Source organism: Equus quagga, chromosome 10, assembly GCF_021613505.1.
Source record: "Equus quagga isolate Etosha38 chromosome 10, UCLA_HA_Equagga_1.0, whole genome shotgun sequence".
NCBI lineage: Eukaryota > Metazoa > Chordata > Mammalia > Perissodactyla > Equidae > Equus > Equus quagga.
Genome location: NC_060276.1, coordinates 109,912,745 through 110,159,608, shown reverse-complemented (window position 1 = coordinate 110,159,608; position 246,864 = coordinate 109,912,745). Strand labels below are relative to the sequence as shown.

The following is a 246,864-nucleotide window of genomic DNA, read 5'->3' as shown; positions in this document are numbered from 1 at the left end:
TTTAGTGGCAAAGGCACACCTAGGTCTCTCACGAGAGAAAATCTTTGAAGGATACTTTCCCATTGTGTTTCTAGTACTTGCCAGGTAATTCTTATTCCTCTTTTGTTTTAAATCAATCATTTATTGAGCATGAGATGATTAAAATGTGCTCCTTGTCTTCAAAACACTACTTGGAAGGATCCTTTACAGTGAAATAGGGTGTTTCAGGTTCATTTAGTCCTTATTAGGACTAAATTCCTTACTTAGTCCTTATTTACTTCCTTTGTTTTTATGATTTTATATTTGAGAAGCAGTTTTCTTATTTAAAATTAATCTTCAGAGAGAACTTATGCACACAGAAGGGGAATGCTATGTGCATGAGAGTTGTGGTTCGCAGAACAGATATCACTGTGGACGTGAATCAGTTAACTGGAATTGTAATTTATGTACTGCACTCTCTTATGGGTTGTGATACCTCCAAAGAAGTGATAAAGGAATTTCTGGCCTTGCAAGGCTGCGACTCAGATCCTGGATGACCCAGTAGGCACATCAACTTGGTCAAAGCAGAAAAGGGCAGGAAACGAAAATGAAGAATGAGGCTGCAATCAATATTCACCGTAAAAGGATTCTGTTTGTAGTTCTGGGAAAGCGGCCTTTGTTTATTGAGTATAAGACTATGTATACTCTACTGAGAACACTTAAATATTTACAGATCAACTTGTGCTGCACATGCTTTTTCTATAGACGTGAGTCATATTACTCTCTGATGTAAAATCCTGGCTCAGGTTGGGTTCTCTGGGAGCAGAAACTGAGATGGGGAGTCTGTGTAAGTGCTTTGTTGAGGGAGAGCGCTCAGGAGAAGGGGAGTGAAAGAAGCAGGGTAGGGCTGGAGAAGGAGCCAAGCAAGGAAGCAGTCTTAGCTGGAGACTCCCCTCAGCCTGATCTCACGGGGCACACTGGAGCATGATTTGTACCTCAGAGTTGGTCTCACCTTGAGGCAAGGGGCTGGCCTTTTATACCTCGCGTCAGTCAGCCATTGGCTGTGCGCTGCTCCTTGGGGTGTGTGGAGGGCAACCTCCCTGAAGAGGTTCCAGGTTGGCTGAGAGCAAGTCTCCAAAGAAGGGAGCAGCTGTGAGCCATTTGCAGACAATATTACTGATGGGTGCATTGCCTGGTGACAAGAATCTTGGCGGTGAACCAACAGTGTCTACAATAGGTCTGAAATTTTTACATGGTAATTTGTCAGAGTCTGGCTAGATGTTCCCCAAACCCATTTCTTCTTCCTGGGTACACAGCTTGACTACATTTCCCAGACTCCCTTGCAGTTCAGTATAACCACATGACTCAGTTCTAACCGATGGAAAGCAGGGAGAAGTGATATGTGCCACCTCTGACCCTAGCTCATGAAATCCCCTGTGCAAGCAATCTTCCATGCCGTCTCTCTTTCCAGCTCTGTTGAGCTCCCTCTGTCTTTATTTGTATAACTGCCAGATGTGGAGCATCTAGTGGAAGACTTTGAGGACCCACGGGATGGAGGAGCTACTAGATAGTGTCCCCAAATGAACATGAAGAGAACCAATCCCCTTCACAGACCCTTGGACTGTGACATGAGCAAGAGATAAATCATTAGTTATTTATCATTATTGTTTGTTTCAGTAGTTAGCCTACCCTGACTCATTTAGTGAACCCTCCATTTTTCAGAAACATGAATAGCTTCTGAAAATTTGATTTTCAGAATTCTATCAATAATAATCTTTGCTCAAATCTGTGATGACTGAAGTGCTGACTAACTAAAGTAAGAATTTTTTTCTTATCCCTTTAAAACATAGAAAAAGCCTTGGACAGTATGTTTGAGTATTATGGGTGATTAAAAAAAGCACCATGAAAATATATGGCTAGGATAATTCTTATCCAAAATCCTGTTCAGGGAAGCAAAGCAGGAAGCTGCCTTCCCAAGGTTAGACAGCTTGCTATTGTTAACAAGTAGTGAGAACTGTTGGCTCCAGTTTGTCTGACATAACTATTGGACTTTCCCAGTGCACAGAAAGCTTTTTAATGTTTCTGCTCAGCCATTCCCAGGGCTACAAACAGGCTTCATTCCGTGGAGAAAGGTGAACTGTCTGGTACTTTACATAAGAGGCCAGCAGGGCTGCTGAGAACAAGCTTTTTGTTGCTTGAGAACAGCCACTTTCTCAATTTGTCAAGCTTTTGCTTCAGAGGATAGAGTTTTTATAGGAAGGAAGAGGACACATTATCTCTCTCTCTCTCTCACACACACACACATACACACACACAGACATGGGTGGGTACAGGATGTAATTTCACCAATGTTCAAAACTGGTTTTATGGGAGACAGTAACTTGTAAGATTCCATTGTCATTAGTGGTTTGTAGGGCATACGGGGGTCCAAGTACTCCAACCCCTCTCTTTCTCTGTGAGTGTAGAACGAATTGGGTGAGGTCCAAATGGCCAACATCAGCTTCACTGTTGCTGGAGCTGGATTGGAGATTCAGATTGGGTTTGTGGCCACAATCAGGCTTCCTCTTTCTCCCTATCCCCTTCCTTCCCCACCAAAGAGAGCATCTACAAAACAGCCCCTTACCTGGGAAGCTGCAAGGAAAATGCTGTCTTATACCCATCAAGTCCTGCAAGTAGGAACAGAGAGTGGCCCCAAATTAGGTGTGCTTTTTATGTGGAATTAGGGGTAGTCCCCTCTGAGGAGTGGAGTCCCCTCTGAGGGCAGCAGAATTCAGGAGTGGTGGAGGTATGGAGAGAGACTGAGAGGGAGAGAGAGAGAAGAGAACACAGTCAGAGAGACAGAGGGAGACAGACAGAGACAGAGAGGGACACAGAGAGAGACAGAGACAGAAACACTGTTGGAAACAGGAATCATCAGTTTCTTTTCCCTTCCATCACTTCTTCCTTAGAGAAGAGTAAATGAGAGGAGCTGGGAGAAGCGCCAACGTTACTTCATCAATATTCCCTCCTGGGGAACAGAGAGCAAACTTTCTCATGAAAAAATGCGGCCAGGGGAATAGGATTCCCTCTCACACTGTTAAAGATCTACCTTTCTTCACTTCTAGCAAAGAAAAAAAAGTTAAAATCAGTCAAACAAGTGATTATTTAGGGTTTACATGGCTGAGTCCCTCAATAACTACTTTTTAAAGTTCACCAATCTTTGAGATACAATCTAAATGATCACTCATGAAAATTCTGAGCCTCAGAGAAGCCAAATAGAATTTTCCACACTGCCCTCTCCCAGGTGACCCGTAAATTGGCTGTAGGTATAAGAACATATTAGGTCTTCATACTATAGAACAGGAGTCAGAAAATTTTTTCTGTAAAGGGCCGAAGAGTAAATATTTTAGGCAACGGCTCAACTCTGCCATTGTAGGGCAAAAACAGCCATAGACAACCCATAAATGAATGGGTGAGGCTGTGTTCCAAAAAAACCTTGCTTATGGACACTGAAATGTGACTTTCACGTAATTTTCACATGTCCTGAAATACTGTTCAGTGCAGAGAAAGCACTAATTTTTTTCAACCATTAAAATGTAAAACTCATTCTTAGCTCATGAGCCATACAAAACCAGGCAGCTGGTCCTAGTTTTGCAAACTTTGCTTTAGAAAACTCTTCCCTGTAGGTAACCAGTGCTTTGTTCTGAGTTCGTTAAGCTGTCAGCGTCATGCAGGGCACTGATGCTGGACTTAAAGGAAAAAAGCATAACTTAAAGACTTTCCTTGGCGTTTTTTGAGTATATTATCATTCTGGCTTTTCTGGCCACGAGGGAGCCAAAACAAGGGTGTAAGTTTAGAATTGCAAAAAGTATAAGGAAATTCTCTTCTAAAATGTTCTTGTTTACTGTCAGCCTTAAGGGATATGAGTGTTTCTAGTTTCTACATTCTTATCTGTGTATATTTTGAAGTTTGATAACTGTTTCTTCTATTCAAAAAACTGTTGTAGAAATAAAGAACAGTACTTAGCATTCCTTAGATATTAAACATTTTAAAAATGCCAGTTTTTCCTCCTGTGCCCTGGGTTTAAATGTTACTGCTGTTGGGTCACTTCTGGCTGTGCCTCTCATCCTTCCTTGAGCAGCTTCCCTCTGACATCCCAGAGCCCTTCAGAGGCTGCCCCTCCCTCCGGCTCCAGCCTGCTGTCCCTCACTCATCACTTTCTTGGCGCCAAGTTTCTAGGGCTCCTCCCTTTCCTGGGATCCTCTCTCTGTTCTGTCCTTTTGCCTTCCCAGTCCCATTCATTCGTCAACATCCATCTGGGGGGCCCCCTTTATCAAGCCTTCTCTCTTCTCTAAACTCCCACAGCACTTAGCCCGGGGTACACAATTTAGTACTTAATTATATATTGTCTTTTATTGTTTGTTTTTATTTGTTGTGTTTGTCTTTTCCAGTGAGGCTGTAGACTCCTTGAAAGCAACACATCTTGTATATATTTTTTAATCACTCACAATATTCCAGTAGGGACACGGTCACTACTTCCTGCTCTACCATAAGTGTTGATTGATGGATTGATAGGCACAGATGTGAGAATTTTTGCCCATTTCTGCAGTAGCTGGTGCTTAATAAATATCTGTCAAATTTATTAAACTGAGTTGAGTAATGAAGATCAGCTCCGAATCTAGTATTCAGTTGGGCAAATCACACCGTCTCTGCATCCATTTTCTCATCTGCAAAGTGGAGATAAAAATGTTTTCCCAACCTACCTCGGAGAGCTACTGTGAGGCTTACATGAGACAATATAGCTTTGAACTATATGAATGTTAGGGATTATTATACATCATATTTCTTTTTGCAGAAGTCACAGGGGAAAGTAGGGTTTGGCATTTATCACGAAGAGTGGGTTCCTTTCTAACCTCTACTAGGATGGTGGGCCATTCTCAGGGAGGCCCAATTACAAGTGGAAAGGTAGGAAAAGAATAAACAATCTCTTGGCTTCCAGTTTTCCTGAGAAGGTATTACGGTTGTGGAAAATACAGTGGTGGTGAGGTTTTGAAATGAAAATTCCCCAGCTAAGTTCGTCTTTGCTGCTCCTAACTTGCCTATCCTTTCTATACTCTTGTCCCCAAGCCTACAGCTGTCTTAATTCTCTCTTGGCAGGTCTGAAGCAGAATGTGTAAGGAAATCTTAGTGAAGAGATAAGAACTTCCTGCTTTCGGAGTGGATCTTCTTCTCTATTTCATTTCTTCAGATTCCAAAATGGAAATATTACTCTGGCCATCATTCATGAATTGACATAACTTTTCCTTTTACTCAAGTAGCCGCCTCGCCGCCCCCCCCCCCCCACTCCCCCCGCGCCCCCGTCTTTACCATCTGCTGATTTTTTTCCTCTCTTCCTATCCTTGGTCCTTATTTTAGTTGACCAAAATGTGTTTGTTATCATCAGTGCTATTCTTTGAGATGTTTTTTGTTTTCTGCTTTTAATTAAAATAAAACTATTTGGGGTGAAAGTTTTATGTATCTGTTTATTAAAGCAAATTGTAAAACATATTTTTTGTTAGTGCTTAATCCGAATGACTTTTTCCCTTTGAGTGTTTCCCAGCAAGGCTTAATATATATATGTGCAGTTCTTCCCAGGGCCTTTTTTACTCTTATTATTCTAGTATTTAACACTAACTGATGTTATTCCTTTTTAAGGGTCAACTCCAGGTTTGAGCCATGCCTGAGAAAGTGGCCTTAACCTCGTCTCCACCCTGAACACTATGGGAAGTCACTGGGACCCCGTTCGTACGGAGATCTCTGTCCTCCAGCTTTTCAAGACATAAGCAGTGCTGCTATGGAAAAGGGAAGCCTAATTTCCCATGCCTCGTCCCTTTTCTGGGAAGGGCATGGCGTGCCGTGGGCACCACATCTGCTCCAGCGTCCTGGGGAGAAAACACCGCAGCCTTCCCCGCCTCCTGAAAACCGCCATTCTCCAGGTAGATGTGGATGTTCCCCTTCCCAAGCACGGCGAAGAGCCAAAGACGCCCCTCCTGCGGAGGGTGGGCGCGGAACGGCGCCGGCCCCCGCCTTCTCAGGCCCGGCTGCGCGGGCGGAGCAGGTGACCAGCCCCTGGGCGGGCAGCGCGCGGAGTTCGTTACCTGGCGCGGCGCGGGCGGGGCGGGGCGGGGCGGGGCGGACGGCGGGGGCGGGGCCGGGCTGCGATCCCGGGCTGCGATTGGTTCGCGCCGCGCCTGTCTCCATGTGCCGCGCAGCGGAGGCACAACATTCAAGTCCGGGGGCGGGGCCGGCGCGCGCCGGGAGGAAGCGGCCGCGCGGCAGCTGCGGGGCGTGGGGGCGGTGGCGGCGGCGGCGGCGGCGGCCGAGGCCGAGGCTGAGGCGGCGGCAGCTGAGGTGAAGGCGGCGGCATCCCGGCCGTGGACGGTGCTCCGCCGGGCCCCCTGCCAGGCCCCATGGAGGCGGCGGCAGGCGGGGGCTGCGGCTCCGGGCCGCCGCTGCTGCTGAGCGAGGGCGAGCAGCAGTGCTACTCCGAGCTCTTCGCGCGCTGCGCCGGCGCCGCAGCCGGGGGCCCCGGGTCCGGGCCCCCTGAGGCCGCCAGGGCCGCCCCTGGCGCGGCCACCGCAGCCGCGGGCCCAGTGGCCGACCTGTTCCGGGCGTCGCAGCTGCCCGCAGAGACGCTGCACCAGGTAGGTCGCCGCGCCCCTGGTCTTGCGAGTCCGTGGGGACCATTTCTGTGGGGACAAGGGGGCGGAGTGGGGCGACGGAGCCGCCCACAGGGGCCCGGAGGCCTCGGCCAGGTCGCAGAGAGGGGGCTTCGCAGCCGGGGATGGCGGCGACGCCCTTGACCCCCGGGAGACAGCAGGCTTCTCTGCAGCTTAGCAGCGCTGGGTGCGCTCGCCGTCTTCCTCCCATGAGACAGCCTGACACTCCCTGCCCTTCCCCGGCCATTTCTGGGGCCCTGCAGCCGCTTAGACCCAAAGTTTGCCTTGTTCTGGAAGTAGTGTTTGTTTTGGCTGGTGTCTGGTTTAACCTCTGCTCGCCGCTCCTGCCCTTCCCTCTCCTGGGTGGGTGGAAGGGGTGGGCGCTCAGGGTGCCTTGCTGGGATTTGAACTTGAAGAGTGTGCGTGTGTGTCTGTAGGGCCGGGAGCCCAGGACTGAATGTCGTCCGCTCTGTATCCTTGTAATATGTACACATCTACCATGTATATTTGCCTACTAACGTATTTCTGAATATTAGTATTAAACTGGAAAGCCTTAATAAGTTGCAGAGCAGGGACGCAGGGCTGCAGAGGACATCCGTCAAGGCAAAGCCAAGCTTCCCATTTAGGGTGAGAGGTGTACCCCAGACGTCCACCGCGGGGGACAGCTGTAGTTTCCCATCTTATCATTACTTGGACTTGAAATAGAACTGGAAAGTAAGGTGTGTCGTAGTTGCCTCCTCTTGGCTGCTCCTTATCTGGAAAAGGACGAGGGGATGACCCACAGCAGATGCTATTTTTGTTTTGTGCTTTCCTTGGAGCAAGACTACTTGATAAGCACTTTGTCTTTTGATGTTACCAGCACTTTATGGTGATAAGGTTCTTAATATCAGGCTCAAAACGTGAAATGAAGCTTTTCTTAAAAGCAATAGTCAGTATGAAAGTTAACGTCAATTGAATATTTAGAGTGGGGAGTGGTATTTTAAAATCTAGTTCCAAAGGAGTACTGAGAGTTTTAGGTTTCACTTGCAATATCATTATGTTTGTAGGTATTTTTTTAAATCACTTAAGGCTGCATGCATATTCCTGTATGTTTGTTAGCATAACTTTAGCCACTCTGTAATCTTTCACCTTTTAGAATTCAGGATTTCTGAAAATATAATTAAGATTCACAGAACTTAGCATGGCTGCTTGTCCCTTAAGAAGCCCTTGATATATAGACAGTTCTGTCACTGCTCATGGGCCGTCGAGCTGGACCAGGTAGAGAAAAGGTCAGTGTCTTAAAACACAAACCATGGCCATTACATGAGGCTCTCAGAATACTCTCAAGCATAATAAATTTATTAAATGCTGTTGTTACTTCTCACCTGAAAGAGGAATAAGTGACTGAGGCGACACCAAGTAAGTGACAGCTGGGCAGCTGTTAAGGCTTATTTTGTTGTCAGTAATACATGGAGTGTGAGAGAAGGTGGGCATGTTAAATCTGAATATGTTGGTTGACTCCTAAGGAGTTGGGGTAGGGGCTTTCCTGGTGTTGGAACCCATGCTCCTTTGAGGTATGTATGATGTAAGAACCCAAAGCACAGTGCCTTTGCACGAATGAGGTTATATTCTTGATGTCCTCATGAAACTTGCTTGCAAAAGACTGCTTCAGATGCTGGCAGAAGGGGACATCCCTAGAAGATTGCTTGTAGTAAATCTCTCAGCTTTAAGATGTCTTTTTCACCCCAGCAAAACAAAATAGATCCTCCCCCATTAACCTAGCACAATTGCAGTAATCCAGTAGTCTTCGTACAGGTGAAAGTTAACATCAAAGGCATCCTGGACTGGGAAATATAATCAGAAGAGATTCAAACAAATCAAGCAGCTGGCAGCCACCTAATTTTTACCAACCACTTTGGTGGTGTGTGATGTAGTGTGTCTGGGTGTGTGCGTGCACATGCGCTGGCTCGCTCCATTCATTTTGATTTGCACTACCCTGTGAGTATATTAGCCATTCTTTAAAACAAAGGTAGATGTTTTTAGTCTTTCCCTGTTAAACAGAAACCTGTAAGTTCAGAATTAAGTGGCCCAACAGGTATAACTGCCCAAATCATGGAGGCACTAACCAGCCCTGGTAGTTTCTATGGTAATAGCCAGATTTTCTTCCTAATAACCAAACAGTTAAGGTTATCATAATGTTCCAGCAAGGGTGAAAATCTTACCCAGAGTAAATGTTCTATAAAAATACTTAATTTTGTCTCCTCCTTGGAGTAAAAATAAACCACTACACCTGTTACTTTGTTATGGAAGTGAATTATCTTAGGGTTTTTTTCAGTTGAAATATATATATATTATTTATTTATTTAAAAATATTTTTATCAGACTTTATTTTTTCAGAGCAGTTTTAGGCTCACAGCAAAATTGAGGGAAAGGTACAGAGATTTCCTATATCCTCTGGCTTCACATGCACTGCCTCCTCCATGATCAATATCCCCCACCAGAGTGGTACTTTTGTCACAACTGATAAACCTACATTGGTGCATCATAAGCACCCAAAGTCCATAGTTTACATTACGATTCATTCTTGGTGATGTACATTTTATGGGTTTAGACAAATGTATAATGACATATATCCATCATTATAATATCATACAGAGTATTTTCACTGCCTAAAAATCCTCCGTGTTCTGCTTATTCATCCCTTCTTCTTACTCCCAACCCCTGGGAACCACTGATCTTTTTTCTCTGTCCATAGGTTTGCCTTTTTCAGAATGTCATATAGTTGGGATCACACAGTATGTAATCTTTTCATATTGGCTTCTTTCATTTAGTAATATGCATTTAAGATTCCTCCATGTCTTTTCATAGCTTGATGGTTCATTTCTCTTTAATGCTGAATAATATTCCGTTTTCTGAATGTATCATAGTTTATTTATCCATACACCAACTGAAGGACATCTTGGTTGCTTTCAAAATTTGGCATTTATGGATAAAGTTGATATAAATATCCACGTGCACTCAAGTTTTCAGGTCCTTTGGGTAAATATCAAGGAACGTGATTGCTGGATCATATGGTAAGAGTATGTTTAATTTTGTGAGAAACTGCCATACTGTCTTCCAAAGTGGCTGTACCATTTTGCATTCCTCCCAGCAATGAATAAGAGTTTCTGTTGCTCCACATCCTTGTCAGCATTTGGTTTTGTCAGTGTTCTAATTTTGGCCATTCTAATAGATATATAGTGGTACCTCATTGTTTTAATTTGCAATTCCCTAATGACATATGATGTTGAGCATCTTTCCATATGCTTATTTGCCACCTTGAATTAAATTTTAATGCATTGTAATAACCATTTTAAAAGACCTTTTGGTCTCTTTATAGAGTATTTATCTTCATATGCTGATTTATTTTAAAAGAAGGATTCTAGTACTAGATAGAAAAATGGTAGAATGAAATGCTTTTAAATTAGAAAAAGAGGGGCCGGCCCGGTGGTGCAGCAGTTAAGTTTGCACATTCCACTTCTTGGCGGCCCGGGGTTTGCCGATTTGGATCCCGGGTGTGGACATGGCACCGCTTGGCATGCCATGCTGTGGTTGACGTCCCACATATAAAGTAGAGGAAGATGGGCATGGATGTTAGCTCAGGGCCAGTCTTCCTGAGCAAAAAAGAGGAGGACCGGTAGTCGTTAGCTCAGGGCTAATCTTCCTCAAAAAAAAAAAAAATTAGAAAAAGAAAATATGAGTGTCTGAGAAACAGGTAAATAGTTTTTGTTTAATATTTCAAGACAAAGAACTACAAATGTTAGAGTGATTAGTTTCCCGGGTTATGAAGTATTTTGTTGGTATTCAAAGGCTAGCATTTTACTAGAAGGCATAGGATGTGGTGGGAAGCAGGTTTGGGTTTGACATGTAGTTGAGGTATTTGAGTTTCTATTGTGCATCAGGCACTATTCTAGGTGCTGAGGTTACAGCAATGAATCAAACACAATTCCCTGTCCCCTCGGAGCTTACATTCCAATGCAAATATTTCTATTCTTCAGAGTTTGAGTAAGAAAAGATTTCCAATATAGCATCTAAAAATAGAATATCTACCTTAAACTGGCAAGTTTGATGTTTGGCATAATGAATTAACAAACTATATAGGGTCCTTTATAATATCTTTTTTGTTGTTGTTGAGGAAGATTAGCCCTGAGCTAACATCTCTTGCCAATCTTCCTCTTTTTTTGCTTGAGGAAGATTAGCCCTGAGCTAATGTCTGTGCCAGTCTTCCTCTATTTTATATGTGGTTCACTGCCACGGCATGGCCGATGAGTGGTGTAGGTCCACACTTGGGATCTGAACCCATGAACCTGGATGGCCGAAGCGGAGCATGCCAAACTTAGGCACTAGGCTGTGGGGCCAGCCCATATAGTATCTGTTTTTTAGGATGGTGTCTTTAGTCTCTGGGAATTCTGTGCATGTTTCAAGTAGTCATTATAATTAGCTTTCATTTTTATGATAGTTAACACTTTTTTTTGTTTTGAAGTAATGTCTTTTTAAAATTGAGATATAATTGACATATAACATTATGTTAGTTTCAGGTGTACAACATGATTCAATATTTGTATATATTGTGAACTGATCACCACAATAAGTCTAGTTGACATCCATCACCTCACATAGTTACAAATTCTTCTTGTGATGAGAACTTTTATGAATTACCCTCTTAGCAACTTTCAAATATGCAATACAGTATTATTAACTATAGTCATCATGCTGTACATTGTATCCCCAGGACTTATTTATTTTATAACTGAAAGTTTGTACCTTTTCACCACCTTTACCAATTCCCCCCTTCCCCTCTGGCAACCACCAGTCTGTTCTCTGTATCATCTATGAATTTGGGGGGTTTTTTTGTTTGCTTTTTAGGTTCCACATATGAGTGAGATCATATGGTATTTGTCTTTCTCTGACTTGATAGTTAAGTCTTAGCCATTAAGGGGAATAGTTATAAAGCACTGTTGATTCTCTGTTATTAGGGGAAATCACTGAATGGGAGAAAAGCCAATAAGTAATTTGTGATTGTTTAAGCAGCTTTAATTGAGGTAAAGAAGTAGAACAGAGCTGTGAGAAGTAGGAGATACTTTAAAAATTCCTGTGCATAACCTCACCTTTGGGAAGAAGTCATATTTAAAAGTTTTCTTATAATTCTTTGAAGCAACTGTTTCCTCATTAAAGAAAACTATAGGCAAAAGACAAAATTCTTGTGAACTCTTTCCTGTTATAATTAGCCAGAACTATTTTTAAAAATGCAAATGGAACAATTCCCTGTTTTTGCATCTTTATATCATATCCCTTGTAACATATACTTTAGGGAAGTAGAGGCCAGCATACTAAAACACTAGGAATATATGTTATTTGAGATAGATAGTGTTCTTTTTTGTAAAAGAGAATGAATGCCAGCAGATATAGGAAGTTCCAGAACCAAACCATTGTCTGATGAAAAGGAGAACATTTGCATGATAGTTACTTATTTCCTCTTATAAAAAATATTTCAGGTGTGCAAAACTAGAGGATTACCCAGCAAACAACTGTGTACCTACCACTCAGCATAAGAAGTAAAACAGACCAGTTAATGTGAAAGTTGCCTGTGACCCCTTCTCTGGTCATCTTTTCTTCCCTCCCCAAACCCAGAGGGTACTGCTGTCCTGAATGTGGTGTGCATGAAATGAAATTTTTTAAATACTTTTATTATATGTACATATATTGTATGGATATATATTGTACGTGTATATGTGTGTATATATATATGTCACTAAAACAATGTGTTGTTTTGTATGGCTTTTCAACTTAAAATGAAGACTGTCATACTCTGTGTAAGCTTCTGCAACTTGCTTTTCCTCTCATTGTGATGTTTTTGAGATTCATCCTTGTTGACACATGTAGCTCTAGTTCATTTGTTTCCTTAGTTCGTTATGTAAAAATCTTCACTGGCTGCTCTTACAATGACTCATCATTATGGTGCTGTAGAGACCTTTATGCCTAAGGAAAGTAGGTGGCATTTTTCTTTATTTGTATAGAATGTCGCGTGACTGGAGGACTGTTCTAAACACATACTAATATTAAAAATGCCTTCATAGATAGCAGAATGCACACTGATATTCTTGAGCGTGTTAGAGGACTTTTGAACTAATTGATTAGGTTTTCATAGGCTTGCTTTTTTTCTCGCCTTTTATAAATGGGAAATCTTAAACAAGTAGAGAGAATGATATATTAAACTTCTCTGCACTTGCCAACCAGGCTCAACAGCCATCAGTACATGTTCAGCTCCATTCCATCTGCAGTCTCACTGTTGTTCCTTTCCCCCTCTATTATCCTGAAGCAAATCTCAGACATCATATGATTCATAGGGTTTATCTTTAATGAAGGAACCTGCGGGTGGTCAGAAGAGATGGGAACATGAAGTTTAATATGGGCAGAAAAGGTACCCACAGCCTATGGTCAAATGGCAAGACTGAATGATGATTCCACACAATCAAGCCACTGGCAGTCTTAAGGTAATGATGTTTGAGAACTGATTTAGAATAATTGGGGAAATCAACAGGGAGATTGAAAATGTAGCAAAGTGAAGATTAGAAATACAAGACGGATTTGAGCATTGTCCTAGTTTCACACTCATAACTAGGGACTGCCCTACTTTAAGGGTATAGAAAATGAGTTTTGAGGAAATCTTGAGTTGTTTCACTAATTATTGGGAACTTTTTAAAGAGAGTTTGATTCCTTTCCAGGTTTTTTTCATACTTTCTATTTGTTTTCTAAAGGCAGGGGCCTAGTATTTTGTATTTATATCATTCTGTTTTTTAGTACACGTCTATTGGTGGACAGCTGTCTTAGTCCTCTCGGGCTGCTATAAGAAAATACTACAGACTGGGTGGCCTATAGATAACAGAATTTATTGCTCATGGTTCTGGAGGCTAGAAGTGCAAGATCAAGGTACTGGCAGATTTGGAGGCTGGTGAGGGCCCCCTTCCTGGTTTGTAGTGGTGCCTTCTCGCTGTGTCCTCACGTGGTGGAAAGGGCAATAGAGCTCTCTGGGGTCTCTTTTTAAAGCACTAATCCCTTTCATGAGGGCTCCACCCTCATGGCCTAAGCACTTCCTAAAGATCCCACTTTCTAATACCATCATGTTGGGCATGAGGATTTCAACATATGAATTTTGGAGGGACAAACACATTCAGATCATAGCAGCAACCAGCCAGCCTGGGTTGCTCAGGACTGAGGAGTTTCCTGAGGCATGGGACTTTCAGTTTTCAAACTAGGACAGTCCTAGGCAAACTGGGATGGTTGGTCACCCCCACTATTTGTTACTGCATTCGTTATCTATTACTCTATAATGACTTTCCACAAATTTAAATTGCAGCTTAAAACAACACATATTTAGGACCTCTTTGTTTCTGTGGGTGAGGAATCCCAGCATGGCTTAACTGGGTCCTCAGCTCGGGATTTTACAAGGCTGAAATCAAGGCCTTGGCCAGGTGGCATTCCTTTCTGGAACACGGGGACCTCTTCCAAGCTCATGGGGTTGTTGGTAGAATTCACTTCCTTGTGATTTTAGGACTGGTGCCCTCAGCTCCTAGAGGCTACCCGCAGTTCCCTGCCACATGGCCCTCTCCATAGGTGGTTTATAACGTGGCTGTTTGTTTCTTTAAGGCCAGCAGGAGATTCTCTCTCTCCAGTTGGCTTAGATGAGTAACATCCCATCACCTTTGCCATGTTCTGTTGGTTAGAAGCAAGTCAAAAGTTTCTTTCTGCACCCAAGGGAAGATTATACAAAAGTACAGACACCAGGAAGTGAGAATTATGGGGGATGGGTCACCTTAGGATCTTTCCACCACACTTGCCTTCCAGGGTTTTCTAAAGCAGAAAATTAGTCTGTTTAGCTTTTTGGGGCCAGAATATACATATGTCTTTGCTCAATCGCTAATTTCAAATTTATCTTTTTAAAAAACCATTTTCATGCATAATTCATCTTCTTATGCCAAGTAGAAATGGCAAATATGTATCTTCTTAGGTATTATTTTCAATTTTAGCCTTTAGGTGATTTGTTTTTTTCCTCAACTAGTAGGAGGCAGGAAAAAAAGTGGAAAAGCAGATATGAATGCCCTGCATACCCACTCCTGCACGGAATATGCTAAAGTAGGCCTTTTTAACCTGGGTCCGTTTCAGGGGTCTGCACATTTAGATGTGGAAAAAAAATACATCTTTATTGTTACTAACTTCTAATTGAAATCGAGCATTCCTTCTATTATGCATGTAGGCAACAAGCTACAGTTGTATTAGCAGTACCTGTGACTATCACTGGTAGAAATAGGGTATTTTTTTTATCATATTACAATTGTTGCAGGTATTTCAATGATAATTTACAATAGTTTAGATGCACTGGCTGATATTATTCACTGTGTTAATGAAGAAACATGTATTACTACCACAAACTTATTAATATTTTGATAACTGTATTTCAATATATTTTGTTTATAATCCCACATATTTTAAGTGTTTAATTTTATGCATTTAAAAACATTATTCTGAGAAGAGGTCTATGCAGACTGCCAAAGGGGGCCGCAGCACAGAAATGGTTAAGAAGCCTACTCTGAAGAGTTGCGAACTGTCGGGACTAGACATTTCAGTTCTTTGTAGTTCATTATTTCCAAAGTCAGAATGGCAGCAGCGGGCAAGTCTGGGTCAGGAATGAGACTCCGTAAGGCACTGTGGTCCCTCCCCCTCCAGTCCGTCCTGCAGTCCTGCAAGGATGACGGAAGCCCAGAGTGAATGAACGCTCAGCTGCTTCCCCCAGGACCTCACCCTGCAGTCCTAGCTCTGAGCTCTCCCTGCTCCTGACCTTTCTATCTGGCCTTCTGAACTCCGCTTCACTCCAGAGAGCCCCTCTGGAGCACGTGCCTGTGAGCTGTTGGGCCTATTTTATTTACCACTATTACCTCTACTTCAGAGACTGGCTAGAACATGGACTTGAAGGAAAAGGTGATTTTAACAGACTGGAGAAGCCCAGCTATCTTGATAATTTAATTCAGGACCAGGAGAGGCTATTAACATTAGGCTAGTAGTAAATGTTTGCTTTGACTTAATTCATTTCTAACACTTTGCCGTTGGTTTGTTCAGCCTCCTGAGGGTAATTAAGTGGTTCACCTGTGTTAATTTCCTGACTAATTGAAGTAAATCCCATAAATGTCAGCAATTAAGAATTATTTTTGTTTTTTTTAAAAGCAGGCTTTCTTAAATATGTATAAATATTAATGTGTAATGTTTGTCCTTGATGCCTTCAAAAGAACATATTTAATACAGTAATCTCTTTGTTTCTCCCTTAGTTCAGGGTCAGCCTTGTGGAAAACAGATGATTATACATGAACAGCTTTTTGCCCTCAAGATGTTTGGTGTGCTTGCTTTTTGAGGTTTTTTCCCCTTTAAGATCTCTTTAAAATTATTTTAAAATGTTTTAACTCCTCTCCTTTGCCTACACTCTGATACCTTTATAGTCCTATTGCTGAGAGATGGCAATAGAAGTAAATAAAACACATGAAATTTAGCCTGTGAGTGTTTTAGATTCTTTTAATTTATTCATTGTTCTAGATCAAGCTTTCTCTACCTTGGTACTATTGACACTTTGGGCCGAATCATTCTCTGCTGTGGGGCTTGTCCTGAGCATTGTAGGATGTCTAGCAGCATCCTTGGCCTCAAACCACTAAGAGCCAGTTTCTATCCCTCCCCCAGATGTTACAACCAAAAATATTTCCAGACATTGCCAAATGTCCCCTGGGACAAAATCAACCCTGGTTGTAGATATATGATGATGATAATCATAATAGTAGCTACCATTTATTTACTCATTACTGTGTACTTGGCCTTGTCCTATAATTTTTAGAATGCTCATCTCATTTAATTCTCTCAACCAAACCACGAGATAGGTATTATCATTTCCAGTTTGAAGAAAACAGAACGGAGGTGCAGAGGTTCAGTAACTTGCCCAAGGTCACATAGATAAGTGACTTCTGGCAATCCCTTTGATAATTATTTGGGTTGAAATTCAGTTTTTGTTGAGGAGACAAACTAAAAAAGGGAAATTTCTTGATGTTGTCTCAATGGAGAGGCTATTGCTTTCATAGCAATTCTGTGTAAATGTTGGAAGTCTTGCTTAAAGGGTGATTTCATGGGTGTGTGTCTGAGTAAGGGTTTTGGACCGTTTCTAAGGAGCTTCTGTGGTATGGTGAAGCAGAACATGAGACAGTCTAGGGTCAAGATTAATCAAACTTTGAGGCCAAGGAAGCCATCAGAAATTGGAGTAAGGCTATGTATCTTTCAGGGTCCCACAGGAAATGGCATGCTCAGGGGATTTTACTGAGAACAGGAACATTGACCCATGGAGCGACTAGCAGCAGGAAGTCATGGCTGTCCCTAGACAGCATCCTAGATGTGAAGGGGCCAGGGGAGGGAATGTTGTTGCTAGAAAGGTGGTTCCCTTACAGGAACAGTATTTTAGAATAACGCAGCCATTGCCAGAACTGTGGCCAGGGAAGGGCTGGTGGGTTGAAGGACAAATAACCACTCTGTCTCCTGCTGTCTGATGTGCTGCAGTGCTTCCCATTGTCTTCACCCAACTGGAAGCCAGAGGCAGGGGAGCCAGAGTGTTGAAGCTAATAGGGGCCAGCCTTCTGGGCAGAGTAGATGAAGAAGGGCTGAGGGTGGCTCTGGGGGACAGATGGAGGAAGAACCAGCACAGGCTACAGGCTGGACTGGGAACCACTGCCCTGGATCCTAGGGAGAATGTGGCATGGCTGGTGTGGGGAGCGAGGGAAGTCCATTTGTGCCAAGCATGGCCTAAGTGTAAGACCTTCAGGGGGGACAGGAGAGGGCTGGATAGGAGTGACCAGTCCATCTGAGCTGTTTTTTCCCCACTTCTCCAGGGAAGCCTTGAGGACTGTGGGGTTGTCTCTTTACATTCGGGTGTATGTGCGTGTGTGTGCTTTTTGATCAGAGTTTGGCATTTCCATGGGTTGCAGTGTTTGTTCTTGTTCAGGGCACTGGGAAAGATTCAGCAATGGAGTGGACCTCTTAGAGATTTTCCTAGGAGTAGCTGCCCACGATGGGAAAGATTGCCCTAGGACCAGAGATGAGTTAGTTTAGGGGAGTAGAAAGCATATTATAACGTTTAGGGGTACAGCCTAGCCTTAGTTTGGCTTTTTTTCTTTCCCTGAAGGATAGGATTCCTGTAGGGATTCTTTCTCATCCAAAAATAGCTATTTGTGTCCACTCAGGATTTCTTTGTACATTGCTCCAACTCACTAGGGCCCTATTGAGCAGCCTGAGGCCTTAAATAACTTAGAATCCTCCTCATATACTCGAAAGGCAAATGCAAAGAACTAGCTTTGTTCTCTTTTGCATTCTTCATGGGCTAACGTGTCTTCTGGAAAACTTGTTGCCATGGCAATGGGATATTATCTAGCTCCGTAGTGTACTACATAAAAATAGTCCTTTGTGTTTGAGGGCGATGTTGGTGACAGGTGGTTGGGTCAATGTATAGCAGGGTGCTTTGTCAGCATTCCATTGTTTAAGGTTGTGAAATCAAAATGAGTATTGATTTGTTTTTCTCTCTCAAAATGTAATTTTATCTGGAAAAGGCAGGTGGTGGCGCTCTGTTTAATTATGAATTATAAACCTTCCTTTGCAGGTCAGGTAAATATGATTGAAGCCACCTCTCATGGTGATAGGTAAATGATTTCTCTACCCTTTCTGTTGGTGCTACAGGGTGTGCAACACAAGATTGAGTAGGGGGCAAGTAGTATAATTCTCTCATTCTTGAACAAATGGTTTTGCCTAAGTGCCTTGTACTTAGAAACCAAGAAGTAGCAAGTGGTCAGATGGAATAGATGAGCTCTGAGCTGTTTAGCAAATACTAACTTTTTCTAGGTTCTTAAACGGAACAAATCCTTGGTAAAAGTCAGTTCCCCCTGCTAGTTTTAGCATTAGTCTCACATGTGGAGCCAAGGATGACCCTAATCTTAATTTTTCCTTTGAAAAATCCATCGGGCAATTTCTTAGAGCAGTAACTCTCAAACGTTTTGTCATCCTCTCACCTTTCTTCTAGAAATTTGTCTTACATGTAAATAACAGCTTTCTGGTGCTGAAATAAAGTTTACTCTAGTTTTGAGAATTTTAGGCTCTCTTAAGAAAATACCATGGCTGGGAATTTGGGACCTAAAAGTAGTCGCTCTCATTCTAATGTGCATTGTACTACTGCAGAAGTGGAATCATTGCCTTTGTCTTTTCTCTTGGAGTCAGTATGAATATCTTTTTGCTAATAATATTGGAAATAGTTGTTGAGTGGCTTGTGGGTTATCCAGTACTACTCTTAGAACTTTTTTGTGTATTAACTCACTTAATTCCCATAAACATTCTCAGTGGTTTTTGTCACTATTTTCCAGATGAGGCGTAGTTATTAGTATGCCTTTCTGTTTCTGGTAAGTGTTGCTGTGCAGTGTAAGACTTGCTTGCTCCTTCTTGCTTATCAATATGTTGAAGTGTTTCTGATACAAAAGCATTCTTCTGTCAGAGGATGGCAAAATAGAGCCTGTGGGCCAAATCCTTCCTGTCACCTGTTTTTTTTTTCATGTGGCCTATGAGCTAAGAATGGTTTTTGCATTTTTAAATGGTTCAGAAAAAAAATAAAAAGAATATCTCATGACATGAAAATTACATGAAATTCATATTTCCATTTCCATAAACAAAGTTTTATTGGCACATAGCCATACTCATGTGTTTACATGTTGTCGGTGGCTGCTTTTGCGCTATAGCGGCCGAGTTGAGTAGTTGTAACAGAGACTGTGTAGCCCACAGAACTGAAAGTATTTACAGAAAAAGTTTGCCAACCCCAACTCTATATTCTTCTACATCTAGAATGGGAGATTGTAATGAATAATAAAAGCAGATTGGAATTATATACAGGTTCATTTGTATTTGAATTCTCCTTTGGTGTGTAGTATGTTTTCCTCTCTCCTACTAAATGTTACTGTTTTCATAAGCTTGAGTTTCACATACTGTGGCATATCTCAAATATATTCGATTTCAGCTCTCTTTTTATACCCGTACTAGTTTTTATCATAACAAGTATTCATAACTCTTCCCAAATGAGGGAGAGTAATGAATTTTATCATTTTACTAGTTAATGTGTTTCCTTTGTTAGGTTAGTAATTATAATTCTCCTGGCTCTATTTATTTCTAACTATATTGTTTTCTACTTTTGGGCTTTCAGCCAACATATAAACATTGATACTTTAATAATCCTAACTAAGACACCTTCACTATTGTGCTATTTTAATTTAATAAATCCTCTGTATGATAAAGATTACATCTACATTCATCCTGTTGGATTTAATATGCTCAACATAATCAACTTTGGAACATTCATGCAGTTTAAAAAATGTTTTCTCCTTTATCTCTTGTTTACCTACTTTTTAAATAACAGCTTTATTGAGATATAATTCACATACCATACTACTCACCCATTTAAAGTGTACAATTCAGTTTTTAATATATTAACTATTTCTAGAATATTTTTATCACCCCAGAAGGAAACCCTGTACCCACTAGCAGTCCCTCCCAATCCCACTATCTCTGGGCACCCACAACTCTACTTTCTATCTGTATGGATTTCCCAATTCTGGACATTTCATATAAATGAAATAGTACAGTATGTGGTCATTTGTGACTTGCTTTTTTCACTTAGTATAATGTTTTCAACATTCATCCATCTTGTAGCAATGTATCAGTACTTTTTATAGCCCAATATTATTTTATTGTATGGATATACCACACTTTATTTATCCATTTATCAGTTGATGGACATTTAGGTTGTTTCTACTTTTTGGCTATTGTGAATAATGCTGCTATGAACGTTTGTGTACAAGTTTTTGAGTGGATGTATATTTGCATTCTCTTGGTTAATTATCTAGGAGTGGAATTGCTAGGTTATACAGTAAGTCTATGTTCAACCTTTTGAGGAACTTCCAGACTCTTCCAAAGCTACTGCACCATTTTACATTCCCACCAGCAATATATGAACATTCCAATTTCTCACATCCTTGCCAACATTTGTTATTGTCTGTTTTTTTGATTATAGCCATTCTAATGGGTGAGAAATGGTATTTTATTGTGGTTTAATTTGCATTCACCTGATGACTAATGATGATATTAAATGCTTATTGGCCATTTGTGTATCTTCTTTAGGGAAATGTCTGTTTAGATCCATTGCCCATTTTTAAGTTGAGTTATTTGTCCTTATAAAACATTGAGTTGTAAGAGTTCTTTATAGTCTACATATAAATACCCTATCAGATAAGTGACTTGTGAAAATTTTCTCATTCTGTGCATTGTCTTTTCACGTTCTTGGTGGTGTCCTTTGAAACACAAAAACTTTTAATTTTGGTGAGGTAATTTATTTACTTTTTGCTTTCATCACTTATGTTTTGGTGTCATATTTAAGAAACCATTGCCTAATCCAAGATCATGAAGATTTACTCCTATGTTTTCTTCTGAGAGTTTTAGCTTTTATATTTAGGTCTTTGATCCATTTTGAGTTAATTGTTATATGTGGTGTGAGGTAGGGGTTCAACTCCATTCTTTTCTATATGGATATCCAGTTGTCCTAGTGTCGTTTGCTGCAAAGTTGTCCTAACATCATTCTTTTGCCATTGAATGGTTTTGGAACCCTTATCCAAAATCAATTGATGATAAATATAAGGGTTTATGTTCTGACTGTCCATTCTGTTGTGTTGATCTATATTTCTATGATGCCAGTCCCACACTGTCTTGATTTATTTATTTTTGAGGCACATGCCCTGCCCTGCCCCATCAGGACATTTCACAATTGACGGTATCTTACATTGCATCAAAGCTTTCAGGCTTGGTGTTAGTGGCTTGGGAAGGGATACTGGAGTCTAGAGTGGAACATTGTTAACTCTTAGGATCCAAATGGGTGAGAGGTGGGGTTAGTGAGAGAGGTGGTAAGTTGGATGCTCTTCCAGTGTTTAGCAGCAAACTCAAAGCAGCGGTCAAAAATAGTCTAGCTTTACATAATTTCAAAGCTGAGTACTAATGGTTCCAGTTTCTTTTTTTTGGATTTTTTAAAGAAATGCTGCATCACTGAATGCTGTTGATGGCACAGAGGACAACACTGTGGAAGAATATGGACATTGGCTACTCTTAATCAAAAAGATTAGCAAGGCAAATTCTGAATTTGAAGAGGTATTAGGAAAACCTTGAACAATTAATTTGCTTATTTTCCTTTTTATGTATATATGAATGATAAATGAAAAATCTAAGTCTACAGGAGTTCCTTTAAATAAGTCTAAGATAAATGCTAAGTGGTAAAGTATTATGGCATATCCTATTTGGCAGTGTACTCTTGGCAGTCTAGCTACCTGAAATAATGGTGTCTTAGGTTTGAAATGCTGTTATCCTCCTGCTTCTAGCTCCATTTACACCTCAGAGGGAGTTGGGTCATTTCCCAGAGTCTGTTGTATGAATTGACCCTCTTGGTTTCCACTTCCTGCAGTCACTATATGTCCATCTGTTTTCTAGCTGCCATAATTTTGTTGTTTCCCTTTCTTTTGTTCTTGTATGTTTAAGCATTTTTTTAAAAAGCCCTGTATTATTGTTCTAGTGGAGTTTTGAGTGGGAGTGGAGGTTAACATGTATGTTCAGTCCAGTGGGAATATTGAATCACTCAAGAGATGAGTTTACAGAAAATGACTTTTAGAAAAGTTGCAAAAATAGAACAGAGAGTTCCCTTATATTCCTCACCCTGCTCCCTTAATGTTAACATCTTACATAATCATGGTACAATGATCAAGAACAGAAAATTAACATTTGTACTATATATATATATTTTTTTTTTGTGTGTGTGTGTGTGTGTGGGGAAGCTTAGCCCTGAGCTAACTACTGCCAATCCTCCTCTTTTTTGCTGAGGAAGACTGGCCCTGAGCTAACATCCATGCCCATCTTCCTCTACTTTATACATGGGACGCCTACCACAGCATGGCTTTTGCCAAGCAGTGCCGTGTCCGCACCCAGGATCCGAACTGGCGAACCCCGGGCTGCCGAGAAGCGGAATGTGCGAACTTAACCGCTGCGCCACCGGCCCGGCCCCTGGTACAATATTTTTAACTAGACTACAGACTTTATTTAAATTTTATCACTTTTTCCACTGGTGGCATATTTCTGTTCCAGGGTACTATCCAGAATCTCCTCTTGCATTTAGTTATTTCTCCTCAGACTGATCTAGTCTGTAACAGTCTCTTAATCTTGTCTTTCATGACACTTTTGAAGACTATTGATCAGTTATTTCGTAGAATGCCTCTTATTTTGGGTTTGGTTGATGTTATAATTTGAGTAAAGTTGTGAATTTTTGGTAAGATTACTAGAAAAATGTTGATGCATCCTTTTTCACTGCATTGTATCATGAAGAGCATAATGTTGATATGTCTTATTACTGGTGACATTTACCTTGATCCCTTAAGTTGCTGTCTGCAGGGTATCTTTCCCCTTGTAGTTAAAGTATCTTGGGGGAGATGTTTTGAGACTATGCGAATATCCAATTTTCCTCAAACTTTTGCCCATTAATTTTTGGCATTCATTGGTGTGTCCATATCCATTTCATTTCATATAATTTCCTAGAGTATTTGTGATAAATATTTGATTAAGTAAATTAGAGTTGTGCCCTACAAGAAGCAGAGATCAATTATATTTAAGTTCTATCGTATTGGTTAGTGTGACACTAGCAACTGTGTATCCCAACTTTCAGGGGCTTAAGCTTTCACAAGCTTTCCTTCCCAATGTGGGTATTTCTGGTATTGTAGGTGGTTTTCTGCCATGTAGTGATTCAAGGACTCAGGCTGAACTTTTTATTTTGAAGTAACTGCAAAGTGACAGAAAAGTTGCAAGAATAGCACTAAGAAATCCTGTATACTCTTTGCCTAGATTTGCTTAACATTCATCATATTTGCCTTATTTTCTTTCTCTCTCTCTTTTATATCTATCCATCCATCCATGTTATCATTTATCTATACTAAACCATTTGAGATTAGGTTGCATACATCACGTTCTTTTATGCCTTAGCAGTTTAAATTTATATATTTATTTGTTTAATTCTAGTATACACATAAAGTAGTTTCAGAATTGCTAACCCATACCCATGTGAGAAATACTTTCACTAACTAGATTACAGCATTTATGAACAGTTCTTTTTTCTTTAGCCTTATAGTATCTAGTCAAGATACTACTTTCAACAGTACTCTACTGAAGTATTAAATTTGAAAACTGTACACAAGCATATACAGTTATTTAAATTCAGGAAATTTAATATCAACACAATATTCTTCAGTTTATATTCCAATTTCGCCAGTTGTCCCCAAAATGTTCTTCATAGAAATCCTTTTTTTCCCCTGATACAGGATCCACCCCAGGATCACATATTGAATTTATTTGTAATGGCTCTTTAGTCACCTTTGATCTGAAAGTTCCTGTAAGCCTTTCTTTGTCCTTTGTGACATTGACATTTTGAACAATGACATTTCATGACACTTTTCTAGAATGTGCCAAATTTGGGTTTGGTTGGTGGCTTCTCATGTTTAGATTAAGATTATGCATTTTTGTCTGGATACTGCATAAGTGACGTGCCCTCAGGTAATGAATGCATGAGGAGGCACGTGATATCTCATTACCTCTCTTTGGGAATTTAAATTTTGATCATTTGGTTAAAGTATTGTCTAAGTCTGGAGCATTTCTAAATATGAAATATCAGCGTGATCATTACCGTGAAGCCTCTTAGGACAATGTTTAGATTAAAAAATTATGATTGAAAATGCTTTCAAAACCATTCAGATTGAGATATACCTAACATGGAATCCAAACTGTTTTAACTTTTCTTTCTTGAGTCATTTTCTACCATTGAAATGTTATTGCATGATTTAACCATTCATAACTGTTTTATTTCTTCATGCCGGCATATTTTTCCCTTAAAATTTTTTTTTATTGCAGTAAAATATACATAAAATTTATCATTTTAACGATTTTTAAATTCAGCCACATGAAGTACCTTTGCTATGTTGTGCAACCATCACCACTATCAGTTTCCAGAACTTTTTCCTCATCCTAAACAGAAACTCTGTACCCCCTTAACAATAATTCTCCATTCCCCCCACTCCCACCTCCTGATAGGCTCATTTTATATGCCATCACAATATTTTAGAATAAACACCAGCTTCCTGTGTTATCTGGGATAAGGTCACTCGACTTTTGCTCCCATGTCAGGACTATGATAAAAATATTATTTGCCATATAATGCAGAGTAATTTCTTCTTTTTGGCATAAGTTACCATATAGTAAGTCTAAATCCTGTTAAGGGAAGCAGTTTTATTCTGAAAGTTGACAGAAATAATCAGTAGTTTGAAAATTTTTGCCCCTGAGGGTGGGGTATTTTGGATGGGATAAGGGCAAGGAGAGGTGAAATTATTCCTTTAGGGTGGCAGACCAGAGTATAAATTGCCTCTTACGTTTTCCATCTTGCCTGTCGACCAGTTGGATATAGTCATTCAGATCATCTATGCTTTTGTGCATGGCTTGATAGGTATAGATACATATAAATTGGAATAAATTCTAGCAGTTTTAGAGGCTCAGAGTTCATAAAGGCAGTTTCTCACTGCAGTCTTTGTGTGTCCCTATTCCCTGGTCTGTAAAGTGAACATAACAAAACTAACTTCGCTCTAAAGAGTGCTTTGGGAAGAAACTGTAAAACGCTTTGCAGAGTAGGAGGGACTCCTTATTCTTAGTAACATTCCTCAGTGTTCTTCAAGGGCCACCCACTCCCAGTTATTCTTCTAACTGGGTTAGGAATATTTATTAGAACTAATTTTAGTAGCACCATAGAATATAGATAGCATGGCTACATGTCCTGGTTTGCTGGAGCTGAAGAAACACTGTAGATTAAAAAGTACTCAAATAATAAAATTGCCCAGATGACCTGCCTAGTCCTTTGCTGTGTGGTGTTGGGTGTCTGTTTCATTTCCTTGACAAATTCGACAAGGCCTTGAGACTGTTAGCAGATTCCTTAGTTCAAGTGGGCTGTAGATGGAAGAGCGACCCCAGGACTAGCCTGTGAGTGTGGGGCTCTGGAGAGATTAGCATATTGATAGATTGCATCACCCGTTATTAAAGTGCCTGCCAAACAGTTTACAGGCTTTCTCTGGGGTTCATACAGTTGAGCAGGATTCCTAGAGGCAAGAGGTCATTTATCTGAAGAGTCAGCAGTTACTTTAGGGTCCTACTCTAGGCTTCCTCCTCTTGGGAGACCTTAATTTGAATGAGGTAGTCCTTCACCATGAGTGCCCATGGGGCCTTGATGATTCCTATTGTGATGAGTTGGCCAGAAGTCAGATGATCCACTTCTTGCTGTAACTAACTTCTGCCTGAGGATTAAGGATGGGTGACTCTGAGGTCTGAGCCAGCTGGAAGGACCCTTGTTCATTTTCCACTCTTATCTGAAGAATGGTCACTGTAACTTCTCTGGTGGTACCAAATCTCACGCTCTTAAGAGGTGATGACTGACTGTTTTGGTCCTATATTGCTGCCTGAAAACCCACCCCAGAACTTAGTGGCTTACAGTAACCATTCTCACACTTTTTGTCAGTCAGAGATTTCAGAAAGTCTCAGCTGGGCAGTTCATCTCTGCTCTAGATGGTGTTGAGTAGGTGTCTAGGACTGGAGGTTCCACTGCCAAGATGGCTTCTTCACTCTTAGGAATGGCTCCTCAGTGTCCACAGCCAGTCTCTCTCCATGTGATATCTTGTCCTCCAGGGCCTCTCCACAGGGTTTAGGCTTCTCACACCATGGTGGACCCTGAGTAGTTGTGCTTCTTACAGGGTGGTGATGAAGTGAAAGCCTGTATTTTAAATTCACTTAAATATTGGCAAACATATTTGGTATTGAGATTGTGATATTTATCATTTTATTTTGTCATATTTATAACCCAATCAGGGTAGAAACCTGAAGGAAAGAGGAAACACGTCATTTTTTCTGCTCTTTGCATGGGTGATGGGTTTTCCAAATAGCAGGAGGTTCAACTTTTGGCTTGTTTTGGATTTCTGAGCACCATCCTTCAGAAATGATTTCCTGATGCTCTCCTGGCCATCCGGCATGAGCACAGAAGACTTTTTACTCAATAAAAGTAAGCTGATAATAATAACAAGTGGAAACATCTTGATAATAAATATATTTGTACAGCTTTCCTATCCTAGGTTATTGAAACTTTGTCAGCCTTGGCTGGTATCCATACTCTCTGTGCCCTTGTGTTTTCTTTTTTCTCTTGAGCCACTCCTGTCGAGTGAGTGCTAGTGCTCTGGAAGGAGGAGCAGCGTCCGGGGCATGCAGAACGGGTGAGGGTAAGGCTTGGGTTCAATTGCAGTAATCCTCCTGAATTTGTAGTAGAAGAGGGGCACGGCATCTGCACCCCAATTTTACGTGTAAGGAGGAAGAGGTATAAAAAGATAAAATGGCTTTTCTTACTGACAGCATCTGATTCTCTACCCTCCCACCCTAGTACCGATTGATAACACAAAACAGATGTGCCTTGGTCAGAGAAAGATAGTAGAGCTGGATCCTGTATTATTTGTAGCACTGGACATTTAATATAGGAAAAGTGATGTGGGTTCTAACGAGAAATTGTGGGCCATTTAATAACACGTGAGGCAAAATTATGAGGAAAGGTTAGAAACCAAGTGGCTCTCAACTTCTAACACCTTATCTTCTATGGCGTAAATTAATAAGTGGCCAGTTTTTAATGCAATAAAAAAAGGGAAATTTATGATAAACTTTGCCTAACTTGAGAGTGCTGTTTATATTACAGACAAAATGCTGAATTTACCAAGCATTGCAAACACATCCTGGTCAGAGGTTTGAGTGCCCATAAGCAATTCCCTAGAATTATTTTGAATGCTCAGATTACAGGTTTCCCCTCATACCATATATGTATTACCTAGCATTGCAAGACTCTTTATAGGGTGTCAAATATGTGGGAGGGTTTAAATGAATTCTCTTAAATATGCTTCATGGGATAAGATGATCCAATGGGAACTGAATGTTTTCAATTAGGATGTTTCTATGGATACCATCAAGCGTGCCAGAATTCATAGCCACAGGAGACTTTACTTGCTTCAATATTGATTAAGAAATCTGAGAACAATCTCAAGAAGTGTAGGAGGTAAGCGGAGGATAAATTCTGTGGGTAGTATAAAATTTGCTTTCTCTCCCATGGTTAAGGGCTAGTCCAGATAAAATTCTAGGCAGTCAGCCAAGTCTAACAACAGGATTTATGTCAAGACAATGTCCAGAATAAAAGTGAATATGAGTTACTTCTTTTATCCCAGATGTAGATATTACTTATTTATTTATTAACGTTTGCTGTCTTATGTGCTGGGTACAAGGCATTAGCAATATTAAAAAAAATCACAAAAAGTACAACCTTTTGTATTTATGTCGTTTATAAAGAAAACATTCTAAATGGTGTCTGCAGACATCTTAAAACTTGCATCCCTCTGGGAACGATTCACATCTTAGGTTATTACTCATTTTTAAACACAGATTCTTTACGTGGGTTCTCAGACCTCCAAGGGATCTGTGGATAGAATTCGAAGAGACGCTGACCTTGGATGGAGGAAAAAAGAACGTCTGTATTTTAACTAACAATGAATATTTAGCATTTTCATCAACTAATGAATGCAGGCAACAAATCACAGTACTATTAGCCCTACCTGTGACTTTGTTGTCAATAAATCAGGTTCATATTGCATCACAGCTGTTGCAGATATTTTGAAATATCATTTATGCTAATCACTACTTCAAAATTTTGGCAGTTATTAGAATTTCCACTAGCTCTTGATTCTTTTTTTTTTGAGGAAGATTAGCCCTGAGCTAATATCTGCCGCCAATCCACCTCTTTTTGCTGAGGAAGACTGGCCCTGAGCTAACATCCGTGCCCATCTTCCTCTACTTTATATGTGGGATGCCTGCCACAGCATGGCCTGCCAAGCAGTGCCCTGTCCGCACCTGGGATCCGAACCAGCGAACCCTGGGACCCTGAAGCAGAATGTGTGAACTTAACTGCTGTGCCACCGGGCCGGCTCCTAGTTCTGGTTTCTTAATGCCATGATAAAAGAGCATATATATATTACTATATCACAAATTAGTATATTTTAATATAATTGGCTTTCCTTGTAATCCTAGGTTTTATTTTTTGCATTTAAAAACATCATTCCTAAAAGGGATCCATAAGGCTTCACCAGACTGCCAAAGGGTCCATGGCACAAAAAAAGAAGAACCTCTTCCATAATAGAGTGCAGATTATAAAGAGTTATCGTATCTGAATTTTCTGACCACAATTTAAGAAAGCAGTTTCCTACTTAAGAGCCTTTCATGGAAAATCTTTTTTAAAAAATTAAAGGTTAAAAGAAAATTCTTTTCTGTTGGCTCCTCTGTGGGCCCTACAAGGTATTTTGCAGACACCTTTCACTTTCATTTGAGAATTTGTCTTCAGGGGATAAGTTATTACTACGGACAGAAGTTTAAGAAGGAAAGGTTTTTGGATCTATGATGGGCTGTAGATCACTGTTAAATCCATGGGAGGGGAGAAAAGGTTCTGATTCACTTTCTTGTGGATTGTTGCGTAGGGGTCACACTCCCAGAAGTTTTCCCAGACCGTGCCTCTTGCCTCCTCCTTTGCTGTGTCACAGTCCTCCATGGAGCAGATGTGGGAGCTTGGATGCTCCATGAGAATTGGGACCCTGACTTTTTCTCGTGGAGCTGTTCTCTGACTTATCCTGGTGGGGAGTGATCAGAGGTTTAGCCATGAAACTCTGTCATTTCATGGCTGGGACTATGAATGCAGAAAAAATGGGCAAAAGGCTGGAGGGAGATTTAAATAAAATGCCATAACTGACTTTTCCCCAAGACATTGTTTTGCAAAAGATGGCAGTGATGTGAAGGCATCTGCTGTCATGTGAAGGCATCTGCTGTCATGTGAAGGCATCATTTTGGTTTGTTACTTGATCATGGCCAGCCCCTTTATCTTTAAGGCAGTTTTGGTAGCCTTTTAATGTTCTCTAGCAGGACACTGAAGGAGCACATGTGAGGAGTAGGTAGTTGGTACTTGGTTCTGTGACAAGTACTATCTTGTTAAAAAAAAAAAGCATATATTTTTTTGTGTGAAATTGCAAGTTCATTTTTATTCCCCATCAAGTTTGTGAATCCGAATCCTCCACCTTCTTTTGTTTCCAAATTACATTTTCTTCTTCTCCCTGTAGGGAAGCAGTTCTTCAGGGTGTGATCAAGCACTGTACCTGAGAACCTCAATTATCTCCACCTGTAGGCAAAAATTGTATCATGTTTATTTTAGAGTGATCTGGAAAAAGGAGATGACAACAACAACAACAAAAAGGCCGGCACGTTTCTATTCTGACTCTTTTTTGGTAATAATTTTATGACCATACAAGTCACACACCATACAAGTCACTCATTTAAAGTGTACAATTCAGTGGTTTTTAGTATATTTACGGGATTCTACTACCATCACCACAATCAAATTTAGATAATTTCCATTACCCCCAACAAGAAACCCGATACTCTTTAGCAGTTCCCCACCCTACCCCTAGGCAACCACTAATCTACTTTCTGTCTCTATAGATTTGTCTGCTATGGACATTTCATATAAATGGAATCGTACAATGTGTGGTGTTTTGTGTCTGGCTTCTTTCACTTAGCATAATGTTTTTAAGGTTAATCCATGTTGTAGCATGTATCAGTATTTCATTCCTTTTTATGGCCAAATAATATTCCATTTCATGGATATACCACATTTTGTTTATCCATTCATCTGTTGATGGACATTTGGGTTGTTTCCACTTTTTGGCTGTTATGACTAATGCTGCTATGAACATTCATATATCAGTTTCTATGTGGACATATGTTTTCAGTTCTCTAGGTTATATACTTAGAAGTGGAATCAAATATATTTTTTAAAAATGAAATTAAAATGAATTAAATGTTACAGAATCTCTGAAGCACTTTTAGAAACTGTTCACTTTCATAGAGTGGTTTGCAAATCGGTGTTAAAGTGGAGAGAATGTTGATTTTGTGTGTGTGTGTGTGTTGGGTAGATATGGGTTGAATCTTGGTAGACTGTTGCGTGAGTTTTGTCAAGTTACTTGTGAATATCTTTGTGTAGAAAATATTAGTACCTCTGGGTGTTTAAGGGTTGATAGACTGCATAATTGCTTACAAATATTCACTGTCCCTTTCTTAATATCATCTTTGGCCATGGATTTGCTTTGGCCAGTGGTCTGTGAGGGGAGGTGAAGTGTACCTTCTTCCCGGCAGAAGCTTTAAGAGCTAGCATGTGATTTGGCATGTCTCTTGTCCCTTCTGCCATGACAACTGTTGGTGTTCCAGATAGACATAGCTTCATCAGCTTGGGTACCAGAATGAAAATGATGTTGGGTAGGGCCCTGATACCCAATAGACTTTGTAGCATGAGCAAGGAAAAAAAAGTTAGTTTAAGCCATTAAGATTTGGTGACTATTTGATACTTTAGCACAGTGGTCCTCAATCGGAGTGGTTTTGCACTCCCCACCCTGAGACATTTGGCAATGTCTGGAGACATTTTTTGTTTATCACAACTGAGGAAGCTGCTATTGGCATGTAGTAGGTAGATGCACTAAATATTCCTATAGTGCACAGGACAGTCCTCACAACAAAGAATTATCTGGCCCAAAAGTCAGTAGTGCTGAGGTTGAGAAACCCTGCTTTAAACGTAGTTTACCCTGAGTAATGCAGAGGTGTTGAAAAAAGATTAAATGGAATAAATTAAATATAACACTTAGCACACAGGGTGGCCTCCTTGTTTTTGTAATTATGTGGCAGACCCTGGCAATAGCTCTGTCTTCTTCCCTTGTGTCTATGGGAAAAGGGATCTTTTCCAACTTCCCTAGGGTTCAGTAGTTTATTTTAATTGTAGTTGTGTTTATAAATTGTCTCAATTTTAACAGAATCATTTACCCCTTAAAAAAGGGAGGAAACTAACATTAAATGCTTATTTGGTACTAGGTTCTTTATATATACTTTGATTTTTTAAAAATACCCTGAAATTGATATTCCCACCTCCGTTTTGTTGTAGATGAAGAAATTGAGGCACTGGAGTTAATTTCACCGAGACCACACTGCTTGTAGGTGGTGGGTCTAGGATTTGACGCAAATATGTTTGCCTGCAGAACCCTGTTCTTTCCACAGTGTTATACTCCCTCTTTAGCATTGGTTTCAACATAAAGGAAGGAAGGCAACGCCTGAGTGATAGCAATTATGTGTGGTAGTAATCTATTGCTGCGTAACAAATTACCTCAAAACTTAGCACTTTAAAACAACAAACATTTATCATCTCACACAATTTCTGAGAATCGGGAATCCAGGAGAAGCTAAGCTGGGTGGTTCTGGCTCAGGATCTCTCTTGAGGTTGCAAATTGTCATCCAGAGCTAGTCATCCGAAGGCCTGATTGGAGATGGAGGATCTGCTTTCACGATGGCTCACTCACGTGGCTGTTGACAGGAGGCCTCAGTTCCTTACCACCTGGGCCTCTCCTTAGGTCTGCTTCTGTCTTCATGACATGGCAGCTCGCCTCCCCCAGAGTCAGAGATCTGAGAGAGATAACAAGACAGAATCCAACAGTATCTTTTATGTCCACACCTCAGAAGTCACATATCATCACTTCTCCCTTATTCTGTTGGTCACACAGACAACCCTGATACAATGTGGGAAAGGGCTATGCAAGGGCATCGTGAATAGCAGGAAGTGGAGATCATTGGGGGCCATCTTGAAGGCTGGTTACTACATATGTAGGATCCTTATTTCCCATAGTTGCAAAATTATAAATTGCATTTCATTTTCATACTCTAAAATTCCAAACCAGTATTTCATACTTTAAAATACCCAAGTCATTCACAATGTAAATGAAAGCATAAATTTGCTTTTATAAACATTTGGTGAATGGGAAAAATCAAGTACTTAATATAAAAGCTATGTTGCAAATACTTCATTTGGGAGATTTGTATTTTAATGGTCTGAACTAGCAGAGGCCTCTTTGAGTCCTGAGAAGTTTGGACTGCTGGTGCTTGCTTTTTTTTCTGGAAAATCTCCCTCCACTGAACACTGAATTCTTCATTTTCCAAAGCCCTTCCAACTTCCTCACGTTTTTATTGCTGATTTGATGTGCTTGAATGACAGCCAAAGTATAAGAGAAATGGTAGATTCAAAGACTGGGTGGTTTCCATGGAGACTTCTTGCATGAGCCCTTCTTTCTTCATCCAGCTATTGCTGGGAACATCCCTTTCCAGTTAGCTTGTGGTGCCCATCAATTCAAGTGGCTCTTGGAAAGGGGATTTGTTTAAACAAATTCAGAACTGAGTTTTTCTATATATCTTTAAGGTTGAATTAGGTTTTCCTGAAACTTGAAGATATTAACGGATACTCTTCCTGAAGCGATTTAACTATACTTTTGTTTATTACACTTGGTTTGAGCTTTGGGGAATAAAAGAAGGGCCTTGACTGGCTACAGCAGTGTATGGATTTACTGTGTCTAATCATGCAACCATGAAATCAAAAATGTTTCCACCTCAGGAATCAACCCATCACTTTTAACCACTGTTGATTGCATTGGCCTAGAGCCTTTTGCCTCCTTTAAGTATTTTCCTATTTCTTTCAAAATTGTGTTCAGTTGGATATGACCAATTCTCCACAGAGGCCGGCTCACTTACTTTCGTTCTTGACTCTACTGTCCCAATGTCATGCTTCATTTACACAGTGATAGCTTTTCTTGCCTTTATCTGTTCACTTGACATCCTCTGCATCATATTTTCTTAGACATATGAAGTTGAAAAAAAATTAAGCATTTGAAGAAAATTTGAAAAATGAATAGCATTGTGAAAGAGGCAGCTTAAATTTTAATTTTCACTGAAGCCAGAATAGGTGGCCACCTGATTGACAGACCTGTCTTCTCATTGCACACTGCCCAGTGTAGGTGCCCAGGTCAATCACGGTCAAACTAGTTACCAATACTACTTTGGGTTCCAAGTGTAGCTGTGTACAGAGGATCTTACCATAATTAGTAGAGGTTATACTAAAAATGAGGTTTCACAATTGTCTGCATGGGTGGTGGCATGGAGCTTGAGTAGTTGTCTAGTATTTGAAATTTGGGAAGCTGGAGGTTTTCGTAATTTTCAGATATCCATTATCAATTTTAGGAATTTTTTGATCATTATCAAATGCATAACTGATGCTACTTTCTGATCCTGAGGTTTTGTGGGCAATCATTTTGAAAAGGGACCAGAATGAGAATAAAAATTAATTATGAAAATCTATTTGAAAGACTGATTATACTGTGATTCATTACAGATGTTTTTATGCAACTTATATATTGTTTTTTTACCTTTGGGACTAGCATTCTTAAGAGATGACTTTTACTTTGGACTTTCTAATGTGTGTCAGCTATGTCAGCTCATGAGTATGTTTTCATCTGTGCATCATGTTATATTGGGACTTGGATGGAATGTAAATCTTTTATTGGCCTAAATCTGAGTCTAATCCTCTGCATGGCTTTGGTAGAAAATCAATTTCCTCTGCTCTGTCAAGATTTTTCAGGTCAGTGCTCTTTGGAAGTTTCCCAATTCTCTTAGATTAAAATAAATTTTGTTTCTGTGCTACATACTGGTATCTTTTAAGCAAGACACTGGGATCTAGAAAGTGAGAAAACAGAGCCTGACAAGATATCCATGAGTTCTTCTATTTCAGTTAACTTGTTGCCACACTGCACCTTTGAGGAGCCAAGAAGTTTGTTGTTTCAAAGACATCACTTGGGAGCAATTACAGGTGGTATCTCTAGATGATGCCGTGTGCTTGACTTTAATGAGTTCCACTTGGTTACCTGCTCGCTGGGGTACTAGAAGTGAATGGAAAAGAGAAGAACTAGTCATGCCTCACGCAGTCCATTTCACTAGTATGGGCCATTGGAGCTGGAAGTAGGTTGACCAATTTGGACTTTCTCAGTTTTACCAATGAAAATTCTACATCCTGGGAACCCCCTCAGTCCCAGGCAGACCAGGATGGTTGATCACCCTAGCAGTGAAAAGCATGGGGATGGTGGATTGGAACTGGTGAGTATCCTTACAGATATTTTAAGGGTGGGTTTATTATGGACATGTAGCATCTTGCTGCCCAATGATACTAGTGGGTGAGTGATACTACTTTGATTTGACTGAAAAACAATGGAATGAGAAGAGATAGAGGTTTTTCTACCTTCTGAACCTAAGAGGATGTTTTGGTAAAAAATTATTACCATTAATGTTTATCTTTTTCCTGGACAATGCAAGGATCTTTAACTCCACTTTTCCCTTCTCCCAACTTATGTTATTTTTACCTTATATTTTAGTGCTATATGTTAAATTCTACCAGACATTATTATTTTATGCCAGCATTGTTTATTTAGATCAGGGTTCAGCAAACTTTTTATATAGAGGGTCAGATGGTAAATATTTTAGCTTTTGTGGGCCATATGGTCTTTGTCACAACTACTCAACTCCACTGTTGTAGCACCAAAGCAGCCATAGATAATAGGTAAATGATTGTGCATGCCCATGTTCCAGTAAAACTTTATTTACAAAAACAGGCAGCAGACCAATTTGGGTTACAGACCTCAGTTTGCCAACTCCTAATTTAGATTTATCTAAATTACATAATTACTACTTTGTTTTCCCTTCACTTCTTGTTACATCTCTGAGGTTCTGTCTGGGTTCGTTTTCAAGGCAAGGATGTCTGCTCCCATCTCTCTTTTTCAACATTGTGCTAGAAATTCTAGGCAGTGTAATAAGGCAAGAAAAAAGTTGTACAGATCAGAAAGGAAGAAATGAAACTGTATTTGTAGATGACATGATTGTCTGCATATAAATCCCAAAGAATACACAAAATAACTCCTAGAACTAATAAATGAGTTCAGCAAAGTCACAGAATACAATATAAACATACAAAAGTTAGTTGTATTTCTATATTGTAGCAATTTCTATATTGTTTCTATATACTAGCAATGAATACGTGAACACCAAAATTACAGTGACATTTATAATTGCTCAAAAAATAGGTTTAAATCTAACAAAGCATGCACAGGACTTGTACGCTGAAAACTACACAACACTGATGAAAGAAATCAAAGAAGATCTAGATTTTAAATGGAGAGATGTACCATGTTCATGGATCAGAGGACTCAACATAATAAAGATGTCAGTTCTCCCCAAATTGATATACAAGTTTAACAAAATTCTTACAAAAAATCCCAGCAAGATTTTTTTATAGATATAGATTTTATTAGATACAGATATTAATAGATTTTATTCTAAAATTTATATGGAAAGGCCAGGGAACTAGAATAACTAAAACAGTTTTGAAAAAGAAGAATAAACTAGGTAGAATCAGTCTGCCTGATTTCAAGACTTATATAACTACAGTAATCAAGATGGTGTGGTATTGATGGAGGAATAGAGACATAGATCAGTGGAACAGAACAAAGAACGTAGAGATAGACCCACAGAAATATGCCCAATTGATTTTTGACAAAATTGCAAAAGCAGTTAAATGGAGGAGGAAAGAGAGCCTTTTCAACAAATGGTGCTGGATCAGTTGAACATCAGTAGGCAAAAAAAATGAGCCTTGACATAAATCTCCCATCTAATACAAAAAAAAAAATCCCTCAAAATGGATCACAAACTTAAATGTAAAACATAAAACTATTACTTTTAAAAAAAAGATAGAAAATCTTTGGGAACTAGAGCTAGGCAAAGAGTTATTAGACTTAATACCAAAAGTATGATCCATGCAAGGAAAAATGATAAAATGGATTTCATCAAAATTAAAAACTTTTACTCTGAGAAACACCTTGTTAGGAGACAAGCTACAGAGTGGGAGAAAATATTTGCAAACCACATATGTGACAAAGGATTATCTGCAATATATTAAAAAAACCTCTCAAAACTCAACAGTAAAAAACCAAACAATCCAGGGGCCGGCCTTGTGGCCAAGCGGTTAAGTTTGCGCACTCCGCTTCAGCGGCCCAGGGCTTCACCAGTTCGGATCCTGGGCGTGAACATGGCACCGCTTGTCAAACCATGCTGAGGCGGCATCCCACATGCCGCAACTAGAAGGACCCACAACTAAAAATACACAACTATGTACCAGGGGGCTTTGGGGAAAAATAAATAAATAAAAAACCACCAAACAATCCAATTAGAAAATGAGCAAAAGAAATGAAGAGACATTTTACTGAAGAGAATATACAGATGACAAATAAACACATGAAAAGATGTTTAACATTCTTAGCCATTAGGGAAATGCAAATTAAAGCCAAATGAGGTATCACTAACATACCTATCAGAATAGCTAAAATAAAAAATAGTGACATCACCAAATACTGCAGAGAAACAGGAGTACTCATACCTTGCTGATGGAAATGTACAATGATCTAGCCTCTCTGGAAAAGTTTGACGGTTTCTTAAAAACACTAAATATGAAACTACCATTTGTGACCGAGCAGTTGTACTCCTGGGCATTTATTCCAGAGAAATGAAGATTTACGTTCACAGAAAAACTTGTACATGAATGGTTATAGTCGCTTTATTCATAATAGCCTATAACGGGAAATGATACAGATGTCCTTCAATGGGTGAATGGTTAACAAATTGGTATATCCATAGTATGGAATACTACTCAGCAATAAAAAAGAATGAACTATTGATACATGCAGCAGCCTGGATGGATCTCCAGAGAATTATGCTGAGTGAAAAAAGCCAATCCCAAATGGTTACGTACTATATGATTCCATTTATATAATGTTCTTTAAACGACAAAATTATAGACATGGAGAACAGATTATTGGTTCCCAGGGGTTGAGGGGGTAGGGGCAGGAGGGAAGTGATTGATGTAAAAGGGCAGCATGAAGGATCCTTGTGGTAATGGAAATGTTCTTTATCTTGACTGTATCGATGTCAGCATCCTGGTTGTGATATTACAGTATAGTTTTGCAGGATGTTACCATTGAGGGGAAACTGGGTAAAGGTTACACAGGATCTCTCTGTATCATTTCTTACAACTGCATGTGAATCTACATTTATCTCAAAATATAAAGTTTAATTTTAAAAAAACAGGATCTAAAAGGAACAGAGTCAGAAGAATCACAAATATAAATACTAAATAATGTATACTTAGCTGTGTTCTAAGTTCTGGCCTAATTTTGTTCTGAAATGGTGCCATGTGGGTCCGTGTGAGTTCCTGCATGTGAGTATATGATTGACTTTTTTCCTCAAGTGCTTCTAATCTGGAATGCTATTCACTGTAAGCCCTTTGAGTGCCTTTTGCCTCTGGTTTTCTGTTAGACACAAAATAGTTTCTTCATTTTAGTTCCAAGGTCATTTCCAAGCACTGTTAACTTTTATGATCTCATTTTTTGGTGGGTTCTCACCTAAGGGCCAGAGTATCTGGACACTAGATTTGTTTCTCCTGAGTGATTTTTTTCTCTTTGCCTATGTGATAGAGATTTCTAGTTGTCCCTTGATGTTTATTCGCTTCTCTTTTGCAGTAGAAACTCCAGTTTTGAGCTGGGCACATGGCTGCCCAGAGTAAAACTTGCACTGCTTAGATTTCATTGTAGCTAGCTGTGGCTATGTGACCAAGTATGAACCTCCTTCTCTTTTTTTTGTGAGTAAGATTGGCCCTGAGCTAACATCTGTTGCCAATCTTCCTCTTTTTGCTTGAGGAAGATTGTCGCTGAGCTAACTTCTGTGCCAATCTTTCTCTATTTTGTGTGGGATGCCACCACAGCGTGGCTTGATGAGCGGTGCTAGGTCTGTGCCCGGGATCCGAACGTGTGAACCCTGGGCCACCAAAGCAGAGCGTGTGAACTTAACCACTATGCCACGAGGCTGGCCCCTGAATCTTCTGTTTTAATTAAGCCACACACTAAATGGAACTATCAGTTTGCTTTAACAAACACTTAGTGAGTAGGTAAAATCAAATACTTTATATAAAAGCTGTGTGTTATGAGTTGAGTTTTGTCCCCTCCAAAATATGTGTTGAAGTCCTAACCCCAAGTACCTTGGAATGTGACCTTATTTGGAAATAGAGTCTTTTCAGATGTAATCAAGTTAAGATGGGGTCAGACTGGTGTGGGGTAGGCCTCTAATCCAATACAACTGGTGTCCTTGTAAGAAGAGGGTCATATGAAGACACAGACCCACAGGGAGAATGCCATGTGAAGATGAAGATTGGAGTGGTACATTTAAAAGCCAAGGAACTTCTGGGACTACCAGAAGCTAGGAGAGAGGCATGGAACAGATTTTACCTCAGATCCCTCGGAAGGAACCAACCCTGCTGACACCTTGATTTGGCCCTAGGGAAACCAGTGCACTGTTTTAAAACTTCTTTTTGGGGTAGTTTTAAAAATGTGTTAGGCATGCAGAGGGTTCTTAATCTGAGTCCTGAGATGTTCGGACTGAATATGCCACCTTTTTCCTGGAAAAATCTCACTGTACCATACAAAGACATTCTTCATTGCTCCAAAGCCCTTCTATTTTCCTTACATTTTTGTTGCTGGTTTGATGTGCTTGAATGCCAGCCAAAGTATAAGGTAAAATGGTAGATACAAGGACTGGGTGGTTTCCATGGAGACTTCCTGCAAGAGCCCTATCTCAGTTAAACAGTTGTCAGGGAAACATCATTTCAGTTTGTGGGGTCTTCCAATTTGAGTGGCTCTTCGAAGAGGATATGTTTAAACTTCTTCAAGATCCTAATAAACAATTCAGAGCAGAGCTTTTTTAGATTCCCTTAAAGTTATAGTAGGTTTTTCTGTAACTTAGGGATATTAACTAGTCCTCTGCCTGAAGTTATCAAACTACCCATTTTTTCATATGCAGAAAATGTTGTTTTTGACCTGTGGGGGAGGAAAGCTGAGGTTCAAAAAAAGAAAGGCCCAAAATCAAAGAGCTGGTGTTGGATAATCTTTAGTATGCCCTGCAGTAGAGGAGATCTAAGAGGCCTGCCCTGTACGAAACTGTTTATAGGCTGTGGAGTTGGCAGGCTCAGCACTGGCGTTTATTGCTTCTATTTAGCTATTGTCAAATCAGTGGCTGGCATTGGTTGTGGTTAATGGAAGTGGTGGAGGGATTACAGATTCTGGATATAAGCAGTTCTAATAAGTGGGAATCCTTAGGGTTATCGCTATTGTGACAACTTCCCTATTGTGCTATTTATCAAACAGTCAGGTATAGTAGATTGCAAAATACCCCCAATACTTTGCAACACCTTCCGTCAAGAGGTAGAGTCTGTGTCTCCATTCTTTGTGTCTTGGTTTGACCATAGTATATGGCAGAAGTAACCTTGTGCAAGTTTTAAGTCTAGGCCTGAAGAAGCACGTCAGCTTCATTTCTTGCTGCTTTTGGAACTCTGCCACCATGTGAAAAAGCTCAGGCTCACCTGCTGGAGGATGAGAGGCCAGGTGGAGGAGAATAGAGGTGCCCAGTCAACTCAAGAGCCAACTGTGGAAGCATAAGTGAGCCCCACCTGAGGTCAGCGGAGTCTGAGCCAGATCAGCATAATTGCCCAGCTGAGCTCAGCCCAAATTGCTGACCTCCAGAATTATGAACTAAATAAATGTTGTTTTAAGGCACTAACGTCTTGAGGTGGTTTGTTATGCAGCAATAGATAATTGATACAGCCAAATTTGGATGCTCTGGACCAATCAAGGCTCACTGCTGGCCTCTATTAACACCCAGGACTCTTAGTGACACAATCCCGTTAGTAACAGAAATTACCTGTGGAAAAGAGTTGGCAGGATATTGGGTAGCTTAGTCTTTCTCTAGGAAAGCTGGGAAAAAGACTTGAAAAATGCACAGCTAAAGGGCAGCACTGCCAGAACTACAGCCATATCATACCACAGCATTGGTCTGGTGAGGATGCTGGAACTGTAACTAGTGAATATTGGATGCCTCCAGCTACTCTGCACGTTGCCTATGCTGGATGTCGGGCCTGGGGCTCAGCACCTCTGCTGCCCCTGGGAACTGGTGCTGCTGTTACCAGAATACAATAATCTCTATTCTTGTTGCTTCGCATCACTCTTTACGGATAGAAACACCCGTGTGGTGTATCTGGTCAAGCTTGGATCCTGTGCCCATACCCTGATTGAGAAGAAATCAGGAAAGTGAGTATCTGACATTTTTAGCTTATGTAGCTGAAAGCAGGTGGAAAATTTCATAAACATTGGTGAGGGATTCTGCTACTGGGCAGCCAAGAGAAAAATGGCAAATGTTCATGAGTTTCTGTTCTGTACTCTGGTTAGCTCAGTTGGTTACAGCGCGGTTATGATGAAGCCAGCTTTGTTCATTCCTTGGTTCTGCTGAGAGAAAATACTCAGTTCTGAGGCTATACCCTTTACACCTGCTCCCTCTCTCACAGATGTGTGCTGATGGCTATTTGGAAGGCCAGGAAGTAATGGGGCCTAATTTGCATGTCTCTCTGGCTGCCAAGCCACAAACAGTATGTGTCTTTCTGTTGGTTGACCCAAAGAGACTCCATTCACTGCCATAGCGTGCAACCTAAGAGAACTGAATGAATGGTATCTTAGTGAATACAGAAAGTTGCCTATTTGTGCAGTGAATTTGGTTAACATGACATTTATAATTTGTTGGGCAGCAAGATCTTTCAATTCAGGTGGTTTCTTATTTTCTGGAATTTCTCTAATAACCTTTCTGAACCCTGACATATCTATCTGCAAAACCATCCATATAGGATTAAATATTAGAAATAATACATATAAAGAGAAAAGCATAGCACCTGGAGAGTGTGTAGTAGGTGTTTGAGAAATGTTGATCCTTTTTCTCAAACTTCTTAGATACACACAGCCCAGTCAGATTATGTCTTAGCTCAGGCTGCTGTAACAAAATACCATAAACTGAGTGACTTATAAACAACAGAAAGTTATTCTCACAATTATAGAAGTTGGAAGCCCAAGGTCAGGGCACCAGCATGGTCAGGTTCTGGTGATGGCTCTCTTTCTTCCAGGTTGCAGATTACCAACTTCTTGCTGTTTCCTCACGTGGCACAGAGCAGAGAGAGGAAGCAAGCTCCCTTGTGAGTCTAGAAGGGCACTAATCCCATTCATGAGGGCTTCACCCTCACGACCTCATCTAATACTAATCACCTACCAAAGGTCCCACCCCCTAATGCCATCACATTTGGGGTAGGATTTCAACCTGTGGATTTTGGAAGGACATGAATATTCAGCCTATAACAGATGTATAAACCCTTTGAAGACAAGGACTGTTCTTTCTATGTCAGGTATCTATAACTTGTCAAATCTCTAGGTATGGCTTGTGAGAGTGGATTGTACTTGAGATAGAATGTCTTGGGAGAAGTCAGGACCTAGATCTCAGCTCATCCATTGTGGTGGGGCTGCCAGTGTAGGGCGGATGAGTGGATTGTATCAGATCAGGCAATCCAAAGTCTATCTGGGCCAATGGAACGGTGTCTATAGGTAATTCAAGGTAGGAGGCAATCCACCTGAGTCCTAGGGATGTCCCTCCTGGCAAGCACAGCTCATTGGCAGGAAATCTAAGAGAAGGGAAAGTTTGGGGGTTTGGGTACAAGGGAAGTGTCAGCAGGTAGCTGGGGGTGAGGTGCAGGACAAGGATAGACAGGTAAGAGCAAGGCCAGGCCATAAATGTTGGGTGTCTGTTAAGCTAGAGAGGAAAGAGGATGGGATGTTTATAGCTGATGCATAGAAAGGGGATTTGGTCATCTAAAGAGGCCAATATAATGTGGTCTTTAGGTCACAGTAGGACCAATAGCAAGAAGGACTTGGGGCTGGGTTCCAGCTGGTTGAGCCGAAGCCCTTTAAATCCACCTGTATTTTCCATGATGATGCAGGGAGGCTGAATGTGCTGGCTGTCATGAGGCCCTGCTGTGGGGAGGAGAACAGTCATGAGCAGGGAGGGGCCATCTTCAGCTTCAGTGCCCTGCAGTAGCCCGCTTTGGGGGTGGCCAGCCTCCTCAGAGGGAGGCTGCCTGAATGCCAAGGAGGCAAAGCAAGAGGGATGTTTGTTATTTTAACAATTGGATAGGGTCTTCACTAGGAATTCGACAAAGAAACCCAACTAACGAAGTCAGATTGCTTACCCCATCAAAAACTGCTGTTTCTTGTGTGAGTTTAACTCTGTGCTGGAGGGTTCCAATTTGTCTAGGTTTAGGTTGGAGAGTGAGAACTTCAGTGTGATCTGAGACTGAACTTCCATTTGTTCATTCCCTCTGAAAGCATTTTGAGCATCTGTGTATAATACATGGATGTTCCACTTACATGAGATGTCCTGGCTTGCTCTGTTCCTCTCACTAAGGTGCTAGTTTCTTTAAAAAAGAAACGTGTGTGAGTGCATGTGTATATAAAATAAAAGATAAAATATAGACTGGACCGAAATAAACAAACATATAAAAATACCAAATAACCCCAACCTTTAATTTTATTTTTGAAAAGCACTAAAAATGTCAGTGAACAAATTGTCTGAGAAGCGAATCCTTTGGCTGCTAAGATAAGTCTGAGTTGCCAGAACCAGTAATGCTTTATATAATCCTGGCAGTGCATCTGTGATCACCTGAGATTTTGCTGCCTCCAGCTGTACAAAATTCTGTGATGTGCAGAGCCTAGAAACCTGGGCCAGAATCCTAAAATGAATTTTCTTTTGTAATCTGAGCTGTAATTGCATTTTAATTCAGTTCTAGTCTCGATACTGCGTGTGTGTGTGTGTGTGTGTGTGTGTGTGTGTGTGTGTGTGTTTCCTTCATCTCATCAGTTCCTGGCATTTAAGACAGTGCCTGGCACACAGTCTGCCTTCAGTAAATGTTAGTTCTTACTGTTTATTCTACTCTTTTTTCCCCCTAAACTGTTCTACATCACAGTGACTGTGTTCTTCTGGTGGGGAGGATGCTTCCTTCATATCTCGGTGGTCCACCCATTGCACTCTTCCCCTCTCCTCACCCTTGAATTGCTGGCTCTCGGTTTCTCCCAGGCAGGTTCCAGCCCTGAGGAACTTCTGACCCTGAGATGCATGCCCACACGTGTGCAGCTGGCGGGGCAGCTTGAAACTTGTGGCATTGGCTTGCGAAAGAAGGCCTAGCTTACAAAAGTCATAATAATGAATCATTGTCATCAAATGCCCTCACTACTTATAATCCTTCCTCATTCCAAAAGACAATCTAGGTGCATGATAAAATCTATAGAATCACTCTGTTGAACCTATATGTGCTAATCCATTGTGCAAAAACCAAAACAACTAGCCTGAGTGTAGAATTTTTTAATTCTTTAAGAACCATACTAATTTCATGTTCAACTCCTTAATATTTCCATGTTTTAATACAAAAATGTTTCCCCTTCCGCAAAACAAACAAAAACCTAAGTAATTTCGAAGTTCTGGAAGAGTATGTTGTATTTCTCTTTGACTTTGCTTGCTCGGAAGCAGGTGATTACAAAATGACTTACTTGAATTCACCTGTGGTTCTTGCTATCCTGGGATCAGGTAGGTCTGATCCTTTAAAATTTAAATGTTATTTGAATAGGTTGATGTATTCACATAAGTCACAATTCAAAAGGACAAAACAACATGCATAGGGGTTCTCTTAGTGCAATGAAAGAGTTAAAACTCGCTAGGCGTATTTAATTTATTCTGTAAGCCTTCCCAGTGGAAATCAGTGGGATGGGTGCTGTGGGTAAGGCAAGGATGATTTTAAAAAAGCAGGGTTTACCCTCAAGAGACTTACAGCCTTGTAGGGGGATGTAGTGGGTATACTGAGAAGCATAATACAAAGTAGAGGTGGTAAGTGCCCCAGGGAGAGGTTCGGACCATAGTTGTAGCTTTCACCCATAGAATTCCTTTTTATAGAATTTTTGTGTCTAGAAAAAGTCTTGCGTTCTATCTAGTCTGACTTCTTCATTCCAGATGAGACTTGAGACCAAGGGAGGTCAGGTGCCTTCCGCAGGATCACCCAGCTAGACAGAGCTACTTTTGACGAAGATAACTAGTTTTTATAAAGCAAGCTGCTGCCTTGTTCTATGTTGGCAACTTAGAGGAAAGAGCACTCTATATGTGTATGTGTGTGTGTGTGTGTGTGTGTGTGTTAAATCCAGTCTCGGTGAGTGAGGACTGTTGCAGCTTTGTCCAGCTGGGCACTTTGTTTTGAAATTGCACTGAGAGCAGGTGGGAGGGGAATGTTTTGGGGTACATCTATGATATTTCTTGCTGACGTGGAGTTAGGCCCTGTCTCTGTACAACTTTTCTAAATGCATTTTTAAATAGGTAATACCACATGATTCCACTTTCAAAAGGTACAAAATGAAAACACAGTAAACTCTTCCCTATCCCTGTGCCCCCACCACCTTGTTCTCTTCCCTGGAGGCAGCTGGCAGCCAAGTTTGTTAGCTTCCACTTCCAGAGATAGTGTATGGATACCTAAGTAAATGCGTCTATAGGCAACTCCCTTTTAAAAGAAATACCTCTAGGTTGGCCCCGTGGCCGAGTGGTTAAGTTCGTGCACTCCACTTTGGTGGCCAGGGGTTCGATGGTTCAGATCCTGGGTGTGGACTTACACACCACTCATCAAGCCATGCTGTGGCGGCATCCCACATAGAAAAACTAGAATGACTTACAACTAGGATGTACAACTATGTACTGGGGCTTTGGGGAGAACAAAAAAGGGAAGATTGGCAACAGATGTTATCTCAGGGCCAATCTTCCTCACCAAGAAAAGAAAAGAAAACAAATACCTCCTGTCCCACTGTTGTGCACCTTGCTTTTTTCTTTTCAGCAGTTTAACCTGATGATCTTTCCATATCAGTACACAAAGAGCTTCCTCATTCTTTTTTAGTTGGTGTTTTTTGTGGCAGACAACCAAATCTACTCTAGACGGTTAGGCCAGAAAGGGATTAGGATGTTAGGTAGCTCATAGAATCGTTTGGAGGGCTGGAGGAACAGGCCAGTATCTGACTTTCCAGAAACAAAGCCCAAGCCACGTGTAGTACTGGTATTAAGTGGAAGCCACTGTGTTCTTGCCTGCACTGAGGAGCAGAGAGCAGGGATTTGATTTGACTGCAACCTGCTTTCAGCACTGTCCTGTGCCAGGGAGGCAAGCTTGTAGCTACTGTAGCTTCCCACCTGCCAAGGTAGCAGCTCTGAACAGAGCCTCTTTCCTTACATTTCTCACTTCTAAAGCAAAATTTTGTGTGACTATGTCTGATCAGTGGAGACTTGGTCACGTTTGTAATTTAGCTGTAAAGGAGCCTACGAATTTCATTCTCAGCTTTCAAGCTGGGAGGTGGGACTTGTAATATGAGACATTTCTCCAGATGAGAAAGACTTCAAAAGATGATGGGTAATCACAGATGTGACAAATACCCACTAGAGCTGCCTAGAATTCTATTGTGTGACGAACCACAATTGATTAATATTTTAGATGGTGGACCTCTAGGTGTTTTCCAGCCTGTATCTTAGATACCTATTGAATGACCTTGTACATATGTCATTTTGCTTGTGTAAAATGGAATATAAATTCCTAGAGGTAGAATTGCTAGATCAAAAGGTTGACTGTAATTCTTACGGATGTTGCCAAATGGTCTTTGGATGTTATACCTATCTGTGCTTCCACTAGCAATGTACAAGTTCCTGATTTTTTGCCCAGACTCTTTTCTCTGTTCAGATCCCATCTGAGCCAGAGTGATAGGGTCTTCCCCGCTTCTGGGCTGAGTTTTGGGCCTTGGGCCAGGAATGCTGACACACGAGATCTGGGCCTTAACCTCTGCCAATACAGCCTGTATTTAGCATCTGGGCTGGATTTGGCCTACAATTTATTATAGGCTCTCTAGTCCTAAATTAAATGACATCTTAGGGGATCGGAAAGATAACGTAGCTTCTAAAATTGATTTGCAGCTTGGGAGTAGCTTACATGTTGGGAAATCTTGGATCATTGTGTGTTCACAAATGCATAAGGATGCTTTTAAAGAATGGTTATGAAGATTTATAACACCTTTTCTCTTTAAAAATAAAAAGCAAATAAGTGAAATCAGACAGAAAGACAAATACTTCATGATATCACTTATATGTGGAATTTAAAAAAGAAAAAAGTTGAACTCATAGAAACAGGGTAGACTGGTGCTTGCCAGGGGAGCTAGGGGGTGGGGGAAATAGGGAAGATGCTGGTAAGAGGATACAAACTTTGAGCTGTGAGATGAATACGGTCTGAGGATCTAATGTCTAACATGGTGACGATAGTTGATAATACTGAATGGTATAATTGAAATTTGCTAAGAGAGTAGAACTTGTGTTCTCACCAAAAAAAAAAAAAAAAGGTAAATATGTGAGGTGATAAATGTGTTAACTAACTAAATTGTGGGAATCCTTTCACAATGTATACGTATATCAAATCATCATGTTCTGCACTTTAAATATCTTACAATTTTATTTGTCAATTATACCTCAATAAGGCTGAAAAAAATAAAAGCAAAATCTTATTTTTTGGCTTGGGAACTATTGCATAGATTTTGCTCATATCTGACATATGGCATCGAATTGCTCTAATTGGTTGTTTGGAAGTTTATAGTAATGTAGGAAGCCCTTGTTCAAAAGCTTCTTAAAATTTTAAAGAAATATATAGAAATGGGTGGAAAATGGAGGTGAATACTGGTATGTTTTTCCAACGAAGTGTTCACTCTTTAAGTTGGCATTTACTTAGTGTAGCCGATTATTTCCAGAAAATATCCTTTCTGTGTGGCTGTTGAGGGTCTTCGCAAGGATGTAAAGTATAACTCATGGAGGCAATGTTTTGTTATGCAGGGGTTGGTAACCCGTTCTGCAAAGGGCCTGGTAGTAAATATTTCAGGCTTTGTAGGCCAAGAGGCAAAATTGAGGGTATTATTTAGGTATTTATATAACAAGCGAGAAAACAAACTTACACAAACTTTTTATTGGTAAAATTCAAAATATAATAATAATTGAGTACAGTTTTTTGGTAATACAGGTCTACTAGTAAGAAGCATGGAATTCTTGTTTTTTGGGATAACATTTTACCTAATGGAATTCAGAGTATTCCTTATCAAATTGATTGCAAGTGTTCGTGTGTAGAAACCATTCTCAGTTCATGGGCCATACAAAACCAGGCAGTGGGCCAAATTTGGTCCATGAACATTAGTTTTCCAACCCCTGATGTAATGGAAAGATCATGAGGTTTGGACCCAGGCACATGCAGGTTTGAGTACTGGTTCTGAACTTGTGACCTTGAACACATCACTTAACTTTTTGAGTTCTGGTGTTTATTTGTGCATAAACTGGAGGTAGTGACACCTATCTTATGGAATAAATATCCCCATCTTTGTTGTGGTTTTGCATTATGGTTCCAGTTCTGTAGATGCTGATGTAGTTTAGTTAGACTTACTTAGAATTAGTATTTAACAGATTCAAAAGCCCATTTGTCAGGGGATGGAATATTCATATGGTCTCAAAGTACCATGTGAAAACATGTTTTTGGAATGGAGAGATCTGGCAGTCAACACCTTAACCAAATTGCCAAGCTTGGTAATCAGTGGTGGGATGTTCTGACATTATGTGCCCTTCACTGATGTGTACCTTTTACTATATCACAGTATCACCTGTGTGAGTGTTCTTGCCAGAAATGTTGGACATGAATGTTATCACAAGGAAACAGACAAATCCAAAACGTGGAACATTCTGCAGGACAACTTCGCTGAACTGTTGAAAGGATTCAGTGTCATGAAGAATCGAGGAGGATTGTTCTAGATTAGGGGAAGACTAAGGAGACATAAGATAAAAATGTAATGCATGAACATTAATTAAATCTTGTATTGGAAAAAGAAAATCCAGTTATTTAGGCCGTTTTTAAGAAAATTGAGGAAATGTGAGTATGGACTGTATGTTGTATGACAATATTATTAATGTTGATTTCCTGAGGTGTGGTGATGGTGGGATGGTGTAGGAGAATATCCCTGTTCTTGGGAGGTGAATAATAAAGTATTTAGGGGTGAAGGAGGGAGGGAGAAAGGAAGGGAGGAGAGAGAAAGAGAGAGAGAGAAAGAAAATAAGTTGTTTTGTTTAGTGCTGCTCACTTCCTAGCATAGTACTGAGCACAGTGCTTTCAATGGGGAGGTGCCTAATACAGTTTAAACTAATAAGTACTTTCAGGTGTTAGTAGGCTTCTCTGAAATCACGCTTAAGCACTGAATGTCTCTCTGCTCTTTAACAGTGTGGTGGTTTGGTTTAGGCATGTACTGTGGTACCTAATGTTGGGTAATTGGATTTGAGGGTTCATATTTTCTTGAGTGGCTCACCCAGGTCCCTCTGGACTGAAAGTCCCTTGTGATTTTTAGAAGGTATAAATGAATAGGAAGGGAAAAGGTAGGATAGTTGACCTGACTCTTCAACTGTTTCCTGAGAGGCTGAGGTACAACTTGTAAGCATGTACTTCAAATTGTCCTCTATATTTCTGTTGTTGAGGGTGCCTACTTGGGGGCTGACATCCCCTGGGGGTGTGCTGAATAGAAGGAGGCTCAGAGGAAGAAGCCTACAGTGAATCTCTGGAGCACTGAGTGGCTAGAGCACCACTGATGTGTTCTGAGCTACAAGGCAGAGGGCCAGGATAAAGCATGGTGGAGGCCTTTCCTCATGCTTTCACCCTAACCAGTCCCTCCTGGCTGAGCTGAGAGGAACAGAGAAGTTAATATTCTATTATATTCCTGCAGAACTCTTATGGCTATATAGTATAAGATGACTAAAGTGAATTTAGCAGTCACTTGTAAAAGTAATTACAAGATGAGAGAAAGAAGAACGATTCTCCTACTATAGGCTGTGAAAACTAATTCAACAAACATTGATTGAGCAACAGAATATATAGCAAGCATCATAAACTATGAGTCCTCGGGGATACAAATGATATACTCTTGCCTTGTACTGGGCACTTGGTGGGTAGGGGAAAGAAATATGGGGTACAGTGGATACAATGACCAAAATATCTATTTTGCTATATTACATGGCTAGTGATATGATAGAAAGCTAGTGAAAAGTGTTACGGGAATGCAGAAAGTCATATGGAAGTGACTAAGGTTTCAAAGATAAGGTTGGTCTTAGGGTGATTTGAAGAAGAAGCCTGGAGGGTAAAGAAGTGGGGAGAAATCCAGCTTCCAGGCAGGGGACACACCAGCTGCCCAGAGGCCTGAATGGCCCTCATGTGTTGAGAGACTGGTTAGCATCTGGAGTGGCTGAAGCCTTAGATGCAGGGTTGGGAGGAAATAGGCACAGGGTTCTCAGAAAGGTAGTTTTGGGCCAGATGGGAGGGCCTCAAAAACCCTGCTCAGGAGTCTGAGAATGAGGAGTCCTAGAAGCCTATTTGAGTTGGAGGTGAGCTTGTTTTAATAAGATGTCATGGAGGAAGATGGTGTGTGAAGTTGCATGAGTCTCGGGGCAGGACTTGAAGCAGTTGAGGGAGAGCAAAGAGTCTGAACTTGGTCAGCTGCAGTGGAGAGAGAATAGAAAATAGGAGTCTACTGGTGCTCTTGTAGAATTCTTTTAACCCCTCCCACCAAGACTTTTTAAATTTTTAAATCTTTCTAAGGAAGTCTTTAAAAATACTTGAAAGAGAAAAGCTTATTCAGACCTTTGAACAGTTCTGAAAATTTATTACATTTCAGCTAGGAAAGAAAGTATTATTTCAGGCAAACTGGAACGTGTATGGACTGATTACTCAGCACAGTCACTTAATCTTTCAGAATTAGGTAGGAGGGAAGCTATTTTAGTGGCCTTCAATCTTCTTCCAGAACTCTGTCCAGGTTCCTCCCAAACGGTCGGTGAAGTTTTCTGATTCGTATCCAGTCCCCCGATGGTTTAGTGTACATCTGTAAGCTGTAAAGAAGTTTATTTCATCCATTTGTTTTTTTTTTTTTATCTCTTGCCTTCCACCTGAGAAAACAAACACTAGTCCATAGGTTCTTGTTCTGTATTAGAAATTTGCACAATGTGTAACCTAAGGTGGATCCAGCTGAGAGTGTTCCAGGTTTGGGGTTTAGACTAAAGAAGAGGAGTGGAATTTATTCCTTTTTTTTCTTTATTTTGAGAAAAGCTTGGCAACTTGGACTGTTTGAAGAAGCAATTATATAAAATACCTCCTGCTAATTGAGTATCTGGGATAAACCACCTCCTTATTTTCTTTAGATTGCGTTAAAACATTTGTACCCGCAATTTAGAGCTTTTCCATGGAGAATTTAGACTTAGAACATTGAACCTTGATAAACAAGAAACCTTACAAAACTAACCTGCCTTTTGGATTGAAAAGTCTCAGGCTTAGGAGGCTCCATATGTAAGTTCCAAAGGCTTATAATTACATCTTCCTTGAGGCTTCAGTATTTCAGAAAGTTCTTAGTACGTCTCTTGGAGGTTTGGGGTACAAAGAGCAAGAAGAGTGACCTATGGGCTTACCTTGCTTATGTGTGTATATTCTGCGTTGGTTACAGAACAGTGATTTTAGTGCTGTATGCGACCAAAGGACAGATTCCAAGGTAAATGCGGTGGTTTACTAATGTCAGATGTGGGTGTTAGTCTCAAAGTACCATAGTGGATATGTTAGCAGCAATTTCAGTCACATTTAGTTAAGAGCTTTCTAGTTCTATGTGGTAGTTATGGTAAAGGGATAACTGAAGGTTAACTTGATACTAAGTTAACACTGACTGAAATATAGTTGTTAAATTCACATATCAAGGATTACAATTTCTTAATATTAGGAATTATTCTGCAAGGCAGCTGTATTGATGTTGGACTACATTGATGATGTTGGTGTTTTTTTTTCTCTCATGTACAGGCCAGCATGTATCTGAAGCTGTGTAATTTATTCACAATAAGGGATGTATTATAAAACTCAGTTGCTTTTTATTTGTGAGAGTTGGTTCATTCACTTGATTGAGAATTTATTGACTGTATCCTGGGTGGCTATCCTTGTGCTAGGAGATGAATGGAAGTTACCTCTTGCCCTTGGAGAGGAAACATTTTAATGGGAGTTAGAGATAAACAGATAATTATAATATAATGTGATAAGTGCTGAAATAGATGCTAAAAAGCTTGAGTTTGGAGATTTTCAGAAGTACAAAAGTACAGAGTAGGAGAATGAACCCCCATGAACCCATCACCCACCTCCAACAATTCTCAACTCTTGGTGGTGCTTGTTTCACCATACTACCCGCCCCCCCCCCCCACCCCCCGCCGCACTGTATTTGGAAGCAAATTCAAGACAGTGTATCATGTGATGGACATTTATAGACACTTCATCAGTCTGAGAATACCCTGGGAAAATAAGCTATACCTGGGGACTTGGGAAGGAGCTACAGAGAAGTACCATTTGAGTTAAATCTAGTGAGGAGGGAGGATGTTCCAGTTTTAGGTGAGTGGGCTGGAACACAACAATTATTGAACATTGCTAAGCACTGTATTGGGTTCATTTAGTACATTATTTAATTTTTTTTTCCTCACAATAGTCCTGTGAGGGAGGCAGTATTCCTATTTTACATATAAGGAAATTAGGCTTTGGGCAAATCGCTCAAAGTTATAAAACTAACTAGTTTCTTCCTTGAAAACCAACTTTGACTTCAGGACTATTTAGTTTTCCATCTTTTGCACCATGTGCACTAGATACAGAGATGTAAAAGGGCAAGATGTATTTGGAAAAGTGGGAGAAACTGAATGCAGCTACAGAATTGTGTGTGTCACGGGATGAAACTAGAGAAGCTGCTCAGGGCCAGGTTGTGAAGGGACTTTAATGTCAGACTAAGGAGAATAGGATTTTGTCTCGAGGTGGTGAGGATCCAGGCTGAGATGTTTTTAAGCATGAGAACAGTATTGTCAGCTTTTTTTTTTTAAAGATTTTATTTTTTGTTCCTTTTTCTCCCCAAAGCCCCCCAGTACATAGTTGTATATTCTTCATTGTGGGTCCTTCTAGTTGTGGCATGTGGGACGCTGCCTCAGCGTGGTTTGATGAGCAGTGCCATGTCCGCACCTAGGATTCTAACCAATTAAACACTGGGCCGCCTGCAGTGGAGCATGCGAACTTAACCACTCGGCTACAGGGCCAGCCCCCAGTATTGTCAGCTTTTAAAAAGAAGAGTATGCAGGCACTATGGAGGATGATCCAGAATTGGAAGAGGAGCTGAAGAGAGACTGGTTCAGGAAAATTATTTATTCAACCACTATTTATTAAGCACAAACAATATGGCAAGGAATGAACTGATGAACAAACACACATCTCCCTATTTCATGGAACTTAGCTTAGTAGAGAATCAGTCACATGCAAATGGCCTACTGTGATTTATAATAAATATATATTTGGCTCTAGACCCCCTTCCTGGCACAAGGCTCCTAAAACTCTCAGAATTTCCTGTGATAAGATCAATAAAGGTGTCTTTTGTTATGTTAATGAGGTGACTTTTGGAAAGCCTATAGGTAACCTAAGGATGGGGGCTGTTCGCCAAGGGAACCAACCTCATGATTAGAGGATTAGAACTTTAAGCCCTCCCCCCCAACCTCTGGGAAGGGGAGAGGGGCTAGAGGTCGAATCAGTCGCCAATGGCCAGTGATTTAATCAATCGTGATTATGTAATGAAACCTCCCTAAAACCCCAAAAAGACAGGATTTGGAGAGCTTCCAGGTTGGTGAACACGTGGAGATTTGGGGAGAATGGCGCACCTGGATAGGGCATGGAAGCTCCTCGCCCTTTCTCCATCCCTTGCCCCATGTATCTCTTCCATTTGGCTGTTCCTGAGTTATATCCTTTTATAATAAACTGGTAATCTAGGTAAGTAAAGTGTTTCTCTGAGTTCTCTGAGCTGCTCTAGCACATTAATTGGTCCTGAGGAGGGGGTCATGGGAACCTCTGATTTATAGCCAGTGGGTCAGAAGCATAGGTGACAACCTAGACTTGCAACTGGAGTCTCAAGTGGGTGGAGTTGCTGTCTTGTAGGACTGAGCCCTCAACCTATGGAATCTGATGCTATTTCTGGGTAGATAGTGTCAGAATTGAGTTGAATTGTTAGACACCCAGCTTGTGTAGGAGAATTACTTGATGCTGTGTAGGAAACCCACCCTCCACTTGTTGGTATTAGTTTCAGAACCTAATACCTATGATCATATGAAAAGGTGCTAAACTTCATGGTTCTCAGGAAAATGCAAACTAAAACTACAATGGGATACTACCACACTCTCATCAGAATGATGGAAATGAAAAAACTGAAAAATACCAAGTGTTGGCAAGGACGTGAAGCAGTCTGAATTCTCAAACACTGATGGTGGCAGTGTGGCCATGTCTGCTAAAGCTGAACATAAACATGTCTGGTAAGCCAGAAATTCCCACTCCTAGGTGTAAACCAAAGAGAAATGTATTTCACTCTAATGTTTTCCATTTCACATATTTTGACAAGACGTGCTGGAATATTAGAGCAGCACTATTCAGAATACACCCAAACTGGAAACCAGCCAAATGTCCAGTGGCAGAAGGATAATTTGTGATATATGCACACAAGTACTGAATAACAATGAAAATGAGTGAATTACAATTTCATTCAACAACTTGGAAAAATGTCACAAACAACATTGAACCAAGAAGTCAGACATAAGGGTACATACTCTATGATTACATTTATATCAAGTTCAGAAACAGGCAAGGCTAATCTGTGGTAGTAGAAGTTAGGAAAATGTTGTGTGGGTAGTGATTGAAATGAGCTGCAAAGGGGGGCTTCTAGAAGGCTTGTAATGTTTTATTTCTTGATCTGGGTGCTAGTTACGTAGTTCAATTTATGAAAACCTATCTAACTATATGCTGTACGTTTTTGATTTGTATGTTTTTCTGTATGTGTATTATGTTTTTCTATATGAATATTATACTTAAAAAGCTAAATATATAAATTAGTGGAAAAAATTTTAAGTTTCAAAGAGCAACATTTCTTCTAGAAACAGATTCTCATAAGTATTGATGCATACTTGCTTACTTGAGGAAAACTGACACTATTATCTGAAAGTCACACTCGGATTCTTTACCTCTCTCAGTGCTTGCCCTTTTTGTTGAGAGAACAACAACTACTAATGGAATAAAGTAAAAAAAAGAAAAAAGTTAAACAAGAAATTTGTTCCTATATGTTTAAATGCGTGAATTCTATTTAAAAAATCTGTCACAATAGCCAAATGACATTAGAAAGGATTAAACTAAGGCAGTGGCAAAGGAGAAGATAGCCTTGATTTGGGCAATGGTTCTGCGGTAGAATCAGTTGGATATGGTTAGTGTTGAAGATAAAGTTTCTGATTTGGGATATGGAATGGTTGATGTCAGCAACTGAGGTGAGGGCTGCTGAAAGATTAGCAGGTTCAGGGATACGTGGGGAAGGGCAAATGAGTGAGGTTTGTTGATACCATGTCTGAGATGGCTTAGGGTGTTCATGCAGAGATGTCCAGTAGGGTTTTGGAAAAGTTCCTGAAATGTCTGAAATGTTAGATTTGGAGAGAGTGATTTGGTGATATTAGTATTTGGGTGGTAACTGAAGCCTGGAGAGAGAATGAGATCACTCAAAGAGCAGTGATTCTCAACCTTGGTTGCACATTAGAATTACCCTGAGAGCTTTGCAGAAATACCTGTGCCTGGGCCACACCACTGGCCAATTAAAGCAGAATCTTTGGGGGTGGGGCCTGGGTATCTGTATATTTCAAAAGCTCCTCAGGTTTTTCTAATATGCAGCTGGAGTGGGGAAAAAATAAGACCAATAAAGTAGACAGTGGTGCATTTATTGTATGGACGCTATTGTCAGCACTGCTACTTTAGCCCTCAGGAGGTAAGCAGTTTTATCCCCATTTACACTTATGGGGAGACTGAGGCACAAGAGTTAAGTAACTTTCCTTAGCTTATACAAACAGCTGGTTAGTGCTAGGGCCAGGATTTGCACCCAAGTCATTTACTCCAAGGGCTGTTCTCTTTACCATAACATCCTGTTGCTTCTCCATTCAAGAATGAATCTGGGGAGGCTTAAGACTTTTGGAATGGCAGTGTGAGAAACTCAGCAGACCCTCTCTCCAGTGAAACAACCTCTTAACTGGTAAAAATTATAAAAAATAATCATTTAAAGTCTCCGGAAATTGACCTGAGGACATATAGCAAATGGAGAAACATTTATTCAAGAACATCTACTAAATCTTGGTGAGAACAGTGAATCTGCAGCATTTGAGCCTCTACTTGCTCCCCTCCCCTCTCCCGCTGATTTGGTATGGTGAAAACTTTATTTTTGGTGGGAACAACCAAGAAGACAGGGTTCCCACCCCGTCAACCCCAGCTCCTAGACTAGGGCTAGGAGAGATGGACTGTGGGCTGCTGGAAATACCAGAAGTACCAGAGGAGAAGAGAGAGAGAGAGAGGGACAGAAAGATATTTGAAGAAGTAATGGCTGACATCTACCCCAGTTTTATGAAAAACACTAATCTACACATCCAAGAATCTCAGCCCTGTCCTGCCCCCTCCCTTCGCTGCCAGGCTGCTTTTCTCATGTGAGTGCAGACTGGCGATGCCTGCAATGCAGTAAATATACCCTGAGTTTTGGTGGAGGAGAATGGGAATAAGGCTAATTAAAATGCCACAAATCCCACTGTTCTTCCTGAGATTCAGCTGTTTTTCTTGAATAAACACTCCCTGGATTGCTGCAAGCCTTTGGTTAATTTCCAGAGTTCTGTCCATTTTAGTCAATTTTATCATTGCTTTGATGGAAGAGAGAATTTTAGAGGCCCTTAGTCCGCCATTTTTTGCTGACATCCAAGTTGAATTTTTATAGGAATTTTCTTAAGATTAATTAATGGCTATTTATAGTTTGTTTTGAAAGCACTTCTGGTGTTTAGTTATTGGAAATCTAAAAGCCCATCCATAAGGACCAGCTAATTAAAAAAAAAAAACCCATGGTGTATCTCTATAGCAGAATACTAGGCAATTGTTAAAACAATGAGGTAATTTTAACTGTGCCGATAGAGAAAAATATTCAAGGGATAGTGCTAAATGAAAAACAAGTTGCAAAATAATATATGGTATTCTATTTGTATAAAGTATTGAATAGACAACAGGAAAAACACAGGTGTGTGCTATATATATATGCATAGAACATTTCTAGAAGAATATAGTGTTTTCCTCTGGGGCATAGAAAGTGAGGGGTGCTTTTTAGTTCTTCACCCCCACTTACTATTATTTGAACTTTCAAATATCTATTATTTTGAAATAACTTTTAAAAAGTCATTGAATGTTTAATTTGTTATTAAACTACCAATAGGATATGTGTTAGTTTAAGGTCTGCAAATGAAAGATTGCAGTATGTTGAAAATATTTGTGTGTATAGTATTTCTTTTTTGTTTCTCTGAAGTGGGCACTCAAGATGTAATTTTAATGCTTAGCAAATCATTTTGCCTGAGAACTTTGAAAATAATTCACTTTTAATTTCGATCAACTAGGATAATCCACAAGTAGTGGTAATGACTAATCTGTTCTCTTTTCACCCCAGTGACTTTGTAGACTTTGTACATTAGAATCCACCCCCTGAAAAAGTCATTTTCTTTTGTAAGAAGAGTAACAGCCATCCTTTGTCACTTTTATTTTTGTCTTTGAGAGAGGAGGAATAATCACTCAGTCCTGAAACATCACGAGTAGGTAGAATTTAATTATCCGAATTGAAAACCTCCCTGTAAACTGGAGGAAAAAGAAAGCGACCAGTGTGTACACATAGTTTCTCCAGGGACTTTTGGTTAGCTACACTGTGAAATCCTTGAGATTTCATAATAGATCTTGTCTCATTTTCCTGTTATGAAATGACGTTTTTAGCATTGTTTTTCATGTCTGTTTTCAGATCACAGAACTGTGTGGTGCCAAGCGAGTTGGTTATTTTGGTCCGACACAGTTTTACGTTGCCTTGAAATTAATTGCTGCAGCACAATCTGGCCTCCCTGTGCGGATAGAGAGTATTAAATGTGGTAAGTATCTCCCATTTACACGTTTTTTTTTTTGTCCATGACAGATTTCTTGTTTATGAGAACCATTTTTATGGGTTTAAGGCCTGTTCTATAAGCATTTGTGGAATTTCTCCTTGCTTCTCCAACTCTTCTGTAAAGTAAAATAAGAAAACTTAGCAGGTATCTTGGTTTCTTGTTTCTTTTTTAAATGGGGAAAAAAATTCAGAGAATGGCTTGAGATTAGTTCCTTTTAGCTGACTTGCAGTTAAAATAGATTTTGTTCTTAGCAGAAAGCAATGGGAATGAGAATTCTAGAGCCTGTGGCAAAATAATAAGATTCAGTTTAATTTTTACTTGCAGAATCTATAATGTCATTTAAGGCTCTGTTAGGGACAAGGGGATGGGTAATTGGGAGAGTTTGAGTGAAACTTCCCCTTTTCTCTCTCCCCTGTCTCTGCCAGTCATATTACATGTGGTCATCCTTTAATTCCCCAATTCCTGAAGCACTATTCTGATGATTATTAAGTACTGTGGGGCTACCAAAATTTAGGCATCTTCTCAAAGTTTTGATTTAACATTTTCTTATCTTGCCGTCCCTGCCACAACCCACTGTATACTTGAGCACTTTCTGCAGCTTAAACCAGAAGCAAAGTCCCCAACTCTTAGCATCATTTATACTGTCTCAGTATTGGTTTTATAAATCTGTGTGAAGAAGGTGATTATTCAAGGGATGTGCTGAGGTCCTCTGTTAATTCACTTTGATACAAATTACTTTCGTATGTCTACACAGCCATGTAGGAACTTTTTCCTTTTCCTCATTTTGAGATAAAAACCACTCAACTGTCTCCTCTCCTGTCAAGTCCCTGGCAGACTGTGAGTAGGGTTCAGGGTTTATGGTTAGTCCATGGTAACCTTGTAGGACAACTCCAAATAGCTGAGAAGATTCTGGTAGCTTGACTGTGGAAAACAAACCCCTTTTGCACTAACCATCATTAGATCATCCTGCTAATCTTTATTAAAGGCTTAGCATGTGTGCCAGGCACTGTCTCATTTAGTACTCACAACATCCTACTCAATTAGGTATTTGTGTCAGTTTGCATTGCCTAGAATAAGCTGTGATAACAAACACCACCGAAATCTCAGTGCCTTAACAAAACAAAGGTTTGCTTTCTGCTTTGCAGTGGATCAGGGTGACCCTCTAGGGCAGCTGCCCTCCATGTGTTGGCTCTGTGATCCTGACTGCTTTATCTTGTGGCACCTCCAACACAGCACCTGTTCCCATAATTGCTGCAACAGAGGACTAGTGTCTCACCCTAGCAGTTAAATGCTTTGGTCTGGATGTGACTCATTTTACTGTTGCTCACAGTGCGTTGGGACTTATCACATGGATCTGCTAAACTGCAGAGCAGACTGAGGGAGATGTAATTCTCTCCTGTGCATTACAGGAGAGGAGAACTGGCTATGGTGAGCACTGGCAGCCTCTGCTGTGGTACTGTTCTTATCCCTGTCTTACAGATGGGGAGATTGAAGTTTAGGACGTTGAGTAACTTTCCTTAGGACGCAAGGTTCGTAGAGTTTGGAGCCAGGAGCTCAGCCTCCAGTTCTCAGGCTCTTCATTGCTATGCAAAGTAGCCTCTTCTTGATTATTCTTCCTGTTTAGTAAGGTGCTGACTGTAATCTGTAATCATGGAATATGTTCCAAATGGTGAAAAAATATGACCCAAAAGGCATCCCTTGCTTGGTATTACATAATTTGGTTCCTTGAAATAGGTTTCTTGAAGGAGTGTTATTTCAGTGGCAGATTTGGTGTTTATTGCTACAAGACATAGCAGTCACTTGCTTTGATTAGTTTAATCACTGATAGTTTCCGTTCAATTGTAAAGGGTCATTAAGTTTTACTGTAGTATCTTCCAATTTTATCTTCCGGAAAAGTTAGAACTCCTTTGTTGTATACAAGGATAAACTTTTGACACTTTTGTTGCTTACTTTAAGTTAGACTGAAGTCTTTTACCTGATTTGTACTCATATCTACCCCTTAATATCCCCGGGGTGGGTGGGGCGGAGGAGGGGAAGGATTGTCTAAGTTATCACTTGTGTAAAAGATTAGCACTTTTTCACAAATATAAGGCTTTCTCAGTTGTATTTTATAAATCCTGACACTGCCTTTTACCTCTGAGGGTTTAAGTATACTCAGAGTTAATTCTGAATTTTCTTCCTTCATTTAAAGATTTATTAAATAAAAGTTATTTGCAGTCAGAATATGTTGAGTAAGAATGAGGGCAAGATTGGGCCAAACTTAGAGCCCCCACTTAGAATTTTCCAATTTGTTGCTTGAAATCTCTTAGCTTAATGTTTGATGACACAAACCTTGAAGGCCAAAGAGAATGCTCTCTGAGAACCTAATCTGATAGGCTATGGTAGTCCCATCACACGCAGGGAGTTGTGAGTCCATCCTTAACTTCTCTAAGAGTCATACCCTTACTTCATGGATGACACGTGCCTGTGTGTATGTGTGTGTTAACCTCTAACCCCTAGCCTTTCCCATTTTGGTAAATGTCACCACCGTGTACAGTTGCTCAGGCCAGGAACCTAGAAGTCATCCTTGATTCACCCTTTTGCCTCACTCTCCAACATAATCCATCAAAGGTCCTGGCAGTGTGGCTCCAGTTTCACTGTCTGTTCCCTCCATCTCTCTGCCCCTACTAGACCAGGCCATCTTCAGCCACTCACCTGGGTAATACAATGGTTTTGTCATTGGTTTCCTGACCTCTTCTCTACTCCAGTCTCTTTTCCCACACAGCAGTAAGAGTAGTCTTTTCAAAATATCCATCAGATCATTTTGTCCTCCTCCTTAAAGCCCTCCGGTGGTTTGTTGTACATAGTACCAAATTCAAAGTCCCTATACTGATGTGTAAGGCCCTACATAATCTAGTCCCTGCCTACTCTCCATCCTCATCTCAAACCTCTCCCCCTTGCTTACCATCTGTCCCTCAGCCTCGCTGGCCTTCTAGGCATTTCTGGACCATTTCTTTCCTGCTGCAGGAAAGACTATGTTATCTCAAGGTCTTGGGTTCCAATCAGTCTGTTATTCCCCTTCCCCTTCCCATGGCTGTTCCTCCTCATCTTTCAGGATTCAGAGACTGTTCCCACCATCCTGTGTAAAGTATGTCCTGTCTATTAATTAATTAACAAAGGAACCAGCATATAGTAAAGTAAAGCTGGTTCAAGAAAGTATAGGAGAGTCAGAAGTATTTATAGTGATGGTAAGAAAGAGTGCTGGAATAAGATTGCTAGATTACATATAAAATTGATTAATACCCAACAGGGCAATAAAACTGTAGCTTGGTTATTATGCTCTTTTCTAAGATGAAATTTATTTGCATTGCTATTAGATAGGAATTATTTGTTAGCTAACAGTTTTCTACAAGTTAATATCTACCCCTACAGAATTGTAAAATGCCTAATCAGGAGTAAATAGTAAGTCAAAACAAAAGTGCATATCCCTGGGGAGTTAGGTAATCCTGGAGGTACCTGTTAGGAAATGCTTCTGTGTGACAATCCCCTCCCTGCTTTAGCTTTATTGTCTCTCCGGATCTGCTCCCTCATAGCATTTATCAGAGTTTCTAAGTATTCCTTTACAGACTTGACAACTTTTTTGTCTGTCATCCTCACTAGTGTGCAAGCTTGCCTAAGGGGAAGGGAGGAGGATCTGGTAATCCCTGTGGGGTATTGTGGGCACTCAGGGCATGTTTGTTGATATGACCGATGTGATATTTTTTCCAGAGTAACTACAGGAAAATGTGTGGCGATGGCTTCACTTTGGAATTATAGAACATTATGTCATTACTTTTTGTTAACCTGTAAGTAGCTGGTATAAATGAATAGGCAATGAAAAGTAATGGGAAGAGAAGGGAGCCCCAGGAGCCAAGAGTGTTGTTGTGGTCGTAGCTCTGCCACCATATTGCTGCATGACTAAGGCAAAGCCCACCTTCCCCTTCCTGGGCTTAGTTCCTCATTTGTGAAATGTGGATATTCTAGCAGATTTTCTCTAGACTATTTTCCAGCTCTGAAATGCCAGTTCCATGTTGAATATTCAAACCTACAATAGAAAGAATATTTTAATTTTCAGGATGATAGTGTAGCCTAGTGGCTAAGAGTATGGGCCCCAGCAATAGACTTTCTAATTTTGAATCTTTGCTCCATCACCTTTTATTTGTGTGCCCTCAGGCAAGTTTCTTAATCTCTTTCAGCTTCAAAGAACTCACCTGGGGAAGGGGTATACCAATAGTACCTGCCTTGTAGAGTTGTTGTGAGAATAAAATCAGGTAAACTCTGCTATCTAATATGGTAGTCACTAGCCACATGTGGCTGGCTGTTGAGCCCTTGAAATGTGGCTAGTGTGACTGAGGAATTTTAATTATTTAAAATTTAAATAAACGCAAGCACTGTAAAATATTTTTCCATTAAATGCAACTTTATTGTTTTAGTAAGATTACATTTCACTTTAACCATTGCATTGTGTAAGACCGGGATTAGCAAACTTTTCCTCTAAAGGGCTAGGTAGTGAATATTTTAGGCTTTGTGAGCCATATGGCCTTTGTTGCAACTACCCAGCTCTGCCATTGAACTGAAAGCAGACATGGACAATATGTAAACAAAGGAGCATGACTGTGTTCCAATAAAACTTTATTTATAGACAATGATGTTTGAACTTCATATAATTTTTATGTCATGGAATATTTTTCTTCCAGTGTTTTTCAAACATTCAAAAATGTGAAACCTATTCTTAACTCACAGACTGTACAGAAATAGGCAACAGGTTGGATTTGGCTCATAGGTATGTCCCCAGTATAAATGAATTCATGTCCTTCAAAAAGCATAGGAATGTTCATAGCAGCTGTATTCACAGTGGCCCCAAACTGGAAAGAACCCAAATTTTCATCACAGGAGAATGGATTTAAAAAATTTCAATATATTCATAAAAATGGATTATTTCATGGCAGTGAAAAAGAATGAACTGTGTCTACATAGAATGTATTGGGTGATTATCACAGACAAAATGTTGTGAAAGAAACTAGTCACAAGGATAAATGCTGGATTATTCCATTATGTGAAATTCTGTAATGGTAAAGGTAATCTATGGATTTAGAAATTAGAACAGAGGTTCCTGAGTGGGACAAGGGGAGAGGATTAACTAGAAAGGGATGTGAAGAAGAATTCTATATGATGGAAATGTTATCTTAATTTGGATGTTGGTTGTGTGCATATAGATACATTTGTCAAAACTCTTCAGATGGTACACTTAAGATCTATATATGTAAATTATCCCTCCATGTAAAATGCTCCTTACATAATTTGGAAACAAATCAATTAGTTGTTGACATTTAATGTTATAATATTTGTTAGTAAAATCCAGATTTCTGGCCACAATGGTTCACATTCCCTCATGGCAGCCATCAGCTAGAGCTGTGCTGCTCTCCTAGGTAGCCAGTAGCCGTAGTACTGTGGCTACTGAGTGCTTGAAATGTGGCGTGTCTGAATCGAGGTCTATGGTATAGGTAAAATACACGTGGGAGTTTGAAGACTTAGTCTGAAAAAAGAATATAAAATCCTTCATTAATAATTTTTATATTGATTACGTGTAATGATATTAGGTTAAAATTTATTAAAATTAATTTCACCTGTCCTTTTTTACTTACAATTTTGATAACATACACATAAAACACATACATACACACAAAAAATATAAAATTTAATGTCTTAACCATTTTTAAGTGTACAGTTAAGTAGTGTTAAGTGTATTCACATTGTTGTGCAACCAATCTCCAGAATTTTTTCACCACACCTTGCAAAACACCGTGGCACCCATTCACCAACTCCTCATTCCCCTTCCCCTCAACCCCTGGCAACTACCATTCTACTTTCTGTCTCTGTGAGTTTCACTATTTATTGATCCCTCGTGTAAGTGAAATCATACAGTATTTGTCTTTTTGTGACTGGCTTCTTAACTTAAAAAAAAATTTGTAATGTAGCTACTACACAATTTACAATTATGTGTGTGGCTTGTATTATACAGTCGGCCTTCCATATTCACAGGTTCTGCATGCAAGGGTTTAACCAACCTTAAAGGTCTGTGATGGTTGTGTCTGTACTGAACATGTACAGACTTTTTTCCTTGTCATTATTCCCTAAACAATACAGTATGACAACTATTTGCATATCATTTGCATTGTATTAGGTATAGGTAATCTAGAGATGATTTAAAGTATACAAGAGGATGTGTGTAGGTTATATGCAAATACACCATTTTATATAAGGGACTTGAGCGTCTGTGGATTTTGGTGTTTGAGGGGGTCCTGGAACAAATCCCCCACGGATACCAAGGGACAACTGTATTTCTAGTGGACAGTGTTGAAGGACAGTGAACAGCAGCTGCCATTTTAGATGAGACACGAGCTCTCTGCCCAGCCCCAACCCTCTCTGTTGTCATTTGCCATTTGTTGTTACATTTATGCTGCTTTTGTTTTTTCTAGTGGATTGAGGAAATTGAAGTGTTTCTTATATTCATGTCTCCATCACACGTGGAAAAATAGGATTTTTGCTTTACCTTTTAGAAGATCAGATGTTTAAAAAAAGAGACAGTTTTCTTTGTGGAAGGGAAAAATAGTCATTTATATTTAATATACAAAGCATTTCTATGTTCAAAGAATACAACTTAAGATACCATTATGAAACAAATTATTGCCTTGCATGGCTGTACTCATTGTCTCCTTGGCCCCTATAAACATTTAATTTGAACTCTTAATTTGTTTCCTGTGTGTTAATTAAATTCAATTTGGGAGAAAAGATTCTAACCAACTACTACAAATGGATCTTCTCCTGTGATTACTTGACATACAACACTGGATAGCACAAACTTTATTGATTAATCTTCTAATACAGTTTCACTATTGGATTTGGTGTATGTATGACTAGGAAAAAACATATAGACTGAAAATTTGCAAACTAGTTTTACTTTCTACTTTTTAAAAGCTTGCAACAGCTGAAGGGAATTAGCACCCTCATTAAAGTTTTCAATGATAGGAATATTATTATGTCTAGTTACGATTTTGTTGAGTGAGAGTTATTTAAAACCACATAACCAAAGAAAGTCTGAGAGAAATTCAGCTGTATTTTGTCTTTTGCTATTTGGTGGCTGTCTGGGAGAGATAAGTTCTTTCCCAGGTAAACAGTTCTGGAGAAGTGCCATAGCCAGGGAAGGAGAACATGTGAAGTGACAATGTCCTGAAGGATATCTGGGAGCCCTAGTCTAATAGTTGATATTCATCATACTGTGTTCATATTCCACTGTTCCTGGAGTTATCTGTTGAACACCAGTAAGGCACTGGTCATGGAGCTTACAAATGCTGAGCATTTACTTCCTCAGATAATGTTTGGAAGTAGAGTCATCCTCTCGTGGTCAGATCAGGGTGCAAATTATTTTATATCATCTTATTCCATCTTTTTACATTCTTTTTGCAGACTGGGCCGAAACAGATACCTTTCTGAGAAGAGAACCATAGGATTAGCTTATATTTGATTGACTTGGAATCTAGATTTTCTTTTCTCTTGCCTTTTTTCTTTTGAAGCCCTTGTTCTGCCTTGAGTGCTGGAGAGCTGCTGAGGTTGGGACACATTAAAACATTAAAAATGGCGGTCATCCTCTCTTTAGAGGAGAGTCTTGGTTTAATTTTCCAGATTGGTAATTCTATTTGTGTCTCTTGGGCCCTTGGCTGATTGATCACGCAGGGATTTGTCATTTTGCCTACTTCTTTGAATCAAATGTGGACATAGCAACTAAAAATAAACATGATGTGGTTATTAGAGAACCAGGGGCTTTCTTTGCCTGGGGAGCTAGGATACTTGCTTGCTGTTGCTAAGATGTTTTCTGGCTTTAGCACAGCATCAATCATTGGAAGTGCAGCTGTGTGTTTGAAATAGAGAGCTGATGGAAGCACAAAGGCACACTGATGAGTATTATCCCGAACAATGGATACAGATGCAAATCGTTATGCGTAATCCATAATATTATGCCCATTTTTGGAGTTCTTTTGTGCTGTGTGGTTGTGCGTGATTTGCTATGCTGAGAACTAGAAGTGTGCCAAAGCATCATTACTGTTTTCAGAATAGTTTTGTCAGAAATTCGAAAGATAAGTATATCAGACTGTTGCATTTCAGCTCTTTCTAACATTGTGAGTGTGGCTAATGATTTCAACAGTAGAATCTGGCTGAACGTTAGACTGACTGCTCTAACTTGATACCATTTTCCTTATTCCATTATGAAACAACAACTGGAGATTGAATGTGAAAATTCCTTAAGGAATGACATAGGGTAAGACATTGTTCTATCCAGTAAGTTTGCCCTAGGAATGAGGCAAACTGTAAGGCAGCAGTACTTGGCACTGGTTACGAGCTAGCTCTGCCATAGATGAGCTCTGTGATCTTGGGAATGTTACTTAGCTCCTTCTTGTCTATTTCCACATCTGTAAAAGAAGGCCCATGATAGTCTTACCTTACTGAGTTGTGAGGATTAAATGAGTTAATACTTGCAGATCTTAATACAGTGTCTGGCATATAATAAGCATTGTATAAGTTTTTGCCTGCTACCATTTTTCACTTAATATTGTATTTATACAATGTCATATCCTTTTTCTTCGTGCTGGACTAAGAGCGGAAGTGGGAGATCAGTCCAAAACCTGAATTTGGTCTGCGATGATTCAACAGCATTTAAAAATGTTAAGCTGGAATACCTTGGTAAAACTGTAGCATTTTTCTATCATGACCTTATTATAGGAGTCCTCATTGTGTTGAAATAAAAATTTAATCTATATTTAGTGCTCTGGAATTTTTCCTCAAAAGTGATTCATCTTTTGGCCATTGAGTTCCCCTTTTCACATTTTAAGATAAAGTCTCACTTGAGCTTCTCTGATTCTGGTCCTAAAGAATTGCCGCTGCCTCGCTTTATGATGTCAAAGACTGATGGTGAGATACGATTTGGGAACCCGGCTGAACTGCATGGAACTAAGATGCAGATTCCATATTTAATCACGGAAAAAAATACCTTCAAAAGAATGGACGATGAGGATAAACAGGTAAACAGTTGGATCAGGCATGTCCATTTGATCTTGACCGTGAAACCCCACGCAGCAGTGCCTCATATCTGCTGTCAAGCTTCCAGCAAATCTCACCATCTGGGATACAATTACAGACTTGAAAGTGAGCCAGTCAAGTTTCCTTGTAGCAAAAACAAGAGGCTGACGCATAGGAATTACCATGAGCCCCCCATGGGCCCTTTAGAGCCTACTTTAATGTAGAATTGTGTCTAAAGTAAGGCTATTGATTTAACACACTTATCTGATTTCTCTAATTGGCATTTCCAAATAGGTTCTTTGAAATGTAACTTCTAGGAGTTTTTAATAGGTCTCCTCCTCCAAAAAAGTCTAGAGAAAAGGTTTCTCTGGGTAAATATATTTGGAGAATGCTGCTTCATATCCTATTCTTCGGGGAAAGGCTACATCTTCAGTCTTGGAGATTCACAGCGCACATTAGAACATTAAAGGCCTTGAGAAGTCCTGTAATGAAGAGACCTAGAAATCTGCATTTACTTTCTTGGAGAGCATGTTTGGAATGCCATCTTGGGAAATGCTGCTATTACATATTTAGCAGGTTAGGAACAAGAATAGGGAGGATGAGCTTTTAAAATTAGACCACTAATTGCAGTAGTCAGGTGGTGATTGGTAGAGACAAAAGTATAAAATTCCAGAAGAGTGAGCCTATCAAGAAGAGATAAATAATCTTACACATTAGTAAACTCTGAGGGAGTCAAGGTACAAGCTCATACTTGTAATAAAGATGCAAAAAGTCATAAGAAAAGTCAAATTATATTCGATATAGTATTTTCTATAAGGCAAAGAGATTTCTTATATTTAGGAAGATGAATCAAAATGTTTTTAAAATGCAATAAATATTAAAGGGCAGATGTTAAGTCAGAAAACTAATTTACGTGGCTCACCCATACTGCTGGATATATGAGGTGTTGCTGCAGAAGTTTTATATTTAAGTGAGGTGTAGTATGTCCTGTTAAATAACTCCATGTACTGTTGCTTTCATAGTTCTGATACATTTTAAACTAGTTCCTCAGGGATTTATGTAAAATGGAGTATAGAAATCTTTAGTCAATACTCTTTGGCATGTGTTCCCACTGGCATTTGGAGAGGAATGAGATTCCACTATTGGAGGATGGGTGATGCCCTGGGAACTTGCCTGGATGCATGATTGAGGACCCATCCTTTCACTTCAGCCTGGTTTAATGCTAGGCCCAACCGATCTGTGGGTGTGAGCTCACAGTTAAAAGCAAATATTCTTTTCTTTTTCTTGAAGAAGAGTAGTTGATAAGTATTTCAGATTGCATATATATGTTTAGACTAAGAGCAGCTGTATAGTCTCTGTTGATAAAAGTACTGTTTCCTTATTACTTGGGTACTCCAAAGTTACCACTCTATTAGTATATTAAAAAAAGGAGGAAACCCAGTAATAGAGTAAGATTGCTTACCTTGCCTTGGGTCCTACATAAAGTTCACATTTGAGTTCAGATTCAAATTGTAGCTCGTTAAGGCTCCATTCTAGTGTTTAGGAGTGGGCTAGTTGGAGTGGTTTGCCCATAATGAATTGTTTTGCAATCTCGGTGTAAAAAAAGAAAAAGCTGGCATTTTACTTTGGCATAATAAGCTCCAGGAATATTTAGCATTAATCATTTTGTTTTTGAGGAAGATTAGCATTGAGCTAACATCTGCCGCCAATCCTCCTCTTTTTGCTGAGGAAGACTGGCCCTGAGCTAACATCCGTGCCCATCTTCCTCTACTTTATATGTGGGACGCCTACCACAGCATGGCCTGCCAAGTGGTGCCATGTCCACACCCGGGATCCGAACCGGCGAACCCCAGGCTGCTGAAGCAGAACATGCACCCTTAACTGCTGCGCCACTGGGCCAGCCCCAGCATTAATCATTTTAAATATTTTTTAATATCCACATTTGCTAGAAGACTTGATAAGTGTAAATCCAGGAAATAGGAGCCTTTATTAATGAATGAAAATTTATCCACAAAGAGATCAAGATTGGGGAGTATGAATGTTCTTTCGTGTGATCAACGTCCTTCATTTCCTGAAGGAAAATATTGGCATAACTGAAAGTGTTTCAGTCTTGTTTTAGTAATTTAGGTGACTGAACCCCGTTGAGACTATTCTCTGGGAGACCTTTGAATCCTCAGGTACTGCTTTTTAACCAAGCTGCGTTTTTGCGAAAACATTTCCTCCATTTGTTAAATCAGCCAGCTCACCAGCAGTAGAGTTGCGTTATACTTCATAACTGCAGCTCAGAGCGCCAGGCTTCTTGAGTGATCGCCTCTGAACTCTGCTCTGGTTCTTTGAAGCAGGAAACACAGTCTCCCACGATGTCACCCCTCGCTTCCCCTCCTTCTTCCCCGCCTCATTACCAGAGGGTGCCCTTGAGCCATGGCTACAGCAAACTGCGGAGCAGCACGGAGCAGATGCATCCAGGTAAGAGGCAGTCTCGGGGCCAGATGTCCCAGGCAGCGTCTTCGAGACTCAATCTATCAGGCAGCCATGCCACCAGCTGCTGAATCTCCTGACTTAATTACCTCTGTCTTTGGAAACATGGCTCAATTTAATTGTATGCTCTTAAGCAAGGTTTTTTAAAAAAATAAAATTAAATATATCTTAGTAATGCCTTGTCTCCTGTCCTACACACTAGTTCATCTTTAGACTTGTGAGCAGCAATTTAGATGATTTAATCCTTCATATGCAGATTTCATTTTACAGGAACATGGCATATTAAGGGTTTGTATTATTTTGGAATTGTTATTCCTTTCTGCAAACATACCAAACATATTTATATAATAACTGCTTTTATGAAACTACTTAAGAAATATAACTATGCAAAAGCAAAAGAGTTGATGCAACCTTTAAAGACTGATCACACAAACGAAAATATTTAGCTCTTATGTTTAGGAATAAGAATAAAGGAAATGCTAGGGGAAGCATTTTGCTGAGAAGTGTGTTAAGTGCCTGGTTGTAGGGGTGCCTGCTTGCTCATATTTGTACTGTGCTGGCTGTGTCAGTGGTAAAATACGTTTGTTGGTTCTGAGGATGACTTGCAGAGTTGGCCGCCCAGGCTGCAGTGCTTAAAGCTCCATAAATTCACTGCAGCCTCTTGTCCTCCTGGGGCTCAGGCTCCTAGTTTAAGATATGACCAATTTAAAGGTATTCTAGAATTGGATATTCGTAACCCCCCCTTTTTATTTTGTGGGCCATGGCTGGAAAGACCCAGTTTCTGCAGGTTTTTGCTGCATTGAAAGTAGTGGTGACTTCTAGAGGGACACAGATATAAAAATGTGTGCTAGACTGGACTAAAGAGAGGCTGTAATCTTGCAGAGAGAAGCATATGTGACATAATGGAAATGTCTTGTGATTGGAATTAGAAGATGTGGGTTTATGTGCCTAGCTCTGTGACCTTGTGCAAGCAATTTAACTTCTGTGAACCATGATTTCCTTTCTTCTTTTAAGAGGGATGTTGTGAGGATTAGTGAGAACATGAGTATAAAATTGGAAATTAAGTCCTATGCAAATGCAAGATAATGTTGTTAAGGGATAGTAACAAAAAAATCACTCCCCTGCAGCTTGAATGTCCCATTGGTGTCTGAAATGAAATGGGGTTGAGAATTCTTATTTTCCTCTTATAGTCTCTCCTGCTTGATTTCCCTATTTTTAGAAGTAGGGGTTTTGATTCCTAATCTTATTTGGGTTTGGAAGGTGGAGTCCTCTGCATAGCATGGTGCCTGTTTTTTGGTGTTTAATTCACAGGTGAGTCATGTTTCTTCTGCTGAGTTAGCCTATCACCAAGTTCTACCCTATCTTTTTTGATATTCCTTAAAAAACTTGCCTGTACTTGCTCTCTCTACTTCATGCCCCATTCTCTCCTCATTCTGTTCAAATTGGGCTTCTGTTCCCCCAGTGGCAAGCAAACAATCTGCTTCTCTCAATCTTTCTTGACTCCTGGCAGCCTATGTCAAGGTTGTCCATGCCTTCCTTCTTTTTCATCCTTTTTTTAAAGTGAGGTAAAATTTACGTATGATAAAGTGAACACATTTAAAAATCTTAAATTTGAGGGCCGGCCCGGTGGCACAGTGGTTAAGTGCGCACGTTCCGCTCCGGCTTCCCGGGGTTTGCCAGTTCGGATCCCGCGTGTGGACGTGGCACTGCTTGGCAAGCCATGCTGTGGCAGGCGTCCCACATATAAAGTAGAGGAAGATGGGCATGGATGTTAGCTCAGGGCCAGCCTTCCTCAGCAAAAAGAGGAGGATTGGCAGCAGTTAGCTCAGGGCCAATCTTCCTCAAAAAAAAAGAAAAATCTTCAATTTGAGTTTTAACAAATGGATATACCCAGGTAGCCACCACTTTGATCAAATATAGAACATTTCCGGATGTGAGGGCTATCTGGCTGTGAGATCTGTTACCCCATTGATCGCCAGGGTTGATTTAGCTGATCTGGCTGGCTATGGGGGTGTCCCATTCCTACCTCACTGCTCCATGTGTGTCCTTCCCAAAGCTGCACGCTCGGTTGGAGAGGATGACCTTCTTCGATAGAGGAGGACCAGTCTTCGGTCAAGGGTATATGAGTGGCTGTGCTCCCGTGACAGAACCTCCAAACAAGCTCTCAAGGTCCATTTGTAGGAGAATGTAAAGTGGTCAAGCCTCCAAGACTCCAGATACATCCAAATGAGGTGCTGCATGTGGCAGTCTGCCTTTCTTTAAAAAAAAGAAAGAATAAAACATTTCCATCACTCCAGGGATGCCCCTTTCCAGTCATTCCTTGTACCCCAGTGCAAGCACCGTTCTGAGTTTTATCACCATAGATTAGTTTTGCCTCTTCTAGAACTTTGTATAAATGGAATCATATTGAATGACTGTGGTTGAGATTGATCCACATTGTTGTGTGTATCGGTAACTTGTTCCTTCTTGTTAGTACTGTTCCATTGTATAATGTACCACAGTTTGATGATCTATTCTCCTGTTGATGGACATTCGGGTTATTTCCAGTGTTTGGCTGTTAAGAATAAGGATACTATGAACATTTGCTGAATCTTAGGGTAGTTATATAAGAAATTGCCAAGAGTTTACAAAATGGCTGTATACTCCCACTGGCAATGTTTGAGAGTTCAGTGCTCCTTGCCAGCAGCTGGTACTCTCAGTGGTTTCTTTTTCTTCAGTGTTTTTAATTTTCCATTCTATTGGGTGTGAAGTGACATCTCCTTGTGGTAACTCTTTCAATCTTGAAACATTGTTTCCTGAGTTTCTGTTACCCCTTCCTGGTTTTTCTCCTATATCATGCTCCTTAAACTTGATGAGCTGCTCTTCTTAAAGGTTTCTCTTTTGCACAGCATACCCATGAAGAGGAGTCTGAGTGGACAGTCTCCTGTTTCTCAAGGAGCTGAGTTTTCTGGATCTAGTTATCGGTTAGGAGGCTGTTCGGTACCTGTAGCTGGGAACAAGGTCATTCATAAATAAAATGTTTATAGGTATTTCCATTTAGACTTCTCCATCTATCTAAGTCAAAGGGAGGGAGAGGTTTTTTCCTATCTGCAACTTGGGTCCGTCTTGTGATTTTTGCTTCTTATTAATACTATTCACTTCAAAGCTTGTTCATTCCTGTTTTTTTAACGCCTGTAGATTTTCCCCTGAAGGATTTTCTTTACCTCTCTGCTTCCTTTTCTGTCTTATATCTTTAGGTCAAGAAGTAAGAGAAGCCCACATGTCTTCATTGTCTTTCCCCATGTTTTTAGAACTCAATTTCTCTTAAGGCTTTCATGTGTTTTTCCATCTGTTACTTAACTCTCCTCTGTTGCCTTCAAATTGCCATCAACCCATCTGAAGAACCCAGGATTCTCTTTCCTATTTCTTTCCTCTGTCTTCCCTTTGATCTACACAGTAACATATCTAAAACCTGTTAAACCTTAGTGACTCTGGTATTAAGCATTCTAGAGTTATTCTTAATTTATGAATTTATGACTTTGCAGAAAGCAATTTTGCTGCTGGGATAATTTTCTAGGAATACGTTTTTCTGGGGTCCTTTCCCTGTCCAATATTCTGCCATGATTCCTGGCTAGTGGGGCATGTGTGTGAGTATGTTTTAAATCAGACTGAGCATCTTCGGGCCAGTCTGTGATTCAGAGTCCCTCTTCAGCTTCTCCCCTGGGCTCCTGCTAATATCACCTGCGGGAGATAGCTATCACTAATGTTCATTGGGTAAGACTTACGCGCCATGCATCATGCAGAGGTCTTTATGTGCATTATTTTCTTCTTACCACAACCCTCAGAGGCAGATACTGCTATCTATATTTTTAAAAAAAGTTTAAATCACAGTAATATATGCGTATAATTCAATAATACTTAAATGCCTATAGTAAAAACAACTATTCTCCTTTCTACACAACCTGTTTCTGATCTCTGGAGGCAACTACTTTCAATTCTTATACCTGTTTCTTCTGATATCTAATGTCTTATCTCAAAATCAATATGTCCGTTCTGCTTTTTCTTATACACGTTATTCTCATGAATCACTTCTAACTATCTACTCAAGAGCATGGGCTGTGATGTCAGTCTCCTGGGCCTAAAGATAGACTTGGTGGGCCTACATTTCTCGTTTCTGTCCATTTCTAGTCTGTGTGACTATGAGTATTTTTCTTTTCTGAGCCTCAGTTTCCCTTATCTGTAAAATGGAATAATCGCTGCCTCAGAGGTTTGCTCTCTGGATCAGATGAGAGGTGTTATGCAAACATCTGTGCCTAGCACAGATCTTGGCATATTGTAGATGCACGAATGTTCCTTTTTATTTTCTTTTGTGTTTTTACACTCTGATACCCATTTTATTTTTGAAGCTCTTAAGTGTTTTGAAAGTCACTCTGGATGTCATTCACTGGATTGACTACAGTCTTTAATGTACAGTTACTCGTGGTCTCTGTTCCAGTTTGACACTGAATCTCAGAGTGGTAAAATCTTTAGGGTTTGTTTTATACTTCTCCCCTTGGAGAAAGATAGTATTTCTAGTTCTTTATTAAATCTCTGATAAAGGAACCTAAGAATTATTTATTTTGCATTGAGTTGCATGTTTTGCATTTTATTTGGGAGGAGGGAGGGTAGAGGTAATAAGTAACACCTGCCTTTTTACCTCCTGAGTTCAGATCCTCTTGAGGAATGAGGCAGGAATGAGATGAGGGTGGCCTGAATATCAGCTGTGGTGCTGATAGAGCTGATTGGAGCACGTGTCTTAGATTTGTGACCAGATGGGCTTCAGGCACTCACCTTTCCAGTCACAGGCAAGTGTAGCCAACCCAGGCTTCCCAGAGGAGTAGGAAGAGAAAATCTGCTGTGAGTCCAGGCCTCTCCAAAAATGACCCTCCATGCAGCTGAATCTTCGTTTAAGCCTTACTGATGAGACGTGTCTGTCTCTTCTGAGGGAAAGCCCTTGTAGGTGAGGGACTGAAGCCAAGGGCCAGATGGTCTTCCCCTACATTTGTCCCTCCTGGGCAGTAGAAGCTCTCTCCCTCAGAGGGAAACCAGAGGCAAGTGGGGTAGCTTCCCAGGGAAAGCTCATGACCACTAGTATGCCAACCATGGTACAGTTTACTGTGGTTCAAACCTTCCAGCATGAAGAGCTTAATTCAGCGTTCCATCAAAATGGAATGATCTTAAAATTTCTTTTCCAAAGGCAACACCTGACTATCAGCTGAGACTTATTTTTTAAGATTTGGGTTATGTGCTCTCTGTGTGTTTCTTTTGCAATTTTTATATCTTTATCCATTCTTACCAGGGTCTGAATGTTTACTTAATGGTTTGGCAGGCAATAATTTTGATATTTTAATGTATTTTAACGTGTTATAATGTTGTTTTATCCATTGCTTGGAGGAAATACTAAAAGCAGATGTGAGCTTAAGAGTGGTTTGTTGTTCTTGATGTGCTTTTGTTATACCCTCTTTATTTTAAAGAGAGAAAACTGTGCTAAATGTGACACCATAACAGGCTGCTCTGCTCTCTCTACCTAATTTTATTTATAAGGAATCTACAGGAAGAAAGCATTTTACTTATTTATATACTTTCAAAAACTCAAACTGTTAACCCATGGAGATCAGAAATGGTTTCAACTTGGGTGATAATTTCTCCTTTCTGTGAGAGCTGAATACTCTCTGGTTATGTTGAACTGTTTTCCTACGGTATCGGCAAGGTCATTATTAAGTGTTCTGAAAATAAAAGGAATAAAAAAAATGCATTCATTTTTGTAGCTTAAAACTTTTTAAAGGTAGCAAAATTACTTTTAGTTTGGTTATTGAATGATAAAATAATAAATATAAAATACATGTATTTCTTTTTGTACTCTTCTCTACTTGGTTTTACATTCTTTCCAATGAGGAAAAGAAGACATTGCCATTTAGTTTTCAAAAATAAACGAAGTAAACAATGTTGATTCTTGGTGTTCAAAATGCGTGTTAATTTTCTTCTTTGTGTGGTGGAGGATGAATGGAAGACTTTTAAACAGGAAGGTATATATAGAATTTACCTTATATTTAGAGTTTGAACGCTCATAACATGGCACTTTTCTAACTATTCCCGTTGTTTTCTATCCCAATTTAGGTTCTCACATTCCACCCTTACAATTTATTCCTAATCTTAATTTGATGTAAATATTTTCCTGCCTTATCATGAATTGGTTGAATGTCTTTAGATTGTTTAAATTGTACCCAACGGCACCAAGGTTTGTTTCTTTGTCCTAGGTGGCCCTAAGCATATAAATGCTGATTCCTTTGCTAATTCTTCCCTAAAGAGCAGACACTGTATCAGTTTGAGTGTGAGGTCATAATTTTTGGGTGAAATCTTTGTGTACCATGCTGACTTTCCCTGTTGCTGTTTCAGCTCCTTATGACGCTAGACAGCCTCTTGTCCAGCCTGAGGGAGCCTCAACGGGAGGCCCAGGAGCCAAGCCCCCTCGGCATCAGACTTCTCTTATCCGGGTAAGTGATGTTGTGGGGCTATGCCAAGGGAAGACTTTGGGGACATGGCTTTTTGATGGGCCTCCTTTTTTTTTTTTTTTTTTTTTTGCAAAGGTGTAAAACTGCCCCTCATGCAAATATTGCATTTCTTGTTCTGTTACTTGTATGTTTTCCTAATCTTTTCTCCTATGTGTATTTCTACTCCTTCTCAGTGTCTCTAGACTAATCCAGGCTAGTTCTTGGTCTTTGGTATGTCTAAAATGCCCTTCCACCTTCATCTACTTAATCACTAGGCTCCTCCTTCAAGAGGGCTTTACTTTTTGCAAAACAGCCTCTTATCTCTGCCTTATTCTTTATTATTACGCATTCAGTGCATAGTTAGCTGTTGCCCATTTGTTTTGTGCCTCCAATTACATTATAAGCTTTTAGAAGGCAGAGGTATTTCTTCAGTATTCTCTCTCAGTGCCTAATCCAGTGCTGTGTGGGGAACAGTTATTTTACAAGTGACAGCAACTACTGTTTCCCGTATGTAATAAATACAAAAGAAATATTATGGCAGAAGTACCAATGATGTCTCAGTTTCTCCTGGCTATACTACAGCTTAGGAAATTTCAGCTTCCCTTTCTCCAGTGTTTGCCTTTGGCTAAAGAGCTCTTCTTTTTTCTGTGTCTGCAACTGTTATCTTGTGTAGTATCTCTGAGTGCTGCACTGAGGAAGTCCTACTCTCAAAAAAGGGTGTGTGTGTGTGTGTGTGTGTGTGTGTGTGTGTCTGCATAAGAGAAGTTATGAAAACAGTACTGTTTGACCCTAAAGACAAGAGGAAGTAGCGTGGTTTGTATAACATTTCAGTTGCCCAGCTTAGAAGAAGGATCATTTATGTGCAGGCAGTTCTACTCAAAATAGAAGGGTGGTGTCAGATACTCCCATAAAGGAGTGGCTGGTAGTCTCGAACAGAATAAAAAAAGCTAAGCAAGATCATGGTGTTCATGGAATACCCTCCAGGAATGGGGTGCTGTATTAGGCATGGTACAGAACTTTATCTTCTAAGTTGATACTCTGTGTGCAGAGAACTTTCTTAAAGATAGTAATTTAGCCATATGCTATGTATTTATATTTAATACTTCCTACAACCATAGGATCTAGGTACTGTTTTATCTCTTAGTACAGATGAGTTAACTCTGACTGGGAGAGGTCAAGTAATGTGTCTGAGGTTTCATTCTTAACTAGTAAGGTGCAGAACCAGAATTTGAACCCAGGCCTGCCCAATGTCAAAACCTGCACTTGAAAATACTTTGCTATACATTAGAGTCCCATATTAAAAGGAGGCTAGGTTCTAGAGTTTCTGCATAAACAAACATTGAGTGTAGTAAAAAAATATTCCTGAAAATCCCTTCTTGGTACCACATTGGAGAGCCAAGATGCCATTCTCTCCCAGGTCCAGTAGAGCTCAGTTTTACCCCCAAGTTGGAACAGACAGCTGTTTCTTCAGCTGAGCCCCAGATGTAGTAGTTGGCTGTGTTTTGAGGTCCTGTGGTACAAAAGTATGTGTCTTTAAACATAAGAATTACATCCACTGTTGAGTGAGGATTACATTAGGAAAGGTATCGGAGGGACTGGGGTTCATTTAAAGAATCTCCGGGGTATGGCTGTGTATGTGTCTGCAGTGTATGTTCTAGTGCTGTGGAGACCAAATCCTGAATGGTTAGAATGATGGTCAAACAAGGAGTAAATCATTAACTTTACAGTGATTGAATGGGGTTCACCGGACCCTTTCTACCTATTCGCCTGGATAGGATGGTCATGGACTCTTCCATGGATTGGTGTCCTGTGACTTCTCTTCTAATCTTTAGGTCCATTTTTCTACTGATAAACATGCTTCTTGGGCACTTCACTCAACTAATATTTACTAAATGTCTATTAAGTGCCAGGTACTGTATTAAGAATACAAAAATGAGGTATAACACTCCCATTCCCTGCCCTCATAGAGCTTATAGGCTGTTGGAGGAGATGCCATTAATCAAAGCATCACAAAGTAAATATATAATCATGTGAGGTGAATAGAAATTTCGCCATGCTTTGAGGATGAAAAATTGGGAGGGGGAGTTATGACCTGGCCCTGGCAGACAGGGTCGTCAAGGAAGGCTTCTAGCGGGGAATAAATTTGAGTTGAAACAGAAAGGATTCATAGGTGTTAACCAGGTTAGGGGGTGGGATTGGGGGGAGTAGGCAAGAAGATAGAGGGAACTGCACATATCAAGACATGTTCTAGGGGCCGGCCCTGTGGTCGAGTGGTTAAGTTCATGCGCCCTGCTTCGGTGGCCCAGAGTGTTGCCAGTTTCGATCCTAGGTGTGGACCTAGCACCGCTCATCAAGCCATGCTGAGGCGGTGTCCCACATAGCAGAACTAGAAGGACCTACAATTAGAATATACAACTATGTACCGGGGGTGGGGGTGGTTTGGAGAGGAGAAGAAAACAAAAAGATTGGCAACAGATGTTAGCTCAGGGCCAATCTTTAAAAAAACAAAACAAAGATGTTCTATGTGCTTAGCATTTTATATACTTTGTCTCTTTCCATGCTCACAGCTATCTTACGAGGTAATTCCTGTTATTATCCCATTCTTCAGATGACAAAACCTGAGGTTTAAAGGCCTTATTTAATTTGCCCAAGATCACAGTAGGAAGTGGTAGGGCTGGAGTTCAAACACTGGACACAATTCCTTAGTCTCTGGCTCAGGAAATGGATGGATGGTGATGTCATCTGTTAAGCTAAGAAGCCCTGGATGAAAAACTGGTGTTGGGAATATTGGGGAAGGATCATGAGTTCACTGTTGGATGTTTGGATTTGAGCTTTGGAGATAGCCAAGAGGAATGTCAAAGAGGTGGTAGGATATATGGATCTGGAGCTTTGGAGAGAGCCAGGGCTAGACATAAGTATTTGGCAGCGATTGGCCATTAGAAGGACTTAACGATATAGTGCAGAAAAAAACCAGACAGGTTCTCGCCCAGGTCCGGTCAAACTCTATGTGACCTTGGGCAAGTTCCTTCTCTTTTCTGTAACATGAATGACTTGGAACGGATTTAACAGTCCATTGTAATAATATGCAACAGTCCAATTCCCTTAATGTTTGTTTGGCATCAGTGGAGGTTCCCCCCTCTTGTTTGGAGCATTGCCTTCTGTTTAAGATGAGAGCAAGGGGCCTTTCTTGGGACAGCAGTCTGTGGTTTTCATGGCTGATGTCTTTTTCTTTCTTCAATTCTTCAGTTTCCTTCTAATGCCTGTCAGCGTGGTTTGGCTGGACTCCATGTCTCAGAAGGCAAAATGCCAACCTGAATCAGTCATGTAGATGAGGGGATTTGAAGTGAAGGTTCTTGGTTGTGTGGATTGGGCATGGTGCTAGACTAGGCTGGGGTGACTAATTCCCCTCACGTTGCATTGTTAATGTATTGTTGGCAACGTTGCTGTCTTCTAGCTTTCTCTGTGGCCTTGTATTCAAGTCCCTGCCTGATTGGAACGAGGATGGCCTCTGCGTACCGGGGGAGGCTTTTAGGGACCCTGGCCAGTACTGTTGTAGCCCATGGGCTTGGCATTTTAGAGGTGCTTATGCTAAATTCAGCACCCAAATATCAGAATGAATAGTCTTTTTGCTTAATATTTTTGGAATTTCAATTCTTTTGTTCAGGTGTTGGATGTTTTTCCGCTTGAAATTTCATATACTGAGCATATCCTATGTTGGTGGGTGGTTGACAGTGGTTTGTAAAGAAATGATGTCTTCTTTCTTGCTTCATCTTGTATCATGTGTTTATAGGTCATTTTATTGTTTACTTTTCACAAGTTATCCTAATCATGTAGTCATTGGTAATTTTGCTGGTGTGGGATTTAGAATTGCCCTTTCTGCTCCCACTATGCTCCACTGCCTCTGGTTTCGCCATGGTTGCCAGAAACTACCTTGTGTTAAGCCCTTGTCTCATTGACCTCTTGGCAGCTCTTGACTCTGATCACCTTGAAATGCTCTCATCGTTTGGTGTCCATGATGCCATCATCTCCTGGTTTTCCTCCTGCTTCTATGACTACCTCTTCCTAATCTTCTTTTTCAATTCTTTCCTTGACCTGCCCCTTATATATTGGTTGTTCCTAGGTCCAATTCTCACTGTGTTACTCTTTAGCTACATGGAGGCTGATGACCACATATCTCCGTCTGCCAGACATCTTCACTCAGATGTCCTATTGTCATTCCCACCAAACCAGCTTTCACCCTTCCATTCCTGGCTCCATCTACCCATCAGCACAGGTCAGAATGCTGGTCACTGCCTTTGACTCCTCTATCACCCATTCGGTTACCAAGTCCTGGCCATTTCACTTTCTACATGCCTCTCTGTTCCCCTGCACTTACTCAGTTCAGGCCATCCTCTGTCACTGAATGTGTTATATCAGCCTAACTCTTTCTTCTTGCTTCAGATCTTTCCCTCTTCAAATCCTTTATCCTCCCTGCAGACAAAAATGGTCTTCAAAACACAAATCTAATCCTCCTACTCCCTTGATTGAAACCAGTCACTCTGTCCACTGCTCTCAGCATATCATCCACGTTCCCGAACGTGGCTCTGGGCAGCCCTGGTGTTTGGCCTCTGCTTACCTCCTCAGCCACAATAGCTCACTTCTTCTCTCCCTCTGTACTCCGGCCACGCAGAGCTACTGGTCGTTTCGCATGAGGTCAGTGGTCTCTGTGTGGGAACCTTACTCTTCATCCTTGCTCTTGCCTTCTGTTTTCTCTTTTGTCTCAATTCATCTATGCTTATTTTCCATTGATAACATGAAGTATGAGAATTTTCTAATATTTCTTGTATATGTATAGTTTCCATTTTTTCATTCTTAAAAAATCGTTTGTTGCTCCTCTGCTCATTTATCTGTGAAGCCCAGTCAGAAGGATGGGCGTCTGACCTTTACTGGTTTCCAGAGAAACCAGTGTTGTCTGTTTCTTTTGTATCGTTCCATGAATGTTTCATGCATATATAAGCAAATATAGGTATTCTTATGTATCTAATATACACAGCATATTTTTACCTGACTTGAGGGAGAAAGGGTTGGCAAATGAAATATCCTTCCAGCCAGATCTCTCCAGAAAAGATTATCTTTTATTTTAAACTACAACACACTCACTTTTTAAACCCTAAACATACTTGCTGTGATGTTTTCTTCTCTTTCTGGAGGGATGAACTTAACAGTCTTTGGGGTAAATTCTCAATACTCACTACTCTTCTTACTTCAAAGACAAAATAATGACAAACAGAATTTAGAGAACTGTATCACTTTGCCATTCTACTGGGGTTTGGGCTGTGTTTTTGGTGGAAGATTTCTGATGAACAGGTAGGGGAGGGGTTGTTAGACATTGCTAGCCAGCCACCATATTAATCTAAAAGTCTGTAATTTGGAAAACATTTATTCAACTTAGTTATCTCCTTTTTTCCCCTCATTCTCACTCAATCTCAGTTTCTTGTCATTTCCCCCACCTCGCTCTGGACTTAACTGTAGGTACTCAGGGCCAGAAGCAGATTCTGTCTGTTCCTTGGGTCTTTTTGGAATTGTTCTAAATAGCAGACATGTATGTAAAGGATGGTGAAAGAAATGAATACCCCGAGGCTCTGTTGGAGTGGTGTTGGCATAAGTCCAGAGGGAACTGATAGTCTCCACAAGTAAATTGTTCATTCTAAGAGTTTTGAGGGGAACAGGAAGAAATAGTCTTTCTTTTGTCAGGGAGGTTGACACTGCCCTGAGAGAACTTTTTATGGTGTGAAAGATGTGGGTAGACTGGACCAGGATGCTGGGCAGATAAGGAGAGTAGAGAGTAGAGATTGTGGCTGAAAGATTGTGGTGGGGTTGAGTGAGATAGCTTAGAGTTGAGTCATGAGAGAGTTGGTCCTCTGAGTTGGGAAAAGAAAGAAGCAGGTAAGCAAGTGGGGCATATTAGGTACTGTCTCAGCCACTGTGGTTCTCTTACCTAATACTCAGCCCAGGGAAATGACCCACAAGGCAGATTGGGCCCATGGGGCCTCTTTGAGGGTCCAGGAATTCTCTATCAAGGCATCATTTGGCCTGTATTTGGGTGGTTGTTTTTTTCAGTAGAGGCTCATGCACATTTTTCCTTCCTTATTTTGGAGTCTTTCCCCTCTCCCCTTTTCTGAGAGCTCTGACATTGCTCCCTGTAAATGCTCCTGTGTCTATGTCAGCATAACGCCATTGCCACATTTAGTTCTTACCCTTTCTTCTGCTCATATTGCAGTCAAACCCTCAGGCTGATGAGCCACTGAGGAAACACATGTGGATGTTCTCTGAGTGGCTGGGGCTAAGAAACCGCCTAATGATGGTCTCTCTTCTGACACAGCCACAGGAAAAGCACGCTAAGGTTTTGGTTGCTTGTTTCAGATTATACAGTAAACAGCACACTGTTATTTTTTTTGGATCATGGGTTGTAAGCTTTCAAATACTCTTGTTCTTCAGAGCAATTAAAAATTTAAAAAATATGTGTCAGAAATTCAAAAGATACAAAAGGGTACAGAGTGAAAAGTGTCCTTCCCACCCTCTGCCCTAGCTATCCAGTTCCCCATCCCAGAGGCAACTGATAAGACCCGTTTTTTTGTATCAGTCTAGGAATATTTTATGCATATACAAGTAAACATAGGTATTCTTATATGTAGTTATATAATATGTGCAAAATATAAAGTTCCACCTTTTTACATATAGGTAGTATACTATATATCTGTTACGCAGTTTGCATTTTAAAAAATTATTTATTTATTTTTTTGGTGAGGAAGATTCCCTCTGAGCTAACATCTGTTGCCAAACTTCCTGTTTTTTTGCTTGACGAAGATTAGTTCTGAGCTAACATCTGTGCCTGTCTTTCACTATTGTCTACGTGGGTTGCTGCCACAGCATGGCTTGACAAGTGGTGTCAATCCATGCCTGGCACCTGAACCCACGAACCTGGGCCACTGAAGCGAAGTGCGCCAGACTTAACCACCACACCCTGGGGCCGGCCTCAACTTTGCATTTTTTACTTACAAAAGCTTAATAACATTCTGTAGCAGTATGTAAAGTACTTCCTTATCTTTTTGGGTTTTTTTTCCAAATGCATAGTAGTTCATTGTGTGCATCTTCCATAAATCATTGAACCAACCCTTTCTGATAAAAATCTAGAACTTTCAATCACAGCATTATTTGCATAGATATATATATAGGATCAGTTCCTAGAAATGGAATAATTGGGTGAAATGTCTACACAGTTTTAATTTTTGATAGAGATTTCCAAATTGGAGACTGTACCAATTTGCACACTTACCAACAATGTATAAAAATGTTTATTTTCCCATACCCATGCAAACACAATGTACTAAAAAACTTATGAATGTTTGCCAACATGATACGTGAAAAATGATATCTCACTGTAGTTTTAATTAGCATTTCTCTTTATTAGTTAAGTGGAATATCTTAAGTTTACGAGTCATCTGTATCTCCTTTTCTATAAATTGCTTCTTTATATCCTATGTCCTGATTTCCTTTTGGGTTGTCAATGTTTCCTTACTGGTTTGTCATTCCTACCAATCTGAAACCAGAAGCTGGTGTCCCTTTTCCTTTGGATGAGTGAGAAGCTGCAGCATATGTGGAAAATTATTCCTTTTGTGGTCTAGAGGAGGTCCTGGGCACCTGAGGTCCTTGAAGGAGGTTAGGGACTCTAGCTTCTTTTTGGTTCTGGAGTGCCCCAGGCCTGCCAGTAGTGGAGATTTCTTGTTTATTCCTTCATAGTAAAGTTGAATTACTTAGTTTATGGGTAGAGATTAAGGCTAGGAAAATTTGTTCTTACGGATGGTAAATGTCAACCACAGTGTGTGTGTGTGTGTGTGTGTGTGTGTGTGTGTGTGTGTGTGTGTGTGTGTGTGTGTTGATCTCAGCATTGCTTAGACAACTACATTCTCTTCCTCTGACAAATAGAAGGGAGAGAGGGAGGAGGAAGAAGAGGGAGGGAGAAGAGAGTATATGTATTTGCCTTTGTGTATAACAGGAAGAACTGGTTTGATAAATTTTATAGGAATGCATGCACCTTGTTCTTGACTTGACATCTTGTTTTACCAGATTCTTTCCCCATTTGATTTCAGACCCTTGCTGGAGTTTGACCATCTCCTAAGGGGTACAAGGGGAATGTGTTCTCAGCGTGTTTTACTCCACCGAGTCTGCCTAGGACCCGCAGACATCCAAATGGTCACTATTACCACAAAAAGCTGCTGTTTTTCATAGCATCAGCCTCCTTCCTACTTGTTTCCTTCACCTACTTTTAATTTATTTTTGGACTCTCTAGTCCTTATTTTTGAAACATTTCAGTTGATACTGAAATTTCCTTTTCTCAGCCTAAATCTGTTTTAGCTGTGTCTTATTGTATTCCTCAGGTGCTTACTGTGTACCCACACTTCTTAACAGTTAAAGTAGTGAGAATTGCTTGGTTTCTTTGCTGAGGGGCACTTCTACATGAAAGGCAAAAATGTTTTGTGTTATGAGAATAGTAAAAAGATACTGGATCATTGAAAGAGAGGTGACTCCAGGATATAAGAAGAGAGTGCCTGGGATAGAAATTGAAGGATGTTTATGGGAAAAAGACATTGATTCAGTAAATCTTAGGGCTGATTGGGGTGCTGCCTTAAGGCCTTGCAGAATCCATGCTTAGAGACAGTGGGGTGAGGGGAATGGTAAAAATGGTAGACTGGCACACAGTAGAATTCTAGCATCCATCTAGTGGTATTACAACAGATTGGTTAGACTACTGATAAAAGCAAATGAGCATATTTCATTTGTGGGGTCAGCGTTGCTTTCCCCCACTAGGTATGGGCATTGCATTAAAGCTTATGGTGGCCAGAACTTTCCTGGTAATAGCTAGGGTCCACATTGATTTGGCAGACAGGAGCATCTCTGATTTAGCCTCTTAGTTGTAGCCAGAAACACCCCATTGAACTCCTGTCCCAGACAGTACTTTTTAAAGCTAGAAAGGAGAGTGGTGTTTGTTTCTAGCTTATTCCCAAGGATCCTTTGGTCTCAGTTAGTTAATATATACTAGGCTGTGAATATGGAAGGCTCCTTGACAAGGGCACCATTTCAGCCCCTAGGCCCATCAGTATTCCCCCTGATCTCAGGTGAGTAGGTAGTGTCATGCCTTCAACTGCCTATCCCAACAAGAGTCACTACCGACCGACTGCTTATTTGCTCCCAGTGTTATGCTGGCCCCTTAGCTTGTATGTGTCCTTTCAGTCCTCCCAACAGTCTTGCAAGGTAGACTATATGCAAGATTACGTCCTCTACTCATCCATTCAGAAATACTTACTAAGTGGGTTATATGGTTCAGCCACCATGCCGGAGTACCCTGAGGACTACAAACATGGTCCCTGCTCCAAGGGAACTTGACAGTCAAGTTGGGAGATGGATGAGGATCAGATGATCCCACCTCTGTATATATAATGGAAAACTGACAGTTGCCCTAAAGGCAAGGGAGTACTTTCTTAGCATATAACAGAGAAATCCAACCTAGGGCTAGAAAGTGAGGGAAGGCTTTGCCAAAGAATTGATGCTTGAGCTGGGCTGTGGAGGATGACTAGGAGTTCACCAGGCAAAAGAAGGATGGTGCTGGGGAGGCAAGGAGAGGAGTGTCTCACGTAGCGGGAAGAGCCTAGACAAAGGGCATGCATTGGTCAGGGTTTTCATTGTGGACAAGAGAATCTCCTCTGGCTAGCTTAAGCAAATAGGGGTTTACAATAGGAGTGTGGATGGCCTGCTAGATCTCTGGAAGGGCTGAAGATTCAGATTCTATTCTGAGCTTGCAAGAACAATTCCCTAAACCACACTGTAGGACTAGATGGCTAAGGGAGCATTGCCTCTGCTACAATCAGAAAGCTATAGAATTAGGCAATGGCTGTGTCACTTTCAACTCCAGCTCCACACCATGCATGATCTAGGCCAGCAGAATGAATGCTTTGTTTCTGGCCTCTTTCACCACATGACACAGTTCTGATCAGTCTTCCATGGGTGTGTTTAGTGGAACCTAAGTCCCATCTGGAATTCTACCAGCCAAGGTGTTTGGACAGTGTAGTTTTTACCTAGCCAACCTCTGCAGTGCAGGCAGTTATGCCAAGAGGGGGTAGAGTAAGTGTTGAGCGAGCCCATATATCATGGAGAGGAGACACAGTCAAAGGACTGAAAGCAGGCCAGTGTGGCTAGAGCCTGGAATGGGAGGGAGATGAGGCTGGAGAGGTAGGCAGAACCCTGTGCGCCGTGTCCTCACCTTTTAGGTGGGGAACTGATGGCCCAGAGGTTAAGTAACTGGATCAGGTCTCATGGTGAGTAAGTGATCATCCCAGATTTGAACCCAAGCGTTTCTGCCTCCAGAATCTGCACTCTTTTTGCACCTCCAATCTGTAGCCTCATTCTCTAAAGCATTCCTTGAATTCAGCCCAAGTTCTTGGCACATCTGTTTCCCTTCTGACCTCAGGCTGCCTTGAGTGTTAAGGGGAAGACTTAGTGGAGAAGAGACAGGCAGCCTTGACTTAGCTGACACTGATGGGGCTGGTAATGCTAGTGCAGTGGTATTGGAAGTCTGCAGCCTCATCACAGTGTCTTCTTACTGCTTATTTCTCACTTTTCTCCTGGCCTTCTCTAAGCCTGAGCAAAATCCTGACAATTGTAAAGGAAAAATGCCCTTCTGGAACAGCAGATGTTGGCTCCAGAGGGGAGAATTGGAGACGGTGATTACTCATAAGCATTTCTTATGTTAATCAAAATAGTATTAGTGCCACATACTAAGATAACAGTGAAATGATTGAATACCTGTATCGTATGGCTATCTACGGGATTCTTTCCTCATGTGAAAACATGCCAGATGCTTATAGGCAAAAATTATGTGAGAAAGAAGATGATACTCTGTCTGTGTAATTTAATAGTTCACTGACCAAAATCTAGAACTAAACTAAATCATAGAGAGGGAGGTGGAAGTGTAGCATATTCATATCTCAAGCTCAGATCCTCAATCTGTAAAATTGCTGCAATGATGTAGGAATTGCAGTGAGATTTTTTTCTTGAGAGGGAATGGTCCACTGCTACAGGATGGATGGTGCATAAGGGGGAGAAACATAGAGCTTGCTGATGAAGAATATGGACCCTGGGCTCTGTTTGTGTTCTGGCTCTACCATTTTCTAGGTGTGTGGTCGTGGTAAGTCACTTCTCTTCCCTAATCGTCAGTTTCCTGTTCTGAAAAATGGGAATAATGGGACCTACTTTGCAGAGTTGTAAAGATGAACATAGGTCAAGTGCATTAGGTGCTTACAGTGTCTGACACTTAGCAAAGTGACAAATATGTGTTACCTATTTCTCCTATGTCTGGTGATCATTTTTAAAATTTAGTTTATCTTAATAAGCAGCAACTGTGTGTTGCTTGTTAGACTCAGAGAGATTCCTACAGTTTGATAATCAACCTTCTAAGCTGTTGAAAATAGATCTCTAAGTGAGTTTGGCAGTGTGTGGTTAAAGGCATCTTTGTGGATTTATTTCCATAAAGAAACTAATAAAGTTAAATTGCTCTGTTAGGATTTAATTTTAACTAACTTCTCTACAGGCGAAACCAGAAGTTATTTATTGCAACTTCCTGTGAATCTATTTATTTCAAAATAAAAAGTAAAAAAAGTTTTTTTTTGAGGTTCTCTAACTTTATAGATAAGGGAGAGGGCCCCCCCTTTACACTGTTGGGAGACATTGTTTGATAAGTGCATATAAAGTTCACTTCCAGTCATTATAGGAGAGCTCAGGTTAACCTTTCTGTCTCTGGACCAGAACTGACAGTTTGTCTGATCATTTGTTTATTTATTCACTCATTCAACACATATTTAAGTGTTTCCTATGTAATAGGCACTTTTCTAGGTGGTAGGGGTACAGCAGTGATCAGAAGAGACCAAATTTCCTGCCCTTATGGACCTTATAGTGAGAGTGGAGTGGGAGACGGAATATAAACAAGATTATAGAGTATAATATAGAATGGCTTAATGTGAAAACAAAACTGCTGAGCTTCGTCTCCTTTTTTAGCTCTTTTTCTTCATTGCTCATTTAACAGTTTTCCCACAATTTTACTTTATCCCTCTTTTCTTTTTACTGTGTACATTCTTCCTGAGAATCTCCTTCAGACCCATGAAAGATAAACTCATATTAACCAAACATAAAAAGATGGCTGTAAAGATGCATCAACATGCTGTCCCTATAGATAATCTGCATGGATAGTCAAATTATAAAGTTGTTTGGGCTCAGAATCATGTCATTGTGTGGTCAAATTACAAAACTAAGATAGCCTCATGCTTCTCTCTGCAGTGCAGGAATGGCTGTGCTGTTAGAACTGGGCAGGTCTGCTTTTCCTTTGGGCCTGCATTGAAGGATAGATTAGTTAGGGTCACAGCTGCTGTAACAAATATGCCCCACAGTTTGATGACTTACCACAATAGGTATCTTTCTCACTCATCTAACAGGTTGGCAGGCAGCTTTCCTCTCCATAGTGATTCAGGCACCGGGGCTTCTTCTGTCCTGGGGCTGTATCATCCTCCCTTCAGTGGGCCAATGAAGATGAACATAGAGGAGTGTCATAGGGTGCTAACCCTGCCTGGAAGTGGTGCAGATCACTTGTGCTCACATTGCATTGGCTAGAACTCAGTCACATGGCTGCACCTAACTGCAAGGGGGGGGCTGGAAAATGTCATTCCTGGGTAGGCAACCACTCAGTGACACCTCTACCCGAGGCATGGTGGGGCATGAAGGATTGGAGGATAGCTTCCATAATCCCCCATATAAGCATGGCTATCATTTGCTTCTATGACTCTTCTTTTTTCTCTGCCCCATGACTGATTAATCTCCTTGGTCTTTCTTTAGACAGATTAGTATTCACTTGGGCTGTAGTCTAGTCTTACCAGCCTGTTAGCCGTTCTTTCTCTTTAGGGTTGTGTCTTCTCATATGTTTGCTCATGAGAACACATATTGATCAGTGGTTGCAGTATATGACAGTCTTATTTCCAAAATATTGTTGGCAAGGAAGGTGTCCTCACACTTTCACTGTGGGCTTGGTATGAGTTTTTGCTACTCCGATGGTTTGTTTACTGAGGCACCAAAAGGACATTGTTATGAGATCATTGCCTGCCTCAGGTGAAGTGGCTGCTCTCTAAGGCAGCATTTACAGGATGCCTGCAGGGTGCGATCATATTTTAAACAGACATGTTCTATGGTTGAAACAATATACACACCCTTCTTCAGTTCTCCCTGACAATGCTTCCTTGAAATTCATATTATTCAGCTATGCTTGATTTTTAAGATACTTCAGGGGTCTATGTCACCTTCTGGGATTTTATTAATAGCATTACTTTTTAATGAGTCTTTTGAAGTCTCTTTCATTATAAACAGCCTGTTTTCCCCAGAGATAATAACTTGCAGTGCCAAATATTTGCATTTCACTTGAAACAAAACCAGGGGTTTGAATGTTTTAAATATAAGCAAATCTAATTCTCCTGTGTCTAGAGAAACTGTATAATGAACCATATGTATGTGGCTTAAGCAGACAGATGTGGAAGATTTCTCTCTTTCCTTTTATTTTTCCTTAAAAATGCTGGCTGAGCTCAAAATTGGCACTAAGTAGCAAATATATCTTCCCAGCCAACCAAACCACTGGAGCTGGAGTTGAACTGGGGGAGCTCACCCACTCCCATTTCTCAATGCTTTCAGTCTTTGCAATCAGATATTCTCTCTTAGGTGACTGACTTTTCAGGTCTTTGTAAAGTTGTGTCGATTTTAGTGGTTGACTTTTGGAGGAGATGGTTCCATGCATCTGGGTCATGCAGCGAGATGACCCCTAGCTGCTGACAGAGGGGTCATGAGCTGCCATCCCACTGCTGGAATTGGGCCTTCTTCTGGCGGTGGCCATATGGCTTTCTCTCTCATAACCCTCCCTACCTCAAGGCCAGCTTGACCTCTGGCTGGGGTTGCCGATATGGCCTTAACTGGGCTTCCTGCCTTTAGTCTTCCCCTTCTATTCTCCTCACTGTTTCTTTCTGAAACTCAAATCTGATTATTTCATTGTCCTGCTTAATAATTATCTGTGGCTCCCTATTGTCTTCTAGATAAAGTCTGTACCCCTTAACCTGGGCCTTCGTGATCTGGGCTCTACTTTCTGTCTGGATCATATTGAGGCATCTCCACTAACATTCACTCTGCACTGGCAGCCTATTCTATTTCTATAAAGGCCAACCAAGCTACTTTCAGGAGATGGCCATTTTCTCTCATTTTTTGGTGTCTTTGAAAATGGTATTCATTTTGGTTGCCTTGCCCTGTGTGTTCTACGGCATTGCTTCTCAAACCTGAGTGTGCTTTGAATCATCTAGAGGGCTTGTTAAACCACAGATTCTTGGGCTCTGCTCCCAGACTGCATGATTCACCAGGTGCAGGATAGAGTCTGAGGTTCTGTATTTCTCAGAAGTCCCCAGGTGATGCTGAGGTGGGTGGTCTGGGTCCTGCATTTGAGTAGCAAAGCTCCAGAGAACCCTATCTTACCATAGCACTTACTTCACTGTTTTGAGATTGCCTGTTTGTCTTTCTCCCTCGCTAGACTCTAGGCTTCCTGGGAAAAATAACCTGTTTGTCCATCAGTGTATCCCTAGTGACTAGTATCTGGGATATTGTTGATGTTCAACAAGTATCTGTTGAATGAATGAGTGAGTGGGTCACTGTTTATGCAGCAAAGTTCAAGTCATTTTGCTTCTTGTAGTGGTTCAGCGTTCTTTTGGAATATTTCAGTCTAAGGGTATGTGGAATGTGATCTACCCCTTCCATATGCCCCTACCTGTCCCTGAAGCACTCACTGAATGGATATGGAACTTGAGAACTCCCCATAGAGATCAGAGACCATGGGTGAACTACAGGAAGACAGACAAGGACTTCTTTTGATAGGTCTCAAACTTTAAAATATGAAATGGGCTCATAGGTTTTCTTTCATTAGGCACAGCGTAGTGTTTCTGCATCTCTTTCAATATAAGACATATCCCTGAACTTACTAGAGCCTGTCAGTAAGTGGACCTCACATTGCATTGTCGTATCTGTGATGTACCTGCTGGGGACAGTATGTAGAATAGAGTATATGATATGGTTCTAGCCCTCCAGGTTGAAACCTGAGTGATGATATTCAAGAGCACCTGAAATGTTGAAACTGTGTGATACTATAATTATAATAAGGATTCATATTTTTTAAGATGCTCAAATCACTTGGTTTATTGAGTCAATTAAAAACATGTAGTGAAGCAAGGAGAAAGAGATGGGGGTGGTTAACAAGCCAGTAGAAGGCCAACACTATGTATGAGTTACACAGTGTTCATATGCTGTGCCCTCTCTCTTTGTTGCAAGGCCTTTTTGGTTTTAGACAGCAGGAACTCTTCTTGCCAGCTTAAGTTTTCTTGGAAAGGAGGAGAGGTTGAGGTTCTCATGGGAATCTAAGAGATGAGAGACAAGGAGTGGCCCAGTGACTCTGAGGAGTGGGAGTTCTTGGTTGTTTGTGCTTGTTCTACCATACACAGGCCTTGCCCTCACTGCCTTGAGTTTGCTTTGCTATCCACTTGTCTTTTGGCTGCCAACAGCCATCCTCACTCCCTACTCTTTCTAATACTTCTCTATCTCACTGGTTCTGCTGATGCTTGGTTCTGGCTCCCTCCTGACCTTCACTCTAGGTTACGGTCCTGCTGTGCATCTGTTCATGGTCTGCTTTCTCTGCTTGTTGATCTTCATATTTCTTATCCACATCCCAAGAATGAGGAGTTGGCCTAAGTTGTTCTTGCTAGAGAAGAGCTTTCTATGCCAGAGTGTCCCAGAAGCCAGCAACTGTATGCCCACCCGCCCTGACTTGGACTCAATCAGGTGAGACCAGGTGTGAGGTGAATCTTGTGGTGCACGTGTGGCTGCCAAGCCTATCTTTGTAGCAGAGCTGGGATTGGGCAGTGCCTTCTAAAGTGGCTGTGGGCCTGGCAGGTACATTGGAGAGCCCTTTGGGGCAGTGGGACTAGAGCAGTGGGTAGGATTGAGCAGGCTGGGATTAGAAGAAGGGTGTTCTGGGAGGAGGTCACAAATCTGACCTATGAAGAGTGAGCACGTTGGCAATCAGAAGCCTGCCGAGAGTAAGCAAGGAGGAGGCTGGATTGTAAGGGCCGTAAAGGCAAGATGGAGGAGGTGGATTTTTTTTTATTAGGCAACAGGTCATCCTGTAAGCTTTTAAGGAGAGGAATCAATCACTTTCTCCTGTTCCTTCTTGATTCCTGCTGTCACAATAGACTTGAGACCTGCTAAGAGGCCACTGACTCCATTCAGGAGTGAGGTAATGTGGGGGAGGAAATAGAGTGAGCAGATGGTCATGGGACTGGAGAAAGAACAAACATAGGCTGACATTAACAACAACAACTGGATATGGCAGCTTCAGTTTGAGACAGGGAAGAAGTGTATTCTAGGGGAGTAGTAGCGTCCATGTCAGAACCAGGGAATGCAGCAGCCAACACCCAGCATGGAGATTTTGGTGCCTTCATTCACAGGGCAGCAGTGGGATGGAACTTTCCACCTGTGTCCTGCTGGCTTCGTGAACCATCTCTGCCTGCTTAATTGTTCACTCATAAACATCCATTCTTGTCTATAAGCCGATGCCCAGCTTTATAGGTTCCTTTACTCCAGCTATTTCTGTCGGTGCCAACCTGGAGGGTAGTGCTCCTGTGAACTCTACACATTATAATCTGGCCAGGAACCAAATCCAGTGCATGCTGACACCCTCCACCCTGGGTTTCTGCCCTCGGAACTCAGTCAGACATCTGAGCTCCCTCAGAAAATGTTGCTAGAGCATTTGAATTTGGCTCTGGAATTTGATGGGAGCGATTTGGAAAGTTGTCTTCACATCATCCATCGGGTGCTCAGACTGACTTTTCATCTTCTTTGCTTTTTAAATTTATATTGTTTGTTTATTACGAGAATAATAGGGCGTTTCTGAAAACAATTCAGATGGATGCAACTCAATTTAAAAAAAACTTGATATGCAAGAGCCTGAGTTTGAACAACAGATACAAAAGAGGGCAGTTATTTGCTGACTGAAGGATATGGGCACATCCCTTAAGTTCTCTGAACGTCGGTTTCCTCATCTGGGAAAAGGCTAATAATACCTGCTTTGTCTACCTCTCAAGTGTTTTGAGATGCTCAGATGAGATAGGAGTGTGTGAAATGCTTTGTAAATTTCAAAGCTCTGTATGAATTTAAGGTATTAACTAATGGATAGTGGCTTCTGGGCATTTAAAAATGGTTTGGTTTATGTTTAGTGGAAACTCATCTAGTATGAAAATTTCAAAGATGACATCTCAAGGTTATAGCTCAAAATTTTGTGGTCTCATTTCTTCTCTGAACCTCCTCAGAGGAGAACCAGGTCTTCCTGGGAAGAATTACTTCCTGGAATGGGGTGTGTGTATGTTGGGGTAGGGGAAAGGGAGAAAAGATGATCTGGGGTCTTTTCTAGGGATAGTGAGTAGAATGCCCTCCTAATGATTAATTCCTTGATAGAGTGTTCAGAAGTGGGCAACTTGGTGGCTTATTAGTGGTAATACCTCTCCCTTTCTTTCCTAGTCTCCTTTTGTTGTGAAGGTTTACTCTCCTTGTGTTCACCTTTGGTGCCATGAAGGTGGCCCTTGGCAAGTAGCACCTCAGCCTTAGGTTAGATGGGAGGGCTGCAGCAAAGCCCTGGGCCTCTCCTCCCAGAATCACCATTTTTGCTTCTTTCCCCACTGCCTAGCAGAGCTGCCTTTTCTTCTGCATTACTACTTTGGTTCTCTGTATTCTTAAATCCTCAAATTTGGCTTGCCCGCCCCCTAGTGGCAGGTCTGATGCACCCCTTGTTACCCTGTTTGTTGTGGTATCGTGACAGCTGTTCTCTCCACCCAGCTCTATTACTAAGTGTTATCCCCAGTTCACAAATGTAGGGTGAGAGGTTCTATGATCCTGACTTGCCACTCAGGTAGGACCTGGGGAGGAGGGGTTTGAATGGGAAGTTTTGATTCTCAGATTTGTACAATGGAAATGCCTTAGAAAAAAAGATGGTGTGGTTATAGCTTTTCTAGATATTTTATAGTTTAAAAGAATCTAGATTATTTTACTATCTGTTCAGCTAATCTGAAGGATCAAAATGTGGTGAATATTTGAAGATAAGAATGATTGTCTTTTTTACTCTTTCTTCATCACATTGGAAAAACTTACTGAGTATTTAATATTTCATGCTCAGTACTGTTAACTTTGGAGAATACAAAAAAACAAATAAATAAAGCATGATGTCTGCCCATCAGAAGTTTACATTCTACTTACATTCTAGTTACAAGGTGTTTTACATTTATTCCCTTGAGGGAAAAATGTAAGTATAACACATGATAACTTCTATTGATGTTTAATATTTCTGCTTCATTTTACTAAAGACAGATTCTCTGAGCATTTGCTTGTTTACTTTTAAAGTCCTTTTCAGTGGAGAGAGAACCACAGGATAACAACAGTAATTACCCGGATGAACCCTGGAGGATAACAGAAGAGCAGCGAGAGTACTATGTTAATCAGTTCCGATCCCTTCAGCCCGACCCGAGTTCCTTCATTTCAGGTAACGAAGTCTCACGGTGAGAATGTGGGTACCACATCATTGTCTCACATAAATAACAAGACACATCTTGAGAAATAGTTCACACGAAATGAGTACGACAACCTTCTGTGATTGCAATTTGTTTTCCTCTAAGGTTGAATTTCCTATCAACTATAAACTCTGCAGGAAAACACTTGACAGTGACATTTGAAAAATAATGTTTCAGTTTCAAAAGGGTTAAATGGGATTTGGAGGAACCTGGTTCAGATCCTGGTGCTTATTAGCTGGAACAGTTCTTGGAATGATAGAGTGTGGCACCAGGGCAACACCTTTAATTGCTTACTCATTGAGGTAGAATTAGAGCAAAGTCGTAGTGTAGACTTCTAAAGAGTTAGTGTCAGAAGTCTCCTTATGTTATATATGCCTTAGAAGTTCAAATTCGTGCTCGTTTTCTTTGGCTCAATCTTTCTCCTCTGGTTTTTCTGAGAGAAATTAAAATATGGGAGGAAAATTGGCCAGCATTTTTATGTCCACATGTCAGTTTTTCTGGGTTGTCTTCAGAATTATATATTCCTGTTGGGTTAGCATGTAAAATTCAAGCTGAGAGGAATGGATTTAATTCCTGTGTGCCTGTGTTTTGTTGGGCTGAAGACTAAACAAGCAGTGAAATAGTAGAGTCTGGAAGAAAAATTCATAAAACTTTTTTTTAACATTTCAATTTTGAAGAATAATAATATGTCCTTAATAATTGTAACCTGACATATGGAAGTGTGGACTAAGACTAATTTTCTCTCGTGAAATAAGGTGTGTAATTGAAATATACATGTATAAATGCCCACATCATTTTCTGATTGGTAGTAATGGCTTTGTTGAAGGGAGAATGTTGTAGATACAATGAATTAATGTTGACAACTTGATTTAAAAAAAATAAGCAGAAACCCAGATTGCACATATTGACCACTTGCTAACTTTACCCACTGCTTAAGTGAGTTTTTTCACAATGTATGCAAATAATTAGACAAATACAAATTGCTAGTTGTTAAGAATGTTTTTATTTTTTCTTTTTATTTTGCAGAATTTCAAATATAGGTATAACTAGAGTGATTAGCATAACAAACCCCTATGTATGTGTCACACAGCCCCACCCATGTTGTTTTATCTATATCCTCTCTCAGCCCACATGATTGTGAAGCAGTCATCAGATCATTTCATTTGAAAATATTTCAGGATGTATCTCTAAAGATAAGGCCTCTTTTAAAAACATAGCCACAATTCATTGGCACACATTTAAAAAAAAAAAGGAAGAACATAAATTCCTTAATATCATCAAGTCTTCATTGTTCAAATTTCCCTAATTGTCTCACAAATGCCTTTAAAAAAATTAGCTTGATCAAGGTTAAGTGGGGTTCATTTAGTGGAATTAGGTGATATCTCTTTTTAAAAACCATCTTTATCGAGATATTCACATACCATAAAATTCACTCATTTAAAGTGTGCAATTCACTGGTTTTAGTATATTCACAGTCTAAATTTAGAACACTTTCATTACCTCCCAATAAACCACCTACCTAGTTATTAGCAATTATTCCCCATTCCTGCTCTCCCCACCTCCCAGCCCTAGGTAACCACTAAACTACTTTCTCTCTCTATAGATTTGCCTGTTCTGGGCTTTTCATATAATTGAAATCATATAATAAATGAAGTCATATAATATGTGGTCTTTTGAGTCTGACCTCTTTCACTTAGCATAATGTTTTTGATGTTCATCCGTGTTGTACTATGTACCAGAAGTTCATTCCTTTTTATGGCTGAATAATTCTATTATGTGGATATACCACCTTTTATTTATCTATTTACCAGTTAATGGGCATTTGGGTTTCCACTTTTAGGCGATTAAGAATAATGCTGCTATGAATATTTGTGTACAAGTTTTTGTGTAGATGTATGTTTTTATTTCTCTTGGATGTATACCTGGAGTGGAATTGCTGGATCATCTGGTAACTCTATGTTTAACCATTTGAGGACCAGTCAGACTGTTTTCTAGAGTGTTGCACCATTTTACGTTGCCACCAGCAATGTATGAGGGTTCCAATTATTCCACATCCTTGTCAACACTTATTATCTGTCTTTTGATTATAGCCATCCTAGTTGGTGTGAAGTGGTATCTCTTTGTGGTTGTGATTAGCATTGCCCAGATGAATGATAATGAGCATATTTTCATGTTCTTATTGGCCATTTGCATATCTTCTTTGGGGAAATGTCTATTCAAATCCTTTGCCATTTTTTAAAATTATTATTGAGTGGTTAATTATGTATTCTAGATACAAGTTCCTTATTAGGTATATGATTTGCAAATACTTTTTTCCCTATCTGTGGCTTGTCTTTTTATTTTCCTAATGGTGTCTTTTAGAACACAAAAGTTTTTAATTTTGATGATGTCCAGTCTGTTTTTTCTTTTATTGCTTGTTCTTTTGGTATCATATTGAAGAAATAATTGCCTAGTCCAAGATAAAGAAAATTTACATCTATATTTTCCTCTAAGAAGGAATGTATATTACAGGTTTATCTCTTACATTTGGGTCTTTGATCCATTTTAAGTTAATTTTTGTGTATGGTATGAGGTAGGGGTTCAAATTTGTTCTTTTGCATGTGAATATGCAGTTGTCCCAGCACCATTGTTGAAAAAACTATTTTTCCCCCATTTAATTGTGTTAGCATTCCTGTCAAAATTCATTTGACTGTAAATGTGAGGGTTTATTTCTGGATGTTAATTCTATTCCACTGATCTGTCTGTCCACCCTAATACCAGTATCACACTGTCTTGATTATGATAGTAAGTTTTGAAATTGGGAAGTGAGGGTTCTCTAACTTTGTTCTTTTCAGTTTTGTTTGATTTGATTTCAATTTTTAGGGATTGTGTTTTTAAAATTTTCTACTTATATAAAATATTTACATGGTTCTAAAGTCAAGTCTACAAAACAATCTACAAAGAAGTCTAGCTTCTATCCCTATCCCCTCTACCCTATTCCTTTCTTGCCCATATAGGTAACCACCTTTTTTTATTATTTGTCTACTTTTAAAAGTAAAAGCAGGGGCCGGCCTGGTGGCACAGCAGTTAAGTTCACACGTTCCGCTTGGGCAGCCCGGGGTTCGCCATTTCGGACCCTGGGTACGGACATAGCACTGCTTGGCAAGCCATGCCGTGGCAGGCATCCCACATATAAAGTAGAGGAAGACAGGCACAGATGTTAGCGCAGGGCCAGTCTTCCTCAGCAAAAAGAGGAGGATTGGCAGCAGATGTTAGCTCAGGACTAATCTTCCTCAAAAAAATAAATAAATAAAAGTAAATACATGTATGTATGTATCTATATGTATGTGTGTATTCTTGCTTTTTTCAATTAACAGTATATCCTGGTGATTACTCCATAGTCACATGTAGCATGAGATACATTTCCCATTCCCTTTTATAGCTGTGTACTACTAGTTTGCATGAATGTACAATCATTTATTCAGCCAGTCCCCTGTTGGGATTATTTCTATTCTTTTGCTATTCCAAATATTTCTCATGTAAATAGCCTTCTGCATATTGTCTTTTTATATTTTGCCAGCGTATCTTAGGATAATGTGATTTTACTAGATATTGTAAAACACCCCTTCATTGCGGTTGTGCCGTTTTGTCATCCCACCAGCACTGTGTGAGATGCCTGTTTCCCCACAGTCTTGTTATCAGAACACGTTAGCTAACTTTTGAGTTTTTCCCCACCTGATAGGTGAGAGATCATATCTTTGTGTGGTTTTAATTTACAGATCTCTTATGAACAAGGTTGAACATTTTTTTATGTGATTGAGTCAGTTACATCTATTTCTGTGAACTCTCATAGCTCTACTCATTTTTATATTGTGTTACTGGTCTTTATTTTTTAAAGATCTATATGTATTCGATGTGTTAACATTTTATCACTCATATATCAATGCTGTGTGTAACTGTAGTTTACTGGGTTGAGAGACTCTATCCTTATAATAAAAAATCTGAGTCCATGTTTTGATGTTTGATTGCTGACAGCTTTTAAGCCTCACCTTTTCCTTTTCTGCCCCACGTATGGCTCTCCAGCAGGTCTGAAAATGGCTGGAGAGAACAAGGGCATGAGGCTGGCTTGAGGTTTCTATGGTGGTTGGGGTGGGGCTGGAGTGAAGGGTCCAGCTCATGGTTTGAACTTTTGTCAGCATCAAAGAGGGAGCATTCAGGCTTTCTCATCAGCTCCCTCCTCTGGCAGGTGGCAGCTGGGCCACAGTTGAACTTGTTAGCTCTCAGCTTCCCTATGGGCTCCACCTAACCTCTTTGAAACACCGTGGTACAACAATCTCTCTCTACTATGTGAAGTCCAGGCCAGGTCTCTAGTGGTGGGTTTGGGCCTACTGTGATTTGAAGAAAGGCTATCAAGGGAGAACAAGAATGACATGAGGGGAGGTTGTCTTTATATCTATAAAATAGGTAGTAAATAGGCTTTTAAGACATTTCTGACAAATGTTTGACAAGGTAGCTGCATTGATGGCCAGTAGTCGTATCTCAGCATTATTTCAGGATGCTTTTGGGGAGAAGGCTCATTGGTTTATAGGACACTTTGCCTTTGATCCTTAATAATGTATCAAAGGAAAATAAGTTTGCTTTAGGGTCCATTATAATCTTTTGTTTTAAGGCCAATTAGAAATTGTGACTGCTGTGGAATGACTTTAGACATTATCAGCTTAGAATAGAGCTTAGGGCTTTGATTTGACTATTCTTTGTATTAGAATTGAGAGGTTTGAACTGTGAAACTGTTGTAAGAGCTCAAAGCACAAAAGTTTCAATCTCAATAAGGATTGGGTCTAACATTCTAAGAGTTGGGGTTTGCAGCTATGTAACATGTAAAATGGAATGATTACCTAATTTCAATTAATATTGGTAAATTTACAATGAATAAAGTAGCAAGAGATTCCTGGATAAGTTTCTCAAAGAGCCATCAAGAGATCTTAAATCTCACCAAAACTCTTTCCCAAGACAGCTGTCGTATCTCTGTGTGATGATATTAATGGTGTTAGTTTTCTTCTTTTGTTCTCTTTTCTATCATGATCATGTATTACTTTCTCACCTTTTCATTAAAAGTACTTGACAGATTTTTACTTAATTTTGAAATTTGTCTTCTGAACTTTTAGCAAAATTTTGCAGATTTGTGGTAAAAATGAAGCAGGAATTCATATAATTTGCATGTCATAATAAGTATTATGTCATTGCTGCTTTTGCCCTGTTCTAATTTACATATTCTTTTAAAAGCTGTTTACGTGTTGTTTTTAGCCACATGATTTGTAGTTGCCTTAATGAATAAATGTTGTGTTTATGGTTATATGGTAGTGATTGCTGAATGAAAAAATGGTGATCCATTGACATTAACTATTAAAAGCTACTCTAGATAAGTAATTAAGGATTTATTTAAACAATGGCTCTTGACAGGTTCTGTGGCCAAGAACTTCTTCACCAAATCAAAGCTTTCCATTCCAGAACTCTCCTATATATGGTAAGTACAATTAATGCACATACTATGAAACTGTCATACATACATATCCTTTAGCTCCTACTATTACTTTTTTTGTGTGTGAGGAAGATTGGCTCTGAGCTAACATCTGTTGCCAATCTCCCTCTTTTTTTTTTCCTCCCCAAAGCCCCAGTACATAGCTGCATATCCTAGTTGTAAGTCATTCTAGTTCTTCTATGTGGGACACCGCCACAGCATGGCTTGATGAGTGGTGTGTAGGCCTGCACCCAGGATCTAAACCAGGAACCCTGGGCTGCCGAAGCAGAGCGTGTGAACTTAACCACTATGCCACTGGGCTGGCCTCTACTGTTAGATTTTTAAAAGTCTTATTTTTTGAATTTTTTTTTAACAGACTAAGGGAGTGAATAGAATGTAGATTTTTGTTGCTATGAAGATTAAGTCATTATATGAAAAGCACAATGAACAGTGTCTGGCACATAGTGCACACTATACATGTTAGCTATTATTTAAAAAGTAATTTCCTAATTATTATCCTCATCTAGATCCCTTTTTAGTCTAAGAAGTTGTGTGCGATATGAGAATTTCCAACTTGCATATTTTATTTGCAGATTTTTCTTCTTGGTGTGATGCAAGTAAACAGACTACCTATAATATTTTATGAGGCCAGGTGAACAGAAGGTCCACACATGTTTTGGAATTAAGTTAAATTTGACTATCCTACCTGCCTCTGAGCTTCCTAAATGTAGCTGGTATTTATCAGCTGGGCCCTAGTTCAGACTCGCAGCTGTGGCATGCACTACACCTTGCTGTCGAGCAAGCTGCAGCCCTGACTCCAGAAGGCTGTGCCAGGACCATCCAGATGGCTCTATTTGCATTTATGAGAATGCTCAGTGCCTCTGTAAATCCTGCCTGTATGTGGGCTCTTCTTACTCAAGACCGGGTGGGAGACCATGCTGCTATAAATATATGATTAAAACTTTGGAATATTTATGTACAACTTTTTTCATAAAGATTAACAAAAATTACTATAGGATTTAAAATTGCTTGTCATGTTTTGTGCATCTTATTGGAAAACTATTCTAACAACACTTGTGCATGCTAGTGTATCTGGGATTCTGAACTGGATTTAGATTCTTCGGCAATATATTCTAGTGTAATTTTTTTTTTTTTTACAACAAGCCTTATGTTAGAGTTTTAAAGCTAGGGGAAAAAATTATCATTTTGAAAAGAAAATGTTCTGTTTTGGCAGAATTCCCAGTCTTAACATTATCAGCACGAGGCTTCCTATCTTTTTCTCAAGACATATCTGTGGAAGCTGAATGGTATTCTCTGCATCCAGCCTTTGAAACAGTTCCCTGACTCCTCACCCTGGAGAGCTGCTATTTCAGGGCTGGTACATTCTAAAATATTTGAGGGGGAGGAGGATGTGAATGGTCCAAAGGAAAGTTGTGGAGCTTACTTTAGATACTTTTTTCTTTCAAGTAGTAACACCTTTCTAGTACAATTTTATATGTCTTATCTCTCTGCTTGTCCTAACACAAGTATACTTGTCTCTGTACACCTACGAGACTGGTTGAGCTTATGGGGTCTTAGTTACTTTGGCAAATAGGTTTCTTTTGTGCTCAGTAAATGGGTCTATGCCTTTCATTGGGAAACAATGACTGAAGGGAAGATAAGCCTTTTCAAGACTCTCCCTTTCTGTCTTATGTGGTTCCAGCCTTCCCTGGTTGCTAGTTTTATCTGAAAACATAGTTCAACCAGTGTTTATTGAGCTTACTTGTGTTTTCCCAGGAGGGAATTCTCAAGCAAATTTTTGTTAGAACATTTACGTGACTTGAAAAGTTCAAGGTTTTTCCTTAAAGCTGAAAAATGAAGCACCTATTTCTGAGCTCTGGTAACTATATAATGGCTGGGACAACTGTGAAAGGGCTGAGGCCAACCCTTCCTTTGATTGTTTTGAGCACCATGTCTGGAGCTCTTCACACCTCGCATTTACTGAATGACTGTCAACTACAGTGGAATTCTGGGCATCGTTTTCCTTTTTGTGCCATAGTTTCTTGTCTTGTGTACTCAGTGTTGTAAAACAGACCTACCAGAGAACGTGAAGAATTTAAAATTTTATTTATAAAGTGCCACTGATGCCAGTGCTGTCGATCAGCATTCTTCTTCCTCCACTTGGCTCCCTGAGATTTCAAATGGGTTTGGCTAGGAGGGTTTGGGGACCCTGCAGGGCCGCCACCAGAGAGCTTAGGAGTTGTGTTTGCATGTTTGAGGCTGAATAACTTTTCCTCTGAGTTCTGTGTTAGGTACTCATCACATCTGTTATATTAAGGGAACTGAGTGATGCCGACTGCGATGGAGCCCTGACCCTGCCTGAGTTTTGTGCTGCGTTTCATCTCATTGTGGCCCGGAAGAACGGCTACCCACTGCCTGAGGGCCTACCTCCAACTCTGCAGCCAGAGTACCTCCAAGCAGGTAAGGCCTCATCAGAAATCCTAAACCTTAGGCTTTTTTTAGTCCAGGCCTTATAAAGAACTTTTGTTTCTTAAGATGGTGTCCAGCTGCTTTGGGGATTCCTTTGTATCTACAATTATTGTCTTTTAAATGATATTAGACTTTCACATCTTATGATGAGTAATAGGGATGATCTGGGTAAATGTGAGTCATCTGTTACCCCCATTCTAGTGCTTTGGATGGATTTGAACCAAAGTCACTTGCGCTTTCACGAAGATTGTGCAGTAGGCAGGTGCTGAACCTCCCAGCTGATAGAAAATGAAGAAGATCTTCCTATAGAGCCAAGTGCTGACTTGGAGTCTTTAGGCACGTTTCAGTGTACCCATGTAGTCTTGGGCAATGGAATGGAATAGAACTCTTACACCTAATGAAAAAATTAAAAAAGTACATGCAGTGAAATGTGCGATGTGCTGTAGTCTTAAATGTACATGTGATGAATTTTTACATGTGTGTACACCATATAACTGCAATCAGATAAAGATATAGAACATTCCAGCACACTGGAAGGTTGGAATAGAACTCTCTTTGTCTTTCTCCTTAATAAAACAATTACCCCCAAACCCTTTGGATAGGAAAGAGTCATGGTGAGTCCAACATTTCTATCAATTCTTTTTGGATGTTTGGGAAAATTAATAATGTCTCTTGCCTTTTTCAAAGGCAGTGATCTGATTTCTGTTACTCAGAGAAGTATAGCTTCCATTGAAAGGGTCCAGAAACAGCTGGTGCTTTCAACAACCTTTCTTACTTTTTAGAGAAGGTCTCTTAGAAACATGAGAACTTAGTCATGGATGATTATTGGCAAGAGGGAGCAGTGTCTAAAGAAAATGTGATTAGTCATTAATAGAGTATGAATTTTTTCATTAAATCTGGAAAATACCTTAGATTACCTTGTCTTGTCTCCTTCTCATAACGACACTAGATTCAAAGTGGCCAATGACTTGTGTAAGTCAGTCTTGGGGTTTCTGACTCTTAAATAAAAAGTCTATCACTTTCTGTATTAGGTAGTGGGGAGGTGGACATGGAGGCTCAACCAAAGGGAAGAGACCCAGTATGTGGCTGATGCTGGTGAGAGGTAAACATGTTGAGGGAAGAGTGACCCGTTCTGGGATCTTCCCCAAAAGTCCCCATAAAAATGTATGAAGGAGAGAGTTCAGAGACCAAAAGCTACTACTCATTTCAGAGCTTGGACTTGGCTAATAGCTGCTTTCTGACTATATCAGGCTGTGACTCCAGCCTGCTACCCTTCCTTACAGGCTTGGGGAGACCTTCATGGGTCACCAGGAACTTGTTTGCAATTGAGCAGCATGACAAACTGCTCTGTTTCCTCTTTGGTTTCTATCTTTCCATCTTTATTTCTCTCTCCTTTCTTTCTCTCACTCTGTTTATCCTAGATTGAGGCAAAGAAGCGCGAATAGTCCTGAGGCTATCTTGGCAACCACATGGCTCCCATAACCAAGTCAGTGCAGGCTCATTCAGGAACCCCTTCTCCTGGGAGCGAGGCCACGTGGGGCTTTGTCTCTCTCTAATCGGGATGAACAGCTCACCAAAGGTCTGCTCCAGGGCTATTTAGTTTTATTTAATACTCTCACTGTTTCCTCTTTTGAGCCCTGGGGAGAGTCCTGGGTAACCTCATCTCCCATGTTCACACTTAACTTTCCACTTTTGGGTCTTGATTAATACTGTTCTGTTGTTCTGATGCAGGATGGCCATGGAATCTATGCCAGGTGTTATGATTCCTTGTAGAGAAGTCACTTTGTAGGTGTCCAAGTGTTTCATGGACTGTTTCAAAAGTCACTGATAAAATTTTTGAAAACCTGAAAGCCCCAAGTAAAAAGTATGTTAACAGAAGAGAAGTAGCCTCTTGATTCCTTTACTGCTGCAAATGGCTGTTTTTGCCTTGCTTATGCAGTAGAGGGGCTCTGTAAAATAGAGTGCCGGTGAAGAGGCATCTCCCTTCATTTGGAATGAAGCCCCTTGTTTCCTCCTGGTCTTTTATGGAGGCTGTCAGCATGTGTTTATACAGAAACAACTGAAGAATCCATCACATACCCTTCAATTAAACAAAAATTGCACGATTTCCAGAGCTTGTGGGATTAACCTTAAATAGTAATTATATAGTTCTAATAAAAAATGTGAGAGACCTCATAAAACCTCATCAAACTCAGTAACAGTATATTTTAGGCAAACCCTGAGGGTTTAACAGTTAACATTTAATGCCTTATCATCCATCTTTATCTTTGTATACAGCTCAAGAAAATGGCTAGAATTGTCTCAGTCTTCTCTGTTTTTAGACTTTGCAAAAATGAGTGGTCCTGTTCATTTTTGGGGTTCGTTCTTATGGTATCCCATTTGGCTTTTTTAAAAGCTCAGCTCTTGTTCCAGCATTTTTCTAACTGATCTATATTTAGTCTTTTAAAAAAATCTAATCCAGTTTTCAACAAGATTGGTGAAGACTATAAATTTGGTTGATATCATCATGCATTCGCAACTATACAAGCTTTTATTGTTTTCAATAAAATAATGAAGCAGGAGTTGTTGTATCTGATTTTTTTTCCTAACAGTGAAAATTAAAGGTCAGAGTTGGAAGGAAAAGTTGGATCATTTGGTGGCTTAGTCATGGGCCTTTTGATATTTTCATGCCTAGGTGACTGGGTGGATTCTGGTATAGAATTTTACCATATAGTTTGTTAAAAATATTTATTGAGTACTTACTATGTGAGAGGCACCCTGTTATTCCCTGTGGTCAGAACGCTATATAACAGAGTTCCTATCGTCATGGAACTTGCCGGTAGTTAGAGGATTGATGTTAAACTCATGTATGCATAATTGGAGCCAGTGATAGGTGCCATGAAGGGGAAGGACAGCCGCAGCAAGAGGGTGCATGACCTTAGGGAAGATGTCCCTAAATGTTTGAATTGAGACGTGAAGGATGAGCTAAGGGCTACATAGGTGAAGAAGGGGGAAGTGTGGACTCTGGGCAGAGGGGACAGCAAGTATGCTGCAAAGGCCCTGAGAAAGGCTTGGAGCATGGGAGGCATGTAAAGTTCAGGCTGCAGTGCAAAGAGCCAGGGCTTGAGGGGCTGGCGATGAGGGGCTGGCGATGAGGCTGAAGAGGAAGGTGGAGAGCAAATCATGGGCAATGACGTTGACATGTTTTAAGCAGGGAAGAATCTGACACAATCAGATTTGCTGTTTGAACTGATTATGCAAGGGTGGAAGCCAAAAGACCAGGTTATGGCAGTAGTCTAGTCAGGAGCTGAGGGGGCACTGGGGAGGTAGCAGTAGAGGTGGAGAGATGGGGACACACTAGACAGAGATTAGCAATTACTTGATGGCATTTGTAGTTTTTGAAAGTGTTGGCTTTCAATACAGCAAGACCCCCTCATGATCAGACATTACTCATGTAGTTCTAGTCAGATCACTGATTGGTAAACTGGAAAGAGAAGTCTTATTTTGGTTAAAACTGCTCTTGGGCCTTGATTGAGGAATGGTACTTGGAAGGGTGTTTTGCTGAGTTTTTACCAAGGAAAGAGTGAGACCACCTGGTATAGTCAGAAAAATCACCAGGGCCCACAATTTGCCCCACCTGACATCTGTGAAATTCAGACCAGAGTAAGCAAATGAACAATTTAAGATGCTTATACTGAACTGCATGTGGTAGCTGTTACTCAGTGGCCAGTACGTTACTGTAGAGAGATGTTGACATTTCAGACTCTGGTGGGGGTGGGAGATTGAGAAAGGATTAAAAACAATGTCTATCTTTTTTTTTTTCTTTTGCTGAGGAAGAGTCACCCTGAGCTAACATCTGTTGCCAATCTTCCTCTTTTTTTGCTTGAGGAAGATTAGCCCTGAGCTAACATCTGTGCCAGTCTTCCTATATTTCGTACGTGGCTTGCTCCCACAGCATGGCTGAGAAGTGGTGTAGGCCCATGCTCAGGATCCGAACTCACGAACCCAGGCTGAGGAAGCAGAGTGCACCAAACTTAACTATTACGCCACGGGGCTGGCTCCTGCCAATCTTTTATTTTTTTCACCCCCAGTAAGGAAGATTGGCCCCAAGCTAACGTCTGTTGACAATCTTCCTCTTTTTTTCTCCCCAAAGCCGCTGTACATAGTTATATATCCTAGTTGTAAGTCTTTCTAGTTCTTCTATGTGGGAGGCTGCCTCACCATGGCTTGGTGAATGGTGTGTAGGTCTCTGCCCAAGATCTGAACCCACAAACCCCGGGCCACTAAAGTGGACCATGTGAACTTAACCACTATGCCACCGTGCTGGCCCCCCTGCCAATCTATTTTTAACATTTGATTCAAAAAATTTTCTTTAACCTGGTATTAAAATTTTGATGTCTTAATAGCTTGTCATGACAGATTTGATTGTAGCTTCTGTTTATTGTCTACCCCAATCTGCTTTTCCTCTTTGGAATATTGACAAATTTTCTAGTTGTTGAGACATTTCTTTCTTAATTACTTTGTGACAAAGTGGTGAAATAGAATCCGCTTCTAAGAAATAGCTTGAGTGTTAAGTATTAGCTTACCAAGTAACATGATTTTTCCTCAGGCTGACCCACTCAGCTACCCAACTAACAGACCCTGTCACTGTTCTAGGTCAGAAGAAACCCATGATGTGATTCTTATTTCCTTGTTGTGAATCAGCAAGAACTTGTGCTCTTATTTTTGTTATTCCTGCTAACCAAAAGAAATGAATATTTCATCATTTTCTTGGGCACATATCATTATAAGAGCTTGTTTATTTATTTCCAACAATAGCTAAAATGAAGTATTTCCTTAGTGTTTATAGTGTTGAAACTATTACTATAGTTACTGCCATTTAAAAATGATGCTAGTAGCATAGTTCAAACTTAAGTATTGTGATAGTGATGGTTAATGTGGAAAATGACTACTCTGCTACAACATGAAATGCTGAGAGCGTGGACCCTCCAGCAGGCCTGCTGGCAATTCATGTCCCTGCTATTCCATTTACCAGCTATATGACCTTGAGTAAGTTGCTTAACTTCCCTGCTGCTCAGTTTCATCACATGTAAAATGGACATAACAGAAGTACCAGATTGTATATATAAAGAACTTAAAAATACTACCTCAGCGTGATTAGTGCCATAACTATTATACAGGAGCTAACTGATTTTGTTGTATTTAGCAAGCACAGAAAAGTTGATAGGAAACAATGCTCGCTATGACTATAGTAAGTATTCTTATGTATTCTTTTTGTTTCTTCTTAGCCTTTCCGAAGCCCAAGTGGGAGTGTGCGTTATTTGATTCTTATTCTGAGTCAATGCCAGCAAACCAACAACCCCGGGACTTGAATCGGATGGAGGTAAAAGATTTTCATATGTTAAATATATAAGGATGTGTGTAGAATTAAATCCATTAGCCTATGTTCTGTACAACCTCTGGAAAATCCACTTTCATAACATTTTCTCTTCATACTTAGTACTTACTTTGAGGCTCAGCTTTTCAAATCTAGATACCAGATATATCTATAATTATCTCTTTTTCTCTTCTCCCTAAAACTAGGTTTGGTAAAAAATAAGCAAAGTAGTCTCTTGACCTTCTAGAGGTGAAATTTAGGTATAGCCAAACTAAGCCAGAAAAATGCTAGTCAAGTTATTTACTTTAACCAAGCTTTAATTCTGAAGTAAACATTGTAAAGTTGTATTTTTAGTAGCTGAGTATTAACAAGGTATAATGAACCACAGCAGTTCTGAGAGGAGGTTTGGGAACTATATGTGAGGGCCCCAGACCACATTCAAAACTGCCTTCCCCTCAGGGTTTTAACTTTTGCACCAAATGAAGACTGTGACTCAATGATCCCCAAGAGAAAACCAGAGAATTCCCACAGTGGTGGGCCATTGATGTAAGGGCTTAGCCATGTGCTTAGTGGTCCTTAGGTATGCATCAATAAATAGGAGTCGTTATGGTTATTGTTAATATCAGCACTGTCATCATTATTATCATCACCATTATGATTTCTATGATGCCAACTTATCTGCTGTTCCTGTCCAAAAAGAGTCTGGAAATGTTTAATAAATGGAGGTTTATTCATAGGCTCCTATTGTAGTCCTCTCACCCTAGTTAAAACCATTGCAGGATGATAGAGGGTCAAAGACAGGATTCAGAACCATTTCTTTAATTTCTTGTAACTGTGTGTGATTATTTATTCTTTCCCAGGGCGCTCTCATGCTTATAGTCTGTGTTATAGATGACATCCTCTGTGAGTGAATCAAGCCTACTTCTGCAGTACTTGCTCTGATAACATCTCTCTTGGCCTCTCTGCTACTCCCTCTTTGGGTCATAGCCTCCATGTTACTTTCCTCAACAGATTTCCACTCGTGGGAAAAAGATAAAAGGAGAAGTGATTTTAGGAGTGGTAGATGTGCATTTGAAGAATTTTGGCTTTTTAAATAGTCAGTTTTCATGGCCCTCGGTATACTCTGGGGCTGCTGCACTGGTCTGGAGAGGTTTGTCTGTCAGGCCAGGACAGACACCTCTACAGCTCTCTTACGCAGTTGCCCTGTTTTTTGTTTGTTTGTTCTTTTGCTATGGGTCCCACTGCTGGTGTAAAATTATGAGGTGGTTAGGTAATTTACTAAAAAATGTCATAAATTCTTATTATTCCTAGATAAGCGTTTTGTTCCAACTTGTCATCATATCAGATAGTCTTTGCCCTTCCAATAGAGACAAATAATACTGTTGTTTTGGAGAAATTAATTACTGACTCACGTTGCTTTCCCCCATGTAGTAATTTATCATCTGTCTAAAAGGAAAGGAGCAAATATACAGGTGACTAAGAAATATGGAAATGGAGATATTTTTAATACGTGCATGTGCACATACACACACACATGTCCTTGATGACATTATGGATACTCACTTTTATGGATGTTATGTGCAGCTAGTTTTATATGCTTTTGTATACTTTAACTGGTTCCTTTGTGGGGGGTAGGGGGGATCAGGTTAAAAGCTACCTGGTCTTTGCTTTTCCCTGCCCAAACAAGAAAGCAGAAGAACAACAAACTCTTTCCCAACAAAACTGATTTTAGGAGGTGGGGTGCTTTTAGATAATGATGTAATAAACAAAATTCAGGGGCAAAGTAATAAGATTAATTAATGATTTGGCCATTCAAAACGTATAGGTCAGATTTTAATAGCTAATGATTAAATATTTCATGTTCTTCTAAACCATTTTATTCATTGTTCTTTCTACCAGTCTTTTAATTTCTCTTGAGTGCATGCATGGAGTTTAAATAGGTCTTGGTACCAGCCCTCTGAGGGATGACTCCATATAGGTGTTTGTGTTGTGAATGAAACTGTAGTTGATTCAGGACATGAGAAGTTTGCTCAACAGTACATCTTTTTCTAGAGACAGCAGAGCTGTAACCATGTACTTATTTTTATCAAGAATTAAAGATTATAAGGGCTGGCCTGGGGGCATAGCGGTTAAGTTTGCACACTCTGCTTTGGTGGCCCAGGGTTCACAGGTTTGTATCCTGGGCAGGGGCCTACATACCGCTCATCAAGCCATGCTGTGGTGGCGTCCCACATGCAAAATAGAGGAAGATTGGCACAGATGTTAGCTCAGGGCCACTCTTCCTCAAGCAAAAGGGGGAGGATTGGGTACAGATTGTTAGCTCAGGGGCAGTCTTCCTCTTACACACACAAAAAGAATTAAAGATTATAATTTCAGTTATACTCCTTTTTAGAAGTGTTTTTTAGATTGCTGGATTTCTTTCCTTTTAAAACAACTTTATTGAGATATAATTCTCATAGCATACTCATCTAAAGTGTACGATTCAGTAGTTTTTAGTATATTAACAGAGTTGTGCAACCATCACTGTAGTTTAATTTTAGAACATTTTCATCACTCCAAAAAGAAAGCCTGTACTAATTTAGCAGTCATTCACTATTTCCTCCTCCCCCCAGCTTCTGGTAATCACTAATCTATTTTCTGTCTCTGAATTTGCCTGTTCTGGACATTTCATATAAATAGAATCATACAATATGTGCCTTTTTGTGACTGGCTTCTTTCACGTAGCATAATGTTTTAAAGTTCATTCATGTTGTAGCATGTATCACTGCTTCATTCCTTTTTACTGCTGAATAGTATTCCATTGTATGGATACCACATTTTGTTTCTCCATTCTTCAGTTGATGGACATTTGGGTTGTTTCCACTTTTGGGCTATTAGAAAAAAATGCTGCTATCAACATTCATGTACAAGTTTTTGTGTGAACATATGTTTTCTTTTCTGTCAAGTATATTCCTAGGAGTGGAATTGTTGGATCATATTGTAACTTGTGTTTAACTTTTTGAGGAACTACAAAACTGCTTTCCAAAGCAGCTGCACCATTTTACATTCCTCCACCAGCAATGTATGAGGTTCCGATTTCCTCACATCCTTGTTAACACTTGTTATTGTCTGTCTTTTTGATTTTAGCCATCCTAGTGGGAGTGAAGTGGTATCTCATGGTGGTTTTGATTTGAATTTCCTAATGATTAATGATGTTGAGCATCTTTTCATGTCCTTATTAGCCATTTATAAATCTTTTTTGGTGAAATGTCTGTTTAATCCTTTGTCCATTTATAAGTTGGGTTGTTTATTATTGAGTTGTAAGTGTTTTTTATATATTCTGGATATAAGTCTCTTATTAGATTTATAATTTGCAAGTATTTTCTATTTCTTTGCTTTTCCTTTTCTTGATAATGTCCTTTGCAACACAAATTCTTTTTTATTTTGATCAAGTAGAATTTATGTATTTTTTTCTTTTGTTGCTTGTGCTTTTGGTGTCCTGTCTAAGAAACCATTGCCTAATGTAAAGTCATGAAGATTTACTCCTGTTTTCTTCTAAGAGTTTTATAGTTTTAGGTCTTACATTTAAGTCTATGATTCACTTTGAGTTAATTTTTGTGTATGCCGTGAGAAGAGGTCCTACTTCTTTCTTCTGTGTATGGATCTCCAGTTGTCCCAGTATCGTTTATTGAAAAGAGAATTTTTTCCTGTTGAATTGTTTTGCACCCTTGTTGAAGATCAGTTGTCCATAAATGTAAGGGTTTATTTGTGGATTCTTAATTTTATTCCATTGATCTCTATGTCTTTCATTATGCTAGTACCACACTGTCTTGATTACTGTAACTTTGCGGTAAGTTTCGAAATTGGGAAGTGTGAGTCCTTCAACTTTGTTCTTCTTTTTCAAGGATGTTTTTGCTATTCTAGGTCCCTTGCATTTCCATACGAAATTTAGTACCAGCTGGTCAAATTATGTAAAAAAAATGAGAAGGATTGCATCGAATCTGGAGATGAACTTGGGGATTATTGCCATCTTAACAATATTATGTCTTCTGACCCATGGGCGTGGGATATTTTTCCATTTATTTAGATTTTTGAAATTTCTTTCAACAGTGTCTTTTTCTATTTCTTTTTATCAACACTTTCTACTCCTAAATCATTTTCTTCTACTAAGGATCTGATTTATAATGCAGGTGGGAGAAGAAAATGAAAGAAAGGCGCTGTTAAGATACGTTCTTTGTTCTCTTGGAGATAGTAGACTTTGAATAGGAAATTACTTCTGGAGCCTACATTGTAATGCCAAGAATGATCTGCCTGAGGATTGTCAAATCCTAGATCAGGTTACCACCAAACAGTACTGTAACTCCATTGTTTGAAACAGTTTAAAAACAGAAGTACTGTTTATCTCTCTGCAGTTGTTCAGATTCTATGAGGTAAACCAGTTAATCTTTTGGAGCACCAGATAGCTTCAGAAATACCCTACTTCCTTTAAGCTTAAAAATTTATCTTTATTTGATTTTTTTGAATGTGTTTAAAATAAAAAGAATATGAAAAGGCATATACAAGTCCTCCTCCAATCCTTTTCTCCATCTACCTTCGACTTTTATATATCTTTCCAGAATTTGTTTATATATATATAGCAATATGAATATATATTATTCTTTAATCTTATCAGAGGTCTTAGAGTGCATGTTCCTTGAGAGTTTATAAGAAATAAATTTATAGTAAGTAGATTTTAAACTAATCAATACTTGATCAATTTGGGTATTCATCTTATTAGTATAGGTGGAGACTTCCTCCATAAGTGAGTTAGGAGAAGATTTTGTTCTGCTCATCAGTAAAATTCTCTTATTCCATGACAAGGAGGTTATTTGAATTAGGAGTGAACTCTCTCTGCATAACAGATCCTCGTGAATACCCACATTATGGGACCGCTTGTCAGAACTTCTCTCTGCTTGTGAAAAAGTACATAAAGTATAGGTTTGTTCCTGACTGAATGGGAAAATGCTACATGATTCTCTGACTGAATCCCACACCAGATTCAGATTTAATGCAGTCTACATGTATGCCTCGATCTGAATTATTTTTTCCTCTGTGCATATAAATTTTTCAATACAAATGAACTTATACATCACTAGAAACCTAAAAAATGCATTAAATGTCAGGGTTTACTGAAGACAGAAATATTGGCAGGATATATAGCTTTTAAAATATTTTCATTGTATTTGCATATCACTTAATTTCCATTCCAACTCATATAATTAATTTACTTTTCTTTTCCAAGAAGCTGTCTATTAAAGACATGGCTGACTTTCCTGTCCCTATCCAAGATGTGACTGGTGATGACAAACAAGGTATGATAAGAATGAGTGTTCTTCCTTTAGGGACATTCTGCCTATGTTTCTTTGTCTACTTCTCTTGGAATGCCTATGTTTCTTTGTCTACTTCTGGAGCATATGAGGACCATTCTCAGTATATGAACACTTTAGGATGGATTAAGTAGTTCAAATTATTGTCACAAAACTATATATCATAAAGTGGTAACAAGAGCTTGAGTGTCCAAAGCTCCTCAACTCATTGGCTCCTTACTCACTACTGACACTCAGGCTACTCTGACACATTAGATTGGAATCTGGTTGTACTAACTAGGGATGACTGGAAGCTGAAACAATTAAGAGCTTAACATCTTGTGTTGGCAGATATGATCCTAGAACATCAATATAAATGCACATTCGTACACAGGTCTAATCCAGGAGGAAGTTATCTTCTGTGGAGAGTTTTTGTCCCTGGGCTTTATTCTGTAACTGTGGGTACGAGACTGTGACGTGGAGCCCAGCAACAATTTGCCCATCTTAGTGAGTGGGTGAGATGCAGTGCAGCACGGTGTTCCATGTTATAGCTACCATCAAGCAGAGAGATGAGTTGGCCTAGGAGTATCTAGAAGAGCAGGAGGAACCCTCCCACACCTCCATACTTCCGTATAATGCTTTAGAATCTACCAAGTTTTTCCTCATACACTGCCTTATTCAGGCCTCACAAAACTATATGGAGGCTGGTATGTTTTATCACCTAAAATTTAGAGGTGAGTAAACTGAAGTTCAGGCAGTGTGAATCATTTTCTTAGTAAGAAAAAGAGTGGAGATAAGAATCAAGATTTTTTAAATCTCAAGCCAGTATTCCTTCTCTTAGCTGATATTGATTCACTAACTGTGAATGAGAGACTTATCTGAAGACACTAAAAATCAGTGAAGCTATTTCAGGATTTATTGTTGAGACCTGCCATTGATGCAGCTTTGTATGGGAGTTATACATGAAAAATAAGTTTTCCACTAGGAAACAGTAATTGCACGCTCTCTATTTAAATATTTGCTCTGGAAGGGCAGGCAGAACTGGACATTGTCTGCAGCAGCGTGTACTCTGATCACTCTCTTTGCTAGTGGGTCCTAGCCTTGACTGCACATTGAAATAATTGGGTGAGCTCTAAAAATACTGAAGCCTGAGTCTCACTCCCAGAGAGATTCTGATGTTGTTGATCTGGGTGTCAGGAATGAAAGGGGGAAATTCCTGATACTTCCTGGTAGTACTCCTCCTAGCCACTAGAAGCACTCACTGGACAGTTGAAAATACTGCTTTGGTCTCTGTAGGAGGAGAACCTTATTTCCATGCTTTAGGAGGTCTTTATTGTTTTAGTAAGTGCTATAGCAACTTATAATAACACCATTTTTATAAGTGATGATGGGGATTCTTTGTTTTAATGTAATGTGCTTCAGAAATAAAATTTTACAGTTTTTCTTTTCTTTTCCCCTTTCTCTCTCCTGTTCTTTAAAAATGAAACCAAACACTGCTAGCTTTGAAAAATACTGTGGATGAAGTCTTACCAAAGGACATGTCCGAGGATCCAGGTAGGAGAAAACCATTTTAATATATTTTTATGTAATTATTTCTAATTAAAAAAATAATTTCAGTGAGTAAAAGATTGGTACACCTGTGTTAGTGTGTATGTTTCTCTCTAAATATTTGTCTTGTGTCTTATTACACAGAAACTTTTTGGCATTTTTTACCCTTTCCCTCTTTTCAGGTATGAGAAGAGGGTGATTTCTTCTTAAGTTCTGAATTTAAGTTTCGCTGAAAGGGTCACTGAGTTTGAATTTAGAGTCTCATTGTTACTAAGTGTAAAATTGAGAAGGCTTGGAGTTGAGAAGATTTCAACAAGCCGTCGTGGTTTCTGTGTAGTGTAAGGAGATGGTGCAGGTAGACCAACTGGAGGCCCACAATTGAAATTCCCATTTCCAAAGCAAAAATGTCAAATATTTTCATTATACTTCACCACCAGGAAGGTAAGTAAATGTGCTTATACGTGGAGTGGATTCCAAGGAGAAGAATAAAAGTTGTGTTTGCCTAGGTTCTTGTAGAGTCGGAACTGTGTCTGTGAATGGTGGAGATGGCCAGGCCTGTGTCCTCAGCTCTTGATGGAACCATCATTGAACCAAGATGAACCTAGTTAGAAACAGACTGGCTAGGGAAGGGGATACTATTTGGAGCTCTGGCTATGAGGACATGAAATAAGTTGCTCCTTTCTCTTATTATCTCTCTTAATATTTAATAAGTAAATCATGTTTGTTTTGGTTAGCTAGCTATCATCCTAGGCTTATTTGTTTAAAGTTGGAACAAAGGAATCAATATAACATTGAGGCTTATACTATGGTACAATATTTCCCAAACTCCAAGTTCATTCAAGGTTTAAAAGAGAGAGAGGGGTAGATGGAGAGGATGGAGTGAGGGGAGAGGGAGGCGGGGAGAGAGAGAGAGAGAGAATGATTATGAATGAGAATATATGATTGATTTCAGTGATGAGGCCTAAGAATCTGTATTTTTAGGCAGCCCCTCAGGTGACTGCTGCACAACCTATTTTGGGAACCGCTACCTCTAGAAGGTGATGTTAAGAAGTAGAAAATTAAGATTGTAGATCAACCATGACTCTAAAAGTGGTAGGAATTCTCGAGCCTAGTTTTGGCTTTTGAAACTGATTCGGCTTCCTTCATCATAAGGGGAAATGCTCTATTTGAGTAGGACAAACACCTGAGGTAGGTTCTTTCCAACTCTAATTTCTGGAGCTAAAGTAGGTAGATCCCAGTTTTTGTAAACTTCATTTTATGTTATTAGTAAAAGCTATTTAAATTTGGAGGGTTAAATTGGTGCTGCTTCAACAGCTTTTGAGGCTAATGACTTCCTATTTTTTTCCATGAGCATTGTGTGTTCTCTGGGGCGTGAGCTGTAGATGTCATTTTTACCATTCCTTCATTGAATAGGGCATGGCATCACCAGACAGAACCTCTCAGGGTGTGCCACAGTGCGTGAAGTACTTCTGAATTTGCTTCGCAGTCTGCCTGGGAGCATGCTATGTGGTTTCTGATTTGTTCTTCCCACTGCTGCCGCTTTTTGGAGTGGATATGAGGAAATCCCTCGTCTTAAAATGTATTTGATACTCTATTTTCTGGGAAATGTTTTGGATTCCCAGCTGGAGACACTAGAGTTTCAAGATGGTAGTTTCTAATTCTGGATGCTGTCTACGCCATGTGGACAGTTCACCTCAACTGAGTTGCTGCCTTTTGGAGAATTAAACTTTAAGCTTGCCCTCTTATCCCGTTTCTGTTTCCTGGAAGAGTGTTCTAGGAAGTTGTTGTTCTTCTCCCCTCCTCCTAGCTAAATGAGAAGCTATGATCTACTTGTTGGCTTCTGCCTGGATTCCAACACAATATACCCTTGCCATTTTTGCAGATACTCACATGCCCCAAGTGCTGAGTCTGACTTTCAGGGGCTTAGAGGCTGATGGAAGACTTAACTAAAATAGTGTTCTCCAGCGTTTTCTGATCTGAAACCTGTGGAGACTTTCCAAGACATACCTGGGATATATTTTTGCAGGTAGAGGGAGAAGTGTCTCCTTGCTCTGCTCTTCCACAGTAGGTGGTAATAGTGATGATAATAATGATCATGGTAATGGTGATGAAGATGATGATGTGGTGGGTTACAGATAGGGTGGGGCAGTGTTATCAGGGAATGAGAGTATTCCTTGTTACATATTTTTTCATATGCCCTTACCCTTTCATTATATAAGGTGTATATATTAATGGAGTCTAATAGATTTCTTAGATACCATCACATTGCAGCCTAATTCAGCAGAGCACACTGCACAATCATGATCTTTTTCTTGATTTCTCTAGGTCATGCTGAGGGTATTAGGCCTGTTCGCCCTCACCCTGTGCTCTTCAGACTGCCCCGTTGGTGATTCTATCAGCTGCCCATGCCCTGCTATCACCCCATGGTCTTATGGGGTAGAGCACTTCTCTCCTTTCATTATCTGCTCCCACCAGCCCCTCCTTTGCTGTCCTAGAAGGAACTAAATTTGGAAACCAGATTTCTAAGCTTGAAAAATTAGGAGCACTCTACAGCAGTAATACTTTGCACTTCTAAAATACATTTAGTTTTCAAAGTACCTTCACCTTTGTATCTCTCCCTGTGAGAAAGGGGCCGTATTTTTACCTTCATTCTGTAGGTGAGGAAACTGAAGTTCGGAGAGGTAGGAGGAGCACCTAGGCTTCAGGACTCCTGGCCTGGTCTCTACTGCTCACCCATACCCCTCACCCCATCTGTCTGTCTATCTCTCACCAGCAGGGTTCATCCCTCCTTCCACGCCCATTCCTACCCCAGCAAAAAGACAAAGATAATGGCAAGTGACAAAGGAATTAACTGTCACCACAGTCTGTTTTGGGGAACAGTGTTTTAACATGGTTGAGACTTCTACCCACATATTTCTGGAAAGCACTGGGACCTGAGGGAGAAGAGAGGCTCGGAGCCAGCTGTGGGCAGCCTGCTCAGAGGGCAGCCCCCAGCTCTGTGGTGAGTCTGGTCACACTGTCCACCCAGCCCCAAGGCAGCCTTCTTGGCTGGAGGAGAGGCTTCCCTTAGGCTGCTTTCCTTTGCTGCCTGGGGTTTGTAGGAGGGGGAGTAGTTTTCCATCTACGTGCAGGTGCGAGTGCACCATAATGAGCAAGACAGGGCTCAAGCTGCCCATGCTTTTCAGGGCTCTGGCATTGTTTCAGTGGTTTGACGTTGAAAGATGCCTGTGTTCTCACTACAATAAGCCAAAGTGCTTAGGTTGGGAGAAATGCATCTCTCCTGCAGCTGACCATATCTAAGGGAATATGTATTGCTAGTTTGCTTTGTGCTTTGTAAGCATTTCAGCTCCCCTTTCTGCCCTGCTATTCTAACCTGAGGATTTTAATGATCATCATAAACTCAGGTTGCTTCATACCAAGGAGGGTTTTTATCTTTGGAGCAATGTAAAAGAGGATGGGATAAAGCAGTGAGACATTTTCTTTCTAGAAGAATTTGTGCAACCAATGTACAAACTGTATTCTCCTTGTTCTTAGTAGCACTTTTTCTGCGAATTTTTATGATGAAAAATTTTCAATGTGTGTACAATCTTAGAATAGCTAGTGGTTTCTAAAGTTGTCTTCCATAGAGGATTGAAAACATAAAAAGAGGATTAATGTTTTTGTAAATGTCTCTAGTTACTCCCAACAACTTGAGGTGGGAAAGTAGGCTCCGTGGATTCAGTAGTGAGCAAGTTAGTTTATCATTTAAATTTGATAGGGGAAAGTTGTATGGTTTACAAAATATTTTAATGATTTCACCTCATAATATTCTCTGTATGATTTGGTCACAGAGATGTGGGACACAAGAATATTTTCTTACAAGAAAAGCTGCATAGCTCTTTTCAACTTACTTGTGGGAGCTTTGATTTCTTGTGGTCATGTTACTCTGGGAGCGTATTTTAAGAAAATCTAAAAAAAGTGTAGCCCAATAGATTTCTTCACAGCCTTTAGAGGAGACTGGTTCAAAATCTATAACTAGGCTGTCATGATAGACCAAGAAACCCTCAGGTCTGAACCCATCATTATGTAAATAGGTAACCTCTTGATAGAGTTGTCTTTTTAGACTGGAATTTCCTCATTAATCAGCTTAGATTTGAGAGTGGCTTCTTAGATAGTGCTATGATGAAAGGAAAAAATGTTGGTTTTTCTTTCCTTTTAATTGTGCCTTTAGCTTTAGAAATAAAATCATGAAATTGTGAAAATGTGGAAGCGGTCAAGTTCTCCACAAGGACACCTATACCTCATGTTTACGTGTTGATGTGTTCTGTACTAGCCCAGGTGCTGCATATAAATCTGTTTACCCGCAGAAATGAAACCCAAGCAAACAACAACTAATCTTTGTTTCAGCCACTCCCAAGGATTCCAACAGTCTCAAAGCAAGACCAAGATCCAGGTAGTGTTCCTTTAATTTCTGCTTCAGTGCCCTTTTTTGCCCTGTCCTTGACTAGAGATAAAACCTCCCAACCCAAAGCCCAATCCCCATCTCCTTTTCTTTTAGATTTAAAGCTTAGAGTGTAGGTGAGTTCACTGGTCATGAGAGGCCTGACTGGAGCATGCAGTGCTGCTGGGGAGACTCTTAGTTTCTGTGTTTGTTAGTGCTGGAAGATGGTGGCTGCTGCTCTCTGCTCCCCTGACATGAAGAAGTGGCTTGTGTGATATGTCCCAGTTGTTGCAGGGGCATATCACACAGTATGCCCCTGCATATGAATAGGGGGAAGTAGCTTCAGAAAGAAGGAAGTAAGGTTAAAAGGTAACTGTGCACTCTGCTTTGATGGCCCAGGGTTTCGCCGGTTCAGATCCCAGGTGCAGACATGGCACCGCTCGTCAGGCCATGCTGAGGTGGCATACCATATAGCACAGCCAGAGGCACTCATAACTAGAATATACAACTATGTACTGGGGGGGCTTTGGGGAGAAGAAGAAGAAGAAGAAAAAGACTGACAACAGATGTTAGCTCAGGTGCCAATCTTAAAAAAAAAAAAGGTAACTAACACTGAAATTTACTCTCATGACAAAGTGAACACCAAAAGATAAGAAGCCTAGGGGATAAACTCTAGAGTAGGGAACAAAAATACGGTGATTTCAGTGAGGCTTGAAGCTTCAGGTAAGCAGCACTTAGGATCTTTTTCATCCTATCTTAGAGCCTCTTCTCAGCTTCATAGTTTTTAAATGGTAGAGGCTAGTAAAAGAGGGAGAGCCAGTAAGATAGAGCTGTGGTTGACATCAGACACCAGAAGGGAGGAGCAAGGAGAAATACAGAAACACTAACAGAGCATCAAAGAGGGGAAATGGTGTTGGGACCGCTCTTCACCAGCAGACTGCACTGTAAGATAGGACACTACGTGTGTGTGTTTCAAGTCTTGCTTTGGCTCTTAGTGACTTTTTTTCCTCCTTTGGCTACTAGACACATTCCTGAAAAAGTGAATTTAAATCTGATCATATTTTATATGATTGAAATACTGACATTTAAGGAAATCTTGTCTTCTTGTAAATCCGAGTTACTCCTTAGTTTATCTATGTCTAGATTTTTTATAGAAGATACAGATAATCTCTATTCATATATTTTTTAAACAATAGATCCAATAATTCATTTTGGGAGGAAAAAAAGGTATGCTCACTGTTTCTATCTATGGTTACCACATTTACTCATCTTTTTTTGAAAGGATGAATGGATCTTTTACAAATTAGTCCGTGCTGGCTTTAGGATGTAGGAATAGTAGCATTTATCTGTCCTTTTGTAGGGAAAACTTTGAGTTGCAGAAATCTGCTTATGTGTATTATGTTAACCATGAGTTGAACCTCACAGTTTTCACTTCTGCTGACTTCCTGTCTCTCTCAAAGTGAGTGAAATTATAAAATCTCATAGTCACGTACTCTATTATTAATATCTCTGGCTAAATTTTATATATTCTTTTAGGGATTTGTCTCCTGTTCTAATTTGGATGCTTTTATTTTCAGTACTGCCACCTGGGTCTTTACTGAGACCAAGAGAATCAAATTATTTTTACCCTCCTGTTTAGAATAAGAAGGCTTTGTAGAGATTGTAAAAGAAAGAGGGAAAGATCACCATTCTAACACTACTGCATTCATCATTTTGTTGATTCCCTACACATTTATATTTTAATTGGTTGCAGTCATAGTTTTACAATATCACTTATTTGATATTCATGAACTTTCCATGTGAAAATATAAATACACAAGTTATATATGGAAATGAAATGAGATTTGTGGTATTGGCATAGTGTACTTAACATGTATGTGTATATATATATATATATATATATATATATATATATATATATATATACGCACACACACATTATTGTTTTATTGTTTCTTTGAGTGAAAAATGTCACTGAAGCTATATCTGGCATAGAAAGTTCTTTTAATTTCTAGCTAGGGTCCCTTTTTTTCTTTTGGTGAGGAAGATTGGCCTGAGCTAACATCTGTTTCCAGTCTTCCTCTTTTTGCTTGAGGAAGCTTGTTGCTGAGCTAACATCTATGCCTATCTTCCTCCACTTTGTATGTGGGATGCCACCAAAGCGTGGCTTCATGAGCGGTGTGTAGGTCTGCACCTGGGATCCGAACCTGCATGTCCTGGGCTGCCAAAGCAGGGTGCGTGAACTTAACCACTATGCCACTGGGCTGGCCCCTCTAATTTCCTTTTTTGATCAAGAGTTCCCATTTGAAAACTTTGTTATCCTTTCATATCAGTTCCCTTTACTCTGTTGAAAGTATTAGAACATTCTTCCTGCTAGTTCCTGCATGCCTTTGCCTTGTTTGTCTTGCCAGTTATATTACAGGGACCACCCCAGAGCACGTCACCTGCCATTATGGTGGCTTTATTAAAGATTGCAACCCTGCATGACAACCAAAATTCTCGACTATCACAGAGAAACCTGGAGGAACTTATTCGGGAAATAAAAACTCACTATGTCAAAACCACCTTTACCAAGAACTGAAGTTGCTTAATAATAATTGATAGATTCTAATTTCCTAAGTGCCACTCTAGTAGCTAAATATTAAGAAGAGTTTTCTGAGGTTAATTTTTCTCTAGGACACATCTCTGACTCAAGGTCATTTTCTTCTTTGATGTGAAGTTAGCCAAGAAGCTGAATAGAACAGATGTGCACATCCACTTCTTAGAAGATCAATCTGGAACTCATCCACAGACCTATTTCTAAGCAATAGACTAGTGTACTGAGTTGAATTAATTTAGAAACTAAGCAGGTCTTTAATAAATAGTCTAGGTGCTACTACCAAAAGATTTCTTCCCTGGCTCATAAGCAGTATCAGAACATTTTTAAAATGGAATTTAGAAAGAGAGACTGGAGTTTGAATCAAACCTATGTAACTTTCTAGCTGTGTGACCTTTGGCTAGTTATTTAGTTCTTTTTTCTTTAAAAGTCATTATTGGAGTTACAGTCTCAGAAGTTGCCTAGTTAGCTACGGCCTTTTTAGAGATTGAGGGAGAAGGCTAAGAAGAGGCTTTTGCTTTGAAAATTCCCCCAAACCCATATTTCTTGTGGTAAGACAACCTAGAACCCTTGATCTGACTGATGTGTGTTTTCATTTCCTGAATTTCATTTGTGGCGTATTCCCTTGAACATTTGATTCTTTTTTTTTTTTTAAGATTTTATTTTTTCCTTTTTCTCCCCAAAGCCCCCCGGTACGTAGTTGTGTATTCTTTGTTGTGGGTTCTTCTAGTTGTGGCATGTGGGACGCTGCCTCAGCATGGTCTGATGAGCAGTGCCATGTCCGCGCCCAGGATTCGAACTAACGAAACACTGGGCCGCCTGCAGCGGAGCGCGCGAACTTAACCACTCGGCCACGGGGCCAGCCCCGAACATTTGATTCTTACTCTCAGCTTGTCTGTCCCAGTTCTATATGTGCCTGTCATCGCATTTGCATGTAAACAGGAGAAAAGTTCTGCAATCAGTTAATACCTTGAAGCCCTTCTATTAAAAAATATGGAAGTACCTTAAGTGGGAGGGTTTACGTGTTATTAACAATTTCAATAGAAACTGATTTGAATTTACAGAAAGCTTTTCCTTTTAGGTAAATTCAGGTCTAAGGTATAATAAGAGCAAAGAGGTTAAAAAAGATTCTGATTCACGGTTGGGATTTGGGCAATTATTGAAGATAGTAGCATCCAAGGGACAGTAGAATTCATGGTTGCTTTGGGATCTCATCAGTCCTTTGCAGTCACTTTGACTTTTGGGGGTATTTTCCATTTCAGCCCAACTTCTGAGAGTAAAGCTTTGCTGTCTCCCTTCTGACCCTTCCTTATTTTGCTGCAGATCTTACTCTAGCACCTCCATAGAAGAGGCCATGAAAAGGGGTGAGGACCCTCCCACCCCACCACCGCGGCCACAGAAAACCCATTCCAGAGCCTCCTCCTTGGATCTGAATAAAGTCTTCCAGCCCAGTGTGCCAGGTGAAGTGCCCCTCTGCACCCCAGCCTTTCCCTTTCCTGTTGGAGTCAGTGGATGGGTGTCTGCCGCAGAGGCCTTTGCGCGTCCAGAAAACGGGCAGACCTGGCTCTTGCCCATCCCGGGAAGGTCTTCACATTGCTATGATATTCTTGGGAGGGAAAGCGGTTCAAGGTAGATAGATATCACATGTGTCTGGAGCCTTGCCCACACTTGCTGTGGGTCAAGAATTAATGAAATTCTGTACCAAGAGGATAAAAATGCTTCAACCCCAGACAACCACTGAGTGCGTGGCTGGGGTCTTGTTCTTGCATCATGGTAATTTGTATACAAGATTGCTGTCTGTCATTTCCTCAGACTCTTATGCTGTTCTTGTGCAAAAGATCTTGGTGATCAGTGCCTGGCCAGAGTCTTCTGCATTTTATCCTTGTGGTGAAGATCCTGTGTCCTGTAACGTTTAATACTTTCTAAAGTTGACTGTTGGTTAGGTGATTGGTGGAGGGGTCTAGGGCAAGGATTTATTCAGGTGGGTTACTCTGGGTCTTCTGGGGCTGGGACATTCTTGAGCCAGCTGCTGTCCAGCTGGGCTGGAGGTCAGGGAGGTCAGAGGTCCTGTCTGCTCCCCTGGCTGCCTGTGAAGTGGGAGACATCCTTCCAGGGAGCCTACAGAACAGCGGATGAGAACCATGCCTTTACTTTAGTGAAGGTGGTAGGATACAGCGCTGTCCTAAGTGTTATTTTGGGAGCAGCAAGGGCCTTTCTACTGACTAATGCAGGCAAGCTATAAATACAGTGATTTCCTGGAACTTCTTCTATATCTATGTGCATTTTAAATCAAGCCAGCCTCAGATGCTAGTGATTTGCAGATTATTATCTTTTCTACTAAAGCAAGAAAAGACTCTCCTTGGCTCACACATTAGCATGACCTCTGTGTCCCGGCAGAGCTCAGCATGTTTTATTTGTTCTAATAAAGTACTCTCCTCACAGTAAAGTTATAGATTGTTTTTTAATATACTAGAATCTGGAACTCTCTATGAAATTTGATTCTCTGCCATGAGTTCATCAGATAAAAATTTGCCTTGAATTTTCTCCCATACTTTGATCCAACTTCTGGCATAATTTCATAGTAACTGGTATTTGGGGTGGGAGTAGCCACAGATGATGATGCTATAAAAATTTCACATGGCTGGCGGATTATGACCTAGAAGATTTTTCTATGGATGCAGGAAGATTAAAACAATCTGGGAAGCTATCTCAATACATTTTCCTTTCAAGGAGAGATGGTGGAAATGTACGAGCATCTCTCAGGCTGTGTAACCCTGAAAGGTGTGCCAGCTGTGTTGGAGAATGGATGTGCTGTGGCTTTTACAACATTGCATCATATAGTGGAAGAGACAAGACTGGAGTTGGTCTCCAGCTCAGCTGCTTATTAACTGTTTGATTTTCAGCAAGTGGCTTAATCTTTCTGTATCTCAGATTCCTAATCTGTAGAATAGGGCCAATACTGCATGGAATTGTAGGGTTTTGGTGAGATAATAAACGTAATCCAAATAGCACCATGTCTGGCCCATAGGCACTCATTCCCACAGAAGACCAATGAGGAAAGGGAGTCTGAGGATAGAGCCCCCTGACCCCCTTGACCTCCAGTGGCACAGCTCTGTGATTCGTTCCCCACAGGTCCTTAGAGGGCTTGCAGAGGGCTGAGCCCCAGGTGTCTGCTGTATACCTCATTCATTAACACAACTTTTCTCTTGGCTTTCTTCCCTCCTGCCCTGTCTCACTTTCCCCACACCCAAATAAAATACCTGTTCTCAAGTCCCTGGGAACTGCTTTCGGGAGAAAGCTTAGGGGCTTTCTTTCAGGAGAAACCTGAATTAAGACACCTTCTTTTTACATCTCCAGTGTTGATATGACTCCAAGAGGAAAAGTATTTTGGTTTGATAAATGCCAAAGAATAGCTAGGCGGTTGACATCTGTATTCATAGCCTAATTCCATTATCTTTTCAGTACAGGTTTACACAAATGAAATTTTAATGAGCAGCTTAAATTGATCACATGAATAACAGAGCATTTCTGCAGTATAAAAAGCAGGTGGTACCATTGCGTCTACTTAATTTGTTTCCATGTTGGTTAATTCTCACAGGGAAGTACAAGAGTCTAAGTTATGCAGAATTTGAGTGTATTGCATATTGCAAGAAATTGCTTATTAAAATTCTGACAAACTAGGAAAGCACGAAGTGGAGTATAAACCTGTGCACCCAGTGAGAACCATGTTGCCTGTGTAGTAACCCCTCTGCTGCATTTGTCTTTACGTGTCGCTTTAGATAAACTGGGTCACACTATAGTTTCTGTCCTGTATCCTGAGCTTCCCAATTACTCGTCTTTCTAGTTCATAATAGAGAGCTGCATCATTTCTTTTAATGCCTGTGTGATACGGACGTACCATAATCAATTGTGCATTGACAGAAATTCTTCTCTCACCCTCTCTCCCTCTCCTTGTCTCTTCCCCTCACTTCCCTCTCATACTCATACACTACTCCCCTCATGCGTGCTCTCCTTGCTCCTTTCTCATGGGTGTCCTTGTGAGCCTCTTTCTTTCCCCATTGTGTCTTCCTTGCATCCCTCTGTGCTCCTTCCTGCTCCGTATCTTTTCTCCCCCTCCTTCTCCTCCCCTTCCCTCTCTGCTTCTCTCTCTTCCCTCGCTCCTTTCCTCCTTCACAGGCATCAGCCTCCCTTTCCCAGGCTTCCCTGTCAACCTCACTTTGCCCTCATGTCGTATACAAGGCAGAGGTTATTAATGATTTCGTATCCATATCTTTGTTTCCTCGTCTACTTATTTTCTTGGGTGGAATCCTGCAAGTTGGAATTGCTGAGTCAAAGATCATAGATGTTTGATGTGTAGATATATTTTGCCAAACTGCTGTAGAAAACTTATACTGATCAACTTACCCCACTGCTAACATTGTTTGAGAGTGTTTCCTCTCACCCTTGCCAACACAATGGCCATCTTTTTTTTTAATAAGGTCCCATTGGTTTATATAATGCAAAGAAGCATTATATAAATTTCAGGCATACATCATTATATTTCAACTTCTGTGTAGACTGCATCGTGTTTACCACCAAAAGTCTAGTTTCCATCCTTCACCCTACACATGTCCCCCTTTACCCCTTTCACCCACCCCCACACCAGTCTATTCTCAGTATCTGTGTGTTTATCTTTCACATGAGTGAAGTCATACTGTATTTGTCTTTCTCCATCTGACTTATTTTGCTTAGCATAGTACCCTCAAGGTCCATCTATGTTGTTGCAAATAGCAAGATTTCATCTTTTTTATGGCTGAGTAGTATTCTATTGTGTATGTATATATATATATATATATATATATATATATATACATACATATACACACACACACCAAATCTTCTTTCTTCATTCATCTGTTGATGGGCACTGATGTTGTTTCTAAGCCTATTGTGAATATTCTATTGGCTATTGTGAATAATGCTGCAATGAATGTTCATCTTTTTGATTGTTACCAATCTGGTAGGCACATGTTTGCATTTCCTTGATTCCTAGTGAGACTAAACATCTTTTCATATCATTCTTGGTCATTAATATTTCTTTTGTGAATTGTCTACTCAGAAGGCTCACTCAGCTTCTGTTGCTACATCTCTTTGCCTAGCCACAGAGACCATTTGTCTCCTCTTGACTTCTCCTACTAGGTTCTGGACCTGACGTATTTCAAACACTTTGGAATGTGAGGGTGGCAGTGGGAAAGTTAACCTAACTTGCTGCTTCACTGGATTTTTGTCCTTCCAGCCCCCAGTACTCCGTCTTTCTGCCAACTTTATCACTTAAGATAGACTCTACCTGGGCCACCCTGTTTATAACAACAGAAGAATAAAGAAAGCTAAAGAAAAGAGGGGAAGATAATATGTGATGGAACAAGATGTGAACTTGAGTTGAAAGCGAAAGATAAAATGAAGCCAATGTTTTAAAAAAAAAATGAGAATCACAAGATTGTGAAAAACAGAGTGAATGAGGCTAAGTTGCTGAGTCAGAGTAGCCTAAAGTGGAGTGATAGTGTGGAGAAGAAATAGGATGTAGAGAAGGTGCAAAGAAACAAGAATGAAAGAGAGGAACGAAGAAAAAGATGAGATGGTTGTTACATAGGAATGGTGATGTTTATACAAAGAGAGAAGAAGCATATAGGATAAGACTGTAGAGACCAAGGGGAGGAGAGCCCACAGACTTGGTGTAGGATTCAGATAGGATTTAAGGGAATAGCTTAGAAGTGGGTGGCATGAATGCCCTCAAATTTATGAAGATAGGTAACATGATATGGGGAACAATTACAAAGGGCTGATTTAGAATGTAAATCTATAAAAATGAACAATGCCAACTTTGGCAGTATGGGACAATTGGCTTTAACTTTGATATCTGTGAAGAGAGTGTGAACATGTGATTTATAGGAGCCTGGACTTTCCCAGGGCTCTAGATAGGTAGGTGCTGGTCTTACACCTAAAGCGTGTGTTTTCATGGTGAAAAGTTGATATAAAATAATCGCTGTGTGTGAAAGGGAGATCACCTTTGTAATAGCTGATCCAGGTTATGGAACCATCCTCTCATAGTTCCACACAGCTGCCGCGTCTGAGAGAAAACAACAGTGTGCAAGGAAGTCGAAGTCAGTGATGATGCAAGCATCCAAATCTAAAGACAATGAAACCCAGACTTGCTCAGTGATTTAGATTTTAGAGCTCTGCACTTACAGCCCTAAAACATATTTTTTTTCTCCCCAGTAATTTTATTGAGATCATAATGGTTTATAACAATGTATAATTTCAGGTGTACATTATTTTTTATCAGTTTCTGCATAGACTTCATCATGCTCATCACCAGTAGTACGAAACATATTTTATTACTGAAATTCCTGTAAGAAAAATCACACTGAACGCAATACTTTTTAGACCCTAACCTCCTTTTCCTCATTGAAACAGTTGTTTTCATTAGGTAATTTATTTTCATGGAAGGGATTTCTTCTGTTCCACTCTATGGGGTGGGAACTCCCCTCCTTCCACTCTCGACACTGAGCGCCCTTTCCAAGGCCATGCCTAAGGTTTGTGGCCTGAGGTTTCCATAGTGACCGTCACCTGCCTCAGTGCTGCCTCTGCTGCATCAGCCCTGTTCTGTCATTGACCATCCACCTGGCAGAAGAGGTAGAGATTGTGTACAGGAGATATAGCCAGGCATTTAAAGCTTCAGACCGGGAACCTTCATCACTTCCACTCAAATCTAACTGAGGAAGCCCAGTCTCATGGATATAGCTAACTGCCAGGCAGCTGGGAAATGTCATCCTGGGCAAGGAAGCCATTTCCCAGTGATACCTCAGTAAAAGAGGACAGTGGATATTGGTGGACAGCTTTTTCTACCACATCCTGTATAGCCAAATAAATAGAGATCCACCTGTTAAAACCATTGTGATGGCTGAACAAAACCCATCCATAGATAGTGTCTTCCCCTGGGTAGCTAATGTCCTATCTCTCCATTAGGCATATTGATAATAAAAATTCATTCCATGGTTAAGAAATTATGGTACATCCATATCATGGAATTTTACGAAGCTGTTAAAAAGAGTAAGGTATGTGTACTAAGTGGAGAGTTGTCTGAGGTAAATTAAGTGAAAAAAGGCATGGTGTAGAATATGTATATTCTTAAATTTATAGACAGTTTCTGGAAGGATACTTAAGAAGCTGGTAACAGTGGTTGCCTCTGGGGAAGAGAATAGGATGACTGGGGACAGGAGTGAAACTTACTTTTCACTGAATAACCGTTTGTATCTTTTTAATTTTGCCTTATGTACAGATATTGCCTATTACAAAAAATTTACTTCTTTTTCTATAGTTGTAATGACCAGATAGTACCTGAGAGTACTAGAGATGTCCTCCTGGCTGAGTTTACCTATCTCAAACTAGCCTACCATTCTGTACCCAGGGTATCTTTATGACCAATCTGCTGCCATCTCCTAGGATGCAGCTGAAATGACGGAAGCATTCTAGAGCATTCTTTAAGTCCATGATATGTTCTTCAGATTCCTCTTCAGTGCCCCTCCAACACTGAGGGATAGTTTGGGAGGATTTCCCAAAGCCTCCATTGTGAGATTACAAATAGTTAAAGTGTTGTGATAAGGACTCTGTCTTAACTTGGAAGGGAGGTTGTGTTTATTGGGTGGTGAGCTTCGAAGACTCTCTCCTGGGTTTTCTACAAATGAATATTTCTTTCTGCAACTTGAGAAATAGATAAACCCCTTGGGAATAATGGATGTTCTCAAAACCAAACTTCCTTTCAAGTTCTTTAAAGGATGAATTTGGCAGTACAGACAGCTTTGACCTTACAGATTTCCTTTTTGTATCATTCCTGTGAGTGCTACTTGTTCCCTTTTTAAAATCTAGTAGGATTTAAAAATCTAGTAGGATTATGGGATTCCTGCCCCACCCCCAAACTTTTGGATCTGCAGTACACAGCCAGCCAAGGGTTCAGTTTGGCAGTCTGGACAGTTTTTTTTTTAAATGAAAGCTTTATTGAGATGCAATCCACATACTATAAAATTCACCATTTTAAAGTATACAATTCAGTGGCTTTTGGTATATTCATTGTGTTGTACAACCACCAGTTTTATCTGATTTCAGAACACTTTTATCACCCCAAAAAGAAGCCCCATACTCATTAGCAGTGATTCTCCATTCACCTTTTTTCTCTCCCCAGCCATTGGCAACCACTAACGTACTTTGTTTTTCTGTGAATTTGCCTGTTCTGGACATTCCATTTTAATGGACTCATATAATATATGGTCTTTTTTAACTGGCTTCTTTCACTTAGCATAATGTTTGCACAGTTTATCCACATTGTAGCATGTGTCAGTACTTCATTCCTTTTATGGATGAGTAATATTACATTGTATGGATATGGCACGTTTTATTTATGATTTGATGGACATTTCAATTGTTTCTGCTTTTTGACTATTATGAATAATACTGCTCTGAGCATTCATATACAGGTGTTTGTGTAAACATGTTTTCCTTTCTTGAATATGTACATAGGAGTGGAATTTCTGGGTCATATGGTAACTGCGTTGAACATTTTGAGGAACTACTGAACTGTTTTCCAAAGCAGCTGCACCAATTTACCATCTTACTAGCAATGTATGAGGATTGCAGTCTCTTCATATCCTTGAAACACTTGTTAGTGTCTGTCCTTTTTATTTTAGCCATCCTAATAGGTATGAAGTGGTATCATGTCATGGTTTTGACTTGCATTTTCTAATGACTAATGATGTTGAAGATCTTTTCATGTGCTTATTGGCCATATTTATGCCACCTTTGGAGAAATGTCTATTCAAAATCTTCGCCCATTTTTAAATTGGGTTATTTGTCTTTTTATTGTTGAGTTGTAAGGGTTCTTTATATATTCTGGATACAAGTCCCTTTTCAGATAGATGTTTTACAAATATTTTCTCTCATTTTGTGGGTTGTCCTTGCAACCTTTTTGATGGTATCCTTTGAAGTGCAAAAGTTTTTAATTTTGGTAAAGTCCAGTTTATCTATTTTTCTTTTGTCACTTGTGCTTTTGGTGTCATATCTAAGAAACCATTGCCTAACTCAAGGTCACAAGCATTTACTCCTCTCCTAAGAGTTTTATATTTTTATCTCTTTCATTTAGGTCTGTGATCCATTTTGTGTTCAATTTTTGTATATGGTATGAAACAGGGGTCCAACTTAATTTCTTTGCATGTGGCTATCCAGTTGTCCTAGTGCCATTTGCTGAGAAAACTATTAATTCCCCGTTTAATTTTCCTGGCATCCTTGTTGAAAATCAATTCATCATAAACATAAAGGTTTATTTCTGGACCCTCAATTCTATTCCATTGATCTATATGTCTATCCTATGCCAGTACCATACTGTCTTGATTATTGCAGAATTATAATAAGTTTTGAAATCCAGAAGTCTGAGCCTGCCCACTTTATTATTGTTTTTAAATATTATTTTGATTATTCTGGGTCCTTTGCATTTCCATCTGAAATTTAGGATCAGCTTGTCAATTTCTGTAGAAAAAACTTTTTAAAAGGCCAGCTGGGATTTTGGTAGGGATTGCATCGAATCTATAGATCAGTTGGTTAGTATTGCTATCTTAACGATATTTTTTTCTTCAACTTTATTGAGGTTAATTGACAAATAAAAATTGTATATATTTATGGTGTACAACATGATGTTTTCCATCTTAACAATTTTAAGCCTTCCAGTCCATGAACACAGGATATATTTCCATTTATTTGTCTTTAATTTCTTTCAGCAATGTTTTGTAATTTTTTAGCTTACAAGTTTTGCACTTCTTTACATGTACTTACATTCTTAAGTATTTTATTTATTTTGATGTTATTCTAAAGGGAATTATTTTCTTAATTTCATTTTTGCAGTCTTCATTTCTAGTCTATAGAAATATAATTGGGTTTCGTATGTTGATCTTATATCCTGTAACTTTATTGAACTTGTCTCTTTGTTGTCTGGACACATCGTATCATTAACTTAGATAATGAGGTAGGAAACATACTCATTATTGGTCTTCTGACTGCTTAACTAATCCTGCAGCTACCCACAAATCAAGGAGGAAGTCCCTTTCAGTGTTTGGAAAACATTGAAAGAATCATTACTGAATGCTTGCATCTAATTTTACTTTTTCTCTCATATGTGAAACCAATTGATGTAGTTCCATTTATCTAATAGTATATTCTTTAGCCATTAATATGCAGTGTTTACTCCATCCTAAGCAAAGTTTCTGTTTGCAAGAGTTGTTTCTGGGCTCTCTACTCCATTAACACCTAACACTAGATATAATAGTGATAATGGCTGATATGAATTCGAGGCTTACTTTGTACAGAGGACACATTTGCAGCACTTTACATGTGTTATCTCTTATCCTTACAATAACTCTAATGAGGTAGGTGCTGTTTTATTCCCATTTTAGAGATGCAGAAACTGAGGTACAGAAGTTAATTTGGCCAAGGTCATGGAACTAGTAGATGATAGAGCTGGGGCATAATCTCATGCAGTCCAGTGCTAGAGCCTACACTCTGCTGCCTCAAGAAGGGGCAAGTATTTCTCTTCTCTCTACCCTACTTGTCTCTTCCAACTTGTCTACTTGGCTAGATATTTAGTAGCTGTGTCTCTCTTCAGCTGCCTCTGCTGGAGGTTGAGTTCTTAAAACAGAGCAGAAGGCAGAATGCTGTTATTCCTGTTGGTCGCAGGCCTCATCTTTCCTCACCAGCCAGCTGAGAACTGGGATTCATCTCCAGACCTAGGCAATTGGCTGCTGCTACAGTTGTCACTGAAGGACCAGGGTATACCTTCTACCTTTCTGGACCTGAATCTTGCTTTCAGGCCTGATCTCGTTTGTGGTAGGGGTCTATCGTTAGAAGTTATAGTGACAAAGCATTAATGTTTCCCTTTGAGCTTCTCGGTAGTTGATAGATAAAAGGTGTTGGCTGCAGTATAGCGTCACTTTGTCATGAGATTTGAAGTCTAGAACTTCATTTAAACATAGAGAGGTATATTTGGGCTGTTAGGTTTGATGAACATTTTCGGAGGTAAAAATACAGTCTGGGTATTTCCAAGCTTGACTGTGTTGGTATTCAGCATGTTCATCTAGATACATGCCAGTCTCAGTCTTTGGAAGGTGGGGTTGCAGTATGCTGTCTGTCCTTGGCTTCCCTTTGCCTTTTCCTGTTTCTTTCTCTATTTATAGGGTTTTTTTATTTTCCAATAATTTATGTGAAAGTTGCTGTACTAGCACAGTGCTATGATTTGTGCTGGTAGAAGACAGAAGCCTGGAGAAGGTTTAGAAAGGCTTGCCAAGGTGAGGGTGCAGCCAGTCCTGCTATTGGGCAGGGTGCATTCTCTTTTATATGCACCCTCCGTTTTTACAGCTGTCCTTGGCTGGCTGAGTGCTTTAATGAGGGAGTGTGGGGAGGAACAGAACTGGAATCTCTGGAGGATGCAGTGGGAAGTGTTAGTACAACCTTTATTTTTAAAATGTTTATAAAACTCATTTGAGTAATAGACAAATACTTCCTTGTGTGTAAAATTCAAACATTATAAATCTGTCCCTTAACTTCATCCTCACCAAGCCCAGTGTTCTCCCCAGGGAATGTATCCCTCTGACATTTTCTAGTGCATTTATGAATGTATATGTGAAACATCAACTTCACGGTTTTTTGTCTTTAAAATAATTGGCATCACCTTGTGCATGTTTCCAAGGCTTTTTCATACTACATTATTTCTTGGAGAAATATCCATGTCAGAACTGATAATTTTTTCATTCTTTTATATATATTCTATACACTGGCTACTCTTAAAAACTGTATGATGGAAAAATTTCAAATGTATGTAAAAGTAGAGAACCTTCATCCTCAGATTATTTTGAAGCAAATCCCAGATACTGTATAATTTCATACATAAATACTTTATATGTATCTCTAATGGATAAGGCCTTTTTAAAAAAACATAACCATTAAACCTTTATCATATGTAACAAAATTAACAGTAATCTCTTAATATTGTCTAATATATCTAGCTAATGTTCAGATTTCCTGCATTGTCTTGAGTATATCTTTCTATAGTGGCTTGTTCAAATCAGGATCCAAACAAGGGCTACGTGCACATTGTGTTTGTTTTGACATCTGTTAAATCTCTGAATGGATAGGGTCCTCCTTCAATCCCACCCCCCGCTTTGATATTCATTCATTCATAAGAAAATCATCCACCCTGCAGACATTTCCACATTCTCTATTTGACTGTTTGTCTTTTCTTCCATCTCCTTTATTTTATATAAACTGGTAGGTGGATCTAGGCTTGATTAGGATCAGATTTACTATTTTTGGCAAGAATATTTCCTAGCGATGCTGTGTACTGCCTACTGCATCACCTTAGGAGGTCCCTGATGTCTAATGCCTCAGTTTTCTTGAAGTTTTACTGATCAGTGAGTTCATATAGTATTAGCCTGAGTCATCTATTATGATGAAGATCCCCAACAGCCTTTCAAATAATGGTTTTATCAGGTATTGATCATCATTGCCTACATCCAGTGGTGTGTTGGTAAATGTTTAGCAACTGGCCATTTACCAATTTTTATGGTATGAACACTCCTGCCATGGCCAATTTTGCTGTTTCTGATGTGTCATTGAATGTGGGGTTGGAACAGATGTGCACAGTTGCCTCTCACAAGCTGGTGTGAGCATTTTCCAGCAAACCGCTGCTTAGATCCGCTGCTTCACTGGTAGTTGGAAACTGGTGATACTCTCTTTTATTTCTTTTACCTTTATTAATTTGGACCATGGTTTATTTAACCATTTTCCTATTGTTGGACGTTTTGCTTAGGACTTTTATGAAGCTTGTGACCTGAGGAGTGCCATAAAACAATATAATTCTCAATACATCACCAAATTCCTTATATGCATTCGAGTTTAGAGAATTATATGAAACCATTGAAATAGACTTCAGTAGTGGTGACCAGGAAAAGTATCTTATTCATTTAACCAATATTTACTGAGCACTTACTGTGTGCTTGGTACTGTGGAGAATTCCAAGAAGAATATGGATATGGCCCTACATTCTGCCAGTCAGTATTACAGTTACAGATGAGAGGGGTGCTGAGTCTGGGTGGTTTCTAACAAGGGTGATCTGTGGGTATGTTGGTGGGGGGTGCACAGTCTGTTGAACTAACCTTTGAAGGATGGATATGATATTTGGAGTCAAATTCTGTTGATTCTTCTTTGATATCTGCCTTGGTTCACTTTGTATTACCAGTTGCCTGGGAAGCTAAACAGTAATCTCTAGTCTGGTTTGCTTGCTTCGTTCCTTCCTTCATAGAGCAACAGGATTACTTTTCTTAAGCACAGCTATGATGTCACCTTTCTACTCAAAACTCTTCACGACCTTCTATGTAAACACCAAATTCCTGTGTCTTGACAACTGGACCTGAAGCCATGAGAGTACATGAACTCAGTAAGGGACAGAGTAACATGGCCTGGCATGCCCATGTTATAGGAATAGCTGGAGACTGGTTAGAAGTTGGTCTGATTTTTTAAAAATTCATGATGGAAAAGAGAGAGTTTCAAGATAATAGAATCTTTTTCCAGATTGCCTGCCTGCCTGTCTTTCTTCCTTCCTTCCTTCCTTCCTTCCTTCCTTCCTTCCTTCCTTCCTTCCTTCCTTCCTTCCTTCCTTCTAACACGCACACACACATGCACAGCTAGTGATTTTAACCAACCTAAGGAGTTTAATAGTAAAATGATTAGGAGAAATGCGTTTATGTAAATGTAATATGAGAAATGAAACTTGACTTTCACTAAGGTTAAATCTCATGTCTTTTTTGTCGCTCAACTCTGCCTGTGTCTCCATCTGGGACCTAGTTAACCCTTACCACATATCCCATGGTGCAGGAAGAAGGAGTTATTGGTCAACACTGGCAAATAAATTCTAGGATCATAGAGTATCAATGCTGAAAGAGATCTTAAATGTCATCTCAGCTAACTCTCACATATTACGGGCAAGGAGACTGAGATCTGCAGAATATAATTGCTTTGTTCTCCATCAGAATCCTTTGAAGATGGGAAGTCTTTGTTCAGATCTTTGTTGCAGCCAATTTGGTGTCAGAAAAAGCAATCTATGTTAATTTAATTTGGGGGGCACACCATACTGTTTTTCTATAGGTAATAACACTGATATCTAAAGTTAAAAGACATATTAAACAATAAATATGCTTCCCTCTGTATACAGGAAACTAATATTGTTTGCCTGTGTTTTCTTCCATTTGATTTACAGTGTTGGGCAGGTTTCCCTGAGGTACTTCAGGGAGACAGGAAAGAAAGTTTTGCCTTCATAAATACTTGGAAATCTTAGGAATATAACTATTTCTTTTTTTAATGATCAAAAAACTGTTATTATCAGAAACTTCATATATTAAAAAGAAAAAGAATAGTATACTGAACACCTGGCTTCAACAGTTATCAACTGTGGCCCATCTTGTTTCATCTTTATTCTCCCTCCCATATGATTAATTATACTTTTTTCGCCAGTCTTAGCTTTTAAAAAAACTATTGAGGTATAATTTGTAGACCATCCAGTTCATTCATTTTAAGTGTACAACTCAATGGTTTCCAGTACATTTATCAAATTGTGCTGCTGCTACTATAATTCAGTTTTAGAACATTTTTCAGCACCCCAATAATATCCCTCATGCCTGTTTACAGTAATCCCCATGCCCAGCTCCAGGCAACCACTAATCTACTTTCTGTTTCTATAGATTTGCCTTTTCTAGACATTTCATATAAATAGAATCATACAATATGGGGTCTTTTGCATCATGTTTTTGAAGTTCATCCATGTTGTAGCGTGTATCACTATTTTATTTCTTTTAACTGCCGAATAGTTTCCATTGTATGGCTATTCCACATTTTGTCTATCCATTCTTCAGTTTGATGGACATCTGAATTGTTTCTACTTTTTGCCTATTATGAATAATGCTGCCATGAGCATTTGCATGGAAGTCTTTGTGTGAACATATGTTTTCATCTTGGCAAGATAACTAGGAGCAGAATTGCTGGGTGTATGGTAAATTTATGTTTAACTTTTTTTTTTCTTTGGATGAGGAAAATTTGCCCTGAGCTAACATCTGTTGCCAATCTTCCTCTTTTTGCTTGAGGAAGGTTGTCACTGAGCTAACATCTGTGCCAATCTTCCTCTATTTTGTATGTGAGATGCCGCCACAGCATGGCTTGATGAGTGTAGGTCTGTGCCCAGGATCCGAACCTGTGAACCCTGCGCTCCCTAAGTGGAGCATGTGAACTTAACCACTATGCCACTGGGCTGGCCCCTGTTTAACTTTTTAAGAAACTACCAAACTGTTTTCTAGAGTGTGTACCATTTTACATTCCCACCAGTAATGTATGAGGGTTACTGTTTCGTCACATCTTCACCAACACTTATTATTGTCTTTTTTTATTATAGCTATCCTAGTAGATGTGAAGTGGTATTTCATTGTGGCTTTGATTTGCATTTCCCTGATGACTAGTGATGTTTAGCATCTTTTCATCTTGTTTTTTAGTGATTCCTCTATCTTCTTTGGTGAAACATCTACTCAAATTATTTGCCCGTTTTTTAATTGAGGGTTTGTCATACTGTTGAGTTGTATATTCTGAAGTTCTTTGTATATTCTGGATACAAGTCCTTTATCAGATAGGTGATTTGCAAATATTTTTTCCCAGTCTGTGACTTGCCTTTTCATTTTCTTAACAGGATCTTTTGAAGCACAAAAGTTTTGAATTTTTTTTCCTTTCTCCCCAAAGTCCCCCAGTACATAGTTGTATATATTTTATTTGTGGGTCCTTCTAGTTGTGGTATGTGGGACGCTGCCTCAGCCTGGCCTGATGAGCAGTGCCATGTCCGCGCCCAGGATTTGAACCAGTGAAACCCTGGGCCGCCGAAGTGGAGCACGTGAACTTAACCATTTGACCACGAGGCCAGCCCCAACAGTTCTGAATTTCAGTGAAGTGCAGTTTATCAATTCTTTGCTGTTTGGATCGTGCTTTTGGTGTCACAGCTAAGAAATCTTTGCCTAACTCAAGAAGATGGAAGATTTTCTCATGTTTTCTTCTAAAAGTGTTATAATTTTAGCTCTTACATTCATGTTTCTAGTCCATTTTGATTTAATGTTTACATATAATGTGAGATGAGGGTCTAAGTTCATCTCTTTGTATGTGGATATCCAGTGGTCTCAGCACTACTTATTAAAAAAATACTCTCCTTTCCCTATTGAATTACCTTGGCACGTTTGTTGAAAATCACTTGGCTGTAAATATAAGGGTTTATCTAGACTCTCCATTCTGTTCCGTTGATCTATATGTCCTTATGCCAGTACTATACTGATTTTTCTTTGTTTTTTTTTTTGGTGAGGAAGATTGGCCCTGAGCTAACATCTGTTGCCAATCTTCCTCTTTTTGCTTGATGAGCATTGGCCATGAGCTAACATCTGTGCAAATCTTCCTATATTTTGTATGTGAAACGCCATCACAGCATGGTTTGGTGAGCAGTGTATAGGTCCACACCTGGGATCTGAACCTGCAAACCCCGGGTAGCTGAAGTAGAGCACATGAACTTAACCACTATGCCACCAGGCTGGCCCCCTGAATATATTTTGTTTTTTTGGAAGCTTAGCCCAGAGCTAATGTCTGCTGCCAATCTTCCTCTTTTTGCTGAGGAAGATTGGCCCTGAGCTAACATCTGTGCCCATCTTCCTCTATTTTATATGTGGGACACCTGCCACAGCATGGCTTGATGAGTGGTGCTAGGTGTGCACCCAGGATCCAAACCAGTGAACCCAAGGCCGCCGAAGTGGAACACGCACACTTAACTGCTATGCCACCAGCCTGGCCCCCTGAATATTTTTTTAAAGCAGGGGAGTTGTACATAGTCCTGTGAAGAGGTGATCACATGACTCAGAAGGCTAAATATTTACTACAATGGCACATTTTTAGATGGTGTCCAGCATCTTATTTGTCTGAGTTTGTGGTGTATAGCATATTCAGAAGCATCTTTTTAGTTCCTTGAAGTTGCAATAATTTCTTGTTTTGCAGCCTTCTGACATGCTTATTCCCTGGATATATAGAATCCCTCCTGTCCAGCTACTTATCCCCCCTCTTAGTGCACTTTTCTGCTCTTTACCACTACCTGTCATATAGGTTCAAAATGTGATACTCACTGTTGCATCGTAGTAGCCTTGTGACCTTGGTGATGTCATTTTACTTCTCCAGGCCTTAATTTTCTCATCTTCAAAGTGAAAGAATTGAATTTGATCTCATTACTTTTCCAAACTCAGTCATTAAATGTTTTCCCTGTTGAACAATTTCAAGGCGTGTGTAAGTTTCTCTCTTTTAATTGGTGAAAAAAAATTGTACTGTTTAACAGAGAACTTAATAAGCTTGTATTTTAGGGTGTAAGTGGGGCATCATCAGGGGATGGAGGCAGGTATTATTGGAAAAGTTTTCCTGGCAAACATTTTATCATATGCATAGGTGTGTATGACATATGAACCCATCACTGTGTGTAACTGGGTGATCAGTGGATAGGCATAGGCTCAGACATGCTTTTGTGATTAGAAAGAAGAGAAAGAAAGAACAATTTCTGTTACAAAGAAATAGCCATTTTTATGAACTTGCCAAGAAAAGGAATGGTCCTTACTGATGAAATCCTTGAAGCTTTTCATATGGCTAACTCCACTTGATTGATACTTAAAAGTGTAGGTCTCACTGGCAGGCTCCTTTCAACATTTTCCATCCTTTAAGTGTTTTTTTATTTGGCATTTGAATGCTTTTATTTTCTTCATAAAATATTCCTAATTGGGGGGGATGGGAGTCCTTTTCTGCAGCTGAAGTAATTCCAAGTTTCACTCCCTTGAAGAATCAGCTGTCTGTTCCTTGAAGCTTTCAATTACCACATCTGCTGCTTTATTTCCACTCAATAAGTTGGAACATGTTTTCATTTAGTCACTGATTTGGGGCTTTGTAAAAATCTGAAGGAAATTAGTAAATAGACAGTAATATCTATGAATAATATTTTGCCTGGAAATTTCTAAGCATAATGAAGTAAGAGGATAAAAAATTGTAGAGGTTAGAGTTTTGGATGAAGATACCAAGAAGCTGAGATTTAGTGGATCAGTGTCAGAAAATGCACATCTTTCAATAAATTTAATAAATACTGGAAGTTATTACTATGTTTTCTGAATTTAGGATTAAATGATAGTTTCTTTCATGATCTTTTTAATCTGTTTTTCAGGACTTGGGTGTTTATTAGTTTTTCCCTGATTACACGTATAAAAATTTTTGATTTGACAAAGCCTTGCTGGTATCTGGTGTCCCACCTTATTAACTGTAAGACTTCAGGAATAAACCTTCAATTGTTTCACAAGTGTGGTAGCTTTTAATGTATGCAGAAAAGTGTTCCTCTCCTCTCTTCTTTCCTTCTCTTCCCTTCCGGGAAAGCAGGTGTTACTATGAACAGGTACGTTGTCATCTTTTGCATGTTACGCTAGATTGTTGAGCCAAAGTATTTTTTCAATTTCATTTGCATGAAAGTGTACTTCTTTTTTTAAATTGATTAGAGCATGCTGGATAAAATATTTGAATCCAATTTAAGGTCATGAATGGACTGAAAATATTCTAAGAGGAGATTTCTTACTAAATTCAATTCCAATTATTCACCTACTTTGTGAGTCCATACTAAACACAAGGCAGTGTATTTAGGTGCTCTGGGAGACAAAAAGATGAATTAGATGTAAAATTGGTAGAATGAAGTTAGATTAATATCTCCTGCCATTAAAGGAAATGAACACAGAATCATAAACACATGGAAGAGATTTTTCAGCAGCAACTCATCAAGGAAAGATACATGAGCTAATGCCATTTTTTTTGAAAGAGTGGCAGCTGAAGGAAAACCTGAGGCTGTAGGTGCACTCTGAACTCTGCCTGCCTCCCTCCAGAAGCCGTGTGTGTGAGTAGGCAAATCTTAAGATTTCTTACTGATACTCCAAATCTGGAATGAAGTAAAATGAGTGGTACTCTTAGCTTTCCTTTCTGTTGACTCAGGGTCAGTGGACATGACTTGTGGAAAGAGAGGAAAGAAGCTAGAAAAGTAAATAATCACAGCTGATATCCTGATATGGTGGAGGGGAAGGCCCAGGGCTCCATGCTGAACTGAGGGGACAAACTGAAGTCTGGGAAGTACCTCCAAGGCCGTTGATAGACCTCAAGACTTGGGAGAATACACTTTGCTACAGGACTTTTTATGTTGATTATTTTGGTATTTCCTTCATATTTCAAAATAACATGTGTGTATAACCTCTTGTTGACTTTCCGGGTTTAGTCATCATCTACTGTCTTCCCTCCTCTAGCACCTTTCCCCTCTTCCACCCTCCCAGTATATTTATATTATAATTTTGGTTAGATTAGTAAGTAGTGTTTATGTTATTATTATGACTATATAAGCCATATAGTAAATTATTTACTTTTCTTACTTGCACAGAGTTTTGTTTGCCTTGAAGTGGATAATCAACTTGTATCTTTTTAATGTACTTGCCCCTGAATCAACTGTAGACTCCCTCAATGTTCTAAAGTTCCTCTCATGAAATTCTGATACATCGTTTTAGTTTCATCTTTTTGAAGAAATCTAAAGTGATTGTCTTCTATGCCTGGTACATAGTTTTTCATTATGGCATCTCCCTACACTGTTATCTGAGGATTCCCTTCTCCTTTCTCCCATAGTGGATGTCCTTTATCCTGTGTCCTATGTCTGGCTCTTTCTTGGTTTACTCTCTTGTTTGATAGAGCACATCCTTGAGTAGGTTTCTTGGAAAGGGTGCATGGAGCTCAACTTGAGACCCTGCATGTTTAAAAATATTTTTAATTGAAGCATTGTGCTGGCTGCTAGTTTGGGTATATAATCGTCGGATGGAAATAAGTTTTCTTCAGAATTTTGATGACATTGCTCCAATGAATTCTAGCTTCCAATGGTATATTAAGAAGTCTAAAACCATCTGCACTCCTGATCCTTTGTATGTGGCCTGCCCTCCTCTCTTACCCGCTGCTGGAAACTTGTAAATTTTCTAACTCCACTATTTTGAAATTTTGTATTGATGTGCCTTGCCACAGGTCTGTTTTCTTCCATTATTCTGGGCACTCAGTGGGCTCTTTTAATTTAGTAACTCACATTCTTCATTTCTGGGAAATATTTTGAACTATTTAATTGATTTCTTCCTGCTATTTTTTCTGTTTCTTTTTGTGGAACTTTTATTCAGATATTACCCTACTTTCTTTAAGATTTCCTCAGATTATGTTTGAACCTTTCTATTATACTTTCCTTTTCAGCTATCATGTTTTTAATTTCCAAGTGCTCTTTTTAAGTTTTTGAATGTTCTTTTTTCAATAGCATCCCATTATGTCGTCTTTGCAAATAGCATCTCTTATCTCTTATTGAGGCTTTCCCTGATGACTCTGTTAAAATTTCATCCCTCACTTCCACCCCATTATTTATCTTCTTAGTAGAATGTAAATTTCATGAGGGTAGAGCTTTTTTTTCCTATTTTTTAAGATAATTTTTATTGAGTTTGTGATAGCTTACAATCTTGTGAAATTTCAGTTGTACATTATTGTTTGTCAGTCGTGCTGTAGGTGCACCTATTTTTTCCACTGATATTTTCCCAGCACCTCAAACAGTGCCTGGCACATAGTAAATATTTAAATATTTCTGGACTAAACTGAATGATCAGTCCGATAATATTAATATATATTGAAACATTTAAACATAGATCTAATCTGTTTCTTTGAGGTTACTTTTTTCTATTTTTATTGCTCTAACTTAGGTTAGAAATTTTCTGCAGCTATCTAGTAATACTTCATTATCTGTTTAGATTTAAGAATGAGGGCTAAAAAGCTGATTGGAGTATATGAATAAATGGATGGGACTTGCCGCCTGTGGGCCTCATGGTAGAATGATCTGACTGGGCCATCTTATTGGAGATCTCTTGATGTTGGTATCTAGAACTTCCTTCTTGGCTGGTCCAGTTCCCTGGAGCGCATTCTTCCAATCTCTGGATGCAACAGTCTGGGAGCAGAGAAGAAGAGGGCTGGAAGAGTCTCAGCATCTCCAAAGTACATACATTTACCGAATCCTCCTGTTTTCAGTGTGGCCCTCATCCCTTCATCTGGGCCTGATGTCCTCCCTGGAAAAGAAAAATATTTCTTGCCTTTTGCTGAAGGGGAAACATGCTGAAACTGAGCAGAATGTGGGAGAAAAACCTCAGGACCTAACTGCTCCTGAACTGCTTCAAGCAGTCTTTTTTTTTTTTTTTGAGGAAGATTAGCCCTGAGCTAGCATCTGCCGCCAATTCTCCTCTCTTTGCTGAGGAAGACTGGCCCCGAGCTAACATCCGTGCCCATCTTCCTCTACTTTATATGTGGGACGCCTGCCACAGCATGGATTGGTAAGTGGTGTGTAGGTCCACGCCTGGGATCCAAACTGGCGAACTGCAGGCCACTGAAGCGGAACGTGTGAACTTAACCACTGCACCACTGGGCATCCCCAGTCTTTTTTTTTTTTTTTTTAATATGGGGATGGAACATAATCCTATAGTTCTTATGTTATTTCAAACAAATATTTATTGGTCGCTTACTATATTCTGAGTTATCCAGGTGAAGTAGGGGTAGGGCATGGCCACTACAGGCAGAGGGGACCACAGGAGCAGGGATCCTGAAGCCAAAAACAGCATGAATTATAGCTGGAACCAGATCTTAAGGGTCTTGCCGAGGTATGCCCTTCTCCTGAAGGGTAGGAAGTAGGATCCACCGTCAGCTAATTTTCTTTACTTTTTATTACTTTCCTCATTTTACCCCTACTTCCAGAGAAGTTTGATATCACCAATTCTTGAGAATCAGGAGGCTTCTGTGGTGCAAATTGGTTGCTCTCTGCTTTCTCTACTGCTCATTCAGCTATCGGTCACTCGTCTGTTTTCCCAGTTTTAAACAGTTCTCTTCACTGTTGTGTTAATGAGATAACAGTGAAATTAGTTGTAAATATTAAAACTACTATCTATACTCAAAAGTTTTACTATAAGACAGGTAGCAAAATCTCAGGACAGCAGAAAGTAGGAATCTCTCACAGTATCAAGCCAAGATTTTAGTTTAAAGTGGTCCCAGGTTGATAGTACCTTCAGTTTTCTGACAGAAGTAATAGAGGAGAAACTCATTTTCCACCCAGGCCCCAGAATATTCCTACAGGTAAAGTCCCAAGGAATATGCGTTCAGAGTCAAAGGTTGCCAAGCACTCTAGGAAATGGAACACAATGAGAGAGAACCAGCAGAAGCAATAAAACCGTAGGAAATACAAAGCCCTCAGATTTTGGAATTATCAGACACAGACTGTTACATAAATGTGTTTACTATGTTGAAAGAAAAGGAGATGAATAAAATGAAAAGTAATTAAGAAATTATAAAAATGAAAAAGCCATTTTGGAAAAAGACAAAATTGAACTTCTAGAAATGAAAAATTAGTAATTGAAATAAACTCAAGACTGGATTAACAGGACGTTAAGTACAGTTGAAGAGGGAGTTGCTTAATTGGACAACAGATCTTAGAAAATTATCCAGAGCACAGCACAGCTAGACAAAGAGCTCCAGAAGGAGAGATGAAAGAAAATGGTGGAAAGACAATATTTGAAGAATCACTGAGAATTTCCCGAAGTTAATGGGATATCACATAGTTCAGAAATTCCATTGAAGTTCAGCAGGTTATGAAAGAAAAAGAGGATGAAGAAATGGAATGCAGACACAGGGTAAAGTTTGGTACTGCAGAGTACCAAAAACAAAAAGAAGATCTTGGAAGCAACCAAAGAGAAGACAGAGTGCCTACCAAAAACAATGATTGTACTGACATCTGACTTCTCAACAACCATCATGGAAGCCAGAAGACAGTGAAATGTTATTTTCAGTGTGCTGGGAGAAAACAGCTGTCAATCTAGAATTCTGTACCCAGTGAAATCTTCTTTCAAGAATGAGGGCAAGATAAAGACTTTCCAGTCAAATAAACTAAGCTTGCTACTAAGAGACTCTCAATAAAGGAAATTCTAAAGGATGAACTTCAGATAGAAAGTAATATCATAAAGGAAATTATAATGGAAATTAGGAAAATTTTAAAACTGAATGATCTCATATATCAAAACCTATGAGATTCTGTTAAAGAGATACTTGGAAGAAAATTAATAACTAAATGCTTACAGTAGAAAAGAAGAAAAGCTGGAAATGAATGAGCTAAGCAACCAATTTAAGCTAGAAAAAGAATAATAGGATAAGCCCAAAGAAATAAATGGAAGGAGATGCTGCAGACATTAATGAAACAGAAAGCAAGCATATAATATAGAGGCTTAAAAAAGTTAAAAGTTGGTTATTTGAAAAGAGTAATAAAACTGACAAATATCAGGTGAGATTAATGAAGGACAAAGTGATGACAGACGGTATTAGGAATGGAAAAAGAAAATTACATATGCAGAGATTAAGATGACCTTTATGGCAATGTGTGAAAATTTAGACAAAATAAATATTTTTCTAGACATTTATTCATCAAAACTGACTTAAGAATTAGAAAGTCTGAATAATCCTATAACATTTAAAGAAGAGGAATCGTTAAAAATCTTGTTTCAAAGCAAACTCTGGGCCCACATGGTTCTTAGCAAGTTTTGCCTGACGTTCAACAACAACAAACTTTTCCAATCTTACAAACATATTCCAGAGTATAGACAGGGGGAACACTCTCCAGCCAAATCAAGTATAACAGAGGACCACATGGGAAAGGAAACTCAGTCTCACTCATGAATATAGTTGCAAAAATTCTAAACAAAATATTAACTAAGTCTAAATATAAGCCAAGAAGATATAAAAATCTGACTAAATTGAGATTATCCTAGATCTACAAGAGTGTTTTAATATTAAAAAATTCATAATATATCATATTAACAAATTATAAGGAAAAAATCATACCGTCATCTCAATGGATGCAGATGCAGCTTTCGTTAAAATCCAACAAGTTATTAAAAAATCTCAAAAAAATAGATGGAAATTTTTATCATCTGTTAAAGGGGATCTACAACAAACATATGGCAAATACCAGACTTAATGGTGAAATAGCCTTATTACCTTTGAGATCAAGAAAAGACAAGAATGCCTGTATCACCACTATTATTCAACTTTACAGTAGTTCTAGCTGGGTGAGTAAGATCAAAACCAAAAATAGGGGCCTGCTCCATGGCTGAGTGGTTAAGTTCGCGCGCTCCGCTGTGGCGGCCCAGGGTTCGGATCCTGGGTGCGGACAAGGCAGCGCTCATCAGGCCACGTTGAGGTGGTGTCCCACATCCCACAACTAGAAGGACCTGCAACTAAGATATACAACTATGTATGGGGGGGTGGGTTTGGGGAGATAAAGCAGAAAAAAAAAAAGAAGATTGGCAACAGTTGTTCGCTCAGGTGCCAATCTTTAAAAAAAACAAAACAAAAAACCCCACAAAAATAGATAAAGGTACTGAAAAGAGGAAACAAAACTGCTGTTAATATTCATAGGTGATATAATTTTACCCAAAAGTATTTTCAGAAACAGACCCTCACATAATCTTTTACAAAAATAGGACATTTAAAAAAGTTAATAGTAAAAATGAAATTATTCAGACATGAATCAGGATGTAGGTCCTATTTCTAGTAACTCTCAGGGCAGTAAGCAGGGACAGTCAGTCACACAGCTCACCTTGTTTCCTGTCTCTCAGGGATCACTGTCTTTTGTTGCCTGATTTCCTAGTGTCTTGAAAACTGTTGTTTTATATGTTTTGTTCCAGTGTCTTAAACTGTTGTTTCATATAAAGAGTATATGTTTGTTTTTGGCTGTTTCAAATGGGAGAGTATAGCTCTTACTCATTTTTGGCTGGAAGCAGAAGTCAGTTTCATTAAATGGCTTATCATTTCTTAGTCCTCTTTTGTTAATGAAAGGTTATTTTAACCCACACTTTATTCTTGGTGCAAGGCCTTTCCCTTAAAAGCGTGTATAGATTTTTGTTTGTTTGTTTTTAAAGTACCTGGTAATGTAAAGGCCCAATCCATGAGGACCTGTGGAGTAGGGGCCCTGAGATGGATAATTTCTGAGACTTTTGTCATTCTCTGCTGCTACATGCTTTGTTATCGAAGTCTGTTCAAGGTCTCATCACCTCTGCAGTTTTGACCCACTGATGTGTTTCATAAATCTTAACACAAGACAGATTGAGAGGAATCGTTGATGGGCTCACATGGTTGTACCAGATAATCCGTGCACTGGCTCAGAATGAAAATCTCTGTGAAATTACTCTGAGTTACCTTTGTGGAAAGCCCCAAACTCCGTCTTCTAGCTTGTCTGATTTAACTAGGTCAAATCAAAAGTGATTTGCAAAAACTTTTATGTTCTTCGCATGTTGCTGATTTATTTTTAAGGCACAGAAAATTGTCCAAATATTAGCATGCATATTATGGTTTTGCAAATAAACTATGTGTAGTGATATAGAGCACAGTGTTCGAAGCACTAAGGAGTTTGTAAGGAATGTGGTTTAACTTGCCAGTGTGTGATGATAAACTTATTTCTTGTGTGCGATTATGAACTTTATAATTCAATAGCAGATGTTTATTTTCATTAAGTTACAGTTCAGATGTTCTTGGCGTAACTCATATTTTCTCTGTATCTCACAAAATTAAAAAAGAATTAGACTGAAACTTTCTTTCAAAAGATCCTTTAAATGGGGCCAGATTATTTGAGAAACAGATTTAATTATCCCTGATAATAAGGATCAAGGAGAGAAAAGGAAATTGAGATTTTTGAAGAATCCCTAAGCATCATTTTAGTCCATCACTTTCACCTCCCCTACTGCTATCAGATCCACTCACTTACAGGGCAGCAGAGCTGCGTAGTTGGGATTTCGGCTCCCTTAGTTTCTGCAGCCTACCTGCTGAACTAATGAGCAGTGTAATGACCAGAGCTAGGGAGAAATATGAGAGAAGCCAAAGGGCCTAGATTATTCAAAACTAAATAATTAACATCAGAATGATGAGGGATTGACTGCCTTTCATGTGCTAGGTTCCAGTCTTTTGATGAAAGGATATGTTTTCCTTACTGTTTTACACTGTCTTAATCACAACAGCCTATATGAATACTTGGATTTCAAGTAGGATGAAAATGAAAAAGTGATTACAAATAGCACGTACTCATTTTTTTTTATAAAGCCTTCAGATGGATTTAAAACATTTAAACATGTTAAATGGGATTGCTATTTGCAATTAACAAGTGGAAGGATGTTTTATTTTGGTAGTCTTTTACAGTATGCGTTTTTCTTTTCAGCCACTAAATCAGGATTGTTACCTCCACCACCCGCGCTCCCTCCGAGACCTTGTCCATCACAGGTAGGAGACAGATGTTGATTTCTGTAAACTGTTTGGTCATAGAGGGTTGTCCTACCAGTGTGCTTCCTTTGCATGACTTGATTGCCATAAAACTGGCTGGTCAGATTCCCAAGATGACATCTGGACGAAGAGCAGAGAGTGATTGAATTTCTTCTTATCTGCTAGCCCCCCAACCTCATGTGGAAAAGGGAAAGTTTCCTCAATCAGCAACCAAGCAAATGTGTACTCGTGCACTCATGGCTGCAGAGGGTTGCATGTGGTTTTCATACAGAGAGAGGAGTAGAAGAAGGGGTGTCTCTCCAGTTGGGGGTGGAGGACATGGTTTTCTGTATGCTATGTGCATTCTGGGTGCCTGTATTTTCATCACTTGTTTTAGGAGCTGTGTTAATTCTGCATAAACTAAAAATAAATGGTCATCAGCATGGGGTTAGTGCTGTGGTTTGGGCCCAGTATGCTTTCTTGAGGCTATTTTCCCTTGGAACAATAAGCTGAAACAGCAGGAGTTGGGAGAGTGTGTCACCAAAATCTGTTTCACCTGTGAATTAATTCTGCCTTATTTACATGTGCTACTAAGGCCTTATTCATCAACACTCTTTGCGGAGTTGAAAATGAGAAGCACGCAGCAAATCTGTGGAATATGGTAAAGGGTGCTACAGATCCTTTCTTTTATTAATTGCTGCTGAAGAAACTTTCTTTCCTTAAAGACCCTCTCTGACTTTTGGCACAAAGTGTTGGGAAATTTCTCTATAAACAGTCCCAGTTTCTGCCTCATTGCTCTGGATGGTTCAGAGTGTACCTTTCCATATGGCACAGCTCAGAACTTGCTGAGTCAGTGAAACCACTTGTAACATTTGCTTGTCCTCCTTTTAGAGAATTAGATGGTCTTTAGCATCCACTCAACCTTGAGATGCAAATACCATGAGGTATTGGCTTCCTGCTTCAGTTTGAAGGGTAAAAGTCCTGTTCTTCCTGACCCACCTATAAACAAGTGAGAAGCCCTTCTCCAAATACTCCAGCGTTGGCTTTAAGAGATATTGGTTCATCGATCAAGTATTTATTGAGTCTCTGCTTTATGTCTAATGCCAAGCTTTAGTTCTAAGCCTTTCCCTGATTATAATTTCTCCTCACTTAAATTATTAGGTCTGTCTATTGAGCATCTACAATAGACCAGGCATTGTGCTAAGTGCTTTCAATGCATTATTTAATCTTCACAAAAACCCTATGGAGTAGGTACTAATATTATCCTTTTTTTACAGATGAGGAAATTGAAGCATACAGGGGTTAAGCAAGTCACTCAAGGTGACATAGCCAGTAATAGTAGAGCCAGCTCCCAAACTGAGGTCCATCTCTCCTAAAGATTGCTCCCCTTCCCATCATTGGGGTCAGAGTGTCTGTGTATACAGGAAGACAGTGATCCATTTCACTGGCAATTGAGGCTTTCATCATGTCCCCCGGAGGAGGACCTGGATGAGATGAGGCTCCTGATTTGCACCGACAGCAAACCTGGACTGTGTCACAACAAAATTAGCGGGCATTCTGGAGGTGCTTATCTACCAGCTGCAGGTTTCAAACTGGGGCTTGGGAGGCACCTGGATGAATGTGTAGAAGACCTATCTGAAAGGGCTTTTGTGACCAACTTCCTTATCTTTCTCCTGCTGTGCAAGTGACAATAGTTACTTCCTGGTTGTAAAATGTGTTGCTGCTATCAGTAGTCCTCATCTGAGCTGCTTGAGGTGGGCTTCCTGCCTACTTTGGGGCTTAGTGACCCAGGATCAGACCGGGGACTGAGAATTCTCAAGTCACTATTAATGAATGAGACTTTCTTTGTCTACCAGATTCCCCATCACAATGTAAACAGTGAGCCCAGAGCTCAGCCCAAGCCTCCAACTCAGATGCCTAACTGGAGATTTCAGATTGCAGACACAGGTGTGTAAGAAATGCAGGCAGAAAATCCCTCCACCACTTCTCTCCCCCGACTCTTCCCCTTTGGTCCATTGTAGGTGGGATACACATATTCAGCAGAGGAAGTCCTGGGTAATAAACACATGATTGTGTTTAGTCTTTGTGCAATGACAAATTCCTAATATTGACCCCAGAAGAAACTCACCTAATCACCTGTATGGGGCACTTATGTGTTCTAGTCTTTCCCAAACTGCTTGTGATAAAACAGTCTTTTGGGAGATATTAATCCGGCTCTGTGGTAAGACAGATTTGCCAGCTGCTGCCTCTTTACCCGTTCTGGGAGATTCACAGTGCATATGAGCCCATTAAAGGTTTTGAAGTCCTATGGTAAAGAAACCTGGTCAATTTTGTTAAAGGCAATTTCCTAGCTTGTGTGACCATTCATCTCTTTATTTATAAAATGCCTATTAATATCCTGAGGGCTTAGTGGTTAGGAAACATTATTATACGCCAGCCTTAAGATATTCATAAGAACATTTCCAAACCTCTCTCTTCTGTCACCTCATCTCTGTATTATGTGATTAAAGTTAATTTTTATATCTTATGCCAGTAGTTTTCCCTAGAAGAGTTGAAAATGTAAAAGAAAGTTACTGTACATTAGCTTGGGATTTCAAATTGTCATGTTTTCAGTTTGTTATGTTTTCTTCCTTGCTTTTCGATTCCCTCTTGCTTGCTCTCCCATGAGGTAATTTTTACCACTTCACAGCAAGTTTTATTACAGAAAACTTAAACACTCTGAATTCTTCTTTTGCTCTGTTAAAATTTTCTTTGACTGTTCCTTGGTATACGTGGACAATCAACCTGACTTTGGGAAAGAGATGTATATACTTAACTACAGAGACTTCTTTTATGGGGTTTAAACTGTAGTACCTAGGGGAGAAACCAGGAAGCCTGGTGTAATTAAAATCGTTATATTTATTAGTAGCTCTGAGAAGAGATTAAGATAAAAAAGTTTTGGATTATTTTTGGATTTAAAATTTTCATATTATTTAACTTGATAAATGGTCAAGACTAGATTGTAATTAACAAGAAAATGTTTTGTTCCTAAAAAGGAATGCTGTTTAAAAAACTTTGTGGCCGGGGCTGGCCCGATGGCTCAGTGGTTAAGTGCACACGTTCTGCTTCTCCGCGGCCTGGGGTTTGCTGGTTCGGATCCCGGGTGCAGACATGGCACCACTTGGCACGCCATGCTGTGGTAGGCGTCCCACGTATAAAGTAGAGGAAGATGGGCATGGATGTTAGCTCAGGGCCAGTCTTCCTCAGCAAAAAGAGGAGGATTGGCAGTAGTTAGCTCAGAGCTAATCTTCCTCAAAAAAAAAAAAAAAAGACTTTGTGGCCAATCAGTGGTGTACTTCCAGGTTTTAAGTATGTAAGATAAAAGAATTTATACATTTGCAGATATGTGCACAAAGGTATGTATAGATAATTTCTACATACACTAAAAGTATATCTCTACTTTTATCAAGTGAGTGAGATGAGGTATAGGTTTTCAGCATAGAATGCAGTTTAGCTGGCCCCTACTGATACCAACCACTGCGATGATATGATATGAACATCTGGATTAAGTTATACAAATAGGGTCCTGGAGTTAGGAAAAGGAATAAATTCAAAGAAACAGATCTTTTTATTTTTCTTACTATAGGTAAGATCAAGAAGGACCAAGTGAATATATAAAGAATGAAGTGGTTTGTGTCCTACGTTTTCCTGTGGACAGGCTGGAGACCAGGGCATGGTATTTTGGCTCAGCTCAGAAGAGGTGACACATTTTTAAAAAACAGGCTGATTCATAGGATAAGTGACTAAAAAGCAATTAGAGTTAGTTGTTTCATATGGAGCAGTGTTAAACAGAGAGTTCAACTTAATAGCTCACTGTTTGCATATAAACGGAGTAAAGTGCCATCTACAGAGTTGGTGCTTATCCTATAGGTCAATTCTCTGCTAAGGGAGTAATGGCATGGCAGTGAGTTGCCTGAGTTTTTTTTAAATTTCCCATGGATACTGGAGAAGCCTGCAACCTTGAACCGCTAACAGATGCAGACCAAAGAAGCCCTGAGAAAGATCTACTCTCTAGCCAAAGGACTGGGAAAGGGGTAGCCAAGCTGGATATAAACCTTTTTTGACAATACCTCCCCTACCCTAGCCAAACACCATGGATGTCCTTCCCTCCAGTGTCAGCAGAAACCAGCTGGGGAGTCTGGTCTCTTGTCCCTCACCTGGCAGCATGTAGTGCTTTCCTAGCCAGCAGACATGGCTTCAGTGGAGATCAAAGGGGGAATCTAGTCTCCTAACCCTGACCTGATGGCAGCAGGTGGCCTGGGGAGGTGCTTGACACCCCCATAGATAGTGTTACTGGAAACTGAGACATTCCTAGATAAGCAAAAACTCAAGGAGTTTGTCCCTAGTAGACTTGGCCTATAAGAAATGGTAAAGGGAGTCCTCCAGGCTGAAATGAAAGGATACTAGGTACTACCTGGAAGCCATACAAAGAAATGAAGAACGGTAAAGGTAGCTATGGAGGTAAATATAAAAGCCAGGAGTGTTGCATTGATTGGTAACTCCTCTTTTTTTTTTTTATATGATTTAAAAGAGAAACGCTTAAAACAATAATTACAAATCTATGTTAATGGGCACGTGTATATAAAGATGTAATTTGTGATCATAATATAAGGGAATGGCAGGGCTGTAAAGGAACAGAGCTTTTGTATACTATTGAAACTAAGTTGGTACTAACTCAAACTTAATTGTTACAAAGTTAAAATGTTAACTGTAATCCCTAGGGTAACCACTAAGGAAAAATCTTAAAAATATACAGGAAAAAAATGAGAAGGTAATAAAAATGGTACACTAGAAAAAAAAACCCAGTTAATCACAAAAGAAGACAGTGATAGAAGAATTGAGGAACAAAATAGGTATAACACATAGAAAAGAAATAGCAAAATGGCAGAGGTAAATGTTTCCTTATCAGTAATGACTTTAAATTAAATGGATTAAAATCTCCAATTAAAAGGCAGAGACTGAGTGGACTAAAAAAGTATCCAACTATATATTGTCTACAAGAGATTTACTTTAGATTCACTGATACAAATAGGTTGAAAGTAGAAGGATGGAAAAAGATACTCTATGCAAATAGTAACCAAAAGAGAGCTGGAGTGGCTATACTAATATCAGACAAAACAGACTTAAAGACAAAAATTTTTACGAGACATGGAAGGACATTATGTATTGATAAAAGGGTCAATCCATTAAGAAGATAAGAAAATTGTAAACATATAGATACCTAACAACAGAGCCCCAAACTATATGAAGCAAAAATCAACAGAAAAGGGAGTAAATAGTTCTACAGTAATGGAGATGTCAAAATCTCACTTTCAACAATGGATAGAACTAGACAGAGACCAGTAATGAAGTAGAGGACTTGAACAACCCTATAAACCAACTAGACCCAACAGACATCTATAGAACACCCTACTCAACAATGCAGAACACACATTTTTCTCAAGTGCACATGGAACATTGTACAGGGTAGACCACGTGTTAGGCCACGAAACAATAAACTTAAAAAGATTGAAATCATACAAAGTATCTTCTCTGACCACAATGGAAGAACTAGAAATCAATAATAGAAGTAAAACTGGAGGATTCATTAATATGTGAAAATTAGACAACATATTCTTAAAAATCCAGTGGGTCAAAGAAGACATGACAAGTATTATAATATGAAAATGTGAAGTATTTCCTTACATTAAGCTAAAATGCTTATTTTTAAGTGCCTTCCCCTTAAATTCATCTTGGCCAAAATAGCTTTCACATTTTGGTCAGTGGGTGGGCCATATTTGGTGTAGCAAAAGGCCAAGTGTACCCCTTATCTCGCCTTCTCAAAGGGAACAAAAAGGCAGAACTTTTGCATCAATAAATCATTATAATTTGAGCATTTCAAAATTGATTTCAAAAGTACTCAAACCATAGATGCTTTGTGATTCTTCGTTTATTTTATTAATTTACGAAACACTTAAGTATAGTGCTTATGTGCCAGATCCTCTTCTAAGTGCTTGACAAATACTAACTCATTTAATCCTAGCAACCATGTGCAATAAGTTCTGTTGCTATCTTTATTTTGCAGATAAGTGAACTAAGGCACAGAGAGCTTGGGGAATTTGCCCAAGTTCACCCGCAGCAAGCAAGAGTTAAAGTTGTGATGCTAACCCTGGTTCTCTCGCCCCCAGGTGCCAGCTCCTCCTACTATGCTATGTGTGCAACCACGTCTCAGAATTATTAGCTTAACCTCTCTCTTCTTCACAACGGAGTTGACACGTTATCTTTATCAGGGATACATTTTATGTTATGAAACCACTTAATAAATTAGCTTTACCCCACCACTGGTAGCTTGTTTTTTTTCTTAGGTTTCCCCCTCCTCATTGTCGATGAAAATAATCCATAACCAATCTGTAAATGAAAATTTGGGTGAGTTTATTCTGAGCTGAAATCTGAGGACCTTTCTTCCTTTGGGAAGCACCGAAGAAGTGGGGTGCACAGAGTGGTTATATACCCCCAAACAGGGTGTTTCACATATGATTGAAATGTCCCTCCCACAATAGTCACAAGATTGCCCTGTCGGCACAACACTTGATGGACACAGCAGGTAGTGGGTCTGCTACCTTGGAGGGCATAGCAGGAGGCAAGTCTGTTGTCTCGAGCTGGGCGGTCACAGGTGAGTGCAGCAGTCAGTTTCTAGCCTAAGGAAAGATGCTTAATCCTTAAGGAGACGCCAACGTTGGGAGGGGGAGGGAAGTTGCACCTTTATCTCAAGGGCCTTTGTTCTTGCCATAGGGAAAATCTAAAGCAGATATACAATGCATGCTCAACGCCTCGGTCAGCCCTTTTGGAAAGACAAGGTCAGGCTGAATTAGGTTTATACCAAATGGCTTCCTCATATTCTCCAATATAGCCTATTGCTTGCCATTTTTATTTGTCATCATTATATTGTACTCACGATATTATTGTGTAAAGCTTACTTTGGTAGCATCATTCTTCTGAAAGATGCCGTAAGTTCATGTAGTCAATTCATCAGGTGTTAATGGAATGTGCTTACATAGGCCCACACTTTGCTGAGAACTATGGTAGCACAAAGGTTGTGATTTGCTCCTTCTCCTGTGGCTCCTTCATCTCATCCTTCCTCACCCTCTGAAGGCAGTCATGCCTATCACCATCCATTCTGTAGTCTCTCGTGGTGCACATACCCATTTCCTCATGCTTTATTGTCAAGGGTTGTGGGCAATAGCTGGACACCGTTTCTTTTTTCTTTTTTTTTTTTTTCTTTTTTCCTTTTTCTCCCCAAAACCCCCCGTACATAGTTGTGTATTTTTAGTTGGGGGTCCTTCTAGTTGTGGCATGTGGGATGCCACCTCAGCATGGCTTGATGAGTGGTGCTGTGTAGGTGCCCAGGATCCGAACTGGTGAAACCTTGGGCCGCCGAAGCAGAGCGTGCGAACTTAACCACTCAGTCATGGGGCCAGCCCTCATGTTTCTTATATCTAATAAGATAGCCCAGTGTTTTCCTGGCAGTCAGTTTGGCTGATTTCTAGGTTCCTGAGTAGTGGAATCCTTATTTCTCCTCTTTGATCCCCCACACCACACAGTGACAGAAGCTAGGAAGCATTCCTAAGTGTCAGGGGAGGAGCAAGTGTGGAAGTGGGGCAGGATGGAAGGGTGCCCAAATGTGCTATGGCATTAATCGGAAAGGACAGTGGAGGACAACCAGAGGTCAGGCCCAGGAGGCAGCCTAACTAGTTAAGAACCTGGGCTTGGAATTCACATCCTATCTCTATCTCTTACTGGCTTTGTGTCTTTTGGCAAGTTGCTTAGCCTCTCTGTGTCTCAGTTTCGTCATCTATAAAATCATCTGAAAGACACTATGGTAGTATCTACTCTCATAGGGTTGTTTGATGATTAAATGAATTAATATTTCCAAAGCACTTTAAACAGTGCCTGACATATGGTCAGCCCTCAATGGCAATTAGCTGTTAGAATTATTATCACTGCAGGCCCAGTGAAACAGAGGCAGGGTCTAGTTGGCAAACCCAGAAGAACAGACTCAGGATAGCCAGAAGTTAGTGATCACAAGCCAAGAGTGAGTGCTGGACTGGCTTACTAAACCACTTGCGGTACAATCACATTCTTTCTCGCTTCTGTGACCTTTCACCGGCTGACCCTCTGCCTACATTAGGGGTCAGCAAACTACTACCTGTAGGCCAAATCCACATCATCACCTGTTGCTGTAAATAATGGCAATGAGAAGAAGAATCAATGGAAAGACAGATAGGCGTCCCCATCAGCCTTTTAACCCACAGTCTCTTAACTCCAGGATCACGATGCCTGTGTCTATAGTTTGCAGCTTTGCCTTGAGGACCTTTATCTGACAAAGATGCTTTGTCTTTCAGTATTTACTAGCAAAACCTTAAGCAAATATCCTTTATTAAACTGGCAACTTCAAAGGCTTGCTGTGAGTGGTCCTTCCCAACTCTGTTTCTCAAGCATAATAAGAAGAAACCAGACTAAGGCCTTGCCTTCAAGGTGAGGAAGAGGGAAATAAGTCTGTCCAGGGAAGACAGGTTAAAGGATTTCTTTCCTCATGACTCCCTCCTGAATACCCTGTTCTGCTCAGCAAGTTCTATAGATATCACCTACTGGTGTGCTGGTGAACCTCTCTGAAAAAAGAAAAAGCCCCAATTTGTAGCCTTTGTCGATGTCTGTGTTATAAATACTCCAACCATAACTGATCACAGGCGGAGTTGGGAAGAGATGTGCATCATCGTAGGCTCATTGGTGCTAGCATGCTCTGTAGTGATAGGTTTGCTTGCCACTGAATCCTTGTGTCAGGATTCTGTGTGCCAGGGAGAGCTCCCAGAATGTGCTGCTAGAAATTGGGCCATATTCTTTAAAGTGGCTAGAGATGAATCTTCCCTCTTGTTTACACTTAATTTGTGCCACTAGGTGGCACTTTAAGGACATTATAGGAAATTGGCTCTACTGGATTTATTTTTAACTTTTTGTTGAAGTCTAATATGCGTATTGAAAAGTGCACATTGAGCGTGCAGCTCAGTGAATTTTCACAAGCTGAACACATGTAATCACTCACATCAAGAAACAAAATATTACTAGTACCCCAGAAAGCCCCTCTTAAGCTATTTTCTAGTTCCTATCCCTTATTCTTAGGGTTACCACTATTCTGATGCCTAATAGCATAGATTAGTTTTACTTGTTTTCTACCTTATATAAGTGGAAGCATGCAGTATATACTCTTGTGTCTGGCTTCTTTTGCTTAAATTCTGTTTGTGTGATTCATCCATGTTGTGTGTAATTGTAGATCATTGCTGTATAATATTCCATTGTATGTGCAACTCTATCACTGTTTTCTACTCTTGATGGACATTTGAGTGGTTTCCAAATTTTAGCAATTATAAATAATGCTGCTATGCATATTCATGTGCAAGTTTTTGAGTAGATGTGTATTTTCATGTCTCTCGGATATTTACCCAGGAGTAGAATTGCTGGGTCATAGAGTTAATATATGTTCAGCTTTAATGGATACTGCCAAACAGTTTTATAAAGTATTTGTACTGATTTATACTCCATCAACACTGTTCCCATTTCAGTTCCACATCTTCATCAATATTGAATTTATTTTATGGCTGGTTCCTAACTCTTAGATAATTTTTGTAGCTCCCTGTCTAGCCAGCTATTTCTAATTGAATTTTTTTGAAGCTCCCTTCCTCTGATGGACACAGCTCATGCAAGCAGGGCCCTGTCAACCCGAAAGGGGGCATTTATCACAGTCTAAGTATGAACTATCAGTAGTTAGAAAAAATGTTAAACACTCTATCACTAATACAGAGCAATGGAACTGGGAAGGGAATTCAAAATTATAAGTGTGGTAAAATATTGGGTTAGGCTAGGACTTAGAGGTGCTTTGAAATTTTTATATACTTTAGGTATTGTTGCCAGGCCTATATATTTCAGGGTCAGGGGACCAGCAAAAGAGGTTTTTCTAAAGGCCTCATAACCAGATGCTTTTGAATGTGATGGTGGTAGGTGCCTATTTTAGTAAAATCTGTTTGGTGTGGCAAGAAGCATGCATGTGGCACCTTTCTTCACCCTTATCCAATGGAGAACATAAGTCTCAAGAGAATCCTGCCATAGATTGCCTTATCTGTGAGCTCCATGTTGTTGACTCTGCAGATGGTGTTACAATATGGCTTTAGGTATGTGATGAAATGAGGGTGGGCCTCAGACTTGACTCAGGTCTCTGTTCTATTATTAGAAATTGGAAATAGAAGAGCAAGACCCTAGTCGTGGTCAAAATATTTGTCTTTTAGACCAAAATACAGTGCTCATAATCTTTTAGTTGTAACAGCAAATCTGTTTCATGGATGTTGTCCATGATCCAGTGGGTTCCAGGAATCCCCAAGGGATTGTGTGTGATTGCTGTATCCAGGGAATAGTTGCCCATTATAGTTACTGATTATTCACTTCTGTCGAAATTGTCCCTGAGCTCTTTTATCGTCATTCCCCTGGGTGTCTCCAGGATTGGATTGGCCTACCATAGGGGGCCACTAGAGACATTCAGTGCAAGCTGACTGAGATGTCTGTGCTGAGGCAGCTATGGAATCTGAAAGTCTGAGCGGGCTTTTATTTTTAAAAATTTCTTCTCTCCAATATTGGTAGCAGTAATATTCAGTGGCACAAATTTGGATGTGGATAGCCTGCTTTATGGGATCTGCTTATAATCTAAATTGGAGTCAGCACTTTCTCAGTCTAGGTTTTCACCATTTGGCAAGAGAGGAAAAGTCCCACGTGTTGAATTGGCTGCTGCTTACAGTAGCAGATCCTATGCCTGGGAAACCAATTGTGATTTTACTCCTAATTATGATTGTAGCTGCCATTATTGAACAGCTACTATGTAATTGTGCTTAGCGCTCTAGACAGATATTTCACTTAATCTTCACAATGCTAGGAGTTAGGCGGATTGTCCCCTTTTGCAGACAAAGAAATTGTGGCTCAGAGAGGTAAGCACATGCCCAGGTTGTACACCAACAAGTGCAAAGCCTGGATTTGAGTGCTGTTCTCTGTGGCTCCGGTTACTGTGGGATGAATTCTTGACTTGTCCAGTGGAACATGAAATGGTGTTGGATTCGTTACTAGCTCATTGCACACACTGATCAGAGGACTTGCTATTTGCTGACATTCAGCATAGGCACCAGGAAAATGGTAGTGAAACAAGATGCAGAGCTTGCCCTCCAGGTGCTTTTGCTTCAGCTCCATTCCTGTCTCTCACAGGTGACTTGGGTCATGGATGTTGGTATTTATTCTTACAGAGAATTCAGTCCTTTGGACTCTCTCTGAGACTGATGTTGCAATGATGGGATTTGCTGTGACCAGTGTGCTGCTGGCTGTTGGTTCTCCATCTTCTATGCCTGTTTGACCACATGGCTTCTTATTGTGTCCTTACCAAGCAGAGATCGGGGTTGGGTGAAAGTTAGGCATCAAATGACATTTAGAATACCAGTAGGATGCTGGAGGTCCCCTAGAGGCTGTAGCAGGATTGTCTGCTCATCCGCCTAGAATTTGGCCACTGCCTTTGTGATTCCCAGTCTTGGGATCTGCCTGGATTCTTGCATAATAAACAAAGCTTGAGTTTCTTTTTCTACTCTATCAGTAGCATGAATGTTACAGGCTTTAAAAAAGTCACCAATTATCCACACTTTAGCAATTAGTTCTGCAATTAGACTTTTTTAAAATGAAATTTATTTTTTTGTTGCAAATTTGACTTTTAAACAAAAGTCTTATTGCTGAAGATTTTGCCCAGCTTCAAATATTTATCTACTTATGGAACCATATTGCATGCACTCCCTATTCCCTCCATGGTAAGTGGACAAGAAAACAGTTAAGAAGCCTGTCAATTTTTGGTGGAGCACCTATGGCCTTTTCCAGACTAGGACCTTGGAGACTTGGTTTTCTCATGTCTTAAATGAAGAGCTTGGACCATCGGTGGTTCCCAATTGGTCTGGGCTGGCTACATAAAAATCACCCAGGGAGCTTGTTAAAATAGAAGTTTCTAACGCTCCACCCCTAGGGCATTCTAATTAGGGAAGTCTAGGGTAGTATCTAAAAGTCTGTACTTTATAAAAATTCCCCAGATAATTCTCTTATGTAGCTATATTTGGGAACCACTGGTCTAGATAGTCTAGAACAAACAGAATTGAGTTGGGAAGAAACTTGTGGTGTGTTTGAAGATTCCGGTAATACTTACGTGCCTGGAGCAGGTTCCATATGGAGAACTAATGCAGTTATGATGCTGAGGTAAATTGGAGTCAGATGATGGAAGAGCTTTAACTGGCTGAGGGATTGTGTTGTGTGCCATAGGCCTTAGAGACTCATTCAAGGGCTTTGAGAAAGTGTTTTGATGAAAAAGTGCTTACAAGATTAGTTCCTCCATGGTGTGCAGGGTGGATTGGACCGGGAAAAAAACTGAAGCCTGGAAAAAGACTCTCTGACATTTTTGCTGTGGCCCTGGTGGGAGCTGTGATGAGCATCTGGACTCAGATGGGAGCTGTGGAGTCTTTGTAAAGCCAGCCTGCCTGGGTGGAACTGGAATCTGAAACATGTTGTTTTTAAGCTACTTTAAAAAAATCCGTAATTTATCAGTGTTGTTTTCATCTGCTTTAACTATTATAATGAATGATTTTTATTGTATTTGTGTCCGGGAGGTTTTAAAAGGAGCCCAGTAAATAAATTCATGCAGAGAAGTAGTTGGCAACAGCAACTGCTACTGCAGGGACCCTTTTTTCACCCTACTAGACCCCAAATTCCAGACATAGTAGAGTGTTTTTCTTAGAGGCCTAAAATAGCTAACATTTGTTATCTCGTACTTTGTGTGGGTTAGAGATTCAGGAGCAAACCAATCTGGGTGGTTCTGGCTCAGGCTCTGTCATTAGGCCACAGTCAAGATGTCTGTCAGGGCTGCGGTCATCTGAATGCTCAACTGTGGCTGGAGGATCCACTTCTAAGATGGCTCCCCTACATGGCTGTTGGCAGGAGGCCTCACTTCCTTGTTACATGGGCCCCTTGTTGGGGGACCTTGAGTGTCCTCACAGCATAGCAGCTGGCTTCCACCAGAACAAGTGATCCAAGAGAGAGAGACCGAGGAGGAGCATACCAGAGTGCTTTAACTCCCTTCTTCTGGGAGTACCTTGCCTGGCATCTCAGGTCCAGTTCCCTAGAAGCAGAACCTGAGATGAGGATTCTTGGAAAGTGACACATCAGATGTACGAAATAAATATCTGTATAATTGAATAAGTAAATGAACCCTTCTTCTGGTGAAGAGTCGAAATGCTTAGCCTCCCTAGGCCTGTGTCTATTTCTGGGGAGCCAGCTGGCAGGGACCATATTGTCCCATCAACCATGGGAATAGGCAAAGCCCCAGCACAGTTCTCCACATGCTGAGTGGTAGCACCTTCCAAATCTATGTGACCTATCCAGACTTTTCGTTGCAAAGTTAGAGTGAAAATATATTTCTCATTTGTGGATAGGGGAGTATTAATATTTTATATATATATATATATATATTTTTATTGAGTTAATGATAGGTTACAATCTTGTGAAATTTCAGTAGTACATTATTGTTTGTCAGTCGTGTTGTAGGTGCACCACTTCTCCCTTTGTGCCCACCCTCCACCCCGCCTTTCCCCTGGTAGCCACTAATCTGTTCTCTTGTCTATGTTTTTAAATTCCTCATATGAGTGAAGTCATACAGAGATTGTCTTTCTCTAATTGGCTTATTTCACTTAGCATAATTCCCTCAAGGTCCATCCATGTTGTTGCAAATGGGACGATTTGATCCTTTTTTATGACTGAGTAGTATTCCATTGTATATATATACCACATCTTCTTTATCCAATCATCTGTTGATGGGCACTTAGGTTGCTTCCATGTCTTGGCTATTGTAAATAATGCTGCAATAAACATTGGGGTGCATGGGACTTTTGGAATTGCTGACTTCAAGCTCTTTGGGTAGATACCCAGTAGTGGGATAGCTGGGTCATATGGTAGTTCTATTTTTAATTTTTTGAGGAATCTCCATACTGTTTTCCATAGTGGCTGCACCAGTTTGCATTCCCACTAGCAGTGTATGAGGGTTCCTTTTTCTCCACAACCTCTCCAACATTTGTTACTATTAGTTTTAGATATTTTTGTCATTCTAATGGGTGTAAGGTGATATCTTAGTGTAGTTTTGATTTGCATTTCCCTGATGATCAGCGATGATGAACATCTTTTCATGTGCCTATTGGCCATCCATATATCTTCTTTGGAGAAATGTCTGTTCATGTCTCCAGCCCATTTTTTAATCAGGTTGTTTGATTTTTTGTTGTTGAGTTGTGTGAGTTCTTTATATATTATGGATATTAAGCCTTTGTCAGATATATGACTTGCAAATATTTTTTCCCAGTTAGTGGGTTGTTTTTTTTGTTTCAATCCTGTTTTCATTTGCCTTGAAGAAGCTCTTTAGTCTGATGAAGTCCCATTTGTTTATTCTTTCTATTGTTTCCCTTCTCTGAGAAGACATGGTGTCTGAAAAGATCCTTTTAATACTGATGTCAAAGAGTGTACTGCCTACGTTTTCTTCCAGAAGCCTTATGGTTTCAGGTGTCACCTTTAGGTCTTTGATCCATTTTGAGTTTATTTTGGTGAATGGTGAGAAAGAATGGTCAATTTTCATTGTTTTACATATGGCTTTCCAGTTTTCCCAGCACCATTTGTTGAAAAGACTTTCTTTTCTCCATCGTATGCCCTCAGCTCCTTTGTCAAAGATAAGCTGTCCATAGATGTGTGGTTTTATTTCTGGACTTTGAATTCTGTTCCATTGATCTGTGCACCTGTTTTTGTACCAGTACCATGCTGTTTTGATTACTGTAGCTTTGTAGTATGTTTTGAAGTCAGGGATTGTGATGCCTCCCGTTTTGTTCTTTTTTCTCAGGATTGCTTTAGCAATTCGGGGTCTTTTGTTGCCCCATATGAATTTTAGGATTCTTTGTTCTAATTCTGTAAAGAATGTCATTGGGATTCTGATTGGGATAGCGTTGAATCTGTAGATTGCTTTAGGTAGAACGGACATTTTAACTATGTTTATTCTTCCAATCCATGTACATGGAATGTCTTTCCATCTCCTTATGTCATCATCCAATTCTCTCAGAAAGGCCTTGTAATTTTCATTGTATAGGTCTTTCACTTCCTTAGTTAAATTCACCCCAAGATATTTTATTCTTTTTGTAGCGTTTGTGAATGGTATTGTGTTCTTGAGTTCTTTTTCTGTTAGTTCATTATTAGAATATAGAAATGCTACTGATTTATGTAAATTAATCTCATACCCTGCAACTTTGCTGTAGTTATTGATTACTTCTAAGAGTTTTCCAATGGATTCTTTGGGGTTTTCTATATATAAGATCATGTCATCTGCAAACAGCAAGAGTTTCACTTCTTCCCTCCCTATTTGGATTCCTCTTATTCCTTTTTCTTGCCTGATTGCTCTGGCCAGGACCTCCAGTACTATGTTAAATAAGAGTGGCGATAGAGGGCATCCTTGTCTCGGTGCTGGTTTCAGGGGGATGGCGCTCAGTTTTTGCCCATTGAGTATGATGTTGGCTGTGGGTTTGTCATATATGGGCTTTATTATGTTGACATAGTTCCCTTCTATGCCCATTTTGTTCAGAGTTTTTGTCATAAATCACTGTTGAATCTTATCAAATGCCTTCTCTGCATCTATTGAGATGATCATGTGGTTTTTATTCCTCAGTTTGTTGATTTGGTGTATCACGTTGATTGATTTGCGGATGTTGAACCATCCCTGTATCCCTGGTATGAATCCCACTTGATTATGATGTATGATCCTTTTGATGAATTGCTGAATTCTGGTTGCCAGAATTGTGTTTAGAATTTTTGCATCGATGTTCATCAGCAATATTGGCCTGTAGTTCTCTTTTTCCTGCTGTCCTTGTCAGGCTTTGCTATCAGCGTGATGTTGGCCTCGTAGAATGTGTTAGGAAGTGTTCCATCCTCCCTAATTTTTTGGAAGAGTTTGAAAAGGATAGGTATTAAATCCTCTCTGAAAGTTTGGTAGAATTCCCCAGGAAAGCCATCTGGTCCTGGGGTTTTATTCTTTGGGATGTTTTTGATTGCTGTTTCATCTCTTTCCTTGTGATTGGTCTGTTCAAATTGTTTGCTTCTTGAGTGAGCTTTGGGAGATTGTAGGAGTCCAAGAATTTATCCATTTCCTCTAGGTTATCCATTTTGTTGGCATATAATTTTTTGTAGTATTCTCTTATAATCTGTTGTATTTCTGCAGAGTGTGTTGTTATTTCTCCTCTTTCATTTCTGATTTTGTTTATTTGAGCTTTCTCCCTTTTGTTCTTTGTAAGTCTGGCTAGTGGTTTGTCAATTTTATTTATCTTCTCAAAGAACCAGCTCTTTGTTTCATTGATCCTTTCTACCACCTTTTTCGTTTCAATAGCATTTATTTCTGCTCTGATTTTTATTATTTCTCTCCTGCTGATTTCAGGCTTTGTTTGCTCTTCTTTCTCTAATTTGGTTAGGTGTAGTTTAAGATTGCTTATTTGGGATTTTTCTTGTTTGTTAAGATGTGTCTGTATTGCGATGAATTTTCCTCTTAATACAGCTTTTGCTGTATCCCGTATGAGTCGGTATGGCATGTTATCCTTTTCATTTGTCTCCAGGTATTTTTTTGTTTCTTCTTTAATTTCTTCAATGATCTATTGCTTGTTCAGTAGCATATTGTTTACTCTCCACATCCTTGTGCCTTTCTCAGCTTTTTTCTTGTAATTAATTTCTAGTCTTATAGCATTATGATTGGAGAAGATGCTTGTTATTATTTCAATTTTTTTAAATTTGTAGAGGCTTGCCTTGTTTCCCAACATGTGGTCTATCCTTGAGAATGTTCCATGTGCACTTGAGAAGAATGTGTATTCTGCTTTTTTAGGATGAAGTGATCTATATATGTCTATTAAGTCCAATTGTTTTAGTTTTTCGTTTAGCTCCACTATTTCCTTGTTGATTTTCTGTCTGGATGATCTGTCCATTGATGTGAGTAGGGTGTTGAGGTCCCCTACTGTTATTGTGTTATTTTTAACATCTTCCTTTAGGTCTGTTAATAGTTGCTTTATGAACTTTGGTGCTCCTGTGTTGGGTGCATAGATATTTATAAGCGTTATTTCTTCTTGATGCAGTGTCCCTTTGATCATTATATATTGTCCCTATGTGTCTCTCTTTACCTGCCTTATTTTGAAATCCATTTTGTCTAATATAAGTACTGAAACACCTGCTTTCTTTTGCTTGCTATTAGCTTGAAGTATTGTCTTCCACCCCTTCACTCTGAGCCTGTGTTTGTCCTTGGGGCTGAGGTGTGTTTCCTGGAGGCAACAAATTGTTGGATCTTGTTCTTTAATCCATATTGCCACTCTGTGTCTTTTTATTGGAGAGTTCAATCTGTTTACATTGAGGGTGATTATTGATACATGTGGGCTTAATGCTGTCATTCTGTCGCTCGTTATCTGGTTTTCCTATGTTTCTCTTCCTGTGTGTTTTAGCCTACCCATTGACTTCTGCAATTTTTTGTGCTGGGTTTCTTAGATTTTTCCTTATTTATGTTTTGTGGCTTTGTTCTGTTTTTTTAGTTTAGTGGCTACCCTGAAATTTGTATTTAGAGTCTCATGTATAATATAGTCTATTCTCTGGTGGTCTCTTACTTACTTGGCCTAGATTGATTAAGTCCCTTTGCTCTTCCCTTCCTAAATTATTATTTTCATCTCTTATTCCAACTCGTGTTATGAGTTTGTAGTCAGAGTGATGAGATCATCTTTACTTTAGTGGTTTCCTTACCTTTATCCTAATGCTATAGTTGAATATTTGCTATCCTATTCTGGTTCTATCTATCTGTCTCCCTACTCCATGGTTTGTGGCCCCTTTCTCCCTTTTTTTCTTTTTTCAGGTATGAGAGCCTTCTTGAGGATTTCTTATAGTGGAGGACTTTTGGTTACAAATTCCCTAAACTTTTGTTTGTCTGAAAAAGATTTAATTTCTCCCTCATATCTGAAGGATATTTTTGCTGGATAGAGTATTCTTGGCTGAAGATTTTTATCCTTTAAAGTTTTGAATATGTCACTCCATTCTCTCCTGGCTTATAAAGTTTCTGTAGAGAAATCCGCTGAAAGTCTGATAGGAGTTCCTTTGTAGGTTATTTTCTTCTGTCTTGCTGCCCTGAGTATTCTTTCTTTGTCTTTCATTTTTGCCATTTTTACTATTATGTGCCTTGCAGTAGGTCTTTTTACATTGACAAATCTAGGAGATCTGAAAGCTTCCTCCACACACATTTCTCCCTCAATCCCTAGATTTGGGAAGTTCTCTTCTATAATTTCCTTAAGCACACTTTCTGCTCCATTTTCCTTTTCCACGTTCTCAGGAATTCCTATGATCCTTAAATTTGTTCTCCTCATTGAATCTGCTATCTCTCTGATACTTTCCTCATTCCTTTTAATCCTTAGTTCTCTTTCTTCCTCTGTCTGGAGTCATTCAGCCTGTCTATCTTCGATTATGCTAATTTTCTCCTCTATGTTGTCTACATGGGCATTCAGGGAATCTGTATTCTTTTTTATCTGATCCATCATATTTTCATCTCTAGTATTTCTGTTTGATTCTTCTTTATAATTTCAGTCTCTTTTGTGAAGTAACTCCGGAACTCATTGACTTGTTTCCCTATCTTTCCCTCTACCTCATTGAGTTTTTTGATGATAGCTACTCTGAACTCATTTTCACTTAGTTTACCTATTTCCAAGTCCTCAGGACTTAATTCTGTGTTTTTATTGTTTTCCTTCTGGTCTGGAGCTTTTATAAATTGCTGGATGGTAGAGAAGCGGTTTTTGCGCATGATGGTTGTATTCGGTTGCAGTTACAGCCTGTCGCCACTAGATGGGGGTCGAGAGCCGCGTGTTCTGAGCTCTCTGCCTTCGGGCAAGATGGTGGCGCCCAGTGTGGTTTGCAGGGAGGAGGGCCGGTTTCTCTCACGTGCCGATCTGGATTCTGATCAGCTCCTGTTCTGTGGTCTCCTGGGGCCCTGGTGTGATGGTGTCCCCATGCACAGAAGCTTTCCCCCGTCAGCGGGTTTCCACTGCACTGGTGGTGGGAGTCCTGGACGATCACTCGGTGGCACGGCCCCTCCCCTGCTCCTTCCCTCACCCGCCACAGTGATCCCAGTCTCTAGGGGAGGGAGCGAAGTTCTCTCTTACCCTGTTCCAAGCTCCTCCGAGGCTGGCTGCAGCGTCTCCGTCCTCTGTGGTTTTGTTTCTGTAGTTCTCTGACGGTCTGGCATTAGGATTATTGGCTGAAATTCAGTTTTTCCAATCCTTTGTTGTAGTTTGGAGGGGAGAGAGTCCCGCGTCAGCTCACCCCGCCATTTTGCTACACCCCTCTCCGAGATATATGTTTTTTAAAGGAACGTTAGCTTGAGTTTTAATGAGATCTTGGCTAAAAGTATTTTCCTGGCTTGCCACATCTTGGCTGGGTACATGTTGTTACGCATGGAGCCATGAGGGAAGGACTGCCATTTGCAATTTAATTGTAATCCAAGTATTTGTTTCTTTCATGAGATTCAGGTGTTGGATTTCAGTTCAGACAACCAGAACTTTTGGACAAGGGTATATTGTCCATATATTGATACCGAGTTGTTTCTCCCTTTCTCTAACACACAAAGGAAAAAGGGAGCCGCTCAGGCACCCCTGTTTTTATGGGTTATCATTCTCCCAAAATTGTTAACTTAGAAAAGTCTGAAGAAATAGCAAAAAAATCTCCCTGGTTTGTTGTGCTTTCCAGCTGCTAAATCTAATGGAAGCCTCATACTATTTTGATGAAGGAAAGTGAGATAGTTTATTGGGAAGAGGGACTTTTACATGTCTAAATCTCATCTGTAGGTTTGTTTTTTTTTTTTTTTTACCACAAAGGTAGTTTTTTTCTTCCATCTCTTTTCCTGGGATAATTTCTGGCTCTGGTGAGGCTCTGCCTTTCCAGGACCTTCCTGATTCCAGTGTTCCAGGCCCCTCATGAGACTCACCTCTCTGAATGTTCAATAGATAGATCCATTTAGAATCAGTCATACAGCAGTATGAAGGGGTGGGGAGGTCTTCACTTTCCTTCTAAGGAGATTGATGGTTACATTCAGCCTGATAGAACACAGAGGAGTTGTTTGTCACTAGTCATAGAGCTAGAAACCCAGGCCCTTGGATACAATTTCAGGAAGGCAAATTTGTAAATGGAAAACAATTTTCAGACACGTCTCCGAATTGCTCCCTCATCCTTCCCAACCCCTCCCCCATTGTGGTTTTTTGTTTTTGTTTTTTGTTAGAAATGTTTAAAACGGAGACAGTGACAAAGACAGCTGTCCCACTTTTGCTGTGCTCAGAATCCTCATTTTTGTTGAAAAGAGGATCCAATTTATCACTTCCCTCAGTATTTCCACAAGAAGAAGACTTCATTTATCTCCCCAGGAAAGGGAGCATCAGGGCAAATGCTTCTCTGTCTGCCTGATGATAGAGGGGAACTGACCAATTGAGAGGCATAGCTTGATGAGCAGTGTGTAGGTCCATGCCTGGGATTGGAATCTCTGAATCCTAGGCCACCAAAGTGCAGTGCACGAACTTAACCACTATGCCACCAGGCTGGCCCCGTTAGTGTTTTTCATTGTGGTCGTTGTTTTAGTGCTCTGGTTAAAAAAATTTTTTTCATTTGGGAAAGATTGGCTCTGAGCTAATATCCACTGCCAATCCTCCTCTTTTTGCTGAGGAAGAGTGGCCCTGAGCTAAGATCTGTGCCTGTCTTCCTCTACTTTATATGTGGGACACCTACCAGAGCATGGCTTCATGAGTGGTGCGTAGGTCTGCGCCCGGGATCCGAGCTGGTGAAGCCCAGGCTGCCAAAGCAGAGCACACAAACTTAACCACTATGCAACCAGGCCAGCCCCTGCTCTGGTTAACCCTGGTTTTCCAATTAGCCTTGTTATTTTTACTTTGAGCTTGTAAAGCATTAGTTTTTAGCAATACATATGTTCAATTATAGAAGTCATTCCCGTGACTCTTTTCCTACGGTTGAACAAGGCTAGAAGGAGGGATGGGAGGAAATAGTGGGCTCTACAGAAGGTTTTTCCCAAGGATCAGCAGACCTAGCCATGCTTGGCTGCCATTTGGTCTAAATCAGTTTTCCCTTAGTGACTATTTTCTTAAGTGCTCTTCATGGTATATTTAGGTGGTTGTGTTTGTGCATTTTTCCTCTCTGTGATCTTTTGCTACAGCCTGAACAAGCATCCGAGGCCGAGTTACACCCCCAGCTGAACAGAGCCCCCTCCCAAGCTGCAGAAAGTAGTCCAACAAAGAAGGTAAGGCCAGTGTGAGGGTGCGACATTGTGATGGCATCGTGAGCCTCTTTCCTGGGCTTCTTGCCTCTGTTAGGAAATCTACCGTTTTTTTTTTTTTAGGAATCTGAATTTTATTCTGAAACAATGGATAGCCATTGAAGGGTTTAAGTAGGGGAGTAATATGGTATTTGCATTATTTTTTTGAGCTAACATCTGTTGCGATCTTTCTCTTTTTGCTTGAGGAAGATTGTCCCTGAGCTAACATCTGTGCCAGTCATCTTCTATTTTGCATGTGGGACACTGCCACAGCGTGGCTTGATGAGAGGTATATAGGTCTGTGCCTGGGATCCGAACCCCTGAACCCCAGGCCACCAAAGTGGAGTGTGTGAACTTAACTGCTACACCATTGGGCAGCCCTGCAAGTCTACCCTTTTAAGGTTTTCATGTCCTGACATGAATGTTAATAGTTGAGATTTCCTAGAATTTGGGTTCTTTGTGAAGATTAGGGTCTTGATGATTCCTGGGCTTGACCTTGATGTCACTGACAGTTTGTACTTCTTTCTTCAACTTCCTAGCTAAATATGGTGGCCTTGCTTTTGGCAAGTTGAGGAGGCGTTCTAGGGAGGGACAGATGCTGTCAGCAGAACCTTGCATGCTGCTAATGTCCTAGGAGTGCCTCATGGGGGTGGGGAAGTCTCCCCTTCTTTTTGTGCCGTGGTCTCCTCTTGCATCCTGGCGTCCTTTCTGTAGCCCAGCCATGTCACTGAGTCACGGGTCATTTGTTCAGTAAGCACCACTCAGTCATCATGCTCTCCTTTCATCTTCTCACTCTCTTCTTGTCCTTCCCCATTTTCTCAGGCCCTTGTACCTTCAAAGATAGTGGGCTCTGGGCTCAGGAGCACAGGTGAGGCAGGGGCCTCCAAGGAAGCAGGCCAGCTGTCTCCTTCCAGGCAGCACTGTTGCTCTTGAGCTTGACTTGGTGTAGGAATTGGGGGTAGGGGAATGATGAGCATATGACTAACACCTTTACAAATTTGAAAACGTATGTTCCATAAAGCCCCAAAGGGAGGCAAGAGCCAGTTTTGTCTTCAATTAGAAAAGGCCCTGGGGTATGAGATGCGCACAGAATTTAAAAAAAGGAAGGCAGGCAGGGAGGGCAGGTGGGCCACTACACTGATTCCTGTGTCCTTCCAGGTGACAAAAAGAGGTAATAGTCTGCAAGCATGAAAAAAGAAAAAGAAAGAAAGAAAGGCCACTGGAATCTGATGCCCGTGTCCCACCAGTTCTTGCCAAGACTTGAATCAGCCACATCTCCTTGGGTGTGGAGTTTGAATAGAGCACACACCTGACATTGGGGGCGGGCCTAGAGGAACATGGGGCATTGGCGTCTAGGGGGGAGCATTTAATTTTTTAACTTTTTGGGTTTTTTTGTTTTGTTTTTAATTCACAGGACTTACCATATTCTCAGCCCCCATCAAAGCCCATCCGTAGGAAATTCCGACCTGAAAATCAAGCTACAGAAAACCAAGAGCCTTCTACCACTGTAGGCGGGCCAGCTTCTGTAGCAGCCGCGAAACCCCATCCAACAGTCCAAAAGTAAGTAGAGCAGATAAATGAGAGCAAGGTCAGAATCTTCCTTATAAATCTGTGTGTCTATGTAAATGGAAATAACGTTTACATTTACACTCACTCCCATAGAAGGGTGTGATTTTGTGCTTGTAGTCTGACCTTCCTCATCTCGATGATTGGATTAGTCTTCCAGTCACAGAGAGAGGCTTTCTAAGCTGTAGGATTTAACCTGGCCCAAGGGGCAGGCGAGTCCCAGGCTGGGGTGTGTTTCAGTTTGGTTTGATTTCCTTCCCTTCCTCCCTCCTCTTCCACTCCTTCCTATTCTCTTCCTTATGCTGGCCTCCATTTTCCTAGGAAGAAGACATTTTTTTTCCTTCTTTGCCTGCCTAGTCTCATGTTCCTCTGGGGCAAATGGCCCTAGTTTCATGACCCTCAGACCCAACTTTCAGTAGATATGGTGTGTGATTTCTTTTTAATCCCTGTAAAGAGTTTCTGTTGTCAATTGTATCAGCACAGAATGGTCACATGTGGAGCCTCCAAGATATCTAACTAACTGTTAACAGACATTGGAAGGGAGGATGTGGACAGCTTTGGACATGGCCAAGGACCAAGACAACAGTGTTATGGACAGACCATCCTTCTCCAGAAGGCTTTGGCTCTAAGAAGAGCTGTCACTTGCCTCAGTTTCCCTGTAGTGAAATTGAGCAAGATGTCGAGGGCAGAAACCTGCTGCCATGCGTGACTTCAAGTGAGCCCAACTGGTCACTAATGTAAATGTTAAAGATGTGTCATGACGCTGCTCTAGGGGCCTTGCAGATCTCAGGGGCTGCTGCGGATTGTCTCCTGCCTACACTGTTATGGAAAGAACAACTTGCCCTTGAATCCCAAGCCCCATTCTGAATCTGGGCAGCACTCTTCTTCAGATGATGGTTTTTGTTTTTGTTTTTCGAAGTGGATAGTTCCCCGGTGGTATCAGTGCATAAAGGAAGTATATTTTGTCCTTAACGGTCACTGAGAACCTTGACCATCTTCCAGCCACCCTCAAGCCTAGGGGATGGATCCCTATCAAGGACAAAGATGACTGAATTTTCTTACATGTTCTACGCAGCTTTTCACTTCAATCTCCACTTCACATTAATGCTAGTCAGTCAGTGGTGCCTATAACATCCTCCAAAGTGTGTGGCAGGGCAGGTAGTGGAGTTCACACAAAGATCCCTTTCGTTTTCTTTTCTTCACTTGTTTTTTCTTAAACAGGTTTATTGAGATATAATTAACCTAGCATATAATTCACCCTTTTAAGTGTACAGTTCAGTAGTTTTTAGTATATTCACAAAGTTTGTGCAACCATCACCACAATCTAATTTTAGAACATTTTCATCACTCCAAAAAGAAATTCTGTGCCCATTAACAGTCACTTTCCATTCTCCTCTCTCCCAAGTCCCAGACAACCACTAATCTACTTTTTGTCTTTCTAGATTTGCCTATTCTGGCCATTTCATTTAAATAGAATCATACAACATGTGATCTTTTGTGATTGGCTTCTTTCATTTAGCATGTTTTCAAGGTTCATCCATGTTGTAGCATGAATCAGAACTTAATTCTTTTTTATTGCTGAATAATGTCCCATTGTATGGATATACTGCATTTTGTTCATCCATTCATCAATTGATGGACCTTTTACGTTGTTTCCATTTTTCAGCTATTAAGAATAATGCTGCTGTACTGTTTGTATACAAGTTTTTGTTTGGACTTATGTTTTCATTTGTCTTGAGTATATACCTAGAAGTGGAATTGCTGGGTCATATGGTAAGTCTATATTTAATATTTTGAGGACCTGCCAAACTCTTTTCCTTAGTGGTTGCAGCATTTTACAGTGCTGCCAGTAATGTATGAGGGTTCCAATTTCTCCTCTTCCTTGCCAACACTTATTTTTTTTATAGCCTTTCTAGTGGATGTGAAGTGGTATCTCATTGTGGTTTTGATTTGCATTTCACTAATGATGAATGATGTTGAACATCTTTTCATGTGCTTATTTGCCATTTGTATATCTTCTTTGGAGAAATGTCTACTCAGATCCTTTGCACAATTTTACTTGGATTATTTTTTTGTTTTTGAGTTATGAGTTTTTTAATGTATTCTGATAGAAGCCCTGTGTCAGATATATGATTTGCAAATATTTTCTCCCATTCTGTAGGTTGTCTTTTCACTTTCTTGGTGGTATTATTTGTAGCACAAATAATAAGTTTTTAGTTTTGATGAAGTCCAATTTATCTATTTCTTTTTCTTTCGTCACTTTTGCTTTTGGTGTCATCTCTAGGAAACCATTGCCTAACCCAAGTTCATGAAGATTTATTCCTGTGTTTGCTTCTAAAAGTTTTATGGTTTTAGGTCTTACATTGAAGCCCATGCTCAGTTTTGAGTTCATTTTTGTGTATAGTATGGGGAAGGGATCCAACTTCCTTCTTTGAGTATGGATATCCAGTTGTCCCAGCACCATTTGTTGAAAGGAGATGCTTTTATCTGCCTGTTCAGTGACTGTCCCTTACCATGATGCTCTCTCACTAGTTAGGTGACCACATGGTGTCAGGTTGAGAGGCTAGCGCCCATCAGCAAGACTTAATAGTGCTATAAATGGCAGGGATCTAAGCTTTGTGGTTGGAGAACTTCATAAAACTTATTTCAGTTCCAAGACCAGTTTATTTTGGAGTGAAAAAAAGCAACTTAGCATTCATAATTTTTTAAGCCCTGGAGAGAGAGACAGCCAGACACATGATGGTTAGTATGTATAGTCCTTTCTCAACCAGGGTTCTGGAAAGAATGAAGCTCTGATGCCCTTAAGACATCCATTGTCTGTAGTTAGTTAACCTCTCTCCTGCATCTAGAGTGGTCTTTACTGTGTATCATCTTTGGGAAAACTAAGAAAAGAGTCACAAATCATTTTCTTAATTCTCTAACAGAACACTGGGTAAGAAAGGCTAAAAAAATAGACTAGTTGCAAAATGGTCATCAGCTCTTTGGAAAATGAACATGAGAACTGATCTATCAAAAGAAACAAATTCTCCTTCAGATATTATTATTGTCTACTCCATTCAGGGCAAAGGAACTAAGGAAGTGTTCTCTCCAAGTGAGCTGCTGAGTCCAGGTTATAAGTAATAAACAGCTCTAAGGTTGTGTCATCAACAGTGAGCTTCCCATGAGGACAAAAGTGGGTTTTTCTTAGAAATAATTTGGCTTAGTTGGTTTTTCCCCATAGCTTGTGTATCTGCTAAGGATGGACTTTGGGAAAATACAATGGCTTGAGCAGTTTGGAGATAGAGGATTTTGTGTAACAGTACTGTGGCTGAACCTTGTCAGCCTCTATGGCCTCTGCTCTTCTCTGTAACCCTGAGAGGTGTCCTGGACCACCCCAGGGCATGCCCAGCAGCCAGGGTTGCAGTGGTATGATGTTATCAATGTGGTTGGGATTCTGTTTCCCTTCCTACCTCGTGTTTGGCATTACTGGAATGTCTGTGGGGTTAATTATTGGCATCCCGAATAAAAACCTACCATTTCCAAGTAGAGAAAAGGCAATAGTTCAGTTCCTAGAAGCTGTACTCAGAATTCCTTGGGAGAAATCAGGACCTAGGGTGAAGACTAAGATTTTTCTCATCTAGAGACCATAGTTTCTGTTCTTTCAAATAAAGACCAGGTAACAGTTGCTCAAATAACGTAGAAATTGACTTCTTTCTTATGTAAAAGTCTGAGTTGGTGAGTGGTCCAGAAGCATAGAGTAGCTCTGTCCGGGAGCCCAGGTATCTTTTGTCTTCTTGTTTGAGATCCCTCTGGGGGTTTCCTTTATCCATATGGTTGAAGATGGCTCACCACTAACATGTTCACATTCCAGGCCCCCGGAACAGGAAAGGAACAAATAGAAAAGAGATTACTTTTAAGGGCGTGACTCAGAAGTGGCACACACATCACTTCTCTCTGATTCTTTTAGCCAAAACTTCGTCATATCGCCTCACTTACTTGCAAGGGAGACAGGGAAATGTAGTTTCTAGTTGGATGGCCATGTGCCTAGCTCAAACTGAGGATGATATGCTTCTGAAAACAAGAAAGCACAGAATAGGTTTGGGAGGATAGTCTGCCACAAAACTGAGTGGACAGTGTCTCAGAGTGCTGCAGTTTAAAATTGATAGATAGCATGGCACACAACAGAACTGGACAAAAGAAATGTATGCTTAACTATTACTTCCTCATCTTCCTCCTTGGAAACCAGGCCAGTTAGAGCCCAGCCTGGAACAGTGGGTAGCAACAGTAGGGGAACCTGAAGAGACAAACTCCAGAAGCAACTCTTGAGAAGGTGAGGCAAGTTAAATAAATGCCTTTGCTGAACCCTTGAGAGGTATTCTGGGGCTTGATCCTATCTTTGCATTATTTAGGGCTCCTTTGATGGCAAATAATAAAAAACAACTTGAGGTCGCAAAACCATGTTCTTTATTATAAGGATATAGGAGTGACTCGTAGAAACCCGTGGCAGGAATGGATTGGAAGAGAGGATTGCAAACCTTTTGGGGCTCCTCCTGATTCTTCTCAATTTTCTTAGAGTGTTTCTGTCATTTTTTTTATTGAGTTCATAATAGTTTACATTGATGTGAGATTTCAGTTGTACATTATTTCTTGTCTGTCACCACTTAAGTGCTCCCCTTCACCCCCTGTGCCCACCCCCCACCCCCCTTCCCCTGGTAACCACTGAACTGTTTTCCTTGCCCATGTGTTTGTTTATATTCCACATATGAGTGAAATCATACGGTGTTTGTCTTTCTCAGTCTGGCTTATTTCGCTTAGCATAATTCTCTCCAGGTCCTTCCATGTTATTGCAAATGGGATGAATTTGTCTTTTTTTCATGGCTGAGTAGTATTCCACTGTGTATAAATACCACATCTTCTTTATCTAATTATCAGTTGGCACTTGGATTGTTTCCATGTCTTGGCTATTGTGAATAGTGCTGCAACGAACATAGGGGTACGTATGTTACTGTAGATTGTTGATTTCAAGTTGTTTGGGTAGATACCCAGTAGTGGGATAGCTGGGTCATGTGATATTTCTATTTTTAATTTTTTGAGGAATCTCCATACTGTTTTCCATAGTGGCTGCACCAGTTTGCATTCCCACCAGCAGTGTGTGAGGGTTCCCTTCTCTCATACCCTCTCCAACATTTGTTATTTTTAGTCTTAGTGATTATAGCCATTTTAACAGGTGTAAGGTGGTATCTTAGTGTAGTTTTGATTTGCATTTCTGTGATGATTCATGATGTTGAACATCTTTTCATATGTTTATTGGCAATCTGTATCTCTTCTTTGGAAAAATGTCTGTTCACATCCTCTGCCAATTTTTTGATCAAGTTGTTTGTTTTTTATTGTTCAGTTGTGTGAGTTCCTTACATATTATGGAGATTAACCCCTGTCAGATATATGATTTGCAAATATTTTCTCCCAATTGGTGGGTTGTCTCTTTGTTTTGATTCTAGTTTCTTTTGCCTTGCAGAAGCTCTTTAGTCTGATGAACTCCCACTTGTTTATTTTTTCTTTTGTTTCCCTTGTCTAAGAAGACATGGTATTTGAAAAGATCCTTTTTACTTCAATGTCAAAGAGTGTACTACCTATATTATCTTCCGGGAATTTTATAGTTTCAGGACTTATCTTCAAGTCTTTGATCTATTTTGAGTTTATTTTTGTGTATGGTGTGAGATAATGGTCTACCTTCATTCTTTTGCATGTGGCTGTCCAGTTTTCCCAACACCATTTATTGAAGAGACTATCTTTTCTCCATTGTATGTTCTTGGCATCTTTGTCTAAGATTAGCTCTCCATAGATGTGCGGATTTATTTCTGGGCTTTCAATTCTGTTCCATTGATGTGTGTGCCTGTTTTTATACCAGTACCATGCTGTTTTGATCACTGTGGCTTTGTAGTACATTTTGAAGTCAGGGATTGTGATACTTCCAGCTTTGTTCTTTTTTCTCAGGATTGCCTTAGCAATTCTGGGTCTTTGGTTGCCCCAGATGAATTGTAGGATTCTTTGCTCTGTTTCCGTGAAGAATGTCATTGGGATTCTGATTGGGCTTACATTGAATCTGTAGATTGCTTTGGGTAATATGGACATTTTAACTATGTTTATTCTTCCAATCCATGTGCATCTCTTTATGTCATTAGCAGTTTCTTTCAGTAATGTCGTATAGTTTTCATTGTATAAGTCCTTCACCTCCTTGGTTAAATTTATTCTTAGGTACTTTATTCTTTTAGTTGTGATTGCAAGTAGAATTGTACTCTTGAGTTCTCTTTCTGTAAGTTCATAATTGGAGCATAGAAAAATAACTGATTTTTGTAAGTTGATTTTTTTACCCTGCGACTTTACTGTAGTTGTTAATTATTTCTATTAGTTTTCTGATGGATTCTTTGGGGTTTTCTACATATAAGATCATGTCGTCTGCAAACAGTGAGAGTTTCACTTCTTCGCTCCCTATTTGGATTCCTTTTATTCCTTTCTATTGCCTAATTGCTCTGGCCAAAACCTCCAGTTCTATTGAATAAGAGTGGTGATAGTGGGCATCCTTGTCTTGTTCCTATTCTCAGAGGGATGATGTTCAGTTTTTGCCCATTGAGTATGATGTTGGCTGTGGGTTTGTCATATATGGCCTTTGTTGAGATAAGAGAGTTTTTATCATAACTGGCTGTTGGATCTTGTCAAATGCTTTCTCTGCATCTATTCAGATGATTATGTGGTTTTTATTCCTCAATTTGTTGATGTGGTGTGTCACGTTGCTTGATTTGCGGATGTTGAACTATCCCTGTGTCCCTGATATAAATCCCGCTTGATCATGATGTATGATCCTTTTGATGTATCACTGAATTTGGGTTGCCAAAATTTTGTTGAGGATTTTTGCATCTATGTTCATCCATGATATTGGTATGTTGTTTTCCTTTTCTGTGCTGTCCTTGTCAGGCTTTGGTATCAGAGTGAGGTTGGCTGTGTAGAATGTGTTAGGAAGTGGTCCATCTTCCCTGATTTTTTGGAATGGCTTGAGAAGGATAGGTATTAAATTCTCTCTGAAAGTTTGGTAGAATTCTCCAGAGAAGCCGTCTGGTCCTGGGGTTTTATTCTTTGGGATGCTTTTGATTACTGTTTCAATCTCTTTCCTTGTGATTGGTCTATTCATATTGTCTGTTTCTTCTTGAAACAGCTTCTTCGGCTTTGGGAGGTTGTAAGAGTCTAGGAATTTATCCATTTCCTACAGATTATCCATTTTCTTGGCATATATTTTTTCATAGTATTCTCTTATAATCTGCTGTATTTCTGTGGTGTCTGTTGTTATTTCTCCTCTTTCATTTTTGATTTTGTTTATCTGAGCTTTCTCTCTTTTTTCTTTGTAAGTTTGGCTAGGGGCTTATCAATTTTTTTTATCTTCTCAAAGAACCAGCTCTTTGTTTCATTGATCCTTTCTGCCACCTTTTTTGTTTCAATAGCATTTATTTCTGCTCTGATTTTTATTATTTCTCTCCTTCTGCTGATTTTGAGCTTTGTTCTTCTTTTTCTAATTCAGTTAGGTGTAATTTGAGATTGCTTACTTGGGATTTTTCTTGTTTGTTAAGGTGTGCCTGTATTGTGATGAATTTCCCTCTTAATATGGCTTTTGCTGCATCCCATATGAGTTGGTATGGTATGTTATCATTTTCATTTGTCTCCAGATGTTTTTTGATTTCTCCTTTAATTTCTTCAATGATCCATTGGTTGTTCAATAGCATGTTGTTTAGTTTCCACATCTTTGTCTCTTTCTCAGCTTTTTTCTTCTAATTAATTTCTAGCTTTATAGCATTATGATCGAGAAAGATACTTGTTATTATTGTAATTTTCTTAAATTTGTAGAGGCTTGCCTTTTTCCCAACATATGGTCTATCCTTGAGAATGTTCTGTGTGCACTTGAGAAAAATGTGTATTCTGCTGTTCTTGGATGGAGTGTTCTATATATGTCTATCAAGTCCAAATGGTTTAGCTTTTCATTTAATTCCACTGTTTCCCTGTTGATTTTCTGTCTGGATGATCTATCCATTGATGTGAGTGGAGTGTTGAGTATAACACTCAATAATAACACTATTATTGTGTTGTTATTAATAGCTTCTTTTAGGTTTGTTAATAGTTACTTCATGAACTTTGGTGCTCCTGTGTTAGGTTCCTAGATATTTATAAGCATTATTTCTTCTTGGTGGAGTGTCCCTTTGATCATTATATACTGCCCCTCTTTGTCTCTCTTTACCTGTCTTATCTTGAAGTCTACTTTGTCTGATATAATTATTGCGACACCTGCTTTCTTTTGTTTCCCATTAGCTTGGAGTATTGTCTTCCACCCCTTCACTCTGAGCCTGTGTTTGTCATTGGAACTGAGATGTGTTTCCTGGAGGCAGCATATTGTTGGGTCTTGTTCTTTAATCCATCTCACCACTCGGTGCCTTTTTATTGGATAATTCAATCCATTTACATTTAGGGTGATTATTGATGTATGAGGGCTTAATGCTGTCATTATATCATTCATTTTCTGGTTTTCCTGCATTTCCTTTGTTTCTTGTCCTGTGTGTTTTGGTCTACCCATTGAATTATGTAGTTTTTTATGATGTGTTTCTCCTTATTTATTCTTTGTGTCTCTGTTCTGATTTTTTGTTTAGTGGTTACCCTGAGGTTTGTATTCAGAATCTTGTGTATAAGATAGTCCGTTTTATGATGGCCTCTTATTTCCTTAGTCTAAACCGATTTGGTCCCTTTCCTCCTCCCCTCCTAAGTTGTTTTTCTCATATCTTATTCCATCTTGTCTTGTGAGTTTGTGGTTAAAATGACAGGATTAACTTTGTTTTTGGTGTTTTCCTTCCCTCTAGCTTAATGCTATAGTTGAATATTTGCTATCTTACTCTGATTCTCTTGACCTATTTATCTCCTTACTCTGTGTTTTGTGACCCCTTTTTCCCTTTCTTTTTCCAGGTATGAGGGCCTTCTTGAGGATTTCTTGTAGTGGGGGTCTTGTGGCTACAAAGTCCCCTCGCTTTTGTTTGTCTGGGAAAGTTTTAATTTCTGCCTCATATCTGAAGGATTTTTTTGCTGGATAGAGTATTCTTGGCTGAAGATTTTTGTCTTTTAAAGATTTGAATATGTTGTTCCATTGTCTCCTAGCTTTGTAAGATTTCTGCAGAGAAATCTGCTGAAAGCCTGATAGGAGTTCCTTTGTAGGTTATTTTCTTCTGCTTTGCTGCCCTCAGCATTCTTTCTTTGTCATTCATTTTTGCCAGTTTTACCAATATATGCCTTGCAATAGGTCTTTTTACATTGACAAATCTAGGAGATCTGGAAGCTTCTTTCACACAGATTTCCCTCTCTTTCCCTAGGTTTGGGAAGTTCTCTGCTATTATTTCTTTGAACACCCTTTCTGCTCCATTCTCCTTCTCTCCTCCTTCTGGAATACCTAGAATTCTTATGTTGCATTTCCTCATTGAGTTGGATATTTCTTGGAGACTGTCTTCATTTCTTTTTAGTCTTAGTTCTCTCTCCTCCTCTGTCTGGAGCATTTCAACATGTTTGTCTTCGATTATGCTGATATGCTCCTCTATGAAGTCCACTTGAGTGTTCAGGGAATTCGTATTTTGTTTTATCTCTTCCATTGTGTCTGTCATCTCTAATATTTCTGATTGATTCTTCTTTGTAGTTTCAATCTCTTTTGTGATGTAGCTCCTGAACTTGTTGAATTGTTTCTCTACATTTTCTTTTACCTGATTGAGATTTTTGATGATAATTCTTTTCAATTCATTACCACTTAGATTACATATTTCTGTGTCCTCAGGACTGAGCTCTGGGTGCTTGTCGTTTTCTCTCTGGTCTGGAGATTTGATGTAGTGTCTGATGTTGCTAGGTCAGGTCTTACACATTCTGATATTATTCGGTTGCAGTTACAGCCTATTGCCACTGGGTGGAGGTCGAGGGCTGCATATTCTGAGCCCTCCTCCTTGAGCTGATATCCCAGGCAGTGGAGCAGCACAAGGTGGGTAGGGGGAGGGGCACTTTCTCCTGTGTGCACTCTGGGCTTTCTCGATCAGCTCTCGCTATCTGGTCTCCTGGGGTCTTGGCTTGATGAGGTCATCCCACCCGAAAACTTTCACCCCGTTAGAGGGCTTCCCTCTAGGCTGCAAGGGCCCTAGGGAGTCCTTGGTGATCCCGCAAACAAGCGATCTCTCCCCCTTCCTTCCTTCCTGGAAGCTCCTGCTATGGCGATGGCAGTCTTTAGGGGAGGGAGCAAAGTTCTCTCTTACCCCATTCCAGCTCCTCTGAGAGGGGCTTCAGCCTCTCCACCCTCCATCATGTGGCTGCATGTCTCTCTGACGTTTTTGTATTGTTAAGATGTCCTCTGTGGAATATGGATGCCCCTTTTTCTTGTATGTTGGAGGGGAGAGCCCAAGCAAGTTCACTCTGCCATGATGCTGATGTCACTCTTTGTCATTTTTATCTATGAAGATTTTCAACCACCTTCAGCTCTAGGGATTATATTCTCACTTTCCAGGGCCCAGGCTAAACTGAACTCTTAGCCATAACCCACATGCCTGGGAGAGAAAATCTAGTCAGGTCAGCATGGGCCAGCGTCCATTCAAGTGTGAAAATAGAGGCGAGAGTTTCTTAAGACAAACTGCTTGCCAGGGACCCATCCCTGTGGAGAAGGGGAAAAGGGATGGACACAGTTCCCAATGAAGGAGGAAACTGTTACAAGCTGGGCACACATAGCATGGTAGTAGTTGAAGGAGGGGCATCCAATTCTGATTGACATCTTTTTTCTTTTAAACTTTTTATTTTTAAATAAGTATAGATCCATAGGAAATTATAAAAATAGTACAAAGAAGTCCTGTGTATCTTTTGCCTAGTTTCTCCCTTTAATTACATTTTACCTAACTATAGTACAATATCAAAACTGGGAAGTTGATGTTGGGACAGTGTATATGTATAATTCCATGCCATTTTATCACATGTGTGGAGTCTTGTAACCACCACTGTGATCAAGATACAGAGGTCACACCTACCCCCTCCTCCTCAACATTCCTTACCCCTGGCAACCATTGATCTGTTTTCCATCTCTGTAATTTTGTCATTTTGAGAATGTTATATAAGTAGCATTACACACCTTTTGAGTTTTTTTCACTCAGCATAAATGTCCTTGCCATCCATCCAAGTTGTTACATATCTCAATAGTGCTAAGCAGCGGTCTGTACCACAGTTTGTTTAGCCATTCACCTGTTGAGAGACATTTTGGTTGTGTGTAGTTGTTGAGTATTATGGATAAAGCTGCTGTGAGCATCTGTGTATAGGTTCTTGTGTGTGTATAAGTTTTGATTTCTCTGGGATAAATGTTCAGGAGTGTGATTGTTGGGTTGTATACCGTGTATGTTTAGTTTTTAAAGACACTGCCAAGTTGTTTTCCAAAATGGCTGTACCATTTTTACATTTCCAGCAGCAATATACAAGAGATTCAGTTTCTCCACATCCTTACCAGCATTTGGTATTGTCACTTTTTTAAAAAAAATTTTAGCTGTTCTAACAGATGTGTAATTCTATCCCATTGTGGTCTTAATTTGCATTTCTCTAGTGGCTAGTGATGTTGAACATCATTTCATGTGTGTATTTGCCATCATATATCCTCTTCAGTGACATGTCTCTCATGTCCTTTGCCCATTTTCTGATTGTTTTTTCACTGTTGAATTTTGAGAGTTCTTTATATATTCTAAGTACAAACCACTTGTCAAATCTGTGGTTTGCAAATATTTTCTCCCAGTCTGTAGCTTGTCTTTTCATCCTTTTAATGTGAGTCTTTCCCAGAGCAAACGTTTTTAAAATTTTGATGAGGTCCAACTTATTGATTTCTTTTTCTTTTAAGGATCATGCTTTTGTTGTCATGTCTAAAATCTCTTCACCAAGCCCTAGGTCCTGAGGATTTCCTCTTGTGTTTTCCTCTAAAAGTTTTATAATTTTACACTTGACACTTCAGCAGTGTTTGTTGAAAAGGCTATTCTTTTTCCATTGACTTGCTTTTGTACCTCTGTCAAAAATAAGTTGGCCGTACTAGTGTGAGTCTTTTTCTGGGTTCTCTGTTCTGTTCCATTGATCCATGTGTCTTTCTTTCTGCCAGTACCGCACAGTCTAGGTTACTGTCTTGGTTATTTGATTACTTGATGCTATAGCTATATAACAAGTCTCCTATTTCTCCCACTTTATTATTATTTTTTAAAATTGTTTTAGCTATTCTAATTCCTTTGACTTTCCATATAAATTTTAGAATAATTTTGTCTTGAACTACAAAAGATCTTGCTGGGATTTTGATAGGAATTTTGTTAAACCTTTATATCGATCTGGAGAGAGTTAACATCTTTACTATGTTGAGTCTTCCAGTCCTTGAATGTGATATATTTCTCCATTTATTTGGATCCTCTTTTTCTTTCTTTCATCAGTGTCGTATAGTTTTCAGCATGTAAATTCTGTACAAATTTTGTATCTAAGGATTTCAGTTTGAGTCTTTGTAAATAATACCATATTTTTAATTTTGACTTCCAAGTATTCATTGTTAGTATATCAAAATACTATTGATTTTGGTATGCTGATCTTCTATCCCGCAAACTCACTTCTATCCTTGCTGAAATCACTTATTAGTTCTAGGAGTTTTTTATATATTCCTTGGGATTTTCTACATAAACCATTATATCATCTGCAAATAGGGACAGTTTCATTCCTTTCTTTTCAGTATGTGTGCCTTTTATTTCCTTTTCTTGTATTTTGCTGGCTAGGACTTCCAGCACTGTGTTGAAAATAATGATGAGAACAGAAATGCTTACCTTGTTCCTAATCTTAGGGGGAAAGCATTCAGTTTTTCATTAAGTGTGAAGTTAGCCATAGTTTCTTTATAGAGGTTCTTTATCAAGTTGAGAATGTTCTCCTCTATTCATAGTTTTCTGAGTTTTTATCATGAGTAGGTGTTGAGTTTTATCAGGTGCTTTTTCTACATTAAATGATATCGTCATGTGATATTTTTCTTCTTCCATCTGTTAGGGTGGGGGATAACATCGATTGTTTTTTGAATATTGAATTAGTCTTGCATCCCTGGAATAAACTCCTCTTAGTCATGGTGTATAATTCTTTTTATATATTGCTGAATTCTGTTTGCTAGTATTTTGTTAAAGATTTTTCACCTATATTCAGGAGGGATATTGTGTCTAATTTCTGTCTTGCTAGGCTGCCCCTTTTCAAGTCCTTTGGCTAGAGAGTGCAGGATGTTGGAGAGGCTTTTTTTGTCTGCCTTCATTGACATTTATGCATTGCCAACTTCTCCACTATCCAGTCTGGGATATATGGAGCAAAAAGGAAAACCCCGGGAATTCACTGCTATGTGATTCTCTGGGTATTGAATTCCCTAGCTGGTTTGCCCTCTTCACTCCACTTTTTGGAGTCATCTTATGTTTGTTTTATATAATATGTCCAGGGTTTTAAGTGTACTTAGTGGGAAGAATTGAGAGAAGTGTGTTTATTCTATCTTGTCTTGAAACCAGAAATCCAATCTATGTCTTTTTTTTTTTAAGATTTTATTTTTTTCCTTTTTCTCCCCAAAGCCCCCCAGTACATAGTTGTATATTCTTTGTTGTGGGTCCCTTTAGCTGTGGCATGTGGGACGCTGCCTCAGCGTGGTTTGATGAGCAGTGCCACGTCCGCGCCCAGGATTCGAAGCAACGAAACACTGGGCCGCCTGCAGAGGAGCGCGCGAACTTAACCACTCGGCCACGGGGCCGGCCCCATCCAATCTATATCTTTTTAAAAAGTAGATTTTGGATCTGCTTCCCTGTCTATTTATGGATGAAAAAATTAATCTTTAGCTCTATGCTTGTTGGGGAAGAAAGTATGTCTTGTACAGATTAGTGGAGTGGCCAGCGTAGTGTATATTCTCAGTGAGTATTAATCAGATCTCTAAGGTAGTCACAATGCATTGCAGTTCAGTTGCTCTGGCCTAGAACCTGTCTCCTAGTGACTACAAAGATGTTTGTTTTTCTAGGGGAACTTAAATTACCCTTTTGCTTTGAGAATTCAGTGTTTCTTGCTGTGGGATGCAAGGTTGTAGGTGATACAACAATGTTGATTTATCATTCCAACCGTGGACAGTTTTGAGGGCTAAGAGAGCACTAAGAATAATTATGACTGAACAAGAAGTATAAACAGAGACTGTAAGGGACAAAGTGGGACATATGGTCACCCTAGTTATACCTGTTCTGTGAATTTGCTATTGACTTAATTTGGGAATACTGGTTTTAAAACGTTTCTGCATTTTTCTCAAGTGCCACAGATGTATGCTGGTTTATGCATGTGCATGTGCACATTCACACACATACACACTCAGGCATTCTTGCCTAATAATAAATAAAGGAGAGTTATGTAGGTTGGCTAAGTTAATGTAGGATTTTTGCTGTAGAGAATGTTCTTCTTTTCCTTCAGACTTGTCAACCTGCAGGTCTTTTAAATGCCATCAATGCTTACACAAAAAGGGCATTCCAGTTAATATGGTTTGTCAGGAAGAAATACTTATTAAAATGTCTTGGAGTAAATGGGATGCAAAGTATTTGAAAAGGCTCAATTTACAGCTTTTGTTCAAATTATAAAATGGGAATTACTTCAGGTGTAAATAATTCATCCTGACAAATTTGTTTCATTTGGTGTGTGCCTGCCTCTCTGTGAATATGTGAATTTATTTTTGGAGCCCTGTGACGTTAGCCCCTTGTTAGTTTAGCACTTCTCATGAGTCAGAGTTCTGACCCACAAGGGTCCAGACCTCTAAGTTCTATTTCACTAAACTGTTTCTACTTTTTTGTAGACAGTCTTCCAAACAGAAGAAGGCTATTCAAACTGCTATCCGCAAAAATAAAGAGGCAAATGCAGTGCTGGCCCGCTTGAACAGTGAACTCCAACAGCAGCTCAAGGTAAGGAACTTCCTGAATTTGAGTTACCAGGGTTTTCATCTGCTTGTTTTGTTTTGTTTCATTTTGACCGTTGGCTGAGGACCTGGTTCTATTCCTGTTGGTAAGACTTGCCTCTTTGATCTCAAACACCTTTTGGAAGGCAGAGAATCACTGTATTTAAGTTTCATGGGTTGGTTCTTGTATACTTAGAGGAAGGCCGGTAACTTTAATATGTAGGCTGCATATTGTGTCTTAGTTAAAAGGACTGAGAATCTATTACAAAGGCTTTTGAAGTGTTCTTTATTGTTGAAAGCTGCTGGGTAAAAATTGTTTAGATCCTCCTTGAATGATGCTATACTTACTTCAGTGGAAGAGGGTGGCTGATACTATCAAAGGTCAGCTCCTCCCGAGTACCTTGGAAATGATTCCGTATCACCTTGTCAAGGACATCACCCCTGTCCTTATCATCTATTTCTCTTCACCATTAATCTCCCCTGTGTTAGTTTCCCAGGGCTGCCATAACAAAGTACTATAAACTTGGTGGCTTAAAATAACAGAAATCTATTCTCACAGCTCTGGAGGCTAGAAGTCTGAAATTAAGGTGTCAACAGAGCCATGCTCTTTTTCTGAGAGCTGTAGGGGAAAAGCCTTTCTTTCTTCTTCCCAGTTTCTAGTAGTTGCTGGCAATCCTTGGCATTCCTTGGCTTGTTAGATGCATTACTCCAGTTTCTGCCTCCACTGTCACATGGCATTCTGTCTCTTGTCTAAATTCCTCTTGTTATAAGGACACCAGTCATTGGATTAAGGCCCACCCTAATCTAGCATAGCTTCATTTTAACTAAATTATATCTTCAAAGATCTTATTTCCATCTAAGGTCACATTTATAGGTACTGGGGGTTCGAACTTAAACGTATCTTCTCAGGGGACACAATTCTACCCACTACATCCTCTGATTCTCTGCTAGATCGTTCTCATCTACACACAAATCTGCTCTGGTATTGTCCATTGTCTTGACCCCACACCCTCGTTCAGCTGCTGCCCCATCTCTCTGGTCTCCTTCACAGCCAAGTTTCTTAGGAGTTGTTTTCGTTTATTGTCTCTATTTTCTCACCAAGTTTTCTCTCCCTCTGCTTCAGTGTGGCTTCATTTTCTTCCACTCACACTTCTTTCACGGCCACATCCACTGGGCCTGTTTTGATATTACTTGAATTTTCAGAAAAATTCTACACAATTGACCATTCCCTCCTCTGAAATCACTTTTCTCACTGGCTTTTGGTGTATCAGACTGCTCGTTTTCCTTCTACTTCACTGGTGCTTCTTCCTTAGCATTCTCTGCTGTCTCATCCTTCTTTGATTTCTCTTTTATTATCCCCCCCTTTTGCCCCAATATTTTATTATGAACATTTTCAAACATATGAGAAATTTGAAAGAATCAGAGTAAATACTTTTATAGCCATCACTTTGGTTCTACCATTAACATTTTACTATACGTGTTTTATCACATATCTGTCCCTCTATCCATCAGTCCATCTTATTTTTAACATATTTTCAAGTAAATTGTAGACATCTGTACTTGTACCCCAAATATTTTTAACATGCATATCATTAACTAGAGTATTTTTACAAGTTTTTCTTATGATGTAAATTTTATATACAATGAATACACAAATCTTAAGTGTATATTTGCTGAATTTTTAACAAATGCATATACTTATGGAACCCAAACTCCTATCAAGATATAGAACATTACCATCACCCCAGGGAGCTTCCTCATGTTTTTTCCAAGTCACTACCTGCTCCACTCATACAGAGGTAACCACTATTCTAAATTTCTTATGCAATAGTGTTGCCTATTCTATAATTTTATGTAAATAGTGTCCTGAAGCATGTATTTTTGTGTAAATCTTCTTTCACTTAGTATTATGTTTTTGAGATTCATTTATATTGTTGCTTGTGTCAGTAATCTGTTCCTTTTTATTGCTGAGTAGTATTTCATTGAGTGAATATGCCACAGTTTGGTTTATCAATTCTCCTATTAATGAACACCTGAGCTATTTCCATTTTTTGGCTATTTTGAGTAAAACTACATTCTTGAATAAGTCTTTGTGTGGAAATATATTCTCATTTCTCTTGGTTCTCAAATAAGTGGTGTCATCTAGTGTTGTCCTTTTCTGTGTCTGGCTTATTTCCCGTACCATAATGTCCTCCATGTTTATCCATGATGTTTCAGATAGCAGGATTTCTTTATTTTTTAGGGCTGAATAATATTCCATTGCCTGTATATACATTTTCTTTATTCATTGTCCATTGATGGACATTTAGGTTGCTTCCATGTCTTGGCTGTTGTGAATAATGCTGCAACGAAAATGGGAGTACAGATATCTTTTTGAGATACTGATTTCAATTCCTTTGGATATATACCTAGAAATGGGATTGCTGGATCATATGGCAGTTCTTTTTTAAATTTTGAAGAACCTCCATACTGTTTTCCATAGTGGCTGTACAAATTTACATTCCCACCTGTATTCTCTTTTGGTGTCTACTTGCATGGAATATCTTTTTCATTCCTTCACTTTGAGGCTTTTTGTGTTCTTAAAGCTGAAGTTTTGGAGGCAACATATAGTTGGGTCTTGTTTTTTTATCTACACTATATCTTTTGATTGGAGAATTCCATCTATTTACATTTAGAGTAATTATTGATAGATAAGGGCTTACTAATACCATCTTATTGTTTTCTGGCTGTTTTGTAGTTCCCTTGTTCCTTTCTCCCTCTGTTGCTGTCTTCCATTGTGAATTGATGATTTTCTGTAGTAGTATGCTTTGATTCCTTCTCTTTATCTTTTGTGAGTCTACTGTACGTTTGGTTTTATGGTTGCCATGAGGCTTACAAACAACTTAACTTCTGTCGCATATAAAAAAAAGTCCTTTTTATTCCCTCCTTTTTTGTTTTTGATGTCGTGATTTCTTCTTTTTATATTGTGTATTCATTAACAAATTGTTGTAACTATAGTTATTTTTAATATTCTTTCCTTTAACCTTTTTACTACAGTTAAATGTAACATACCACCATGTTACAGTATTAGAGTATTCTGAATTTGACTATATACTTACCTTTACCAGTGTCTTATATATTTTCATATGTTTTTATGTTACTAATTAGTGTCCCTTCATGTTAGCTTGAAGAACTCCTTTCTGCGTTTCTTGTAAGGCAAGTCTATTGATAATGAACTCCCTCACCTTTTGTTTGTTTGAGAAAGGCTTTTTCTTTTTTCTTTTTTTTTAAAGATTTGCACCTGAGCTAACATCTGTTGCCAATCTTCTTTTATTTTTTCTTCTTCTTCTCCCCAAAGCTCCCCAGAATATAGTTGTATATTCTACTTATAGGTCCTTCTAGTTCTGCTATGTGGGACACCCCCTCAGCATGGCTGATGAGCGGTGCCATGTCCGTGCTCAGGATCTGAACTGGTAAAACCCTGGGCTACCAAAGCAGAGTGCATGAACTTAACCACTCGGCCATGGGCCTGCCTCAAGGGAGGCTTTTTCTTGCCTTCATTTCTGCAGGAGAACTTTGCTGAATGGAATATTCTTGGTTGGCAGTTTTTTTCTTTCAGGACTTTGAATATATCATCCCACTCTCTCCTGGCCTGTAAGATGCCTGCTGAGAAATCTGCTGATAGCCTTATGAAGGTTCCCTTGTAAGTTACAAGTTTCTTTTCTCTTTCTGCTTTTAAGATAGTCTCTTTGTCTTTGACAGTTTTATTATAACGAATCTTGAAGAAGATCTCTTTAAGTTGAGTTTGCATGGTGATCCATGAGCTTCATAAACTTTGATATCCATATCACTGCCCAGATTTGGGAAGTTCTCAGCCATTATTTCTTTAAATAAGGTTTCTGCTCCCTTCTCTCTTAAACTTCTGGAACTCCAATAATTCACAAATTATTTCTTTTGATGGTATACCATAGATCATGTAGGCATTCTTCACTCTTTCTAATTCTTTTTTCTTTCTTCTCCTCTGGCTGGACAATTTCAAAGTTCCTGTCTTCTATCTCACATATTCTTTCTTCTGCTTGATCCATTCTGATGTTGATGCTCTGTATTGCATTTTTCATTTCATTTATTGTATTCTTCAGCCGTAGAATTTGTTTTGTCCTTTTTTTTAATGATTTCTATCTCTTTGTTAAACTTCTCATTTTGTTTGTGTAGTGTAGTTTTCCTGATTTCATTGACTTGTCTTTCTGTGTTTTCTTGTAGCTTGTTGAATTTCCTTAAAACAACTATTTTAAATTCATCGGGTAAATTGTAGATCTCTTTATCTTTGGAATTGGCTACTAAAAGATTATCGTGGTTCTCTTGTGATGTCGTGTTTCCTTGGTGTTTCATGTTCCTTGAAGTTTTGCATTTCTGTCTTCATATTTGAAGTAGCAGTCACCTCTTCCAGTCTTTATTAACTGCCTTTGGGAGAAAAATACCTTCCTTCAACCCTGCTAGGGATTCTGAAGCTTTCTCAGACCTTCTATGGATGCACCTGCTTGATGTATCTTGCTCCCTCTTGTGGCAGAATTCTTAAGCTTGTATGCCTTCTTCTCATCCTGCAAAACACTAGGCCAAGTGCTGACAGCCTCTATTTTCTCCCAAAGGTGGCACTAAAGCTCAAATTTGTAGTCTCTCTCTGGCCCACAGATTTGGGCCAGCACAGGCTTTCTGCATGTGCTCACTAGCCATCTGCCAAACTCGCTCTTGTGGCCACTATTGGGAGTGTGAACAGGGAGCTGGGCATAGGGTGGGGGTGTGTGCGAGTAAATCCCATGGAGCATTGGGCATGCCCCATGGCCAGTTGGAGGATTCCCAGTGACTCATAGGTGGGCTTCTTGATGGAGTCCTGCAACACATTTTGTAGGATCCATGTTCCTTTAATGCCCTTCCAGATTCTGATCTGCCACTTTCCTAGCCTCTTCCTGCCTCCCAGTCACGCAGTTCACAATTCAGTACTCTGGATGGAGGAAGAGAGAAATGAGCCTCTTTGGCAGTATCTCACACAGCTGGGGAAGCTGGGTGCTCACTTACACACTCTCACTTCCCCCATGGGAGAAATCATGGGCCAAGGAGATCTCTCTTGGCCCTAAGGTGTGCTGCTTTGGGAGAGGGTGATGTGAGTAAAGTCAATGAGTTCCTCTTACCCTCTCCAGTGCATCCAAACTTGTATGTTTTTCCTCCACTGTTGTGCTGGAACTTCTCTGCTGGAAACCTGGACTTCCACAAAGGCTCTTTCATCTGTGGGTGATTGTCTAAAACAGTTTTCCAGGGGATCCTGGACTGCAGCTGAGAAGGGCTAGAGGTGGTTCATGGGCCATTGCAGGATCCAGAGCCAGGACTGAGGTCTGTGTGTCTCTTATCTGACACACAACTGGGTGAGACTCCTTCTGGGTCCTTTGGTGTATAGTGCTGGATCCCAAAGCTCCCATAAAGGCACTTGGTCCATGAATGGATGCCAAATTGTTGTTATTGGCAGGGGGACACAAATGAGCGGCATCTGATTCAGCCATCATGCTGATGTCACTCCAGTAGTTCTATTTTTAATTTTTCAATGAACTTCCATAGTGTTTTCCATAATGGCTGCACCAGTGTCTATGATCTGTCTTGAATTAAGTTTTGTGAATGGTGTGAGATTAGGGTCAAGGTTTATTTTTTCCCATATCAGTATCTCATTAATCTAGCACCATTTGTTGAAAAGAATTTCTTTTCCTCCTTGGATTACTTTGGTGCCCTTAGCAAAAATCTAATGACCATATAAGTATAGAATTATTTCTGGGTTCTTATTCTGTTCCGTTAATCTATTCATTGATCTTTATACCAGTTCTACACAGTCTTGATTACTGTTGCTTTATCGTAAGTCTATAAGTGCGGTAGTATAAAATTTTCAACCTCTTCTTCTTTTTCAAGATTCCTTTGGATATTTTGGGCCCTTTGTTTCATATAAATTTTAGAATTAGTGGTTCATTTGCTACAAAATAGCCTGTTAGGATTATGATTTGATTTACATTGAATTGATAGATATGTTTAAGGAAAATTGACATCTAAACGATGTTGAGTCTGCCAATCTGCGAGCAGAGTGCTCCTCTTCAGTTATCTAGATCTTGTAAAATTCCTCTCAGTGGTTCTGAGTGTGTAAGTATTACATGTCTTTTGTTAAATTTATTCCCAAATTCTTTTTGTGACACTATTGCAAATTGAATTATTTTTTAAAATTTTATTTTCTAATTGAGTTTATGCAGGTCACAGAATATAAGGTCAACACACAAAAAGCAATCATATTCCTATATACAAGCAATGAACAATTGGTAATGGAAATCTGAAAAACAATACCATTCATAATAACTTGCTCCATCCCTCAAATGAAATACTTAGGTATAAATTCATCAGAACACACAGGATCTGTATATGGAAAACTACAAAGCGCTGCTAAAAGAAATCCAAGAAGATCTGAATAAATAGAGAGACATACGCTGTTCATATGTTGGAAGACTCAACATAGCATTATGTCATTTTTCTCCAAAGTGATCTATAGATTCAATTCAATGCTAATCAAAATCCCTGCAGGATTATTTGTAGGTATAGACCAGATAATTCTATAGTTTATATGTAAGGGCGAAGGAACTGGAATAGCTAAAACAAATTTGGAAAAGGAGAACAAAGTTGGAGGAATCACTTTAGTATCAAGCTTTAATAATCAAGACAGTATGATATTGGTGGAGGGATTGATGCATAGACCAATGGCGCAGAATACAGAGTCCTGAAGTAGACCACATGAATAGAGTAGTGGTATATGATCATGGCTTTAATTTGCATTTCCCTAATGGCTAATGATGTTGAAAATCTTCTCACATGTTTGTCATCCTTATATCCTCCTTAGTGAAGTATCTGTTCAAGTCTTTTCCCATTTTTAAGTTGAGTTATTTGAGCTTTGAGAATTCTTATTATTGAATTTTCTTTATATAATCTGGATACAAGTCCTCTGTCAAATATGTGAGTTGCAAATATTTTCTCCCAGTCTGTAGCTTGTCTCTTAATTCTCTTGATGGTGTTTTGGCAGAGCAAAAGTTTTTAATTTTGATGAATTCCAATTTATTGGTTTTTTTCTGTTGTAGATTGTGCTTTTGGCATCATTTCTAACCCCAGGTCATGAAGATTTTTTCCTATGTTTTCTTCTAAAAGTTTTATACTTTCATGTTTTACATTTGCATCTATGAACCATTTCAAGTTAATCTTTATATAAGGTGTGAGGTGTGAGGTGATCAAGGTTCATTTTTTTACATATGGATGACCAATTATTACAAAAACAATTTGTTGAAAAGACTATCATTTCTCAATGAATTGATTTTGCACCTTTGTCAGAGATCAAATGACTCTATTCATGTGGTCTACTTCAGGACTCTGTATTCTGCGCCATTGGTCTATGCATCAATCCCTCCACCAATATCATACTGTCTTGATTATTAAAGCTTGATACTAAAGTGATTCCTCCAACTTTGTTCTCCTTTTCCAAATTTGTTTTAGCTATTCCAGTTCCTTCGCCCTTACATATAAACTATAGAATTATCTGGTCTATACCTACAAATAATCCTGCAGGGATTTTGATTGGTGTTGTATTGAATCTATAGATCACTTTGGAGAAAAATGACATAACTGCTACATTGAGTCTTCCAACACATGAACAGCATTTGTCTCTCTGTTTATTCAGATCTTCTTGGATTTCTTTTAGCAGCACTTTGTAGTTTTCATTATACAGTATACAGTATATTAGAATTGCTAAAACAGAAAATAGTGACGACACCAAGTGCTGGCAACCGGAACACTCACGTATTGGTCGTGGGAATACAAAATAGTACGCCACTCTGAATAATTGGCAGTTTTTTATAAAATTATACATACACTCACTATGTGACCCAACAGTGATAGCCAAAATCCGGAAAACAATCCAAATATTCTTCAAAGGGTGAATGGATACACTGTGGTACATCCACGCAATGGAATAGTACTCAGCAGCAAAAAAGAATAATATGCACAACAGCTTGGATGAACCTGAAAGACATGGTGAGTGAGACAAGCCAGTGTCAAAAGGTTGTGTACTGTATGATTCCTTTTATTTGACATTCTTGAAAAGGCAAAACTATAGTGCTGGAAAACAGATTGGTGGTTGTCAGGGGTTATGCATGGAATGAGGGTTTATATGTCAATGAGTAGTACCAGGGAGCTTTTTGGTTGTTGGAACTGTAATGTACCCTCTTTGTGGTGGTAGTTACACTAATCTATACATGTGTTAAAGTTTATAGACCTGTTTGCTAAAAGAAAAAAGTCAGTTTTACCATATGATAATAAAAAATAAAATTATTTTTTAAAATGTCAAACTTCATTCTGTTTTATGAATCTTTGTATGTGACCTTATTTTTGTTTTATATTTTGTTTGGTTTTGATTTTTCTCTCCTCTCTCTCTGCTTTGATGTCAGTCAGTTTCATCAATTGTTCTTTATACTTGGTAAGCCCTTTTAATTTAGAAACCCATATTCTTCAGTTCTGTGAGTTTTCTTGATTTTTGTTGTTGTTAATTATCCCTCGCCTCCATTTTCCCTGTTCTCCCTTGCTGATATTTTTCAGACATTAAGCCTCTTAGCTTAGTTCTCTAATTTTCTCTTCTGTTTTCTTTCTTTCCTCTTCTTTCCTTCTGTATTTTTGTCTCTTTGTCTATTTTTGGAGACTGACTTAATTTTAAATTTGAAATCTCCTATTGTTTAATAACCAAGAGTTTATTTTTTGTTCTCTGTTTTCTTTTGATGGTATCCAATTCTTGTTTCATTGTTGTAATATCTTCTCTTGATGGTGGTGTTTTTCTTCTTCCTGAATACTTCCTTTTTTATTTTGTTGTATGTATTTCTCATTAGATGCTATCCTTCAATATCTATTGGGCCTTCTTTGCTTATATTTTGGAAGAGGATGAAAGCACTAATTGGAAGTTCATAGTGTGTTGTGGGGCTTGTCAACTTTGAGCTTCACTCTTCAGCAGTCTGGCTGGGCTGGATAGTTAGGGAACCCCCAAAGACAGTATCATTGGCTCTTTCCTTTTGGTCTGGTTTTTGTCTTTTTTGTCTCCTCTTTGGAGGGAAAGACCTGGTTCAGTGGAGGGAGAGGGCTGTTGGTCTCAGCATCCAAGATACTCATTTAATCCCCCTATTTCCAGTCCAGCATGTTGTCCTCAACTGTGTCTGTGTATTGCCAATTGAGAGGGCCTCTCTTTTACCTTTTCAAGGAATAAATATTTATTGGTCTGCTGTGGCAGGAAGGATCTGGGGATCTAATTGCTTCTGAAGCAGACTTTCAACTAACACTTATTTTAGCCAGTCTCCTCCCCTCTTTCACTCCCACCTTCATAGGTATCTAGTGCTGCCAATCTGAGTCTTTCAGGCATCATTCTATGTAAAATCAGATTTGGTCTTGTTTTATCCTTGTGCTTAGCTTGCGATTCAGTTTTCTTTACTTGATCTGTATGAGTGAGAGTTCTAATTCAAGTGAACAGAAGTCTGAAGAATCATTAAAACAGACCTCTAGTCATGGCCTCTCAATCTGTTCCCAAACTAAGTCAGTTTCCAGATGCAGAGCCCCTTCAAAAAGGGGCATCTGGGTCACCTTAAGAAAGGACCCCATTGTGCAGCCAAAAATTTATACTGTTAATCTTTCTCCTAGCCTTTCCAAAAGTGACCTGTGACCATATACAAGGGTCTGTGCATTGGGGAAAGGGAACTAATCAGATTTTGGGGGGATTACTAGCCACTGGCTTTGAACTGACACTAATTCTAGGAAACTCAAAATGTCACTGTGATCCACCAGTCAGAGTAGGATCTTATGGAGGTCAGAGGATCAGTGGAGTTGTAGCTCAGGTCCTTCTCACAGTGGGGCCAGTGGACGCCCTAATCCACCCTGTGGTTATTTCCCCAATTCTGTAATGCATAATAGGAAGAGACCTACTCAGCAACTGGTAGAATCCCGACATTGATTTTTCTTGAATCTTCTAAATAATTTACTGTTCATCAGTTTGCTTTCTAGTTTACAAATTTTATTGCTATCACCTCTTCCCGTTTGTTTTTCCTGTATTTGTGTGTTTATGACTTAAAAAATTTTTTTTTTATTGTTTTAGTGGAGTTCCAGTAGGGAATGAGTATGGTGCATATGTTCTGTTCCATCTTTACTTGCAACCTCTATCTATATTCTTTTACTAGATGATGTTGATCATGAATTTGTATCTCAAGCCCTACTTCTATTTCCCCTCTTTTCTCTTTGCATGAGCTCTCAGCATGCATTTACAACTGCTTACTCAACTTTTTCTCCTAATATATCTAATACACATCTCAGATGCTCAATTCCCAAGCCTCTCCTTGAAATGCCTATTTCTCATCCAATCTTCTTAGACTTAATACTACTACCAGCCACGCACTTGCTCAATCCCAAATCCCCTTCCTTCTTTCCTACATCAATTTCCTAAGCAAGTCCTATCAGTTCTAGATTCAAAATATATCCAGAATATCCACCTCTCTCCATCTTTATGGCTGCTACCCTGATCTAAGCTATTTTCGTTTCTCACCTGGGTCCGTGCAGTAACCTCCCAACTGCTCCCTGCTTCCACTCTTGCCCTGCTACAAACCACTGTCTGCACAATAGCCAGAGTGAAAATTTTGAATTCTAAATTAGGCCACATGCCTTCCCTGATGCAAGGCCCTCATTGCCATTCCCCTGCACTTTGAATGGCGTCTACACTCCTTCCTCTGTCCACAAGGTCCCTGCCTAACTCTGACTTCAACTCCTGCCAATGTCTTCCTTGCTCCCTCTGCTCTGGTCACACAGGCCTTTTTGTTCATCAGACACACCAAGCTCATTCCCTCCTTTGGGCCCTTTGCAGTTGCCATTATGTCTTTCCCATATCGTCACATGGCTCACACCTCACTTCATTTAAGTCTCTTCTCAAATAGCATCCCCTCTGAGATGCCTTCCCTCACCACCCTCTCCACCTTTCTCCTAGATTCCCTATTACTCTCTATTGCATCGTCTTGTTTATTTGCTTCTGAAAGTATCTTGTTCTTTAACTTGGTCTTTCTCTTGCCATTTGAGTATAAGCCCTTTGAGGGCATTGGTCTTATCTGTCTGTTCTTTGCTGGTACCATCACATCTAGAGCAGAATCTGGCCCATAGTAGATAGATACTCAAAGACTGTTGGGTGAGTGGGTCAGGGGGTGGGGGGGGGGGGGGGGCGTTGAATATGTGCTTGTTGAGTTCTACACTATTTTCATGTTCATTCTTCTGGGACATCTCAGAATTGAGCCTTTATATAGAATTTTTTCCCACCTTGACTGATTCTACTTAAGAATGCATTTATTTGTTCCTCTCTCTCCCTACCAATAAATCTGTTTTAGGGCTGCATATTTGAAGTCCCAAATAGCAGATTGCTGATCCTCTTTTCTGCCTTTAGCCAAGAAGTCACCTTAAGCTATAATTTGTGCAGGAACCTGGATGAGACTTTGATGGAGGGACAACTGGTACACTTTCTCCCTCAGACCTGACTGATTATGGTGCTGATGGAGTATTTCTAATCCAGAAATAAGGTTTCTGGATTAGAAATGAGAGATTGCAACTAGAGATTTAGTCCTGATAGCTCACCTCTCAGTATTAGGAATCTACTTTTGCTTTTCTGCTCCCTCTGTCAGTCTTGTAATTTTAAACATCATTCTCTGCCAGCCACTGATCCTGTTAAAACTGAGGGTGAGATTCAGGCAGGGCTGGAGAGGTCAGTCAGTTTCATTGCATCATCTTCAGAAAAGAGTTGAGAGACTACAAATTGTCAAACTTCCTTTGTCTGGTAACCAGCTTTAAATATGATGCTTTCCAGGCTGCTTGTCCTTGAGTCATATGGCACTTAAGTATTTATGGGTCCAGTTATAAATTTATTTTTACTATCTAATGAAGTAGGGATGAACCCAGGAAATGACCCCTTTGCTCTTTTGTTTTTCTTCTCTCTGTTTTGTACAACTCAGGAGGTTCATCAAGAACGGATTGCATTGGAAAACCAATTGGAACAACTTCGTCCAGTCACTGTGTTATGACTCCCAAGATTCAAGTAACAGTGGTGACCTTTTCTGCCAAGGTCTTTCCTTTGAATTTTTCAACCCAACTACTTGTCAAAGATGTCTGAGACTGTGTCAAAAGCTGTGAGCAGCAGAATATAATCCATATCACCTTTTCTCTTGTACTTCACTTGTGCATTTGACTGTGGTGGAAAAAATACAACTAGTTATCACACTTGAAATTGTAATTGTCAGTGGAATTTATCTCCCTTTCTTAAGTACTTCCTTAAGGTGTTAGATGTTGCTCCCTACCAAAAACCAATCTTCTAGCAAATAAAAACAATTTAGAGAATTATTTATTTAAAGGATTTATGATTTGTACAAAACCTTATAACTGAGTACCTTCAGGATGCTTGTTTTATTTTTGTATGTATATCATATACAGTAGGTTGGTTTCCTGAATAGTTGAGATTCCAACTGGATAGTCTTTGGCATGATGATAATAAAAGCTAAAATAAAACAAAAGTATCGGATTTAGACTGGCGCTGTGCTCTCCACAACTATATGCCAAAAATTGCTTCTCTAGTGCCATTTTGATATTATATCTAGCTATAAATAATACATGACTGTTGTTTTCTATTCAATGGCAAAGATTTACTGAGTCTTTACTCCTCCATAAAGTGGAAGTTTCGTCAATGATCTATTTAACTTGGCCCAACTAGACCATCAACCCAGATAACTCATTCCTTTCATGTAAATTTTCGGGCAAGAGCAATCTGCTTTAACTGCCTCGCCCAATCAAATTAAATAAATAGTTGCCAGACCTCTACTCTTATCCTGCATGGGATAACATATCTGTAAATGCATGAATTTGGAAACCACCTATCAAATATGAAAGGCTGATGAGACTGTTTGGACTGATAAATATTTGGTGTTGAACCCCAAACTGAGGAAGAAGGGGAAATGGTTGTTACCAGCAATCCAACCATCTCTGGTACTTATTTTTGTCTTTGTTATTTTAACCTGGATTGTGAGTGTATTGGGTATGAAGAAATAATGAAAGCAAGCCAATCCTCACACTGGATATACTACTGTTTTGTTCTCTGTGAAGCATACCCTTAGGAGGTGATTGGTTTATGTACAGTCCAGAGGAGCCCAACTGACTCCAATGTAAGTCATGTAAAATAGTAAGCTCAAATTGCAGAAGCTAGTATCCTATAGAAATTTAGATAGCCACTGCTTCTCCTGAAAGCCCAAGTTGAAAGTGAGCATTGACCAACCGTAGAGGGATTGGGGCACACCAGCTTTAACATCACTTCCAGAGACTGATGGAAGAAACGCTGTCTCTTGTACATTTTGCTAATTTACCCATTCTTAGGACAGAGGGGTGGGGTGTGCCTAGGCTCCTTTTTGAAGTAGTTTCGGATAGGTTTGCAGAATGTAGGATTAAGCCTTTGATTTTGGTCGAGTTGATGGCTTTTAGAAAAAGTAGGCATTTATTTAATGCTTCCTTTTCCATTGGCAAGCTTTATCAATAGCTTAATAGCCGAAGAGAAAGGCTCAAACAGATGATATTTTTCCAAAGAAAAACAAATTGTTGATTCTGTTCTATGCATATTAAAGGATTTTGCATTGATTTGATTTTGGAAATCACAAAACTTGAACTATTTCTCTATTGTACCTTTCCTTCCCTTTTGGCTGTCTTTTTTTGTCCTTGTGGGAAGGGTTTGGAGTCAGTTTAAACCCTTTCTAAGGTTGTGAATGGGTCATTGCAGATTTTTTAGGTAACCTCTTTTCCCATGTTCTGAGATCTGGGGGGCTGCAGCAAATTTTATCAACAGTGTCCTTGTTGCAGACACTTCACAGCATGTTTGCCTTTTGTTATATTCAATCCAGGAAAGACTAGCATGCATTTTATCTCCTAATCTTCCAGTCCATATGCACTCACTCAACGTAGCACTTCATATCCATTAAACAGACATACAAACTAAGGAATGTTAGTCTACATTATGCATTTAAAAAATATTGACATGTTGTTTTCCCCCATCAAGTCAGTGCCAGAGTGAGCCCAATTAGGAGGTTGAGGTTTCCATTAGTTGGCTTGGTTTTCATTAAAGGAAAAAACTTGCACTGGATGATCAAAGCCCCGTGAGTTGCATAGTCTCACCAATGTTTTAAGATAGGCATTGCATTAAAGCACACGCCAATAATCTCTATACCCAGCCTTCTTGACTGAACTTAATAGTGACCACAGTTTATTAGTTGCTTAGAAGTGGATTTTTAAAAAGCAATTAAATACACACACACACATATACATACATACACACTTCTCATTATTATTACCTAACTAGTGTTCATCCTGTATTTCTCTGTTTTTTTAGGATGTGCACTTTCAGTTTAGGATTATAACTCTTGATAATGTTTCTGTGAGCCTTTAATGTGATTTATAGGAAGGCTGGGTTATTGAAATCACTATTATACCTCTTGTATAAATCTACTCAAAAATTAGACCTGCTTGGGGAGAATTCTTGGACAGGGTCCATGTTGCCCCCATCCATGGGGGTTTAATGACCTTGTTGTTAAGTGCTCTACCTCCATAGGGATCCTTTAGTCCCAAAGATGAAAGCACAGTAGGAGTTGGTAGCGGGCTTATTGGGTATCTCAGTATCTCTTGAATGTGATGTATTGCTTTTGCCACCTCCCTATCCAGCAGACATGAAGCAAAATGAAAAGGCAGATATCTGGAATGGAGGTGCATGTTGTAATCAAGGCAGATATTTGCCTTAATTAAGGATCTAACTCCTCTTTAAATATTAGAGAAGTGCTTTGGGCCTGATTGGGAGAGGAGGCAGCTTAACTGGAAATTATGCCCATTTTACTATTATTGGAGAATAGGATGTCAGAGCTGAGAGGACCTGTACCCATCTCCTGCAGTTTGCTTGTGAGGAAATCGAGGCCCTAAGAAGCCAGTTCCTTGCCCAAGAATCCATAGAAAGAGGTAGCTGGTGGCAGAGTTGGGATGCCAACCTGATTCCAAGTTGAGTCTTCTAGCCTCTAGCAATACTAAAAATGGATTATAAGGGTTTCTTCTATTTACCATGTTGAATTTTATTTACTTAATCAGCCTTAGAATATGAAAACACGTTTTAATGAGTTTTAGATCTAGATATTTCTCTTGGATTGAGGCAGAAAATAAAGTCTGAAGGGAAAGAATATGATTGAACTATTTGTTCTTTTGAACACCTCACCTTTCATGATGCAATAAATTACTCTGAGTTTCTTGGCAGAACTTTTGACAGCTGTTGCTTTGAATGGATTCCATTCCTATATTCCTTATGGGAGTTTGTTTTTAAAATAGACTACTGTGATTGAAATGAACTCAATATGTAGTAAGTTATAGTTTTCTTCAATATATCTTTGGTTACTTGGGTTGCAAATGTTCAATTTCAGCATATTTTAGGGTGAGTAATCAAAAACGTGAATTTCCTTTGATTTCCTACCAATGTCTGAACTATCATAAAGCATTCTTCTCTTCATATGTGACTAGGTTCTGTAGTCTGTTTCTAAATGATATTTGTTTATTTCTTAAGTGATCTCACAACCATGGTAATAATAGATGTGTACTCAGAAAATCAATAACAAAATAATCTGGAATGGGTGTGTTTCTTGCAATTAAAACAGGCATTTGCAAATGTTGTCTTCTAAGCAGTAGTTGGAAAGATCTCAATTATAGTATAACACCTTAGAGTTAAAAACATTTGTTCAACACAAACTAGAATCACACCTCCTGACTAGATATCACCAAGGGAATGCAATTTTAAAAATATAAAAAAAGAATTTGAAATATCATAGCAACCAGATCTTCCCATATTATTGACAAGTAGAACTCAGTAGGTTGTGGTTTGAGCATTATGAATGTGAACAGACTGAGCTATCAGTTCAGAAGTCTTTTTTTCCTCTAGTTAAATAGAACACAGGTAACTTTGGTTTCTCTTTTGAACCGGTTTACTCTGTTTCAAGTGTACTCTTTTTTAAAACTGTGATTTCAAAGGATCGCTTGAATTTGCACTTTAGTTATGGGTGTTTTGTTATGGTTTTTTTGCATCATGACTCAGTGTGGTTCTCCTACTAAGAAGTGGGGATTTGGGTTTTTAGAGCCCTGAGGTGGCATATCTTGCTTCTCCTTGGGCACAGGCTAAGGGAGACTGCCCACCAATGCCAACAGATTGGTCATGGATGACAATTTGAATGTGAGTCTTACTCTGTGAGGCACCCTGCTTTTGCTTGTTTGCAATGAGAAATGTAGCTAGTTACATGACCCTCCCAAGAGCAACAGTAAGAACTTCAGACACAGAGGGTCAGACTTTAAAAGCAATGCAAGCAGATTCTAAGAGCTGCTTCCCTCCCCAAAAATAGGCTTTCAGAGGTTGCCTTACAAGCGTTCCCTAAAACAGTCTGTTAATGTGAGCAAGACATCCCAGGTACATAGTTGCTTTTAGGCTTGTATAGTTATTTTCTACATTTACTAATACACTTGATGATAAAGGAACCTTTTCTAAAAGGCATTGCAGGGTTTCAATTGAGAGGACTTGTTCTAATTACAGAAGCGTTGCTCTGGTCTCCTGAGTTGGAGAATGTTCATATTTTATGTTTTGTCAGTTCTCCTGCCTTGCTCTTAGCTAAGTTCATGGCTGTGGGAGGTTGGAGAAAGTGGGTTTATGACTCTGAAGACCAGAGGACATTGGACTTTTAAGAGGGCTTGAGTTGGGATTTGAGGGCTACAGCCCTCAAATATTTTTGTCTTCAGCACAAATATGATGTTCAAGTGAGCCAGAGGTGGGAAGAGCCATTTTAGTCTTCATAGCAGTGGGCCCGGAGAGATCATGAGCTGATGGTCTATTTTAATCTTGAAAGTAAAAATGTATATTTTTTCACTACAGGTACATTAAACAGTAAAATGAGTAACAGCAAAGTATATATTTGATGCCTTCTGTCTTTTCATGATGATGTGCTAACAAGTTGTGTTAATACTTAGCCAGAGTCTCATTCATTTGCTAAGCATTGGGAATATTATGTATATTGATCTTAAGCATAAATAAATATAGGGCATCCTATATTTGGATTGTGACTTGTAGACTCAAGCTAACCTTACTGTCTCTTTTTCATATTTGTTGGAAGGTGTGTTAAGAACATAGTAGGTTAAGAATTTCCAACTTTAGAAAATGTACATGATGTGAAACTGGGGTGCTATGTTAAAAATAAATGTATGATAACGAAGTGTGGCTTTTATGGAGTCTTGGTGTCAATATATTGTGGTCCATATTTGGTCTCATGCATTTAATGCAAGTGACGTGAAAAGGAATTGGAAGTCTTCCCAATTAAATCAAAGTCTGAGACTTGATTATTTTTACCTCCTGGTGATCTGAGCTAGGTCCTTAAATGTCTGCACACGGTAAACACTGGGCAGTCATGAGATATCATGGCTAACTCGCAGTGCATTTTAAAGATCCACTGAATTGAAAACTTGCCTTAACGTGGGATCTGGTTATTTGCTTCATCTTGTCAATGTTCTTTTGTTCAAAAATGTTCTCAGCATGATGTCCTTAGCTGGAGTGGGAGTAAAGGGGAGGGATCAGGAAGAATTGGCTTGAAATCCCAGCCAAGTACTCTGGCACCAAAGTTGCAGTTTCTTACCTTTAAAATTTGAATTTTAGGAGGCACCAGTCTCCTATCAGGTAGAGGTTTTATCCTGTATTGTAGGTGCAAATGGTGGGTTACACATAGGATATTTCCAATCTCGTAGTTCCAAATGCCAGACTAACTCTGGAATAATCATCCCTGATTTGGCTCATAAGCTTAGACACTGGAGATCACCAGGCCCTGACCTTTCCCAGGCACTGGTGAGGATCACTGGGTCACATACTTTAGAGATAAAAGAGATGTGAGATCAAATAGGCAAGTCATTCACAAAGTGTAGCCCCCAGATCAGCAGCATCAGGGAACTTATTAGAAATGCAAATTCTTGGGACCAGCCCCAGACCAGTTCAATCAGGAAGTCTGGGAGTGGGCCTGGCAATGTGTGTGTTAATAAGCCCCCCAGGTGATACTGATGCTCACTAAAGTAGAACTGCTGATCTAGCTAACATCATTTTACAGTCAAGGAGGCAGTGGTGCAGAGAGGCAAAAGTGACTCATCTAGGGTCTCAGCTAATTCAGAGCCAGGGATCAAAATGTTCTCAGGGCAGACTTTCTGCTGTGCAGCTGTGTCCATTCATGAGTTTGTTCCCTCTCCTGACCTTCCTTCCACAGATGTTTACTGCGCCCCTACAGTGTATCAAGCACTATGCGAGGAGCTAGAGATGAGACCTACAAGACGGAATCCCTTCCTCAAGGAGCTCACAGAGACTTGCAAATGAATTGCAGTGCAGTGTGGGATAGGTACTGCGATGTATTAATCAGGGTGGGCTAAGTGCTATAACAAATAACCCCAAGAGTTCAGTGGCTTGACACAATGAAAGTTTATTTCTCACTCACAGTCCAGAGTGGATGTTCATAGTTGTGCCATTTTCTTTGTGGTTATGCAGGAACCCAGAATCCTTCCATGTGTACCTCCATCTTCCCCTAGGGCTCGAGAGTTTTCTCCTTTTTAGCCAGTGTGTGGAGAAAAGAGAGACTGCAGAGAGGATACAATTTCTCTTCACAGAAGTGACACACATCACTTCTATGCATATTTCATTTCCCAGAACTCAGCCATATGATAGCAGTTAACCACAAGGGAGCCTGGGAAATGTAGTCTAGCTCTGAGCTGAAGAGGAAAAAGTTGTGGTGAGCACAGTTCACCAGTAGACACAAGGCCAGGTTGCTCTGAAAACACACAGGAGGGCCATCTAACTCAGACTGTGGGGATCCAGGAAAGCTTCATGGAAGAGTCTTAAAAGAGGGATATGCATTAACTAAGAAGAGGATGTTCCAGGCAGAGGGAGCTGTGTGAGCTGAGGCAAGTCGGGGTAAGAGTGTAGTGTATTCTGGGAACTGCAGAAGATTCCCCTCTGGATGGAATGGGTGGATGTGGAGTGTGGAAGGGAGGAAGCGGCAAGAGTCAGGCACAGGGCCTGATGGGAAGGCCTTGCATATCATGAGACGGCATAAAGCATCCTGAGATTACAGCCCTTTTCAAGATTTAAGCACAAATGCATGAAGTCACTTCACTAATATTTAAGAAGTGATTTGTGTTCTCCCAATTTTTTCCTACCCCCTAGATTGGAAATGTTTCACTGGGAGATTGCAAACTAGCATTTCTGACATGAACCAAGTCTGTTAGTTTGATTTTTTACACATCTTCTGGCATGTGTTTAGACAAGGGACCAAAGCCCAGAACACAGGGGACTAAACCCTGGTGGGCAGGAGTCCTATTGGATGACATGAGACTTTTTCCATCCTCAACTCTTTCTTTTTGGGGGAGATATCAGGGGTCCCGAGATGACCAAGAGGTGCAGGGCTCTTTTTTTTTTTTTTTTCCTTTGGTGAGAAGGCTTATCAAAGTGTAGAAATGAAGAGTTTGGAAATGAAGCTGAAATAGCCAATTCCTTTTGAATAAAGGGTTCTCAGTTGAAGTTATTTAACAATTCTGAAAAGTCCCCAGGCCTTGGGGAGAAAATGCTCCCGGTGTAGCATCTCCATGGCAAACTCCACCTTCAAAGAGTGCTGCCATATTGTTTTTTGAATATGCGGTGTTCTGGAAGTGTGAACATTAGTATTTGCAGGTATCTGAGTGGTTTTCCCCTCATTGCATTTTTCTTTAAAAACATAGAATAAAAAGGATCTTTATCTTTGGTTATAAGATTGTAACCCAGATGTACCTTCTTTTATTTGCCCTGAAGTCCTCTTAGCAGATTTGGCAAAAAAAAAAAAAAAAAGCATTTGGCACAGGAACTGTTTAAAATTTTCAAGATTCACCTGTGAGTATCCTTTAGCATCCTAAGCAAAAGCAACATCAGCAGAAGACATAAATATTACATGTCTATCTGTGTGTGTGTATATATATTTCTGTCTTCTGCTTCTGCTCATGTGCTTATACTTGTGATATAAATGTAAATGTATATTTAAAAAATAGTAGCCATGGGCCTGGCCCCATGGCTGAGTGGTTAAGTTCACACACTCTGCTTCAGCAGCCCAGGGTTTGCCATTTTGAATCCTGGGCGGGGACCTACACACCACTCATCAAGCCATGCTGTGGCGGTGTCCCACATAGAAGAACTAGAATGACTTACAACTAGGATATACAGCTATGTACTGGGGCTTTGGGGAGAGAAAAAAAAGAGGGAGATTGGCAACAGATGTTAGCTCAGAGCCAATATTCCTCACCAAAAAAAAACATACCTCAAAAAAAAAGAGAAAAATAATACGTATAATTTGAAAAACAAAACATCCACAGGAATTGTTTAGAACACAAACCAATAGAATATTTTTTTGGGGGAGGAGCATTTTATCATTGACCAATGTCTAAACAATTTCAAAATTGCTGGCATATGGTGATGATAAAAGCAAACTGACTTTTATTCAATTTTATTGTTGTTTTTTAATTTTCTACAGAGAATGTACCCTTTATTCTTGGACCTGGGGTGGACCACTCCCATCTTTGGTACACCACTGGGAACACAGCACATGCCTCCACCCCTGTATTAGACTTAATCAAAGCTGCAAGGCTGAAGGAAAGCCAAGGGGAAAGAAAGATAATGTTTGGGGAATGAAATAAAGGAAAGCAAAGCAAATTAAATACAGATACAGAGAATTGTCATGCAAGACCTTTGAAATGCAAATGAAATTGGCTCTAACCTCAACCCATGCGTGGTGAGAGCCTGCATCTCAATCTTTCTGGAGATTCTGAGAGGCAGAGGTAATGGTGGAGGAACTGATGTTTTTATCCTAGTCACTTCTGGCTCTAGTATGCTTCCTAGGAATTAGTTTGATAGATGGATCATCTGTTTCCCCCCTAAACATCATTTACACAAGGCATTTGTGTGTATGTGTATGGAGAATGGGGTGGAGTGGGAAAGGGGCAGAATTTATAGAATATTTAGGGAAATGGGAGCTTGTAAATAGTTTATATCCAGGCCTACCACATCGCACAACTCCAGGGGACATTGTTCACATTGTATTCTATGCGAAAGATGACCCTCTGAGTTTGTGATTGAGCTGTCTTGTTTATAATAGCTCCATGCTTCACAGTCCACTCTTTCTCAAAGTGTTCCTCCTTTCCGTCTTTATATTGTTCTGCTTCTGCTAGTTGAGGGAAGGTGGGCAGGTGGCAACTGTGGGGATCCTGCCAGTATTTCTAATTCAGTGGTCATACCCCTACTACAGATCTCTCTTCCACTCTTCCTGTTTCTAGTCTGAGTCTAGGCCAGTAGTTCTCAACTGGGTGCAATTCTGCCCCTGCCACGCAAGGAACATTTGGCAATGTCTAGAAACATTTTTGGGTTGTCACCACTTGAGGAAGCATCTGGTGGGTAGAGGCCAGGGGTGCTGCTAAACGTCCTACAGTACACAGGACAGTGCCAAATGTCAATAGTGCCAAGATGGAGAAACTTGCTTTAGAGGAGCTCCTTGGGCTTCCCTCCATTTCCCTCAATTATCCAGAGCAATGGAGCTTTCTCACCACTACTACCAGGGACACCCTTTCACAGGGTGCTAAATTAGTCCACTAATTCAGATACCGCTAGGGTCCAAGCCTGAATGTAAATGAGTGAAGCAAGTCAGGAGTAAGATAAGTGGCACTGGCCCATACACCTCAGTGATAGGGAACAATAGGTGGAGACTATGACAAATTGGAGCTTGCATACCTTGTCTATAAAGGCAGCTCTAGATTCTTGCTATACACACTCCTGTATTGCTAGATTTCTGATTCCTTGAGAGAGGCTCAATATCTCATCTCCCATACTCCCCAGAAAGGCCCTTTTGTGTTATTTACTTTTTTATTGAGGTATAATATACATACATACATGCACTAATTTTAAGTGTTCATCTCAATGGTCAAGGTAGAGAATCTTGAAGAACAAAGTTGGAGGACTTACACTATTAGATTTCAAGACTTATTATGAAGTCACAGTAATTAAGAGTGTGGTATTGTTGCAAATGTTAGACAAATAGATCAGTGGTACAGAATAGAGAGCTCCAAGACACCTCCACACATATACAATCCCTTGATTTACAATAAAGACGCCATCATAATTCAGTGGGGAAAAGACAGTCTTTTCAATAAATGGTGCTGGAGCAATTGAATATCCACATGAAAAAAACCTGGATCCCTACCATGCACAAAAATTAATTCAATATGGATCGTAGATCTAAATGTGAAAGGTAAAACGAGCTTCTAGAAGAAGGCATAGGATAATATCGTCATGAATTTCATGAAGAATCTTTTAAAACAGCATGTAAAGCACTAAACATAAAGGAAAAGACAAATATGATTTCATTAAAATTAAGAACTTCTGTTTATCAAAATTAACTAAGAGTTTTGGCAAGCTGCAGAGCAGTAGAACTTATTTGCAATACATGTGTCAAAGAATTCTTGCCTATGTTTTTTATATGTTGGCAACTATTTCCAATTTAAAACGCTGAAGTTGCGGGGGGGGAGCCACTGTGTAGGCTAACATTATGCAGGCCAAACAAAACATATCCGTGAGCCGGCTCCGGCCCATGCATTGCCAGTTTGCAACCTCACCTTTAGCAGCCGTAGAAGAATGACAGAAGCGTTAACATTTCCATGCTTTCTCATTCTTTCCTTGCCAGCCTCTGTAAGAAACAATGTAGAGATTTCTCAATAATAGGAATTTTTCCCTTAGATGGTAGGGTGGCTGGTTATATGAATTTAGGTTTTAAATAGCACTTTTCCCCCCTCTGATAGACACAATAGTTAAAATATCTTAAAATATGTTGTTTTTTTAATTGGCCCCCACTGTGCATTCAGCCTGCGGGGCCCTGTGAAGATCACAGCTGAGCCCTTTTTCACTCAGCTCTCTGACTCTAGAATGTCTCAGAATCCCTGAAAGTCAGCTTTAAGCTACAATGAGGCAGAAGACATGGAAAAACAGAGCTTAAACTTTTAACATTTTGAGCTCATTAATGCCCAACCTCCTTACTTTCTATTTCTTTCCCTAACTCTGGTTTTGGTCTCCTCCTTTTCTTCTCCCAAGCACTGCTCTTCCTTAATTTTCTGATGATCCAGTTGGAGGCAGTGGCGTGGGCTGGGGGGATAATTTCCTCTTGTCACCTCTTCTAACCCCATTGTTAGGATGAATAAGAAGAGGTGGCCTGAAGGATGGCACTCCGGCAGCATAGCATCATGGTTAAAAGCATGAGATCTGGAGTTTGCCTGCCTGGATTCAAATCCTTGCTCCAACCCTTAATAGCTTTGTGATCTTAGACAAGTTACTTTTTTTTCCATGCCTCGCTTCCTCATCCATAGGTTACCAATGATAGTGCCTATGTGTTAATATAAATGTAAAGCCTTTAGAACAGTGCCTAGTAAGCACTAGACATGTGTTTGTTAAATTAAAAATTGATGGTTGGGGGGCTGGCCAGGTGGTGCAGCAAAGTGCGCACGTTCCTGTTCAGCGGCCCGGGGTTCGCCAGTTTGGATCCCGGGTGCGGACATGGCACTGCTTGGCACACCATGCTGTGGTAGGCGTCCCACATATAAAGTAGAGGAAGGTGGGCATGGATGTTAGCTCAGGGCCAGTCTTCCTCAGCAAAGAAAGAGGAGGATTGGCAGCAGTTAGCTCAGGGCTAATCTTCCTTAAAAAAGAAAAGAAAAAAAAATTAAAAGAAAAAAAGAAAGGAATCCAGCCCTGCTGACACCTTGATTTTGTTTTTGAGGAACTCTAAATGGAGGACTCAGTTGAGCCATGCTGTATCCAGACTTCTGACCTCCAGAAGGGTAAGATAATAAATTTATGTTGTTTCAAACCACTAAATTTGTGATAATTTGTTATGACACCAATAGGAAACTAATATGAAGTCCTTATTCAACCTCTGACATTATAGTGTATATCAGGAATTTCCTGGGTTTGGGGTAGGAAGAGATGAGGGAGAGGCTAAAAGATAAAAGGCCCCTTTGGGCCTCTGTGAGCATTCAGGGTTTTTATGAAAGACTGTCCTTTGAAAAATAAAAAAAAGAAGATCATAGAGGTACAACAGGTGCTTCTAGTGGGTTTCTAGAGGAGATTCTGTTCTTGTCTACATCAGTCCTATAGGGTTATTTACTCCCCAGTTCATTAGCCTGCTATGAAAGCAGCATTTCTTAGCACAGTTGCAGATAGATGCTGTAACAATGAGGTGAGGGAAAGTAGCACCAAACAGCCTGGCCTGTGGGAGTGCAACTTAGGAGTCCCTGGAGACTCCCAAGTCCTTCAGAGGAGGACCCTGAGGACCAAGTTCTGGCAGCTTGGCCCCAGATGTCCACAACAGAGAACAGAAAGAGCAAGAGATCTGGGGATGGAGGCCCAGCTGCCACTTCCAGGCTGTGATATGTGAAATTCACTCCTCCTAACTTCTCCCTGGCTTCCTATTATAAAATGGGGACAAGAAGAGCCACCTGGAGGAACTGTAGCCCCAATTAAATAACATGATGCATGTGGAAGCGTTTTGTCAGCTGTACAGCATCACGTAAGTCATAGTTGGGATTTGTTATATCTGACACAAAACTGAAATCAACAGACATCAATTGAGTTCTTCATATAAAATGCCTTGGAGAATACAAAGGAGACCCTGCCTTGGCCCCTGCTGAATGGCAGATGTGAGACCCCCACAACCAGAGCTTAAGTATCCCAGAGGATTTCCACCTACTTCACGGCTCCACTGCAGGGCAGGAGTAAGAAGTGGCAAGCTGCCTTCCTACTTCCTTCCCACTTCACCTATGGCAATTTTCTTGGGAGATGGTGTTGGGGAGGCTGAAGTAGAACTACATTGAGACATTTGTGGCATTGTGATTTATGAATGATTTTTAAGGTGCATAACATTCTCCAGGAACGTGCTGTGAAGTGTGTGCATGTGTGTATGCATATAGTGGTGGGAATTGGAAGAGGCCCCAGTAACACATACAGACACACTGAAGTTAATTGAAGTGAGGGATCTATTATTTAGCCATAAATAGAGATCCATTTTGTTGAAGGTCAGGTTCCATCTGACTGTGGAATCTCAAGTGCCTGTAGACTGCAGATAAGATCTGGACAGAATTTACCTGTGTTCAGTCCTGCTCCATTCTCTGTTTCTGGGAGGTCTGGAATGGTTGGTTCTGTAAGTGGTTAAGTTCATAGGGCTTGGCTTTTATAATATCAGGAATGGTGCTTGTCTGGTTTTCATAGGTAAGTAGACGAGGAGTGTTTGCAAAAGCTGTGGTGTCTGAAAATGATTATGGGAGTATCTGGAATCACTCAGGGAAATTTCCAGAAGCCTGCCAGCTTCTAGGCAGCAAATATAAATAAAAGAGAAAAAATAAAAGCATTTGGTGAACATCCCATCCCTAGGACTCCTTAATAGGGGAATTTATTATCTCACAAAATAAAAAGGCCTAAGGGAGAGTGGTTTTGTGGCAGATCAATTAGATGGCTTGACAACCCATCCAGAACCCAGGTTCCTTCCATCTTTTTGCTCTGCCGTCTTTAGAAGGTTGTTATTCCTCAGACTTGTCTCTTACTGACTGCAAGGTGGTTTTAGCAGTTCCAACCACTTTATTCTGAACAATAAGTTGGGAAAAGCTATTTCCTCTCATGTCTATTTTTTTTAGGTTTTTAAAAGCAAAATTCACACAACATAAAATTAATCATTTTAATGTGAACGATTCAGTAGCAGTACATTCACAGTGTTGTACAACCACGACCTCTATCTAGTTATGAAACATTTTTATCACCCCAAAAGGAAACCCCATATATTAAATAGGGTTTAATTGAGCAATCATTGCCCGTTCCCACTCCCCCAGTCCCAGGCAACCACTAATCTGCTTTCTGTCTCTGGCTTTGCCTTTTATGGACATTTCATGTAAATGAAATCATACAATATGTGATCTTTTGTGTCAGGTTTCTTTCATTTAGTGTAATGTTTTCAAGGTTCGTCTACATTGTAGTATGTGTCAGTATTTCATTTCTTTTTGTGGCTGAATAATATTCCATTGTGTGTATAAACCATGATTTGTTTATCTAGGCATTTACTGATGGACATTTGGGTTGTTTCCACTTTTTGACTATTGTCAATAATGCTGATATGAATATTTGTGTACAAGTTTTTGTGTGGACAAATGTTTGTATTTTGGAGGAGTAGATACCTAGGAGTGGAATTGCTGGGCCATGATAATTCTGTTTAATTTTTTTTGAGGAACTGCCAAACTGTTTTCCATAGGAGCTGTACCATTTTACATTCCCACCAGCAGTATATGAGGGTTTCAATTTCTCCACATCCTCACCAACACTTATTTTCCCTGTTTTTGGAAAATCCTAGCGGATGTGAAGTGGTACTTCCTTGTGGTTTTGATTTGCATTTCCCTAATGACTAATTGTGTTGAGCATGTTTTTATGTGCTTTTTGGCCATTTCATGTGTCTATTTTTAAGCATCTCTCTAGAACTCACAAGATGGTTACATTGCATTTCTCTGGGCCAAGAAGAAATTCTTCCTCCTTCCCTATATGTTATTTGTGGAACTTTCATATCTGGTGCTCTTGATATGGTCACAGGTGTAAAGTAAATGCTGAGTGAATGAAGAGACATAAAAGAAACTGCTGCCTACCCAGCTTTCCTATTATTCTTTGCTAATAGAAACCTAGTTTGATTCAGGTAGTGGGTAGCCATGTGATTCAGGAGAGGATAAACCATTCAGACACTGGTTGGCTCAGTATATAAACACTCCAATGATGAACTCAGGGAGAAAAAATGATGTCAATAAAAGGGCCAGTGTAGCTTTACATTTTTTAAAAAATAAAAAGTACTATCATGCCTTTTGACCTAATAATGTACTTTGGAGAATGTGTCATAAGCAAATAACCAAAATGAGAGAAAAAGTTGTGTGGAGATAATCATAGCCTAGGAAGCTAAATTTCTGTAATTCCATTCCCTTTGCCAGTGATTGGTTTAGGGTGGACATGTGACCATTTCTGGCCAATGGGATGTCAAGAGATGTCTGCTTAGGGAAATCTTTTGGAAAGATTTCCTCACATGTCAAAAATAAACACTTTTGGGGCTGGCCCCATGGCCTAGTGGTTACGTTTGGTGCACTCCACTTCGGCAGCCTGGGTTTGTGGGGTTCAGATCCTGGGCACAGACCTACACCATTCATCAGCCATGCTGTGGTGGTGGCCCACATACAAAATAGAGGAAGATTGGCATGATCTTAGCTCAGGGCTAATCTTCCTCAAGAAAAATAAGAGGAAGATTGGCAATGGATGTTAGCTCAGGGTGAGTCTTCCTCAACAACAACAAAAAAGACACTTTGGATGTTAATGTGTGGGATTGTGATGATTAGAACTGCTTCAGCCTCCTTGTGACCAGGAAGAGACAAGCCTGAGGACAAACCCAACATGCTAAGGATGGTGAGCAAAAAGATAGAAAGAATGTGGATTCTAGATGGAGTCATTGAGCCATTAATTAGCCTTCTCTAAAACCACACTACCTTTGAACTTCTTACTATATGAGACAAGAAGTCTTCCTACATTTAAGCCAATTTGACTCACTTGCAGTCAAAAGCTTCCTACCTGAGACACACAGCATGACCTGGATGGCTCTTTTCTCTCTAGTTTTCATCGAGAAATTTAAAGCTTAGGATATAATAGCTGATTTCTTGATTTCCACCTAAGTTTTTACTTGTTCAAATAAATGTCAAGATGTAGTAGCTTTCTAATGTGGCAACTTGGCTAAGCTGGTACTACATTTCCCAGAGTTCGCTTCCCTGTATGTTTCTAGTTAGGGTTAGCCACAGGAGAATTTGGCAGGAGATTTGGAAGGTGGAAGTGAAGCAGCAGCCATGTTTGCTCTCAGCAGGTCAGTGTAGGTCAGGCCCTGTTACGGTTTGTGCACATTTCCATGGATCTGCTGGCACACCTTGTTTTCAGGGCAGCAGCCAGGCTTGCAGTTCCAGTTACTGCAGGATCTCTTCCTTCAGCATCTCCAAATCGTAGGCCAAGTGTCAGTGTAGCTTCACGGCAAGAGCACCAGCTTCTCTTGCAGGTCACCCAAAGCAGCAAGATTGGAGACTTGGAGGTGGGGAAAGGCCAATGCAAGTTCTAGCTTGTTCCTCGCAGGTTCCAGTTGTCCCTGTTCTCGCCTACCTCATGCTTACCTGACTACAGCCTCTGCATGAAACGCAGAAGAAATGACCAAACTGAGACTGTTTTACCAGTTCCCATAATTGCTTGCAATCAAAGCCCTATAATAGATTCCTATTCTACATCATTCCTAGTGGTTCTGTTTCTCTGATTGAACCCTGTATGATACAGAGTCACGTTTTCCTGACCCCAGAGTTTAGCTGTAGATTTTATATCCAATTTGTAGTAGCAAAAGAAGTTTAAATGAACAAAGGTAAGCTCTCTAATATAGACTCACTTATTCTTTCTGACTTAAAAGAAGACAAGAAATCGTGCTTCCACCATTCCATAGGAACACATCTCTAGACTGGATGTGAATGGTGGGCCACCAGTTTGCAGCCTCTGATCTGGGTTTTAGAATCCATCACTATCTAGATATTTATGAGTATTCAGATGACTTGCTGAATTTATCTATTTTTATGTGAATTTTGGGCCTACTGCCCCAAGAAAGACTATACTCCTCAATCTCCAGCCTTGCTGTATTAATTATGTATCTTCATCAAAATGCTATGTAACAAACCATTGCAAAACTCAGTGGCTTAAAATACTAAGTATAAATTTAACTGATGTGTCTCTGGGTTGGTGATTTAAGCTGGGCTCAGCTGGGCAGTATATTTGCTCTTGCCTGGGCTTACTCACATACCTGGCAATTAGCTGACAATCAGCTGAGCCAAGATGGCCTTGGCTAAAATGAGTGGGGTGACTCAGCTCTGCTCCACATGTCTCTCATCCACCAGCAGGCCTTCCTGAGCATGTTCTCATGGTGATGGCAGAGGACAAGAGTGAGCCCGTCCACTCATGGAAGCTCTTTTCAAGCCTCTGCTTGTGTCATGTTCTCCCATATCCTGTTGTCCTAAAGTAAGCCATGTGACTGAGCCCCATGGCACAGCAGGAGAACACTACAAAGTTACATGGCAGAGTGCATACAGGGAAAGGTAAAGAATTGGGGCAATTTTTGCAATCTATCACAATTACCAACACTCTCTCAGAGGTGATTAAGTAATCATGTCAGTTTCTGCTATTTCCAGAACCATTTTATTTCCAATATCTAGATTTCTCATGACTTAATTGCCATGTTAATGCAGATTGCAAATTGTTCATTGTCAACCCATTATGTTCAAGCCTTGAGCTCAGCAGCCCCACTCATTAGGATAAGTAGTTGTCTTATAAAGCTGCAGCTTTGTGCAATGAGCTTGCCCTCTTTTTTTTCTTCTCAGGTATCTTATGGAAACAAACAAGTAAGGGATAGCAAAAACAAAAACCCCAGGGGTGAAGATTTGCTGAACAGTGACAAATAGACAAATACATACTGTTAGGCTGAGAATAAACTGAGTGATAGCCAAGATTGCCTGACTTATCCTTCAGAAATGATGAGAAGATCAACTCTAAGCCAGTTGCACATATTATTGCTTATTTTTAATTGCACTGGTTTTATAGACAGTAATTCTAAAGCATATTTGTAGGCTGAAAAAAAGACAAGTATCAGATTCTTGAAAGTCTTGGTAGTTTTTCTATTCAAGTAGTGTGTTCCTTAGCAATTTTTCTAACCTTTAATGCATTCACTAAAGGTGCTGACTGCATATTTGTCTTAGTTTGGGTTCCCCCAGAACCCAGCTCTGAGACAAGGATTCAAATGCAAGTAGTTTATTTGGAAGTACAAGAAATGCCAGTATAGAAATGGGGAAGTGAGACAAGGATGGGAAGGCAGCTGATAAAGGGTAAATTATCAAGCCCGCTAGCTCTGTAGGCAACTGGAGAGCATAATCTTGTTGTGGAACTCTGGGAAACAGTGTAAAACATATATTTCAGAGTACTCTACCTAAGGGGTGAGGAAGCTGGGATATTTATACACCAATCAATTCCAAGCAGTCACTAGTTGAGGGCAGTTCCTCTGGGGCATTAATTCCCTGGCACTTCTGGCCTGACAAATGGGCAGGCAAAGTAGGCTTCAGCAGCTGGAAAAATACATCAGGCAAATGCAGGTGCTGGCTGTTGGAAGTTGGGTGAGGGCATAAGGGCACACCAACAGAGCCTGCTCTAATTCCCTTGGGTATGCTCTGATACCCAAACTATAAGTATTAGAACAGTTCTGTCTACAGAAAGTTCACCTTCTCTACTTGAGTGAAGCACCAAATTGTTAACTTTTCATTGGAGAATAAAGTGCAATAAGATTAATACATTTTCTAGTGTTATAAAGGTATAATATATAATAAACTGCAGATATGTAAAGTATAAAATTTGTTGAATTTGACATATGCATACACATCAATGAATCTTAACTGCAGAAATTATTGCTGTGGTGTTCTAATGGTGATTTTTCTATTTCTCTCATTCTTTGTTTTTTAAGATTGGCACCTGAGCTAACAACTGTGGCCAATCTTTTTTTTTTTTCTGCTTTATCTCCCCAAATCCCCCGTGGTACATAGTTGTATATCTTAGTTGCAGGTCCTTCTTGTTGTGGCCTGTGGGATGCTGCCTTAACGTGGCCTGACAAGCGGTGCCGTGTCCATGCCCAGAATCCAAACCAGCAAAACCCTGGGCCACCGCAACAGAGCACACAAACTTAACCACTCAGCCATGGGGCCAGCCTCTCTCTCATTCTTTATACATATGTTAATTGAAAGTCTTCTGTAAGGAATATTTGTTTCTTCTTCATCATTTATTTATCCAATCATTTGTTTATATCAGTATGGATTCATGGGTATTTATTTTATTCTTTGGGTTATAATCCAATGCTATCATTATTTATTTTGTTGCTCAAATTGTTTCACCTGTGGCAATTGGAAGCTCTTTCAGGTTGACTCTGGTGTCCTTTTGACACCTTTTCTTTTAGCACCTCCATCTATTTCTTTCAATTGAGTATTTGCTGCACTCATAAGGAGTTGTGAATGCCTCTGTATTGGTAGCATTAGGCTTGGCTGCATGTGACAACAAACTGTAATTAACAGTATCTTAAACAAGATTGAACTTTATTTTTCTCTCTTGATATACCACGTTCATGGATCAGAAGGCTCAAAATTGTTAGGTTGTTATTGCTTCTCAAATTATTTATAGACTCAAAGCAATCCCAGTCAAAATCATAAAATTCTTTTTTTGTAGAAACTGGCAGACTGACTCTAAAATTTATATGGAAAATTAAAGAAACAGAAATAACCAAGACAATTTTGAAAACAAAAAGGTCAAAGTTGGAGGACTCTCACTATCTGATCAGGAGACTTACTATAAAGCTACAGTAATCAAGACAGCATGGCATTGGCAGAAAGATAGATATATAGATCAGTGGAACAAAATATAGAGTCCAGAAATAGTCCAATACCTATATGGTTAATTAATTTTTAACAATGGTGCCAAGATAATTCAATGTGGAAAGAGGATAGTCTTTCAACAAATGGTGCTAGAACAACTGGATAACCATATTAAAAAGAAAAGAACTTCAACCCTTACCTTGCACCATATATAAAAATTAATTTGAAATATATCATAAATCAAAATGTAAGCATTAAAACTATAAAAATTCTAGAAGGAAACATAAGAGAAAATCTTTGGAGTCTTGGAGAAGGCAAAGTATTCTTAAACAGGACACAAAAAAGCACAAACCACGAAAGGAAAATCTGGTAAATTAGATTTCATCAAAATTAAAAACTTCTGTTTTTTTCAAAGTCACTGGTGAGGAAATGAAAAAACAAGTTGTACTTTTGGAGAAAATATTTACAAAGCACATATCTCATGAAGGACTTATATCCTAAATACAACTCAATACTAAGAAGGCAACTAATTAAAAATATGAGCAGAAGATCTGAACAACACATTTCACAAAATAAATACAGATGGTATATAAACACATGAAAAGATGCTCAATATTATTAGTCATTAGAGAAATGCAAATTAAAACCACAGTGGGATATACTACACACCTACTAGAATGGGTAAAATGAAAAACTCTGACACTATCAAGTTTTGGAACTCTTACACATTGGTGGTAGGTGCAAATGGGTTTGGCTGATTCTTATATTAAACATATACTTATCATACCATCAGTCCTGCTAAAGAGAAATGAACTATATCCAAACAAGGACTTGTACACAAATAGTTATAGTAGCTTTCTTTATAATTACCAACACTGGAAACACCCCAAATATCCATCAGCTGGTGAATGAATAAACAACTTGTGGTAACTCAATCACAAAATGGCATGAACTACTGATACGTACAATGACATGGATGAATCTCAGAAGCATTATGTAAGTGAAAAAAGCCAAACACAATAGGCTACATACTGTATGATTTCAATTATGTGACATTCTAGACAAGGTAAATTATTTGGACAGAAATCAAATCAGTGATTGTTAGTGGCTGGAGATGGGGGTAGGAATTAAATGCAAAGGAACATGAGGGAACTTTCTTGGGTGGGATGGAAATGTTCTACATCTTGAATGTGGTAATAGTTACATGACTGTATATAAATTCATCAAAAGTCATCAAACTGGACACCTAAAAAGGGTGAATTTTATTGGATGTACATTATACAGTAAATCTTGCTTTAGGGAAAAGAATTTTATTTTTCTCTCAGGTAAAGGAAATCTGGAGGTAATAGGCCAGGCCTAGTGTGGTGGCTTAAGTCATAGGAAACCTGATGAGTATCATTCTGTCTTATACTCCTTAGCATGTGGCTTCCTTTCTTTAAGTCACTTCGTGGTGCAATATGATGGTTTGGATCTCCAGTAATAATATTCATATTCAGGCAGTAAGAAGGAGAAGGAGGTAATTAAGGGAATTACTACTCTTCTAAATAAACTTCCTGTAAGTCATACATATGTCCTTTTATATTTCATTGGCCAATACTTAGTCACTTGGCTACATATAATTGCAAGAGAGACTGCAGAAATGAAATCTTTGAGCTAGACCATGATTATATTGAATAAAATTGGGGTTCTATTACTAAAAAGAAGAGTATGATGGGAGTTAGGATAGGCAAACAACAGTGGCTGTCACAAACTCACAAAAATTGTAAATGTGCCATAGGTTGCCAGTCTCCAAGCAAGCAGTTGTACTTGGTTTACTCTTTGGTTCTCAAGGAAGTGTGTTTCTCTTTCATTAAAAAAAACCCCAACACCTCTTTGATGTACATAAGCCCCTCTTGAAGGGGATTACATAAATGAAACATGTCTTAAGATTGAAGGCAGAGGCATCAGTGAACTACTGGGCTTAAATTTTCATACATGTACTCACAAGATACACTCTTTCCTATATCCAGAAAAGAATTGACTAATTCTTCTATACTTACTTCATTCTTTAATATTATTCTAATGATCAGGAAATGGTCATCATCTGTGATTAACATCATCAGTAAGAGTTTACCTATTGAAGACTAAAAATGTAACTGAGCAAGGTACAGTAATCAACAGAAAAATTATTACCACTTTAAAAAACACCTATAAATTTTACCAAGTACCTTCACACTCATTCTTTCATATATCTTCCTCACAGTTTACCATTTTCGGAGCCAAGAATAGGCAGCTGAGCAAATTTTGACCAGAAAGATACTGAGGCAGAAACTTTTTTTTCCCACAAATGATGTCATCCAATCAGAAAAGTATGATCTCAAACTGATCTGAAGGAAATACCTAGTTTTCTGGAGGAAAATCCATGGAATGACAACTGGAGTTTCCATTGCAGCTCTCTATGTTGCAAACTGTTCCTCTCAGAGAGGGAAGAATTTATCATTTCTCCTTTGAGTTTCTGCTGTGTGGGGAATGATTTGCTGGCTGCTTCCCTGAGAGATGGAGGCTGTCTTGAGTGTGCTTGACCTAATGTTGCCTTTCATACCAGACATTCATTCATATATACTAACCAAAAAACAACAATAGCCATCTTTACTTCCACACCTTTAGCTACTCCATCTCACTCCTTCCCAAGATTGTAGGCACCCTTTAGAAGTGAACTGCCTGGGAGTAATGTCATTGGGGATGTTGGAGCAACGGCCTCCAAAAATCCTCTCTTCTGTAAAAGCAACAAGAACACTGGCAAAAAACCCACCTTTTTCAGAGCTCTGGAAATTAGCCAAAAGCATATAGCAATCCAAGGAACTATATAGGAGCAACGTTTTTGTATACTTAAGTTGGTTTTAATCCAAACTAGATTGTTATAAGTTAAGATGTTAATTATAATCCCCAGGGCAATCACTAAGAAAATAACTCAGCTTTTGGCATTGGTAGTCAAATGGTGGCCTCTGTCCCTGGGGCAAGCGAGGCTGTGGACCCCACAGAGTGACGACAGCATCATGGCAGAGTGAGACCTCCCCATAAACTCTCCCCTCTAAGATACAATGAAAATGACATTCATATTCCAACAGAGGACATCCACACAACATAAAAAGACGTTTGAGAGACCTACACAGCCATATGTCAGAAGGTGGAGGTGCTGGAGTCCCCCCTGAGGAAGTGGAACAAGATAAGAGAAAGCTTCTCTTCCTCCCCGAAGGGCAGCAACCCAGGGATTGCATGCAGCTTCCGAGAGGAAAGGGGGGAGGGGGTAGTGGCCCTCTGCAGGAACACCATCGATCTCTGAGTTTTCTCACAGCCCAGGGGAAAGCCCCACATAGAGGTAACTAGCTATCACAGAGGTGTCTTCATCAAGCTAACACCCCAGGAGAGTAGATAGCAAGGGCAGAGCAAGAAGCCTCCTAGATGGTGCAGGAAAAAGAAAGTGCCCCTCCCCCTCACCTGGTGCCCCAGTTCAGCATCTGGGAGCTGTGCTGCAGATCACAGTGGGCTCAGGATATGCAGCTCTTGACCCCCACCCAGTGGTAGTAGGTGAAAGCAGTGATCAAATACTACCACAATGCAGAAGTACAAATCCACACCATCTAGCAGTATGAAAAAAATATATTAAATTGCCAGACCAGAAGGAAAATGACAAGTACCCAGAAATCAGTCCTGAAGACACAGAAATCTATAATCTAAATGACAGAGAATTCGAAATAACTATCATAAAAAAACTCAATGAGTTAAAAGAAGTTCAACAAATTCAGGACCTACTTCACAAAAGAGATTGAAACTATAAAGAAGAACCAATCAGAAATATTGAGATGAAAAACACAATGGATGAGATGAAGAAGAATATGGACTCCCTGAACAATAGAGCTTATATTATGGAGGAACAAGTCAGCAATATTGAGGACAGAAATATAGAAATGCTTCAGATGGAGGAGGAGAGAGAACTAAGACCAAAAAGAAATGAAGAAATTCTCCAAGAAATATCTGAATCACTTAGGAAATGCAACATAAGGATTATAGGTATTCAAGAGGGAGAAGAGAAGGAGAATGGAGCAGAAAGCTTGTTCAAAGAAACTAATTCAAAAATGTAGTAAAAGAAATAAAAAGAATTAAAATGTACAGTAAATATATCTATTTAACACAAAAGAAGGCAGTAATGGAGGAATATAGGAACAAAAAAGACATCATACATGTAGAAAATGAATAGCAAAATGGTAGATGTAGATCCTGTATTATTACATATAAATGGATTAAACAATCAAAAGGCAGAGATTGGCAGAATGGATATTTTCTTAAATGATCCAAAATATACGTTCTACAAGAGACACACTTTAGATTCAAAGACACAAATAGGTTGAAAGTAAAAGGATAGAAAAAGATGTCACACAAATGTAACCAAAAAGAGATAGCATGGCTATACTAATATCAGATGAAATAGACTTTAAGACAAAAATTTTTACTCGAGATAAAGAATGACATTTTATAATGATAAAAGTGTCAATTCATCAGGAAAATAGAACAATTATGAACATATGTGCACCTAACAACAGAGTCCCAAAATACATGAAGCAAAAGCTGACAATTGAAGGGAGAAATAAAGAAAACTTATGGGATACAGCTAAAGCAGTGCTTACAGAGAAATTTATAGGTATAAATGCCTACATTAAGAAGAATAAAGATCTCAAATCAATAACCTAACTTTATACCTTAAGAAACTAGAAAAAGATGAGCTAACTAAATCCAAAGCAAGCACAAGGAAGGAAATGACAAAGATTAGAGTGGAAATTAATGAAATGGAAAATAGAAAAACAATAGAGAACTATCAATGAAACCAAAAGCTGGGTCTTTGAAAAGATCAACAAAATTGACGAACTTTTAAATAGATTGAATAAGAAAAAAGAGAAGACTCAAATTACTAAAGTGAGTAATGAATGTGAGTATATTACTACCAACCTTGTAGAAATAACAATGGTTAGAAGGGAATAACATGAACAATTGTATGCCAACAAATTGGATAACCTAAATGACATGGACAAATTCTCAGAAAGATACAAGTACTGAAACTGACTCAAACAGAAATAGAAAATCTGAATACAGGTAAAGACATTGAATCAGTAATCAAAAAACTTCCCACAAAGTAAATCCCAGGACCAAGTGACTTCACTGTGTGAATTCTACAAAATGTTTAAGGAAGAATTAACATCAAGCCTTCACAATCTCTTCCAAGAAAACAGAGGAAGGAATACTTATCAACTCATTCCATGTGGCCAGTATTACCCATCAAAACCAAAGACATTACAAGAAAAGAAAACTACAGACCAATATCCGTTACGATTATTGATGTGCAAATCCTCACCAAAACACTGGCAAACCAAATCCACATATAAAAAGGATTATACACTATGACCAAGTGATATTTGCCCCATGTATGCCAGATTGTTTCAATGTATGAAAATCAATCAGTGTAACACATCATATTAATAAAGGACAAAAACCCCATGTTCACCTCAATAGACAGAGTAAAAGCATTTTACAAAATCTAACACCTTTTCATGATAAAAAACACTCATCAAACTAGGAATAGAAGGGAACTTCCTTAACTTGATAAAGGACACCTATGAAAAACCCATAGCTAAGATCATAGGACTGAAAGCTTTTTCCCTAAGAACAGGAACAAGACAAGATGTCCCCTTCTTGCTACTTCTATTCAACATTTAACTGGACATTCTAGCCAGGGCTGTCAGGAAAGTAAAAGAAATAAAAGGTATCCAGATTGGGAAGAAAGAAGTAAAACCCTATTTGCAGATGACATGATCTTGTATTTAGAAAATCCTAAGGAATTCACACACACACACAAATTAGAGCTAATCAACAAGTTCAGTAAGGTGGCAGGACACAAGATCAATGTTAAAAATCAATTGTATTTCTATACACTAGCAATGAAGAATCTGGAAATGAAATTTAAAAACACTTACAAAAGAAACAAAAAGAATAAAATGCATAGGAATAAATTGAACAAAAGATGTACAAGACTTGTACCCTGAAAACTACAAAATATCATTAAAGGAAATTAAAGAAAACTAAATAACTTGAAAGGTATCTCATGCTCATGGGTTGAAAGACTTAATATTGTTAAGATGACGGTACTCCCCAAATTGATCTACAGATTCAGTGCAACCCCTATAAAAACCCCAGCTGCTTTTTTTGCATAAATTGACAAGCTTTTCCTAACATTCATATGAAAACTCAAAATACCCAGAACAGCTGAAAAAATGTAGAAAAAGAAAAACAAAGTTGGAAGACTCACACTTCCCAATTTCAAAATTACTACAAAACAACAGTAATCCACACAGTGTGGTATTGGCGTAAGAACAGACATACATACAGATCAATGGAAATTCTGAAATTTCTGAACTGAAATTCTGAAAATAAACCCTTACATCAAAATAAACCCTTTGATTTTTGCAAGGATGCCGAGATAATCCAATAAGGTACAAATAATCTTTCCAATAAGTAGTGCTGGCACAACTAGATATCCATATGCAAAAGAATGAAGTTGGACCAAACCTCACATCATATACAAAATTTAACTTAAAAATGGACCAAAGACCTAAATGCAAAAGCTAAAACTATAAAACTCTTAGAAGAAAGTATATGCATAAATCTTCATAACCTTGAGTTAGGCAATAGTTTCTTAGCTATCATGGCAAAAACACCAGTGATGAAAGAAAAAAATAGATAAATTGGACTTCATCAAACTAAACACTTTTGTGCTTCAAAGGACATTATCAAGAAAGTGAAAAGACAACTCACAGAATTGGACAAAATATTTACAAATCTTCTATCTGATAATGGACTAGTATCCAAAATATGTACAGAGCTCTTACAACTCAACAATAAAAATCAAATAACCCAATTTTTTAAATAGGCAAAGTCTTTGAATAGATTTTTCTCTAAAGAAGATATACAAATAGCCAACAAGCATGTGAAAAAATGCCCAACACCAGTAGTTATTAGGGAAATGCAAGTCAAAACCACAATGAGATACCAGTTCATACACACTAGGATGGTAATAAAATGGAAAATAAGTTTTGGCAATTATGTAGAGAAATGGGACCCCTCATACAATGCTGTCAAGATTGTAAAATGGTATATCCTTGCATTTTTATATCTCAATAGAGTGCCTTCTATTCTCCTCTTTAAACCTTTTCCTGGTCTCCATCCTGTTGGCTTGATTGTGGATTTCTTATTTGGAAATGACCAAGGTAGATAGTTTGGCAGATAGTACATATTGGTCCACTCAGTTCCATCCCAAACCCTCTATAGCATGCCTTACTGCATGCTTGGGGCTGGAAAGCTAAATTCATTTCTCATACTGCTTGGTTTCCATATGTGTCCCAAATTTTGCCTTGAAGATACCTCCCTGAGAGATTTGCAAAGTGGAAATGAGGTGAACGCCATGCTTCTCATGGCACATGCAGTTAGAGAGTTTTGTTTCTCTGCAGAATGAATGCAGAATTCCCTGAATGAAGCTCTAACTTTATGGATGTTAAGAGGCAGATCATGGGGCTTTCATTTTATTGATATGGCCTGGGCTGAGGCTATATGGTACTTGAGCAGGAGTCAACAAACTTTTCCCTGTAAAAGGCCAGATAGTAAGTATTTTTGGCCTTGTGGGCCTTGTGGTCTCTGTTGCCACTGCTCAACTCTGCCATTGTAGTATGAGAACAGGCGTGTATACAATACATAAATGAATGAGTATGGCTGTTTTCTAATCAGACTTTATTTATAAAAATTCGGCCCATGGGCCATAGTTTGCTGACCCCCTGTCTAGAGCAATAATCATGGTGGTGGTAGTTTTCCGATGGTTTATTAGCTTCTTTATTGCAGCAGAGGTAGGATTTCCTTTATTGGGTCAGTTCTGTGGTGTGTGTTAAACAGCTGATTATCTTTTAGTCATTGCTTTAGGGATTGCAAAATGCATACTTAACTTTTCACAGTCTATATAGAATCAATGTTTTCCTACTTTGATGAAAATGTAGAAACCTCACTGCCGTCTAGATCCCTTTACCCTCCCCCGTTTATGCTATAGTTATCATATATATATATATATATATTTTTTTTTTTTTTTGCTTTCAACCTTCACACATGCTTTAAAGAACCATAACTTACCTAAATGTTTACCATTTGTCTCTAGTTAACTTGTGCTCTTTCCTTTAGCTTCTTGAACATATGGAATACAGTTATAATAACTGTTTTAATGACTGTCTACTAATTCAATCATTCCTGTCATTCTAGGTCAGTTTCAATTGATTGATTTTCCGGCTTGCTTTCCTGCTATTTTTTCTATTGTATTCCAGACATTGTGAATTTTACCTTGTCGCGCGTTGGATATTTTTGCATTCCTCTAAATAGTTTCCCCTCTTTCTGGGATGTGGTTAAATTACTTAGAAACAGTTTGATTCTCTTAGGTCTTGTTTTTAAGATTTGCTAGGCAGGACCAGGGCAGCATTTAGGTTAGCACTCATCATTTGCCACTATTGAGGCAAAACGCTTCTGAGTACTCTACCTGATGCCCCATGAATTATGAGGCTTTCCACTCTGGTTGGTGGGAACAGGCACTGCATCCTGCCGTGTGTGAGCTCCAGGTATTCTTCTCTCTGGTCTTCCCTCCTGGTCCCCTTCACTCTCCTGAAAATATCCTCAGCATCGTGGCCTCGTCCATTAATTGCATTCACCTGATGAAACCCTCCCCCTGGGTCAGTCTGGCTCTCAGACTCATTCAGTTTATACCTAGGCTTATGGAAAAAAAAAATCAGACAACGGCACCTTCAAAGTTATATTGTCCAATTTAGTGGGGGCCTCAAAACTGTTATGCAATCATTCTCTATGTCCTTTGCTCTCTTTCTCCCATTTTCTGCAGCGGTTATTTTCCACCTTCTCCATTTTACTCAACACTGCCCTTCACCAACACACACACACACACTCACTCACTCACTCACACAGCACCCGCACTGAATTTACAGGAAATAAACTTGTCATCATTTTCATTGAGGAAACAGAAGCCATCAGATGGGAACTTTAACTTCTGACTACCAAACTTACTAAACAGCCCTGGTTTACTCCACCAAAGACAGCACTGGTGAGTCAGTCTGAGAGAGAAGCCTTTGGCAATGACTTTTGAAAACAAACTCTGCACATTTAAGTGAGAGATAGACAAACCAGTTTGGATAAACTAAGGAAACCTGGACCTTTGCCCACTGCCACCAACAGAACCAGACTGGATTCTGGCTGCGTTGCTTGGGATGGGCTTGGCAATGAAGTGCCTATTTGTTGGCTGGTTAGAAATTGTTTGCAGTGCCTGGGAGTCTTGTTCTCCCCTTGGGCATTTAAAGTGAGTCCAATATTTTCATGTGGCTTTATCCCCCCAATTCTGTTTCAAGGGATCTCACTCTCTCCATATTCCCATCTGCAGGGATTCTGGTTATGAACCAATCTGCACCCTGTTCAGTTGTCTGAGGGAGGAGCAGAGGGTGTTTTTGAACAGACACTGCTTTTGAAAGTGGCTTGGAGTCTGCTTTTTGCAATGCCCTGGCCTAATGTTGAAACATCATGCTAGGGAGATTGTTATTCATCACTCACTGACTTCCAAGCTTGGGAGGAGTGGGTGGTATGAAGGGAGGAGAGAGTGGGTGGAGGGGAGGAAAGAGAACAGCCTGTGTACTTGTTTGCTGTAGTGGTGAGAATGTTATGCCCTGTCCTTATTCTTGAAGAGCAATGATGCATAGCTTTATACAAGTAACCTGATCCCTCCCCACAAAAGTGTGTTTAGACACACTGTGAACAAAAGGAATGTTTTTGCCTTTACTAAAAGAAAGACAGAAAGCAAGCAAGCAAGCTGTGACTTCTTCTAATGTTCTATTTCTAAAATTCCTTTAAGCCTTCCTGATTATTATACGTAATTTTTTATGAGATGACACTGGGTGCCAGCACAGGGGGAAAGTTAAATAATTCCAAAGCTCTCTTTTGACGCCCTGATTCTCTCACCCTTGGCGTGGGTGATAATGGCAGTGGATGGGTTGGAAGTTGCTTGTGGGAAGAGAGGTGGGGAGGTGTTGCTTTGCCACCCAGAGTCCCTGCATATTTCTCTTCTGCTACCAGAGGATTTGTGTTGTCAGTTAAGCCCAGAAGAAAGATAATTATGGTGGCTAAGACACAGAGAGGTTGGGCTTATCTGTGACTCCAGTGACTATGGGCTACTCCCCAGGAAATGCATTTGGTTGATTGCTGCTAATCCACAGCGCGCTATAATGAGGGAAAATAATAAATGAGGCCAGAATGTTATGTTGGGTTTTAGGTCATTGACTTAAAAGGCTGAGGTACAGTTTCCCGGAGATTTTTACAGTCATAAACATTTGCTCACAGGAGCCTGCAACATCTGCAGCACTTGTAGTCATTCTTTGCAAAGGACCATAAAGTTTATAGAAAAATGAATCCACTCAGACACAGAGGAGACCTGGCAGAACCACCTTCCTGGCTGAGAATTTTGTTATTTTATATTCCAGCATGGGCGACAGAACATTGTGAGCCTATACTTGAGGACATGTGGAAAAAAATAGAGCTGAGATTTCTATTCTGCTTTCTATACATGCCCCAATCACAGGTACCCCCCAGTCACACATACTGGGTGCCTTCTCATTACTGGTATCTCCCGTAACTCTTGCACTGGCTTTGTTGATAGCCATTACCTCTTTCCACAACAATGTATACATATGTAGACAGAGAATTTTAAGTGCACATACTGATTTAGGAAATCTTGAGCCCCAAACATAAATATCTCGTCTATATTCACAATTATGTGGGGAGGAAGAAGAAGTAAATAGAGGTAGTGTCATATAGAAACAGCACTGGATTGGGATTGGGAGACCTCCCTTCTGGTCTCAGCTCTGGGGCCTTCCTAGACCCCTGATTTCTTTGGGCCTTCCATTTCTCATTTATATAGTGAGGAAGTTGGACTCAATTTTCTCTGTCTCTTTTATCTCTCATGCCAAATAAACCAGGAATCAATATCCAGTATGACTTCAACCATGTAACATAAATGTGTAGGAAGAAGGAACTATGCCAAAATGTTTTCAGTGCTTACCTTTGGGTGGTAGGATTATGAAGGAATGCTAACTCTATTCTTTGTTCTTTTTGGTGTTTTCTAACTCTTCTATAATGCACATGTATCATATGTATGATCAGAAGGATGTTGTAAAAATATTGAACCATTTGGCAAAGATGACACCTCCTTTTTATTACTTTATCTTCTTCAGCTAGGCCTCCATTATGGCAGCCAGACCAAAACAACACCTCCAGTGAGTCTTCCCTGAATAACCATTGTCCCCCTTGATTGCTCCCATGGCACTATCATAGACATGCTAACTTTTGCTTTGGGCACCTTAGACTTTATGGTGTGTATGTGTGGCTTATATACCCAACTAGATTAAAAAATTCTCAAGACTGGGGAATGTGTGTCTTCTGCTTGTTCATGTTTGTTTTTTACAACCCCTGTGGCACTACACATTATAGGTACCTACAGTTACTCGTTGAAGGAGTGTTTGAGTGAAAGATTACAATGTCTTGGATCTAGGACTTTCCTTACTCAGCCAATAAAATGTATAGAACTTTGCATTAGGGACCAACACAGGGCTCTAAAAAGTTCTCTCTGATGTGGCCACTGTCCTCCAGGAGCTTGTAGTCCATCAGGGGAGCTTATACACATATATGAATGTCTGCAGTTAAAAACACTGTGTAATAGGTGCCATAGGAGTGATGGAAACTTCAGAACACAAGGATCCCTGAAGGAGGGAGAATTCCCTTCCAACAAGACATCAGGGAAATTATACCTAACATTTTTGGTACCTCACAAAATATTCCCTGCTCTCTGATTTCAGACACAGCTGTAGTGTATAGTTCCAGGAAAGCTCAGGGTCATGCTGACAGTATCCCATGTTAAGCCTACACATGTGTCTTTCTGCCTCAAATCTTTCTCTGATGCTGTGGGAGCTGGCTTGGTCCATATTCAAGAGTAGCCCAAAAGTGTTGGGAAGATACTGCTCTCTGGGGTAGCCCTCAACCAATAAAAAATGGGAGTTGGTGGATAAAGGCTGCAGGCTCCACTTCTTTGAAGGGTGGACAATTCTGAGAGGCATCCTGTAGCTTCTTGGAGATCCCGGTGGAATTAACCTCTCATTGCCCACAGCAGTAATCTCAATAAAGCACCCTTATGTTGGCTTTTCTTTTATCTCTGTTTTACTCTCCTCACTTCTTCACTCAATATCTGTTCTCAAGTCCTTATCTCAGGCTCTGTTTTTGGGAGAACCTAAACTAAGGCAGAAGCCATTGTGGAGCAGGAGACATTTGAAGTGGAATTGTCCACAGGCAAAGACAAGGAGGCGGAGAGGTTTTAGGTAGATGGCACAGTGTGAGGAAGACATGGAGAGTACAGTACATATCTGGTATAGTAGTTTTGAAGCTCCTCCTATCAAAAGGTGGAATCTATTCTCTACCCCTTGAATCTGAACTCGACTTGTGACTTGCTTTGTCCAATAAAATGTTGCAGAAGTGAGTGAGTTCTGAGCTTGGGTCTCAGGTGGCCCTGCACAATTCTGCTCTCATTCTTCTAACATACCACTGCTATGTTTACAAACCAGTACTAGCTTACTGGAGGATGAGAGACCACATGAAGCAAAGGAAAGCTATCCCAGCTGAAGAGCTCTCTAGAGCCAAAGCCCCCACCCAACCCGGCAGTTGACCATAGACACATGAGTGAGCACAGCTGGACCAGAAGAATCTCTCAGCTGAGTTCAACCCAAATTGCCAATCTGAAGAATTGTGAGCTAAATACGTGGTTGTAATTTTAAGCCACTAAGTGTTGGAATGGTTTGCTATGCAATAAATGCTAACTGATATATCTGGGAGAAAACTGGGTCATCCTGATTGGCTAGAAGATGGCCTTCATGACTTGAATTGGGACTAAATTGGGGTAGGCCTTGAATACCATCCTAAAGAGTTTGGAAGTAATTCATTGATAAAGAGGCATTGTGGAAGAGATGGTTGGCTGACCAGAAAGATTTGGGTTCCCCATTCTGGAGTGTAGAGTTGTTGCTGGAAAGGAGCTGCCCAGCCAGGGACTATATTTTTCTAGTTCTCTTTGCACATGACTAGTTCTGTCCCAGGGAATGTGAGTGGTAGAGATGTGTGTGACCTTCAGGCTGAGATGGCTAGGCATTAAGTGTAGGATCCTCCATGCTCTCCCTCTGCCCCATCTGGCAGCTGGATGATACCGGGGCAACCTTGATCACACAGGATGGTAGAACCGCAAGATGGATTCAACCTGGATTCCTGAGTTGCTCCTTAGAGGAAAACCATTCAAGAGAGTAGACTTTGCATAAGCAAGAAATAAACTTTTTATCATGTTAAGTCATTGAGATTTTCAGGTTGTTTCTTACAGCATCTGGCGTTACTCACCCTGGCTAATGTAGGCACCACCACAGACTTTTGAGTTGGGTATTAGACCCCTCAAAACAGTGATTTGGGGATGCTAGCTTTAGCAGCCAAATGCAGGGAAAAAATGTTCCTGCAGTGTTCTGATTCTTAGGAGACAATGACCTGGATATGGCCTTGGCCGTGACAGCAAAAAGGAAAGAATCAAAGTAGACAGTCCTTTCAAGTTAGACATCTTCCTTCCAGGGGAGGAAATTAGTTAAACTGTGAACAGGCCTACGTGGACAGGAAAATATTTATGTCTAAATCTGTTTCCACCTGTTTGGTTGTAAATTAGAAAACTGGTCCTGGCATTTCAGGATTGGAATCTTAAAAGGCCAGTTCTTCAGAAATAAACACATCTAAAGGTTCTTTTAAAGGATAATAATAATAATAATAAAGCCTGACCCACTAGAGAGGCACTGTCCCTTCCACATTGCTCCTTCCTCCCCATGCACTACTGAGCTCCTAGTCTAAATAAAATGATTGCTACCATTTGGCTGCTTAGTTCTTTGTGAGTGTGGAGACAGGTCCTCCTGAGAAAACATAAGGATCCTTTAGGAGTTTTCTTGGGGAAGATTTAGATGGAATTTATTTTTACCCTGCTCACCCTGGGAGCAATTCCATACCCGTCCCTGGGAGTGTTTTGGAGTCACTTGCTTCTGAGAGAGACTCATCCCTTAGAATTGCTTCTTGGGACAACAAGACATCCTTAAATCTCATAACTGTGCCACTGCTACCAGTAGCTTTGCTCTCTTGTGCCATCAGTGGCTTGGCCTAGCCTCTGCCCACCGCTCGCTGCCAGACTCCCAAGGCCAGGTCTGTCCTAGGCAATGAAAACTTTGTAGGACATCCCTGACTCCATCTGCTTGTCTGCCTGGCCATTTGCCTATTGCCTGTGACTACACTACCACACACTCGGCCTATAGGTCCCCTGAAGTTGGACCCTCCCCTGCTCCAGTCTGTTCGTCAAGTCTCCTTGGCCTGGCCTGCCCCAGCCAACCCCAGATTTTGACACTATCCCAAGGGCAGCTGTAGCTCTTCAGCTGTGCTTCGTGGTGGCCTTGGAGTGGTTCCACCTCCCACCCAGCGCCCAGAGGCCCCCGGAATGTTGAGAGAGATCTTTGACCTAGACCTCGCTCACCTCACACCATAACTAACCAGTTTATTATAGCACGTAATAAACCTCAAACCAGCCTGCCTCAGATTCTTAAAGGGCCAGTTCCAACACCCCATGTCACCCCAGCAGAAGCATAGTGTTAATTGTATTTGAGAACCTCTTTCTAGTGCTGAAGTGGGCAAAATGTGTCTTCAGTATCCCATAGCATCCACTTTAGGTCTTTCAAGGGATGTGATATTCCTTTTAATATCTGAATTAATATGCCGTAATTATAATTCTTATGCTTTTCTTTTGCACTTGTTTTAAAAGCTGAATCTAAGAACAACACCAGGACTGAAATATTGGCCTCCCCTCCAATGGGAGGTTGGTTGATAATAATAATAATGATGATGGTAACACTGACACTTATTGAACATCTATTATATGCCAGGCTCATTTAAAAATAAATTATATACACTATCTTATTGAATCCCCATGATATCCGTACCCTATGAGGTAGATATCATTATTCTCCCATTTTATAGATGAGGCTAAGTCACTTGCCCAACTTCAGAAAATATAGCAATTGGGTAGCCAGGCTTGGAATCCAGGTCATGTGGCACTAGAGTTTGTGCTGTTAGCTCTATGTTATCCTGTATCTCTATGTGTGGCAGACAGACTCTACGTGGACAGTTTTTCCCCCCTTAATTAAATCTGGGAGCAATGACAGTGGCATGTTTTTTTTCAATAGTTGAAAAAAATAATTGGGAGTTATTTATTTATTCTGTTTAATTACACAGTCGCTGTCAGCTCTCCAAAGCGGAAAAATTAAAATAACTTTCTAGAATTCTGGAATATAAACTTCAATCATAATTTCACTACCCTGACATAACCACTGTTAATACTTGAACATTTTATTCAGTATTTTTCTTTTCAGTGTTTTCTAATGTTACATTAATAATGCAAGTAATTTTAGGAAGTACAGAGAATCAAAAAAAGGGATAAAAGTCATCCCAAGTTCTACTATATTATTAGCTTTTCAGATTCTGTGTGTGAGTGTTAGATCATATTGCTTTAAAATCTGAGCTTGTAATTCGATAATATTTTGTAAATGTCTTTCATGTAAAAGAATATTCTTTCATAACACCTCTATTAGTTTCTATTTCAGTGTAACAAATTACCACATATTCAGTGGCTTAAACAACCCGCATTTATTATCTCACAGTTTCCATGGGTCAAGAGTTGAGACATATCTTAGCTTGACCCTCTGCTCGGGGTCTCACGAGGCTATAATCATGGTGTAAGTCAGGCCGCATTCTCATCTGGAGGCTCAACTAGGGAAGAATCCACATCTGAGCTCATTCAGGTTGTTGGCAGGATTCATTTTCTTGAGGCTGTATGACTGAGGGCCCGGCTTCTTCATGGCTGTTGGCTGGCCACTGCCCTTAGGTCCTAGAAGGTGCCAGCAGTTCCCTGCCATGTGGCTCTCTCCATAGGCACTTCACAATATGGCTGTTGTTTCTTCAAGGCCAGCAAGAGAATCTCTCTAGTATGTGCTGGCAGGGTGGGTATTATATCTATGTCTATATATCTCTATTTCTATCTCTATTATAATCCAACCACAGGAGTGACATCTCATTACCTTTGCCATATTCTGTTGGTTAGAAGCAAGTTGCAGGTTCTGCTCACACTCAAGGGGAGGATATTATGCAGGGTGTGAACATGGGACCATCCTAGGGTTTGTTTGCTATATGCCATTTATTTTATTTTTATTTTATTTTATACCTATTATAGATTTTATTTAACTCATTAATCAATGAGGGAATCACACAGACAGATGGTATAATCAGTTCAAGAAAAAATCCAAAGAACAGACACATTTATACATCAAAAATATTTAAATAAATGTGCAAATAGGGACAAAACTAGCCTTTCCCACAGTGTGGACGGGAAGTCACTAGAACCTCAATAGGACAGGACAGGACAGGATAGGATTCGCATGACTCCAAGCAAGAGATATTTTACATTGCTATCAGTTATACAATGTACAGAGCTGTAAAACACCTCCCACAGAATCAGAGTCGGATAACATGGAAAGGTGTGCCACGCATCGTTTAAAACTAAGCCATGCTGGTTCAGTTTTTTGATGTGCTGTAATCTATTTAATGAATCCCTTATATTTGAACATTAGTGTTTCCGTTTTTGTCATTATAAAAACTGCACTGATCACCCTTGTGGTTAAATTGTTTCATACACCCTTTGTTTCCTTTTCATGACTTATATGACTTTGCTGGGTCAAAAAGTTCACACATTTTAAAAGCAATTGCTAGTGTTGCTAAATCGCTCCCCATGGAAGATCCCCCGTGGCGCGGGTGGGTATAGGAGGCTATTTGTGTGAACTAAGCGAAGTTAATATTTCTAAGTGCTTAAACAGTGCTGGGCATACTGGAAGGCCATGTGTAGATATTAAGTAAAATAAATTAAAAATAAAATCAAGTTGTTTTATCCTTACAATAACCCTGTGAGGTAGGTTAATGGTATAATCATTTTATAGAAGAGGAAGATGAGGCCAGAAGGGTCAAGGAGAAAGATTACTGAATTAAACACCAAAAAGCCATTCCCAGCTCCTTCACTTATCAAGCGTATGACTTTAAGGCTAATTAGTTTTTCTTGTCTGAGTTTATTGTCTTCTCTGTCAAATGGGGCCAACCATCCTACATCAAAGGGGCTAATGCCTGGGCGAGGATTGGAAGCCACAGCCCAGTGATTCTCACCCATGCCTGCTCGGTGGAATCACCTGGGAGCTTTAAAAACTCCAGCTACTTGGGTCCCAGCCCCGGAAATTCTGACGTCATTAGCCTGGGTCGTGGGCTGGGCATCAGGAGTTTTTAAAGCTCCCAGGTGATTCCAATATGCAGCCAGTGCTGAGCCCCACTGCGAGAGCCACCCACACTTGCAAGGGGTTATTTCTGTATACAGCTGAGGAAGCAACGTTCACTTCTTGCTTTCTGCTCGGAGCTGTCAGGAAACGGCCCACTAGGGTCAGGCTGGAATCAAACTTCTGTGTTAAGCTCCAGAGTCAACTCAGTCTGCTAAGTTAGTTTGGGGAGCCATCAATTACCTGCTGTTTTACCCTCTGGTGTGGGTCCCTGGGCAGCAGGGTGTCAGCATCAGCCAAGCTGGCAGGGCTGCTTTCCAATGGAGCCTGCTGCTGTTGCTATTTTTCTAGAAGCCAAAGCAGGATCCTCACATCAGAGCTTCAGCTCCCTGCTGCTTGTCAATCACAGCTGCACGACTGAGGCTGAGGGACCAGACGCCTGGCTGCCCGCCACTGGAGCTGGGTAGCAGATTTGCTGAGGTATCTTTGGGGCCAGTCCAGCCTTCCAGCTCACTGTGAGGGCTGGGGATGAATTTCTCTGAGCAGCCAAATGCAGCTCAAAATGAACATGATCAATCAGTGGAATGAAAGCTTTGGTCAACTTGCCCCGGCGTGACAGAGAAGGCTAGCACCAGCCCGTTTTTCTCCTGCACCTGATAAATTGCAAGAGGTATGTGTATCTGCCATTGTACTGAGGTCAGACACTACCCAGTGATAATGGGAAAAAATGGTAGTGTGGAGAAGTTTCCAGAGGAAGACAAGGAAGAAAATGGAAAACCCATATTTAAGGTGGGTCTACTATGCGTCAGGTGTTGTATGGACACTGGATGTATAATCTCACTGAATCTGAGTGTTACAACAACCACAAGAATGAGATGTGGTTATCTCCATTTAAAGGTGAGGAGATTGAGGCTTAGAGGTGAAGCATCCTTGTGAGATCACACAACCAGCAAATCACAAAGGCAGAAGTCACATCTTGGCCTGTCAGCCTGCAGGGCACTTGTTCTTTGTATGTTGCTTCTCAATTTGGGAAGGGAAATTTTTGATCCAGGTACCTGGTTTTTGGTTGGTTGGTTTGTTTCTCATTAGGATTACTGTCAGCAGGGCCATCCTTGGCCCAATTGTGAAACATTGAAGGTCGCTTTTGTTGTGGGTCAGCTTCTCTGCTGAATTGATTTAGGTAATATTAGCCGCGATAACAGATAAAACCCTAAATCTCAGGGGCTTAACACAATAGATATTTATTTCTTGCTCATATAAATTCCAGCTGGCTGTGTGGGGATGGGGGTTTGCTCCATGCAGTCATGCAGGGATCCACATTCCTTCCACCTGCGCCTCTGCCCTCTCCTGGGGCTTCAGTGTTGTCTGCTAGATCCTCGCCTCTGGAAGGCAGGCAGGTGATCCTGTAGGAGGTTCTACTGCCCAGGTGAAGACACTACACCTCGTTTCTGTCTACATATCATTAGCCAGAACTCAGTCACATGTCAATGCCTAATGCAAGGAAGGCTGGGAAATGTATCTAGCTGTGCCAGTGAAGACAGGAAATGAATTTTAGTGAACATAGAGATATCCTAGCCACAGCCATATATGCCCCTGAGATCTCTTCATTCCAGAGACCTCACCCTCCAGAACCCCATCTTGTGCTTTATGTTAGCTCTCCTCTGATTGACAAGTACCTTCCACCAAATTTCTGCCCAAGGTGCATTGATCAGGGGAAGAGAACAAAGGCGACCTGGCATGGCTTTGCTGAAAGCCTGCATGAGGCCACTTCACGCTCAAGTAGCACCTGGGCCACAAACCGTGAGCTTCTCAAAAGCTATCTGGCCTGCTTTCTGCCAGCCCTTCAGAGGAGGGAACTGGTAATGGAGAGGTTGCTGACCTTTGGCTTAACTCTTCATTTGGCTAATGATGATGAACGTAGGTGTCTCTGAATCTGAAAGCCCTGGCTGTTTTTCCCTGCAGTGTCTCCTCCTCGATGTGTTTTTTTTCCTCAGCTCTGCTAGCTTCAAACCCCAGGGAGAAGATGAGTTTTACAGTGATGGACGATAGGGATTTTTCACACCTGCCAATTCTGACATCCCAAGTCAGCAGGATCTGTGCTGCCAAGATACATGACTTAGAGGTGCTCCATTAAGACTAAAAATGTTCCCTTAGTGTTTTCATGATCCTCTGTGGTAAAGGACGGTTATAACTTAGAATCCCCCTCAGAACAAGCATGACAAGGAAAGGCCATGTGTCTAATGAGAATTCTTTTGCTGTCTCCCTTCCCCAGGTAAAGTGCTCCCCCACTCTTCCCCACTGTAACCTCAGGATGAGTGGTCAGGACCCAAAGCTGCGTGCCTTTTTCATGACACTTTTCAGAACCACTAGGGCCAGCACAAGCGAAGTTTATCTTGGAAGCTACTTTCAATGGCTTCTAGAAGACCTATTAGCAGTTTAGCAGAGAAGGCCTCTATCCAGAAGGTTTGGTGAGCTCACAATACCTTGCCAGGATTAGCGAGAAACAGGGCAGTTGCTGAGGGGAGACAGGCCCTGTCACACTGTGGTTTGTAGCCTGGAAAAGGAGGTGGTTGGCCCAGGTGCCTGTCACCAGATGGTGTGAACAAAGGCCTGAGGCTTTAAGCAATCAGCTTGCCCTGCCCCGCCCCTTACCTAAATCAAGCCAGTGGGAACCACAGCCTCCTCCAGTTCCAACACTCACCTTTGGTCTCAGGCTGAGATCCCTGGAGGCAAATTCTGACCTGAGGCTTCATGGGACAGTGCTGTATTAGAGACCAGAGGGGAGTGGGAAGTGGGGCTGGGGAGGGAAGGAGGCACAGCAAAGGCATGGCAGCCAGTAAAGCCCACAGAGGCAGCTGACTCAACCCTGTAGCAGCGCTCTGGAGTTTGTGTCTGCATTAAGGGACAAGGGGTCTTTACACCCTGTGCCCATCAGTATGTCACCAATGTGCTCTCCCTGGGCAGCTCATTGTCCATGCCCAAAGACAAAGCAGGCTTCAGCATCCTAGGGCAGCCTGCCAACCAAGACACGGGTGCTGGTGGTTGGGCGGGAAAGCCCACCAGGCACCATGTGCAAAAATGGAAATGGCTCTGAGGGGGTCTGGGTGGATTACTGACAGTCACCGACTTTGTGCCCACTTGGGCACTTCTTTTTCCTTTTGGAAGATCCCTAAATATCACCTTTATCCCAAGAACATAAAGTGAGTTTGGCCTGGGTCTGAGGACTCTCAGGGATGGCCTGGGTGGGGAGATGCTTTGTTGTAGGTGTGGGGCTTCCAAAGCCCCTCTCCATATAGGGCAGTGGCTGCCACTACATAAACTGAATGCAGAGGAGGGCAGTGGCCAGGCACATGGAGCCAGGCCGTTAGAAACGTAGAAGAATTTTCAAGGGAAACTTCAACTTAATTCACTGTGAGTAAAGGACTGGTATTTCTGATCTGACACTTCACAGTCTGTTTTAAGCTTAGCTGGCAGTCTGGAGGTGGGAATCTGTGTGTATGTGCACATGCATGCATATCAGTAATCCACATTGACAGTTCTAAGCTGGCACTCCTCTCCACCCAACCCGGCCTGCAGAGCCATTGGCCTCGTGGACTGAAGCCCTGCAGTGCCCCTCCCCAGTGCTCCCATAACGCCTTGCATGCATTTCTACTGTTGCCTGAACCACATTATTTTACAATGATTTGTTATATGTCTGTCTTAATCCATAGGCTGAGCTCTTTGAGGGCAGAGCCCATGTCTTATATTTGTCCAAGCTCTAGCACCCACTGAATATCTGGACATAGGGTAGATGCTTAGTAAATATTTGCTGAATGAATGAATCATGTGGGAGAACTGGAGAGTTACTAGAGGAAGAAACCAAGGGCATGAGGCCAGAACCATGACTAAAAAAAGAGATGAAAGGATTGCAGGAACTGGAATAAATAAATCCATGAGACAAGGATATGGAGCAATAGGGAGCCTCACCCGCTGCTTGTGAGAGAAAGATTGACTCAACACTTTGGCATTACCAGGTAAACCTGCACATGTGCATACCCTACAAACCAGCATTTCCATTCCAAGACAAATGCCCTAGAGAAACTGTTGCACACATACACTAGGAGGTGTGTGCAAGAATGTCCGTGGATGCATATAGCCCCAAACTGGAAACAACCGTGTGTTTGTCAACAATAGAATGGATAAATAAGTTGTGATAGATTCATACGATGGAGTACTATACAGTACCGAAAATGAAGGAACTACAGCTACATGCATCAACATGGTCGAATCTCAAAAATGAGATGTTGGAAAGAAGCAAGTCATGGAGGGAGTTATACAGAGTGATTCTATTTGCGTGAAGTTCCAAAAAGGGGAAATGAAAAAAACTCTTAAGGATCCATGCATAGGTGATAAAAAATAGAGGCAGATTAATACAGATTAATTCAGGATAGTGGTTACCTCTGGTGGGAGTAGAGAGGGTAGTTCAATTATAGATGGACAGATGGGGTGCAGGGGCTTCTGGGGTATGATAAAGTTCTATTTTTTAGGCTGGATGATGGTACATGGGTGTTCATTTTATTGCTTTTCTTTGGACTATACATATGTTTTATACATTCTTTTGTACATATACATTTTTATGGATACTTTTATTTTATTAAAAAATACATAAAGAGAGTTCTGAAGCATCTCTCCTCTCAAAAATTTCACACAAGAAGAAACACTTCCCAATATGATTGGGGCCATGAAAACCTAGGGATATTTTATAAGAGCTTTCTTGCTGCTAAGAAGTCAAGCTACGCATTTCTTGAGTCACTGGGCATTTCTCCCCTTTTAGAAGCTCAGTGTGGAAGCACGGGTGGGAAGGGGAGATTGTGTTAAAAGAGTATTGTTTCCATGAAAGCAGCTGCCTTCTGGTAAACCATGCGTTGGCAAACTATGGCTTGTAGGCCAAATACTGCCAGCTACCTATTTTTTTAAATCAAGTTTTATTGAAACAGCCATGCTCATTCATTTACTCATTGTCTATGGCTGCTTTCACACTGCAACGGCAGGACTGAGTAGTTGCCACAGAGACCATATGTGGCCCACAAAACTGAAAGTATTTACTGTTTGGCCATTTAGGAAAAAGTTTGCCAACCTGCGGTCAGCCAGTCCCCGATCCTGCAGTGTGCTGAGGCAGTGGTGCTCAAGCATTAACGTCCATAGGAATCACCTGGGAGGCTTGTTGAACTGCAGGTTCTGACTCACTGTGCCAGGCCTGAGAGTCTGCGTTTCTAACAAGCTCCCTGGTGATGGAGATTCTGCTGGTCCATGGACCACAGCTTCAGTGGTGAGTTGGTTACTGACAGTGGCCTCCTGGCTCATTCATTCCATAAACGTTTGTTGAGTATCTTCCACATGCCAAACCCTGGGGACACAGTTGAAACGGAGGCAGTACCTGAGTTTGGGAAGTTTAGTCTAACAGGGGAGGCAGAAGTATACCAAAGTTATGAGGTTAGTTCTGTGTTAGCAGCAAGGACAAAGCCCAGAGGAGGGAGCCATATCCTCCTGGAGTTGTTAGGGATTGCTTCCTTGAAGAGGCTGCATTTGAGAGGGGTTTGAAGGAGAAACCACACACCTGAAGAAAAGCAGTTGAGGTGAAAGGAACAACAGGTGAAGCCATGGTCATGGGGGAAAGAACTAGCATGTTCTGAGAATGCTGAGTTCAGTGTGGCATTGAGTGAGCCAATAGAACTCACTGACTACAGTAGTCTCCCCTTATCCGTGGGAGGTATGTTCCAAGACCTCCAGTGGATGCCTGAAACCGCAGATGGTACCTAACCCTATATACGCTATGTTTTTTCCTCTGCATACGTATTTGGGGTGCGACAGGAAAATTAGCATGACTTTCTTTTTCCTTCACAATTTCATGGATAGAAGATTCATTCTTGCTATAGATCTTCACAACCTTAGCAAGATTTTTTCCTTATTAAGTCGAGAACTTTCACCTTTTCACTTAAAGGAAGCATTTTACGGCTTCTCTTTGGCATATCTGAATTGGCAGCATCACTGCTCTTGCACTTTGGGGCCATTATTAAGTAAAATAAGGGTGACTTGAACACAAGCACTGCAATACCATGACAGTCGATCTGATAATAGAGCTGGCTACTAAGTGACTAATGGGTGAGTAGTGTATACAGGGGGGAATCCACTGGACAAAAGGACAAGTCATGTCCTGGGTGGGACAGTGCAAGATTTCATCACCTTACTCAGAGTGGTGCACAATTTAAAACTTATGAATTGTTTGTTTCTGGAATTTTCCATTTAATATTTTCAGACCACGGTTGACCGTGGGTAACTGAAACCACGGAAAGTGAAACCATAAATAAGGAGGGACAGCTGTATCTCCAAGTCTAACTGTCACCTCAGTAGGATTCTTTACCTCCTCTCCAGCAAGCCTTTCCTGAAAACTACCAAAGGAGGCAAGCTTCCTCTCCTTTTCCCTGTCTCTGATGATAGAGGCACTAACGAGCTGAAACATCCAAAGCCCTTGACAGGGGAGAGTGATAGGGGATCAGGTCGTGCTGGAGAACCCAGGCACGAAGATGCATGGAAGTGAGGGCCTTCAGCTCTGCACACCAAGTCCTAGAAGCTGGAGGAAGGGACTGGGTTTGAGGGCTCATTGCCTGGCGGCTGCCTCCCCAACATGGAGAGGCAAGGCAGTCCTCTTCTCCTCAGGGGCTGTCTGAAATTGTTCTCAGCTGTGGTGGCCTCCTGCTGTGTCAGGTCAAAATCACAAAATTTTAAGGTTAGAAAGCACATTGAACATCATTTGGCTAATCCCCTTCATTGCACACTTGGCAAAATTAAACTCACCTGCACATGTTAGTGCTGTCGAGTGGGTTCCTACCCCTAGTGACCCTGTGTACAGCAGATCAGAACCCTGCCTGGTCTTTTTGCACCATCCTCTCACCTTCCAGCGCTCTATCAGACAACGCTCTGCTGCCATTCACAGGGTTTTCATGGCCAGTTTTTTCAGAAGTGTGGGCAGGTCCTTTTTCCTAGTCTGTCCTCTCCTGGAAGCTCTGCTGAAACCTGCTCACCGTGGGTGACATTTGAAATACTGGTGGCATAGCTTTCAGCATCACAGCAACATGCAGCCTCCATAAATGACAACTGACAGACGGGTGGTGTGGGTCCCTGACCGGGAAACAAACCTGGGTTGTGGCAGTGAGAGCATCGAATCTTAACCACTAGGCCATCAGGGCTGCCTCACCTGCACATGGGGTGTGCCAAAAAAAGTTATTTTTATTTGATCCTTAATGAATCTACCAAGACAATCTCTTGGCTCTCAAGCAGCTTGCCTGCTGCATGTTTCAATTTTGAACATCAAAAGCCAGATATTACTTTGGTCTTTCCACATTCCCTCTGTAGCAAAATCTCAATCTCCCCTCATTCCACCCCATCCCAATGCCCCGCAAATAGATGCCTCAGGCTGACCAGGGCAAAGTCATGTCCCTGAGAAGGCATAGGAGAAATGCATCCTGAAGTTGTGAAAAATATATTGTCCTTGTGGTATATACATGAGGCAGCTGAGAGTCATAAGGTTGTATTGCTTTGCCCAAAGTTATCTGAAGGGCCCCCATTTCCCAGCTACTGTGAATCTTGGCTGAAAACTCATAGCTGCTCTTGTCTCTGCAAGCTATACCCCTCTGCTACTCACTTACATCTCTCCCCCAGACTCCCACAGACTTTGACCAATGACTGACTGGCATGGGGGTATAAAAGCTTCGTGGAAATTTGACTAACTTTGTGGTGCTATTTATGCTCCAGAGCTCCCCATGGGATCAGGCTGAAGGTAGCCTCCAGTAGAGACCACGTCCTTGCTTAGGTTTTCCCCTGCCTCATCCTGGCTCCCCCTTGATAAATCACTTGCACAAAAATCCCTGTCTCAGGCTCTGCCTCTAGGGAACATGACCTAAGACCTACTTAGGCTTAATGTTAGCTGTGTTAGTTTTCTATTGCTGCCTAAAAAATTACCACAAACTTGCTGGCTTAAACAATCCGATTTTGCTATTATAAGAACTATAAGGATCTGCAGGTCAGAAGTCTGACATGGGTCTCCCTGGGTTAAAATCAAGGTGTCAGCAGGGGCTGCATTCCTTTCTGGAAGACCTAGGAAATAATCCATTTCCTTGCTTTTTTCAGCTTCTAGAGGTTGCCACATTCCTCTGCTTGTGGCCCCTTCCATCATCTTCAGTGTCACGTCTCTCTCGCCATTCTTCCATCCTCACGTATCTCTTTCTCCATAGTGGGAAAAGATTTTCCACTTTTAAGGATTCATGTAATTATATTGAGCTCACTTGGGTAGTCCATGATAATCTCCCCACCTCAAAGTCCCTTGAGTAACCTTAATCACATCTTCAATGTCCCTTTTGCCATATAAGGTAGCATATTCTACAGGTTCTGGGGATTAGCGTGTAGATATCTGTTATGGGTTGAATTGTGTCTCCCCAAAAGATTTTGAAGTCCTGAACCCCAGTACCTGTGAATATGAGCTTATTTGGAAATAGCTTCTTCATAGATGATCAGATTAAGATGAGCTCATTAGAGTAGGCATTAACCTGATATGACTGTGTCCTTACAAAAAGGGGAAATTGGACACAGAGAGATGCACACACACATAGGGAGAATACCATGTGAACATGAAGGCAGAGATTGAGGTGATGAATCTACAAGCTAAGGAACAGCAAAGATTGTCAGCAAACCACCAGAAGCTAGGAGAGAGGCCTGGAACAGATTCTTCCTCGCAGCACTAGCAAACTAATACAACATCCTTGGGGGGCCGTTATTCTGCTGTACCAGGCCTATGAATTTGGGGAATCCCAAAGAGCAGCATGAAATCGAGTAGTGTCCTACCTACAGCTCACATGATTCTGAAAGGTTATCAGGAGAAGGGGAGAAATTGTCCTAGATCTCGGCCAAGAACGTATCTGCTGTCAGGGTCTGGTCTCAGTTCCACGGGCCTAATCTTAATGAAGGAGGAACAGATATTTGGAACTCCATTAAGGGGTTAGCTGCCAAGCTGTGGGGGTGGGTGGGTGGAGGGATAAGAACATGAAAAGAGGGGATGGAGATTGTTCTTTGGAGAGAAATTGTTCATAGCTTAGTTAAATACTAACCTCCCAAAATAGATATAGCCACAGAAGAAGGCCGTGGTTTATGTTTTGAGTATAAATGAGACATCTAAGCGGAAGAAATAAAGAAGGCCAAAGACCCAAGGACAATTTTTTAAAAATAATATTCTAAAATGCACTCGTGGCCTCACTTTGCACAATAACATACTTACCTCTGGAGCTTTGTCTGACCATGTAACCTTGTCCATTTATGTGGTAGGTAGCTTTCCTGCCCCAGCTGACCTTTTGTTCTTCTAGTCTCCTGGTTTGACCTGCTCGATTCTGTCAAAACAAAAATGTAAAAAGAAAAAAAAATAGAACAAAGAGCAGAACTGAATTGCTTTACTTTTTTTGCTGATGATAGTATGAATGTATTGAAGTTGAATGATAACTCCCTTCTGGGATAGGTGGTAAATGATGAATGGGAGCGGCAGTGCTAGATTGACATCCTCTGGAAGGGGCTTGGTTGCCAAGGCCATTACGAAGTCTCTTTGGGCCCCTAGCCATCTTGTCCTTAACCTTGATATGCCATGGGCAGAGAGACATTTCACTGCAGACACAGGCTTTTGAAAGTCATTGTATAATCCTGGTAGGTTGATTTCCATTCCAACCATAAGGTTGATTTCCATTAGTGCCCAGTTAACACCCTCTTCAGTCTTTCCTTGACTTGGTTTGCATACCCCAAATTCAACCCTCAGGAGATGGCTACACCCAAATATTGCTGAAACATGATCACATTATGGAATGAAAAACAGACCAAAGTTTGAGTTTTAGATCCATCACTTATTAGCTATGTGATCTTTGTCTGACAAGGCTGTATTTTCCAAAGATGGCTGAAGCAATATCTTCCATCCCACATACTCTTCTAGAACCTTACCTCCCCCATTAGAAGGTAGAATCTAATTCCTCTCCCCTTGGATCTGAGTGGACTTGTGACTATTTCCACAAATAGAATGTGGTGGAAGTGATACTGCATGACGTCTGAGGTTAGGTTATAAAAAGATCATGCAGTTTCTGCCTGGTTCTTTTGAGAGACTCATGCTCATAAGCCAACCACTATGCTGTGAGGAAGCCCAGTCTATGGAATGGCCAAAGTGGAGAGGAACCAAGGCCTCTGACCCACAATCCTGACTGAGCTCCTAATCGACAGCTAACACCAGCTTACTAACCATGCGAGTGAGCTATTTTGCAAGTGGATCTTCCAGCCCCTAGTTGAGCTGCCCCAAATAATACCACTGAGAACAGAGGTGATCCATCCCTGTTGACTCCTTCCTGAATCGAAGATGATTTGAGGTAAAAAATAAAATATTGTTATTTTTTTAAACCACTAACTTTGGGGGTGGTTTGTTGCATAGTAATAGGTTATTGCAACACTTGGGACCCAAAAGTCCTACATTTCAGAATCTATCCTATAGATATACAATCATCAGTATATAAGTAGATCTATAAGGATGTCTTTGTGCCTTGGCTGTAGGGGAATAAAACCTTGAAGCAGCCAGAACATCAGTCAATAGAAAAATGGTTGCATAAATTGTGTGTCCCTTCCACAGTGTAGACTGCAATTATTACAAAGAATCAATTAGATCTATATTAATTGCCTTAGAAAGAAGTCTGTGATGTATTGTTAAGGTAGAGAAGCAAGTTGTAGAGTAATTTATAATATCCAATTTTTGTAAAAATTAACAGCAATTAACCCCCTCTATACATGTGTATATGTGTTTATAGGAGTATGGAGAATTGTGTAGAAAGATACACACCATGTTGATAACATTGGTTACTTTGGCAAGATGGAAGTGGGGCAGGCAGGGACCACGCTCATGCTGGTGCTACTAAAGAGGGAGAGTCTTGGAGTAAAAATATTAAATTGTATTTATAAATCTTCAGATTATTTCACCAGGTACAGTAAGCATATCTTGTTTTTGAAGTAAAAGAAATGCAATAAAGGGGGCTGGCCCCGTGGCCGAGTGGTTAAGTTCATGCGCTCCGCTGCAGGCGGCCCAGTGTTTCGTTGGTTCGAATCCTGGGCGCGGACATGACACTGCTCATCAAACCACGCTGAGGCAGCGTCCCACATGCCACAACTAGAAGGACCCACAATGAAGAATATAC

General features: G+C 40.0%; 1 protein-coding gene across 8 annotated transcripts; it reads left to right on the top strand.

Moving 5' to 3' along the window:
• The first annotated feature begins 6,238 nt into the window (after positions 1 to 6,238).
• REPS2 (RALBP1 associated Eps domain containing 2) lies at positions 6,239 to 198,735 on the top strand. 8 transcript variants are annotated; one of them, XM_046673858.1, is made up of 18 exons: positions 6,239 to 6,620; positions 57,734 to 57,857; positions 66,819 to 66,967; positions 69,308 to 69,431; positions 75,858 to 75,955; positions 94,502 to 94,640; positions 100,108 to 100,171; positions 102,483 to 102,625; positions 107,902 to 107,996; positions 113,251 to 113,320; positions 114,815 to 114,868; positions 119,249 to 119,294; positions 123,202 to 123,338; positions 148,334 to 148,395; positions 169,760 to 169,843; positions 171,273 to 171,418; positions 186,303 to 186,408; positions 198,464 to 198,735. In XM_046673858.1, exons 1-18 carry the CDS (start codon positions 6,387 to 6,389, stop codon positions 198,530 to 198,532), a joined length of 1,944 nt encoding a protein of 647 aa, XP_046529814.1. In that variant the 5' UTR covers positions 6,239 to 6,386; the 3' UTR covers positions 198,533 to 198,735. The 8 variants fall into 8 exon arrangements, with proteins under 8 accessions (XP_046529814.1, XP_046529815.1, XP_046529813.1 ...); XM_046673859.1 differs by having other exon boundaries at positions 69,305 to 69,431; positions 113,254 to 113,320; XM_046673857.1 differs by having other exon boundaries at positions 69,305 to 69,431.
• The last annotated feature ends 48,129 nt before the right edge of the window (positions 198,736 to 246,864 follow it).

What these genes read in the sequence shown, in the direction of transcription:
- REPS2 (XM_046673857.1), top strand. Translation starts at nt 6,387, where the DNA reads ATGGAGGCGGCGGCAGGCGGGGGCTGCGGCTCCGGGCCGCCGCTGCTG. An exon ending in CTTCCAGCCCAGTGTGCCAG is followed by an intron (nt 123,339 to 148,333) that starts GTGAAGTGCCCC and finishes TTTTCTTTTCAG; the next exon opens with CCACTAAATCAGGATTGTTA. An exon ending in CGAGACCTTGTCCATCACAG is followed by an intron (nt 148,396 to 169,759) that starts GTAGGAGACAGA and finishes CTTTTGCTACAG; the next exon opens with CCTGAACAAGCATCCGAGGC.